The sequence below is a fragment of the Lichenostomus cassidix genome, chromosome 4A, assembly GCF_008360975.1.
Source record: "Lichenostomus cassidix isolate B80296 chromosome 4A, HeHo_3.0, whole genome shotgun sequence".
In the NCBI taxonomy this organism is placed as follows: domain Eukaryota; kingdom Metazoa; phylum Chordata; class Aves; order Passeriformes; family Meliphagidae; genus Lichenostomus; species Lichenostomus cassidix.
In genome coordinates, this window is record NC_139485.1 from 12,843,878 (window position 1) to 13,106,641 (window position 262,764).

The window sequence follows — 262,764 nt, forward strand, 5'->3', positions numbered from 1 at the left end:
CATCCTGCTTTCATGGGACTATTTTCCTTAAAAGCCTCTGATGCAGCACAGCCCTTCAGAAATCATCCACTTGAACACACTGCACAGCTGAACACTGGAAATGAAATAAGGTTCGAGCCTATGTGGAGTGACTAAATGTAGCATGCAGCACAAAAGGATGCTATGTAATATCTGATCTGGAATTTAGCTCTAGTGGGCTGTGGCAGAATGGAATAAATCAGGAATTATGAATACTTCATGTGAGGTGGAGGGTGCATTGACTGCAGACTTGGTAAAAGCTGGTGGTTTATTTACCACTGGGATCTTGGAAACTGAATAAAAAGACCAAATACCTCCAATTTCAGTAATGAGAAGTGAGGGTGTATGTTTCTCTTTTGTTTTCCAGCCAAAACAATGGGCTGCATGTCAAAGCTTGTACTTGCAGAGGCAGAGGATAGAGGATTTGGGTGGTTTGTGTGTCAGTGAGAAAAGGAGTCATCTAATGGACTCCTGAAATAACAGGAGACACTTGGGTGTAATGACCCTGCTTTGGAAATTATGAGGAGGGCTTGGTGCTCTTCTGTGTTCAAGGAAACAAGGTTCAGTATTGTTAAATATCTGACTATTTTTCAGTCTCTCTTCCCAATGGGAACAATCCAGTGAGGCCCTGTTTAATACCTGCTATAAATCAGCTGAACATGCATACTTCTGACTCAAGCAGGGTCCTGTCCCCTTCAATTATCACTCCTCACATACAAACATTAAAGCTAAACTGAATTAGAAGTGAGCTGGAAGAGCACAATTAAAAGCTTGCTTCAGCTCCCAAATGCCCTGAGCAGAGCAGATGGGACGTTCTGAGGGGCTGCAAAGATATATCCGTTCAGCAGGGGTCAGATCCAGGTTTAGATTTAAGCATCTTCTGGGTCCCAGGAATTCTAGACACACTTTTGACCAGAGCCTGTTTCTGCCCAGAGCAGTGACAGGCTGGATGGGGTACTCCTGGCAGAGAGGCTTCCTTGACCATTCCTGAGGAGAGGTTAGACCCAGGAGCAGCACAGGTTGGAGTTCTGGCAGCACAGATGGCAATGGCATAAATGTCACTGCAGTTAAGTGTGGCTTTTCTTCTTTCAAAAAGGACATTATCCTGGATGCGTAGGGAAGTCTCTTATTTAAACCTTATTCTCCACAGTCTGAGCAAAGTACTTGCTCTGAAATGGGACAGGGGCATTTTTCCTAAAAGCAATGCTACTGCAGCTGGTAAATCACATTAGGACAGTTTTAGGTGATAGTTAATGTAAACTAGTGTAGAAGAGCGTATTGAAAACCAGTATATACAATATTTCTATTTATGTATACAGATTTAATATGGATATTAGGAACTTTTTTCACTGAAAGGGTAATCAGACATTGAAATGGGCTGCCCAGGGCAGTGGTGGAATCACCATCCCTGGAGTTCTTCAGAAAATGCTTGAATGTGGCATATGGAGACTTGGATCAGTGATGAACTTGGCAGTGCAGGGTTAACAGTTGGACTCATCGTAGAGATCTTTTCCAACCTTAACAATTCCAACCTGTATGATTCTCTGATATCCTCCAGGCATCTGATGAAAATGAAAAGATAGCAAAAAATGCTTTCATCCCCTAAGTCTGTTTCTCCTATTCTGACAAGATTGTTTACATCAATATGATTTCAGTAATATTTCAAAATAGAAATCTGAATTATATTGAAGAAGTTTATATCTTCATTAAGATTTTTTTTAGGATCTCTAAAATGCAACCTTTCTATTGCCTCAAGACTTAACAGTAATTATACAACTGAAAATGGAAATAATTCTGAGAAAGGGCATAAAGAGATCTTTGGGGTGGTAGTATTGATTTTACAAATACACAGTGTAATCCTGTTGCTATTTTAAACAGCCTGCCTCAACTAAAGAAGGAAAAATATCAGAAAATTTAGAAAATGTGAAGAGGAAGTACTGCAGAGTGAACCCAGAGGATTGCTCAGAGAGGAAATGACTCAGGCAGTTGCTAAGTAAAGGCAGCTGCCTATTTACAGAGGAATTAAAAGAGTTAAAGGAGAAATTCCCAAACAAAATATCCTGAGCAGAGTGTGGATGGCAGGAGGATGCACTTAGAATAAATGTGTCTGAATCAAACCACAGAATTGCCTGAGGTTTTCCCTGTGCTGGCAGGGATAAAACAGCCACAGCCACGGGGAGGAATCAGAAGCCACAGGACAAACCCTTCCAGCCTCAGCAGACACTGGCGATGTGAGCACTGCTGTGCCGTGGTCTGGGTGAAGGAATCCCTCTGGCAGCCAGGACAGGAGCCCTGCCCATGCCCAGCCTCGGGGCCCCTTATCCTAGCGTGATAGTGAAGGTGGGTTGAGACATTGTTGAAGAACATTCAAACGCTCTGGCCTTCATCCTTCCATCCTTCAACAGCGTCCCATCTTCCTTCTTGTCCCTGCACAACCAGGTCTAGTGGGAAGAAGCAATTTACGTCCACTACGTGCTACGTGTCTCACCTTATTGTGTGTAACTGCAAAGCTTTTTCACGGTTTTTGTTCGTATCATCTAGCGAAAATGTTATTGTTGCTTTAAGAAGTTCCCCAGCCACAGGGAATGAGAAAAGCAGTGATGATGTGACACACTGAATTCAGGCTGTGGAAAAAATCTTAGCTATGGCACTTCGCTATTTGAGTTTCTGTGCGTTGGGGGTTAGGTTTTTTCAGGGAATTTCTTCCCATTTGTTGTCAGGGAGATGGCAAATAGACAGCGATCAAGGGACAATAGAGGAAGCCCAGTGCCTTGACATACCCTTGTTCTGGGGGACAGGGGGGAACGGGGTCTTTTTGGAAGTTTCTTAACCAGGGGTAGTCAGGCTTTGTCCGGCTTTGGAGAGGAGACGGCTGTGGGTTTCGGGTGCCGAATTTCTCCTGCTCAGGGAGAAACCACTCAGCTGCCGCGCTGCTCCGAGCATCGCACATGGGGCGGGGCCGGCGGGGGGCAGCGGCAGCCACAGAACTCGCAGTGCCGCGGGCGGCAGCACAGCGTACAACGTGCAAAAAGTGTAAAAAGCCACGGCGCATGCATGGGCGCTGCCGAGTCCCTGTGATGCGCACATTTCCAGGTTGCAGCGCCGCTTTTCACTCACAGGTGGCACCGGCGAGCCGTTCGAGTCACTGCACTCATTTCGTGCTGCAGTACCGCCTTTAGCCTGCAGGCGGCAGCACCGAGTCACTACACAGAGCTCCTCTTCCGGGAGAGCTGCAGCACCGAAAAATAAATGTAAAAATATATAATATCTGATGCTGACCGGCACACGGACACCTCCGCGGTTGTTTCCGGAGCAGCGCTCATCAGACCTGAATTACGGAGTGCTCCCATAAACTCCTCAGTCACCAGGCTGATGAGAGAAGCAACTTCTAGCTAGCATTGGTAGATAAAATCTCTAATGGCAAAGCAGGACTAGTGAGAAAACAGCTATCCTGCACCTTAAGCTGGAGAAGGAATTCTGTTTCTTGGCGCTTTCAATTTAACTTTAGAAGGCAAAACTGAGAAGTTTGGCTAGGTTACAACCTGTCATGCTATCTCCTTTCCCCTTCTATTTTCTAAAGCTCATTAGAGGGGATCTTTCTTCCCCCACATTTATTTCCTTAAAGTTTCTATAAAGGTATAATAGAATTGTAGCTAAGTGTATCCTGTAAATCAGAGAGCTGAGTTTTACCATCTGGGCTGTGGCTGCTTCTTAGTAGCATAAGCAAGTAACAGATGTGAAAATACTCTGCAGGAAGAAAGTATGACATGAAACAAACATTTATTAAAAAGGACTGTACAGACAAATTAAACAGATCTCACACTGTTACTCCTACGAGGCACAGGAGTAAAATACTTAAAACACAGAAGCCAGTGAAAACACCAGATATTGCTAGAATACCTAAATACTAAAATGAAAACATATGCTGGAGGAATTAGGAAATGGTAAAATAAAGGAATAAAGCACTTTTATTTATTTAAAGTGCTAGTGAAGTCTTAATTTCTGGAGCAGTATGCTATTTAAAATAACACATCAATGTCTATTCTTTCAAATTTAGATTATGTAAGGTGAAGCCACTGTCAGGTTGAGTCAGGGTCCTGTTTAGAAAGCGAAGTTTGAATTCAGGAAGTGCAAGTATTTAAATTTGCCTTACATTTTCTCTACAGTTAATGGTGTCCTTGGCACTATTTTGGCACTAAATTTTGGACAACTAATCCACCCCAGCTCAGGTATGAAAATTTCTATAGCAAAGCATTTAGATACAGTACAGTGTTTGCATTCTTTTACCATGAGCTTAAGGTCGGTGGCAGAGCAAAAGGGTTGGGATTTTATTTATTTTCCTTTTTGTTTGGTTTCAGAAGAACTGGACTAGCCTTTGAGGCAAGTGATGAACCAGGAAAACACCCTGGAAACCATCCATACCAAGAGAATCCAGTTATTTTGTAGTCACTTGGATACTCTAAAAAACAGAATGAAAAAGACAGGGTTAAACCAGACTTTAGTAATATAAAAGCTTTGAGGAGGGTCTTACTGTTGCTATTCAGAGAATTTGACCCAAATAAGAATACATTAAAGCTAAGTGAAGAAGTATCCACAAAGACTTTTGATACAAAGGAAGAAGCCATTGTTGCTCCACGAAGCACAAATGCAGTAGACTTGTGGTACGAGCTGCACTTCAGACAGCTTCCTCTTCTGTCTGAAAACCAAGAAATCAATATTTCATAATTATTCCTCCAGCCTCTCGAGAAAGTTGCCTGGGAGAAAAGAGCCTGGGGCTGTCACGAGAAGGGTTCTTCAGTTAAACTTCCGTCATTATTCCGTGAGAGAAAAGAATACTCTTTCTCTATGAAAGACACTGCTTCCCTCCCTGCCCCCACTGCTATGGTCCCCTTATACATAATACATAATACATAATACATATTTTATCTCCTTGAAATAGATAGAATTAGAGAATATCTCAAGTATGAAGGGACCCATAAGGATCATTAAGTCACACTCCCTGCTCCTCACAGGACTACCTAGCATTAAACTGTATGGCTAAGAGTGTCATCCTGGTGCTCCTTGAACCCTAACAGGCTTGGTGCCTTGGCCACTTCCCTGGGTCACTGCAGCAGTGACTGACCACTCTCTCAAAGAAGAATATTTTCTTGGTATCCAATCTGAACTTCTCTCAATGCAGCTTCATTCTATTTCCTCATATCCCGTTGCTGGTCATCAGGTGGAGATCAGCACCTCCTCCTCTGCTTCCCCCTGAGGAAATTGTAGGTTGCAAGGAGGACACCCCTCAGCCTTCTCTTCTCCCAGCTGAACAAGCCAAGTGTCCTCAGCTGCTCCTCACAGATCTTGTCCTTGAGACCTTTTGCAATCTTGGTCACCCACCTCTTCCAGAACACTGTAATAGTCTGATGTCCTTCTTGCATTGAGGCATTCCAAACTGCAGCCAGCACTCAAGGCCTCACCAGTGCAGTGCAGAGTGAGACAATCAGCTGGCAGCGCTGTGCTTGATGCACCCCAGGTCATGGTTGGCCCTTTTGGCAGCCAGGGCACCCTACTGACTGATCTTCAGTTACACTCATTCTCAGCAACTCATGCTATTCATACGGCAGAACTTTGTAAAGGATGGGAAAACTAATTTGGAAATACTAGTATGATTGATGCAAACACAGTATGTCATATTCACTTAAAAAAAAATCAACAAACCCTAACCTTGTAAAACACAAGAGCACATGAGACTAGCTTAAAAAAGTAAAAATACAAAACTGTTGTACTAAATTAGTAAATGGTGCATCCTTAAGTATACTTCAGTTCAGAGATCTCCCAAGAAAGAAACAACTTGGCAAAGTAACAGCGAAGTGCGAGCATCTATGACTAACCCTATCTATTTCAGAACTGTAAGTTGAAGTTTCTACAAATCAATCCTTCTATTCACACTACTTCATTGCAGACCATTCACCCACTCCATTGTCACTACTTCTTAAAGTTATGTACAACTACCATCAATATATGCTGCTCTCATGTATGCACTTTGGTGGAGTCCACATACTGTCTTTTAACTCTATGTGCATTTTCCCTTCAACTCCATAGGAATTGTTCTGAACAGGGCATGCAGCACGTGACCACTGTGACATTTAAAATACATTTGTGCTACAAAACATGCATAATGCACTATTGCCATTTGGACCATGGAGTCAGACTATCTTCCATTATTGCTGTCTCACAGAGACTGATCCCTGTAATTCAGCAAGCAGAATCCACTTTTCACATATTTTCAGTGGCCAGTAGTCCACATTCTGTCTCTGCAGTTGACAGATGTTTATTTGGCTATGTAACAGTAAAACGCAGAATACCTCCTGAACTTGGCGTAAGTTTTAGGACTATATTCAATAAATCACTTGTGTACTTTGTGGCAGACTTAGGAAATTAATGGCCACATATGTGATCTGGCCAGCAAAATTGCATCACGTGGATTTATTACAGTTGCCAGGGTTTGGTAAAGCTCTGAGCAGAGACATGGGGTTTCCCTGTTCTTCCTATTTAACAAGCCAAATTCTCAATATAACCAACCACTCTAACACAATAGTAGAGAGAAACCTGGGCCAAAGAGAGAAGAACATGAACAAGCAGTTCCTGCGTCATGAAGCTACTGAAAAGAATATTTAATACTTGAGATCAATTTAGGCAACAGAGGTGGTCACAAAACTGGGATTAGAGATGAGTAAAATTAAGCTCCAGTTCTGTAAGTGGGTCACTGCCATCTTCCCCATTGGAAGAACTGTTGTTATGTTACATGGAACAAAGGGAAGATATACAGGGAGTGATCTACTCCAGATGCTTTAGTCAGGGTTCTTTTGGCACACAGGGAGCAAGAAAACAAACTGGCCTGATGTAAAGCTTACTTGAATATTACAAAGACAAAAAGATAGAAAGTTTTGGTTGAAGGAGGACAACAACACCAAAGCTTGTCGGGTCTGGTGAAATACATCACTTTTTGTTGACACTGTTCCTCATGCATGATCCTGAACTTCCCTATGCTCCAGTGGAGGATATGTCTGCCAGATTTTGGCTGTAGAAACCAGCAATAGAAGACTTGCAGAAGGGCTGATGGGCAGTCTGTGCACACAGAGATCTGGGATATACCATGCATGTTTCCTAGAGAACCATGGTGTGCTGGTTGGCCATAGAGCCTAGGAGGACCACTAATACAGTTAATTTGAGCCTTGTTTATAAATCAATCACTCTTTCAACTGCTGAAAAAAATGGCCTATTAAGATGTTAAAGCATGAAAAATCAGTTTTAGCAATTCACACATAGCCCCTTTCCAAGTTTAAGTCAAGTTTGAGGGAATGGTACAATCAAACTTCAGTAAATCAAAATCCACGTGTGTCGTTAATGCACTGATTTTTGGTATAACAAATCTCATTTTCCCTGAATATTTCCTGTTTAAAAAGAGTTCCATTGGATACCCAAATCTACCCAGTCTTATGAGACTGGAAAATAAATTGCTCTTCAGTGAAACAAACAGACAGTCTGCTACTTCAGCACTTCAAATAGTCTCCTCTTATCGGGAGAAAACAGAATAATCTTTTAGTCACATCTATTTTTTAAAAGGAGAACATAAAAGCATTTGTGGTGATCACATTTGGCCAATAGAAATAGCCTGACATTTAGCATACTTGGACAAAGAATTCCAGTTTGTTTAGGAGTACAAAAGATGGAACAATTGAAATGTAAAACTGTAGCACCAGTAATACTTACTTTCCTAAAACCAAATCCTGAAGACTGGAAGGAACTTAGAGCAGGAACATTGTGCTTACATTGCATTTAAATAGAAAACAATGAGATGGTCATACTTGAGTCTGCAAGTCAGTAAAGTCTGGGCAAATTTGCAGTTCTACTGAAGAATACTGGGACAGGTCATATAGCTTGTCAGTCTTCTGGATTTCATTCATCCTGTTTCCTCTTGGGCTTTTTGGGATTCCGAGACCGGCTCTTTGCTTTGCAGAGTGGACATATGGGTGCATTCCGATGGATTTGTTGGTGACACGATAAACATGCCTGAAATGCAATCGCAGCCTCTTGTTACAAGCACTGAAGTGGCATTGTTACATGGGTTATTGAGTATCATAATCTAAGTTACCATACAGGCAAAAATAAGGCTTCTTGCCTTCAAAGGCAAATTGATGCTACATTCTATACAATCTAGGTATATATATACAACCTGGATATAGATAGGTATAGATTTCCACTGCCAGGAAAGTTGGAATCAGGACACATAATTTTTCCATTTTTGCAAATATTTATAAACATAATGCATTCCAATGACAAAAGAGAAAAGTGCATTCCATCTCCTGACCTTCATTGGAGGTGGCTGCTGTCTGAAAGTTGCTGTCTGTCTGGTATCTTGCTTCCTCGCCACTTGCAGCTGTTGGGCAGCTGCTGCAGCTGCAGCCAGAGACTCTGGGATGGGAGGCTCTTGTGGTTCTGTCTGCCATTCTGCTTTCTGCTTTTCAAAGTAGCTAGACAAAAGAATAGCAAACAAAAAAATTGTAACCACCTTCTGGAGTATTTCATTAGTCTGTAAAGGATATTTTGTGTTAAAATACAGTGGATCACATTTCCCTATCATGTTTCTCCACTAGAGTCAAATTGCCTACAGATAGACTAGTTCATAAATAGAATATGTGGTACTTTCTTCTGCATTTGTACACTTCAGCCAGATTCCAGACCATAAACTTCTAAGGCATCTTGATGTACAATGGATATAAATCTAGTAAGATGAAAAATAGACAACCTGTATGAGGAAAAATAGACAACAGCTTCAAATGCACCTCTGTCAAACAGTTTTTCTATTTTATTCTGTTAAAATTAATAACTTTTGTGCACAATAGATTAATACATTCTTTGTAGTGTCAAGGTGTTTAGAATGTAAAGCAACAGTTCTATAGGAACACAACGGAAATCTAAAACAGAAGAGTAAAGTAAGAAAAATGACCAGTAGAATTGAGAGAAAGCATACAGCCAGTTAATGTTTGTTTTGGAGACTTACTCAAGGGACAGTTTCTCTTCCTCTTCACATAGGTCTGGCAGCCTCTGCAACCCCAGAGTCATTCTCAAGGCATCAACGTGCTCCTTTAGGGGCTTGTACTCCTCATGGAGGCGGCGAGTAGATTCCAACAGCTTGTTAAGATCATTCTCAGACTGCTTGATAGTGTTCTCCATCTGAAACAGGAGGTTGGGCATGTTTTTAAAGACCTGTTCTTCTCTGACTGAGCAAGAGACCGTATCAGAAAGGAGAGATTTTTCTCACTCAGGTTGGAAGAGATTAGGGACAATGCAACAGTGAAGCAGACTGAAGTTATTGGGAGGATGAAAAATGGGCAAAGAAGGAGCAACAGAAGGTGACATACAAGATGTGTTTTTGTATAAAAAAGGTGCACTTAACCTATATGACCTTCTGAACAACAGAAAAGGCAGGTACACAGGCTACAAATAAAGTTGGCAAGTGAGGAGCTATGGAAAACTCTCAAGAGACATTAAAAAGAGCTTATAGTAGTATAAACTAATTTTCTGTGTTTCTGAACACTGACTGGTAGAAGTTAACAAGCTAAGGAAAGGTTCCTGCTTCTCTTACTGCAGTAAATGGGAAAAGCAGCAGAGAAAAAGACAATCCGACTGGAAAAGGAGGGGAGGATGAAACAGGCTGAGGTTATGCAGCTGGACAGGGGAACAGACAATTGAAGTAATAAATAAATGCAGTCTGTACATCCAGTACATCAGTTGTACTTTTTTACTTGTGGGAGGTTTTTTCTTCTGGTGCAACACAGAGATACCTTCAGATCTAAAATCCCCATGTAAGTGCCCTAACATGATATACAAAATATATTCAAAAATATATTCCCTATTTAGCCCCTCTAATTAGCCAATCTTCCCCGTTTATAAATATTTTTTCTCTTATTTGTAATAATTGCCTTCAGGCTGGTGCTTCTTGATGTTTGGTGATTCTACTCAGTGATGAAGGTCAGCTCTTACTACCAACTTAAAAAATAATATCTATTTTCTCAAAATCTCTTAGTCCCATCTAGCTGCCAAAGTTTCTGTTTCTGGGTGCTAAATGAGAAAAGACTAACAGGAAGAATAGTTTTCTATGGGAGAGCTGGAGTGATATTACTGTGTCTGCTGGTAAAGTCATAGCCACCATAGGCTTGGTTATCTGTCCCCTCAGTGTAACAGCTCATTATGCCAACATTATAAAATACCCTGCCCTACAAAGGGAAAAAACCAATTATCCTGAGGTAAATTTACTTTGCACTCTTTGTAGGATCCCAGGATGGTATTGTAAAGTCCTTATTATTGAACCAGTGATAGTTCACTCATGCACAACTCCACAATCTGTGGAATGATTCATGTACAACTGTGTCTTAGACTGTCTGCAGCTGGGCTGGTGCATACCACATTAATGTCAGCATGGATCAGTCGTAGTTCCTCCACATGGGCCATCTTCTCTTGCAGCAGCAGGTCCATCTCCTGTTTATACTCCTTCAGGTGCCTCTCCTCAGACTCCAGAGCTTCAAATTCTGCTTTCAGTCGTGCCTTTATTTTCTCCATCTGCAAAGTCTTATTCCTGAATCCCAATGATAATTAAAGAGAGACAACAGTAAGTCACTGAAACATATTTTTTGTGATGTGTCATTTTATATGTGATTAGATAGATGAAAGAAGGTAATAGCAGCAATAGACAAGAGTGAGAATAAATGTGTCTGAGAGAAGGTGAGGTACATGGAGAATACTGAATTCTAATCCCAGCTCTTTTGCTGAGCTTTTCAGTGGTAAGAGAATTCTTGTACTGAATTACAAAATTAATAGAATACTGTCAAGTTTTAACGAAGCATGCAAAAAGCAGAATCAGTCTCTTGGACAATTACTTAGGGCTACACATTCCAAGTGTCATAGCTAGTAATATGAAGGACACTACACACAAATTCCTGGTGTTTTGCATTGCATGAACCGCAGTGTGAGACAGCTCCGGCCTTGTGGCAGGAGGGAATGGCAGAAAAAGCCTCGGTCCGGTGCGTCCCCAACACCAAGCCCCCCGGGGCTGTGGCCAGAAGCAGCAGGTAGGAAGATCTCCGCGGGATTCTCCCGACCGCCTCCGCGCCTTCGGACGAAGGGGAGGGAAGGGCAAAGAAGCCGCTAAGGCTCAGCTGCTCCCCTCTCGCCACCCGCACGGATCCTCCGCTCCCCGGCGGGCCCTAACGCCGCGCTCCGCGGGGGAGGGATGGACGGAGGGATGGACGGAGGGAGGCATGGAGGAATGGATGGATGGATGGATGGATGGATGGATGGATGGCTGTCCTGTATCCCGGTGGGGCTCCGCCGGTGCCTGCAGCACTGCCCGGCCCTGCCCTGCCCGAGGGCTCGTCCGCCCTCGGCTTTGGGTGTCAGACTCTGCTTTCCTTGCCATCCTCCCTTCTCAGCCCGACAAGGCTGCTGCCCGGGAGTGAGAGGGGCAAGACAACAGATTCAAGACACAGAGCCTCATGAATATGAAATACGAATCCAAAGGACATAAAAACAACCAAACACCCAAACCCTACAAGCCCCGCGGCCCGACACCACTCCCCCAGCCGCGCCGGGGCTGCTCAGTCCTTCCCACCCGCGCACTCCGCCTTCTCGTGTTATCACTCAGGGCTAGCTCTCTGCAAATGCACGACCATTACTGCCCTTCACTGCGCATTCCAGTGGCGATTCCCGGCAGCAGATGCTCCCTCCCTGCTTAGAAAAATGTATTTTGAGCTCTCATCGTAAACCCAGCAGTAGTTTTCTTTCCGTCGGTAGCACAATAGCTACTTTCAGATCGATGCAACTCCTCCGCTCCCCCGAGGAAAAAGCTGCTTCACGTAGCCGATGGGGCACAAAGCAAACATACCTGATCTCCTTGATGCTCTCGAGTTTGCACATTATTTCTTGTTCATCTGCCATGCTTTTCACTCCCGATTTCCACCTCCCGTGAAACGTGCAAAATGCCAGGGGAAAAAAAAAAACCCGAAACCAAACCAAAACAAAAAAACATACAATAGACACAATGTAGTCACCCCCTCCTCGCATATGGGCTCTGAGCCTGTGCGGTAGACTCTAGCGGGAGCTATGGGACTTAGAGTCCACGTTCCTATTGCTGCCCAGGCAGAGAAACGGCAGAAAGACTACAACACCCACAAGGCAGAGCAAAGCTCGCCTGCCCTTCTTCCTGCAACTACATTTTAAATCAATTTGTCACACCTCATTATGTCAAAGGTTGTTAGGAGTGCAGAGAGAGCAGGCGCCTTCCTTCTGAGATCTGTGCAATGTTTAGCATTTCGCTAAAATATACGCTAAAAGTCTGTTGTTGGGTTCGTGATTTTGATTAAAAGCTTTGACAAAAAGGTATGCTCTAGTCATTACTACTACAATGCTCTTTTCTACTGGATGCTCTGATTGCTCACCAAATCAAATTTTTACACTTTCCTGGAACAGATAATGAATAAGCAGCAGTTGTGAATAAAAGATGTTTTAGTTGTTTTCTCCATTATTTAAGCACTTTCCCCTATATTGTTGCGCTCTTTAATTAAAGAAAAAGGCAGATGAAGGAAAACATTGATAGGCAGCAGCACCCTCTTCATCACGCCACAACTTTTGTAAAGAAATTAGAACACGAAAGGTCTGATCCTCACATAATTTGAGTCAATTGCAAACTCTCATGGCCTTAAAAATTGAAGATTGTAGGACTGAGCCCTAAGTGAGCTGTTTGCTCAAAGGGGGCAGGCTCCTTCAATGCATGATTTAAATAGATGAACTAATTGGTTTGAGGGGGTAGAACACAATTTAGCTACAGTCAGCCAGTGAATCTTGTTGCTAAGACAGTGAGGGAGTGAGAGCATGCAGGGTGAGGATAAGACAGAGAGAAGGCAAATGCCCTTGAACAGGAGTGACGAGAATCCCAGCCTACTTTTGCACTGTTTATCCTATTTTTTAATTTCTGGTTTTACAGGCTAAGCTTAAAGCTGAGGGCAGAAAATGAAAATGCAAGTTCAACTCGTCACTTTACTGTGCTTTGAATGACATTGAGAAAACCACCAAGTGTTATAAATTAGTTGGAAGTTCTGAGGAAGTAAACTTACCCACAAGGATTAGCAATTATTTTTGTCTCCATGTTTAAAAAAAGGAGAGAAAATATTACATCTCCACATTTCAAAGCACTTCAAAGTGGTCACTGATACCTGCAGTTCCAGGACATACAAATTGGTATCATTCAACTTGTGCTTCATGGCTTTGGTCAAGTGTTTTAATGTCTGTGTTTTGATTTTTTTCCTATACAAAGTGGGTCTGACAGTTCTTTATATGATCCAAAATCACTACACTGATATGTATTATCTATTCTGGTGCTATTTATAAACTTTGATATGTGGGATCCAAATAATGATCAGTTTGTCCCAGCATCTAGTTCAGAACAATTCCAACTGGAAGAATGTTCTTTTTTTCCTCCCTAGATAATCATCCCAGTGACAGGAATTAATTCTACAAGTCTGGATGTAGTGATGCAATGTGGGACTCTTAGAACTATTAAATATTAATATTCTAACTGATTTTTAAAAAAAGTACAACATGTTTTATGAAATAAATAGCATTTAAAGAAATATTAAAGACAGTGGAGAAGAGCCCCTGGAAAAACACACAACAGAACTGAACTTGGGTTAATATACTGCTGGATTAGGTACAAATCACCACCATAAGCAGAATGTGTAGCAATGTTATAAACATAAATATCTGAAAATGGATGAGTCAAAGTGGTGCATCCCAAATCGTGAAGCTTGCTTTAAATTACTGAGTTTCTTAAATGGAAATAGATTATTTCTGTATCCTGTTGGGATTTTGAGCTTTCAAAATATATTCTTTGCATTTGCCAGATTTTTTCCTATGAGTGGGTCACCCCAATCGTATTGGCCATTTCATATTTTAGGGGAAAGCTGGTATTGGTTCCAGGATACTTTGAGAATCTGAAGGAACACTGAAACTGATTGGAAGCAGCTACATGCCAGCCCTGAGATCTTCAGAGCATCTAGTCTTTAAATATCAATGTTTTCAGCAAAGCTTAAAGTATTTGCAAATTTTTGTTAATCCTGTGCCAGACCATCCACCTATCTAATGATTTAAGTATCTGCTTGTATTAATCTTGGCCCATCGCAAAGGTATGCCTAAGTATACCTGCATTTAGTCACGTCCTTTATTTCATCCTCCACCCCCGTCACCTGCAAAATTTGAGAAACATAGTATTTTTATATCCCTCCTGGCACCCATCTGCCCTCCCTAAGCCTCCTCATCCTGTTTCGACAGGGGGATCGGATGTCCGTAAGGGACAATGCCAAGGGACACTCTCTCCCTTTTCTCATCCTCTTCCGGAGCCACACTACATAGCCGCCTCGTGGCTCCTTCCCACCACTCGGTACTCCCCAGCGGGCAGCCGGTGGTGCCGTGCCGTCCCCGTCCCGTCCCGTCCCGTCCCGTCCCGTCCCGTCCCCGTCCCGTCCCCTCCCCTCCCCGTCCCGTCCCCGTCCCGTCCCGTCCCGTCCCGTCCCCTCCCCTCCCCGTCCCGTCCCGTCCCGTCCCCGTCCCGTCCCGTCCCGTCCCGTCCCGTCCCGTCCCCGCCTGCAGCGCCCCCTGGCGCGGGGAGGGAGAGGGAAGACTGGCGCGCGCGCCGCCGCGTGCGGGCTGCGCGTGCGCTGCCCTCGGGAGCGCGCGGGGCGCCGCGCGGAGCCACGCGCCTGCGGCAGCGGGGGCGCGCGCGTTGCCGGGCGACGGCGGCCGGGCGGCGGCGCGGGCCCGGTGCGGCGCGGGCGGCGATGAGGCGGTGGCAGCGGCCCCCGCGCTCCCGCCGGCGCTGAACTCCGCGCCCGCGCTTCCCCCCTTCCCTCCCCATCCCGTCCCGTCCTGGCTCTGCTCCTCCACGCCCCCTCATCTCCCCTCGCTCCGGCCAGCCCTTCCCCCTCCATGCGGCGGGAGCGGCCGGAGTGGGGCCCGTGCCGCGGCCGCGCCGAGCCCCGCCGTCCCTCACCTCTTCGCCGCCAGATCCCGCAGGGAGCCGCGGAGGGCGTCTGTAGCGACGACAGCGGGTGAGGCCCCGGCCGGGGGCGGGGGTGCCGAGGGCGGCTCGGAGCGGGGGAGCGGCGGAGCCCGGCGGAGCACTCCCCTCCCCCGGGGTCCGCGCGGCGGGGGGGGCGCGGGGCCGCGGGGCGCCCCCTGCCGTTCGACGGGCGCGCTCCAGGCCCGGCGGCAGCCGCGGCGCGGCCTTGGGCGAGTGCGAGCCGAGTGCGCTCGGCTACGGGGGAACAGTGCTCCCGCCGCTGCCCCGGGCTGCTCCCGCCGCTGCCCCGGGGGTGCCCCTTCCCGCACCGGGAGCGGCGGCTGCCCGGTCTGGCGCGTCCCTCCCCGCTGCCCTTGGTTGCCGCCGCCTGGCCCGCAGTAGCCGCATGCTGGGCGAGGGGACACGAAGCCTTGGCGGGGAGCCGGCGGCAGGGAGCTGTGGGCCCGCGGGCCGGTGTGGCAGGGCAGGGGGAACGGCCTGGACAGCTGGGTACGGAGCCGGGAAATTCTCCTGGTGTCATCTAGTCATTTAAAGCGCCAAGGGGAGATTGCAAAAGCTGCGTTAGCACGCTGTTTAGGAAGGTGTTCAGTGTCTGAACAAAAGAACAATGCAAGAAACTTGTATTAACGAAGAAATGTGGTGAAATAAGGAGTTACTTTTGTAGAGGATACCTGATGATTGCAACCTGCGTCCTTCCATTTTGCTGTATAATGCAACTGTGAAAAAGGAACTGCTCACTCATGCAGTATGCTTGAGGTTTGAGATACTTTTTAAAACAATTAATTTAGAAATGTTATTTTTCATAGCTGTCTGCGTTTCTAATTGTTCTTAAATCATTTTGAAATTATATTTCACGAGACATGTATACTTCACAAGCTAGCAAAACAGTAAAATTGAAGCAAAAGCTGTATTGTGTCTTTTGATATACATGAATCTAAATTAATTTGGGTTTGCTGAAATACGTGCAACATTGTTTTACTTTTTTGTTTTTAATCTTGCAATGTGTTTCAGTGATTAGCGTGTTGCCATAAATGGGAAGTAACAATAGGAGGAATAGTAAAACGCTAGTCATTTATGAACTTCCGTTATGCTTATCAGTAGTTCTGAGTGCTTGGGAGTATGCAGCATTCCAGGTCCATCTGATTTCTTATGCTTGGTATGTTTTTTTATTGAAATGGAAGAGCCTGTGAAGTAGTCTGTTTTGCATAGGAGGCATCCTTTGCTGATGAGATACATCTTTTGCTTGCCAGATATTATAACTGAACTATGGTATGTAGGACTGGAAGGTATATTTCACAAGTTTGGCTAGTGCCATTGATAAGATAATTTTTGCTTCTTAGTGGGAGAATAGGTTAGTGGGAATTTCAAGGTCATCTTCAAATATAGAGTAATTTAGCTGCCTTTGGAATACATCTTCTTCAATGTCACATGTTTTCCATATATCAGTCCTATTTCTGTTGATATTTTTTGGATCTGTTTGTCTTCTAATATAATCTAATATTTAGCAAGTTTAATAAAAGCAAGCCATAAAGCTTCCTAAGTCAATTTCATTTGAATGACCTCAATAAAAAGCATTTTAAAAAGAAAATCTAATTGCTAAATCTAAACCTAACCCAAATTCACTGTTAAAAAGGAATGACAAGAAAAGGGGTTAAGATGGATGAATGGATACCAATGACAGTTTCTATGCTGATGAACTAGTAAGAAAGTAAATTCTGCCTGTCAACAGCTGTGAATTAGGTATGTTCTGGCTTTCTGTTCTTTGATCTTTCTGGAAGCCTTTTCCAATTCAAATTACTCCATTGTAGATATCTGCTGGTTTTGACTTTCCTAGCCACTTTACAGTTTGCAACTGAAATGTCATTTTGTTGAACACTTATAATTCTACTATAAATCTGTGAATAATAGAAGTAAAACAAATTGCTTCTATCACTTGCACTTTTTTACTGTTTGTATTAAGATCAGAAGCACTGGAGCTTTTGGGAGCAAAGGAAGGCAGCATCTAAATTCAGTTATGAATGTAGGGCTTGGAAACATGAAGAAAAGTAATATATAAACTTGGAAGAAGTTCTCAGATGTTGTCACATTGGAAATTAGTTTGATATATTGATTTGTCCATTTCATGATGCAAAAAAAAAAAAATTTAAAAAACCCAAATGGCTGTAATGCTACACATCCCTGAGAATGCTGTCCTCATTTACATCATGGAATCTGCTAGACATAAAGGGCTTTGTTTTCATGGTTGGACAAATATATACTTATATATAAGTTATATATGTAAATATATAACCTTTTTTTTGTAAGTTTGTTGTAAAAGGCTATTTTTTTTTTTTTAGAAATTATAAATGAAAAGCATGTTTGAGCAATAATACTGGTAATTTAAAATGTTTTACCATCTGTTAATGTGGGGTAGTTTTAGTTTCCTGTAAACTGTCGCTTTTTGTTGATAAGCTATATTTTGTATTATATATTCATGGTGTCACAGATAAGTCATCTGGAAATAAGAATACCCTGACCACCTTTAACGATCTAGGCTTTCTGATGCCATGATATGCAGTATTGTGTTAGGTATATTTCAGAGTTGGAAAACATATTTGGAAGTGCAGAGCTAAGAAGTATAACATCTCAAAAGATGTAGTTTCATTCTTCTGACGTGACCAATTTATTCATGTGACTGGCCATAATAAGAACTCTTCATTAGCTGGCAGTTTTGATTCAAATATATATATTCTATATATATATATATATAATATGTATGTTCTATATTTAAATAAGCACTTCAGCTAAGTAGCTGTGAGTTGTAAAGGTAGCTATTGTATTTAATTTTCTTACATGGGTTATTTTTGACATGGCTTGCTAGAAAGCAGATTGATTCACCATGTCAAAATAAAACCTAGGCTTTACATCGTTTGTTGTAGGCCTCTTCTAGAATTTCGTTAGGATATCATTGTACAGTATAACAAAAGCATTTTACAAATCCCAGCATGGGCCAAGGTGCTTGTTTGTTACACAGTCAGCATTTAAGAGCCCCTTTCTGCATGTTCCATCTGGAGAGAGTCCCTGCATCAAGATTAAAATCTGTTCTGAGTTGTTGAGTCAACTTCTATTGTAATGGAGAACAGAGGAGTGCTCTGACAGGAGCAGAGTATCAGTCTTAGGTTAAAGCCAAAGGTTTAGATTCTTAAGTATATTTAGTGAGGACATCCACAAGAAGCACTCCTTTAATGAGCCCACAGACCTCAGCCAAATGACATAAAGTCAAAACTAAGTCTGCCACATGCTATTGCCCCCTCTGATGCTATACTTTTTACTTTTTCTTTTTTTTTTTAAGATCAAATACTAGTTTCCATCTCTTTGCCAAGTCTCTTCCTTTTCTGATTTCTAGGTTGTCCTGTTTAAAAAAAAAAAAACAAACCTACCCTGTAAAGCAAAATAACCCATCACACCAAAAAACCTTCCTCCCTCAGGTCTTGTCCATAGGTAGATCTCCCTTTTGGCAGGGAGTGATGAATTTGCAGGAGTGTAGGGATTTGCAGTTTTAGTTTTTAAAAGCAGAGTGGTAGGCTATTTCTCTTGTCTTGTTGATGATTTTCCAGCTTCTTCACCTTGGAAATGAGCAGTGTTGCCATTTTATGAATAAAGGAATGTTAGCATAAAAGAATAATTCGTTTGCATTGGACCTCCTTGAGGAGGTCACTTAGTCCAACAGCTTGCTTAAAGCAGACCCTATTAGCCATGGACTGACTTTGTTTTTGCAAGAGCAAGTTAACTGGAGTAAAAATACAAAGTCATAAGATGCCTTTGAGCTCCACTTGCTGCTTTCCATAAAGGCACTGGTTGATGCTTACTGAGTGAGGTGTTTTTCTCTGCTTCAGGCATTTTTTTAGTAGTTTCTAAAGCGATTGTTTCAGTTTATCAGAAAGCTTCTGTCCTAACAGATGAGTAAATCCTGCCTCTTGTTGGATTGCATGGAATGGGAGGGTCCATCCAGTATATTGAGGTCTTTAGTAACAGAATACCCTTTGTTTTTCAGATTTCTCAAATATTGCTTCTGGGTGAGAATTTTGGTTAAAGGAACATTTGGTTTAGTCTGTCAAAGTAGTGTTCTAAATATTGAGTTACAAATTGAATTAGTGTAAGTTAAGATGATAAGATGCATCACATCCTTCATGTGTCTTTGACTTAGCTGCAATCACAACTTTTTTTTCCCCTTTGCAGAGCATTAATGAGTCATTTATATCTGCAGAGTAGGTAGTACCAAATGGCCTCCTATCAGAATATGTATTAGGAGAACTAGTGTATTTCCTTGGTCATAGATCCGAATAAATTATCTCAGTTTATAAGAACTGCCCACAAATAAGCTTTAAGGAGTTACGTGTCTGCTCTTATTTTATGTAATGTTGTCAGCTGAAGTGTAAATGTTACCTTAGTAGGGACAACAGACCTTTTGAGTAAAATAACATTAGCTGTAGGTCTTTAAGATTATTAGAAAGGGAAGATTGGTGGGAAAAGGGTACTATGTATTATTGTTAGAACACCTGTTTTTAAACGTGTGGTTCTTGTGCAATTATTTTCTTTTTTTTTTTTTGTCTTAGGAAATTTGATTAAGTATCTAATGCAATAGAAATACTTTATTTCCTTCCCTTCAGAAGGCCTGTACTTCATGCTTGTCTTGTGCTCAGCACTAACTGTTCTTTCTTTTAAAGTATTTGCTGAAATAAATTAGAAGTACCTCAAACACTGAGGTGTTACTGTAGTTTTTTAGAACAATTTTTCAGTGTAACAAAGCTCCACAATGTGCTGAGTGCAGTAAAAATGGATACTTTCCTACCAAGTTTTCTATTCTATGGTATTGTTTCTGTCATATGGTTTGAGTTAAATCCTGTAGTCATCATCAGAGCAAAATGACTTCTTGGCAGATTTACATTTGGTAAAAGCTGTAGATTTGGGCCAAGGGATTAATTGCATCTTTGCACAGCAAGGAAAATATTGTTTTATTTAATGTTCCAAATCTACTGTGACCCTTGTATTTCATAGATTTTATTTTGAGTTTTTAAAAGTAGCCAGGATTTTGCCAATTTATAGTTAATCAAAATGCTTGTTCTCATTTTCCTGGTGTCTGTTGGTACGTTAATGTTTTTCTGTTCCTGGCATTTTCTAAAATGGGCTCTAGGTCCTTTATAAAAGGTAAACCACAGAAAAGTGCCACAGATGGTCAGTCATACACTTGTCGATCCTGCAGGGCAAACATGTAGTGTTTGTGATGTACAAATTTACAGTTTGAGCGGAGTTAGAAAAATTAAGTTCTGAGAACCTGGTTTGAATTCTTATTTCTGATGCAGCAAATATCCTGCTTTTCCATTTAGTTCTTGCATGTTACCAGGAGGTCGAACATAGTAACATAGTAACTCAGTACAATTTCTGCTAAACTGAATGTGGAATTTTTCATCAAGGTCAGAAAAAAAAATCTAAATTTGAAACCTGTGGCAACTCTCTGTTACAAATATGAGATGTACTTCTTAAGGTTGTTCGGTTGGGGTTTTTTAAGTTGTTGTCACTAGAAATGTAGTATTTAATCTAATTTTCCTGAAATAAAAAGACCATTAAAAAGCAGAGTTGTGTTCATTACTTTTCACAGTCTGGGAAGTAAGTAGTGGCTGTTGTATCTAAATCAGCTGAATGTCTTGTCATTGCTGAGGGACACTGTCACTCTCTGATGTCCTGTTCAGTAATCCAGCCAAACACCAATAACTTGCATTCAGCAATGTTGAAAAGGCAAGTGAGAAACTTAGGTCCTTAGGGTGGTAGTTGCACAATTACTTTATTGCACAACGTTTATGTATTTTTGTATACCTATACCATGATGGTTCTTTCTTGCCTTTGTGTTGCAGGGTGTTTTTCCCCTTTGCACAGGTGCAATTATTTTTTTGAGATGCACTATAAACTTGATCTGTGCTTAAGAAACAAACTAACTGCTCCCTCAGAAAATTTGCACCCAATCCCTTTTCCAGCTGTCATGACAAACCCATCAGCTTCTTCATACTCTAGGGAGAGTCATGGACAAGTAGGTTCCTAGTTAATAAAGTGTGTTGGTGAAGAGTCTTTGGCATAATTTCATGAATCTAGTTTTTCATACCCACTCAATGATAACTGTCATCAAGTTTGAAAATTACTTGATCTGTTAACTCAGTGGCTTACTTTACATCATTGGCAGTGCCCTGCATTTCCATAGTTGTCAAACAGCATTCATAACTTTCTTAAACTGAGCCAACTGTGTGTGGTAAAGGGATTTCAGGAACAGTGGGCTAGAGCTTGGTGAGGAAGGAGAGCAACCGTGTGACTTGTAAGTGTTTGCAGCATTTGGGAAGGAAGAGCTCTATTTCACTTTTCTGAATTGCTCTGTGAAATGCATCAAGTGATACACTGACAGAATTAGAACTTACGTGTATATGTATATATGGGTATGTCTATCTATCTGTATTTATTTGTGTGTGCATATGGTGGGGATTTTCCATCACTGTTCAGCGTAGACAAGACACATGTAGGCCCAATAAGATCAGAAAGGTAAAGCTTAGTAGTATTTCTAAAGTTATTTCTAGTTCTATGTATTTTGGTGTTTGAATTCTTCAAATTCAGCCCTCTCTGCACAGCTGAACTTTTCCTACTATTACAAGTGTTCCATCAGCATTTGTCAAGGAAGAACATCCCCTTCAGGGATGGTGGTGATAACAATTAGATTTATCTTAACTGGTGAGTCAACACTGAAAATCTTCCTTTGTCCTTTTCCTCTGTAATAGAAGAGTGCTAAGTCACATTCCTTATTGTTCTTCTCCAAAGATGGTTAAGGGAGGGAAGGAGACAGATGGAGAAACAGAAATGGCAAATTTGTTTTTCTTTTAAAATACTTTATCTGAATTGACTCAGAAAAGAAGAAGCTTCTAAATAAAATTTATTATGAACCATAGCTAGCAGGCTATTTTTCAGTTGCTGTTTCAATATTAATTTTAAGAACAAGGTGCTCACTGCTGGTATAAACTGCTAGTATGTTACTTCAGATTTAATGTATATTAGTGTTTTATTTCAGAGAAGTCATAATGAGTGCAAAAAGTCAAATACTTTTCTTGACATTTTACTGAGTTTCACTTGATAAAAGACTATACAGTATTAGGCCTTTGATTTGTGTAAATTTAAGGTTTCTCTGTTCATCAAAATGACAGTGTTGAGACTTCCCAGGAATGTGTTGAGACTGACATTGCATAGTAAGATAAGAAAAAAAATCCATTGAACTGAATCAAAATGCTTTCATTTATATGGCTCTAATTATCAAGGGACTGAAAAGTCTGATCTGCCATTTTAACACTTCTGTTAAAAATGCTACTTGACTTAGCACATATTCTGTGAATACTATTATATGTGTCTCAAAAATATATAAATAAGCTGCAGATCTGTGCTCGGATATTACTTTAGACCATATCTAATTTATAAGATTAAAAAGTACAAGAACTATTTGAATGTGTGCTCAGTTAAAGCATCTTAAAATTAGAGTATTCCTTTTAAATAAGATTCCTCACTCCTCAGCAAGCAAAATATTGTAATCACTGTTAATGCCAAATATTTGCATCAAAAAGCATCTGCTTTTAAAGCCTGATATACTTGTTTTCCTTCACTTATATGTATTTTGGACTTTTTATGGAAGCTATATCAGAATATATATGCCATACATCTGTCACTGATTTTATGCTTATATGAGTGTTGTTTGCTAAGCGTGAAAGCTCTTAGGACAGTCTTAATAAGACTGTATAAAATACAGTTTTAAATTGTGACTACAAATTATGAATTTGGTAGTTTTCTGAAAGCATCAAATTTTGGAGTCGCTTTAATTTCCAAATGGCCAACTTAAATAGAAAAATTTTCTAAAAAGCCTATTTTGTCCTGTTTTCCTACAGTCATTCAACATTTGACACGATAAATGAAAATTAAATATGCTAAGCTACCACATTTGCTATATAGTGGAAAGAATTCATTCTAAGGTTCAAAAAATAAATTGGCAACAGTGAATAATTCCTGTAGAACTGCACCATATTTGTTATTATGCTGTGCATAATTATTATATGCATATGTAAACTGTAATGTATTCTTGTTTCCTCTGTTTAAAATAATGGTAAGTATGAAAATCTAGTAGTTCAAGGTGTACATACACACAGGCAAAATGCTACTAATCTCCAGCTCTTTGCCTTTGTATTAAGGACAAGAGATAATTGCCTATAATGTCATGCAGCACAACTCTTCCAATTTTTTAATCCATTCTGAAATACCCAAACGTTAATTTTAGAATATTTCTCTGCTCTTCTTCAGTTGTGAATCTGTCCCAGAAGATGTGTACCACCTAAGTGTATAATTAGAATGAGAAAAAGCTACCATTTTTATTTGTGACTCATATACTTTGTCAGCTTTGAGCACTTTCTCAGTAGATAAAGTAATTCACTACCTCAGAAAATAGTCAAAGCAGCAGGCAGCAATGTGTAATATCTGTGCTGCTCCTAAGAGGACAACAAGATGGCTGTGTCTTCAGTGCCACGAAAACAGCAATGTTGAGCACTGTAGAAATGTGATTTTCAAAATCAAGGGCTAATCCAAAATCCAGGGCCATCTATGCATCTTGAGCTGCTCCTGGTCTATGTCCTCTGACAATAACTACTGCCTAACCAGTACTGTTTTGTCACATACCTGAAGATGTGTTTGCATTTTGGTGTTTGTTGGTTTGTTGGGGTTATGTGTTGTGTGCACACTGCAGGCTCAAATTGTAATGTCTTTAAAATGGCTATTATTTATGTGTTGGGGAAGTTTTTAAAGATCAGAAAAACATACTTGGGAAGTGCATTAGAGTTCTTTAGAGTAGCCACTGGTCTGTGCTGTAGCACTGTACAATGCTGGGGGTCCTGTTGATTGTAGTGTTCCTAAACAGAGAATAATTTTAAAAAATACTTTCTCTTTGTCTCTGCTTACTTATATTTTTTCCATTGGTTTAGACTCTTATTTTACAACAGTCAGTATGTGTGTAACAAGGAAGTTGTCAGCTTTTCTGTTAGCAGGCTTATACACTGTCTGCACTCTAATCACGAGGCATAACTGTAGATACTTACCCCTCCTTAAATAGTATAGGATCGTTATCAAGTATTTCTTATCCAGGTGAGAGAGATATTTGAGAAAATACATGAATTAGGGTTTTTGGTTTTGTTTTAATTTTGCATTTTTTTATCTGCAGTGACAGAAAATAAGTAAAAATGCTTAGAAGTTGGTGAAAGGAGTTAATAAAATGTTTCATTTTAAGGTTGTTCTTCAAAGTAGATGTGTGTATCAAATAATTGTGACTTTGAAACGCATGGCTCAGAACACACTGAGATGATGGAAATGTAGTGCCATCAGGGACCAAAAGAAGGTGTTCATTCTTTTATCTTAGTTTCTGTTGGTCCTGCTGAAATGAACAGGCTTTGAATAAAGTATTTCTAGCACCAGCTCTTTAATAGTCATTGTAATTTGAATAGTAATTGCTAACTAATTTGCAAGTGTTTTTCATTTATATTACATTATTACTGTGCAGATATTTTGTTTTTGTTTTAATGCCATCAAAGTTTCAATGCTTTCAGTTGGCCCCTTATGAGCAAAATATACATGATTCTGTCTGAGTCTTTTTTCTGAATCACATTATCAGTTCTACTAGTTGCTCGTGACTGAGCTGAGAGAGGTGTTTAGGAAGAAAACTTGGTTGGTTGCTTAGCAGCGAACATCATGAGAATTAAAAGTTTAAAGCTGCAGTGTATGTTTTTCTGAATTGTAATATCTTTAAATTAGAAATTCGTAATAGCTTTTTTTCCTCTCCTTGAGTGTGTGTTCATATTTGTCTGTCTTTGGGGACAATGTAACTCATAATAAACAAATGCTAAAATTTCAGTGATAAAATGCTGCTGTTCGTGATCTGCAAGATGAGGTTTGATTCCATCTTAGAAAAAATTTTCTGACTTGTTTCTCAGTTTTGTAGTTATCAGCAAAATCAAGCATTACTCAAATTATTTATGTTTTTTATTTTTGTTCTGAGTTTGGTTGTAAGAGGATTTTTTAAAAATTTAATTTAACCTACTATGGTAACTCCTTAGTGAATCTGTGCTAGCTTTAAAAAGTATTCAGTATAAGCAGTTAGAAAATAAAAAAGTGGAAAATTATTCACAAGGATAGTTTTATTAACTGATAATTAGTGGGTTTTTCTCCTCCCATAAACTCCCTTACTCTGCCCACATAGTACTACATTCTAAAGGTGTCTGGTCAAACAGCCATCTGAAATGATGCCAAACTGTTCCATGTGGTTTTTCTGATATTCCAGCCTGTCATCATAATTCTAGGTTGTATATTCATTGTGCAAGGGACTGTACGGTTAGAATAGGCTAGGATAGAGACCCCTAGGTACAGCTGTACTACCACTACTAAATAATACAGATCAGAAAGGAAAGAAATTCTCTGTTATTTTCAGTACTCTGCAAGATGACATGTTTGAATTTCTGAGAAATGCAGTGTGGGAAAACAAATAAACAAACAAACTGTACTGTTGTTGCCTATGAGGATTTTTTTTTAGTCTAAATGCCAGTGAGTTAATTGCATAAATATTTTCCTGCTGACTGAAGTACTCTTGGAGATGTGGCTATAATTGTAGTGGTTGTTTTTACATGTATCGAAGAAATTATGGAATTTGTCACTTAAAGTGGGAAATAGGAGGAAAATTAATATATATTTAAATTTTTGCACATAGTTTCTTTTAGACAGTCTGGGGAGGAATCAAAGACATCATAAGGGTCAGGGGAGAGAATGGAGGTTTCAAGATGATAAGTTAAAAAAAGCCAAAAACATTCTTGTGACATTGTGCTTAGAGAGATGACAGCGTGGAAAGAAGAATGGAGCTCTTTAAACTTGGACAAACAGAATTGTGTTGGTCTTGTCCAGTGCCAAAGCAGATAGTCTCAATAACTTGAAAAAAATTAGTCTTACCCCACGTACTGTAAAGAGTTCCTTCACTGCAATATATTGGAAGATGAGGGTGCAGTGTGCTGATAACCTGTTTTTTTAACCTTCTTTTATAATAATTTTTATATATCCTTTTTTTTTTAGTTTTGGCAAGGTACAAGGTTATACATAAGACCTAATTAAAAGCCATTCCAGGTTAAGCTATTAATTCATCTATGTTGGCAAGTGCTTGGGTTGTAAATATACTGCTATTAGTGCCATGGGAGAGAAGAATCACTTGGAACGAAAACAGAGAGTACTGTAAAAATAAAAACACCCTAGATATTTAGAGGGCTACTCTTTGAATAAATAACATGAAAGAGCAGCAGTTTTTAAAGTTTAACTTAAACCTAACTAATCAAGATTCAAATTTCCATTCAAATGCAAGGAAACCATGTTTTTATTCCATTTGGCATAAAGGACTTAGACTATCACAGAGTCATTTCGATTGGAAAAGGCCTCCAGGGTCATTGAGCCCAACCTTTGACTGGTCCCCACCTTGTCAAATAGGCCAGAGTACTGAGTGCCACATCCTGTTGTTTCTTGAACACCTCCATCGATGGTGACTACACCTCCTCCCTGGACAGTCACATCCAATGCCTGACAATATCCATCCTTGGTTTTGGAGTTTTGAGTGCCATACGTACAATAAACAGAGAGAAAGATGATCATCTTGTAGAACCTTTGTGCATCTTGTTTTGACCTTTACACATCTAGCAGCCAGCTTGTTGTAAATGTGTTGGTTCTGATAGTAAACCCTTAATGAAAGAGGCTGGAAGGGTTTGTGTTAAATTTTATGCATACTGGGACACTGCACAGTTGTTCTTAATGTAGACAGATTGTTCCTGCAGTAGAAGACAGGTTTCTAGTGGAAATGGTGGGTCACGCTTTTCTGTTTTATTATCTTCAAATATTACTGAGATAATCCATTTGTTCCAGCTCTATGTTTACTGTGTGGGAATTGTCTTTTCTTTTCTAGGTAGAGTAACTGGGAGAGGGGCAGAGAGTTTTATTTGTGATTACAGAGACAATGTAATTATATGCTTTATTATAGTCAGTTTACATAGAAATGTGAATGGCTGGAGACATTTACTGATTTGTAAACAAAATCATTGCAGTTGAGTATTTTGCAGAATTGATCAAAACCTAATTTTAATTTTTTTTTCTTTTTTTTAAGGAACTTCATGTTGGTGTTGCTTATGCCAGAATATAGTAAGCAAGGCAAATTAGCTCCAGCCTTGTGTAAACTTTTAATTGGCCAACATGATGCAATTGAGTATGAATTCCAGGTGGCTTTGGAAATGAAATGAGTGCTCTGGCTGGAAGCTGAACGTGATGACGGCCTGGTCTATGGTAGGGAAGCTGAAAATGGAGAAGAGGCACTCCAGAGGAGACAGAAATGTGGAACAAGACGCGGGGGAATGCGATGCTGAATCTGAGGAATGGACGAGCTCAGAAAGTGAGCCTGAGCAGCCATACTTCAGGAGCAGTGCTCAGTGGAGAGAAAAGGAGGTTTCCACCAAACCGCATCGGCCACTCTGCCGCTCCCCATGTTTGGATCGCCCAAGTTTTTCACAGAGCAGTATCACACAAGACTTGAAGCTAGATGAATGCAAACCAAATTTGGACAAGGAATACCAAGCTAAAATGGATTTTGCTTTAAAGCTTGGGTATGCAGGAGATCAGATCCAGGCTGTACTGAATAAGTTGGGAGCAGATGCGCTCATCAATGATGTTCTAGCAGAGCTTGTGAGACTTGGCAACAAAAGTGAATCAGAGGGACAAAGCACTGCCAGCAGTACCACAAGTACACTGGTGCCAAGAGGCCCTTGCCCAAAGGAAATAGCAAGCCCTGAATTGTCACTGGAAGATGAAGTGGTGGATAACAGTGATAACTTGAGGCCAATTGTCATTGATGGAAGTAATGTTGCTATGAGGTAGGTCTCCCTATCACAACATTGGAAAATTATACACCACTAAAATATTTAAGAGAAAAATCAATATTGATGGCAAAGTCATTTTAAGTTAGGTAGACTATTACACTGATAATATATCTATTTTATGGACTCTTTAGTCTAGGCTTTTAATTATTCTGTTACTCCTTTATATGTAATCCGTATTCCATTTCCCCTTCCCACCATTTAAACCCAAGTTCTCACCTCAAATATTTTATTCAAGGATTTAGATATTTAAAAGCACTTATCATCCATGACAGCCAGTATTGTTCATCTTTTTGTGATAGTGTTTTATGGTGCTAGAGGTAAGCTCAATTTGTTGGGGAAAGTGGTATTTTTCATTAGGTGAGCTACTGAAATGAAAAAACTGGAGAGCTTTATGTTTACTTGTTTTTGCTCTGGGGATAGTGAAATTTCACCATTTATAGACTTTTTAAGTAAAAGGGTTGCTGTAATCTGGTGGCTGAATAGCTCTGTACACTTGTCTTTTTCTAATTATGTAAGCATGCCTAAGAAAACTTTCCAGACTTTGTTTTCCTTATATCCTTTGACCATGGCAACTTTAGAAGGCAAAAACAACCAAAACCACCACAGCATAAACTAAATGTAACTTTTGTCCTTGCTGTTTCTAAAACTTGCTTGTTCTTCAGCCATGGGAATAAAGAAGGATTTTCCTGCCGGGGAATTCAACTAGCTGTTGATTGGTTTCTGGAAAAAGGACATAAAGATATCACTGTGTTTGTACCTGCATGGCGAAAAGAACAGTCTCGACCAGATGCACCAATTACAGGTAACATCAAGATTTTCTTTTACCCCCTTAGTTAAAAAAAAAAAAAATATTGTCATCTTTCTGATGAGTCCCACTACTGGGCTGGCGATTTGGTGATGATGATGTTGCACTCAACTGTTTGTTTGAAAACATAACAATTTCACTGGTGAGGAAACAAGCATTTAAGTATCTGCATGTGTAAACAATGCTATGGGTCTTGTAAGATTATTGGATTGTTTCAACACTTTTGAGAAGCAGTAGTTGAAATTTTCCCATTAACAAACATTGTTGAGCATACAGGAGCTGAGTCATATTTATTGGGTGACTACAAAATAACTAGTAACAGGCCAGGGACTCAGTCAGTAGGGTTATCTTGACCACTGAAGAGGTAGCATGTGTTTGAAAGTACTTACATTTTGCTCTAGGCTAACAAGAAGGCTATTTTAATACAGTAACACTTGAGTTCTTGACATGTTCAGGAAGACTGAGTGAAGGTACATGGCTGCAGAGTGGTTATGAAATTCAAATATTGAATATTTACTCAGTGCTTTGAAAACTCAGAAATAAAATGGCACTCCACATCTAGGTGTTTTTTAATGATAATGGGGACTGTGTATGAATTTGATTGCAAGATAATTTTTCAGAGAAGAGGCAGGAATTTTCATAATACAAAGGTTGCATTTCTTTCTTTTAAAACTTTTTTTAAAAGCTGCTCAACTAAAATTGTTTTACAGATCAAGAAATCTTACGTAAATTGGAGAAAGAAAAAATTCTTGTTTTCACCCCATCTCGAAGAGTTCAGGGAAGAAGAGTAGTTTGCTATGATGATCGATTCATAGTAAAACTTGCTTTTGACTCAGATGGCATCATTGTATCAAATGATAATTATCGGGATCTTCAAAATGAAAAACCAGAATGGAAGAAGTTCATAGAGGAGCGGCTGCTAATGTATTCTTTTGTGAATGACAAGTATGGGTTTTTTCTTCAAAAGTAAGTGAATTTTCTCATTCAGCATTCTCAGGGAAAACTGACCATGTTTCTTTTCCCTTAGATTTATGCCTCCAGATGATCCTTTAGGACGCCATGGTCCAAGCCTTGAAAATTTCTTAAGAAAAAGGCCAGTTATTCCTGAACATAAGAAACAACCGTGTCCTTATGGTAAGTGCCCAAGTCAGATCAATTTGTTGCATTTAAAGGTAGGTGAAACAAGGAATTAATTAACATCTTGTCGTTACTGGAACAAAGAAATTCACCTTTTTTCATGTTGCCATCCAAGCACTATGTCCACTTTTATATCCTTCATACATGTATTCATAAAAACAATGGGGCAGAAAATTAAGGATTAGCAGATATACATTGCGGATAATACAGATTTTTGCTGTTTTTTTCTGGTTTGTATTCAAGGAAGGAGATTCATGAATAATAAAACTTTGTTAAAGCTGATTTGTTTTATATAGCAGTGCGTGTATGTTGTCATTATTGAAATCATGAGCCAGTAGGAAGAAAAATGGTATGTCTTGCCTTTGATGCATATACATGGATATAGGCATCAGAGTCTGCAACTGCCTGTATATATCAAATACTTAACTGTTTCTTAGGGGGTTAATATAGAAATACTACTATTTAAAAGTGGTGAAAGATATAAAGGAAAAAGATAGCAACTGCTGGTATTAATGAGTTTTTGATTTATTTAACCCGGAAACCCTTTTCTTCCAGGTAAAAAGTGCACCTATGGGCACAAATGTAAATATTACCACCCAGAACGTGCAAACCAGCCTCAAAGGTCAGTAGCGGATGAGCTTCGAATAAGTGCCAAATTATCTGCTGTGAAAACTATGAGTGAGGGAGCCTTGGCCAAATGTGGCACAGGGCCATCCAGCTCCAAAGGAGAAATCAGTTCTGAAGTGAAACGCATTGCCCCAAAACGTCAGTCAGATCCAAGCATTAGGTCAGTAGCTGTGGAGCCTGAGGAAAAGTTATCAGCAGCCCGGAAGTCCGAGGCCAGCTCTGTCCCGTCTCTGGTTTCTGCATTAAGTGTACCAACGCTCCCTCCACCAAAAAGCCATGCAGCTGGTGCATTAAATACTCGTTCTGCAAGCAGTCCGGTGCCAGGTTCCTCACAGTTCGTACATCAGAAATCCTCACTGGAACATATGTCCAGTGTGCAATATCCTCCTATACTAGTCACCAATAGCCATGGCACCTCAGTTAGCTATATTGACCAGTATCCCAAATACGAGTCACTGGGGGACCATGGCTATTACTCCTTACTCAGTGATTTCTCCAACTTAAGCATAAGTAGTATCCGTAACTCAGATTATTACGGGGCTGATATGGACCAGGGGATGTATTCTAGAAACTCAAGCCCCTGTCCTGACAATTGCTTAAGCCATACAAGTAATGATTCTTATTCCTCTTACAATGACTTGTATCTGGGTGTAGCAGATGCCAGTCCAGAAGACAATGTGAAGAGCCACAGACTGCCATCGAAAAATCGTCTTCAGCCTTTCCCCCATGGTTACCATGAAGCCTTAAATAGAGGTCAGAGTTATGGAACTGAAGAGCCTAAGCAATCCCTTCGCAAACAGTCAGTTTCCCACTTAGGCCTACATGCCCAGCATTCAGTTGTTGGAGCACGGTCCAGTTGTCCAGGAGAATACCCTGTGCCTCAAAATGTTCATCCATCAACTGCACAACCAAGCCGTGCCTTGGTGATGACAAGAATGGACAGTATTTCTGACTCACGGCTTTATGAAAGTAACCCTACCAGGCAGAGACGACCACCTCTCTGTCGAGAGCAGCATGCCAGCTGGGATCCATTACCATGTGCATCAGACTCCTACACTTACCACTCGTATCCATTGAGTAACAACCTCATGCAGCCATGTTATGAACCTGTCATGGTAAGAAGCATGCCTGAGAAGATGGAGCAACTCTGGAGAAATCCCTGGATTGGGATATGTGGTGAGCCACGGGAACCTCATATCATCCCAGAACATCAGTATCAAACATACAAAAACCTCTGCAATATTTTCCCTCCAAGCATTGTCCTTTCTGTGATGGAAAAGAATCCCCACATGACAGATGCACAACAGCTGGCAGCTATGATTGTTGCCAAATTAAGAACAGGGCGTTAAAGCAGTACAGCCTCTTTTGGATAAATTAAACTGTACAGCACATGGGACCCAGAGGAAAACTTATATGAAGGAAGAGGCCAATCTACTGTAAATATTTTCTACTAAGATAGTATAAATTCTGTACACAGTAGCAATCATATATATGCTGAGGCACTATATAAAAGTTGATTGTATTGGAAATTTTAAGATTTTAAATATAGAGATTTTTAATAGTATTTTATAGGAAATGCATACCTTGCTGCATGGATAGCTCACTAAGAACTATGTCACAATCAGTGTCTCAAAGCTGTTACTACAAAATTAGTGTTAGCAATTATATTGCATGTATTAGTGTACACTTACAATTTGCTTATAAATACCTAATCGGCCTCTAAAAGTATGCTCTATACACACCCAGATGACTTTTAAGGTTTCAGCTTTGTCATTTGACACTGCCTACTGGCATCTTAAGTACTGAAGAAAAAGTAAATTTGATAAAAATTAAAATTGTTTATAAAAGGAAAAACTGTTTTCAGTTTTTCAATGTCAACATGGTTATTGGTACTTAAATTTCAGAACTCAAGAGTTTGAATAACTATTATATTGTTCAATATGTTGGCTCAATCCAACAGAAGCCAAATACTTTATTAAATTAGGACCAAAATATTTAGGAATGTAAAGGCATGAGTGCCATTCAGTAAACTGAAAGTTTAACTGTAGCTTCTCTCCAGAATCTCCTCTCAAACGTGCAGTGAGCAGCTGCTGGCCCAAATGACTAGACAAGCTGAAAATAAATTGTCAGTATTATGTAAACTGGATTGCTCAACTTGAAGCAGCAAAAGCTGGATGTTAACATGGAGGTTCATCACTAACTACAGCCCTTCCTCTGGGAGCAAGGATGGTGAGCCTGTTTGAGTCAGCCTGACATTCAAGATGGTTGTACAAAATCAGCTGCAGGAAGGGTGGAGGGGAAAGGCTGCTTCTTGAAAAGAGCTGCTCCAGTTTGGGTTTGTGGCAAAGCTGTCCTGGTTTTTGCTCTTCAGATCCACGCAAAGGTGTGCATTTGCCTCGTGAAGGCTTTTAGAGTTCCTGTTTCAACAGGTGAGATAATTTTGTGTGGCATTGTTTGCGCAACTGGTATCTTGCTCAGGGTGGGAACCTTTGTAGCTAAATGTCTCCAAAAGAGGCGTTTATTGGTTTTTTTAAGCTGCACTGACTGTACGCCCTTTTTTGAATCCACTGTATATTTCAACATTTTGAACCATGACTAACTCGACATGTCTCGAGCTAGGACTTGTTGACTTCTACTGTAGTTTTTTTCATGAAAGTTGAGAAGGCCTGGTTTATGGCCTTTTGTTTCTTCATGAGAAGGTGTGACACTGCCTAAATGTTTCTTACTGTGAAACACACAGAACGTGAGGCTGCAGTCAGGGTTGTTTCTGGTGTTTTGATAATGGCTTGCATGCTGCTTTCTAGTTATCTGTTTGTCTGAGAAACAAAGTTTATCATTTCCTCCACTTGTGTTACTGTAGTGGTTGGTTTGATTCAAAATATCTTGTGGGCTCTTTATCATGTGCAAAATAGGTTCCTGTCATTAAAAAACCCACCAAATGAACCAACAAGAAACCACAATTATGGGTGCAACTACAGTTAATTTACTGACATTTGATAACTGTATCATTTCACACAGGATAAATATTCTTGTGTTGGTACAGGTGACATATATAATGACCATGTCATTATGTATTTGAAATGAAGTAACTTCAGGGTGATTCTGTACTTACATTTGGTGTTTAAAAATAGCTTAAGTTTTAATTAGTTGGTTATTCTTGCTTTTAGTGGGGAAAAAAAATCTTCAGACACTTATAATAGTTGGGGGAAAACAGATTTAACTCTTGACCAGTTTTCAAAAACATTTCATATTTTTAATTTGCAATTAATTCTTATTCTCTTCTCTTGCATGGTAAAAGCAGCTGAGAGCAATGCCTCAAATAACCAGAAATGACCTTTTGTTTGTTGATACAAATTGTATCTCTTTTTCTTGATTGTATAAAAACTGTGTATAAAAAAAATAATCTCTAGATTAACTTCAGTATTACATTTTCACCACAATGTTTGTGACACCATGTGTCACAGGGAAGTAGCCCATGAGTAATTATGGATCTTTTTTTATTTAAAATGGGCACTTGTAGTTTATAGACAAACAGGGACAACTTTTCAGAACCAGGTTATTATGTGCACAAATACAGTGTGTACACCTCAAAGCATTACATAGGTATCTTCAGTCTATTTATTAAGCAGATACATTATTGCACTAAACTTTATGTAAAAATGTTGCTGTTAACTCATCTGCATGTGTTTAAAATGTAACAGTAATTGCTATAGACCCTATTTTATTCTAACCAATTAATTTATAAATTATTTAGGTATGAGATGAAGTTTATTGTGCACTCATGTTTTCCATCTTGCATGGAATTAAATATTTGTATGCAGAAAAATGTTCTGTTTTTCTCCATTTATAAAGTTAAGCTATTTTAAGAGAGGTTTAGTAGGTGACTTTGATGTTTTCTAACATGGAAAACTGAACAGAGATTTCTATATGAAGTGCTGGGTGGCTTATGGAGATATCCATTTTTGTTGGATTTGTCCAGTCATTTTAATTTTCACTAACCTTTGTTTTACTGATGGAAGAATTCCTTTTTAAACAATGGGAATGCTGTGCAAATACAAACCCAGCATACTATTTCCCTAAGGCACCTCAAAGTCACATTGTCTTATTCTAAGAAGCTATGGGCATCTATCATGCATAGTTACAGAATTGGCAGTGTAGCCTTGTGGAAATAACTGCAAATTTTGTGCTTGTTTAGTCCTCCTTAGAGGTAATGAAACTTTTCTATGTGATGTAGTCTTTCCTGATCAACTACTTTAAGTGATAATTTGGTCATCCACACCTGTTTTCAGCTATGTTTACAAGACAGTTCAAAACACTGACACATTCATTAATCTTCAGCGCATAAGCTTAGATTTCTTCTTACATGGAAGAGTTGATCTTATTAACACCTGATCACAACTGTCTATATTGTAAATATAAGACTTTGTATAAATGCTCTTTTTTAGAGCATGGTATTTAAATGTTTTTAAAACTGTAAAAGAACAGTTCTAGAAACTATATTTTAATAAAATCCATGAAAATACAATTCTAGATGAGGGGGGAAAAGTGTGAAGGTAAAATCATGGACTACTGCAGTTGACAAGAGTTAGCAGTAGATTTTAGTGCTTTACTGGGGCCAGAGCATTCTCTGGGAGTTCTGATTTACTTCTTTCATCTTTAGCTATATTACTTTCACATAATTTGTCACTTAAAAGTGTGTAACTTTAAATTCATAAATCAAAAACCAAATGCTCTATGGGACGTCAGTCTAAATTATTTAATGTTTTTTGTAAGAATTACACGTCAGTAATATAGTAAATTGTACATGATTTCACTGCTGTTAGTCCTGTTGTTGTCATATTGAGCTGCAGTAGTTGGCTTTATTCATTTGTAGAATTAAACATTACTGTTTAATTGTTGTAAAATTTTATAAATCTCTTTGGGTTTTTTTGGTTGACCCAAATATAATGTAAGTCTTAATGACAAAATGAGTGAAAATGGATGTTAAACCAGTATGTGGTATTCTTGAATCTCTGTAGTGGTAAGTGGACACTGCTCTAGTTGCTGCGGCATGTAATTTAATTACTAGCATGAGTCTGTTTAGCTTTTGTAAAAATGCTTTAGCTGTAAACTTAAAAATAGATGTGGAGTATGGTTGCTTAGAACAAGAAGGAACTTCATTGAAAAAACAAACAAAACCAAAACCATCTAAGATGGTTTTCTTTGTCATATTTCTAATGACAGCTTGTCTCATATTATGCATTTTGGCATTTTGTCTAAATAATAAAAACACTTGGTGACATGTATGTATACCTGATCTATATCAACGTGCAAACAGAAACATTTGATTGCTGTAATTTTTAAAACTCCATGCTAAAGCGAAGGAACATGCATAATTTCGGTTAAAGTTTGTTCCAAAGTTGAAATATTACTTGATCTTGACTTGCCAAAAGTTTCCCTGAAGCATCCAGGACTCCTACCACTCAGATCTTTAGATCTGTCACAGTTACTTCTATGGTGAGTGTTCAGCTGTCATACTCCTCTTATGTACCTATAGCTTGTGTGACAGAGCCTTCATTAAGTGTATTTCCTGCAGTATTTAAACTGGAAAAATACAATTGCACCATCACGTAAATTATTCTTATGCCAGTGTCTGGTTAGCCTTTGAAGAGTCATTATTCAGTATTGCTGATTTTGGTCTGTATTTAAAGTTTGTAAATGTATTAAAAGAATTGCAAGAATCTAAAAGAAGTATAGGCTATCACCTGTTCCCCTCCTGCTCTATGTAAATGTTTTGCACAATTATTTAATAATATGAAATGTTATAGTTTATATATATAAAAAATTTTGCTTATTTAATAAAACTGAGAGCCATTGGATTATTTGTTTCCAGCTTTTTATTTTTCAACCCTCCTTAGACAAGACCCCCATAAAGCTTTTTTGCCCAAAACAACTGTTGCAGTCTGTCCGAGTTATTTCTTGGTATTCTTTTTTAGCTGATTAACTGAAAAAATCCCAGATTCTCTACATGTGGTAATGGCAGATACACTTGCTCAACTCCTTTCCTGCAGTAATCATACCAGCTCTCAGCAAACACCACAGTATTGGTTATGAATATCAGCAAAATCATGAACAGAAATAACATGAAGCAAAATAACTTCTATCAAAAAGAGACAGTAGTGACTTCGAGACTATCACTTGAAAAAACATCATGACAAAAACATTTCCAAGGTATTTATGTTTCACGGTGCATTCAGCCATGCTCTAGCTAGGATTGATTCCAGCTTCATTTGGAATCCTAGATAGGTGAAAACTGCAGCACAATCTTACCCTGGCAAAATCACTCCTCCAGGGCAATACCAGCATCACTGAAACAAGAAGGGCTCAACAGTCTCGCTAATGAGGGCCAGCGGACACTCTCCAGAGTGAAAACAGAAACAGCATCCAGGAGCAAGGTTTGTGTTCAGTCAGTTGTATTTATTAACCATGGAAAAGTTAAGGAACGTTGAGGGATTCCAAAGTACTCGTAACTGTATTGGGCAAACTTCAACTGGTAAAGCAAGACAATGGTTACTGTACATGCAACTTAAAACACACTACCTTTATAAAACAGCAATTTTACATGGTAAAAATCAATAAATCACAGCAACAACAAATTGTCCTGGAGTGACTATTTTCCCACCACCATTACTAGTTCTTCCATGACACTTAACTTGTGCAATACTAAAAGTCACAGAGCGCTCTGCTCCTGTCTCAGAAAAGTTGAAGGCCACTTTTTATTTTATGGAAGTCATTCTGGGTCCATAACAATCCTCCTGTCATGGGAATATTCAATTCTGCAGAGCTGTGAGGAAGAGAAATAAAGCACATAAGCACTGGGCTGATTTAGAAGCTCACATCACCAAGGTAATTTTGATAGCACTTTATTTCCGAAACAGGTTTCATTTTTAGCTCTGAAACATTTATCTGTTGGAATGTCCTTCGTTTTTAATCAGTTTGTTCAAGAGAGGCAACAGTCCTGAAACGTGGAAGGTACAAGGCACAAACCAAAAGTAAGGTGACCAATTACTGAGAAGAGACTACAAAAATAACCAGAGAACAATTTTCATCTGAACTTTGATCTGTCCTTTGCAGCTAGGAGCAAGCTCACACACATGCACAGCATAGATCAGAAACCCCACCAATGAACACAATCTTTTGGGAGGAATTGCAGAAAGACAAAGAAGGGCACGGTTTTTAGAAAGGATGTGACCCACTGCCTATGCTGCAGATGCTTTTTCCAAGCACCTTACAGATATTTTCAAAGCAAAACATCAAGTTTTCACAATCTCTCCTTCAGTACCCCCTCATGAGCTTGGCAGAGCAGCTCTCAGCAGACAGAGAAGTTAGAGGGCAATATCAGAGAAGTAAATAGCAAGCACCCCTTCTGGATCAGGCCATACAAACACCTTGGATGGGGAAACAAAAAACCCACATAGCTATAAGACAGAGGACAAAGTTTCTACACAGAAGAAAATGTAAGCAATCAAGACAATCTGCTTCCTTCTGCCTTGGTGAAGTCAGACCACCTTTCCAATACCACATGGCCTTTGGCAAATGGAGAAGCTGCTATGCAAGGGAAATAAGAATAATCAACAAGCTGCCATGGTAGCACTCCTGATGAAACCTGGATTGTTTCCAGGCACAGCTAGAGGAATAAATCAGGTTCTGCTCCTTTCTATTTGTGGCAACAACAGGTTTTCATGTGTTTCTAAGATTTTTTTTTTTCCCCTTGGCATCCTGCCAGGCTGTAATCTAACCGAAACAAACTGTCTGCCCCTTTCCCCACACAAAGAGATGCAGAAACACATGTTACTTTTGGCCTGGTACGTGCTTTCTCATTTTGAACAAGAGTATTTTCTAGTAATATGAGCTGCATGACACATTACACTGTTTGAAAAACAGCCTGAAATTTATGTATCTGGCTTGTAGCTTTTTAGCGTGTAATTAATATACTCTCAATCCTCACCATGACTAAATCATATTTCAAAATGCAGTCTAGGCATCTTCCTCCAAAGGAACACAACATTACTGATAAGAGAAGGTCACTTAATTTGAGAGGACAACCAAGAGGATGGAGAAGAATGGAAGCCTTACTCTTTGGAAGATTTGAAACTGACAGTTTGGAATCTGAACACAACTCTGAATACATGAAAATATAAACATGTGCAAGATTTCTTCTCAATACCCCAGGCTGCATGATTCTCAGTTCTTTTCATTGCCACTAGACTGGGCCCACCAACCAGGAAAGGATCAGTGAATTATACAGTTGTCCAATCACATGTTAAGGAAAATAACTGCAGTTCATTTATATTCTGAAGCATTCCTTGGATTAAAATAACAGTAGACAGGTTTATATGTATGTGATGAAAGTGATTTAACCACTTAAAGCATTCAAGTTCCTATGACTTCAAAGTGTGAAATAATGACCCTATTAAAACATCTTCAATGGGATGCTTTAACTGGATAATCTTCATTTAATAACAAAGATGATCTGACTAATGCTTTATAAAACGCTCCTGTTACTTCCAGGACAATCTGTGTTTCTTTACTGAGGCCAGATCTGCACCTCCAAATTATTAGCTACAGCTCTAAAAGGTCAATGGGCACTGCCAGCACACTGAGGATCAGAGCCCCAGCTAATAGAAACTTAAGTTTTCAAGCCTGCTGGGACTGTGCTGATACCTGCTAAACAGCAGTACTTCATAATCCTTGCAATGGTTTCTTTCAAAAAAATAGCAGGAGGAGTGAAGATAGTAATATTATAAGATGGTGTCCTCAAAGGATACCATTAGGGTTATTTTTAGTAGGTATTAGAGACAATGGAAGATATTTAGGTCAAACTATTTAGTTAAAAAGAAGTAAAAAGGAAATCACAGCCCTAATTTTTCACATGGTACAGTAAAAGGCACAGAGAGAGAAATGCATTTTATAGCTCATTACTCACTTTGTATTGAGAGACTTCCACTCATCCCTCACTGGCTGATCAAGCAGGGACATCATGGAATAATTATCCAACATGAGACCATCAGGGTCATCTGTCTGACCTGGGAGTTTTCCAAGAGGAAAGTCTTTCCATCGCACTTCATCTAGATAAAAACAGTACAAAACCAAGAAGTGTGAGTTTCCCCAAGAGATTTTCAAAACAAAGGTTCACCCTTCCCAAGTCCACAAATACTGCCTCATGCAACTCAGCCATTCAGTAAATGAGCTGAACCAATGTCACAGAAGAAGAGGACAATTTTGAGCATTTAGATGACTTTGAAGCACACATCAGTTATAGCCAGACCCAAAGGACTGAGATGTCTTTGCATTCCAATTAACATTTGTCAGTGATGAAGACTGCCTAAGTCTTACAGAGTCACTTTTTACCTGCACTGATCTGCCAGGCGGATCCTTGCAGTGCTGCCCTTTTCTCAGCAATAGCCACCATGTTACCAGAAAGAGCAAGTCCATCCAAATTATTTGTTTCAGTTACCATCTCTTCTTCCTCCTCCTCTTCCTCTACACCATCATCTCCCTCTGGCACATCTTCTTGTTTCTCTACAGTCTGCCCTTGATTTTTAACCTGATTTTCTTGCCTGGCTCTCCACTGTAAGCTCTCTATAGTATAAATTGGCTGTTCACTGCTGTCTGAAGAGAGGCCTGGACTGGACAAAGGGGCACTTCCTTCTGTGTAAATGGAAGCAAGATAGAGAAGGTTCTTCCGAGAAGAACGTGGCAAGCGAGGTCTCATGATGGTGAGGATCCTAGAAAGGAAAAAAGGCAATGGAAAAGTCTTAAAAGGCTTGATAAACCTTCACCTATGGAGTCTTCTTTTGCTTTAAAGTGTTTGCTTTCTCCAGGATAGCTGGTTCACATAGCTCATCTAACAGGCAAAATCAGATTATTCCCTGGTCAGTGGAATACTCCATCTTCGTGATTAGAATGAAGAACTTGGGGTACTTCTAACTGAATTACTGCTTTGCTGTTTTAATATGTAAAAGTTAGAAGCTGTGGTAAATTCCTATCACCTGAATAAGCAGTCTCTACCAAGCCCCTTTGCTTCCAAACAGGTTGCTTCTTTAAATACCTCCCCAGATAACCTCTGCTTTCATTTTGAAGGTGCAATCCTTTAAAATTCTTTTCCTTCTTCTCTCTGTGTGTAATCAATGGGGAGATGAATAGCAGCAAGCATGGCTTTATAGGCACCTGTTACAATTTCTACCACGTGCAAAGGAGGGCAAGGGAATGCAGCTTTAGCTCAGGGTATCACTAGGAAACCAAAGCTGTTACAGAGCACTGTTTGCTGTTCCTTTTCTAGGTCACAGGATCAAACTTACATTTGAAGAAGATGTGGGGTTGCCCAGCAGGGAGCTCCCAAGCAGCTCTCAGTCAGTCTTATCCACTGCAAAGGAACTTTATGGAGGAACAGCTCCCTCACATTCACTTGTTTGTTACAGTGTTGTTTTTTCTTCCCTTCAAAGATAATGAAAACAACAGGGTGCTCAAAACTCATCAAAAATATGCCCTTCATCCCTTTTGCATTTTTACTGGAACACATCCTCAAATAAGCTGGCATTTTAACCCAAGTCCCTGAGCAGATGTACCAACCAAACATGTCAAGGTTGTTATAAGAGACTTGACAATGCATGGACAGCTCAGGTAGCTGCACAAGACCTAACCACAATGCAGTGCAGACATTCCCAAGCTGCCCCTGTGCATGACAGGAAAGCCACAAGATGTGTTTGAACAGTATTAGCCCAAATAAATGCAGTATACTGTATCTGGGACCCAGTGTAGTTTCAGACAGCTCTGCAAAGGGTAGATTTAATAGCTGGTAACGAGCACTATTCAGGGATCTTGGTACACCATAGACATGCTCAGCACTGACAGAAAGCACCAAATATTAACCCATGACTGCCTGAGATACTGGCAAAATCTTTGTGCAGTCTGAGCCAGACCAGGAGAGGACAGAAGAGGCACCAAAATCAAGGGATGGAAATCTCTGCAAGGATGCACTATGTCACAATGTAAAAATCCTGCTGACAGAATACCTGTGACACTCTGAATAATTAAGGCCCTTCAGTGCCTGCCTCTGGAATTAAACAGTTTGCCAATTTTAACAGTTCTGAAGAGTCAGGAACTGAAAAGAAAGTATTACTTTTCTGTGAGTTTAGAAGGCATAAAAATCCTGTGATAGGATCAATAAAGGACAGCAATACTATTTACTACCTTATAAAGGCAGGCTTCTCTTAAGGGAAGAAAGAACTGGCAACAGGGAACTCATAACAGACCACATATAACAGTAGCAGATAGCAAATAAAGATGTTATTTCCTGCAAGTATTGACATCTGGAAAAACTAGCACTTAAGGTCCTGATCTTTTTGTCAGAAATTGGCTTTTCCCATCTTGAGGAGACTGCAGCAAACTTACCAATAACAATTTCAATTTTTTGCTAAGAAATACGTGACATGCACAAGCTGCAGGATGACAAGTCTAAGAAATGCAACAATAAAAGCTTTATGTTCACTTGACAAATGTACTAATTAGATTACTGCACTTTTTGCATAAAGATCCCACTACTCCCTGTTTTACACTAGTATGGAAGAAACTCTTAGCTTTTTTAAACACAGAAATTCCAGACACACTCACCAGCATTTACTTTAGCAATGCCAGTCAGCAACTCAGAAATCCAGTTGATCAAAAACTGAGGCCGGAGCTCTGAAGAGTCAGAACATTCCTTCAGCTCTATAAACATTTTCTCTATTAGGATCTGTGTAAAACTTCGTGAAAGGAGGCTTGACAGCAAAGGCTGCCAAAAGCAGTAAAATGTCGGGGGAATTCTGAATTGCCATACCTCTTTATTTGCTGCAGTAAGAAGGGAAAAAATAAGAGAGAATCCAGAAATTAGTGCTCTTTAAGTTTTTATGTAATACAGGTGTGACACTTGATCCAAACTGAAGTGGTTTGTTCTAAGATTATTCCAGGATATTTCCTGAGGTCCTCAACGAACCTGAAACTATTATTTTTCTTATGCTAGGCAAGTAAAATAAGTAGCAAGTTGATAATTAGCACAAGGAAATTATTAATTCATTTTTTTGCTAATATTTTTTCAATTTCACCTTATTTCACACATAATTAAGAGCTACACTGTCTAAAGAGCAACTTTTATCTACTGCAAAGAGAACGTTCATTGAGCAAAGCAACGTAAAATCAAAAAGCTTTTAAATTTTTCTACTGACCCAGATGTATGAAAAATATGCAGATAATTACAGAATTTCAATATAATGAGACAAAAACCAGACTTGGTCATATAACACTAGCTATGCATTTTCTTCTTGGGTGGTGCACAAAACACTAACCTTCATACTTGATATTTAGCATCTTCAGACAATCCATCTTTGGGATGAGAAAGCCATCACTGAGAAGAGCTTCAGCCACTGTCTCCCTAGAGCAATCAGAGAGACTTATTACTGCCACTTACTGTGCTTCTCATTGCAGAATCTTCATGCCTTTCTGCTCATTATTCCATGCTCAGCAACTGATGGGCAATCCAGGGTTTTCTTTTAGCAGAACATCTAATAACCTCTTAAACTAATCAGCAGCTTGTATGGCATATATATTTATATTCAAAACAGCAGGGGTTATAGCTCTGATATGTAACATGATACTCTCTCCCCTCTACAGTTACACTGTTTATATTTCTCAAAGTGGGCCAAGATCTTCATGCAAATTTATATGGTAATAAAGTCTCAACACGCTAGATCCTAGGGGCTCTGTAGTAATAGAAAGATAGAAATGCAGAAAATACCAAGTATTGCCCTGTAATTTTAAAGAATTCTAAAGGTTACTGTGAAATCAAAATCTCTACAGGGTTATTGGGAGCTTTTGAAGACACTGAAGATGCTGCATGCCTTGGGGCCAGCATTGCTAAGCCTGGGACAACACCTTGGAGACCATCTGGCACATGGAATATTGCTCATTAGCACAAATCAACAACTCAGTCCTCAAAGATGTTGAGGAAATTAACTAATTGCTTTCTCCATGATCAGCTAAAGAACACTATGAAAAGGCAATTCAATAGGTCTACAGCTCAGCTCAGCACTGTACCTTTCACTTCAGTTCTTTATGAGAGACATACCTGTTTTCCTGCATCAGGTCTTTGATCTGAGCCAAAATCCAGTCCACTTCTGAAGAGGAATCAGACCACAGTTCTCGAGACTTTGAAACAGGCTGCATTGTCTGCATAACCTGAGTGAAGGAAAAATTCAAGCTTTATTAGAAAATATATTCCCATGGCAAACACAAAGATGTTATTGCTATGACGAGAAGATGCACATGCCACATGTACTTCATCAACAGCACTTGAAAAAAATTCACAAAAGCTCCCCTTCCTTGGGATCTCCAATAAGTACAGATCTCCTTTATAAACCTGAACAGTGTCCAACATTAGAAACTGTCACAGCTCAAATTGCTTGTTCTCTGTAGTGAAGCTTTCCTTTGGCAAGCCATGTATGACAACACTAGCAGATAGACCTGAGCAAGGAACTAAGGCAACAAAGAAGAGATGTATTGCCCAAGTGAGAAAAGAGAATTAACAAAAGTGCTGATGATCAGAGTGCACTTACCCGAAACTGCTCATTCTTGTAAGATATCAGAACATCTCTGACTTTTTCTAGAAATAAACATAAATATATGGTTTAAGCAGAAAATCAACTATGTAAGGGAATTTTGTATCTAAGGAAGCTGCTTAGTTTTGCTAAATTTACACTCAAGGAAGGCATCAGTCAAATCAAGTCAGAAATTCTTTTCAGACAACACACTGAAGACTCCCAAAACTCCCAGACTTTTCCAGCAACATAAATTTTCTCAAGTAAACTGTGGTTGAACCATGATTTCCATATTTTATCACTAACAGTAGCTGAAGACAGGCAAGCTGGATAAACACAGACAGCTCAGAAACAAATTCCTAAATAGATTAGTGTAGGAAGAAATTGCTCCCATATACAGTTGATGTTCTGATGTATATTTGTATGCCTTATACTTGCATTTTGCATCAATTGCAACAGTGCTACAGCCATTCATAAACCAAAGTGCTAAAAATTTGGAGAAGTACTACCAACCCCAGCAAATCACTAAGACCCACAGAGGAATCCCAAAACCTGAGATGAAGGTATATCTTTATGCTAGAAGATGAGAAGTTTAAACCTCTTTCTCCAGCATATCTAATCCTGCTATTGTTCTAGGAACACCTACCATGGAATTCCTTGTGTTTCTGACAGGCTTCATGCTGTGGGGTTTGAATCTCCCATGCATCATTGTCCAACTCTGCATTTGCTTCTACCTCTTCCTGGTCTTCTTCCTCATCCTCATCCTCACTTCCTTCACACAAGTTATTGCCCAGCTGACGGCTCCAATACATCTTTCGTAGCCAGTCCAGCACCACATCACAACCTAACAGAAAACATTATCTTTGCAGTGAGGATTTCTTTGTTACAACAAAAAATAATATAGGTGGCACATTACTAACTTGTATTATGAAAAGAAATGCTATTAACTAGTTAAGAGCCCTGAAAACACAAAAAACTCTATTAATGAAAAGGTGAGTAAGTTAAAAAAACGCAAACAAACAAACAACAAAACTAAAAAAATCAACCCAGAATCAAAACCAACTCTGAGAAAGAAATGAGGAAGAAAACCCCACAATCCAGTATCACAGGCATGGTAAAAGCCCATCAATTTTGGAAAAAATAAATAAAAGAATGGATACTGCTATAGCATTGCATCTCACTCAAGCTAGGTCAAATTTAAGCAGAAGCTAGGTCTCTGCAGTGGCGTTCTGAGCAGAAAATGAGTCAGTACTGTATGATCCCCATGGTCAACATAGCATCTAGGACAAGAACATAATTTTTTTTGTGTGGGGACTGTACTATGCATACATTAGACAGAATGGAAAGAAAATGTCCTTACTTCCATCAGCATTTTCCGACCCAATCTAAGGATCAATCTAAGGACCCTGCTAAGGACTATTTAACTGGCTTCACAATCCTTAACGCAAAATTCCCAGGAATCCCTACAAATGCCCAAGCTGGTCATTCATTCAGGCTCACAGAATCTACTGCATTTTTCCCTAAAAGGGATTTTTAAAGAGTCTTAGGTACCTCTAAACCATTAGGAAAAGCTTTTACCTATTTCCCCAGGAAGAACTTCCTGTGCTGTAAAAAAGCAAAAGCACCAAACTGTTGTTCCCAGTAACTTTTTCAGGGATAAGAGAAAGCTTCTGAACATCTGTGAAGAACCACAGCCTGGAGCCACCGGACATAGCTCAGCTACCCCCACAGGGCAGTGGCAAATCCTCCCAGTGTCTGATACTACAACTCTCCCTGCCAGGACAAGCCTCTTGCCTGCCCTGCAGCACCCCAAAATGTGACAGGGTGCTCCCCTCAGGGACTGCAGCACTGGCTGGTGGCACTCACCCTTGCGGCACAGCGCCAGCCGCGGCAGCTTCCCGTGCGTCAGCTCATGACGAAGATCCACAACCCAGATGGGGATGTCCACCTGGAACAACAGCCAACAGACATTACCCCACTGTCTTCATTGCATGATGCCACAGCTGCAGCCCTGCAAAGCTGCAGAGCCTCTACAGCTGGGAACAGCACCTGCCTGGCCACTCCTGCACTGTAGTTCCCATGCTTCCCACTTCAAGAGTGGGACAAGATCCCTCAGTTCGCTGATCCCACTCCTCCTGTGGCTCAGGATCCACACAAACTTGCATTTTACAGTTTAAGTTCTTCAACAACATATTTCTTTTTCAACAGAGGTGTTACATATAATTTAATGATACTGAGACACAGTTAAATTATATTTAAATTGATGAGACATACTGGATGACTATATATCAAAGATACAAATATCATATATAATACTCAAATTTACACACTTATTTGCATGCAATTTTTTGCAACTTTCCAGGGGACAACTACCTTTAACTATACAAGGGCTTTGCTTTTAAGCTTGATCAGTTTTAGTAAGTGAGAAGCAGACCTTTTCTTAGAAACCCAGGAAAAAAAATAAAAATCAATTAATCATTCTCACACATGAGCCCAAACATTGCTGCACAGACAGAAGAGTCTCAAATACTGTCTGTCTTTCACTGACAAAACTTGTTCAGTCCTAGATATGATGTTCAATGCAGCTGGCAGTAAAAGGACTCAAGTTGGTCCCACTACTACAATTACAGCTTGAACCTTCCCTCCTCCACACAGAAGTGGACAAGGTCACCTGAAGAAAGAGACATGAGATAAAAATACCTGCCAGTATGAGTATTTTTCATGTATAACCTTGTTTGTCAAAGACTAGAATTTCTAAACAACAAATTTAGCTCTTTTTCCTATCTCAGTAGCTAAGAAAGAAAAATGTGTGACAGTATCTCAAGTGGGACTATACACATGTAAATCAAGACTTTTGATCACACACGATTCAAAAATCTTTAATGATCACCAGCCTTTGTCACTCTTAACGTGACTTTAAAGAACAAAGTTTTAGATCCAGTTGCAACAAGCCTCCTTAAAACTTTGACATGGAAATAAACAAGCATCTGTATCTGTTATTTTTGTTACAAAAGAATGACCCTCCACAATTTCCTTCACTCAGTGTTGATAATGGACAATTCATATGCTTTCTGTATAGATGTAAATTATCAAGAAACTCTTATTAAATATTTACCTCTCTGGCTAATTGTCTTAGAGGAATGCTGACCATCTTCTGTTTCCTTTCTGTGATCAAGTTGACAAACCTGCATGCAGGTTACAGAAAAGATAAATTACTATCAAGAGCTGCAGAGAAATTTGGAATTCCAGCAAACAAACTCCCCACATGTACAACCTTGTGGTCCCAGAGATGCAAAGTGGACTTAGACAGTTGAACAATGACATCTGTCCAGGTCTTCCTTTCTCTCTGTCAAAGCACACAGGCCTTGAGAGCCCTTACCTTACAAGAGCCAGCCCATAAGAGAGGATGAGCTCATGCGACTTCAATCTGCCAGATGAATCGAGGACCTTACAACGAATCAGTTCTGCCGTGCAGTCCACAGCAAGAGGCATTTTCGGACCATACCTGGACGCAAAGACAAACCAGGTGAGCAGTCTCACACAGATACACTCACCCTGTAAAAAGGACAACTTTCCAATTACTGTTTGTTCTCTGCGATACGTAACAGCCTGAGAAGTGGTATGCTGAGACAGCATCAAAGGCTCTTTCCAGAAGGCTTCCGTTGGAACGGAGTGATTATATGGCTTCTCCTAAACACACTTTAAATGAGTATTTACTGACATGCTATGCACATACACAGGATGCCTTACCACGGCAAGTCTTGTATACAGATGCAGCAGGGGCATTTTGGGGGCCTTAGATACGCTCACTGCCTTGAGAAATCAGCCCGTGAAGTTGTGAGCATGCAGGGCTTCTGCCTCCCCTGTTCTCACGGGGCCACCGTGCTATCGGCATAAGCTATGTGCCCGGAGCCTCCCGCCATGAGGAAGATGCCCTGCAAGATGCCCTGCAGGATGCCCTGCACCGGCCCCCTGCACACCCAGCCCCGCCGCCTGCACACCCAGCCCCGGCCCCCTGCACACCCAGCCCCGGCGGTCTGCACACCCAGCCCCGGCCCCCTGCACACCCAGCACCGGCCCCCTGCACACCCAGCCCCGGTCCCCTGCACACCCAGCCCCGGCCGCGGAGCTCTGTGGCGGGAGCTCCGCACGGCTCCTCGGCGGCCCCCCGGGCCCAGGACGGCGATTGCCGGCCCAGCCTGGCCGGAGGGCACAGAGGAGCCGCTCCAGGGACAGAGAGCAGCCCCGAGAGCCGCATCGCGCTCCCCGCCCGCGCCGCGCGGCCCGTACCGGCTCTTCCACGCCGAGACGCGGTCCAGCGCGTCCTGCATCAGCCGGCTGTCCCCGCAGTACAGCCCCACCATCACCTGGTCCCACTCCGCCCGGCCCCTCCACGCCACCACCGTCCGCAGCGGCTTCAGCCGCCGCCGGGCCGGGGAGGAGCTGGGCCGGCCGCGGCGCCAGGCCGAGCCCGAGCGCGAACCCGCGCGGCCCGACATTCCGCCACTGCCGGCGCCGCTGCCGCTTCCGCCTCCTGCGGGCCCCTCCGCCCTGCCGCTCCCGCGCCTGCGCCGCTCCCGCTCGCCGTTCCCCTTTGGCGGGATGGTGTGCCCGCCCGGGGCCGTGAGGGGCCGGGGCGGCCAGGCCCGGGCCTGCGGAACGCGTGCGGCGGGGCTGCGGTGCGGGTCCGCTGAGGCCGCAGGGGTTCGGGCAGTGCAGAACAGGCGCGTTCTGCCCTCGTGCAGCTGCGGGGAGCTGAGGGGTGGCGAGAGGTGTCCTGAGTCGGGGCGAGGGGAGCACAGGAGCATCCCCAACAGCTGCACCATGTGCCCGAGAGTGTTGTCCACACGCTTATTGAACTCTTACCAGCCTTGGTGCTGTGACTGCTACCCTACGGAGCCAGTGCCAGGACCTAACCACCCTTTGGGTGAAAAGTCTTCTCTTAATATCCGACCTCAACCTCCCCTGACTCAGCTTCATGCCTTTTCCTTGACTCACTGGTCATGAGAATCAAGAAATCATTACCTGCCCCTTCACTTCCCCACGTGAAGATGCTGAAGAGCACAATGAAGTCTCATCTCAGTCTCCTCCAGGCTGAACAAATGAAGTAACCTCAGCCACTCATAAAGCTTCCCCTCAAACCTCTCCCCACTTCTGGCTCTCCTCTGGGTGCCCAAAACTGCACACAGGACTCAAGGTGGGGCAAGCAGCCTCTTGGTGAAGAACTTTTTTTCTCATGTCCAACCTAATAAACCTCCCCTGGCACAGTACCAGGCCATTCTCCATTCCTGTCACTGGTCACCAAAGGGAGGAGATAGTGCCTGCCTGTCCTCTTCTCCTCACAAGGAAGTTGTAAACAGATCAGGTCTCCCCTCAGCCTCCTCCAGGCTGAACAGACCAAGTGACTTCAGCCCTCCTCATGCAGGTTCACCTCAAGGCCCTGCATCAGTTCTTGATTTTTACGTAACCAAGTCCCTGAGCTACTAGCCAAAATAGCTATTTCTTTTTGTCGTTCAAAGAGAAGTACATAATCTACACTAGTGAATACCATTTCAATGTAATTTGCTTTCTTAAAGCATAGATATAAATTAGAAATATTTCTCTTTTAACTATATAGTCTCGTTATGAATGTTTAATTTCAAAATAACAAAAGGTTTTGAGATACAGAAAACCTCACATCCCATTGTTTACATAGCAGGATGATGTGCTAAGATTATTTTGTTTAGGAAGTAAAAAATTAGTACGCAATACATTTAAGTATTTAAATTTCATTAAGGTTGTTTTTAATTTCGGTTTTGGTAAGTTTTGTCTGTATCAATGATTTTTCTGTTCACGATAGCACTTTAGGGCTGCTTTATTTTTATTGAAACATGACGAGGTAACTTCCCTCTATTCCAGTGCAATTATAATGAATTCGTTTTTGCCTAAAGTGAAAGAAGAAACACATGCAAACATGAGGCAAATCTGTGCTGATGAGGAGTGAACCTGCAGACCCTGATTAGGATCACATCCAGTGACTGTTGCCAGGGTCACACAGACCAGTGGTCACCAGTTGCATCCAGAGTGAAGTAATCATTTTGGTAAGACCACAATGAGACATTTTGATTGAGTAAAACCAGTTGGTTGCAATAAAGACAAAACAAGAGAAAACATCTACATGTTTAACGTGAAGATACGATAATGTGTTGATACAAATGTAATGTCCACAATAAGAAAGATGTAATGAGGCATTTTTAGCTCATTAAAATCCTTCCATCTTTATTGGTTAGAAAGTGAAAAAAACCCTGCTTTTCATAGAACCATAAAATGTCTCAAGTTAGAAGGGACCCATAAAGATCATCAAGTCCAATTCCCTGCTCCTTGCAGGACTATCATATGACACTAAACCATATGACAAAAAGCACTTTTGCCTTCTATATTGAAAGTATTAGTAAAGCAACATCTTCTTGCAAAACAGCCTAGTATTTTTTCAGTAAAAAATTACTTAGTGCATGCTGGCCAGTCCTGCTAACTTGCACTGACCTATGAATCAGCATAGAATAAATATAGCTCCCCCTTCTTCTTCATGTTCCCAGCACTCCCCAGTGTGGAAGCAAGAGGAGTTGCTTCTCACTGGGAGATGTCACCACAGCTTCATACAGCACAGGAGTGATGGGGAAATGTGCTTGGCAATATGGCTTTGCCAAGAAAGTGAGAGTCCTTCCCCTCTCTAGACCACACTTCTGTCTCATGGAGTCTCTTAGCTGCAGGCTTCTCAAGCAAGAGGAGCACTGTGAGGTGTTTTGCTTTAGTGAATGATAGGGGAGAAGTGCTGCTGCCTGCTGGTATTACCCATTTTGGGAGCAGTCTGTGGTACAGTTCCCTGATGACTCCAGTGCAGCCCAGGAAAGGAAGTGACTTAGGTTTATCTGTGCTTTGGTCCTGCTGAGGAGCTGGAACTTAGAGAATTATAGAATATACTGAGTTGGAAGGTACCCACGAGGATCACTGACTCCAACTCCTAGCCCCTCACAGGATGCCCCAAGAATCCCACCATGTGCCTAAGAGTGTTGTCCAAATGCTTCTTGGATTCAGACAGGCTTGGTGCTGTGACCACTGCCCTGGAGAGCCTGTTCCAGTGCCCAACCACCCCCTGGGTGAAAAGCTTTTTCTTGATATCCAGCCTAGGAGCAGATGAGAGCAATGGCATAAAAATGGATTGCACTGGGTTCCCAGATGTGATTTTTAACTGTGTCGTTTCCTTAACCAACCATGTCATGCACTTTGTGCTTGAAAGTCACTATCTTCCTACTTTGCTACATTCAAACCCCAATGCTTTTATTGTTACCCTATTCCAAAACTCTGTCCTCTTTCACTTAAAAACAACGTATTTAACACATACTGTCTCACAGTGGGTTGAGGACTGAGCTCCTTCTGATGCCCAGCATGCTAAATAAATTCATGGTCATAAGGTCTTTGCTACACCCTTAGACCCTTTAGCACTTCCTTGTAAGCTTGATTTCAGAGTTACTGTAGTCATGAAATGGATGAGGGGAGCATCCATTGACACTCAGGGCACTTTCAGAGAAATAATCCATATTCTTACCCACCCTGAATACTGCCAGCACCATGACTGGTGAAAACTTGTTGTGCCAGTGCAGGCAGTGACTTTCCTGGGTCCTTGGGGAATGGAGAATTTGGAGTTTGATGCAGCACACTCACACAATCTTTAAGCCTGCATCTGCAGACCCTATCTGCACAGCCTGCCAGTTGCCAGTGTGACTCAGCAGCATAGGGAAGTTCAGTTTTGCATGGTGAAGTCAGAGCCTGGTGAAGTCCCAGGCTCTGACTCACAGAAAGCAAGTGCATTTGACATATGCAGGACGTGAATGAAAGTTCCCAAATCTAGATGTTTCTCAGGACTCAAGAACAAGTACACTCAAGACATATGCTGGCTCTCATATGCTGGCTCTCAGCTTTAAATTTTTTCCTCACTGAGGTGCAAGTAGTGCCCCTTCCAGATATTTCTGCCTCTTCCTGTTTCTGTGCAATTGTAGCATTGCTCTCCTGAATACATTTAGACTTGATGTACTTGTCCAAAAAGCTTTTCATTCTGATTCCACAATGTTTGCAAAGAGGTGATGGAAAATCCTTGGTGACCAAATGATGGGAGAGTGTGTGTGTTTGGGAGGGTCTGTCCACTTGCTGTGGCCAAGCAGTGTGTAACCTCTCTGATGCTGCCACATGTTGAACAAACCTGTTGTCAGCCTGAAGATTGTGGTTGGGAAAGCAGGTGCTTGTGGAAAGGCTAAATCTTTGCTACCTGACATTCTGAATATCCCTCTTTCAGCCCACCTCTGAGTGCCTGCAGAGGAGCATTGAAGGAAACTTGTGAGGAGTGAGTCTCTCTCATAATCCTCTCCAGAGGCCTTAACTGTAGCCACCCTCTGCCCTGGCTGCCAGACTGCAGAAACCATTCCCCAGTGAGGCCACCTTTGTCACTATCTAAGAAGGAGACATGGATGATGTAGTGAGGTTGATTTTAATCTACTGCTTCCTTGGCTTTCTTTGACAAAAATCTCCATCTCACCATTTATTTGGGAGTAAAATATGAAGTGAATATCCTTCCTCCACCCCAGCCTTGCACAAAGTTGACCTTCTGTGCCTTCTGTGTAAGCAGTGTTAATCATATCCATATCTATTCATGTGGTCCTTGACAGCCAGTATCTCTTCATAGCATAGATCAAGTTGTAGATTTAGGCTATTGCTTTCGTCTGTTAAAAAGCTTGTGACAGTGAACAATTCTCTCCTTTCAAGTTGCTGCCTTGGATGTATATTTAATAATAATAATTGCTGTGCACATGACATCATCTTTATACTGATTCCCAAAGATGAGATAATTGGTTTGTATAACTTACCAGTGGGTGAGGCCTTACAATTTATCTTTGGATTATTAAAGAAAGCTTCAAACCCTCATTCAGCAAAGCATTTGAGATTGTGCTTCATTTTAAGTGTGTCTGGGAGTGAAATACCTATTTAAGTAGGCTTAAGATCCCAGCTACCTGGTTGGGGTGAAAGCTTCCTTTTTATTCTGGACCAGGATAGACTCATGCTGGAGGATAATAAATATGTGAGCATTGCTGTGATGGTCTTTCCCTCAGAGTTGTGATTAGATGCCTCAGGTAATAACACCATTACTAATAATATTGAAGCCAAAGCACCAGCAGTTTTAGTACAGTTTGTATCAGCTTGTCACTGACCATAGACAACTATTTGAGTAACTGAATGTGGTGAAATCACATCTTCATGGTTCCTGTTCCTTCTGCTAACTGCTGTAAATTGCACTTTACACTTGCATCATAGGTGCAAGCTGTAAGTGCCTCTGACTGTATTTTTTTCTAAAAGGTTTCCTGTCTGCTTTTGAGCTTTGTGAACTGGAGACCTGCAATTTCTAAATGTGCTGGACAGAGCCATGGTACTCTGAGGAGCCCTTCCCATACCCTAGTAGTTTTACTTTAGTGAGTGTTGCAAGCTTATCTCCATTTGGAAGATTTCTCAGCATGATTTAAACTGTCAGTGTTGCTGATGTTGCATGAATGGAGAGAAATAGACAATAGAAGTAAAATTATTTGCTACTCTCTCCCTTCCTACCTTGTTCCTCTCAAGACTTATAGAATCATAGAATATGCTGGGTTGGAAGGGACCCACAAGGATCATCGAGTCCAACTCTTAAGTCAATGGCCCATAGGGGATCAAACCCACAACCCTGATGTTATTAGCACTGTGCTCTAATGAGCTGAGCTCATGTCAGGTTTTTTGTGGTCATGCTGTACCCTTCATGGAAACATGAGCTGCCCTGGAGCCAATTGGTCTGTTATATGTCATTGGAATTCCTTGTCTTCTGGATACCACCTTACCTCTTCCTCTTTCCTGCCTTTGTATAAACAAGTTGGAAAGGACACAATATCTAGCATTTATACTGTGCATCACTGGTACAAGCAGGGCCTGGACGCTAACACCCTCACCTCTGAAACTGAAACTGAAAACTGATGTTTGCCACAGATTTTGGTACAGTCTCTGGGTAAAGGTCACTTGCATCCTTGCTCTGACCTGAGCCCTGAAAATGTGGCTTCCTCTTCCTCCTCCTTCTCCTCCTTCTTGGAGTCTATCAACCCGTGCCATGTATTTTCAGATGTGCCTCTGTGGCAGGAAAATTCAGAAACAAAACTTTGCCAGGGAGACCTTTTCCGTGACTCATCTGTTCTAGGGAGGGGAGAGTTTCTTTTTCATGTCTCAGCTGGGAGCGGTCCATCCTCCAGTTCCTCAGCAGGCCGGTTTCTGACGTGTTTCTGAGCCGCTGCACTAACACAGCGTGTGCAGGGCCAGAGAGGGAGGACTGTGCTCTGTGTCAGTGATTTGAGGGGAATTATCCTTTTTTAAAATATGCCTTTCTGTCTCCCTCCCCCGCTTTCCTTTTTCCTTCTTCAGTGTTGCCACCTTGTAGTATTTTAATCAGAGGAAGCAGATATATCAAGGAAGTCAATGGCAGGGGCGAGGTGGGTGGGGGGGCAGAGAGGAAGAGGAGGAAAATCACATCACAGCCCAGTCTGCCAGTGTAAACACTTGATGATTTCCTGTTATTGTAGCCTAAAATGTACCATGACATCATTTGCAGGCCTCCTAGAATTACCCAGGAGGAAAAGCCAGCATTCCCAGCCAGCCCCCAGCGTGAATCCAGGGGATTCAGACCCTATAAGGCAGTGAAGCTGTGCAAGTAGCAAAGATAGTGTTTCGAAAGATTTTGTGTTCTTGGCAATGTGGAAATTTCACAAACAGGAAAAACTACTTTTACTTTTCCTAAAGGGGAACAGTTTATGCCTCATGAAATATTAATGCCTTGAACTATGGTTACTTTAGAGGCAGAGCTGAAATACATGAAATGTTCTTAGCTGAGGACACAGGGAAGCCCCTCACCAAAATCATATCAGTTCATCATTACCAGGCATTTACTTTTTTATAATACCCACTTTCATTCCAAATCACTTTGCATACAAGGCAGTTAAGTCAAAAGCTGTGGATTATATAAGAAAGTACAATATGAAATTATTTGATAATTTTGAAAGGTGAAGGTAGCTCCCAGTATAGCAGGTATTGCCAGTGAAATGTTCTTCCGCAATTTCTGAGCATTAAGTCAATTCCTGGAAAGTGAAGAGCCAAGCTCTGTGGAACCTGGATACACAAACTATCCTGGAATTTGACCCAACAAGTCAGATTTGTGTCTCAGTTACAGTTAATCCTGAATCACTGCTCTTAGTCTGCACCACTGTAAGGAGGAACAGGATCAGGTTCAGAGAAATGGGCTCTCATAACATTTCTGCAAAGCATAATAACTAGACTGATTTCACAGAACATGCTTCAGCTACAGTATCTTTGGACTTTCACATGACCACAGTGGGATACCTGCAAAATCCTGAACGAGGCAACAAACTTCATAAATACAGTGCTGTGTATGTAATCCTTTAGAGTCATACACTCCCTTGCGCCTGCCAACTGCCTGGCAAACATCAGCAATTACAGTGTCACTTTTTGTTACTGGAACATCAGAAATCAGTGTTTTCATGTTAGGCATAAGGAAAATGAGACACTGAGATTAAATGAACCTCTACAGAATAAAATCTACTGTCCTAATCTGGGTTTAAGACAATCCTGTGCCTCCAAATAGTACCAGAAGATTAGATTTGTTTTACCATAAAGTACACTTGAAAAGTCTGAAGAGAATCAGCCTAGAGAAGAATACAAGCAAGTGCAATAGATAAAGCAGTTGAGACTGACATTAAAAGGAAAGAGAATGGTCATACAATTTACTGGAAAAAAAAAAGTAACAATCATATATAAATTTTGCTGGGTTTACTCTTACTTGGACTCACTGGAATGTAAATGTGGGCTGTTCCCCATGAGCTATTTTTGGATAGCCAACAAGCCACTCAATTCTTCATCATGCTGAGCTATTTTCAAAGCTATATATACAAGATGATTATCACTCATTAAGTAGTTTGCTTTTCATTCCCAATGCTGCAGGGTGCAGCACTGAGAACTGAAATGAGCTTGAGTTTATGCACAGCTATGCCAGGACCCTGCATCCAATGAAGTGCTAGGTTTTCACGACAGCATCAGGACCCCAAATACTTATACCCAGCTGTGCTGCAAGCAAGGCACCAGGAGAACAAAGTGCTCAGGCACGGTTGTGAGAGTTGTGGGGTGTTGAGGCCTTGATTTAACTTCTTATTCTGTGTGTCATTAGAGAGCTGAGGTAATTGGGTGGGCAAGGCAGGAGAGGAGATCCTTCTTCTAAACAGTGAACTTGCCAGGTCTAGTGTGCAGTTATCCTGTCTCTGGGATCTTTGCTGAGCCATATGAAAACTTGTGTCCTGCACGCTGAGAGGGGAGACAGCAGCAGGGCTGTGTACTTGGCAGAGGGTGGGTGGTCACAGCTTTGGGGTCAGGGGACAGGTAGCTGTGGAGTTTTGTGAGGTGTGAATGTTTGTCTAAGATACTGCTTTGTGTGTTTCTAGGAAATCCATCTGTGTTTGTGCAGGAGGAGGTTTGGGTCATATGATGAGTCCCATTTCATTCCCACAGCTTCAAAGGGTCTTTCTACACAAGACTGCTCTTCTCTTGGTGCTTACACACTCCAGGCTGCTTCAGGTCTCTGCAGGGCAGGTTTTTTTCAGGTGATTTTTGGTATAAGTAGTCTTTGCTGCTAAATGTTTCCCATTTTGGTTTTATGTCTTAATGTGATGCCATGTTTCCTGGGTCTGGGTGAGATAAAAATGACACAGTACTGTGATGTGGTATGATTGGGATTTATATGAATACTTAATCCCTTAAGACAAATATGAAATGATGGAGAGAAAAGATCAGTAAAGATGGCAAAGTACAACTGTTGGAAGTTTAGGTTATGATATATTTGGGAGAGGAGCAAAGTGATTCCCACTGGTTTATACAGGATTATCACTGCTTATAGCCAAGATAAATCACCCTGGAAAGTTTGACTCCATTTATTGGGAAACACTAGGCAAAATCAAAGTTAAAGAGAATGTGGAAGAGCAATCATTCACCAGAGCAGTAAAGCCAGATTTAGGACTCTAAGTATCAGACCAGAAACAAATTGGCCTGGTGGTACAAAGAGCTAGTCCAGAGGTGACTCTTTCATCCAGTTCAAATGTGTTCCTGTTCACATACCTATAGGTTGATGCCAGATCAAATCTCATCTCTGCTGAAGTGTTCTAGTATTAAAGCATGAAGTCAGCAAAACTCAAAATGCCCTAGCTAATCAGACAGAAATGTCCTGTCTGCTTCAAATGAAAAGTTTACTGTCAGCAATACAGAACTGTGTGAATCCAGTATTAGTGTTCACAGAAACACAGCTTATGTGAAAAAAAAATCTTATGTGAAAAAAAGTCTGTTGTAGTGGGGCAATAAAGGGTTTAAATTTTGTTCCAAGAAAGCTCAAGTTACCATGGCAGCCTGTGCAGGTGGTGCCTGACCATGTGTTGGTTAATATGGAAATGGATCTTGTCTCTGTTGCTGAAGTGAAATATTTACTGAATTTACATTGCCTGAAATTTTTACTATAAATTGTATTGTTGCTATATCTTTACTATACTGTACTATATTGTACTGTATCTTTACTATAAATTGTGTCATTGTGAACATTGACATGAGGACATGATGATTAATGATAAGAACAAGTTTGCTTCTATGCTATGCTATACCTTACTATTCTATCCTACCTCACCATCCTGTTCTCATACTTATTATGCTTCTGGAAGCATTCAGCTCCTACAAATGCATCAGATAATAGATTAATAGACAATAGGAATGGACTTTCAAGAAACCACCTAGTGCATATTCATGTCTTTAAAGCAAAGTTAACTATCCAACTTCAAATTTTCTGACAGTGCCAACCACACTGCAGAAAATTAAATAATAAGGTCAGCCCTTGGAGCTCTATGGCAAAGTGAATTCAGTTTCTATTTCTGTCCTCTACTGTCTTTGGTGGTAGCAGCAGGGTCTGCATGCCAAGTCCAGGACGGGGCCTGTCCCAGTTTCTCTGTATGACTGAAAACCTCTCCAGAGCAAATCTGCTCCAAACACAAGCAAACTCATTGTGCTGAGGCCCTGTCATCAGGGAAATGCAGGGAATATGTATGATGGAGAAGGGGGAAGACTCCTGGGCTTGGGGATCTTCTCAAAATATGTTTGGGCTTAAAAAACTAGTTTTGACAGTGGAGGCTTTTATCCTTGTCATTTTAACTCAGGGGATTTTCTTTTCTTACGGATGAAGAAACAGAAATGGCTTAAGTGAGAGAAAAGAAATTGTAAGACAAAGCAAAAAAGTTATGGCTGTGTTTTAAAAGTAGAAGTCTGTGTTCCTTGTGAAGATAGAAGAATTCTCCTGAAACAGAACAGGCATAATGGGGACTGAATGTCTGCTTCTTTGTGTCCGTTGCTGAAGACAGCAAGTTCTGTGACAGAGGACAGCCAAGAACACAGTATGTATCTATTTATCTATATATGTGATAAATATATATGTGCCTACCTATTGCTCTATGATTTATCTATCTACCTGTAATTCCTCTTACCCACTCACTCGGCCTGTACAAATATCCTAAATGCCTTAATTCTCTGCATTTTTTGATCAGAGATGCCATGTATTTAGTAAAAAGCTAAAAAAAATGAATGATGCCATCTCTCATACCTTTATCTCCCTGGGCTGGGTGGTGCATTCTGTGTAGTGCATCATCATGTTTGACTGTAGGGAAAAGAAAAGCTGGGTGCAGAGTGTGAGTGTGTAGGGTTAGGCTTGCCCAGGCGTGCACATCTCTCTGTCATGTAACCCTGACTGCATATCACACCCTGTGATGTTAACAGGGTGGGAGGGAATTCCCTTCACTTGTGAGTGTATCAGCTGAGTGGGAGAGGTAGCAGCAGCATTCCCAGATTAGACTCCTGCTCTAGGCAGCTTCTGCACAATGAAGTCCTGGGTTTGAGTGTACTTCATGTTCTAGCACAGAAACAGATGCAGTGCTTACCTAGACAGCATTGCCAGGGGTCAGGGCTGATGTTCACCTTGAAAAAAAACTGCTATTTGAGCAAGAGCCAGGAGCAATGCCTTCAGTATAAAATGTTCCTGCATTGGAATAAAAATGGCTGGCAACTCCCTGTATATTTTTAAGGTTTCCAAAAATAGATCTAAGTCACAGGCAAAAATGAATGGAGCTGAGGCTTAAATGGAAAGAACTGGTAAAGTGTCGTTTGTCTGAAATGGTTAGTGCTGAGATCATCTTCCACATTACATGCCGCTACCTGGAAACATGGGCTGGTTTTCTTTTCCCTTTTTATGACTTTCTGAGCCCTATTTTCCAGTGCAATTGATTCACTTGACCAAGTTTCAGTACAGTAGGGAGAATTGACTTAAGTGTTGAGACTGACAACCCCGCCCCTGCTCTGATTCTGTTCTGTAGGAGCTGGAATGCCAGGAGCACAGAGTCAGTCTGGGAGCCCTGGAGAAGCAGAAGAAAGTTAGATTATAAACAGTTGCTCTGTGTGTGGGGGAGAGAAGGTTTTTAAATCACTGTGTTAGGTGAGAGAGAAGGTCAGGGACAGTAGAGTGGGAGCAGGGCCTCACTGGAGGGTTGATCTCTGGGGAGGTGCACTCTTCTGTTCCAGGAGGAATTTGATGTTAATCAGTGAAGCCTTAATGCATGGGTGAACCTAGGGCATTTTGTAGAGGGGAGAAGGAGGATTTTGAAGCCAACTCCAAAACTGTAGTTGGGTGCTAAACCCATCCATGTCTCCCAGGCATGGCCTGGGGCTGAAGGTGTTATTCTGGCTACATTTGAGAATGTCTTCCTCGGAAGTTGCTGTCCCCACAGAGGTGCCAGTAAATCTGCATGTCTCTCTGCTTCCTAACTTACTTCTGTCACCCTGATTAAAATCTGTCTCGCTAAAAATTTTTGAACAGGTTTAATGACCATTTTGCCAGGTAAACATGCCTACATGAACAAGTAGCATGGTGTAATAAGAGCAGATATGGAAGACAAAAGAGCTGCTGCTGAGTATTTAACATTGACACTAAATATGCTTCACAGTGAAATTATTTTGGAGTTTCTCTGTTCTGGTCCAATTAACTGAATACTTGCCAGTAGCTGGAGCATGATAGGTACACTCCTGGTACATACATTCACCAGGTATGACACCTGCACCATGATGGGAAATAAAATGCACAAGAAAACTAACTTCAAAACCAAACTCCTGGTCTGACTAATAAAGCTAATCTAAATGTGACTTGCTTATGCAGTTTGGTGGCTGAGGAGCTGATAATCCCCAGGAGAGCTAGAGGAGGCGATAATGGGGATGTGTGAAAACTTTTTAACAACTATTTGTACACTGGTAGAGGGTGTATTTCTACTTGTGCAGAGTGAATAGGTCAAATACATGATCTTGACTTTCCAGCTGTTCTTGACACCTATGCAACATGAGCTCATGGACACTTTCCAAGTAGAGGGGTGAATTTTAGACCATTACTGTGCCTGATGACACAAAGTACTAAGATATGGAGAATGAGACTCCATATTCATCTGCATCTGTTGTGCAAATTTGCAGTTGGTGAGATTTGAATGAGACTGTTGTGCAATTTTCCCCTTTTTATGTATCATAGGGACTGGACAGGAAAAGCAGCTGTTGCCTCTCTGTTTCTTGATGCTAGCAGTGTTCTGAAGTACTTGAAATGTAACACCACAAAAGACTTTAAAAATAAGCTCTCTGTATTGACAATTAAAAAAAAAATCCAGGAAACAAGTCTCTTAAACTAAGAATTTAGATAATATGTGGAGATACACATTTATAAACTATTAACATAAAATACAGAAGTTGCACTGTTGCCTGAAGCCTTAAGATGACATCTTTGTCAGCCCCCTCTAAGATAACCAATCTTATTATATTACTTTCATAGCTAGTCAACAGGAATATAAGATCATCCAGTCACCCACTGACACTGCTTGTAGGACCAGGAGATCTATCTGCTAGTCTCTGTTTCTAATCTAGAGGACACTACTGCTTCCACTATCTCCTGTCGTAACTGGATTTTGTTTGCAGCTGAAGATTCCTGCTGTTACAGCTCATTGCAAGTGTTGTGACCCACGTGTTTTTGGGAGGGGTTTAATTTTAAATGGTGAAACTGGATGACCTGAAAATCCCTCTCAGAAATGACTTCTCCCTGGTTCTTGCTCAGTAACACTCAGTTTGGTCCTTCTTTGGCCCTTTTCACCATCTAGGACAGATTCTATATACAATTACTCCTGATGATTAAGTGTTGATACATTCAGAAAACCCAGTGTAAATGGATGCTTTCCAGATGGACTCCTTTGCACTGGTCACCTGTTTCAGAATTATCTAGAGCCTGGTACTCAGCCCCTGAGGTAGGACTGGCCACTCCCATTCTCTGGCAGGCAGGGAAGGAAATGCCTGGTGGCCTTTGTTAACAGCCTCCAAGTTCCCAATCTCTGAGTCAGAAAGGCCCTACATGGTCATCACACCAGTACCATCATCTTGGCTCCACACCAGCCATCTGAGAAGGAGGCAGAGCAGGAGAGAGAGGGAAGAGAGGAGAAAAGTCCCAGAGAGCTTGTTTCTTTGGGGCACTGAATCTGTGGAGATCTTGGCTGAAGACACCAAATCATCTCCCTGTCTGCAGCAAAGCCTATTAGTGCTGCATGTGAACTCTTGCTGGTCTGAACCCTATTGAATAAAAAAATTGCTAGATTTTATGTCTACAAACTTGGAATTGTCCTGTTAAGAAAGCAAGGTGGATGAAGAGCAGAGCATAACATTTTGTTAGATTTTGGAGATTTAATTGGGTTTTTTCGGTCATGGTTTGTTTACAGTGAAGCTTTGCTGTCAAAGCAGCTCTGGTGGGTGTCCCACAGGTTTTGTGGACTGCCTGTTGAGGAATACATTTAATGCAGGTAGCTCAGTGTGCAGACTCCAGTGCAGGCTGAGGATTGAGCTCTGGGACAGGAGGCTGTGGACTAGCAGTGACCCTTTGCACAATGGCACAAGGATGTGTGGTGCCAGTGAGGTGACCAGACACTCAGAGACACAGCAGGAGCTGATGACTCAGAAGATCCCAGACTGTGAGGCTATAAAAGCCCTGGGAGTCCTTTGTTCAGGATCCCTGCTGGAGGCACCAGGTCAAACTGTGGTTTTGTTGCTGCACCATGATAAATTTATTTAAAAAACTAGAGGTCTGAGATTCTGCTATGGGAATCCTGGGGTCAAGCTGGTAAGGAAAACTTGCCTGACTGACTGAGTGTGGGGTGTGTAGGGAGTCAAGTGGGGCTTGTACCAGGTCACTGGAACTGCCTGTTGAGAAGGGGCTTTGGTCCCAGCATTAAAGTCTCTGGTGGTGGTAGCATAACTGCCAGAGTGGCTCCTGAATGGTCAGAAAGGAAAGTTAACATGCCTCAAGGGGATAAAATGCAATGCGTTTTGCTTTTGATTCCAGTATGTTTTTAGCTTTATGATTATCGTAAATGCTTAATGGCCTCTGAGAAATACATATGAGTAAGCATGTTTCCTTTTGTATACATGTCACAGGATCCAACCTATCAGGATAAATATCAGTGGAGAAACTTTTTTGATTAGATACATTTTTCTAAAACTGAAAGCCTTAGCTTGATTCTTCCCATCACCCACAGGAATAATTTTTTGTCGCTAGTTTGAAGTGGAACAGAACAGTGGGATTTACTCCATCTCCTTGCTCTGAGGAGGTGGTGCTGGTATCTGTCTCCAAAGCTCATGTTTTTCCAATCCTGCATAGATTTAAGAGCATTTCTACATCAGTACCTTTCACACAAACTGGCAAAACATATTCCCATTCATTGTTTTGTCCTTCCTAGTGAAGTTATCTGTTATTTGGCTTGTAAATAATTGGAGTGAAGTCCCAGAATATCCATTAGATTTCCCTTGCTTTCCCACATTGCTGCAAGCAATACAAGATGTAGAAAGCGTGAGCATTTGCTCCCATGTGGTACAATCAAAGATAAAATGAAGGAGAGACAATTCTAGCAGATGAGTTGTTCTTACATTTTTTTCATATTGCGTACATTGCGCACCTTCTGGTTTGAAATCCTCCTCTAATCTCCCCCTGCACAAACAGCATATTCCCAGCATACCCTCAGACATACAGGAAGAGATGAGTGGTGTGGTGTGAGATGAATGCAGTGAGTCATTGTTCCTAGTAAAGCCATCTCCATGTTCTTTGCAGGGGTGTCACTGTCTGTGGGGGATTTATATGCTGGAGGGAATGAGGAACTAGGGCTTAACAGAGCACCTGGCAGTTTCAGGAATTTCCAGGCAGTTTCAGCTATTTCTGCCCTGGTGAATGGACAAGCCTGGAGCTGGGACCATATATATATTCCAATGAGTTCCTCTTTTTGAGGTAGAAAGGGGATCAGATAAATGGGTTCACACATCCAGTGGCCCCATCAGCTTCTGCCCTGTCACTCAAGCTGTATGGGAATGGAATTATTTCCAGCCTTTCCACATCCTGCCTTCCTGAATGTGGTATGCTCTCCCCTTCCTTTATCACTGTCATCCTTCCAGCTTGAGAATCACTGCAAAAGATTACCCCATGCTCGAGAAATAAAGGTGTGAATGGAGTGATAGTGTTTGTTTGGAAGAAAATATGCTTTTTACCTTTAAATACAATCAAACACTAAAAAGATCCAAGATCATCACTGATGGCAACTCACTGTGAACCTATAGGCATTAATGTCTGAGCACAAGGAAATCAGTAACAGCAGGAGAAAGGAGTTTAGCTGCTGTTCAAAGAAGAGCTCAGAACCAGACTGGTTAATTTTAAATAGAATCAATCCAGGACTGTGTGTTGAAGGTGTAGTTCTCATACTATGGTAACAATTTCATTTTGTGCCTCCCTTTATTTACGTGCATCAAACTAAATTCAGCCCTCTGAAATGCACCTCTAGTATGACACACCTTTGGCTTCGATCTTCTGTCAAAGTCATGCAGAGGGAAGCTCAAGTTACCCCTCATTGATCAAAAAACCTACATGATGATGAAACAGCCCCTTGTTTACTTGCTCATGCTAAATAATTCTGGTATGTCAGACCAAATAATTTATGTGCTTTTTTCTGCTTAAAAGAAGCTACTGCAAAAGACTGCATGAAAATAAAACCAAGACAATAAATCCCCAGGGAAAGGCCGGACCTCTTCCCAGGAGAATGCTTAATGTCATCCTGGTCTAATCTAATTCTGAAATACTTTAATATTATTTTGGCTCTGAGCTGTCTGGAAGTAAGAGCATTTTTGAGGCCCTGGGTAATGTTATTCATTTCTCCAGCCTCCTGCAAGGAGGAGTTTTAATCGGCTGATACATTTGCCCCTTGGAATTTCATCCTGAAGTCAGAGGGAGATGTAACCCCTGTGTGCAATTCTCAAGGAATCCACTGATATGGTTGTTCTCACACATGGCCAGGCAGGGAGGGGCTTAGCAAAAGGCTGTTGGATAATACCATCCCTCCTCAGCAGCTGGAAAAGGAGAGATCTGTGGGGAAGGTCAGGTCTTGGTGCAGCACCTCCACAGCAGGAATTCATAATGGAATTGTGGCTGTAGCACCGTGTTGTTCAAATTTCAGATGACTTGTTCTTCACCTCAGCAGTGAAGGGGATGGGGAGAAGAAGCAGGAGAGGAAGTGAAGTGTAGAGACTCACGTGCCTGTCACAGGATACTCTTGTCTTTTGAAGTGGCATGAATGGTATTTTATTTGGCTATTGATATGAATAACAGGGAAGAAAGACAAGACAAGAGGTTGGGCTCAGAAACAAGTGTCTGTTATGCTGTAGCTTTGTCTCAGTCCTTCAGACTGTTTAGAACTGTTTGGCACAGGGTTTATGACGTTCTGTGGACATGGCCAATGCCTGGCACACAGTAAGTGGGAATACAGTTGCTTTGGATCTGATATTTTCACTGGCATGGGGCTTCATTTGCATCATTAGCACTCCTGTAATTAGCATTATGAAGAAAATCTTAGGTCCCTGGATGTTAAACTATGGACCCTTAAATTTGGCAAGGAAATAGCCAGACTTTTATCAGTTAAACTTCTATCACCTTTGTGAAAAAGAATAATGGAATTCTCCAACAGTTACCTAAGTCTTATGAAGGAATGTTGGTATAGAAGTCCCAAAAGAAGCAGATTTGGGCTCTCCCCATCACATACGTTGCTAGCATGAAAGAAGTCTCCACAGAGTCACTTGAATTTGGTGAGAGAGCTCACACCTAACATATCTGGATCCAAACCTGGCAAAAAACACAAGCAAGTGACTTTATTATTTTGTATGTCTTCTGTCAGTATCTATTTCTGTTGCAAATAAGTGTAACCCTTTCATGGACCAGTCTTGTTTGACCTAGTCCAAGAAAGTCTCAATGTAAAAAGGCACCAGAAAAGGAAGAAAACCTTGTAAAACAGCCTCTTAGGTACCCTGTGATTTTCTGTGCAGAAAAGTTACCCTGATTTACATCAATCCAATTATATTCACGATTTTTTTCCCTGTGTAGGCACAGTGTAGAGATTCTAGTTTAAGTGAAACCTGCATACTCAGCTGAAGCAAACAAAGCGCCTGGATCCTGTTTCCATCTCCTGCCCGACAAAAATGGTTAACAGATTTGACAAGAAGACACAAAGTCATGAAAAAATATTATGTTCCTAGTTTTCTCTAAAAATAAGACATAATTTTATTTAATTTCCTTCTTCTGGACAGTGTTAACTTTAAAAAGAATGACTTCTTGTTTCCTGGGAGAAAACAGGATTTAGTTTGCTGTTTCACCGGTGTGTTCAAAGTCCCAAATGAGATGAGATGGCTTCTTTAAATCCCCAGGAAAATGCTGGACCTTGATCCCCTCCATCAGCAGCTGCAAAACAGAGATGGCAGGAGCAGCTTTGGTGGATGGCGTGCGGCTGGTCCTGCACAATCTTCATCCATGCATTTGATTGCTCATTTATATTGTGTGATCATGGTGGTGGCTTTGGAGATGCCTTGAGGACCAGGCGTGACTTGCCAAGCTTCAGGCAGCTGCAGTCCTTTGCGCTTTTGATGCACCTGGAGCTCTAGGAGTGTTTTGTAGTCCAACAGATGGCTGTGAAAACCTTGTACAGAACAGCAGCCCACTGTACAGCCAGACCACGGGCTGAGCAGCGGGCTGAGCTGCACCTGAGTGCACACGGCTCTGGTTTGCGAGGGACAGGTCAGTGCTGCGCTCTTACAGTGCAATCGCCGATAAAATAGCATTATTTTCTTAAATAATAATGCTTGCATCAAGGACCAGAAGTCCCGGTGACACCGATGCGCGCAATAAACTCCTGCACCCGGGGCTGCCTAGGCGCTCGTTTATGGGCGCTGCAAGCCCTCGGCCCTCGCCGGGTGCACCGCAGCCCCTCTCCCGCGCCCCTCCCGTGCAGCTCGGCTCCGCTCGGCTCGGCACAGCCGCCCGGCTCGGCCTGCCCGGGGCGGGGGCGCAGCTCCTCCAGCCCGCACGGAGGCGGCCGGAGCGCGGCTCGGGCGGGGCCGGGCGGGGCCTGGCCGGGCGGGCGGAGAGGCGCGGCGCGGCGCGGAGTCCCGTTAGAAGCAGCGCGGAGCCCGTGCGGATCCCCACCGGCGCAGGAGGAGTGACGGCCGAGGCCAGCCCGCCGGGAAGATGCCGAAAACGGTGGGTGCCGCCGCCGCGGGGCAGAAGGGAGGCTCGGCCGCGGGGTGCGCGGGGCAGGGCGGGCGCGGCCTGGGGGCTCCTCCCGCCTGGGCTCGGCTGCGCTCGGCGGCCGCGCCGGAGGGATCGGCGAGGGACAGGCGGGAATCCCGGGCGGCGGAGCCTCCCGCCCGCCCCTCCATCTTGTGCTCCCCTCCTCGGCCGCTCTCCCGCCCGAACCGCGGGGCCGGGCCGGGGCTCCGCCTGAACCTCGGGTCTCTCTCGGCCGCCTCTCCGCCCTAAAATGTCCGGCGGAGCGCGGCGCCGCCCGCGTGTGCTCCCGGAGCCGGGGGGGGAGCAGGGCGAGGCTTCCGAGAGCCTGGTGGGAGCTGGTGGCTGCTATGGCCGCTTCGTGCGCTCCCCGAGGAGGAGAAGTTGGGCTTTTCACAACTTGCGATTAGTCAGTTTGGGTTGCCAGGGAGCCTTGTCCCAGCTTGACTCGAGGTATTTCTTGGCTGGAAAGATTTTAGTACTTTAGAAAGTCTGGTCAAGTCTGTACTTGACTCTCCTCGCAGCAGGAGTTTGGTGACTAATGAGGAGCATGGGGTTTTTCCATTTAATTTCTCTTGGTTGGAGTAAAAGAGTTGGTCCCAGCCCTTCATTGATAAAACAGGAAGGAGCAGGCTGGAAGTCTCTGGATGTTTCCGTACTGGAGTGATCTGAAATGGCCTAAGAAAATGTAATGTTTAAGCTAGTAGTCTGTGGTTTACATAAAGGAGAGAAAAAAAAATATCCTAAACAAAACCTCACCTCTATGCAAATAGAAGTTGAAATGAAATCCACTGTAATTTTCTTTTTTCTATTTAGTTTTTTTTACTTTAAAGTAGATACTGAATGCCTATGTGACTGGCAGCTACTTTTCGTGATGTCTTAAATGCCATCTCTCTGATAGCATGGATAGATAGAGGATGATTGCTATTATTATTTAAACATCAACATCTTACAGAATACCAAATTCAAACCACTTCAAGGCTAAGACAGTATTTTCTGAAGCTTTAGAAAGGCCTTCCTTCAAACGTTAGCAATGATTAGTGAAGATTTACTTACTAAAACCCCTAAAATACAGGCAAGAAGTTCCGTAAGATTGACAGAAATAGCACAAGTTAGGAGACTTCTGTGTAAAATGCAGTTGAGACCTTCTAGCCAGAGAGTTTGCAGTGATGAGTGACTTTTCTAGTGTGGATCGGCCAAGAAATCCTGAACAAGTTGCAGAGAGTTTGGGGCGTGGTTCCCAGCACCAGGCTGAATCTGAATGCTGACTACGAGGTGCTCACTGCAGACACACCCTAGGCTGGATTCACCTTCTTAGTCTGTTGCTTTCTGGTTTTGACAGAGCAGTTCTGGTTTTGACAGAGCAGTTCTGCTTTCGGAGCTTTTAAAAACTGGAGCAGATAGAGAAATGCAAGTGTTTTGCTGTAATGCTTTGTATTGCACGCTGCAGATTCTACAGAAAGCAGTTCCAGTGTCTGTGCTTGTTGCAGTGCAGAGCTGCAGGCCTGCTGCTGTATCAGCCTTTGGTTTCCTGCCCCATCTGCTCTAGCTGCAGACCCAACTGAAATAATATTTGAAACATTATTTCTTGATCTTTGGTTTGCCGGAACAGGATATGCTGGCATAACTGTGTAATCAGTTCTTCATGTGAAATAAACATGACTACTAGTGTGCTAGCTTAAGATTTGTTAATATCTGCTTAATTAACAAAACAGTGAAATGCAAGAGACTTTCCTCAATCAACGAAAAAAATCCAGGTCAAATGTGGGTGAAACCTGGGCAGTTAGATGTTGGTTTATGTGGGCTTCATCACAAAAATAAATCCATTGTGAAGAAGACAGATGGAGGAAATGTTCTGGGGAACAGTTCTGGCTGGGCAGGAAAAGCATTTGTGTCAAAACTACTTGGTTGGTAGCTCTTATCATTCATCTCACCAGGCTTACAGAAACATGCTGCTGCGTGGCTTAAGCAGCTAAACCTGTTGAGTTCTGAGTCTCTACACCTCCTCAAGCTAGGCTAAATGTTAGCATATCTAGCTGGAGATTTCAGTTTTGTTCTATGTGAGGTTTGCTATGAGTGACACTATGCTCTGTAGCACTATTAATAAGAATCCAAGATTAACTCTGGTAACCTTTGAACTAGTGCACGTGATTTGCTGTTGTGACATGTAATGGGGAGGTTTGGTTGCTGGAGGCCTTTTAGGCTGTGTAGAAAGTCCATCATGCATTAGCCTGCTGCTCCTGCCATGCTCTCTAAAGGAAACCTGCACTGTTTTATCTAGTGATACAACTCTGGTTTAAATGTTTTGTGTTCTGGAAAGTTTGTTAGGTGTGAACAGTTAAAGCAGGCACCAAAAAGGGCATATAATTCACCCCACGCTTTGTACTGTAGAGGGTGGAAGTAGCTGACTGCTAAAAATGAGCCGTTGTCAAGCTCTGAAAAGTCTCTCCTCCAGTTGTGAGCAGTCTGTTCATTTGCCATGAGTAGGCTCTGATCTCTCCCTGACTGATGGGTGCTCTGGTTTCTCACTGAGTCACTTGAGGCTGAGCAGAGCTGGAAGTCACACTATTCCAAATCCCGATAGAAGTGAATCAGCTGTCACGTTGGTGGCTAGTCTAAGCCCCATAGTTAATCACTTGAACTTTAGTGTTAGAAAGAACATCTTAGTTGGAGGAGTGAGAAGGAAAGTGACTTTTTTTTTAAACAGCCATGCCTATTAAATGAGCTGACACTTTATTTTTTAGCTGTTAGAAAAAGCAAGGCTTCTGTATTGGGATTCATTGACTATTTTGCCTATGCATGTATTTATTTAGTGGCTGTGTGAACGGATGGGCTACTGAACTTGAAACACATGCATTCAACAGTCCTGTCACTAGGACTTGAGCAGCTCTGCTTTAGGTAACATAGTCTTTACTCATTGTAGAGAAAGGGTTTTAATCAAAGCTTATCTTGTGAATTCAGAAAGTTTCCAAACTTTGTTATACCTTAGTTTAAAGCTAAGCGTAGCAATAGTCATTAGAATCCTTAGGGACCCTATCTGTGGTTTGAATTGATGGTCCTAATCCCCACTGGGCCTCCAAATATCGTAGAAGCTTTTTTCCCTTTGTTCTTTGGAACTTGAAGGTTCTGATTAGAAAAAATGTAACCGTGAGAGTGAGGTAGATATCAGGAGACCTCTCTGGATAATTAGTATCTTGTGTGTAGCAACTTGCTACCAAATAGTGCAACAAGATGGCAACTATGAGCAGATGCTACACTTGCTTGGGTGATCTGTTGGGTTTTTTTGGTTTTTTTTTTAGTTTTTTTGTTTCCCTCTGGTGGAATTTGCTAAATGTCTTGAAGGGGGAAGGTGGATAGTGATCAAAACTGTGACTTTAGTGGATGGGCGCTTGTCTATTAATGCCCTGGGTTTGGATCCTAGTGTGCTGTGAAGGTACTCTAGAAGCATTCTAGATGCCTAGATGCCTTCTGTGTTATTTCATGACTTACCCTTTGGTGTTCTCTCTTCCTTTCCCCAGTCAGTATAACTTTGGAAACTTGGCAACACTGATCCAAGTTTGGCATGTGTGCTAACTTGGTAGGCAAACTCAATCCATTATGTGTTTCTTCTAACGCCATCAGATATGACTTGCTGTAAAGAGGTGTGTTTGAATGCACCCAAAGACATTTCTTTGTACAGAAGTGTTTCCCCTGTTGGTGAATTTCAGATGACTTTGTGCTTCAGACACAGCAATAGCTAAAACATGCTGATTTTACAGTGGAACCAGGTAAACTACTGAAACTGGTAAGCAGTGAGTTATCTGTAGCTTTATACCTACCATGGGATTTTGCAAAACAGGAAAAGCCTTTACACCCTAGCTTGTATTGTATTCAACAGTTTGGTTCTTAGGTTCTGCAATAATAGCAAGGTTTTACTTCATGTGAGATGAAGCAATTAGGCCTGACAGTAAACAAAAGCTTCTGTTTGGTACTTTTAGACCTTCTATATTAATGTTAAACAGGGATTTTAAAGTATACCATTGATGATAAACTAACGTTCGTTTTATTTTTACATACTGGTAAAATCTTCCTGTCTCTTCTTATGGCAAGCCCTGCACCTGGCTGGGCAACACCCATCAGTTAGAGGAGTTTTACACTGTAGTGAGCAAGAACTGTTCACTTGCTCTGATCTGAACTGGTAGTCACGATCCAGTTCGTAAAACTTCAAGGTGACAGTGTTACTTTTAAGAGTGCTTATCATACCAGAGGTTTTAGAAGATTAAATGTGTTGGTTAAGTCCTTTATTTAATTTTTGCCCTCTTGATTTGTTGCCTGAGGCAGGTGAGTAAGAAGCAGATTGGTGAGGTGCACACAGTAAAAAGGGCCCAAGGAGAACTTTGGGTCTGCTGCTTCTGCTGTAAGAATCCTATGGGGAACAGGGTGCCTCCTATCAGGGGTTCATCATCACTTCCCTCTTGCAAATATCCTGTCACCATAACGTGTGCAGGCGGCATCTTTTTTGAACCTTCAAGGGATTGCAGCCCTTTCCTTGGGGTGATTCTACCTTGTCTGATTAATCACCCCTGAAGGTTAATGACAATTCTTGCGTTTCTCATGAGGATGGTTCATAAGATGTCTTAATATGGACTCCTTCATTTTGACAGGAAATGGCATCACTGCCTCTAGAGGAAACACGTTTCAGGAGTTTTATGTATAATGTCTAGTCTGAAGCAAAATTCTCCTGTAAAGAACTCACTGAATACCTAGTAGCTGCTTGAAAGACACCTGATGATCTGAAACTGAAGGATTCAAATATCTTCTGCTTGTGACACTGGGTGTGCAGGGGGACGGCACCCTTCTGGGGCTGCTGGTCTGGCCATGTCCTTGATGATCAATGGCTACTTCACAGAGAAACCCCTCTTCTTCCACAGAGGTGGCTCTGGCTGTGCTCCAGGGTATGAAGGAAACTGACTAAAAGCTTCCTCTGGCTGCGTCATCTCCTGGACTCTTTCCTGGCTCGGTGCGGCTCAAGCAACCTTATTTGGCTGACTTAATTTTTTTTTTTTCCCCCTTCTGTGCAGCAAGTGGGCCTCCCTGAATTTGCACAATAAAGCTGTTATCTGTGCTTAATCACTGTTCTGAGGACTACAATGGGGTTTGTTTGAAAAGAGCTCCAAGATCTCAACTCCTTGGATCCGTATCATCCCCTGTGTCTCTGTGTCCCGTTTCCCTTTTGTCTGTTTGCTAAGTGGTTATAGCAGAAACCAACTCCAGCGAGTCTCTGCCCCTGCAGTCACACTATTGGAAAAGAGGAAATCTCTCTCTGCCCAGGAATAATCCAGGGCAATTAACTGATGTAAATTAAGAGCAGTAGTAAGCAGCCGGTTAATTGCTTGCTTTTCCCTAGGGGTGTTTGGGAACAGCAGGAATTTACATAGTGCAGCCAATAATACTGAATTAAGAGTTTGTTTTTATCCCATCTGAAACATCCAAAGTAGGCTGAGGTCTTTAGGCTGATAGAAGGCTACTCCTTCAAGGACATCTCTGTAGCATTCCTGTGTCTGTCTTTAGGTGGAGCATTCAAGTGTTTCAGAAGTTGTGGGCATAAAACCCACCCTTCTGCCTCCAGTAGCTAATGCTGACTTAAGGTAATATTTAAAGCAAATACTTGGTGGGGAGGTAGGAAGAGACAGTCACTGGCAGGCTTGGTGGTTATAACACCACAGGATCAGCTACAACTGTTTGGGGGGGTTAAACCTGAAGTTGCAGAGTTTTGGGCCTTATATTGACAAGAGACAATTATGGCTGCAGCAACTGTGGCTATCAATAGGTAGGTGATCTAGTGCTGCTTCCTTCCTGTGCAGCTGCACTTCTATGAATGTGTGATCTTCCAGTGGAGTAGTGGACAGTCAAACTCCTTGCCTTTGTATAGGAGCTTGTTGAACTTAAATGGGGAAAAAAAGACTCTTTGAAGATGTTTTTAAAGGCATGACTCCTACAGAATGCTTTTTCCTAGTTGTTCTAACATCTCTGAAGCTGCAGTAGTTGTTCTGAGGAACCTATTGAAAAGTACAAACTGTGGATGAAAGAAAGATTGTCAGTTCTCATCCTCTTGCCAGGCTAAAGAATAGGAGTACTTGGCTAGGCCTCTTTCTGTTTGGCTGCTGCTGGTTGATGAATAGCTATGGACAAGGGCACAGGAGTGACCCTAAAGGAGAAATTAAAGAAAAGGCTCTGAATCTTATCAGCTCTGTAGAGAAACATGCAATTAGGTAAGAATGAGATGATGGATTAGAAAGGGGAAGAGGCAGAGTCCTTTCCCTGCCAGCTGTGATTCTGTGTAGAGTAAAATAAAATCTCAGAAGAGTTCAGAAAGAACACCTGAAGCAGTGAATCAAGTGCCATGGTATTCGTGGTCCAGACTGAGCTGTATTCTTGCAAATTTCTGGTATTGTCAGTACATTTGCTAATGCTGCATTCAACTCCTGCATCCAGATCATCACTAAAAATACTGAACTGCACTGGGCCTATTGTGGAGACCTGAGGAACACCACTGCTGACTGGCTGCCAGCAAGATGCAGCTCCATTCCCTGCAGCCCTTTGAGCCCTGCTGCCTCTAGTTCTTCATCCAGCACACCTTGCACTTGCTTGTCTTGCAATTGAACAACTCATCCAGAAGGATGCTGTGAGAGACAGCATTGAAAACTTTACTAAAATACTGAAAAACTGCATCTACCACCTTTCCTTCATCCATTTGGTAGGTGACCTTACTGTAGAAGGATACCAAACTAGTTAGGACTTTGCCTTCATGAGTCCATGTTGGCTGTGCCTGATGATTGCATTGTCTTTTAAATACTTTAATGACATTTAAATGCCTTTTCAATACCAACCAGTAAGTTGTTTAATCTAGTTACTCTGACCACTAGAACAGATCTTCAAGAAAGCAAAATTGCCTGGAAAGCTGGTTGGTTTGAGAGAAACTTACTTATATTGTAGCTTATAGCACAGCTGAGACAATAGAATACTCAGTATCTAAGCAACAAAAACATGCAAAATTGTGACGTGCTTGGTTTGGTATATGGTTTGTGTATGTTTTGCTTTTAAAATCACCAAGGTTATCCTTTAGGGATGGCACTAGATTGTATTCAAATGTTCCTCTAAGTTTTGACAGCAGTCATGAATGGAGACAGTGACAGCAGGCATAAGATGGGTGTTGCTTCTCTAGTGTTTTGTTTGTTACTACTGTAAGTTACATCCAAATGTTAAGAAATGACTGTGGTCTGTGAGATGAGATTGAAAGTTAGGCATCAATAACTGTTTTGCCAACATCTGTTTCTTTCATTTGTCCCTACATGTATCTCAATATTAAGGAAAAATAAAACTGCTTTTTAAAAAGTAACTGATTAACTGCATTTGTATTTTTGGATGGATAAAGAAAGCTTGAGCCTAAATGTATTTAATCCAGTGTCGGTCCATATTCAGTGTCTGTGGCTACAGTTATCCTCTTACAGTGAAAACTCAGGATCTGAGCTTGCCTAAAGTTGAGAACCTGACTTTTATTACTGAAAATGTGCTGTGTGAGCAACTGGATTTTTGTTGCAGTATCTGTAAATTTCACTAAGGCCTACTCAATTCACTCAATGTGAATTTGTTTGCATTGGTGAAGTACAGGAAGCAGAGAGCAGTAAAATGATTATGGTTTATCATGTCACTATTCACAATACCCTAGACAACCAGAAGCTGCTGTATGAACTGTTAGACATGACTGCTTATGCTTTGATTAGTCCTTCACTCCAAAAACCAATCCAGGAGACTCTCTTACCTGAAGCTGATATTGAAAAAAGCCAAGTGTTTACTTAATTTTTTTTTTCCCTTAAAACACTAAACTGCACCTGCAACTGATAGTATTCTGACCCAGCCATGACAGACTGGGAAGCAGCAAGTTCCTGAAAACTTATTTTCTTACTCCTCTTGTAAGGACTTGCTGCTGCATGTGTCTTGGGGTTTGTGAAATCTATAGACACCAATGTCTTCTGCACTGCTTACCTAAGGAGCCATGTTGACAGCCAAACATGTGGAAGTGCCTTAAATCTCAAAAACCTCCAAGTTAGGAGGTTTTTTCCCCCCTTTATCTTGCTCTGTAGTTTGTTACTAACATCTCAAGTTAAAGCGTGACTGCAAGATGCAATGCAATGTATTATGCTCGGTTTGAATACACTTTTGCACACCCAGCAGTTTAAGGTAGAGATCTTTTTTTTTGAAAGTAGATATATGCCAGTATCTTCAGCTGTAAGAATATATCACTGTAGTGTCTTGAATCTACCAAAAGACAGAGCAAATACGAGTAAGTAACTTCGAAATCACTAAAAGATCAGACCAATCTGAACAGTACTTGCTTCAGCATCATGCACAAGAAATACAATGCTAAATAATCAAGTAAAAATCTGACAGAAGGCTGTCCTGCTCCTTTGCTGCTTCAAGTTCTGACAGATTTAATACATAGACTTTGTTGCTTGCTCTGTACTTGATTCATCTCTGTGCAAAGTCTCTTCTGCCCCTAAGCACCAAATGCACCTTAGTCAGAGGTGACCATCCCCTTCTCCCATGGCTAGGCTTTGAATGTGTCTCTCATAGTGCAAAAAAATGCTTTGTGAATGTCTCTTTTTTTTTTCATAGACATAGAACCCCTTGGACTATGTGCTGCACTGCTCTGTCCTTTCAAGTTTTTCCTTGTCTTTTTAGAGATTACTATGTGCAAATGCATTGGATGCATTAATGTGGATCTGTCCATTTCCACAACAAGCCTAAGCAAGAGTAGTAGTTAGTTGCTCTTACTGCTCCCAGTGTTCTGGAAATGTGCAATTAGGGGTAAGGTATCCACATACAGGAACATTGAAGGAGCCCCTGACTTTGATCAAAGTTGAATTCATCCCTGCAAACCCTATGCTTCTGTACCTTAGCATATGGAAAAACCTGAAAACATAAATCAACCCTACACAGCAGGTCTGGGTTACAGCTAAACTCTCAAGTTGACTTCTGAATGGTCTTTGCAGAAGGTTGATTTTCAGGCTCCCTGCCTCTCCTTAGTCTAGTGAGTTTTACTGTTTGCTTTTTTAGGTTATATCCATATGTATGTTGACCTACTCAGGAGATGTACTCAGCATCTGGCTATTTCTCTTCCTACTACCCAGTTGTGTTGCTAAGTTTTGACCTGCAGCTTTAGGAACAGTTTGGCTTATCTGCATATTTGGCTGCATAAAGATAGTCCATAACATCTCTGTTTGTAGAGGAGGATAAAAGATCTAGATATTGAAAGTACAAATCATTTAAGGACATTACTCTTGCCCACTTGATACAAGAAGTCTGTTTATGTTAATAGGTCTTGACCACTGAGATTCCTGGGCATTCAGCAATGTCTTCATCAATGCATCTAGGTCTCAGGTGTTAGCTGAAGTCTATTAGGATTTCTTTCTAAAATAGCACAATTTCAGTGTATTTCAAGGAGTTTGAGTGTGGATTTAATTGCAACCTTGAATGAACTAAATCAACTTGGTTGCTTTCTTGAGAGCTTTGATGGTTTGCTGGCACTGTAAAAGTTTGCATCAGTTCTGTTCCGTAGTTCAACAGAAAATTGGGTTAATGGCATGTGTATGTGTGGCTTGATGAGGAGTAAATCTCACCAAGGGGTTGTGTATCAGAGCTGCTGCAAAGGATAAAGCAGGTATGCCTGGGAGTGAGGAATAAGAGTGGGTCAATAGCTTGGTCCATCTTGTCCAGTTGTACCCAAAAAGCCATCATGTCCTTTCTCTTCCTATGGCCTGTAGTAGTGTCACTGTGTAAATGTAGTCAACAGGACCAATGAAATCATTCTGCTGGAGAAAATAACAGAAGGGTTTTTCCCACTCTGATTCATCCTTTCAAATTCCTACTTGTGCTGTAGTTGTGGAGTACAAATTTGAACCCAGAGAAGGGACTGGGAAGGTGCAGGTTGTTCAGGATGGCTTCCCATGGTGGTGGGTACAGACACTGCATGTGCTGGCACTGCTCTCCTCAGCTCCTGTGCAGGTCTGTGCCCCTTTGGGAACCTTTTGGGACATGGGGCTCTGTGTCATGGTGATGTTGCTATTCTCCTCTATATTAGGAAGGCTCAAATGCTTGAAATAGATGGAGCTTAAAATATCAAAGAATACTTCAGCAATCACAAGCTGGTCTTTTTTAAACTGTGGACAGTCCCAACAGAACTATTCAAAATCTAAGATATGTCAGTGGTAAGGGAAGCAAATATGGGTGGGGAAACTGAATATTAAAAAGAAGTGTAGAACTCAGCCATTTAGGGGAAATCCTGCATTTTAGGGAACTATGACCTAAATAGATATGAAAATGCAGCCAGCCTAAGTGAGACCCTGTACTGAAAGGAAGTTGCAGGATTTGTCTAGCATGCTGGAAATGATAAAAGTGAAAAATCACAGGATGATGAAACAGCTTTACCTCATACTTGACTGTGCGTGCAGTTAAATTTGGAGGGATGGCTCATAGTCTGGGCAGTCAGATCCCACAGTAAGACTGTGTTCTAGCTCCTAGAAGTCTGGCCATTGTTCAGAGGTTCAGTGAGGGCTGAGAGCTGGCCAAGAACTCGATGTGCCACACCCAGGCCATGCGCTGGGTGTCTAGAACAGGCAGCCCTGTGTTCAGCCTCACTGTAACAGAGCTAAACTGCTAGGAGTCTCTTGCTTGAAGGACAGAGAAGCACGTGTAACAGATAAGCTTGCTCTGACTTTTTATCCAAACATGAGTCCTTTAGAAGGAAGAGCTTGGTCACAGCAGTTAGCTCCATGCTTTCTTCTCTGTGGAAAGTGTCTTCAATGATTAGCAGAGTGTTGGAGTGTAGTAATTTTACTTGCCCTCGATTCCAAGTTACCTCTTGGAATCAACCTCTTGAAACGATTCTTAACTGCAGGTGAACTTAGAGACCTTTACATAGGGAGTGAGTATTCAGTCTCTTAGCTCATGAACCTCAAGTACTTACTGTACATGTGATGCCTCAATGCAGGTCACACTTGTCTTGTTAGCATCCTGTCTTGATCTTGTTTTGAGCTCCTTCCAGCAAAGTAGGTACTTGTGATTTGGCAGACATTCACTGAATGCTATGTTTGGAAAGCTCATTGGCTTTTTGGGAAGATGTCTTGGCTACCTGTCTTGACTGATCAGCCCCTTGAACTGAGCCTTTGCAACTGTTAAATGGTTCTGGGCAATTCCCTGCCCTTGGCTCGAGAATGGAAAGGGAAGAACTGGACTAGGGGGAGGTTATGGGGGTGGGGGGCAAGTTACCTTCTAAGAGTCTTCCCAGAAAATCTGAAGTGCCTCTGATGGTGGTAGAGTGCAGGGACTGTCTTGCTGGTCGAGTTACTGCAGTCACAGCCAGGGTCATAACACCTTTGTGCAGTGTACAAAATAAGCACAAAATACTTGTTTGTAACCTGTGAGAAAGATTGCCTGGGAGAAGCACACAATAGCTGTGAGGAATGCCACCCATACCACTGCTGGCATTCAAACCTGCCCACTGCCAGCTAACTGCCCTTAGGTTGAAGGGCTTTAGCAAGGGATATGGTTAAGCTCTGACATGTGAAGTACAACTGCCAACCCTGCTATTAGTGTGCAGAGGCCATAATAGGCATGTATGTTTCTTCACAGAAAAGTGCCTTCTAACAGGCACAAAAAAAGGTATTTACAAAACAGGCAACCTCCCCCTAAAGCAAAACCCAAAGCTGTACAGATTGTAAAAGTTGAATGATGGCAACTGCATGTTGCTATATTTTGCTTCAAGTTTTACCTCCTTATCAAGATTTTGCAGAAAAGGGGTCAGGGGTTTTCCCCATGATATTTTAATTTCCTCCTGGGTTTTGACTAGTAAAGGATGTTCTCTCTAAGCAGCTCAAACAACAGGAACAAAAATAGTTATTCCAAGGGCTTCTTCTGACTAGCTCTAAAGAAACAGAAAATGGCAATATTAATTACTTGGAACAGCTACAGGAAAGCAAAGGGAGGTGCATGAAGACTCTATTTATGGAAAAGGAAATGGCAAAAATAGAGGAATTGATCCATTGCACAAGGTTAAGATTAAGTAGTGTAGTAACTGGCATATGAGTATCTGGACTTGACTGTAAATGTGGGGATCCACCCTTGGCTGCTTCCACTGATTTAGTGCTCTCATCTTCCATCTCTTTTTCTCTAACTGAAACTTGTTTGCCCTCTGGAGAGGATGGCAAGCTGCTAGTAACCAGTGTTCAAACACCACTGGTGGGATGTGATTGGTTGAATAAGGAGGAATTACATTTAAGTAGCTTTGACATGGAAACATCATTAATGATTTTGGAAGCCATGCTGTGTAGGTGGTAGGGGAATTTTAATAATTGTTTTGAATGAATAGCTTTGTAGTAGTCTTTTTATAAAGTAGAACTCTTATCCATGAAAAGGCTGCCTGCCCAAATCAGATCACTTATTAAATTGGGTGAATGAGACCTCAAGAGTTCTAAAATGTGGAGTTCTCCAGGCCTGTGGAGACAGCATTGGTGCAGCCCTGGCTTTGTGTGCTTGTGCAGTGCACTTACAAGTGTGTGCTCACTGGTGCTAACAAAAGAAGGTGTCTCCAGAGCAGTGAAACATTTATTGTGAGAAAGCTGCAAAGCTGGGGCAGGGGGAGTGAGTGAAGACATCCAAAGTAAGGCAACTGCGAACAACAGACCCTTTGCATGAGAAACAGGGTTTTCTAAAGTTTTCTTCTGAACTTTGTGAATGTGGTTTAAAGGAGACCTAATTTTTTAGAGAAACTGTCCTTGGGGGTAATAAATCTGATTCTCCACCATTTGAGAGAAGAAATGAATCTGTAGTTTGTAGAAGGGTGTCTGAAGTAGACTCCCTGATTTGATATGAATAACTGATCTCTGAACTGATAAACATGTCCTGCAAGGATGTTATCCTCGAACTCCACTTAGTGATCCTCTGCTCAGGCCTCTCTGTATACCAGGTATCAGTCATGTGCAAAGGAGGACTTAAACAGGAAGATAGCTGTGGCTTCTCACACTTGGTCTTGAGAATCAGATAAGCAACAAAATATTGCTGCATTGCTGTGCTCTGTAGGCATTACTTTTTCAATGCCACCAAGTGCCTTCAAGGAAAATTTTTTTTTCTTTTTTAAATGGGATAATTATTGATTGCCACTTGCTGTATGGAAGAATTTTGTTTTCATTCTCATCACTGTAAGATGAGCACTACAAATTAACACAGGAGAATATTTTGAAATTAACAGTCAAACAAATACACTAGGGCTCTGACACTACAGTGTGACTGGGTTTATAATAGAATAAATCACTTGGTTTCCTTTTTTTTGAAATGGACTGCTTTAGTATTATATTTTGTACCAGATTTTTAGTTACACACTTTGTTAGGCAAAGCAGTAATTCTCTGCTCTTCCAGCCTCCACATAGGAAAGTGTATCTTTTGAATGGCTGATGTGCTGTAACTAGGTTCCCCCCTATCCCATGGTTGTAAATTGGTGCTACGAAAGTGAGTTTTGCTGGAAGCTATGGGCAAGCACTGGCAGCATCCCTTGGTGTCTCTGCTGCAGTGAGGTATTGAATGCCACAGTTGTCACAGGGCAAGTCTGCCTGGACACTGGTGCCTCCGCCCTTTCTCTATCCAGTTTCTGCAAGCAGACTTTTTTCAAAGCTGTGAATATTCTTTGTCTTGCTGGCTGGTGCTCTGGCTTGCTTCCTCTTGCTGTCCTCAGCAGCATGGCTCCTGAGGCTGTGTGGGTGCTGTGGTTTGTTGCCCACGTGAGCCATCTTGTCTTGCTGGGGACTAAGAGCATTTGCTGCTGGTGGGGATGCAGCTCTCGTGTGACTGTGCTTAGGTGTGGCTCCACAGCAGCTTCTGAATCCAAGCTGGTTTGCTGCCCTTGTCCTTCACAAGGAGGGAATAAAACCATGTGAGCACAAATTTAGTTAGATTTGGCCTGAAGTCTTCCTTGACCAGGCTTGTCAGTGCTCACAGGAGAGCAGGTTTGTGAAGCTGGGTAGCGGCAACTGCCCTTTCCCTGCTTTCTGTCTTCAGGCCCCACGTTAAAATCATTAGGGATGCTTTAAAAAGTGCATTCCTTCTACAGGCTGTACTTAGGTACCAAAACAAAGTCACATACTCTGTAGCGTGTAAGTCCTACTTCTGGCTCACTGGTACCAGAAGTACCAGGCCAAGCTTTCTGTGGTGGCTTTATTGAAGTTGTCATAGTGGGGTGGGATGGAATGCCTTTTGTGGACTTACTGCCTGCCCTGTGCTCCAGTCAAACGAGGAGTGCCATGTCCCCAGAGGAGCAGGATGGGGCTGGTGGAGAGAGCTGGGAAGCTCCCAGGAGCTGCTGGGAGGGTTAACCTCTCTCAGACATGGTGCCTGTGGTGTCCCTGCTGCTGTTCTGTTCCCTGATGAGCTTAGAGGTATGAAAAGGCCCTTTAAGACTGCTGGAAGGGGGCTTGGTTAATTAAGTGTAATCCTTTGAGAAATTGCAAGCGCTTTCACATGACCTGATTCCAGCCTCACCGTCACACAGAGGACCCAGGGCTGTTTCGGCAGGGTGCTGGTGCTCAGGAAGGAGCCAGATGTCTGTGAGTATGGCTGGTGCTGGAGGTGTGGGGCACCACCTCTGATTCCCCTCCAAGGCAATGCAGAGCATGATGCAATGGCTCTGCTGTCCGTGGGCAGAAGGTCCATGTTGGCTGACCAGTGTGGTGGGAAGGGAAGTGCAGCACTGCAGAGCATTCGTACTCCAGAATTCACTTGCACCTTCTGAGGAACAGGGGACACTTCTTGTTAAACTTACTGTATTGCTGCTTATCTTGCTAAAGAGCCAAAACTGGGCAGGTGTTTAGATTATTAAGGTGCCTTATGAGATCTTGAGTTCATGCAACTCCAGCTGGATTTGATGTGCTTCCCTGGTCAGACCTGTTGGAACTGGTGCATGATATTGGTCTGATATCTTTATGTGTAGTAATTGCAGGATGAACTGGTGCCTTTTAGTGCAGAGGCTATAAAGGTTGGTCTGGAATTTCTTTTAATTGAGCTTGCTTCAGTTCTGTAACAATCAAATTTGCAATAAAGTATAAGTTTTCACTATGCTACTTTCTCCAGAAATAGTCCACTTGGTGGCTTTAACCTGGGAAGTGGGGAATATCTGAAGCTTGAAGCCTACAGCCCAGCAGGGAGGAAAGAACTTCCTTGCATGCAGGAAATGCAGGGAGGAAAGAAGCTTTAGCTCAGGGTCAGGGTTTTGTAAAGGTCGATACTCTGTTGTGCTGACTCTACTTATTATTCTGACATGAATTTCCTAGTACTCTATTCCTGTCTCAAATTATGACAAACAGAATTGTCTTTTCTCCCTCTCATGCTGCTCAATGCACTGGGGCATTAGCACAAGCAATACATCCGTTACTGAGCGTGACAGTATTGGTCTTTCCTGTTTGTCCTGCCTTATGCAGCTACACATTTTCATCTCAGGAAGTTGTTATAGCACACTGTTACAAGGACTTATTCTGAGACCTGGAAGATACCTGACAATCACTGTTGCTAGTAAAACTCCTCTGGAATCACAGTGGGGCAGAAAGTGAGGCTTGAAGGGATATGGGCAAAACTAAAATACCTGAAAAGATGCTAGATATAGGTGCCTCCTACCACTGTCTATTAAGTGTATCTCTTGCAGACTGCTGAACACCATGGGAGTGGGGGATAGTGGTGGCCTGTACCTTCAGAAAGCTTTTGCTGGTCAAAAGGAGCTTTCTTTGGCTGCAGCTGCTCCAGAGCTGGAAGAGTATCTCTTCCATGCAAGATGTTCTGTCTGTGCAGGAGGTATCACACTTGACAATACTGTCCTTGGCAGCAGGAAGCTCTTTAATGTGCTCTGGCAGTGGCAAGGTTTAGCAGTGCTTAGACTGGTGGAACTGTGGTAATTCCCCAAACAGAGAAGAGGAAGGGTTGCTAGTTTTCTATCTATTTCCTGTAGCTGTTATGAAAAGAATCAGTTCAAGAGGGGTGCTTCTTTTTTTTTTGAATGTTTTTTAAATGTGATGAGTGTAAATTTGCCTATTGAAATGTGGTAGTTTAATGTTCTTTTAATGTGCAAAATGGCATTTGGAAGCATTTCATACAGTGTTGCTCGCTGTTTGTATGAGAGGACATCAAATGATGATGGAAAGACAAAAAACTGTTTAGGCACCACCTACTAGAATAAACTTTTGTTAGTTTAAGTCCAAGTAGAATTTAGAGAGTTGCAAATATTTGCATGCTGCAGCATGCAAATGATGAAAAAAATTTAATAATTGCTTTAAACAGAGTTTGAGTATAAATTACTGCATTAGGATAATATTTTTTGATAAATCTGTTGAAATCCAGTAAGCCTGCTAAAAACACATCCTGAGTGTTGAAAGTTTGATAGATGTTTAATAGAATACTTGGAATAGGATTGTAGTATACTTGAGGATGAGTGCTTCCACTGTAGACCTTGTGATTAAATCACTGGTGTGCAATGTATTTTTCTTGCACACCTCTCAGCAGGGTGCACTTTACCTGTCTGGACTGACAGAGCTAAATTTGGATATGCTCAGCAGTTGAAGTTGGATATCTCATTGATATTTTTTTCTGTTTGCAACCCAAATTATAAGCATACCTAGGGTCATGCCAGCCCTCAAACCTAGGAAGACTTTATTAGATGGTTTAGAAATACAAAATCTAAATGCTTAATGCTAATGAATCTTGAGGCTTTTCTTAGAATAAGCACTGGTGGTAAACTAGATAGTTAAATGGTTTAAAAGTGCTTTGGCAGGGTGACTCTCAAGGAACGAAGCAAATGAGTCTAAATTATAATGGGAATGGATCATGTTGGCTTTGTTTTGCTATAGCATTTTTATTCCTATGTATAACATTAGTGTTGGTCAGTACTCAGCTATGAATACCTTAGTAAAGTGGTTTTACTGAAAGTGAGACTTGAAATGAATGAGGAGGAAGAAGGCAAACATGCAGTGCCTGGCACGTACTTGTCTGGTAGAGATTTTAGCAGTCTGTAGATCTGTTCTTGGGGCTTGTTTGAGCCACAGGCAGAGGGCATTAACATCAGTGCCTCCCACCTCCTGAAATGGTAGAAACCTCACTGTGAGCCAGTTGTTATGAACTGGTAAAACAAAACCATCCTGGCTTGATAGCATATGGGGAAAAAAATGTCTCTGTGTGGTGTTTTCACACCATTGTGCCTTAACAAAGCTCAATTTTATAGCAAACTAGCCTCTCAAGTATTAAAGTACCACTAATGGTTCAAACTAACAAATGGTTAAAATGTCACTGGCACAGCCCAGGATGTGCTCTCCCCAGCTCATTCCGCTGACAGTTCACAGCAGTGTGCTGTTGAATGTGTTAAAACCGTGTTCAGCTTGGGGAAACAGCACTACCGGGGTGTGGTTCTCCAAAGCACAAGCCTGTTTCCTGTGGTATCTCAGCTTCTGCTGTCTTAGATCAGGCTGAAGTTGCAAGTGCAGACCCATTCAAGACTTTGCTGCTCCTAAACCTTAGGCTGCTACTCATCTTGAGCATAGGGGGCTTCTAGAGGGGGAAAAATGTGTAAATATTGCTATTGAATATACTAATTGAAGGATGATGCTGGGTCAGATAGCTTTAGGGCATTTGAGTGACAGTGAAGGAATTCTGCTGGTTCCAGCATGGGACCTTATTTTACTGTGCTAACAAAGATGTGAGTCTTAATAAGCATTCTACGTGAATTATGGGGTTACTGAAGCAACTTTATTTGAAATTATAGGGTGTGATTTGTTCTAAATAGCCCTAAGAGCTATTTAGGCACAAGTTGCAAAGAGGTGCCACAGATGTTTCATTTGTGTTTTCTGGTGCTCAGATATTTGGCCCTCAATCACCTATGCAGAGGATATCAGATAAGAGGAGCTACTATTCTTTTCCTATAAACAGTGGTGCAAAAAACCCGTTTTTCTTCTGTGGTAGCTGATACATATGGTAGCTGAACTTAAAACAAGAAAACCTTTAGGTTCGTCTCAAGAGGATATCAAATACAAAATAGTGGTGTGCCTAGTCTGAAGTAGGCTTTCTGGGAAACTTCAAAAAGTATTTGGATGTAGTTAGTGGTCTCTTTTTGGCACCTACCTAGATTTAACTAGCAGAACACTTCTTGCTTATGGGGAAAAAACCCCTGGTTCTAGCTCTCTTGTAGTCTACTTTCTTCATAAACAAGATGTGAAATCAGTCCATATTCTTGGTAGAAATGCAGGAATCATAACTGTCTGTGATCATATTGGCATTATGTGGTTCCTTGAATATTTCTCTGCTTACTCTTGCTTTTTTGGTCTCTTGTGTCATGCAGTTAGCTTATAGTCTAAATATGACATTGAGTTGTTCTTAAAACTGTTCAAAGTGTATTTCCCTCCACCCCTCACCACTGGAAGTCTGGTGGAGTGTGTTAAGAGGATTGATAGCACTGAAGAGCTAAGAAATTAGGATTTGTTGATATAAGGTAAATGACTGTTGGCAAGAGAGGGAATTGTTAATGAAAGCCCTGTGTGCTGGGGTTTGGTGCACTGTGAGTATCTTGTCTGTACAACTTCAAGCCTTGAACTTTTGCTTTGATGGAAAAATATTTTAAATAAAGCTGTTTTAATATGTACAGCTTGTGTTCAAAACTTGTGAAATATCTTTACCTTTTTCAGTTGATAGGCATGCAAATAGAATTGGATTCTCAGGCAGCTTGATGTGCTTGCTGACCTCACTTTGCCTGGTCTATCCTGGCTTTCAGGCCAGGATGGTTTCTGTTTCAGCCCAAGCATCTAAATCACATTTCCCAATAATTATCAGGAGTTTTGAATGGGATCAGCAATGTTTTACACTAGCATTTGAGGTGAAATGCCTCTGCTGTTCAACTTGCTTTATGAGAAGTGAAAGGTTTATGTCTTCCTGCTTCTGTGGGAGGAAGCTGGAAACTCCCTTGCTGCAGTCCCTTGCCACTTCCATGTCACAAGTGAAAATGTGTGACTATTCCTGTCAAAATAGTGCATCATATAACATTTCTTCTGGAAGACCATTCATGATCTTACATCTAAGCCTAGTATTGTCATGAAATCCTGACTGAAATTTTAAATAACACCTAAACACTTTCTGCAGTCTTTAGAGGTCTTTCATCTCCCTGAAAGAATTATAAAGCAGTAGGCAGCTGCTGTTCATCATGCAGCCTTTTTGTCTTAGCATGTGAAGGTATCCTTGTATCCTGTCTGCTTCATACCCACAGCCCTTGGAGCATCTCAGGGATTGTACCTTGTAACTTAGCAAATGCTCATGGAGACTGGAAATGTATTGTTATTGTTGACTAGCCTTCTGTAGCAGACTGAGTTTTTAAGCTTCTGGGAACTTCCTTGATGTTCGCTGTTCAGACAAAAGGATTGGATGTCTTCTTGTGTGCACCAAGTTTTGGAATATCTCTGCTTTTGTGAAAGACACCATCAGAATGTTCTACTCTGGAAATTAAACTTCATAAGATGTAAATGGTTCTCATGTGTGTCAGTACATATGAATATTTGGAGGACCAGAGAGGATAAACACACTGCAAAACAGGAATGTTCTATTTTACAGGAAAACTGAGTACCATGCTGGCAAGGCAGATGACTTTGTGACTGCTGGCAGTAAAGTTGCTGGGGCTTGAGAGCTGGTTCCTGGTCCTGGGCACATGTTCACATTAATTTTTGGGTAACATCACTTAGAACATATGTTATAATCATACACTTTTCTGTCTTCCAGATCAGTGTGCGTGTTACCACCATGGATGCTGAGCTGGAGTTTGCCATCCAGCCCAACACCACAGGGAAGCAACTCTTTGATCAGGTAAGCAATGGAGCTGCAGAAGATACAAAATTGATAAAGACATTGTAATTCTATTGAGGCAACAGCAAGTAATTGCTAAAGGACTTCAGAGATTTGGTGTCACTATATGTAATAACTTCAAGAGAACTCAACATAGTAAGAAATCATACTTTTTTCCCAGAACTACTTCATTTTTTAATCTCCAGGAATGTGTTAGGAGCTGTTCTTACTTCTAGTGAACTAAATTGGTGCTACAGCTCACAAGAATAGTAATTGGAAAGCAGTAGATATCTGCAGTCCTACTGTGTAAGGAAAGTGTTATGGGGGACCTAGTGAGCTATTTTTGATTGACTTACCTCCAAGCATTGTGTAATTGATTCCAAAGGGTAGTTGGTCTCTAAACCAGGAGAGGCTTAGCTGGGTTTCAAATGCTGCTGCAACCTTGAAGTGCAGGTGAAGTGATATTCTGTGCTCCCATCAGGCCCTGAGGGAAACCTTAAGAGCAGTGATGTACCATGCCATGTTGGGCTGTCTGCATGGAGTGCTTCAGCCTTTCCCTGCACTCACTGGCTAGGCAAATTTTCTGCTTTGGCCCAAACAGAAGCAGGCAGGCATGTGCAGCCCACAGTTGGAACAGCCAGAGACAGACATTATCAGTTGCAGCAGTTGAAACTTTGACAGACTCCAGTGTGTTTCTCTGCTGTAATTGGCCATGGATTTGCTCCTTGGAGGGAAATGTGAACAGCAAATTCATAGCTCAAAGAAATGCAAATTGAATCTTGGACTAACGACAAGATGAGGGAACTGCCAGACCAGATATGTCAGAGATTTGGGTGTGGTTCAGTAGAGTGAAGCATTCTGGGGTTAGCTCTACATAGTAGCTATCATAAGGAAGAGAGAAAATTAAGGACTGATTCACCCACTGAAGTCAGCTATTTCCTTTGGGGCCAGCAAATATAATTTAAATTTTTATATTTTTTTTAGATCTCTAACCACGAACTACTGTTTTCTCTTGTACACAGCTGTATGATTCAGCACTAGATGATATATTGCTCTTTGCAGCCCAGCCCTGAAATGGAGGGAATGGAGTTAGATCCTAAGCTTTAGTAAAAGAGCATCCTTTCACAGTGGGAAAAGTAGAAAAGGCTTTCAAAAAGTTCTGAATTACAGTGTAGTTTTCAGCCATCTATGTCTTACTATGTAGTTCATAAAAAACCAAACTGGGTGGTTTTTTTGTTGTTTTTTTGTTTTTTTTTTTTTTAAGGGGGTGTTCTTCTTGTGGACACTTCCCATGATTATTTCTCAATATCTGGCTTCTGCTATTATCCAAGCAAAGCACCAAATGCTAAGAAACAATACTACTCACGTCAGTAATATTTTTAATCTGCACATGATATTTTCAGTCAGCTCTAGGTCATCTGCAGTTTCTGCTGCAAACTGACATTGGTGGCAGACTTGGGCTTGATCAGTTTGTGTCTGAGAAACATCCAGTCATGTTTCCAGTATTGCAGCTCTTCATGTCTATTAATTGATTTCACTCCTTTGTCATGCTTTTAGACAGCTGCACGTTTTTCTCCCTTCAGTAAGCTTCACACAGCACCTGTCTAAACAGAGGTTTTGTTTTGCTTTTTCCACAGTAAACACTTTGCCAAGGGAGAAAACAAATGCTGTTGCAGAACTGAGTTTCTAAGTTGAGGCAATGCTTACTTCACCTAAATTGGATTGTTGGTGAAGTTGGAAATGGGGAAAAGAGTGTCTGAAGCTAGATTTAAACATTTGCTATTTCTAAAAGGTCTGGTTGACATTAAACTTGCTCCCTTTAAGAAATGGATGGACCTTTAAATACACTGTCAGCTGTTACAAATCCAGTATGTTTCATGTGACTGAGCTGTTTGTGTGTATTTGTTCCTGTAAAGGGATAGATAGTCCTGTGCTGTTGTGACACTGACACTGTGACTGCTCTCTGGCTGCTCATTGTTCATGCTGCCTCAATTTCTGTCTAGGTTATCTGAGGTCCCATGATGGGGTGTGTAAGAATAAAGTTACTTCTATATATTTTCTAGCTCCCTTAAGCTATGTTGTGCCCCTGGACTTGCTAATCTAGCATTTTCTGCACGATGCTGGTTCTGAAAAAGGAGCTGCTTTCATCAGTGATTTTTGAGGGAAGGGAGAGCTCCTCTACAAAGCAGACTTCTGGTTTTGCTGCTGCAGGACATTGACCTTCTGGTGTGAAACCTGATTTTTGACTCTTGTACAGAAAATTTTTAAGATATCCAGCACGTTTTTGCCCTGGGGTGCCCTTTCACTTTGAAATGTCGGTTCTGAGTTAAGCAAGAAGGAAGCTGCTAAGCATTACCAAGCTTTCTAGCTGCATGGCTACCTCTGCAGTCAACTGCCTTTGTTCAGCAACTTTGTTCAGTAACATTTAGGCAGTGTTCATTTTCACCTGTTGTGTATAAAGGTAGATAAATATATTCATTATGCCACACATAATTCTGACCCATTCTGAATAGGATTCAGAAGACTTTTGGAATGCTGTAGCTAGGTTTTAGCTTAATGAGGAGAAAAACTTTTGAGTTTAAAGTTCTGTAGTAATAACAGGTAAATGGGCATGAGGTAGAAATGTTTCTGTCGTCTTCTTTCCCAATTGGTTAAATTTCAAAGTGAATTTTTGTAGTGGTGGAACAATGCAGATGCTTCACTGGTTTGTAGGAAGTAGTTTCTGCCCCAAAGTAGCTGGCTGTAGACATACCAGTGAACTGATATACATGTGCAGTAACATCATGATTTATACTAGAGCTCTTCCTATTCTCTAGCCTTGTAACTGTACAGCTTTAGGTTAAATAGCTTAGGCTTGTGTACAGGGAAAAAACCTGGATTAAATGAGACAGGATTGTATTGTCTGTCTTCTGCAGCTTTGCTGATGTACCTCACCATCAGCTACTGAACTCCAGAGCTTACTGACTAGCTAGCAAGAACAGTCACTTTACTCTCATTCCTCAGCTGCAAATGATGGATCAAAAGAAGAGCTTGAGGGTGGGCTATGCCTGTCAGGGGTGCTGCTTATCCCACAGCCCTGATTACTTCACAGGTACCTTGAAATATTGCTTTCCTTGATATTTCCATGCAATATTTCCTTGAAATATTGCATGCAGAGCACAGGCACTGCAACAGTGATAGCTACTTGTTTTCCTCCTTTGTTTCTGCATTGGGCTGAAGTGCAGCTGGTCTGGAGAGTAGTATGTAAACCAAAGTAGTGCTTTGCATTGTATATCTTCTACAGAGAAAAGATTAACTTGTTGTCTGGTGCAATTTCTTAGTTACTTGTTGCTGTGGAACAAGTGGCTTTGAAATTGTGTCCCTCCTATCTTTTGCCTCTCAAACTTCCTTTTTTTTGGGTAAATCGATTCTAGCTTGGATCCTTGAGCATCCAATCTCTTTAAGGTGATTTTTGTCCAATTAAGAGCCATGAAGACAAGTCAAAGGTTAAAGAAAATGTGACATGAGAAACTTCAATAGCTATCACTTCAAACTTTAAATACATGCGGTTAACCTTTCCAAGATGCTTTTCCTCATTTTTGTGAGCTTTTGGGGACAAAACTAAACTTGTAATAGAAAAGTACCCTTATCTATGGGTTAAAATTATAACAATAAGCATCTCTCTGGACACTCTAAACCTGGTCACTGATGCTGTATTTTATGTTCAGCATTAAGTCTTATACATAGTGGAGTATGTGTGTGGGGTCATTTTTGTTTAATTTTCTTTTTTATTCTTAAGGTTCTTTCAGATTTCATGAAGAGCCATATTTCCTAAGATTCTGAGTCTGTGTGCCCTGGCTTGTCTTGCCTTGCTTTTCTAACTGCATGGCCACTGAGGTAGTCATGCAGCAAGAAACCTTGGTAATGCTTAGCAGCTTCCTTCTTGCTTAACTTATCTGCTGCAGTGAATTCAGTGGTTTTGTAGAGTACCAGTTCGTCAGACTTCTTTCATGTTTGCTCAAGCTTACAGTGCAGGCTGACCAAATCCCTCTTGACTTTTGGGTAACTCCATCTGAGTTGAGCTGTGTTTGTAATAAAAGTGGTTGGTGTCTCATGGTCTGCAAACTAAGCTTTGTGAGGAGGGACACTCTAAGAAAAGCCTTTAACCTTCATAAGGTCCTACCTAATAGTGTTTAAATACATAAGAAATAGCTCTGGAACACTTGACCCACTAGCTGAAAGCACTGAAACTAAAACTCACTAAGGTAGTTTCATGGTAGAAAGCAGCAAGTCTCAGGACAGTAGCTGGTTCCTCCAGCAAACCCCAGAACTCTTGTTCATGTAATAAAAATTTGTGGTTGAGTGGTATGAAAGTGTGTCTCCAATTTCACAGGAACATGTGGAAACTTTCTGACTTTTAGAAAAGCGGTAGTTCCAAGGAAAAATGAACTGCTTGTTGCTGAAGAGTTCAATGGCAAACTGCAATAAATTCAAACACTGAAGATCCTGCTGTTTAGCACTCTGGCATTTTAGCACTTTGGAAGGGAAAATTAGAAATATATCCATCAGCTAAATGGAGATGGAACAGTTGAATATTTGTGGCTGTAGATGAAGCCTATCTTGGGTACTAAGTTAGGGTATCTGGAAGACCATGTTCTAAGTATTTTTTTACGGTGTCACATGAAACTGCAGATGTGGCACCAGTTCAGAGCTCCTCCAGCAATAAGGTTAGCTGACAGTTTTCTCTCAGAGGTACTTGACACACCTGTCATAGAAAGGGAAAGAGACCTACCTCATCTTTAACTAGGGCAACAACATTCAAGACACTTGTACCATGATATAGCCTGAGATGATTTGGCCTTTGGTGCAGGAACTTGATCCAAGTGGAACGCCTTTTCCTCTGCATGCATGCTTTGGTCTTGCCCTATGTAAATAATGCTTTCATCAGGATCTGTACTTGTTTGCCAGTGTGGTGGTGTGTTTCCTGGGCTGAGAATGACAGCCATTTTCAGTCCTCACCTTGATGCTGAAATCTACATTTAAGAGGCTGCTTATGGCTCCCTCTTCTGCTGTGGAGCAGCACCCAACAGAAAGAATGTAGCTCAGAGAGAGATGGGTGAGTGCTGAGGGGAAGGACAGGAATTGTCATGCAGACCTAGAAAACGTGGACTAAGAAGTGAGAGAAAATTTTACCTGAAAGGTCTTCGTTCTTCTCTGAACATAAGTAAAAAACCCCTAGTAATGTGTGCTTAGACTTTCTGCATAGGATGAAGTGAGTCACCAGAAAAGCACCTTTTTCCCTATGTCAGTATGGCTTACTGAGTAAGATTTAAACTAAAGGTAGTGCTAAATTAAGAGCTTTGTGGTAGCTGGTCAAGGTACCATGGGACACCTGGGTTTTAAGGCGGCATCCAAGCTGTTGCCAACTGTAAACCAAGCTTTATCTAGCAGGCTAAACAAGATCAAGGGACTGACTTAATGCTCCCCCTGGCATGAAGGAAAGATGTTGCTCTCCAGATGAGAGTGTAGATTTTAGGTATTTAAGTATAGTGGTCTGTGTTAAACAGTACTCTCTATTCTCCCTCTCCTTGTGCCAGACCTTCTCCATCTTTAGCCACTGCCAGTAGCTTCTTTGCTTTTTGGAACATCTCACAGTTCATTAGGACTCTGAATGCTGTACACCCCCAGACATAATTATGCTGCTGCCAGCCAGATTCCTTGCAGCTGTAGAAAGCTGTTTCTTCTTCATGCTTTTTCCCTTGCTAAATGGAACTAAATAGCCTGCTAAAGCTGAGGAGGGAGGAGGACTATCCTCCCTGCTTTGGTTTAGTGGCAGCTTGGGAGTGTGATGGTGAGTGCTGTGCTGTCTCCCCTCTCCTCTGCCCAGCTCGTTGTTGTCTCTGCTATGGCTGGGCAGGCTTGTGCTGTGGAATAAAAGTCCTTTTGTGTGGGACCACAGTGTGGAGCCTTTCAGCTCCTTGCTGGCAGCTCAGCCTGTTGAATTCCCAGGCATAAGCTGCTGTCAAGTGGAAGAGAGGAAAGCAGACCCATGCAGTCGAGTGAGGAGCTTTCATCCCATTCATATGTTAATGCTTCCAAGAACAGAGCTATCCTTGGGCTCCAGGACAGCCTTTCTTCCCCTCCTTGAACCATCTGCTTCCAATCACAGAATCACAGGATATGCTGAGTTGGAAGGGACCCACAGGGATCATTGAGTCCAACTCCTGGCCCTGCACAGGATCATCCTCAAGAGTCACACCATTTGCTTGAGAGTGTTGTCCAAATGTTTCTTGAACTCTGTCAAGCTTAATGCTGTGACCACTTCCCTGCAGAGCCTGTTCCAATGCCCAGCCACCTTCTGGGTGAAGAATCTTTTTCCTGCTATCCAACCTAAACCTTCCCTGATGACTTCAGGCCATTCTCTTGGGTCTGGTCACTGGTCACCACAGGAAAGTGATCAGCATCTATCCCTCTTCTTCCCCTTGTGAGGAAGTTGTAGACTGTGATGAGGTCTCCCCTCAGTCTCCTCTTCTCCAGGCTGAACAGACCAAGTGTCTTCAGCTGCTCTCATACAGATTCCCCTCAAGGCCCTTCATCTTCATTGTTCTCCTTTGCACCCTCTTTAATATAATAATATTAGAGATCAAGATCATTGCTATATTGCAGTGACTAAATTGCGTGTCCATAGCAAACTCTGATTCTTCTCCAGAAGCCTCCTTAGCTGTGTGCATCCTGCTGTGTGGTATGCACAAGTGACCTACATTCCCCAGAGCCTGCTGGGGTTCTAGCCCAGATCTCCAGTTCATGTTCAAGCAAGGACAGGCTGAATAATTTCAGGGACCCCAGTGGGATGATGTCTATAAACTACATGACCTCGTGTAGGTTTTGTCTCTGTGTGTGCCACCAATAGCATGCCTCTGCTGAAAACTGCATTTAGTTTTTCTGCCTGAAAGGAACAAGAGCCCTAATGCTGCTTTTGAAAGGCCAGAAGAAATGTCTGATCCAAGCCATAAACAATCTAACTAGTGATGTGTTTGTGGGGAGCCTATGTCTTGTATGCTGCCAAAGTAGAGACCAAATCAGAAGGGAAGAGAGGGCACCTTAAGGCTCAACAAGGAAGTAATTTAAAGGGAAGTAGGCATTTTGGGAGAATCATGAAACATGATTTATGGCAGTACAAAATTATATCAACTGACCTGGCAGCTGGTTTTCACAGGACAAGTCTCATTCTCTGCTTCTAGATGCTAGCCCCTTTGAAAGGGGGAAGCTCTGAGCAAGCCCAAGTTGAATGGTTTTTGAAAACAGCTGACAGTGTTGTACTTTAGGAACCATGTCAACCTGAAGAGTTCCCTTCTTCCTTCCCCATTCTTGTCCAGTAATGGAGGTGACCATTATGAGTTTGCCAGTGTGAGACCAACTCCTGGGTCTTCAGGACGAGTGAGGGGAAACTCCGCTGTGTAGACTTGTTGCACCCTGTGGCATGTCCTAGGCTTTTCAGGGCATGAAGGGTGACCTCTTGATAGTGAACAGGCTTTGGAGAAGCTTCCCCCTCCTTTTAACCAACAGTGGCTCTGTACTGCAGTAGTCTTGCCCCACCATGAGGCTCTTGTGTTTTGTCACAACATGTCTTTCAAGCCTTCTTAATTCTTCTTTACACAGCATGTCTGGTGTGCTAGGGAAATAACTACAGAGAGAGCTTACATAGTGGTGTAGTTACTGTCTATGGTGGCTCTTTGTCCTGGCACAAGGGACAACATATGGATTTACCCACTGCACTTCCTCTCAATGGTGCTATTCAGTAAAGAGCTGTTTGAAAGGCCTGTCCATAGCTATCAGTGGAGCAGGAACAAATCTTAAAGAAGCACAGCCTAGCAGGGTGATTCATGATTTGCCCAGGAAGAGTACATTTACATGATGAGTGAGGGGTATACCTGAAAAAGGAACTGAAAATTCCTGATTCCTGGCAATTATTAAACCTGTCAGAGCTGTTGCATTGTATATTGGCTATACATGTTGGCTTACAAGTAGCTGAAGAAAATAATGTCCCAGCTCTTGTTAATAGATAGTAACAAGCCTTAAAGAGCTGGAGGAGATGAAAGAATACTTTATACTTCCCACTTAAGACCTCTTAGGTGCCCAATCATCTTTCTGTGCACTGCAGCAGGAGGGGCAGGTGGCCAGGGCACTGGCTGTCTTTGTCTGAACTTATCTCTAACAAGTTCTTAGCCACTGGTGAGTTCAGTCCATCTGGGGATCTTGCTAATAATCTTTCTTGCAGGTTGTCAAGACAATTGGTCTGCGAGAGGTCTGGTTTTTTGGACTTCAGTATCAAGACACCAAGGGTTTCTCAACATGGCTAAAATTGAACAAAAAGGTATGTTTGCTACAAGTTTTTGCTTGTCCTTGTTCCCTTCTCTGAGAGCACAGGGGCAAATTCAGTCTCTGTATTTCTGTCAGGTATCTATTCTTGCCTATCCGTGCACCCCAAGTGCTATAAGATCAGTGAGTTGGTGTTGTGGTGTCCACACACTCCCTCCCCAGAGTATGAGGAGTTGTGGTATCTGACCTGGTCCTCCTGCATCTAGTTCTGTTATCTGGCCAGATCTGTTACCCTTCCTGGTAACATGCTGATGTGGTGCTCATGTGAGCATCTTGGTTGGGGAGAAACTTGGAAAGTAACTTAACTACCACTGGTCATAACTACAGGCTTGTTGTAAATCCAGTGGGGAGAAATGATGAGGTATTTAGCAGTAATTAAAAATCCTTGTTTTTCTGCCCACTCACTTCTGTATTGGAAAGGAGAAATTTTTTTCTGCTGGTGCTTGCCTTCCTGTTTGTAAACTGCTCCCCTTCACTTGGTATATAGACTATAAAATCTGCTCACTCTGTTCCAGGTAACAGCACAGGATGTACGTAAAGAAAGCCCCCTGCTTTTCAAATTCCGTGCCAAGTTCTACCCAGAAGATGTGGCAGAAGAGCTGATCCAGGACATCACACAGCGCCTTTTCTTTCTCCAAGTGAAGGAGGCAATTCTGAATGATGACATTTATTGTCCTCCAGAAACAGCTGTCCTTCTGGCTTCTTATGCCGTCCAGTCCAAATATGGAGACTTCAACAAAGATGTGCACAAGTCTGGCTACCTTGCTAGTGATAAACTGCTCCCACAAAGGCAAGTGAACCTGGGTAGTCTTAGACATTCTCTGCCTTAAAGGGTTTGTGATATTTTTCTTCTAAGTGTAGGGGGTGTTTTGATTGCAATGCTCAGAATACAATGCAGCCTCATGCCACTTTGAGCTTTAGATTAGTATTCAATTAATTAAGAGCTTTGACCTTAAACTTCCTATTGCTACTTTGAAACTCTAATCAGAAGTAGTGGGAGGAGCTCCAGAACAAAATACACTGCAAGGAGAATCGAAACTGAATAAAACTTGTGATTTCATAGAAGTCTGAATGCTAACCATTGTGTCTCTATCTAGCCTTAGAATAAAACTGTATTTCTTGGAATATTTTTGTGGGGAAACTTTGATGCCAATGGAGCTTTTAATGAAGCGATGTGATTGTGTGTGTACATTTATGTAGTGCTTGGTTTTAAACATCCCATGTATATTCTTTCTAGGGTTTTGGAGCAGCACAAACTCAACAAGGACCAGTGGGAGGAGAGGATCCAGGTGTGGCATGAGGAGCATCGAGGAATGATTAGGTAACTTATGCAGTGCAAAACTGCTGTATTTAAAATAGTGTTAGCGTGTAATGTATGAATGCATATGAAAATCTGTGACTTGCTTCAGGATAAGTTAGCATTCTTTATGTTGTTTTGCTCAGAGTAACTAGGTTCATGTACCTGTGTTCTTGCTGGTCCACATCAGCTGGCTGTTCTTAGTAAAACAAGACTGAGTTTGTAGTTATCTACTAGGGCGATGCTTAGAACATTTGCCAGTTTGTTGCTGCTCTGTCCACATGGAAAGATAGCACCTTCTTGCTCTAATGGCTTAAAGACTCAAAAGAATATCTGCTTTCTTTTTACATGCTGCAGAGAAGATGCTGTCTTGGAGTACCTGAAAATTGCACAGGATCTGGAAATGTATGGTGTGAACTACTTCAGCATTAAGAACAAGAAAGGCTCTGAGCTCTGGCTAGGTGTAGATGCTCTTGGACTCAACATTTATGAGCAGAATGATAGGTAATAAACTCCTGTCTCTTCACCATTGCCTTTCCAATATAAAGTCATTCAAAATCAATCTTGCCTGGAATTCAAATTTTTAACTAAACTCCACAGTTTCTGTATTGCTCTTGGTTGTGTTTCTGACATTGCCAGAATAATCCATAAAATGTGCTTCTTTGGACCAACACATAAAAGAAATTGGCAAATCTTTTCAAGATAGTGTCACTTGTAATCCTAGTCTTCCTGCCACAGATGCATGCTTCAGTTCTGTTTTTCATTTAAAAGACCAAAAAAAGGAGAATTTAAAAACTGCTTATGTTTATGTTTCATCTTCATGACTAATTTTGTCTGCTGATTTCAACTACCATAAGAGCACTGAAATACAATGATGGATTTGGTAAAATTTTTAGCTTTATATTCTAAGTCAAGAATTTGGGATAACTTTGGGCTCTCTTTATTTCTTTTTGCTTCCCATTTCTGCAGGCTAACACCGAAAATTGGATTCCCTTGGAGTGAGATCAGAAATATCTCATTCAATGACAAGAAATTTGTTATTAAGCCTATTGACAAGAAAGCACCAGTAAGAAGCAACATTCATATTAAGCTATTAAACTTTCAGCTTCTTAGCTGAACAATCTCTGTGGGTTTTTTTGGGGAGGGGTCTTTTTGGGGTTTTTTGCATATTTTGTACAATCTTTTCATCAAAAGCACCAAAGCTGATGTAAGCAGGGAGACCTGTTCAGGGCAGTATGCACAAAAGGGATATAATGGTAGTAAAGTGATACTTATGATTTGTTTCTGGCTAAGAGAATAGAAATTTAGTATAAGCTTTTAAGGTCAGTGGCAAGGAGTAGCCCTTTGCTTAAGGCTTCTGATTCTTGTGAGACTGCTCAGACTCTGATAACACAGTTAGGGATCTGAGGTACCTCTGATAGCTGCAGATGCTTCCTTTGCAACCTGTTGGCTTGAATAGTGTGTGGGATGGTCTTTTGCAGGTTTTCACCTTACTTGAAGCTTTAGGTCATTTTATATGGTATGCTGGAGGTTTTTTCCTTGTAAATTGATATTGGACGTAATTGCTTACATCTTTAAGGCCTAATAATTTCCTGTGCTAACAGATACCTTCTGTTCTGGTAATTCTTGTTGCATTGCTGCTTGGAAGCATTTCCCTGCTGCTGTTGCTCCTTTTTAACAGGACAAAGTTATTTATCCATTGGTTTTAACGTTTAACACTCTTTCTGGCATAAGCCAAGACAATACATTTGATGTGGCAGGCCAGGCTATTGTATAGATTAATGAAATTGGAAGGAAGGTGGGAGAAGCCAGAGTCTTGATGTACCTGATAAACCAGCCCTGCTGATGTTTGTAATGAAATGGTGATGCTAAGACACTGTGTGCTTGGTGCTAGGGATGTGTAACAGTGAAACCCAGCACTCTGGAGTGACACATTGGGTGCTCCACCCATGTGTGTTCATCAGGTTGAAATCCATTCCAGAAAGAAGTATCTAACTACCACCATCAAGGAATTAAGCATTATTAAGAAAAGCTGGCTAGAAGCTCTAGAAAGCTCAGGGTCTTGGGTGCATAGTGCATACACAGGGGGCTTCTTGTGCTGAAAGAGCAGGCCTAATGCTGCCTTTTTCTTGTCCCAAGGACTTTGTATTCTATGCCCCTCGGTTACGGATTAACAAACGCATCTTGGCACTTTGCATGGGGAACCATGAGCTCTACATGCGCAGACGTAAACCAGACACCATTGAGGTGCAGCAGATGAAGGCACAGGCTCGGGAAGAGAAACATCAGAAACAGATGGAGAGGTTGGTAGAGTTCTGAGTAACTTGGGTGTGACCAATCACTGCACAATACTGTCATGTGCAAGATAAATGGCTGGCAGCACCTTAATCTGCTTGAGCCAAAAATATAGCAGGTTGCTTTCTGCTTCAGTAGGTCTAATGGGTTGATAGTAATGGTGCTCATCATAAACGTGACTCACCATTATTTTCTGGGACTTAAAGATTTGTCTGGGACTAATACAGGCCTTGAGATACAAAGATTTCCCTTACAACATCGCTATTATGAACTTGTCATTGAGATGAATGCCAGCAGAGATTTCTCTTTTTGCACTTCTCTAAAGGGACACATCTGGAGTAAAGCTCATTGTCTGAGTGCTGTAGGGCACATGTTGTGTGTGCTCATAGTCTACTAGGAAGTGCTTCAATCTGGGTGATAGTTGGTTTGAAATTACATTGTGACTTCCATCCATCAGAGCCCTGCTGGAGAATGAGAAGAAGAAGAGGGAGTTGGCAGAAAAGGAGAAGGAGAAGATTGAGCGTGAGAAGGAGGAGCTGATGGAGAGACTGAAGCAAATTGAGGAGCAAACCAAGAAAGCTCAGCAAGGTAATAGGAAATCTTTCTGTGTTCCTTAGATGATGAATAGTCTGAGTGAGAAGGGTTCAAATACTAAAGCTACAAGCATCTGAGTAATTTGTCTCTCCAGTATTGTGTGCTAAGTGGTATTAGGGCCCTGGTTTAGTTTCCTGAAACTGAATGTAAGCCCTCCATATGCAGTTGCTGAAAAAAGATTTGTATTAAAGAAATGGGTAACAGGCAAGATGTCTCCCTTGGCAGCAGAAGTACTTTTCCACTATTCCTGTGCTGGTTGGAGGCTTTATCCCAGCATATCTGTAGAGGATGCAGTCAAAAAGTGTAGCAGGGGTCACACCAGCCATTGTTGTGGTGATTTACTACCTAATTACTTGGCTGGAACTAGTGTGGTGTTGCCTAAGCAAAACACTGGATGCTTCTCTGCCCTTAGGTATGTAATTTTGGGATGGGTGCTTCCCCACAAATCTATTGGGGTTGGGCCTGGCTTTTAGACTTCCAGCTCCAGGTAAAATGGGAAGGGGACAGTTGCTTGCATCCCTCCTTTACCTGTGCCTCTGAAGGAAAACCCTTATCCAGACAGTAGGTATGAGAGACTTTCCTCTTTTACTGCCATTCTCTCCTTGACCTGTCTTGAAATGTGCTCCCCTGTTTTTCAGAATTGGAAGAACAGACCCGCAGAGCTATGGAGCTGGAACAGGAGAGAAAACGAGCTCAGGAAGAAGCAGAGAAACTGGCTAAAGAACGTAGAGAAGCAGAAGAGGCAAAGGAGGCCCTATTGAGAGCATCCCATGATCAACAAAAGACCCAGGAACAGTTGGTAAGCTGGTGAACTAAAAATCAAGTAGGGAAAATAGAGAAGGGGAAAGCATCTAAGCTTTTGAAGCAAACCAGGCTATGAATATAGTGAGGAAGCACTATATTCATAGGTTCTTTTATTTTTAGCCTCAAGTCGATGAACATATACTTAAATACAAGTGTATTTGTACAGTAGATTTGTATTGCTTTTTGCCCTTTTTTGTATGTGATAATGAGAAGAGTGTAGAACCCACTAATTGCTTTCCCTGGTTTGGATTCAAAGAGCTGAGTTTTTGTATCCCTGTTTGGAGGAGAAGGAAAAAGAACCAACCCAACATCCAAACAAAACCCCAACCCACAACAAAATGCAAAACTTTTTTGGCTTCTTTTCCTCATTCATCATGGAGGTATTGGTGGAACGGAAGTTAACAGGAAGGCTTTCTTCGTACTAAAAGGATGTGTTTTTACTCAGGCCTTAGCCTAAATGCTTCATTTAGCAAGTATCTTGGGTTTGTTTCCACTAAAAGCCTCTCTTTTGCAGGCTGCTGAGATGGCAGAACTCACAGCCAGGATCACGCAGCTGGAGCTGGCCAGGCAGAAGAAAGAGAGCGAGGCACAGGAGTGGCAGCATAAGGTAAAGCAGAATCTGAGCAAATGGCATACTTTTTCTGGAATTGCTCTTTGTTCTGGGTTGTAACCTAAACTACTGCACTACATTCCACACTAGACTCAACTGCCTGCATGCTTGAGGCTGTTGTAAATACACAACTTTGGTTTTCTCTGTGGAATGGGTTATCTATTCTAACTCCATGTAGCAATTTTTGACTAATTAGGCCAGTAGTCCATTTTCCATTAACTGCAACCATTCTTCAAATCTGAAGTGTTACCCATCAGAAAAGTTTGCAAATGATGGCTGCTGTATAGCTTTGGAACATGCCCCTTCAGAGGTGCAAGGTTTCCTGTAATAAGCACCAAGTGGTGCTTTTGTGAGAAGTCTCAGGCACTCAGGATTATATTGACTGCCTCACTGTGGCATGCCCTACTTGCAGGCACAGAGGGTGCAGGAGGACCTAGAGAAGACCAAAGAGGAGTTGAAGACTGCCATGAGCACCCCTCATGTCACTGAACCCATGCACTCTGAGAATGAGCATGATGATGAGCAGGATGAGAACGCAGCAGAAGCCAGTGCTGAGCTACGGTCAGAGGCCACCATCAAGGACCGCAGTGAGGAGGAGCGCACCACCGAGGCAGAGAAGAATGAGAGGGTCCAGAAACACTTGAAGGTAAGAAGTTGGCAGCAGAGTGTGTGTGTGTGTGTGTGTGTGTGTGTGTGTATGTGTGTATGGGTGCTGCTTCTATTTTTCTCAACATTTATTGCAGCTGGAAGTTATTACTGTTATTTAAAAAATGGGGTGAGAAGCAGGGAAGAGAGATGATCATAATCTTACAGATAGCTGCTTAACCATTGAGTAGAGGGGGTAGATCTTGTCTTCTGGCACTTGACTTCCCTTGCTCTGGAAGTAGTGAAGTATTTTGAAGCACTGCCAACAAGTAGCATCTGTTAGATATAGTATGCTTTGTGTGAGTATTGCCAACCATCTGACAACTGTTCACAGCCCTGGCTGCAATGAATTGAAGAGCTTGGTCCTGTCAAGAACCTGTCTCTAACTGTTGAGTCTGGGTTGCATTGCAAAGCCCTGGTAGTAGCCCACTAGGGCTCAGCACAGAGAGAAGTACTGCACCATCTTCTTGTAAGAAACTCCAGTGTTCTGATGTTCAATTCCAAACATTTGGTTGTGCTCCCTGACTTGCACCTGGCTTTGCTCATTCTGCATCATACTGCAGTGGTTAAACACAGAGGGGTAGAGGTGCATTTTATCTTCTGCAGCAAGTTTCTTTTCTGGTGGAAAGCTAGTAATTCCTCAAATTCTGCAAGATGCTCCTCCACATGGCTGTTCTTTTAAAGTACAGACATTGGAGACAATCTTTCTTACCGTGCTAGATAAAGATAAATAGGGTGACAGATTGCCTGATGTTTTCTATCTCAAATGTTAGGGAGAAATATTAACAACTTCCACAAAATCATAGATCTGTTAAATTGGAGGGGCCTCCATAAGATCATCTAATCCCACTTCCTTGCTCAGGCAAGTTCAGCTAGAGTAGGTTGCCCAGAAGAACACACTGGGGCTTATCTGTCTCTGTCCATACTGAATCTTTAGGAGGATCAGCAGGAAATCTCCTTGTCCAGCTTCGAGTTTCTGGCATGTACTAACCTGTTACCATCTGTTTCCTCCAAAGGCTCTTTCCTCAGAGCTGGCAAATGCTCGGGATGAAACCAAGAAGACAGCAAATGACATGATCCACGCTGAGAACATGCGTCTGGGCCGAGACAAGTACAAGACCCTCCGTCAGATTCGGCAGGGTAACACCAAGCAGCGCATTGATGAGTTCGAGTCCATGTAAACTCTCCCCTGCACCTGCTGCCCTGCACTCTCTTCTCCCCTCTTTCCCATCCTCTCCCATCATTCACTCATAATAGTGCTGTGCTGGAACCACTACAGAAGAGTGACCATGGTCTTATTTATCAAGTTTTGGGCAAATGCTGGAGTTAAGTGACAGAAGAAAGAATAGTAATTATGTCTTCCTGGGGTGGCTTGGGAAAGCAAACACGTTTTGGGGCAAATCTGAAGTTGTTTGGCTTGGGGTAAAGTCTCACTGTGTTGGGTTTGGTATTGCCCACTGAGGTGGCTGTGTTGCTGTCTTCTCCTGTTGTGTTGGGGGGAGCAGCAGATACTTGTGCTGCATTATATACAGTCAAGAGCTGACAGTCTGACACTGTGCCTTCCTACTAACATGTGCAAGATTCAGGATTAAGCTTAGTAGCCAGGGTCTGAATTTCTGACTTAACACAGAGTCTGAATCATGTAGTTAAAAAGGGGAGACTGAAGCTTAGGAAGAAGGATTGAAGGTAAAATATGGACTTTCTCTCTAATAAACCAAAGCTTTTGTCCTACAAAAATAAGCAGACCAAACAGATTCTGTGGTGTTCCTGCTGGTGTTACCTTTTATTGTTTAATGATGGAGCTTTGAATTTCCTAATCATGAGGAGGCCTTTGGAGTATGTTCATTGATACAGTGTGGTTTGGAGCCTTGAATTCCCTGCTTTTCAGAGGTTTTGGCTCTGGTCAATGGCTTTGTTCACTATCATTTGTCTGACTTGAATGTTACCAGTGAGGCAGAGATAGCTAAAGTACACTGCCTTCCTTTTTGGTTTTGCCAATGAAAATCTAAAGTGGGAGGTAGAAATGTAAAAGACTAAAAATTCCTGTAGCTGTATTTTCCCTTGCTGAACAGATACTTTTCTAGTTATGGTAACAAAATTTCAGGTTTTTCCATAAGAGGCCTTTTTAGCACATAGTTGTCGGTGCCTTATGACTGTGTATAGATCTACTGTAGCTCAGATGCCTTTATTTTAAACCAGATGCAATCATAAAAAATGATCAGCAGCTGGGGATCAAAAACTACTCTCATATCTGGGTCATGTACAAGACTGCATCTGTCTTCATGGCTTCAGGCAGCCTTTGGGGGGAGAGGATCCTGAGACACTTGTCCAATTGCTTTCTTAATCCTCACTAGCAGTCGGACACATCCCTGGCTCAAGTGCTTTTCCTTCCCCAGAAGGATCCTTTGGCCTTTTGTAGCTTTGAGAACAGAAGGCTTTCTCTTAGAAATGGGATACAAATAGTTGTGAGACTGGTCCTGAGGGCTGCTTGTGCCAGTTATTGTAATAACCATCACCTCTTGTCATCCAAGCTGTTCATGCTGTAGCTACCCAGATTTCCATTGCCATTTTCCTTGCCATATCTGTGGAGGAAATAGCCATGTATGCTCAGGGTTGAATTGGATGTTGCCTTGATCCCTCATAAAAGGAACTGTTAACTTTCAGGAGAGTCATCTTAAAAATGGGTTCCACCTAAAGTGAAGTCCTGTTTTGTTTTCCCCTCCTTGGATTGGCCTGTTCATATTGACAGTCATTAGGTTAGCCTGGGATTTATTTTCTTGCCTAGCATAATCCCAAATTTTGTGACTTGCTCAGTTTTGTTGATTCTCCCTTTGTGTGATGTTACTGGTAATGGTGATAGAAGGAAAACATCTGAAAACTGGAGCATTTTCAGTTCCCTGGTGTATGGAAAAGGGCAAAGGGAGACTGTGCCAAAAAAGAAATGCTCATGATAGTGTTAACAAACTGCAGTATTTCCCCAAGAACTCCTTGGGTGGCTGGAAACAACCTCACCAGTGCTGTGTTACTTAATTTTTTGTAAGCAATGCAAGTCTGAGATTCATACAAATACCAGCCAACCTCTGTTAGAAGCAGCATGATAAGCTATGCTCCTAAATATCCAGGTATGTCATGTGGAAGGCCCCTTTTCTGCCCTGACAAGGCATGCTTTTGGGGGGCACATGACATGGCAAGCTTTCTGTTGACCAAGAACAATATGCCTCAGTACCATGAAAGTCACAAATGAAAGAATTGCAGTTAAATTTGTAAGAATATATTTGCATATTTATGTACTGAAGGTGATTGGCATTGGCTCTGTGTGAGTCTCATTACTGGGGAACAGACAACCTTTAAACTTCTGTTTTGGTGCTTTAAAGCTGGTTCTCAGCACTTCTGCTCTGTCCATGGCAACTATTGATGCATTTGAGGGGAGAAAAGCCTATCTAACATTTTAATAATTTCCTAACAAGCTGACGTATGGTGCCTCGAATATGTGTTCAAATAATAAACCAGTAAACCTTTTCTGCTTTGATGGGTCACACAACACTGCTGAGCTCTCATGTATTATGATGTTGGCATGACTTCTGTTTATATGGTTTTTTAAACGTTCTAATTCCACATGGTCCAATATAGGAATAGAACGGCTTGTGCCAGTGAGTCCACCTAACTCTTTGTAGTTGTTTCAGCCCTGCCTTCTTTTTAACCAGTATTATATTCCAGTGGTATCTAATGATATTTGATTTCAATATTTCTAGCTATGCACAATTAGAAAATATTAGTCAAGGGATGGAGGGTAAGTTTATGGTCCTCCTTCCCTTGGAAATGTATACTGTATTATAAAGAAATGATATTTTGCAAGAAAACTAATGTAAGAAGCTTTCAGTATTATGGTGAGATTTGTAGACACATTTTTTATTTGTTAGGATACAGTGAATTGTTCTTCCTCTTCATGTTCCAGTTTAATTGGATAACTACTCCTCTTGGGGGTGGGGGGAGGGAAGTACTTTATCAAGTGTTTACCTGGCTTATTTTTTCTTGTTTTATTTTTTGTTGCTGTAAATTATGTTGAAGGTTTTTGACCAGTTGTTTTACTGGATTATAATAAAACATCAATTCCTTAAGGTTGTGGAGTAATTTGTGGGTCCATGTGCTTATCTGCAGAGAGAACCTTGATTAAGACATGTTTTTCCTGTTCAGAGGAGTTGTTAAAATCCATACCTTGTTCTTCCTGAAGTGCCAATAAAGTTCAGAGAAATTCAGCAGATTGTGTCTGGCTGGTTACTTAAGGTTTGCTTTAGGTCCAGTGCTGTGTCTTGTAGCTGAGCAGATCTTCCTTGTGGTGCCCAGATATCAGCCTGGAAGCTCTCTCATAAATAAGTCCTTGCACCCTGAAAAGTAACTGCCTGAATAACCCTTTCCCCTTCCCAGCCCCCCAAGGTGTCCAACTGGAGCCAGTACTGGGACTGACACTTTGTGGAGGCACTGAGTATAAGTGTTCAACTTGCAGATGGACTGGCTGGGTGGAGGGTGGGAGCTGCTGTGGGTGAGCCTGCTGGGCCATGTGTGCACCCAGGTTGGTGTGGAGAGGGTGGCTGGGCCAAGGTGCTGCTGCTTGTGTCCACACCATGCCAAGTGTGTCCTGCCATCAGCCTGGTTTGGGGATTTCTGCACAATTTGCTTTACAGCTGCCTTGCTGTGGCTGTCTCCACCAGTTTCCCAGTGTCTTGGGATGGGCTCCAGCAATGGAGGAGTGGCTGCTAATGAACTGTGTGATCTTTATTTGCAGCTGCGTTCTTTGTGGTTGTGAAGAGGGGCCTCACAGAACCTCTGCCTCATGGTTGCTGCTGAATAAGGTGGAGATTTCATTGGAACATGTTAGTGTTCAGAGATCTGGTGCTGGGGAAGAGACCTGAACTTGTCTATAAACAAAACGTGAAGTGTGGAGCAGTAGAGGATTCTGCAATCCCCACCAGGCATGGCTTGGATCCAGTTTCTACTGGTGAGTCTTTTTGTTATTCCTTCCAGGATTCAAAAAACCTGAACACTGGAGGAATTGCATGCCTCCTTCAATGCTACAGCAGACTTCAACTGAAGGTTGCACTGATCTGGAAAGGTTGATCTCCAAAATGGCATTCTTGCTGTTTCTAGTGCCCTTGCTTATCAAGGGAGAGTACCTTATAGGTTTGAGGCTTAGGAATTCTCCATTCAGGTATATCTATATTTAGTTTGTCTTTGAAGAAATGGAAGTGCAAGGCATTGAAGGCTGCTTCTGCTCAGGACCATGTTAAAAAAATTCCACACCACCCTATTCTTCTAGTTTGTTGTAAGGCATTCTGTAGTTTAGAATCAGAAATTTGCATTTAACCTCTAATTTGTGTAGACGGCTTCTGTTGGATTTGCTAGTCTATCTGGGATGCTTCAGATCCAGTTCAGGCTGTATCTACATGTGTTTAGGACCCAGCTGCTTTCTGTGAGACAGGGGCAGACTAGAGTATAAAAGGCTCTCAGAAGAGTGGGGGACTAGAAACACTGTCCTTTTGCAGGTTCTGCAATGTTGCTTTATTTATTAATTTATTAAGAACTCTAAAGAAAAGCCAAAGAAACTCTGTAGGGTAAAATTTTCATTGAGCTCAATCTGTTTAGCAGACTAATGCACTTGGCCTGAGATGCATCTGACTTGTTTTGGTGTAGATCACTCCTGTAGGGATTCCTCTAGGTGGATGAACAGCTTGCTCAGGATGTGTTTGGAGGGAAGCACAAGCATTTTTCCAGACTCCAGAGCTTGGCAATGCAGTGTACAGGGTAAGGTATGACAACTGTAGGAAGTTGTATGGCAGCTGCTTGAGCACCTACAAAAGCAGACTGCCTGCCATGAGAAAGCAGAGAGCACCCAAGGCATGGATTGTTTGCCCTGTACAATCAGTGTGACTGCTCTGTTCCCTGCCAGCTTTGCAGCTATGCATAACTCAATCCTAGCTATATAGTTTAAATGTCTTACACCAGGGTATTATCTCAGAGCATGTGACAACTGGCACAGGACTGAATTCATCTGTGACTGATGTCAAGCCATAACTCTTACATACCCATAGGCAAATTGATGCCACATGTGATGTTAATGTCTGCCTTGCAGAAAAATAACTTCTGTATGAAAAATTCTCCATCCCTGGAAATGTTCAATGCCAGGCTGGAGGAGGCTCTGAGTAACTTGGTCTGCTGGATGGCATCCTTGCCCATGGTCCAGGGATTGGAGCTAAATGATCTTTATCCCTTCCAACCCAAGGCATTCTGTGAAAAAAGGTCTGGGCCTCAATGCATGAAATTCTAGGCTGAGGCTGGCTTTTTTCTTGCAGGTTTGCATTTCTAAGTGCAGTTTGTAGACAAGGGAGCAGGTCCCTGTCTCTGAACAATGCCTAAATAAATATCTAGCACCAGGTAATGGGTGTCTAAGCATTACTAGCAATTTTAAGATAGAGTTTTTCAGCACAGATGGCAGGATGAGGTGTGTATAGCAAAAAGTGGAGGAAAGGATGAATAGACAAAACGTAATACTGGATGCTTGTGGAAGGGAAGGTACCTTCAGCTTCTGGTCAGAATTCATTTGCTCAGAGCAGGTGTTAAATACACAGCTTTCTGGTGGGCAGAGCTAATTTAAAAATTACAAGTCCCCATGATTGCTACAGCATGTGGTTGTGCATCATCCTTTAACAAAATGAGCACTGGGATTGTTCTTGAGTCATCAAGTTTGACTGCAGGGGGTGTGAAATAAACTGCTCTTGAGCTGGGAGGTTATGGTGAAGGCTGTCTATACCCCACATGCAGCAGTATTGCCTCCCATCCATCTTTGAAGCATCCTTGACTGGATGCTTGAAGGAGAAGCATCTACAAGTGAAGGTCTTGGCTGGGGCACTGTAACTTCTCAGTGGCCTTCACCCAGCCAGGCAGCAGCTGCATTGTCAGAGGTGGCTGCTGTCCAGAAGCCCTGTTGTGGATTCATTGTCCTTTCTTGTTGCAGTGTCAGCCCATCTCTGATTGCATTTCTGCCCTGATGCTTCCAGTGCTGAGAATGTGGTTCTTGCTCCTTTTGTGTCACTCTCAGAAGGGTGCTGAACATCTAGGGAAGGTTAGAATGGGGAAAACAGTCGTGTTTGAGAGATGTAGAAACTGAGCTGGATTTACAGTTTTCTCCCCAAGCCCCCAGCCTGGGTCTGTGCTCAGTGCCTCTCTTTGGAGACAGCAGAAGCACTCTCTGTCTGGGCTTGTGGGCTTGTAAAAAGTCAAACAAGTACAAGTTCTGTTTACTTGTATTAGCGACTTGCTCTGGAACAGCAAAGGTAGTTGATGGGTTTTTAAAGTGACAATGGGGAAGGGGAGTTTTAGTTTTGTTCAGTGCTTTAGTTCTGTGTAAGCAAGCAGCCTGTATCTGCTTCCCTAGATGAGTATTTGTGAGGCAGTGGGCTTGGTAGGAGGGGAGGGATAAGCTGTTCTTGATTTTCCAATTAATGAAGGCTGCCTTCTGGAAATCTTCATTATTCCTGGGTCTGTGTGCCTGCTGCTCTGACTACAATCCCTGAGGCTTCACTCACGTGAACAGCATGAGCTTGCCTCTGTCTACACCTGAATAACACGGGAAGTGACTGAGCCAAAGCAGCTCTGCTTGCTGGCAAGAAACTCTGACTCAGTAGTTGGAGGAGCTGGGTTTGGTATCTCAAACATCTGAGTATACTTCTGGCTGTGGAGGGCTGCAAAGGTGTTGTGTAACTTCTGGTTGGATTAGGGCAGTGCTGATTTCAGTGTTCACTTCTTTGTGCAGAAATCAGGGCTGAGGTGGAGTTAATGGCAGCTCATAGGTGTTTTGGATATTTGCATGAGAGTCCCTAGACTGCAGGAGGAGAGGGACAAATGGTTTGGTGTGTGGTACAGAATATATTGGACAATGTATTTCAAGATGGAAAACCACTTCCTTACCAGCATGTGCCAACACATGGCTGGATGTGTAGGCATAGCCACTGCACTGACAGAGTGTGGCCTGCTGGCAAGAATTTTGGGGGGTGGAATGTGCCTGTGTGCACTGCTGGGGACTTGGGTTCTGCCAAACCATATCTGAAACACAGCTAAGAGCTCTCTTCAGCTGTGTCTGGCCTCCTCATAAAGTATGTGCTGACCTATGAAGCAACATTTTGAGAGGTTTTTTTTCAAAGCAATGGTATTTTTGCTTAGTTGGTTGTTTGGTTTGGGTTTTTTGTTGGCTGATTGTTTTTTTGTGGGAGGGGTGGTTATTTGCAAAGCTTTCTATTTTTGTGGCCTTGGCTAAATGAACACTGATTTACCCAGGGCAGAAGCAAGATTTCCTTTCCATTCTCAGTATTTCAAAGACCTTAAAACAGATTATCCAAAATCTGTAAGGACCTGGTTCTCTTCTGCCCCAGCAGAATTGTTTTGCTTTCACCAGGGAGCAGTTGTCCCCTTTGCTGCACCTCATATCCCTGACTTCCCTCTTTGCTTTGGCCTCTCTTCCATCAGGTGACATTGACCTGTCACTTGCTGTGCTCTGGGTTCCTGGCAAGGAGAGGAGTCAGTGCCAGACAAACACACAAATGTCCTTGCTGTGAAAACTGCTGCGCACATATCTAATGTATCTCTCTCAACTCAAGGTTTGCTGGAGAGATAAGATGCTTTGTGGTTTGTATGTGCTGTGGCCCCTCTCCCTGCATCTCTCATGGCAAGCCTTGCTTTCCTGACAGGGAAGTGTCTCTGAGACAGAACAGGGCTGTCTGCTGCAAGTCTGTAGTGCCTGCAAAGCAGACACAAACTGGTCAGTCTCTCAGCTGTAGAGGCTGCACAGAGTGGTTTAAAGTTTGGGGGTGGGATGGAACTCTGGAATTTGGCTTTGAAGGCTGAAGCGTTTGGGGCAGCTTGTAGGAGAGACAAAACTATCTGGAAAAGTTGAACTGAGTGAGTGGCCATGGAGCAGGGACATTGGCCAGAGCTGTGTTCAGCTAAAACAAACTGCTGGCCTCACTGCCAGCTCTCCTCTGTGATGCAAGGAAAGGCTGGGGAGGGAAGTCATTGAAGGATATTCTGCAAATTATTTGAAATGAGGAATTTTTACATCAACTGGTTTTGAGGATTGCAGAGATGTCCCAGTGATGTTTTGGGTAAGGCAATGATATGGCTGGATGGCATCATGGCAAGAGCAGAATTCATGTGTCTTTTACCTTATTGCTGCAGGAACTGGTGAGACCTTCTCCTCAAGGCAGCAGTCATTAGCACTCCAGCCTGTCTGTTCTTCCAGCCCTCAACTTGCAACTCCCTGTATGATTAGACATTACAATGAATATTTCTCCTGCTCTCCCTACAGACTTCCTTTTGAGGAACCACAACTAAATCCAATTTCAAAGTGAGCATTGCTCTGCAACTGGCATGGGGAGGTGATGTTTCTCATGTGTTGCTATCCTTCAACCAATTCCCATGCTGTAATGGGCTGGACTGCAGCAAGATCCAGGCACAACCCCTTTGTCCATCCTTCCTTCCTGCTTCCCCTCCCTCCTCCCTCCCTCCACACCCAGGGAGGCTGTCCTACTCTTTTCTTTTTTTTCCCTTTCCTCCCCCCCATCCTCTCCAGCTGTACGTATAAGTTCCTAATCAAGCTGTCCTTGCAGCAAAGGACAGCTCAGCAGACTAGGAGGAAGACCCAGCATGACAGCTCCTAGCATCTTGAGGCTCATGAGGCCCTTGCAGAGTGGACTGAATGTGAGCAAAATTCGCCTCATTTATCTCTGGGGTGTGACTGAGCAGCACCACAGCCCAGCAAAGTGGTCAGAAAGAGGTTTCAGCTCCACACACAGGTTGCAGGATGCCCCTGGGGAATCGAGGTGAGTCAAATGCTGCCTTGCTGCATCCGAAGGGATGGGTGTCACCTCTGCCTTGCCCTGTGACAGGGAGAGGAAAGAGGTCAGTGTAGCCATGGGCTGGGGGAGGTGGTGGATGAGACCACCTTGGGTGAGCAGATGCTGGTGGGAGGAAAGTGGTGCCAGGACCTAGCCTGAGAGCTGCTGCCTCCTGTTCCTGGAGCTGTGGGGACCTGTCAGAGGTGCCAGTCCCAGAGCTGTGGGGGCCACAGCCAGTGGCTGGGAACCAGCTCATGAAGGTGACAAAGACATACAAGAGTCCTTTGCCCATTTCCACAGCAGGAACTACTGCAGGCTCCCTGCCAGCCTTTCCTCTCTCTGCTCTAGGGATAGTTCAGAAAGAGATTGTACAATAAATGTAATTTGTTATCTGACATATAGAGAAAAGTCATAGTGATAACCCTTGCCTTACGGGGTTTATGAAGACTCATTATCAATGGGATTTCTTTCTAATTGGTTTGTTGCTTATGGAGTTATCTCTGGCAGTAGTTGTAGGCATCTTACTGGTTCATGTGGCCTTGGAAAATATCTTTTAGGGAAAACACTGATGGGGGAAAAACTACTTTCTTGAAACCTCCTTCCCTAGTTTCCTGTGTCACAAAAGGTTTGACATTTTGCTTTTTAAAAGGGAGTAATCAGTTGGCATACACTGCTGAACCTCTAGGTGCATCAAGGATAACAGGAATTAAATTTTCTGTCAATAAATGTGTGGAAAGCTTTGGGGATTTTTGGATCCAGCAATCCCTGCAGGCAGTCAGCTCTCATCCTGCTGAAGAATCCATTTGGTTGCAGCACTAAGTGAAATTCTACCATTTCTATTGTGTAACAAATTATTTCATCCATAACATCCATATTTCATCCAATCCAGGTAAACCAAACATTGCCTGGAAACCAGCCTGTTTGCCATAAAAATTGAATAAATTACTCTGTTCCATCGAAAATGAAGAGGGTTGTTTTATTTTGTTTTGACATTTGAGAACTAGTCTTCAAATTACATATTTACAAAGAAGTATCTGTAGGTGTCTTTATGAAGAAAATGGTGGTATATGTTATGAGCCTGTCTCAGGCTCTCTGTGATGGAGTTAAGGAAAGGAGTGGGCACTTCATGGAAGAAAAAGCAGCAGAAAAGGAACAATCACCAAGTAATCCCCTTGGGAAGGGGAAACAAAACATGAGAACTGATAATTTGAATTTTTTCTGATCTTCATGGTGTAATCCTTTGAGAAATAGGGAAATCTGCATGCAAACACTAAGAGCCATGTCTCCAGTGCTCAGCCAAAAGACCTCAATTGTGGACATGCAGGAAAGGGTGGACTTCTCTGATTTCTACAAATTTGTCTTACAGCTCTGATGATCAGGTGACAGTGCATTTTATAAATCGGGATGGAGAGCGACTTACAACCACAGCCAAAGTGGGGGAGAGTTTGCTGGCAGTGGTAGTCAACCAAAACTTGGCCATTGATGGATTTGGTAGGTGTTGCAGAAGGGTATGTACATGTGCTTTTGGGACCAGTGGGTATTTGGGAATTGTACAACAGTACATATGCCACTGGGTTTTGCCAAGACTATAAACAAGCTTCCCTTCTCCACCAGCTGCTGGCTGGGTGGCTCAGCATGCTGAGATGGCAATGGAACCTCACATGGTTACCACTGGCATTCCAGCAGCTGCTCTCAGTGCATTTGGGTGGGTAGAGCTGTTGTAAAAATTGAAAAACTCATTGTGATTCTCCCAGACACTGTATCCATCTGTTGTGTTTCCTAGCATCTCTTTTGACATGCTCCAGATCTGCGAAAGAGCTTTTCTCACCCTGTTTCTGAAGATGATCTCTCTCACCCCCTGTTTCTCCACCAGGTGCATGTGAAGGGACATTAGCCTGCTCTACCTGTCACCTCATCTTTGACAAGGACACCTTCCAAAAGCTGGATCCTATCTCAGATGAAGAGCTAGACATGCTGGACTTGGCTTATGGACTCAGTGACACGTAAGGCTCCCTGCTGGTTGCAAATCCTCAAGCCTCTGGGGCAGATTCTCACCATGTGGCACATCTTTCCAAGGAGATTTGGTTTGCTCTGTATTACAGTTGTGCCTTGAGAGCTGCTTTGTCTCATGGAATAGGTGATCTTTAACAGGAGCTTTAGTGAAAACCCCTGCTGGACCAGACATCCCAGTGCAGGTGGGGAACTTCTCCCTTTACTGTGGGAACAGATGAGCCTCACTTCATGTTTTCTTCTCAGATCTCGCCTTGGCTGCCAGGTGCACGTTAAGAAGTCGATGGATGGTGTGACAGTGCGAGTCCCCATGGATGTGTCAGACATGAGGAGGCAGCTGGAGGTTGGAAAGCAAAGCAAGCAGTAACTGGAAACCACTGATGCACAGCTTACATCCTCATTTAGGTGTGGTAGGGTACTTTGCTTTTGGTTGACAGTATTGCTTTTTGTGGCTGGCTTGGAGCAGACCATAGAAGTCTGATTCAGTATAAAAGGTGTGTTTGGAAAATCTCCTATTTAAACAAGGCATAATGCTTAATAGGGTCTTTGGTACATATTTTAAGTGCTTAAATGCTCCTCTGAATGCAACTGGATTAAAATGTATGGCTTTATATTTCCCTTGGTGGGTGTCAGTAAACATCTCTACTGTATGTGACTTGCTTTCTCCTTTGAAATTTAAGAAACCTGCTGCTCTGAGTAACTGCTGAGAATTTTGCAAGGCCTGGCTCTTTAAGCTTCCCAATTTGGAAAAAGTCTGCTCCAGTTTTAAGCAGAGATTGGTGTTTGCAAGTTAGTGTACTGATGGGTTTGATGTAGGGGACTTGAGTTTGGTCAGCAAGAGCATACTGATGACATTTGCATGCTCACAGTTCCTGTAAGCAGGAGCCACTTCTATGAACTTGAGATGTTACAGGTCCCTGAATTGTTCTGCGCTGGGAGCAGCCTCCATCTCCAAATGTTAAATTTTCTCATTGCTGTACTATCACACATGTCAAATAAAATTCTAATAATGAGGCTTTTAGACCTACAAGATACACTGTTCTGGTACCATAGGCCTATCTGGAATAGAAGGAGTTGGATGAAAATTTGGTTGGCTGCATTAAGCACAGCATTGCCAGCTGAGCAAAGGAGGTGATTGTCCTGCTCTGCTCAGCCCTGGTGGGGCCTCACCTGGAATACTGCATGCAGTTTTGGGCACTGAATATAAAAAAAGACATTATGCTATTAGAGGGGATCCAGAGCAGGACAGTTAGGATGATGAAAGGTCTGGAGGGGAAGCCTTCTGAGAAGCACTGAGGTAATTTGGTTTGTTCACCTGGGAGAAGAAGAGACTGAAGTCAGACCTCATTGTGCTCTTCAGCATCTTCACAAGGGGAAACAGAGTGGCAATCTCTTCACTCTCATGACCCGTGACAGGACTCAAGAAAAGGGCACGAAACTGAGTCAGGAGAGGTTTAGGTTAGATCTCAGGAAAAGGTTCTTCACCCAGAGGGTGGATGAGCACTGGAACAGGCTCTCTAGGGCAGTAGTCACAGCACCAAACCTGTCTGACTTCAAGAATCGCTTGGACAATACTCCCAGGATTCTTGGCATGTACTGGGCAAGGCCAGGAGTTGTACTTAATCATCCTGATGGATCCCTTCCAACTCAGCATATTTTGTGATTTTACTATTCTGTGATTTATGAAATTTCAGGGTAACCTTTTGGCATGCTCTGGCGGGGGCTGCTGTGGCGGCGCTGTGGCACCAGGGGGCACTAGCGGGGCAGCTGCGAGGAGGAGATGAGAGGATGGAGGAGGAGGAGATGGTGGAGGAGGAGGAGAAGGTGGAGGAGAAGGAGATGATGGAGGAAGAGATGAGATGATGGAGGAGGAGGAGATGGTGGAGGAGGAGGAGGAGGTAGAGGTGGCTGTGTTCATCCCTGCTCCCTCCTCTCACACTGACAGAGCCTGGCTCTGTCCCAGGAAGCCACAACTGCTTTGTGTAATTGTTTCTGAGCACCTCCATGCCTTCCTACTGCTGACACCAGCCCTGCCCTGTCTCGTGTGGCCTGGTGTCCCTGTGGGGCTCAGGCCCAGCTGATCAGTGACACTGCAAGTTCCTGCAATATGCTTTTCTTCCTCTCTGACCCTTCACGCAAAAATCGGTACAAATTTTCATTCGTGTCAGAGTTTTATCCTTAGCAGAAGGGTACTTGCAGGAAGGATTTCCTGGCATGGGCCAGAACCATCTGCTATAGAAGGTGATGGCAGCAGGGTGGATTTTTTGCAGGTTCCCAGCCCTGTTTGGGAGCCACAGATGTGGTGATGTGCCAGGGTTTCAGACTTGTGACTGGCACAGGGGAGAGGGGAGCAAGAGCAAGGGAAAAAAGGTGGCAACACCACAACAACTTGTGTGTCTTTTATTAAAACAGTTACAACCATAGCTCTGGGAAAAAAAGGCTGTGGATGCCTTGTTGCTGTTCATGTGTGAGGAAAATTACAGTGGTGGTGAGGTTGTGTTATGATTATAATACACCTTTCATTATACAAGGGCCATGAAGGTGATCTGGGACAGAGAGTGCCACATCTGAGAGTTAAACACCCTGCTTCTAAGAAAACAAACTATACACCTTGGAACCTGGGCTCTGGGCTTCCCCCTGGTTCCCTTGCCCCAATATTTCATGGTGTGAATTAAAAAGCTGGGCCAGGTTCCTATCACTGACCCTCATAGGCACCTGGCAGATGAGTGGAGGGATCTGACATTAGATAATTTTACAGAGGTGGCTTTCACCTCTGTGCAAAGACTGAACCATGGCAGCTGTCGTGCAGCTCCAGCTCTGGCTATTTGCAGACACTCAGCAGCTTGCAAGGGTACTTGTTTCACAAGCACTTCCTTTCACTCATTAGGATTCATGTATTTCTCTTTTCCTTCAGCCGTTCCCTCTTCACCAAGTAAAAGGATTCTCTCTGACAGATACCACCATAGAAAACTCCCATGTAACTTTCAAATGAACTATCCCAAACCTTTTAACCTTTGAGACTCTTCCCACTGTTCTCTTAAAACAACCTGTCAAACTCATGCAGTGCTCTCAGCATCTTTTTGGAGCTCAGCTGGCAAACTTACAACCCTCTAACAAGTCCCATTCTGTCTGTGGCACATCTGAGCATGCCTTTGGGTGGAATCACAGGGATGCTGCAGGAGTCCACTGGCTGCATCTCTTTGGTGGTCCTTACCAGCATCCTGCTTAGTGCATCCCTGCCTGGTATTTCCCCAAACTTAACTCTTCTGGAGTGCACTGGGCCACATCCTACACTGAGTGGGAACTCAGTGTTTCTCTGAGCCTGCATAAGTGATGAAGCCTGGACAGTTTCAGTGCATGGACTGACAACTTTCTGGCCAGACAGGACTGTGCTTCAGCATCTACTCGACAACTTTCCTGACAACTTCCACAACTCCTTGACCTCTTGCTAAAACCAAGCCCTGCTTGATTCCCTGTCAGCATGACTAGGAATTTGATGAGTTGCCTCATCCACACTGAGGCAACTTTCTCTAGGACTGAAAATCCCAGCTACTGAGCTACTTCCAGAGGGCACGGAAGAACATTCATAGCTCTGTCAAAGTGACAGTGCTAAAATCTTTTATAGCAACTGTGTCTCTGCCAAATGCTAACTTTGGGGAAGGTATGAGAAGAAAGAATCAATCACTGCACAGGTAATTCTAGAAAAAAGCAATCTTGGGCTTAAAATGTTAAATGTGCTGTCAGTGAATGCTGGGCTTTGGACTCTGGGCTCTAGCTGCTGATTTTGGAGCCCAGCCTTAACTAGTAGTGGATGTGGGCTATCAGCTAGTCCACAGCCCACAACAGATGAGCAGAGTGAAGCAGCAGTGATTTCTGGAATGGAGGTGAAGGATCCTCCTTTGGATGAATGGTGGTGATGAACAGGGAATAATGGTGGGTTTTGTGCAAGCATAAGGATTTTAAATTCATTCTGATGGAACATTAGCTGTCCCAATTGTCCAGTCATCCACACACATTGGCAGCTGACTGGAGAAAATAAATCAACGTTCCTCTTTTCCTGCTATTAAAATAAAAATGGAGTCAGGCCCTGTACAGGTCAGGTAACTCATGGGCAGGGAGAGTCTGGTGGTATATAGTCCACCACACACCCTGCCAGTGACATCTCTTCCATCAGAAAAGGGCATAAAGAAAACACAAGAACAGCCCCCACCTCCCCCCAAAATGAGTATTGAACCCCATCATTACATACAAAAATCAGTGTCACTTTACACTTGTTGCCCCATGCAGCCTGCTAAATTCTTCACACCCTGATCATATATTACAGAATATTTTCTGTTGCACATACACAAAAAAATATTCAGTTCCTCCACATCCATTGCCTCAGACAAATGTCTCTTCTGCAAACACCACCGTGTCACGTTCCTCTGCGGCCACCTCTGCCACGGGCTGGCTCCTGAGCCACTCCACCCTGCTCCGGAGGAGTTCATTCTCCACTGCTTCCACCTCTGCTGCGGGGCAGGGCTCAGTCTCATCGTGCCTGAAATACTCCTTGATGGTGCTGCGGATGGAGTCAGGGAGGATGATGCGGATGGTGTGGCTGATGGTGTCGAAGCCCTTGCTCTCGGATGGCGCCTGCGCCGTTTCCTCTGGCTGTCTCTCCAGCTCCTCAGGAGCTGAGGCACTTTGGGGGCTCTCTTTGTGCTTGGCCTGCGGGGATGGGACCCTTGGTTCATGGTGGTGGCGCCTGGAGATGGACTGCAGGACAAGGGGGGTGTTCTGCCCATAGAAAACTGTCTGGGGGATGTGGACTCTCACAGTCTGCAAGCTCTTGGATGAGCTCTGCTCACTGCTGCTGCTGGGCAAGTCTCTGCTGCTGGTGTTTGTCACACATCTCTCCTCTTGTCCCAGCTGAGACCCCCAAGAGCTTTCTTTATTTGGGGCCACATAAAAAGTTATCTTGGTACGCTTCAGGCCTTCCTGGCTCAGAGGGCAGTCCTCAGTGCCTTTGATTTCTATGTTCTTTATTGTCTTCTCCCTGTGCTGCTGGAGGCTGACCTGTGGGGATGTCTTGCTGGATGGGCTGGCAGCTGGGAACTCAGGGCTTTGTTCAAATTCTTTGGTATAATCCTGGCTCCTGAGCCCTGGTCCAGGGCACCCTGCACAGCTCAGCTGTCTCTCCTCTTCTTCCCAGTTGATGTCAGTGAATGGGCTTCCCATGGCAGCTCTGCTGACACATGGAAAACTTTTCTGCTCTCCAAGGCAATGACTGCTCTCCCCAGCCTGGGGTTCACCCTCATGAAAACTGTCCAGATTGCACAGATGTAAAGGCACAGGAGATGTGAAGGATTTGTGCCACTCTTTTTGGGACCTCTTGGCAGCCGTGGGAGAGACAGCATGAAGCCTGGCAGAAGTGCCAAACATGAATGGCAGGGATGAGACATCTGTGGGACTAATGGCTGATGACTCTGAGCAGTAGGAGAAAGCACTGTCCAAGGAGCTGAGAGAGGAGGCAGACGGGGAGGTGGTGGTAGAGGACAGGCTGGAGAAGCTGGACCTGTTGGACAGGCTGGACTTCTGAAGGCTGAGCTGCTTCACCCTGGAGCTGCTCTGAGGCGACTGCCACAAATTCTGCCTGGCCTTATTAACCCCATGGCTTAGGCCTTCATCAATCAGCTTCTGGCTCTCCACCTGCAGCTGCCTGAGCCTGTGCATGTAGTCTGTGTGGCTGCTCATGATGGTGGCATCGCAGCTGGACTGGCGGGCCACTGGCTCGTGGCTCTGGGCCGGCAGCTGGGAGCTGAGGCACACGCTGGGCTCCGAGGAGCAGCGATCCCGGGCGGGGCTGAGCGAGCGGATGGAGCCCATGGAGCAGAAGGAGCCATCCTCCTCCAGCAACTCGTAGCTGTCTGCACTGGCATCAGTCCGGGCTTTGCTTTGGTAGCAGGCTGTGATCTCGCTGAACAAGTCCCAGTCTTCCTGATCCTCATCGAGCAACAAGCTGCTGGGTGTTTCAAAAAGGGCATCTGTTTCGGGTTCCAGGTGGTGCTTTGGCCCTTCTGGATCACAAGTGGAAAACTCCAGCTCATCAGAGGAATCATCGTGCTGAGCCAAGCCTATGTCTGGGGCAGAGGACACAAATTAATTTGTTGCCTTATATGTAGTATCTCACAACCAAAACAAGGAAATTATATCAAGCCCATAGAAAAACAAAGATGATCCATTATTCTCTCAGGAAATAATAAAAAAATTCTGGCTTGATGACCCAAGTTTTAAACACTGGCCTGTATTCATAGGATAGTTAATAGAGACAACTCCACCTCTTCACATTCAAATTTAGCTTTACAGAGCTAACCAGGAAAAAGAAGAGACTGCTGGGACATGGTAGTGATAACACTACATTAAACTCTTGCAATGGCTATAGTTTAACAGCAGCCACAGAGAAAGACAACCATCCCTGGGGACACATTTGAGGCTCTGCATCTCAGCCCTCTGCTTTGCTATCTCTTCCTGCCTATGCTTGACAGGCCAGGGGAAAACGAAACCAAACTTCAATGCTTCTCCTCAGAAGAAACTTGAAGGTAAAGGAAACTCTTTTGTCTGAGGACTTTACCTATCGAAAGATTTTAAATATTTCTGGAAGATATACTACCACCAACTTACCCAGAGATTCTGCTGAGTTTTTGGTCTTCTTTTTCTCAGGTCTTTGGAACAAGGAAGCAATATCACCCCCAAAAATCTCTCCTGAGTTTTCAATCAGGAACTGCACTAACAAGGCCACCTGGCAAAGACAGGAATCCACAGATTCAGTTTCATGAAAATAGAGCCAGCTCTTTACAGCAAGCAAAATCACACTCAGATCATTCCCTTTTTTAAAACAAAGATATAATTTCTCAAGAAGCTGTTAATAATGTAGCAGTGCATCTGTATGATCACCTGAGGTGAGAATATGAGCTATGTGAACTGGTACTGTGAGACAGATATAGCACATTCTACAGTTTCCCTCCCTATTGCTCACACCTCAAAAGCTACAAGCAAGCATTCCTGCCCTCTGCTCTGTCATGCTCATTGCTTACTTTGTCCCCATTGAGGTTGCAGTGTCCAGCTTCAATTTTCTTGTGCTTGCTTGACCATATGGTGCAGCAACCCCTGCTTTCCTTTTCACCCTGGACAGTCTGAGGAGCTAAACCCCTCCCAGCATGGGCACAGCTGCACAGAGGAAAGGATGAGCCCTTGGTGCCACTCAACCAGCACTGCCACTGACCCTATGCCTTCCTTTAGACTACAAAAAGCAGTGAAAGGGCAACACAGAGGTGAGGCCAAACCTATGGAAGATTACCTTCTTTGTAGACCTGCTCTCCTCCTCAGGCCCAGTGGGACTTGGTAGCCACAGCATATTGGGTGCTATGCAAAGAGCCAGGTTAAAGGCATTCATCTGATTCACTCTGGAATTCTGCTCAATGTGATGGAGGACTCCAAAGAGGTGTCTGAGCAAGATGAGATTGGCCTCTGGAAGCTGGTTGACGAGACTGTTCAAGGGGTGGGAACAAAGGAAAAAAATGCTGTTCACAAACATCTGCTCTTCAAACACCAGAAGTTGCTTCCCAAAGCTTTTGCCCCTTTCTGCCCCTTTGCACCCATTCTGAGACATTCACATTTGATAATCAGGTGAGTCTGTGGCACTCCACCAACTCATGTGAGAGCCACAACTCTGCATCCATATTGCCCACCTGCTCTGGTCACAGAGCTGCAGGGACAAGGGATTTGGGTTCAGAGAATGTGGGAGGGAACCCACAATGCCTTGACAAAACAGGGACTGCCCAGAGGAGATGTGTACAACTCCAGGCCAGCAGCACACCATTGCCATGTCCTGTGCTATGGAGACCATAGAGAAAGAAGGCCAAGGCTACATGGTAAGGTTCAAAAACCTTCAAAAACTGAGCTGAGCCATGGCTGAATATGCTGGATATCCAACAGGAGGCTGATAAATTGCTCTTGCTCAGAGCAGCAGTTTCAAGGCAGTAAAACAATTGTCAAGATCCCAGTCACCACCTTGACATGGCTCTTTCTACTAACTGCCAAAATGATCAGCCTCATTTTGTGCACATAAGAATAAGGTTACTGCCATTAAAGACCTAATTCTCCTCCCATTGATGCACTCCTGGTGGCTGAATTATAAGCCACTCCTGGTTGCTTTTTCAGCTTACTAGTTCTAGTAATTTGAACTGGTCATCAGAAAAGAATTTTTAATTACTTTTTTGGGTTCAGAAATGTTAAGGATGTTCAGAAAAGACTATTGAAAAGAAAACGTTCTGATCAGTGACACTGGCAATCAGCAATATTTCCTCCACTGTGGCCTGGAGCATTGCCAGTAGTCTCCCAGAAAATGAAGGCTATTCTTAGGGCCATATGCTCCCCCTTTTCCCACCAAAAGAAACTTTTACAAAGGCTTTTACAAACCTTTTGATAGCTTCAATCTTATGTGCCCGATTTTCTGTGTCCACAGCTTCCATCCACAGTCCGTGCATGTCTGAGGATAGAACACTGTCAGGTATATTTCGGAGAAAATCCTGAATTAAATATATATATGCAGAGCAGTCTGGTCAGTTTTGAATTCCTGGTTTCGGTTTCACAATGCATATAGTCACTGTTTATTCATGTTAAGCACAAGATAAAACAAGACATGACACAAACATGTTTATTCTTCCCTCCCATGCCCACCAAGCTGTCCTCCTCAGGCTCCTCAATGGCAGCTCTGCAGGAGGAACAGGCAACCCTCCTGTTTTGCCCTTTCTCCAGAGCAGGACTGACCTCCACCTCAGCAGAGGACTCAGTCCTGAGGCTCTGCACAGATCTCTCTGAAACATTTCTCAGCTAGGAGGACTGCTGGTTTTTCTCAGGGGACTATTCAACAACTCTATGTATGTCTTGTGTTGCAAAGTGCCTGAATATCAGGCCAACAAGAACAAGGGGAGGTTTTTTGGATACTTTTGATGCCTAAATTATTCTGACCACATTTAACTGACAGTGCACTACACAGACTTTCTCTTACTGTAACATGGGTCTTATCACAAGCTTCATCATCCCCCACCACAACCCTCTGCTTGGATTTAGCAGCTGCTCTCCCTCTTGCTTGCTGGCTGATCAGAGGGAAAGGCTTGAGGTCCAGAGAGCACAGGTCTACTCCTTTGCCCTGTTTTGGGGGTTGCAGAGCAGCTGCCCTCAAATGGCATGAGTCCTCCCAAACCTTCTGCAGCCACTCCTTTGCATTCAGAAATGACAAAGAGCATCTGTGCTGCTGCCACCAAAGGGTTTTATGCATGTGTCAGTGCAGCATCTGTCAGGTTATTTGGCACTGTACAGACATCATGGCTATGTTGCAGGTGGACATCACTGTAATTCCTGCTGGGGGTGGTTTGGTACAGGGAGGTGCCAAAGGAAGCTCTGTCCTGAGGGGCTGCACATGTCTGCATGTGAAAACCTGCATCACTGTGTCAGGCAGATACCCCTGTGTACACAGACACACCAAGCCATCTGGTGAAAATGTTCCTTGCTGGAAAATGCTTTCTGTTCCACTGAAATCTTCTCTACCCATAAAGACTTGTTGCTTCCTTAAAGAAGGAAGGTACCATGAGCCCAGACAGCTGAGTTACTTGGCCAAACATACCGTGATGACAGCTGCAGCCACAAAGACTGACTCTCCATCCACCTGAACATCATCTCCAGAGTTCAGCTTCTCCTTCAATTCCTTGCATGTCTTGGCATTGGCAGAACGTCTGAAAATGCCCCTAGTAGAGGGACCTTCATGGTACAATAGGAGCAGCATATCCTAAGAGAAAACCCAGTTGTACTTAAGAGCTTAATAATTTACCCTTTTGTTTGTGTATATTATATATCATGTGTTGCAACATAATTAGCATAAAACCAATCCAGTAATAGAAAGAAAACAACACATGATAGGGATTACCCAGGAGAGGGTTGTTCCCACCCTTGTTACTGAGCTGAATCACAAGTAAATGATGGTCCTCTTCCCCATTCAATCCTCATAAATACTGCAAGTGGCTTTAAATTCTGGGCTAAACACATCAAGTGTATGTCAAGACAAGCAGTCCAGGCTGCTCCTTACCATGATGGGCTTGGGAAGGATTCCATCAGGGCAGACAGAGGACAGGGACAGGCCAAAGAGCTTCCTTGGTGTGGTGGGTGACTGGGAAGGAGGGCTGCCCGTGGGGGTGCTGGTGCTGCGGCGCAGAGCCCAGTCAATCAAGGACTTCTTCCTCTTGCTGTGCTTCTGCAGTGACTCTGAAAGAAAACACAGATGTTTATGACACACCTGTCTGTGCTCCTGCTGGCCAGTGAGTGACCTACAGTGGAGGCAGAGTTCCCAGCAAAACGAGGACTTTCTACCCTCACCTGTTTATTAACTGCACTCTTAATGGGGATGGTCAGACAATACACAGCAGTGAAACCACTTGTTCATCTCTCAGCCATCAGCAAAACTCTCAGTCACCATTCTTCAGGGAGCCTGGCTGTCTCTGCAGTGTAAGAATCTCGTCACTCTCGTGACCAGTGACAGGACTTGAGAAAATGGCATGAAACTGAGTTAGGGGAAGTTTAGGTTAGATCTCAGGAAAAGGTGCTTCACTCAGAGGGTGGCTGAGCACTGGAACAGGCTCCCCAGGGCAGTGGTCACAGCATCAAGGCTGTCTGAGTTCAAGAAGCATATGGACAATGCTCTCAGGCACATGGGATTCTTGGGGTGTCCTGTACAGGGCCAGGACTCGATATTACTGATGGGTCTCTTCCAACTCAGCATATTCTATGATGATGACTTGCTGTTGAAGATTAATGAAGGACTGACAGCAAAGTCTGAACATTTGCACAGAGAAATTTCACCTCTCTGCAATCTCTTCCTCTTTACATTACATTCAGGTATGAGAGCAACTCTGGGATACCTGTGTGATGCCAGGAAGGGTTTGGCACTGCACTGGAGAGCAATAAACTCTCTATCTGGCTGTACCACACTCCTGCAGCCCCTACCTCTCCTCAGCTGCAATGGAGCTTGGAGTCTGGGTTTCAGGATAAACTGACACTGCTTTTCCTTTGGGAGCTGAGCAAGGAAGGAAGCCTCTGTGCCATCAGCCAGGAGAGTGTTGTTGTTGGTTCTTTGCTGCTGGTCAGCAGAGTCCCGGAGACAGCTCAAGACAATACTGAAGGGATGCTCATGCCCTGTTGAAAAGAGTTGTTTTAAGAGCGAGCAAAGATACAGAGCTAAGGTAAAAACTCCTATTTTTATTGGAAAATTCCAGCTTTGGTGATCACCATGATGAATACTTAGCACTTAGACAAAATCCAATGGTTTATTTTAAAATGTTTCTTCTATTTCTGAAATCATCCCCTACAGATCTGCAGCACTCTCCTCCATTGTGATTGTCCTCAAGTCCCCTATATACACACCTATTTTCCCTAAAGCCTGAGGAATTTCTAAAACCTAAACTCAAATTGTTACAAAAGCAAGTTTTCAAATAAACAGCCTGCAAAGGCATTGACATAAGTGGACCACATGTGCTTGTGAGATCAGTTTGGTATTGGATTAAAGTAGCAGTTCAGAAGATAACAAACTGGGTTTTCAATATGATGCCACATTTTGTGTGGAAAGCAGTTTCATTCTTCGTGAACTGAAATGCGATGAAAATTAAATAAGTACCAAAAATGTAGGATAAACATGTTAGGTTCTTAACTAGAGCCTTATAAGTCACCAATAGACCATCTAAAAATTCTGCTTCTTTCAATTGCCAGGGTGCTTTCCTCTAGATCTAACACTCCTGCTGCATGACCACCTGACTGCAGCAATTTGTTTTTTCTGACAGAGCCCAAAGGCAAAGGGCCTGGGAAAGGTCAGGAGATGCTCTGTCTGGCAGACATCAGTGGAAACCTCTACCACAGACAAGTGAAGGTGAGTTGAGGCTGTCCCCAAACCCCTGCTCTGCCCTGCAGAGCTGAGGAGGAGAGTCTGACCAGCCTCCAAGCCTGTAGCCCTGCAAGCTCATACCAGCAGCCATAGAGACTGAATTAGGCTTTGAGGCATGTCCTACCTCTGCATCACATCTGCTGCAAAGAAGGTGCTTCTCAGGTCAGTCTAAAGAGGTTCCACTTATTTGGAGCATCTGCTGAACAGTGGCATGGAGTCCCACCCAGAAATGCACAGATTTGCTTGGGAAAGGGAGGTAAGGGTGAAGTTTTTCAAAGATGTCACCATGCTTTGATTAAACATGCATGCTGAGGCCATAAAAGCCAAGTGACATCTCACAGCAGCTTGATGTCACATCTCACATCCATCAGCAAGAGTGTCCCTACCATGGCTTTTTAAGTGAAGAGTGCAATGTTTGTGATGTTTCTTTGCCACACACCCTAGTATCATTTTTCACTTGTTCCTTTGGTGCCAGAATTGAGCACCAGAGTGGTGCTCAATATGGGAAGTCTCTTACCAATGAGAGGGTAAGGAGGCTCATCTTTTCCTGAGACCACCCAGAGGTGATATTCACTGGTCCTGCCCTGTTGGATGAGGAACAGAGAAGAGAAAAATGTTAGCTGAGAGGGGCAGAGTGAGGGTCCATGAGGTTGCCCTCCACTCAGAAAGCAATAGACAGCAAATCTAGACTTTTTGACACCCACACTGTCCTGTAAACCAGATGCTTAGCATCCTTAGCTAAGATCTGGCCACTGCCACTTACAGGGAGGCCAAGCTGTACAAGGGTCTTCTTCATCACACTCTCTGCAGTTTCCACATTGGACACATTGACTGCAGTAGTCTAGAAAGGCAAACAGAGAAAATACAGGAAGATAATACAAAAGTGAGAAGTTTGGTTGCAGCTTCTTGTAGCTTGAAAATCCAGGGAAAATATCACATCTCTGTCTAATGAGTGTCTTTTCTAACTGTTCATGGTTGGATGAGTTGTACAAAATTGAACTACACCAAAAAGGATGATGGCTCTACGGTGTGAAAACTGTTCTCCACTACTTCTGTCATGGGTCTATTATTTCCATACCATCCAGGGATTTAATCCAGCAGAAATCCCAGGAGGTGGGTGCTGCTCAGAGGCTGTGTCTGATCCCATCAGTGTTTGACCAACCACAGTGCCACTGTCACTCAAAAGGGTGAGCATGGCACAAAGGGACATGGCACAATGCTTATATCACTCTCTGAGGGAAGAATCCCCAGGAGGAAAATGTGACCCACTACGCTCAGCATGAAGCCAATAAATGTACACTAAACTGGGACACATTCCAGTAAATTAGTTCAGGACAACACACCAGTAACTTTGTGATCAATACCCTGAACTCATAGCACTGGAGACAGGAATTGACTGGGCATTCAGCCACAAAATGTCATGAATTTTGTAGTGAAGAAAAAGGAAAAGAGAAAAGAAGTCAGTGGTGAAGAATAATCTTAAGAATTAAGTGCTCTTTGGTAAGGGTCTGGCTACCTCAAACCAAAACTTTTCAAATGGGCTTCTGGTGGGAAGGATGCAGATTCCCAGATGCAGACCCTCTAAACCTTTCTAGCTGGGACTTGAATTTGAAACTGGAATACCAGCACAGCCCTGACTTCCCTCCCCTACTCCAGAGACACCCTGTGCAGTCTAGATCTGATGAACAAGTTCTCAGCTTTACTTACAGAAGAACTGTTGTCATCATCCAGCACGAAGATCTGAAGGGTTATGTTCTTGAGATACTCATTTTGTTTTACCTCATTGATATGCCTGAAAGGAAAAGAAAAGGGGAATGAATATAATTTCCCAACAAAACTTGGGAAGAACCCTAAAATTTGGGTGGGACATCCTCCTTGGCAATGCAATAAATACAGATGAATTATGACATATATGAATGTAATGTTCATAGTACAGTCACATGCTCTTACTGACTTCTTTATCCACCTGGAGCCCAAAGACTAACAATCCCCCCACATGCAGTACTTCAATGCAGTAGATGTGTCCTGCATAATACCTTCCAGTGTTCCCTCAGGATCACTACCATTCTCCACAAATCAAGATTTCTTCCCCTCTCTGTCCTTATATAAACACTTTTGTCTGGGTGTTAGTGGAAGCAACATACAAAATATAAAAGAAAAAAGAAAAAACTGTAGCCTCTAGATGAAGCAACCGAAGCTTTTAGTTCAAATCAAAAAACATCTGAGGAATCAGTAACACTTGTGACAGTTCCACAGAGATTAGCAAAAGCAACCTCCAGCTCCAAAGGAAAAAGGATGCTCCAACCATACAATCTTCTGATGAATCCCCTTTTTTCCCAACTGTTAACACCAACTTTGTACTCACCCAGGGGCATCTATATTCAGATTTCAAAGGTGGATTTTTCAAACACTACTTAGACACTTAAAATGCTGAAAATCAGAGTACAATTTGGCAGGCAAATTTCTTTAGGGCCTGTAGAGGAACCACCTTGAAGGAGGATGAAAGGAGGGTCACTTACCACAGTAATGCTGACAGCCATCGGTCCTTCACATCAGCTGAGCTGAAAACAAAAAGGGAGGCAGATCATCAAACAAATGCTGAATGGGAAACAGCCTTTGGAAACTCTACCCAATTTCATTTATATATGGCTGTAAATCAAAGCTGCTTCCTGCAAAGCCCTGGAACTAAAGCACAGTCCTTTCCTTCTTCTGTTCTATTTTAACAAGTAACAAAAATAATAATAACAAAAAAATCCCAGCAACAAACTGGACCACGTTTCCTGTCAGACTGGTGAGTGTTCAGATAAGGGACAAATCCCTTTCTGTGAAGTTGGAATTAACTCATCTTGTTGGCCTTTGTTATTTTTGCAGTGACCTTTAATTGCTATTTTCTTTCTCCTAATATTTCCTTCCCAATGTCTGCCATTCCTAGAAGCTTTTGCTGCCAGCACAGGTTTACCCAGGTTTCAGAGTAAGGAAATGGAAAAGGAAATGGGCCCTGTAGCCTCAGTCATTGTTTCACTTGACACATTCACTCAGGGAGGCCTGAGTAGCTACTGGGATTCAGAGGGAGGTCTGATGTCTGATAACATACCTGAAGGTGACAACATAGTTGGTGGTAGGCCAGCCGATGACAAATGAATTCTCAGGACTCATCTTTTTCTCTGTCACTTCACTGAGACAGGTGCCAGTCCACACTTCACTCAAAGGCACTTGCTTTTTCAGTTTCAGGCTGGAGGAGGATCTACAATGGAAATTATTAATTCCTTAGGCCAGAGACTAACATGAGACCTCTACAGTCTGATCTTGCCCCCTTCCAGCCATGCAGATGCAGTGACAGCTCTTAATTTGTGTGTGGCACATGGAGTCAGACCAGAAGCCAGTTTTGTCCTTCTACCTCTTGCCCTCATGGTGTGTCTTCAGGCAACCTCATAAGGGAAAGGGCAAAACTGATTAGACATCCTTTTCCTTCAGGCAAATGGAGTGAAACATTAACACCAAGAAGAATTTGTGAAGGTGGAAAGGGGTAATACCACAATTTAGATCCACATTTCAGATTCACATTTCTAAAGAGGCATTGTTTTGAAGGCTACTGGCTGCTCCATAAATAGATCAGAGCCTCAGAATCACAGAAGCTCCTGAGTTAAAAGGCACCCACATGATCACTGAGTCCAACTCCTGGCTCTGCACAGGACAGCCCCAAAAATCCCACCATGTGCAGAGCCTAGCTTCAACAGCACCTACTGGCGAAAAGGAACGAGTGGGAATTCCTCTTACTTGGACTTGGCAATGACCAGCACATCACTGAACAAAATCAGATGTCTTTCCTGGGTCTGCAGGCCCACGGTTAGCTGTACTCGCTCGTCCAGGATGAAGGTGGAGCCTGGGCTGCTGAACACCCCACTTGGCAGCCCATTGTCTGAATGGCAAGAGGAAAGAGTAGTTTCCCTGGAGGAGTAAGAAAAATCACAAGACTTTGTCAGAAGCTTTTCTCAGAAGGCTGACACAGGCATCTGTTTTGGAGGAACCCCATAGCCCTGTGCTTCTCGCAGCACTGCCCCTATTGCTCTCTATTATGAACCCACATTCACCTGCCTCTGCCCAATTAATTTTACCAGCCTCAGACAGATGGGAAACTACCTAAATGCCCACACCAAATCTTGTGAGGTTCAGCTGCTGAAATAGCAGGTTTTGAGTAATTTCTCACTCAGGTAAAAGACTTACTTCCTGCACATGTGTGTGAGCTATGCCTTGGACATGGAAAGCCCACAGCTCACAGCGTGGCTCAGCTGGGTGTGGGGGGCACTGCCCTTTCTGGGCATGTTTTCCATCCACACTGAACAATTTGTCAGCACAAGAGTTGCAGCATAAAGAAAATGAACTGCGTGTACTCATCTAATTCCAGACATCTGATTCCGGCTTGCCTGGCTGCCATCCAGCTTGTTTCCACTGAGATTCATAGAGGTGCTCACCAAAAAACCCTGAGGGGTTTGTGTGTTGACTGCAGTCAACAGGGCATCATGGGAATTGAACCCAACCCTCTCCCAGTGCTGTCCCCAGCTGGAAGAGCTCTGCCAAGCTCGGTCTCCTTGCTTGCACTCCTCTGGGCTCAGGTCAGCTGGCACACACAGCCCTGGCACACACAGCCCTGGCACACACAGCCCTGGCACACACAGCTCTGGCACACACAGCTGGCACACACAGCTCTGGCACACACAGCTCCCACAGCCATTCCTGGGTCTCAGCTTGTGGGATGTGCTGCATGAACATGGAGAAGTTTTTGCTTGTTCACACAGTGTGTTCATATGCCTGAATCTGACTTAATTAGTGAACCTCTGAGAGGTGGCCTTAGATTAGGCTTAGAAAAAAACTCTCAGAGATCCTCCTGTCTCCACACATAGAAAAAAATGTGTATCTTGCCTGCAGGCAAGCATACTTGCCTTCCCTTCACCCCTCAGCAATTCTGCTCTACCCTCCAGTCTGAGGGCACTCTCTACACAAACAAATGAAAAACCACATGAGCTTTAAGTGCAGTATAATTGACATTGTTCGTCTTAATTCAGTTTCCATTGGCCTCATAACTGAACTTGTTTGATTTCACAGCAGTGAGGTTAAAATGAGCCGGTAGCTGCTTTACTGAAATCATCCCCTAGTCACAGGAACACCTGCACTCCAGCAAACAGAAATTCCCTTTCCCTCCTCATCACTCCACAGCCACCAACAAGTGAATCCTTGGCTTATGAAGCTGTGGGGCTACAAGTGAGAAGCTAAATCACCTTCAGATATGGTATTAAAAGCTCTCCATGCTCATCAGCTGAGCAGTGGGAGCCACAGAACCTAACAATCCCGGCAGTGGATTTCCTAAAGCTGGAGGATTTACCCAGCTTTATAAACACAACAGCAGGATAGCGAAAAAATCTCACTGATGCTCTGGCAGCCTGAGCAAAGATGGCATTGGACCAGCTCGCTCCACAGCAATCCATCACAAGGAACACTTAAAGCTTCCCTCCCTCACAAGGATGTTCTCCAGCCAAATAAAGTCAAGAATTTGTTTCTCTTCTTCACTTTTTTTTCCCCTAGGGCAATTTACAGGGAGAGGGAGGACAGACAAAGAAATCACATAACTTTGTCAAATGACAACCAAATGAAAATCAGTCCACCCCTTTATGTTAAATGATCCTGTGAGACTGACACCCCCCTACCCCTCCATTCCAGAGAAGCAGAATGTACTCTGCATCGATCACCAATGGTGTGATACAAAAGGGATATTCTTCGGGAGAGCTGGTCCAGATTAAAATGCCAATCAGTTCAGCTTCATCATCTCTCACTTACAAAGAAAAAAAAAATCAAACCAAACAAATCCCTCAGAAAACGTTATTTACAAGACTGCTATCAGAGTAAGGCAGAAAGGACTGTGGTATCCCCTTATCTGTCTCTAACAGTGACACAGTGCTGCAGGAGGTTCAAGAGGACTCAGCTCCCACTGTTGAAGTGCTCAGCTCAGGGCTAAGTATGCTCACTTAGTGTTTCAGCAGAATGTGTGTGTCTGACATGTGGCTCCCTGGCTCTGTCTGCTGACACTCCTGGTGCTTCACATCCACAGGAGCAAAGCATTGGCAGAGACTCGATGGAGCTGCCAGCAAGGGAGGCAGCTTTCCACTACCAGAGCTGGCAGTAAGGGAAAGCTGCTGTCCTCTGACAGGGACACGGCTATCCTGGAGCATGTCTGGGTCTTGTGGCTCTTCCAACAAACATCCCGAGCTGATGCCATCCTGCACAGGGTTGGGTCAGGGCCTGGGCATGCCTCCCACCACTCCCTCCATCTCCAGAAGCAGCTCCAGCCCCCTCACCTGCCCAAGTGTACCTGTAGCTGAGCCAGAGGCAATTCTCAGGGCTATCCCTCCCGTTGTCAGCCCAGCAGATGGAGCAGGGGCTGCAGAGGGCTGTGGCAGTGAGTAAGCTGGGTGTGGCCACCCAGGGAAACTAAGATGGAATGCCAGGATGCTCCTCAGGAGCAGTCTGGGTACATGAGGTGCTAAATGCTGCATCAGCCCATGTCCTGCAACCCACCACATCTGTCTGGAGCCTCAAACCTCTCCACCTTCCCCCACCTGCCCCCACCTGCAGGACCAAATTGCCCTCAACATTGTCAAATGAATTTAAAAAGCAGTTTGAGTTCAGTCTGTATAGGCAGAAAGATGGAAACAGGAGTCAGAAAGGTATTTCCTCTACCTGGAATGGGACTTGGATTTGCCAAGAGCTTTAGTGATGGCAGATGAGGTAGAGCGTCTTCTTTGGACGATGGGCTTCATCTTCTGCAAGACAAAAAGACATTCAAGTTAGCCTGGCCACCTTGGAAACACACCTGCTCATTGCACTCTACACATTTTCTTTTTGTATAGCTAATAGTCATGAAACCTCAGCACTGAAAGCCACAATCTGTGCTGTCAAACATTTCCCTTCCCTTCCTGGTCATTAAAACACTGGTCATCTCTCACATTTTTGTTTTCACAGCCAAATCTCAAAGTAATTATATGAATATACAGAGGAAAAAACCCAAAGTATGAAGTTCAAGAAAAACTTCCCAACACTCATACCATGGAATAGTTTGTTAAGGAAAGGTATAGAAATACAATTTAAAACTGGACCACACAAAGATATGAACACATAAAGTTCTCTATGGAGTCATACTTCATTGGCTGGAGGAATAGATGAGGTTCCTTAGTAGATTTTTCTCTATTTTCATTTTCCACGATTCAGAGATTCAGCAAACAGGCTGTTACTAGGCCACTCTCCAGGCAGCCTAACCTCAAGACACTTTTGTCTTTTTTAACAGCACAGCCACCAAGTCTTGTATAACACAGAAGTGGGGTGACTGTAATGGTGAGAGTTGAGAGTTAGAAATTATAACTATCCAAGTCAACACATACAGAGGTCACAGGTCTCCTTTAATTTGCTAAACAAATTTTGTGCTGGAGAAAGATGACAGATTTTAGCCTGGGAGAGAAATGCTTACATCAGTGACTTGATTAGTAAGCATGGGAAAATCTGTCCAGTGGCTCATTTCTTGTTTCAGCATTTGCCTGTGTTACAGCTTTAAGTGCCAGGGAGTTCAGAGCATGCTGAGACTTACTGATCTTTTGACTTCTGAATGTTGCAAAATATGAAAAATTCTAAGAATAAAAGAAACCATGATTGCTGGTGGAGGAGGGAGAGGTCCTGTGGGGAAAGTTTGTTCCTTTTGTTAACTGTATACTTTTCAAGGTCTGTGCTGAACATAAAAAATATTCATTGCATGTGAGCTCACTGCTCCCATCTCTGAGGACACAAGGGTATCACACTTCAGCACCTTATGACAACATTAACATTCTCATGATGTCAGAGGAAGGTATTGTCCTCATATCAAGTGTGATTTAATAAAGCAATTTCCTAATATATGAATATTCAGCTTTGCAGAGTCAGTAGTCCTCCCTGAGTAGGTTCCCTGGGTAAATGTATATATGTAGACAGAGACAGATGGACAGCAATTTTTCCCTCATACCCTGATATGACATGGCCAAGCAAAAATCTGTCTTTGGAAATTTCACAGGGAGAACTGAGTAAAAATAACATCAGCTCAGAAATGCTTGTTTTAAAAAAAGGAAGTCCCTACTGAAACAGAACATCTGGCTCCTGGAGGTGCCTTAATAGGATAAAATGTTCCTACAAACGTAATGCAGCAAAGCATCAGTCATGCACTATCTTAAGGTGGGAAGTCAGGGTGGGTGTGGATGCCTGGGGAAAAACACCAGCAGCTGCCAGCTGCAGAGGTCACTGATGAGGACAGGGTGAGCTGATGCATTTTTGTGCCAGGGGCATTGCAGCAATGTCTTCAATGGCATAATAGTAATTGTAATTAACCCTTGCTCATGATAGTAGCTTCTGTGCCAAAGAATCCCACAGCACACAATACCTGGCTGTAGGTAAGGCAATCATTTTAGCCACTCTAAAACTATCATCTGACTGAGGGAGCTGGACACAACTAATTGGCACAGTTTCAAGGTTAACATACTTAATTTACATACTTAATACAGGAATAATAAATCGTTCTGCCTTTGGTTTCAGCAGGCATACAAAGTAAAACAGTTGCTTGGTGTGCTCCCCCTCTGCATGGGAGAACCTAGCTGTGTACCCCATTTTAAACAATTTCAGTAGTTTTTAAACAATTTGTGTAGCCAGCCCATGTAAGTGATATTTTCTCAAGAGACCGCTGGACAAGGACAGAGTTTCCTAATGCCTTGAGTATTCTCCCTATGACATGCAAATGCTCTCTGCATCCTGCATGTTTCTCAGCTCTACAGTTTTATGGTTTTCTTGCAAAAAACCCTCTCCCATCTCACTACACAGAGGAAGCATTACAAGCCCTCTGTCAGATGTTGGAGACCCCTCACCCTCACTGTGCTCCACCACACTGGAGCCAGGGTGTGCTTCTCCTGGAGGTCAGCTCTGCTCTCATTCACTGGGCATGGAATCAGAGAACTGCTGAAGGACATGGCGTGATCTCTGTGCTGTTTTGGTGCCATGGAAACAGATGCTCATTTGCCCAACATACTCTGGAAGTGCTTGAACACTTGTAACACTCTAGACCATGTTTGTGCATTACTCATCTCCGAGCTGCCGATTTTAGCTGTGTGTTTCTTGGCACTGGGGAGGTTGTGAGTCTCATGCCCTTCATTCCAAATCCATGTATGGTCTATGCTATCGGCTCAGCTGGCCAGCAGCAGTGGGGGGTTCCCTCCCTACACTGACCTCTGCACTTGAATGTTATTCTCCAGATATTTAATGTGGGATGGAGCTGAAAAATAGTGACACCTGCTTAGCACAGGGTGGATTTTCCTTCTGCCAATAGCTGGTCAAAATCTGCAATGCCTGTGGCACTGGAATGACGCTGTTTGGTTTAGTTGCCATTCAGAAATTTAAAAAAGTTATTTAACAAGGCTATTTTTTTCAGCCCCAGCATTTTAGGGTGGGGTTGCAGCACCCAGCTCACAGTTACAAAGGAAATTTGCTGCTCCCAATGCTCTTAGCTTCCAGGTTCTGTTACTCTTTTATGTGAAACATTAAGCTGTCACTGTCACTCTCCCCTTGTTAGACAAACAGTCCACTTTCTGGCTGCAAAGATGATGAAAGGTTATCATACACTCTTTAAAAAAACAACCCCAATTTTATAACTCAGAGTCCATTTCATGCTGACCTTCTTATCTGTTAGAGAAGCTTATGCTGCTAAAGACACAGTCAGAGAGAATAAAACATAAGTCACAATGTCTTTGATTATTTGGAGCATCACAGATTGTTCAAAGCCTGCAACATCAACATTATTCTTATTTTTGGGTGGATGTTGTGAAACACTTTCTTCCTACAAATATTCTCCTCACAGTGTCAGCGTGTGGAGTCAGAGCAGATAGCAGATCACTGCTATTAATCAGCTGAGCACAGTTGTCAGTGTTCTACTGCAGCAGGGCAAAAGTTACTGTATAAATGTAGCACATGGCCACTTAGTTCTCAGGACACATTAAAAACAAAATAAACTTAAGAACCCAGTTAAGAGTACAGAAACAATTAATCACTTGGATTTGGATCCATCCATGTAAAAGCAACTGCTGCTGTTCTATCTGATAATGAGTTTACATTAGCAGAGGCATGCCTACAGAAGTCTCTTAATGAGATAATGTGGGACACTGCTGCCTCCTGCTCTGTTTGTGTGAGCACTGGATGCTCCTACAATGTGCCCATGTCAGACTGCTGTGGCATTTCTAGTCAGAAAATGCCATTAGAGAAAGATAACAAAACAGAAGGGGAATTTATTCAGAGCATAAAAGGGAATCAGGCTTTAGTTACATGAACTGAAAAAAACCTGGGCTTGCTATTTCGTGTGGATTTACACTTAAAATGAATTTAGGGAAAAGTGCACTGGCATGACTGCTGTCTCCTTCCCCCCTGCTGCCAGACTTCATCTGCCACTCAGCAAACTGTACAGTTTGAATGTGACCCCTCAAGCTGGAACAGTTTTAGCAGGGGCTCCAGCAGCTGTTGTCTTGCAGCCATTCCCCTTGCCTCAAATGGGAAATCCATCTCAGGGCACCCACTGGGAGGCAGGCCAGCTGTGCCTGTCTGCTCTGAGTCTCACCAGGGTGCTGTGCCACTCTGCCAGCCTGGCTTGAAAAGCTGATGCTGGCTTGAAAAGCTACACTCCTTCCTACATCATGCCACCAGCTCCTTGGAAGACAAGTGTTTTCTTCTCAGCCTTGGTTTTCTGCCCAGCTCAGAATAAGTTAGAAAACCATCCACTTCTTCTCCTTTAAGTGTCTCTTAAAAGGTGAGTGTTTGGAGTTCTAGGACCAAGACAAATGCCTGGGCTGTGATTTGTTTTCTATGCTGGTTTCCCTCTCTTTGCACAGTTCTGAGCCAGGGAAAGAAGATTGGATCACCTCATTTACAAGGACTGGGCCTGTTCAGCCTTGAGAAGAGACAACTGAGAGGTGACCTCACCAATATCTATCAGTATCTGAAGAGAAAGGTCAGAGGCTGGAGCCAGGCTCTGCTTGGTGGTGCTGAGCACTAGGACAAGAGGCAATGGGCAGAAACTGGAAGACAGGAAGTTCCATCTGAACATGAGGAAGAACTTTCCTCTGCAGGTTCTGTGTGCACAGGAACAGATTACTTAGAGAGGGTGTGGAGTCTCCCTGGCTGGTGATATTCCAGAAGTGTCTGCACACAATCCTGTGCAGAGTGCTCTGGGATGACCTGCTTGAGCAGGGAGGATGGACCAGACAACTCAATGTGGTTCCTTCCAGCCTGATTCATTCTGTGACTCTGTGAAGATGCTCGATACAGCACAGGTATGCTCCCATGACAGTGGTCATGATTAGGCATTGCTAACCAGCTTCCTTCCAGCTCACTGCCAGACAGGCAGGCCAGCATGATCTGACAGGGAGAAAAGGCTCCAAAATGGAGCAAGCCCTCCAAAAAACATGCTCTGTATGAACCATGGTTTGATGTGAACTCAGAGCTAAGAAACTTGGATGTAAATATTTATCTGAGCCATTTTGCACAACTTCATCTTCCTGTCATGTTTTACTAACTGCTTCCCTCTCCCTTACTGCTAATACACAACTCCAAACAAACCAAAACATTTCTTAAACTATGCAGAGCCTGGTAGCAGTAAATCAGTTTGCAAGGACACACTTTGAAACATTTCCTTTTCCTTCCAAGAAATGGAACCCTGCTGGTTTAAAATGTCCCATATAAGCTGGACTGGGAAAAATAATTCCTGTCTGCCAAAGGCCAAGTGGGCTTTCCACTTGGAGATGGAAAGGGAGGTGGCTGGGGATTAGCTTAACTCACACTAATCTGTTCCATGCCACATTTTTCCCCTGCTCCCATGGATTACTGTGCCTTCCTTGGAGTCTGGAGCAATGCCAACAGTGGATGGAAATGAGGGAGGATGTCCTGCAAAGCATGGAGGGGACTGTCACCACAGAGAGCACCAGCCTTCCTGACTGAAGCAGGTCCTTCTCAACAGCTGATGTAATGGGGATATTCTTAAATGGCACTGGGCTGGAACCCAAATAAGGACACTTGGAACTTGTCGTGGCCTGGGGCTGTGTTTCTGGCTACTGAACACAGCCTTGCCTTGTCCTCCACCAGCAAGACCCATGCCTGGAGACCAGCATGGATGTTCAGTCCCATGACACAGCACTGCTTGGGGTACCAAAGCAGAGCAAAACTCTCAAGTGTCACTCAAAGACAGGCACCTGAAAAGGGACCCAAAAGCTTTAACCAGGAAGACAAACTACATCTCTCACCCATGAGCTCTGTAAAAATCATGGTGCACACATGTGCTCCCTCACTGGGGTCCCAGAACCAGAGAGGTGAAAACTGATGAATATAAGACTGAAAAAACATCCTGCTATTTCCAAGCCTCAACCCTGAGACAGTGTTGGTGGACAGAATCTCTGAAAATTATGGGCAGCCTCTGCTGAGAACATTCACAGGTGGTCTTTTCTCTGCAAATCTTAAGGTTCAGCAAGAGAGGGGTGTTCATGTATTCTGGGACAACAAAAAAAAAGGACTGTAAGAAAAATGCTTACTGCTGAAGAGGATGGTTCTCAGTCATCACCTGCAGCAGGAATAGGCCCTGAACATGCAAAGGATACACTCAGAAAAAGTACTTTTGGCATCAATATCAATTTGAAAAACTTTGAACAACAAAGTGCAAGTCTCTTCTCGATCATTAGCATAGCACAGCAAATCACTAATTGATGGAAATTGAAGAGGTCGATAAATATTGATATTGATTCAGAACTGAAGTCTTTCTTGATTCAGAAATCCTTCTGAACTTTGAGCATTTGCCCAGCAAGACATGAACAGCTGCTAAAGCAAGAACTTCCTTCCCCTTTCACGTACTGGCAAGGGAGATTGAAAGCACTGGGAAAGTAAAACTTTGTTTTGTAAAATTTCTTCACCTTTTCTTGGAGGTCCAGACAGTTTTGTCATGATTCTGATGTCCAGGGCTGAGTAAATTTGAGATACATGCTGGCAATGGATTAGACCAAACAGTTTGCATCTGTTGGGATTTGCCTGAAATCCCATGGTGCAAACCGATCACAAGAGATTGCCCCTGCAAGTTTTGATATAATTTTCTATCAGGACTCTTTCCTCATCCCTTTCCTTCCTTGGAATCAATGCTGAAAGCCATCCCAGGAACACCTCACAAGGAATTTTTGCCTCTATAACTCTAAAGAAAAACTTTACACAGGTCTACATACATCTATGGTCTCTGGCATGCTCCCATGATGCTCATGCCAGATTAAATGATTAAAAGGTGCCTCCAGATACTACTCACATGAGAAATCAGTGGGGGCATACTTTTATAAAGCCTTGTGGACCATTTAATTTAGGTTGGGGTAGAGGTTTCTCTTGTGAAATTGTATATATAGCATTGAAAAGGAAGTTGCAGGGTTTCACAGCGTAAAAATTCATCAATGAGGCCAAAGTAAATGGCCTTTCTTTAAAAATGCAAATAAACAGTTCACTGAATTGAGCTCTGGCAAAATGAAAAACTTGCAGAGCAGCCAAACCCAAGGAACAGAAAAATGTAACACATTCCTTGGTGTCTTTAAAATAACTCCTTTTCCCCTCGCCTCTTGGTTCAAAACCCCTCCTCCTGCCATATGAAAAACTAAAAACTCATAGGCAGCTGGGTCTACTCAGCTGCAGAATTACTTCAGCCTTTCCATGCAGGGCTTCTGTATGTATGATGGTCCAGACCTTTCTAGGGCCTAGATCAACTCCCAGTGCTTTAAATGCAGACTACCTAGGCTTGGTGTGTGACACAGGGAAATACAAACTGCTCAAGGAAGAGAAAGTGCAAACCACAAACAATTTGTGAGGCAGAAATGCTCCAGGTCTCCTGAGCAGACAGTGCAGCTCCACTTGACACTGGTATAAATCCTTCCCTCTCCCAGACACGCTCCCAGGGCAAGGTGCCAAGGTGCCAATGGCCACAACACCCCAAGGAGACTGACCAGACACTCACCATGTCTACAACTGCTCTGGAATTTGCTCAGGGATAGAAGGAGGCTGGTTCCAATCCAGCTTCCCCCAGTCCTAATGCAAGCTTTCACAAATTGTGCTCCCCAAGGAAGGTTCCATGTGTCCCCTGCATGAGTGATGCTGCTGCAGGCAGAGGGTCAGTGGGTGACCCCAGTCCCTCCACCAGGCCACTGCCAGCAGCCCTTGACACCTGTGAGTTTAAGTACCGAGTGAATGTTGCTTCATGTTGAGTGATGGTGCTTCTCATCTATTTACAATGGTTAAATCATTTTATTTGCAGCTTGGCCAGAGAAAGGACTTTGAGAAGAGGCAGCTCTGTGCACCTGGATTTCATTAGAGCTGAACATTAATCCCTTTTTGCCTTATAAGCACCCTGTTAGTATTATACAGACTCGGCGGTTGTTAAATGGCATTTGCAGCGCTGGCTGGCTGAAAAATGGGTTAATCAACAGCATCTCTGCTAGCACACACACCATGAAAGGCATTTTCCTCCTTCTGCTGCTTGCTCACCTGCCTGTCAGCATCAGTGTGGGCACACTCATAGTAGCATTTACTGTCAAACTACTCCTCAAACCCCAGGATAGGTTTGTGCTGAATTGCAGGATTTAATTCCACAGGATTCTGCAGTTGATTGAAATGAAAAATAGACATCCTAGCCTCAAAAGAGGATCCAAAAATCATTAATTTCAGCGGAGCTGAGAGTCTAAAGTTACACAGGCAAATAAAAGTAGATTTTGGCTTAAACAATTGCACTTTTTATGCCAGGTTTTGGAGTTGCAGGAAGACATTAAGGGTTGAGCAGTGATGGAGGCCAAGAGAGACACACTGCTCAGCAGCTGAGAAAAGGTCAAGAAAGGAAGGCAGGAGGAAGCAGCGTTATGAGAGCTGAGCCCATGTGAAACAGAAGGTGCAAAGGAGAGCTTTGAACACACAGCTTGAAGAGCTGCCAGTGGGCTGACACAGGGAAGGAGAGAATCTGATCAGAGCTGATGAGGAGCTCAGAGATCAAATAACCTGGAGGCCAGGGGAGAGTTTGCCAAGGCTAGCCAAGAAATGTGCACATTCTTTTACTAAAAAGCTCTTGCTATGAACCAATGCAAGTCAGGCTGTGTAGCCTTAAACGTATCACATTTTTTGATGGCATGAGAGGTGGAAAAATACAAACAGTGGAATCACTACTATGCACATAAAGTTCCTTACACAAGGCTGTTATAATTATTCCACAGCAGCAACTGCTGCAAGCCACTGCAGAAACTCCGAGATGAGCCAAGGAAAAGAAACAACAAAGGCAGAAAATCTTGTTCCCTTGAAGGCAGAACTAAAATGCCAGTGCTCTGCAGAGGATGGGGGTGGTGAAGGTGGGCATATCATCCCCTGGCAACAAGACTAAGGCTAAAGCAGCATAATGACCCCTCATGACCCATGCAAGGGCACAGGCTGGGGGTGTGGGGGTTGGATCTGTGTGACAGAGGGGCAGCACAGAGGCATGGTGGCACGGAGGTTCACCTGCCCCCAAGAGCACCTGGAGAGTGGCCATGGGGCTTTTTGGAGATGTTGTTCTCTGTGCCTCCATTTCCAGCACAGCCTCAAGGGGCAGGCAGTGGAAAACTCCAAGGAACATTTAATTTAAATACAATTATTCTATTCATATATTATTCCCTGCCTTAATTTCTCACAGTATTTCCTTTTCACTTTTGCCTTAATATCTACAGTGTGAAAATTGTATCAGCTGAAACCAGACTAAATACAGGACTTACTGTGAGGCACAGATGACCCCAAAGGCTTCCTCATCTGCCTGTTATGCCCGATTTCCCATAACTTGGGCTTAACATGTTTATGCACAAACTGATTCCTCCAGTCATGAGTATTCTCATGTGTCTTTGGTAAACACTTTATAATTTGACAGAATCTTTCCAACTTTGAGGTGTTCAGAGCAAAAAACCCAATTATCCAGCAAGAATTGCAGAAGAGCTAAATAGAAAGAATTTATATGTACCATTACTTAGCTGTTAGTACCTAGTAGTTTTATTAATTTACAGGAGGAAAATTTTCCTGAGGTTGAGTAGTAGCATCTTCATATGCAATCCCTACACAAGGACATGTGCACTTACACATCTGCATACACACATATACATGCACAAACCTCTCTGGGTCATAAATTTCCCAATAACACAGCAGACAACTTCAAAACCAAACCAAAACAAGCCTTTAAATAGGAATTATGAAAAATAATTTTTAAATCACAAAAACATCCTGTTTTGCTTCAGTTTCTCTCTCACAGGCCACAAACTGGGCTCCACCCTAGCTGTTTTCAGAGGGGCTAACTATGGGCACCTAGCTTTGGAAACTTTCATGTCCTTATCTGTCCTGCCATTTGCTCTGTAGGAACATGAGGAGGGCAGTACTGTGCACAAGCAAAGGGGGCTGATTCCTAGTGCATGGGCACTGAGCACCCATCCCTGGGCCAGTTCCTGTTCCCACAGCTCTAAGATGCCTCAGGATGAAATGCAGAAGTGGATGGAAATGGAAGAAGAAGTGGAGTTTATTGGTTTTTAGCTTTGTTTTAGACCCCAGTGACTGTCACACTCCCAGCCTCTGGCTGGAGAAGATACTGTTAAGCAGACTTGCTGTTTGCTCTGTTAAATGTCAGCACCCTTGAGGAGATGTCAGTCCCCCACCAGCAGCACACAGAGACGTGGGGAGCTGCCAAGGCAGATGTCCTGAGTTAGCTGAGAAACCATCCATGCAGCTCAGGTGTGCATCACAGCACCACACTGCAGTACAGCCCCTGGGTGACCTCTGCCTGCCAGCTCCCAGTCAGACACCATGGGATGTCCCCTGAGCAGTGCTGCCACACAGGCTGTGTGCTGCTGGTGCTCCAGAGGCTGCTGAGGGTGTTCATTTGAGACAGGAGCACTGTGACACAGGAGTGACTGCACTCAGGTGCTGCAGGACACAGGTGAGCAACAGCCTGAGTGACTGAGTGCTGCTGTAGGCATTCTCAGAGATGTTTGTATTCAGATCTGCTGGGAGCTCTTGCTCCAGCTTGCTCCAAGGGGAACGGAACAAATACAGGAATCTGGTGGTGTTTTGGAGGATGCTGGTGTGACAGAGGGGTGGTGAACCTGGGGCAGGCAGGAAGATGGAGTGTGATGATGTAATGCTGTCCATGAGGGACTAGGAAAGGATACACAAGAGTGATCTCTGCATCAGAGCTGCAAATCAGAATCTTACTCATTACAAGCAAGAGAGGATCTGAGATCCCTCATGGCTGGTCATGAAGAACAAGAATCCGCTACATCTTCAGGCTAATTAAGAGAAACCATATTCATGGTACATTCCTCATCATCTCCCACACCTGCGAAGTAAAACCAGTCTGACTGCAGAGATGATTGAATCACATCCCCTGGTTACAACCTAAAAGAGTTCCAGCCCCTGAAGCTAGCTCCTCTGCAAAGACAAGGCCATTTCCCAAGTCTGGGGCCAGCCCAGGTCAATTATAATTAGCAAAGGTGGAGCACCAAGAAGCATAAGCAATCACCTAGACCAGAGCCATGTGATCTGCATATGGGTTCAGCCAAAACCTTAAGTGCAGCAGCACTTAAAGACAGGCAAAAAGAAAGGAACTGTGTCCAGTGCTACTGATGCAAAGACCTTTGCTGAACACCCAGAGACTGCAGGGGATGCACAGATTATCATTATGTCCCCATGCCTATCCAAAATTAGGCTATGCACCCATCCAAAGTGTGGTATCATGTTTGAGAGGGATTCCCTGAAGCCACTGACTCTCAGAAAATGTAAACCTTTTTAAACCAATAAACTCCAATATTTATTTTCCTCATGGAAGGACTCTACGTTAATTTTTAAAACCTCACTAGAGGGCGATAAATAGATGGGCTATACAACCAGCTATTGCCTGTGCAGGCAGCAAGATCTTGAAGAAAACTGCTTAGCTGCAGGCTTGGGGTTGGGTTTAAAAGATCTATGCATACCAAAACAGCCTCCTGAACACCTTCTCTCTAGCTCACAAACTACATACTTCTCTTTAGCTGCACACTGGAAAGCACCAGCCCAGGGGCCCATGAAGTTTAACCAGGAGCTTCCCTACAGCTGGGCCTGAGCCAGGTCCCATCAAGGCATTGGCAGCTGTGCCATGACCAGGAACATTCCCATTTGTACCTAATCCATCAAACACCAGTGGTTTAACTAGCTGAAAGTCATGCTGGCAAACTGATGACCAGGTTCTTGAAGACATCACTGGAAGGCTGAGGTGCAGTGCCTGGTTCTCTTCTGTGCATCTAAGGAATACAATCTATGTAGAGCTTCATGGCTCTGCAGAAGCAGGTGTTCACAGCCCTATGGCTCAGGCTGTGAAAGTGAGACACTGGCTGTGATGCTGAGGCAAACAGCACCCTGTTAAAAGCCCTCATTTTCCATCCTCTGCAGAAAATGTGGAGTTGGCACATAATAGCGACACTCTGGGTTACACAAAGGCATAAATAGGCAGGGGTCTGCTTGGGAGAAAGAATGTTAAGGAATGTTCTAAATATGGGAGAAGATGAGAAGGGAAAGGGAAATCCAGCCACCTCTGTCTTAGGTAGGGCTCATAGGTAAAAATTGCAAGTGGCTCTAAAGAACTGGCATGAAAAGCTTGCAATGAACCATCACTGTGGATCACAAGGATTTCTCTGGCTGTGGGCACACTCCAGCCCCTGGCAAGCACTCTAAGTATTACAACTAGCTGTAATTTTTTAAAATTTTTTTTTAAAACAGAACTTGCTATTTATTCCAGTGGAAACTCCCTGCAAAGAAAATTGTTCCACTCAGCTCCTGTTTGTGTTGGATGATTCATTTGAGAATTTCAAACTGGCATTTTGGATAACGCTTACACTTTTCCCCTCTCATTTTCCATTATTTCAGGTTAACCCTATGCTAATACGGTATTTAGGTTTCTGTTCTGTTGAGTTGAGAGATCACCAAGGGCAGCTGCGTTCCCTGAAGCCGAGGCACCCCTATCCGGTGCGGCCAGCTGCTTTCAGGAGCGGCTGCAGCTGCTCCAGGGAGGCAAAGGGACACGGCAGCGATGGCAGTTCTGTCCTTCTGTCCCGACACAAGCGCACACAACGCACACCGACAGCCCTCTGGGATGCAGCAGCGACTCTGCCAACACGCTTCCCAGCGCCGGCTCTCCAGAGCCCCCGTCACTCCCGTCCCGACCGCGGGCACGACGCTCCCCGCACACACCGGACCCACCTCCGCCGCCCCCCGCCCGTCCAGCGCCTCCGCCAAGCCTCCCGCGGCCCCGGAGTCACCATCCGAACGATTCCGCCACCGAGCCGCCGCGCAGCCACCCCGGCGGTGACAAACCCGTCCCGGTCCGGCCCGCGGTACTTGCCTGGCTCCGCGCGGAGCCCGCGGCGCAGCTCGGGGCGCGGCCGCGCTGTCATGCCCGCGGCAGGGGCGCGGCGCGGCCCATGGCTGCTGGCCGGTGGCGACTGGCCGGTGCTGCCGGTGGCGGCAGCCCCAGCGCTCGGTCCCGGAGCGGCGAGTGGACGCGGGCAGGGGCGGAGCGGGGCCGGGCGGGGCTGGACCGGGAGGGGCCGCGGCGTTCCCGCCCCGAGAGCCCCACGGAGCCCCTTCGGGCACGGGAGGGGGGCTGAGGCTGTCCGGAGCTCCCTCCGCTCCGGGATGAGCGGCCGCAGCTCGCAGGGATGAGCGCTGCCCGGGAGCAAAGCCCGGAGGTGGTACGGAGAAAGCGAGACCCAGAAAGCGGCGCTGGAAGATCGATTTTCTGGGCAAAGGTGGTGGGAGAGCCAAGAAGTGACAGAAGCCGCGACAGCCGGGCACGTGTGCTGTGGAATGCCGCTCTTCTTGCACTCCAGAGCACCTGAGCACTCTCTTTCCTACTCCAAGACTTTAGAGGCTCCTCTCATGGGAATTTTTGCCATTCCGGAGAGAGCAGAGTGGTGACATCGTCCAGAGACTGGCCCGAGCTCCTGCTGCTCGCCATTACTGGTGCTGCCCAAAGTGGGGGCTGCCCGGGGTGTTAGGGTTTCTGGGACCATTACCATAGAGAAGGCAGGAAAAGCACTAGGGGCCCAAGTGACTCCTCTTTCGTCCCGCCCCCCTCAGCCCCCTCATTTGTGGGTTTTAGTTGTTGCAGTGTTGGAAGTTCCCTTTAAAAAGTTTTCTCTCTGCACGGCAGGGAAATTTTGTGTCTGTGGAGAAGTCTGTTTGTGCTGAGAAAGACGCCTCTTGAGAGACTATTCCAAGGTAAACACATACCAAGGGCAGACACTTTCACAGTTCTGTCACTTTGAGAAATATCTGTGCTGTAAAACCCTCTCTGGAGATGTGCTGAAAGGAATATATTACATGGGAAAAATGTTCTCTAATCCATGTTAAGCTATTTTGATCCCTTTCACGTCACAGGTTCAGTCCTGCAAACAACTACTTAAAGTGTTAAATAAATGGAAATATTTAGAAAACGAGAGTGCACCACAACTCAGTCACACAGACTGTCTTGGAAGGTCAAAAGGTTTTTTTAAAACTATGAAGAAATACGAACACTGTATCTGCCATCTGGTACTCTGTGGTCTGATCTTTGTTTTCTCTCTGCATACAAGATTTGACAAGTTGTGAAATTTCGGGAATGACATCTCCTCTGTCTCTAAACAACCCTTACAAGTACTTTTGAATGTAAGATATATAAGAGGCTCTTGGAAGATGAAAGAGTACCCCCCCACACTCATGTGATTTGCCTTTAAAAAGACAAAATAAAGCAGCCAGTCCCCTCCTTCCCTTCCTCCTTCCCGCCTACCCTCCTCCCTCGCCTCTCCCCCCCATTCATGGAGTATTACAAACTATGCAGTCCCTCCCCATCAGATTTCATTCTCCTGGGAAATACCTCAGAAAGCATTTCCTGTAAGCGAAAAGGTACCACTGGGACAGACTAATTTAAGACTGCAGTCAAGACTAGTGCTTTTTAGTGCTTTTCATCCATATTTTTCCATGTCTAGTGTCTACAGTCTCAATATGGTTCTGCTTACTGTTGTAGCAACAATACAATAACTGAAATGGCACAGCCTTTTCCAGAGGATTGCCATGGATTAAATTTTTTGATATTTTCTTTCCAAAGTACCTTTTTTCCTAATCTATGAGCAGAAAATGTTTCCTCTGCAGTTTTAAGTTTCTCTGAATTCCGAGTTTAGCAACACTCATTACACTAAATAAAAATGCTTCAGAACCTCTAAGTTTATTATGTGCCCACTGGTAGCTGGGTGGATTTCAGCTGTGTTCCTTTATCTCCAGTGCATGGGAAAAGGGCTTCAGGATATCTGTGTGCTATAGATCAAAAAAATGTGTCAGTAACAATGACACCACTTCTAAATTTTGGAGCAAATTTAAACAGAGGATCATCTTCCCTCCTCTTTGCCTCCCGCCCAAGAAACATCCATGAATCAGTTTCTGAAGAACAGTGAGTCTTCATAAAAAAATCATAAATAGCCCACTGTGTTTTCAAACTATTTTTTTTATGGTATCACAGCAGCCATGTAGGGAATCAGATATGGAGAAAGGAAATAGTTGTATCGGGCTGGGGAACAAATGCTCAGGCACTCTTTCCAAGGAGCAGAATTAGTGCTGTGGAATTTAGAAAGGTCATCTCTGCTTGTGTTGGCTTTGCTTGTGACTTTGTTGCTCCACTCCATCATCTGTGTATCTTTCTGAATCACTGCAATGCTGGGTTTGTTTGCTTTGTTTTTTTCTTTTTCCCTTTTTGAAATCTGAATACACATCAAGCATGTTTTAAAGCTACAACTGCTACAAGCCAGCTAAATTGGCTGCAAGCCTGGATATTATAGGGAGGAATTCAGTCTTGGAAATCTGACAGCATCAATGGTCTTTAGGTCCCTGGTGCCTTTCAAAGGGGCCCTGAATATCAATGCTCCACTGAAAAAGCCTTTTCTAGCAGGTAAGCCCATTTGTATCAAAACCAACTTGTTACAACTGTAGCCTTTAGAATTAAAAGATCTTATTTTAAAAAAGAACTCAGCACCCTCCAAAAAATAAAACACCAGCAGTTTGGAATTCGCTTTCAAAAGGCATTCAAGATAGATTCCTTGACAACTGTTGCTCGAAATCATCGTGCTTTGGAGAAATGCAAACTGTGCATTATCCCATGGGAGACATCATTGAGAGATGCATTCCACACCTCTGGCTCTGCCTACATTAGAAAATGAAGAATAAGCCAAGGGATTCCACTCCAATGTAATTGTTTCCTCCGCTGGTTATGAATTTGTTTCAGAACATAGTGCAAGCAGGGAAGGGCTTGGAAAAGTCCACTTGTTTATGGGACAGGGCTGGAAACTTTGTTGCTGTCAGATCTCCATGACGCTATTGTGGGAGAAGCAGCGATGAGGTCTCTGTCTGGCACAGCCACTCAGACAGACAGACAGACCGGGGCTGAACAGAAGGAAAAGATTATTAACCAATAGGAATATTTTTTTTTTATAGAGTTGCTACTTGATAGTGAAGAGAAACTATTTGAAAGAGTCTACCAACACATAGGATCAACAAATAATTCCACCATGCTCCCCGGTTTGTTTTCTGTACTACAGAGCTGCTAACATACAGTGTGACTCAGGGTTTGCCGTGCTGCTGACACTGCCACCTGTGTATGTAATGCTCTTGTGTCCAGTGGCTCTAATTAGATGAACAAATGTGGGAAACTAGCTAAGACACTTCACCAAGTCTGGCACTGCACTGTCAGTGAGCTGAAACTGGGGAGGACCCTCCTTTTTTAACCTTAATGCTTCAAGCACTAAGTCATGGGCTGCATCTGGAGCAGAAAATTGGGTTAGCTGGGGCATGGGTCAGATCTGTGAAAAAAAAATCTGTGTTCCTGTGCTGTGACTTGGATGGTAACCTTTGATGTGTGAAGGCTAGCCCATCACATCCTCCCTACACGATGTCATTTAACACACTTGCCCAAGCTCAATCTTGTTCTCAAGGCAAAGGCTGAGCTGGCCCCTGCTATAGAAGTCATACATCCTATAGTCATTGTGACCTCCTCTCCCTGATTTACATGGTGTTTCCTTTAGCAAGGCTTGCTGGCATCCTGTTTGCCTGGTTCCTTTGTGTGTTGTAGCTTCATTCTGGGCTGAAAATACCATCAGGATTTTTACACAATGATTTGGCATGTCTGAAGAGCATGAAGGCTACTAAAAGGAATATGCTTCTAAATGGCAGATACTCCTTTTTCTTTCCTCCTTCAGGGCAAAATGTCAGCTTTATAAAAGGATTTCTTGCCACAGTCCTCTGAACCTCCACATCAGGCATGCATTTTCCATGCCACTGTTGCCTGTCATCACCCTTTCTTACCCTCAGCCTGAGGACCCTTACCTCTCACAGCTGACTTGCTGCTTTGTGAAAGATGTTTTTCCCAATTAGCAGTATGTTCCTTCGCTGCTTGCCTAGTATTTGTTAGAATGGTGTGACACATAGTTTTTCTGCTAGGTCAGGAAAAAATGTATTTACAACACACGCAGGTTCTCCTACAGGTACACCCTTCCCACCCCCCAGCTTGGGGCTGTGCTCCTGTTTGCAATACAAACACACAGCGTGTCCTGCTGCACCATTCATCAAGTGAGCAGGATTAGAAAACACCTCACTCGTGTTTTGGCCAAAGTTATTTGGCCAAGGTATTGATGCTTTTGTAATCTCCTCTTTTGCATTTCCATGTACACAAGGCCAGCCAGTTCCAGTGGGGTTGAACCTTCATTTAGTTGTAAATACCCATGCAAAAATTCACAACCCACTGAAACTGGTGGGATAACTCCTTGGTTACCCCCTGTTTTCCTACTTCAATGAAACTTTAATCAAGTGAGTAAATTCAATGAGAATGGGCCATGATTTTAACCAATGTGATAATTAGGTTTTGCCTTGCTTCTGTTTCATACTTAGAATCCTGCAGTCTCAAAGGAGAAAGCCACTGGATTAGCAAATCTGCATTTTCACAAACAGTTTTGGAGAGATCTGGGAGGAACCGGAAAGGGAAAGAGCTGGAGAACAGGTCTGTAGATCTTTAATAGTAATGGCATGAGGAAGGCTCTCTTCCCGTGCCTGTTCTTGTCATTGCCTGCCTGGAAATAGCTTGACACAAAGCTGGTTTGAAAGGGCAGGAATGTCTATTTGCATTGGGACTGCTTAATCTTAGGTGGAACAGAAGATTAGAACTCAGGGCTTGATTCCCAGCTGAAAAGAGCACCTTCCCAAGCACTCTGCTCTTACACACCGGGTCTTGTTGAGGCAGCTGAAAGGCAGGAGTTCCCTGGATGCTAGGAGACCTGTGACTTCATTTTTTTCGTGAAGAAAGGCCAGGTCTCCCAAGGATTCTGCTTTGTGAAGCTGATGTTGAAGTCCTCTTCATGCAAACTACTCCAGCAGAAACGCTGAAGCAGCAATGACTTGTCCCACGCAATGGAGGAGAATAAGCCTTGGCAAGGATCATTACAAAGCTCTAACAGAGGCCCCAAAGCACACTCAGGGGAAACTTTCGAGCACTGGTAATAATTTCCCTGCAGGTTCCACCCTCCTGTCTCACTGCAATGTAATATCATTGCAGCCAGAGATTTAGTGATGCTGGATCAAGTCCAGATTTCAGACCTGGTCCTGAACTCTGCCTTTCATCTCTCCTTGATGGAGACTGTTGAAAAAAGCTCAGCCTCAGTATTGGTACAGAAGGGAGGATTGCACAGTGGGGGCTTGGTTTTCTTTCTTTTCACTTCCCTTGAACTTGAAAATACCTATTGGGATTCTATCCCAACAAAACAACCTTTCTTAAGAGGGACCAAACATGGGAAATATAAGGTCAAATACTCAATGGAAGCAAACTCAGGATGCCAGCTAATGTTGCTGTGTGACCTGACCTTGGTGGTGTCTGGTATCTGCTGTAACAGTACACTGAAACAGGGTCATTTAATGAGAAAATACTCTAAATTTTGGCAGGTTCAGAGAGCCTCTTGCATGGCACTATGTGCCAAAGCTTTTGAAAAACAGTTTAAACAGGTGATTAAAGCTGTGTATTTTCTAACATAGTTTAAAAAGGAGGTGGTTTGTTTAGCTAAGGGGATCCCATCAGAGGCTGTCAGTGCCCAAGAGAGGCTGGAGTCAGAGGTGTGTACTGCTTGGTCTGCTTTCAGGAGCTGCTGAAAACCTACATGTGCTAAAAAGGGTTTTTGTTGCTCTGACCTCCAAGGGCTGGGGGGCAGATGAAAGTCCCAAGCCCCATGTGCTAGCTGAGGGCCCCAAATACTGTCAGTGCACTTTGCACTGGCTGTGAAGTCACCCACAATTTTATCGTGCAGTTCAATCATGTCACAGAGCTGCTTCCTCATCATTAATGGACATAAGAGCTCCTCCCTCTGCCCACATCAGCTCGTGGTTGCTGGTTCGTTGTGACTGGCCATTTATGGGAAAATATGTGCTTTTGAGAGTATGAGTTTTTGCCATGGAAGCACACTGCCTATGCAGACAGGGTGGTTGCTCTTGCCAGCTTCCAGCCTTAGTCCTGTGTACATGATTTAGCCTTTGGAAAAGGAGGTATATCAGTGCATCCCGTGTGCATTTGGAGAAGAATGCACAGCAGCTTGTGAAAATGATCTAGTGCATGTGTTGAGCACCAAGAATGTCAGCAGGCAGAGCACTGAAGGCTCTGCAGGGGCAACCCACAGCTCCTTGCAGTCCTTGCTGAGAGCAGTGCTGAGCAACAGCTATCAAACAGCCTCTGCTGTGAGGAGCACAATGTTCATCCTGGAAAACTGGACCCCCGGGAGCATCTTCCTTCCTGTTTTAAGTGGATTAGTTATGAGGAGCACAGCAACAGTCAGATGGCTTACCCAAAAATTATTTTAACCTAAAGTAAGACCTGGGAATAGTCCCCCAATCTGGGATGCAGGATCAGGAACTGCACAGGAGATGTCTGTACTGCATGGCACAGTTTACAACAGATGGGCTGAGTTCACTCTCCCGTGAGCTGAGGGCTGGGGCATCTGAGCTGTGTGATAAACAGCAACAGCAGGTTGACTGTGGCTGTAGATCTCATATCTCCCAAGAGCAGCACATATGAATTGATGTGAGACACATGATGTGTGTTTGTGACTGCATGACCACAGCATGTGTTTTTGGATGGGTGTGTTTACAGATGTTTTTGGCCCACTTAAAATATCCTTGGCAAGAGGCAGTTTCTGTGAATTTGAACCAAGCCAAACACACCTCTGAGGTCATTACTGCCGTGAGATCACCACCATGAGGCACAGTGCTCAGGACCTCTGAAGGCTCCTTTTGTCTTTTTTTTTTTTTCTTTTTTAACATTTTTACTCCTATTTGAAGCTGATCCAGGACAATTACAATCCACCAAAGGAACAAACTGAAACCCTCTACAAACCAGAGCCATAGCAGCAGGGCATGGAGATGGCATGCAGGGACTAACACAAGGTGTGTGTTGCTGTTGTCCTTTTTCAGAAGGACTCCAAACTCATGAAGTCTGTGTACATATCAGATTACCATGATCCTCTGGAATTTTGAATAGAGCCTCCCACTAGGTTACTATTTCTATGTTTTCACTTTCTGGAGGATATTTATGAACAAGCTTGATTTTTTATCTCTATTTTGCTTCAAACCTGTTCATTTTTTAAAATTGATCTCTTTGGCCTATGCCAACTGCTTTTCAGGAACCTGGCTTAGAGAGGGATCTCACTTCAAATGTCAGTTGCTGGCACCCCAGGATGTTGGGGGTCAGCTGCATCTTGGTCTAAGCCATGTGGGTCGGGCAGTCTCCAAACCAAGCCAATTTTTTTTTTTTTTTTAAAGCAGAAAACTCGATCTGCAAAATGTTGAAGTTGTAGGGAGGAGTGTAGTTGGAAGGCTGCTGCAATGAAGGAGGAGGCTTTTGTTTTCCCTATGGTAACAGTGATATATGTGAATACTTTTTGTAAGAAGAAGATGGCTCATTGGCTCAAAAATCAGGAGAAACATTTCTGGAGAGGTTGTTTTCTAATGACCCTCAGACTCAACACCACAGCAACTCTGAAGCCTCTCTGTGCACTCAAGGGAGCTTTAAAAAACTTCTGTTTGTTTTCTTGAAGGGGTGGACAGCTCTTGCTGAACCTTGGCACCCTATCCAGACTCTTATACCACAATTTTTCTTCTTCAGAAAAGAACATTGGATATAGAGGGTTAACAGTGTAAAATAAGGGTGTAGTTGATGGGGCCAGAAAGGTGATTGGAGCATCTGGGATGGAGAGTTCTGTTTGGCAGCACCGAGCTACATCCTTCTCCATGCCACCCACAGACATTCTGCTTCCCATCCCGTCGTCGCAATCCTCTCACACACAGACAGACACAGCCTCTTTTGTCTCGTTCCCACTCCCTTGACACCACCCACCCACCCATCCATCCACCCACCCTCTCTAAAATACTTTCTTCTGCTCTGGTTTTCATGCAGATGCCTCCCCTCTGGACCCTGTCTTGCACAACATCCCCTCCTGCCTGGCACTAGCACCGTCCCTCTCCAGAGCATATGCAGAGCAGAGGCATTTCCTTTTATTGTCCATGCAGCCCCTGCAGCCCCACCCAGCTCCTGTCTATTCCCTGCAGTAACACATTTAGAGTGGAAGTAGTCCTGCTCAGAGCAGCCACACAGACAACACAAGAGAGCTGTCTTCACCCAAAATTCCTCCCACTTGTAGACTACTACTTCCTGCCTGTGGTCCCAGAGGAAGAGGCAAACTCAGGCTTGGAATATGTGGTGGCACGATGCCCTGTGCTGCTCAAGGGCTGTGAGAATGTTTGCAAAGCACCTCTGTGTTCTGCTCTGCAAGAACAAACCTGGCACAGGCAGCTTTAACATGGAGTTCTCCAGCACACAGTTTCCTGTGACATCCACTTCATTTGCAAAAATGCGTGAGCCTGATGGGGATCAGAATGACATGCCAGTGTCTTTAGGGATAGTAAAGCACTTGATCTCATTGTTGAGGGTGATGGCAAAAGGGCTGGAGAGGACCAGTGGTGACCATCTGAGACCACCAGCTTGTGTTACATAGGTCACTGGAAGAACAGCTTCAGTAAAGTCAGAGAAATAACACCAGCTTGTGCATGCCAAGGACCTGACCCTAAAAGGTAAATCTTAGTAGAAGTAGATAACCAAAAAAATCCACCAGAAATAAGATCATAAGCAGGACCCTGCTCATATAATCCATTTCTCCCTTAGAAAAGCAAATTTGGAGGCACAGAGCATTTCTGTTTTGAGATAAACTGCAGCCTACAGGACCACACTGGACTAGGGAAGATTTCCCATAGTGTCGCTATGTTTTGAGGTGTTAATAATGCTTATTAAAGTGAGGACTCTTGTGTTGCATTGTTTTATATAAATTTTACTACTAAAAATGTAGCTACAAAAGGTCACAAGAACACTATTTTTAAGTGTGAAGACATGCAAGTCCTCTGGCTTTGTAGTGTGACTGGGCGTAATTCCATTAAAATTCATTAAAAGCACCATGTCCAGGTGAGTTAGAGCCTGTGGTTTATGTTGTAACGGAATTATGTATTTTTCATGCTAAAAAAAGGCAAAGTTGTCTCTTTACAGCCCCTCCCATCTCATATAAAGATATATTTAGGTTCATTTGTAAGTGCATCATAATTCTTGGGGAAAAAGTTCAAAGTGCCAGGTACCCCACTGCTGCTGTTATCAGTTTGGTCCCCTGATAAGGATGCAGTGATGTGCTTCCTTATTGGAAAGGGGAACCTTATCATAAGGATGAACTCATGTCAATCTTTTCTTTTGGCATGTTGGATTCCAGACTTCCCTTCTGCATCTGACATATGGGTTTTATTGTTCAACTGGCTTTCCTCTTGCACAAACATCCTGGCTGAAGCACATGGAAAGGGAGGAGGGCAGACATTCCTCTCCGTATATGTTTGAGTTTTCTGTCTTCTTGCTATGTGGTCCCAGTTACACAGGGAGGTCCCTGCATATTTATAAGCTCTTTGTTTCCCAGTTTCCAAGGCCAGATGGCACATTCTGGTGTCTGGTGGCTCTTTTACCTCTAGGCTCTGAAATTGTTATAAACAGGGCTAAGATGCCCTCACCAAGGCACTGTGCAGCTAAGCAATGCTTTATTGGTAACCACTGTGGTAACAGAGCGAGTTGCACCAGAAACAGAAGCAGAAGAAATCCTGGAAAGGCAGTTTTCTTGCACTAATCGTGGCAGAGGGCGCTGTTGTCATCACCTGTGCATGAGTTTATTATTGACTGAATTTTATTAATACCTCAGTGTTATATTTTCCATAAGCACAAGCCACAAGGTGGTCCCACATAATCTCATGCAAGGAGACGATTGGAAGAGTCAGAGTTCATTCAGTTCACGGACAAGCCTTTTCTCATTCTGTTCAGGAAAAATGCTGCAAACTGTGGATGATTGAGAAGGTGAGTTTGTAGTGTATATGTGGATTAGATTTCTGCTAACATGAAGGAAGTAGAAGAAGGTATCCACTTGACAGCACAAGGTCCTGTCTGAGATTGTAAAGTTATAAATAGTTTTTTTTTAGAGGACAGTAAGATTCATGATCCACAGGGCATGAAAATTCTTATTTCTCTTTCAGTCACAACTTGTAATGTGTTCTATTACGCCAAAGAAGGGATTAACTAGGTTATATGCTTTTCTGAAATGAAAACAGCAGGATGGCCAAAGCCCAGAGAGCTGAAATTCTGGGGAGAGGGAGCAAAAGGAGCCAGGACACACTCCTGGGGTACCACTTCTCCCCCTGGGCTGCAGGGAGGGCACCCTGGGCATGTTCTTGGCAGTGGGTGCAGCACACAGGCACACGTGTGTGCACAGGCACACTCTGCCCTGCCTGCCCACAGTGCTGAGCAGTGGCTCCAATGGCCAGCCCTCCCTGAAAGAGCTCATTTAACATCTAGGTGGGAGAGCACAAAGGAGGCATGGAAGTGAACACAGTGAAGCCAGGCTTTCAGCTTTCCACCCTTTAAAGGATGAAAACATAAGAGAAGGTGTCACAAGTCAATTTGCTTTGGCAGAGACAGGGGGAAAGAAACCCTGTGGCCTGGCTGGGGGCCAGGGGATTTGTGCTGGCCACAGCCAGGGTGATGCTGCACCGAGGAACAGAGCGAGGTCTGTGCATGGGGCTGCTGACCCAGCTGGGAGCACTGGGGAGGGCTGAAGGTTCTGCAGGGTGAGGGCAAAGATGCACTAGCTGCTGGTACCATCTGAGGTCCTGGCCTGGGTCCTGCTGTCCTGCAGGGAATTCCTTTCCGTGCTGCAGGATGTGTGTGCGCCGGACCCTGTGTGTGTGTTTGAGTGTGTGTGTGTTGGAATGGGGGGTAGAGGAGACAAACAAGCCACCATTCAGCTAAATAACTGCCAAAGGCACTAACCTTCACCTTCCTGGCTTTTTCTGCCCAGCTGGACAAAGGAATTTTCTGAGGGATGAGAAAAGGAAGATCACACAGGCCTCTTTGCATGGAAGTTTTAAGGGAGACCTCAGTTTGTGTCTGTCTCCTGTGTCTTTCTGACTCTGTTTATGAATTTCCACATTCTGGACAGTCCTGAAAGAGCCTGAACACCAAACCTTCCAAGCTGGAGGAGATAGTCAAGGTTTTAATCTAAACTGGAACTGAAAGGTGCATTTGTTCAGGCTCTTTAATCACTAAAGTATGATCATGGTGTTGAGAGTTCAGTCCATGTCAAACCCTCCCCACCTCACACCTCTAGCAATAATTCCAGCACTGCTCACTGACACATCTGTTTACAGCTGATTTTATTTTGGTGGGGTGATGGAGACCAGAAGAGAAAACAGGACAGATCTTATTTTAAAGGACATGGAAATCCTGCACTCATATAACAAGCTGTATCTATCTCCTAACCTGTAGTTCTTGTTTTTGAGTCCTACATATGGAAATTGTTACTCTGAGTTATTACAAATAATTACTTCGTGACACTGGAATTCCTGGGCAGGGTATCACACCCATGTTAGGACTCTGTCAGACATGCTGCTCTGTGCTGGCTGTTCTTAGGACATCACTGGGGCAGGACCAAGCTGCTGTCTGCAGCCTGTGATTGCTTTTCTGAGGAAATGGGCTGTATGCAGGAGAATTAGTCACAGTGCTCTGAATTGGGTGGAGGAGTTTTGTGAAACTGTCTCACCATTAGAAGCATCACCAGGACCAGATTGGCCAAACTGTCATCAAAGTGTTTCTCTCAACTGCCTCCTGCCTTGGACAGCTGCTTATTGAGGTGGTAAAAATCCCTTGTAGGAAAATGACAAATGTTTAGAAACAGTCCCAGTCTCCTTCCATCAATTTGCTAATTTGCCTGTGACCTCACTCCTTCTGCAAAAGAGCATGTATGAGTTCCAAGATTTTAATCTTACTCTAACACCATTGTCCTGTTCTTCCATAGGTGGAGAGCTTAGAGAGCTCTCCAGGAAGTCTGAAATCCTCAAAATATTTCTACTAAGATACAGCAACGCCCTTATACAAATTTGCCATCATCCCTCCTTGAACAGTGAGGCCCATTACACTTGTAGGGCTGGGGCTCAACTTTGCTCATTTTGTCAGATGATTTCTCTGAACTATTGGACTGCTGAAACACCCTGACCTGTGAAACAAGAGCTGGGTGACGTTGTGTACCATATGACTTTGACTTGCATGAAATATCCACTGCAGTCAGGCTCCCAGCCACACCTGGAGGTGCAGGCACACCCTCCTAACATCACTGGCCAACACGTAGGAAATTCACACCCCAAGGCTTTTTAAATGTTTTTAATTTTTTGTGGCTTTTTCCCATTCCTTCTTTGCACTAGTGCCACACACTTCCTAGGATAGGAATTAGTAGGAGCAAATATGATGACGGAGACAGGCAAGCAGAAACATCTGTCAGCCAAATGGTTACCCAGAAGTGAAGCTCCAATTTTCAGTCCATGAATGGCACTTTCTGTCTCTGCTGGAGGGTGAATCTGGGTGAGTGCCCAGGAGCCAAACAAGAACTGAACAGAGAAAGCATCAGCACAGTCAGTAATACAGGAAAAGGTGGAATTTTTGTGGAATCTTCACTCTTTCCTGCTGGTTTCCTGCTTGCTACGTGTGAGCCACAGAGACAGCTTTTGTATTGCAAACTAAAGCACAGCAGTGATTCTGGGATGACCAGACTGAGAAAAATAGCCCGTGGATAAACCACTGCTATTAACCTGACTTCAACTTTTGTTGTGATGTGCAAGTCAACTAAAAACTGCTCTGACTTCTAGGAGTTTGGTCAAAGTTCTCATGCTCTTTATTTCTCTTGTTCCTTCAATAACAGCCTGGCAGCCACCCAGCATCAGGGAGGATGGTCACACTGGAGGCCAGTGCTGTGACCAGACCGATTGATGTCACACACAGGCACCCGAGCAGCTCCACATCTGCAGGGGTTTTACCTCTCATGGTCATAAGAGTTTCTATTTATTTATGTATGCTAACCTATGTGGTTTATTAATTCAGGAAAACCTTTATCTGGAGATCTCCCAAAGCTTTTTTTTTTGGTGCAAGGACTAGTAAAAACTTTTCACATGAGTTTCCAGCTGTTGAAGGACAGAAATAAAGCTGGATATTCACTAAGAAGTTTCTTTAATTTTGTTTTAGACTTGGTTTAGCAGTAAGGTGGTGTGATTTATGGCGAACACCACATCCAGCACAAGGCTGGTGTAAGCTGTGTGAGTGTGTGTTTTTATAAAGAGATTACATTTATCTCAAAGCCAGAAGCCTGGTGTGGTAAACTTTCCCAGGGTCTTTAGAGTATCTTGCACAGAAAGGAGGGAAAAACCCCAACATCAAACCTTACAAAAAAAATCATACTGTAGTTTTGGAATTGTTTCCACTACAAAAGCCTGACATACCCAAGAATAAAACTCAGACTAAGTGAGTCTGCTTTTGAAAGAAATGCTTGCTTTCTTTTGAAAGAAAACAGTCCATGCCCCACCCCAAGAAACTGGCTTAAGAGCATGTGCCAGAGAGATGGGAGCCTCAGAGATAATTCACCAACCGACCCTCTGTTATCATGGGTCAAACATGATTAATTCATGTGGAACTTGTTGTAATAATATTAGTCTGGTGACATCATTTGTTATACATGTTGCTGCAATATGTTACCTAAAAGATACAGAGCTCACAGCCATCTGTGCTGTACCAGCTTGTGAGGTTCCCTGGATCTCCTCTGCAATTGCTGCCCTTTTCTTTTCCCCTGCTAGCTGAAGCTGTCAAAGGAAAACTGCTGGCAGTGGTTTGGATGGTCTAGGTTTTGGGACTGGTCCAAAGTCCCAGCATGTTCAGACTTTGTTTTGGTGCTGCTCCACTCACTGAGAAATCCTTGCTTTGTTCAATTTGTCATTATTGAATTTTGGCATGAACATTTTTTGTCCTCTTTCCCATCAAATCTCTCCTCTTTATCCATCTTCTTAATTCTCTCATCTGACAGATGCTGGGAGTCTCTGTCCACAGCATGGCTCTCATCTTAACTTGATTATTAGAAAAAGTAGGAAGGATTAAATCAGTTTAAAACTTTCTTTTGTTTGCCAAATGTATGTGGAGCAATCACAGCTACTGTCAGAGGTTGCTGGGCTTGAATCTTCTGCTCAGGGTTTAGGATAGCAATCCATTTTTAGTGCAGGCCTCACTAAAATTCCCTCTGTCCTGCTTATCTCATACAATCAAAGAAATTTTGTCAGGTACTTACGAGTCAGATTAATGCACTTCTCTTGAGTTTGAGCCCTGCTCCTAGAAGCTACCCACTAGGCTGTGCATTCCCCAAGCCAGCAGGTCCAGAAGATTCCTGTGGGGATGCCCAGCATTGGAGATGACCCAGCTGTGTGAGGGCAGGCACAGGGCTGCTGGATAACTCACAAGATCCAAGTACACACTCTAAAATCTCCTGCCTTGATCTACCTTGATTATTTTGCAGATCTGCACTATGAGTTTAACACATGGGGACTTCACAGCAGTTATAAAACTCCTTTGGTGTCTGCATCATGAAATGTGTTATTAACAATCAATTTCTTTGTTCTCCCAAGGACATTTTGTCCTGTTCTATCAACGTACTCTGCAAACATGACAGTGCATTTCCCTTGGCTTCATTTCATGTAATTCTTCTTCATTTTAGCTTGTATCTGAAACTAGTGGGATGAAACTGCGCAAAAGGACACTTAAGACTGAAACCCAGTATGAAGAATGCCCTAACAGCAAGATTCACAAAACCTTGGCAGCATTTCCCAGCGTGAGGGGATGGAAGTCCTGCCACTTAAGTCATGTTAGTCTGGGCTCGGTCTACAGCTCAGGAATTTGTTGCAGGGAACCAACTTCTGCTAGGCCACAGTGCCTTTCCATGCATATGAATATTCCTACCCTAGATGGGAGGCTTGGAAGAGATGCCATGGAGTACAGGCAGTTCTTTGTAGTCTTCCAGTTTGATTTTCTTCTGCCTTCACTTTACATCAAAAGTCCCTCTAATAACTGACAGGTAAAAACATCTACGAAATAATGAAATAATGCGAAAGCTTGCTGAGAACAAATAATAATTTAGGGAAGAGCAGCAGAAAAGGCAGTCCCTTGGCAATGGCCAGCTCATTGGAACAGTCTCACCCTAGCTGAACCAGGTGTATTGACTAGGAAGGTTAGGTGCTGATCAGTGCACCTGAGCTGGGAGCTGCCTGTGGCAGAGGATGTGATCTCAGACTGGACACACAAATAGCTCTAAACAGTGAGTAAATAAAGAAAATCACAGTGAGGGGAGTGCTGGAACAGAAAACTTGCAGAGGGTGAAGTGTATTGGATCAATTACTGACTATGAACAATTTCTGCTGTGCTCAAAAGAAAAAATGAGCTGTTTAAAATATTCTAATGGCCTTCAAAACACATTAAAAGTCTTTGTTCTTATATGCTTTTCTTTTAACTTAACAACCTTGAGATGTTTTTGAGTACTTTTCCATGGAAATGTAGACCACCCTGGATTTTAAGAATAATCCGCATTGATTCCTTCTCTATCCCAATACTGCTCCCATGGTATTTGTGTTCCCTACAAAGAGCAGGAACAAAGAAACTTTTTGGGCATTTGAAGAACAACCAAGGCAGCCCTTCAAAACCATATAATCAGTACACACAGCCCTGATCCCAGCTGCTTTAGTATCCTCAATCTCTGAGCATGGTACCACAATGCTACCTGTGATGCTGTCACTCTCCTTGGAGAAAAGCCTCCTCCTGCTCTCCAGGTGGTAATCCTCTGCTTGCTACAGGCCCAGCACATCCATTGCATCCCATTCCTGCCTGAACTCCTACACAATGGGCAACACATCATTCATGTTGCTCTTTTGTACCAAAACAACCTTCACAGCAGAAAAGATTTTGTGATTATTTAGATAAGAATATAAATATTACAGTGCTTGAATTATGGTATGGCAACTGATGGTCACTGGAAAAGGAGAAACAGAGCAGTGTTGGAAGGACTGAGGTTTCCTGATGCTTTGGGATGTCCCAGCTGGCAGAGGAGTGTATAAACTACATACCTCCCATATCACATCCCTCTAGCTTCTGTTGATTCCCAGGCTGCGGCTATGCTCCTGAACAAAACATTCTCAGCTTAAGAGCTTCATCACTGGACCAGTGATTGTTTGTCCTACTTAATTATTAGCTCACACGCTGGCACTATGTTAGCCTTTGCTAATAATACTCTCCTAAATGATGCCTGAACACTGTTTGGACAATATCATAAATCAGGAACAACTGCCAATAGGCAGCACGGGCAAGCGTACAGTTTCATGCTATGCAAACACTGCTCAGAGGAACTGCAGCACAGGATGTGTTTTCTTTCATTTGCTTTGAAATGAAAAAAAGCACATGAAAAATTAGGGCTTATGCTTTAGGAACACAAACGTTCCACATGCGGATTCAAGGGCTTTGTAATGTGGACACAACCCAACTGATGCTGTTTGATCCTGGGGCTCAGGAATGGCCTGCTCTGTTCAGAGTTGTGGGCAGAGCTGGGTGCTCTCCACAGGAGCTGGATTTCATCCTGGTGAACTAAAAACATAGGGGAAGACAAACTTGCTTTCAAGCTATTGTCACATTTTACACGTGGGGAAATGTGTGTGTCTGTGTAAACTGAGAATTGGTTTAAAAGACAAAGGACCCCAGATTTTCAGGTCACATGAAGCAAGAAATATTTTTTATCTTTCTCACGGGCGCATGATACAAAAGGCTAAGAACCAAGGCCTGAAAGAAAAAAGTATCTGAAATATGCATTTTCTTCTTTTTCCCATGTTTCTGCAAGTGAAAAATGTCACATATGTAAAGAAACTGGAAAGCCCTCTCCCTTCATGAAATAAATGAAAGGAAATGTGAGAAGGACCATGCCACACTCAGTATGCATATATACTTTTATTAATCTCCCAAAGATGGATATAGTGAAAAAATGTGTCCCTGAGTAGAGAAACAAAATGTTTCATTCTCTAAGAAAATGACACTGCAAACCACGTTTCCCTCAACAAATTGCACCAGTAACAATGTGTCTTGGGAGCTGCTCAAAGGGGATGAACCACCTCTGTGTAGCTGTGAGCAGGAAAGGTTGTGGGACCCCAGGGATGGGAGCCAGAGCCCTGCACAGATGCACAGGGAGCTCTGGGTGTGCTGCAGGAGTGAGGCATTGGCACAGCCACACAGCTACTGAGCAGGCACTGCAATTTTGTCTGCATCAGCCTTGTATCCCATCACTACAGTTCCCATTGCAAAGTGCAGCTACTCTCGATGATTCAACTCAAATGTCCTTGCAGAGTCATATGTCTCCTTTTCAGCCCTTGTTCCACTGCGGTTTGCAACTGCCATCTCACTTCCCAGCCCAGCCAAACCCGCTGTCCCTGCTCTCCCCGAGGCTGCTTCCCCTTCCTCAGGATGTGAGCTGCCTGTGGGTCAGCTCAGTTCCTCATCTCATTTCGCATCCTCTCAGACCTGGCACAGGCCCCTTTCCTGCAGGACATTCCAGTGGTGAGTACTCACTTGCACCCTGACCAGTGCCACATCCACACAGGCAGTGCTGGCTGTGTGACTTGGTCTGTCACTAACCCATCCCTTTTGTTCCTCAAGGTTCCCCTTGAGTAGCACAAAACTCATTACAGTGTTCATCCCAGCTGGAAACACCTGTAAAACTTGAGGGACTGTAACTGCCAGATAGCAAGGAGGAACTTTGCCTGGGTCAGGCTGAAGGACACAAAGGCCAGTGGGGGAAAGAGAGTCTTTGTGATGCTGTACAGATGCATGCAGTGCCCTGTGCCCAGGAATCGGGCCTGTGGCAGGTATTTGCCATCAGCTGTGCACACACTGTACTCAGAAATGCCTAGGTGACAGTCCCTGAGCACACGCTGTGCTTGGGCAGCAGTGCTGGGACAGGGATGGAGATGGCAGGCAGCACAGCACGCTTTGATCACAGTTTGGGGCTGACAAGAAACAGGCTCTCACCATTACTGACAATGGCAGGCCCTGCACAGTTTTCTTTTTCAACCGTGTTCCAGCAGAAAGCTGCGGCTGGCACAGCGATATCGAGGGCCACAGCAGGGCTCTCAGGAAGGCATTTCTCAGGACAAGGAATTCTTCCGTGCTGCAGTTTTCCGCAGTTAGAGTGGGACTGTGTGGGGCTGACTGCGAATGAGCCTCCCAGCCGGCTCGGGCTTTATTTGCAGTATTTTTCAATGGATTTTAAATATAAAACCCCTGGCCCCCGCCTGACAGTCGTCCTTGTCCCTTGTTGACCAGCAGTCCTCTCCCTGGAGAGACCGCCGGCCCAGGACCGCCAAGAATGTTCCCACGCAGCTTGCAGGGCACCACCCGCCGCGGAACGCGGGGCTCTGCCGGCCGCCAGCCCGCCCGGGCAAGGGTCCCTCGGGGCTCTCCCGGCGGCCACGGGCCGGGCCGGGCCGAGCTGGAGCTGGGGTTGGGGCCGAGCAGAGCCTAGGGTTGGACCCGAGCAGAGCCTAGGGTTGGGGCCGAGCAGGGCCCGGGATGGAGCCAAGCAGGGCCCGGGATGGGGCCGAGCAGAGCCTAGGGTTGGAGCCGAGCAGGGCCCGGGATGGAGCCCAGCAGGGTCTGGGGATGGAGCCGAGCAGTGCCTGGGGATGGAGCCGAGCAGGGCCTGGGGATGGAGCCGAGCAGTGCCTGGGGATGGAGCCGAGCAGGGCCCGGGATGGGGCCGAGCAGAGCCCGGGATGGAGCCCAGTAGGGCGGGGAGCGGCGCGGCTACGCCATCTGGCGGCCGCGGGAGGCAGCGGGGCCGCGCCGCTCCGCTCCGTGCCCCGTGCCGGCCGGGAGAGGCCGCCTGGCAGCTCCGGCCCGGCCCTGAGCGAGAGCAGCGCTGTGCTGGGGAAGGCTAGCCTGGCCCGGCCCCGAGGGGCGGCTCTGCGAGGCCAGGGGCTGATCATTCTCCCCTGCAAGCTCCGGAGCCTGCGCCGCTGTCCCCGGTGTGCCCGTGGCTGCGGGAGCACAGCATCTCTGGCTCTGTCTCTCTCTCTCCCCTCCTTGCACCAGTCACGCTAAATTAGACTTTGCATCGACTAAAACGTTGCAAATCGTTGGGTAAAACGCTAAGATAACACATGCCTCTGATACACAGCAGAAGAGTTTTAAACACTTGTCTTGGTGCCCTGCAGAATTCCATCCAGGCTGAGGCTATCCCGACAGGACACTGCTGGAGCTGATGTCCCTGTGTGTCCCTGCCTCAGCACAGGACCCGTGCAGAGCCTGCCTGTCGGGCTAGGTATTCACCTGCTCAGAGAGGTGACCCTGCTTCGCGCTGTCCTGTCAGCTCCAGGTTTAAGATTCAACATTCATATTTGCTCAGCCTTTGACCGGAAGCCACGAGAAGGGCTGTGTCCCTGACAGCCCTTCCGATCAGCCCTGCAGGCAGATGGATGGCCTGACTCTTTGGCTGTGGGCATTTCAGCACATAATCAGTGCTCTGATACTAACATCTCACTCGAGCCATGTGCTCTGATGGGCAATTTCTTGTCTCTCTTGGTGCCAAGTGTAAGTTCACTGTCTGGATAAGGCTGATGTGCTGCTTAAAATAGACTTTATGTGCCTTGTTGGATTTGTGCAATGTTCCATAAGCTTCTTTGGAAAGAGACATTTGTGTATACATTTGAACTTTTCAGTCTGAGGGTTTTTAAAGCTCATTCAGATCCTGGGATAAGATTAGGCCATCAGGGTCAATAAAAACTCTTTCCTTTCTTGTATTTCTATGCTCTTGCCTGAAGGGATCTCTGATTCATACCTGACTGATTAAAAGATGTCAAACAAGTCAGCTGCTTTGGGAAGGGGGAGAAATCCCCAATTGCTACATGCTGGCCTTTCAGCCTGCATTGCTGCTCTGGTCAGTGTCACATGAGGGAAGAGGTGTGCTGATGGAATTTCACTGGAGTGGAAAACGCCCTGGAATGTCTCAACAGCTCCAATACAAGAGGGAAGATGTGATGGGAATAGATAACGGATGTTTGGAGAGATTCTGATCTGTTTGGTGTGTCTGTCCCAGTTCAGCTATAGTGTGGAGGCATATGACAAGAGATTAATGAATAATCTCTTAAGAGTCCAAAAAGAAGAGAAAAGGCTGCCCAAGTTATGAGGGCTGTGGTCTACTTTCAACGTACAGTTTTCCTCCTGGGAAGGGTGAGAAGCCTTGCAGCAGCCAAGGCAATGCTTATGAAAACCATGGCTCCCACTTTTGCAAACTTGCTGGCAGTTGTACCAAACCACACAATTCTGTTTTGGCTTTTCTTCTGTGGTTGTGAAGAGGTCTGATGAAGGAGGTGATCCTGCTGTGACAGATGTTTTTGGGGAACAGTGTGTGTGAACATCTTCTGTGTCCCAAACAGGAGAGGTTTGGCGTAATGCTTACAGGGTGGCCTAGCAGCATGGTACTTCATGTACTGAGAGACAGAGGTGTGTTGTGCAGAAAACCCCTTTTGTTCTGTTCCGATGGTCTTGGGGAAGCACTTAATTGCCACAGAGAAGGGTGGCTGATGTAAACCCAACTGTCACTGTTGAGCAACACAGCAGGCGAGCTGTGAGCTGCAGCCCCGCGGTCACGTACTTCCCTTTGACAGTGCCTCTGCAAGAGGCAGTGGTGTCGAAATGCCCTCTGTGTTCTAAAAGGGAGTTGAACGATAACTGCACATCTGCCTCCTCCCTGAAAGCCTGAGGTGAAGGGTCCGAGAGCAGTCAATGCTCTAGGGACATTTCTGTGACACTCATGTCTGCAGCGGTTGCCTGTGGAGTGCAGGACTGATAAACACATCAATCTGATGTTTAGGTGTTCCTGATGTGTTGGTCCCATGCTGTTTCTGCAGTCATTTCTGAGGCTTAACCGAAGAGCAGAACATCTGCCCAGGATGAGACTAGGGCCTGGCTGACCCAGTATCATATCTCTTGGGATTCACCAGCAGCAGATGCTAAAGGAAGAGTGGAAGAACTGGACAACTGGTATCTCTCTAATTGCAGTCCCAGTTTCCAGTTATCTGTGGCTTAGGAGCCTTTAGAAATGGTATCTCCAAACATGAAAGGCCTGATGTGGTTTTCTTTCCTGACTGCCAGCTGCTTTCTCCAGCAGTAGCCCCTTGAGCAATGGGAGAGAACTCTGAGAGCACCACTGCAAAGCTGCTTTTCCTGCTGTGTTCCCATGTGGGAGAGCCTGGCAAGGCATAGACACTATAGTTGCAGAGCAGGAGTGCGCAAGTTCACTACAGGCCTTTGCCTACTATGCCTTGTAGCCATCAGCAGTACTTTGTACCTAGGATATTCATTTGGTAGGATCTCCAGAAAGTGGCAGCAGAGAAACTTGGCTAATAGGTAGTTTCTGAAAGTAATATGCAGGGAAAAGAAATTTCAGTTACTCCATGTTCGTTAAAAGACAGTGATAAGTGTGAGAAGCACATCTGCTCTCTGCCTTCATCGTCTGTGAAAAAGAATTGGCATAATCCTCTCTTCGACAGCTTAAATGCTTGTTCATTTTTTTTAATGAAAAAAATCCTAAAAAAAAAGTCATTTTAGAATTCCAGGGTTGGATTCTGTTCGCAGGGATAATGGGTATGAAGTAACTACTGATACCAGCAGTGAATAAAGCAGCTCCATTGTTCCTGATTTCTTTAAGAGATAAAGTCTATCAATCTTTCACACCTAGAATAAGACTTTACTCTTTGTCTAGCCATGTAACAAGATTACTACAAGAAAAAAGATAGTCCTTTGAGGGAGCAAATATGGGATTATATAGCTTTATTTTTCAATTATGCGCTGGAATTAAAGAGATAGGTGGCTGCAATATAACTTTATTTTGCAGAAAAATCTCTAGACAAGGTGGCTTAGCACCTGTGAAAAAGAGAACTGGTCTCAAGTTAAAAAATATGTCAGACTCAGGTAAAAAAGGAAGTCTGTTTTTTCCCCACTCATATAAAAATCCAGAATTAAAATTAGAATTAATGCGAGCTACCTGAACTTGCTTGACCTCTGGCTGGTGCTATTTTGCTGCTTCTTTAGGATTAAGTATCAACACTACTATTGCTCCCTGTATGCTATTCTTAATAGTGCATGATGTACAGGATGTCTTTTGGGTCATTCAGTAGCTGTGACAGTTAGTGGGGTTTTCTTATCTCTCACTGTCCATCTGAAAAACAGCTTTGAATCTTCTGCCTGGTGGCTGCCTTTCCCCTCCCTCCCCCCTTCCCTTTTTTTCCCCCTTAACCAGAGGTCTAAAATAAACATGACAAACACATAATCAGCCATGAACAGAAATATCCTCTGTTTGCTGGAGTCCAGCCTCTGACTCTTGCTGCTGTGCACCTGCCTGAAAAGAGGGCAGGAAGGGAGGATGGCATTGTCAGCAAAACGTGGAGGTCCACACGATGTGTTGATTTATTTTTCTTTTTCTGAACAAGGTAAAGAATTGAAATGGGAACAAGGTGTTCACATGACTCAAAGCTCAGGTTGGCCAGTGAAGCAGGGTTCAGCTGAGTGAGTTTTCCTGATAAGACCTGGCAATGGAGAAGTCTTGTGCCTCGAGGCAGGCTGGTGATGAGGGTGGAATGTCTCTAACCTTGCTGGTTGAGGAGATCCCTGCCCAGCTACCCCCTGCAGGGTTTAAAAGCCAAGCTGTTGGGAGGATCTCCCTAGTGAGTTCCTCCACCATGCACAGCTTGTCCTTCAAGGAATAGTTGTGATATTTTCCTGCATCTTTGCAGGTTGTTTTATTGCCTAGAGCGAAGCTGTCTTAATCAGGCATCTTCTGGAGGAAAGGAGCTGTGAAAACCCTCACCCCATCTTGCTCTCTGGAAAATCCAGCACCATGAATGCTTCCAGAGGCACAGGGAAGGGCTGCAGTGGCAGCTCAGTGCTGCTCGTCTCCCCTTTCCTCCTCTCCTCACTCACATGGTCGCTGTGGTCTCTCACACGAACCCCCTTCTCTTTACTGTTTCCCCTATGTGGGGGTTTACAATGGGCCCCACAGCTTCTCCCAAGCAGCACCTGTGATGCTGAGAAATGTCAAAGCTCACCCACATCTGGACAAACTGAAATGGGTGGTGTTGTAGCTAACTGCTGGGTGGGTCATTGCTGGCTTTGTTAGAGGCTGGATCATTAATACCTTGCTGCAGGGGAAGGCAGTGCCTGCTGTTCACACACACAGCTCAGGAGAAAGTCTGGTAGCAGCCTGAGGCTCTCTGAGATTTAGTCTGAAAGCTCTCCAAGACCTAAGAATTAAGGAAAACCATTCCAACAGTTAGCCAATGCAGGCGTAAATAATAGTATCCTCCTGGGAGAAGAACCTTTGGAAGAGTGGTTTGCTGTTTTGGAATTTGACGGATGACTAATTTGTCTTTCCATCCCTTCATATGGTGGCTTTCAAACTGAAGGCTTAAATTCTAAATGCTGCTAAATGGCAGAACTGGATTGACTTAGCAAACTGAAATGGAATACTGTCACTGATGACTGGAATTGGGCCTGACTTGGTAACACACAGCTTTAATTCCTTCATCAAGAAGAGTGTGTTGGCTTTGAAGATATTTGTGCAAGGAGCTGTCCCAATGGAAAATCTCCTGGCGTCCTGTGAGGGCATGCTGACCAAGGGCCAGATTCTGTAATCACCTGGCCTTGGCTAAGTCAGTTTGGATCATAGAAGCATAGAAATTTAAGGGTTGGAAGGAACCTTAAAGATCATCTAGTCCCAACTTCCCCTGCTTTCCCTGTCTTTGTAGGGGAAGACAGTCCTCTTATCAACTTTGTGGGTCTGCTGTGGACTTGCTCCAAGAGTTCCGTGTCCTTTTTATTTTTGTGTCTGTGTGGCTTGATCTGCACGGAGCAGTGTTATTACTGTTTGAGTAACAGTTCCTCTGTGTCCAGTACAAACCTGCTAATCCTCATTGTCCTACTTATGGCTGGTAAAAAGTACAAGGATTTGAGACCACAGGGTGAGAGAATTTGCTGCATGCTAATCAAATGGATGCACTATTTTCAAGTGGTTTGCCAAGAAATTTTTGGGAGCAGTATGCAGAAGCCTCTGAGACATTATTTGATGGCAGTCTGTGACTCCCACAGCTTCTCTACCTCCCTTCTTCCTCTTCCCAGAGCAAGCTAAAGAGCTGTGTGCCACAAGTGCACTGAAAACACTCACTTCATTGGGAAATGCTGAGTGTGATTTCAAGGCTGTTGCACAGAGTAGGGCAGTGTGGTGACATTTGCAAAGTATAGAGGAAATTGGGTTCTCTGGGAGTCTTCCACCTTGGACATCACTATGGGCCCACATGACTGGGCTGGGATCAAGTGCAGGCAAAGCAGATTGTCCTGGCTGGGAGAGGACGCTTGATCTTCCTCTGCTCCAGCTGATGAGTCTCAGGTTTCTGATGGCATGTTGGCTAGAAAGCCTTCATGGACTGAAGCTCATGCTAACTTGCATAAAAAACTGCACAAACTACATGAACAGACATACTGCTTTCTCCCATTTAAAACCAAAGTAAAAACAGAACAAAACCACCCAGACCTGTCCATTCCTCTTTTACTGTATATTTTAAAACACAGTCAAATGAAAGAGGAACTGGACAGTAACTGTATTCCTCATTATCTAACTCTTGCTCAGGCACAGGGGGTGGATTTGACTGTTAAGAGGGTGGCTGATCTTACTGTGTCTGCACACAGTCTCAGGAATACCCTGTGGGTGCTCCCAGGGGACTCAGTTTCTTGGAGGCAAAAGTAAGTGCATTCCAGATTAGGGATTTGGTCAGAGCTACAGAAACATAAAGTCTGTGGTTGCAGTCCTGGCATGCTGATAATGTAACTGAAAGCTGCTGGACTAGAGCAGTCTCCAGCCACCAGCCCTGTTTGGTTACAGAATCAAACAGCAGTGGGGAGGCAAAACTGGAAAGGAAGGGCAGCAGCTGAATGCTGAGAGTGGGAAAACCAATCCTACAAGAGGGATGTCCCTCAAGTGTCCATTGCACTGTCAGGGCTAGCTGATGGCAAACATGCTTCGGATAGTGCAGATACAGAGCAATATATTTTTAATGAGTCCTGGCCTTACAAAATATATAGTGTACCATACTGGCCTAGAGAGATGAGGAATGTCTGTAAAATTACTGGGTTTGCTCAGATTGGTTTTGTTCTTGCATGGCCAGCTGTGCTGCTGGCTGGGCAAATGCAGCTTGCTGGTCTCTGTTCCCACAGCTGTGCTGGCCAGTTGGGGTCCTGGCCAGGCTGGATGAAAACACCACTGATGTTGGAGTGAGAGTGCCTCATACTGAGGGCTGTACAGGGAGGGGACAGGAGAGGAGAAACTGTAGGGCTTGCTTTGGTTACAACTCTGAGCTAAACGCTGGGTTTGCTTTTCTCTGCAGGCACTGTGGATGCTCCAGAGACAGGGCTGGGGACCTCAGCAGACACCAGAGGGTGTGTGGAGGGACTGGCAGAGGCACAGAACCAGGGCCAGCAACTTGGTGCTACAACTGGGAAAGCACAGCCTGTCTACTCACATGAGTGAAAGGGAAAAGAGGAACTGAGGCATGGCTGTGAATTCAAAAGCGAGGTGAGCAAACATTTGGAGCCAAACCTCCTGCAATGGCTGAAGTGTCAGCCTGCTCCTGAGAACAGAACCCTGCTTCTCTGCACCTCACTCTTAGGCTCATCTCAGGGTAAGAGACCAAGCCCTCTGTGCACGGCACAGGCATGAGCCTGTCTCCCAAACCAGAGCCTTTCTGGCTGTTTCTGCCTTCACAACCTTCTGCATGCCTCTTCAGCAGCCAGGGCAGTGGAACCTGACCACTGTGACATGCATGGCCTGAAGTGGCTGGACTCGGGACCCTTGGTGTGGCTGCTCACAACTTCCTTGGTGATTTTCCCTGTGCTGCCTCTGGCAGTGTTGGCTGCTGGCCCTGTGTGCCCAGCCTGCTGAGGCGTCCTGGCTGCACTGGGCAAACGCCGAGGTACTCGCCCTCACCCGGCTCGTGAGCCTCGTGCCCCATGGCAGGATGGGGAGAGCTGCTTTCACAACCTGGATGTGTTGTCACTCACATCCAGACATTTCCTGTTATCTAACCTCAGCCTTATCTTCCCCATTCGCAGCTTCCTCTTGAAGGAGGAGCAGCCCCTTCAAAACCGAGCTGTGTGCCTGGGCTGTGCCCCCACCGCGCTCCTGCACGACCCCCGGTGTGGCCCCACGCTGCCAGCCCTGCCTGCTGTGGGTCAGGATGGCCCAGCTCTGGTAGGTGCCAGCTCCCCATCCTGCCTGCGGAAGGGGTGGCTGGGGACAGGGGAGGATCTGTCCTTTGGGGTTCATCTCCTGTTTCTCCCTTGGGAGGTCCCAAAAGCCTGCGGGTGTTGGTACACTGAAACCTGTGGGGTGTCTCTGTTCCTGGCAATGAAGAAATCTCTCCTTCCTCCCTGTTTTACACTTTGAGCTTCAGGGGGGTCTTAATCCTGCTGGGATTTGGGCTGCCTCCCTTTGGTGATGGGGTTTTGTCTGTCTAAGCCAGAGAGGCTTTTGGGGGGCCTCCTTTCAGGGATGAGGTAGAATTTGATGGGGTGTGCTTGGGGAGGGCAGGCTCAGGCATGGAATGCTACTGGCTCCAGCCAGGGAGCACTGCGCTCTGGACCATGGCCCCTTGATGAGGATGAATTGTGATTAGCAGTGATATGTAGCCCCAGTCAGCACCAGGGTGCCATGTGTGTGTGCTCCCCCAGCTCTCCCGCGCACACATGCTGCCTATGAGCTGCTGGCAGTGGGAGATTTTGATCTAAATTAGTCATAGATGAGGCAGCGCACAATGAACTGGGGAGGGTGTGGGATGGAAGAGGGTGTAACCAGGGAGAGACTCTGTCCCAGCCATGTGCTGGTCTGCTCTCCAGCTCCATTTCTTACTGTCCCAATTGTTTCAGTAAAGCAGATGAAGGTTTACCACACACCCCTTTCCCCTCTTTGGGCGTCTGGAGCATGAGCAGCCATGGGGACAGAGTCCAGTGTGCAGGGTTGGGGCTGCAGGGCTCAGGTGAGTGCAGGGGCTGTGGGAGCATGTGAGGCTGGTGGCCTCCAGGTAATGGGGGGCTTATCAGACCCTTACTGGGGGTTTTGTAGTGAGCCAGTGTTTGTCTGGCAAAGCTCCCTGCAGTGTCCACTGCAGGGCTGGGGGCTTTGGAAGGTCCTGTATGGAGCAGGACAGCATCCCGTGGAAGGTTAATATGAGCAAAGCCTTGGTTGACTCTGTCATGATGAAGGTTTCCAGCTCCTAGAAGCACAACCCAAGGTTTCAGCTGGCCAGGAGTTCAGCAGACCCTGTTGCCCACAGATCTGTGAGGACTCTCACTTTCAATTCAGGCAGTGGTTTGGATATCACCAAGTGGAGGACAGAGAAGACCTTGATTTCAGTTCAAATCCCACATAATAAATGCATGCTTTGAAATGGTTGCAGCCTGCATCCCAGGGCTCTGCTACTCCACGTGTGAAAACCACACAGCCACACTTTGATGCATGCTTTTGTGAGGTTTAGAGTCAAATCTATTCAATAGTTTTACTTTTCATTTATTTTCATTACAAGTTGCAGAACAGTCTGACAGCCCTGTAAAAATACCTGAGCAATGACATGCAGCCCGGAGGGGACTTTTTGTGACTTTGGTAAGGGACTGACTCAAGAATGCAGGAAGAAATATTCTTTCTGTTTTGCTTGCAGAGTATGCAGTAGATTGCTCAGTTTTATGACACTGAGCTTTTACTTGGAAATATCCACTTTAACTTGAAACCAGAAGCTCTGACAATGACAAATCCATTCATATCAGATATGATCTCTATGGGTAGAGTTGCAAGTTCCATTCCCATCTACTGATAGAATTATCTCCATCATGTTCCTACCCCTTATCTGTCCCTCACAGCAACATTTTAAGTGGCTGTTTTTCCCGTCAGAAAGCCACAACAGGGGATTATTTTAAGCTGCAATTGCAGAAGCAGTGCTGTCTTGTTCTCTTTTTCCCCCTCCAAGGCCATGTTAGACATCAGCAGTGAAGCTGAAGGCAACCTGGTCACTGATGCCTGCTGAAGAGCCTGCTCAGTCATTCTCTAGTGGCTTCTCCCCATTTTGGTATAGCTGAGAGTCCTTTTGGGGATTACAGGTTCATTTGTATTCTGCTAGGCTGGTTTTAAATTGGCTTATTAACCCTGTTTTCTTATGTTCATGAAATGCACATGCTGCTTTTATCCGCTGCCACATACTTTTATCTACCATGGCTAAACTGCATTTGGAATAAGGAGCCAGAACACAGAACCAGTCGCTATCTTCATCACACCAAAGGTGAAAATGGAGACAGGGGAATGCCAGAATTGCAAAGCCTGGGTAGTGACCCAGTCTAGAAACTGATTTTATCTTTAAAGCTGTAGCTGTTACCTTGCTCTTAAGTCTTACTCTGCTCTCTTCTGGGTTCAGAGAACATGTATTTGCTATTACTGTTTTTTTCTTTTGTGCTTTCACCTGAAAAAGCCTTTCCCTTTCAGATATGTTTCTGTTTGTGATATCAGATGGGATCCTATGATCATCTCTGTAAAACAGAGTCACAAGTTAGAGATATAAATGGTTGATGAATTGCCCACTGTATGACACTGTTAATATACTTCATACTGCAGGAACCAGTATGGATTTTTCTGGGAAAGTACAGTATCAGAATTTCAAAACTGTTTTTAGATTGAATTTCTGAACAGTCAGCATCTGAGAAGGACACAGGACACAGTAATACCGTGCAACATCTTCTCTTGTGTATGTTTTGTTATTTAGTTTTCTTTAGGTGCATTTCTGCATTTCCTGCACTCTCCTGTTAAAAGAACAAGGGAATGACAGTATCGTTTGTCTTTGTGCAAGAAGTGTGTGTGGGGGAATATGATGTTCACCATTAAAGGCTGGATTATGCCAGCATGTGGGGGTGGAAAGCTCCACTTTTTGCAGGAAAGGCTTTTTCTGTCTGCTAGAAATGAAGCAGAAGGGGGTTAGTTTGTCAACGGAAGAGAAAGTTTCATTTCACTTCCAAAGAAGTTCATTGTTTCCCTATATAGATCTTGGTTTTCGTTCAGCTTCGTAATCCTTACAGTATTCTGCCAAATGGAGGAGCTTCCAACAGAGTCAGTGATGAACCCCTACATGCCTGCCCAGGGGCAGAGTTGTACCTCTTTTTGGACCTTTGAATCAATATAATGGATATTTTCCTTAGCAGAAGGCAGTGTCTGCTGTTGTGACTCTCTCTCACCCAAAAAAAGAGTGCAGGAGGGGGAAATACAGGACGGTTAATGATGCTTTTTACTAACAAGAGCTGCTGTGCTTCTTTTCCCTCTCTGTGTGCCCAGGTTGGCATCCCGCAAGGACACTGTGACCGCCGGGAGCTGCAGTGTGGCACTGCGTGTATTTGACAAGCTGAGTCCGACACTCAGTGTGCAGAGTGTCAGTTTGTCAAATACCCCAAGTGAGGCACTGCTGAGCAGCGCGACGGCACGCCGAGGATCCAGCCCTCTCCTCCTGCTCTGGCAGGAGTCTTCCTCTCCGGGCTCTGCACCTCTCCAGAAACCCACCGAGGTATTGAACGGCTCATCCCACTGTTCCAGAACACCTCACTGATCCTGTGCTGCCAGGTTTCCCTTCTGCCCCAGTTTGGGAGTGTCTGTTGGGGGATCCTTCCCAGCAGTAAATCTGAGCAGAAGTGCAGCTGCTGCTGGTGCAACTCCTCTGCACTGTGAAGACAGAGAATTGTGCCCTGGGTCCTTGTTCTTTGTATCCAAATATAATGCTGTTCTCTTACACAGCATTAACTAGCCAGCTGTTAATTAGGCTCAGTTAACAAGGATTCTGGCAACTATAATCATAACTTCACAGGTAAAGACACCGTTATCCATAATACAGAATCTTTCCTTTGCACATGTAGGAATCTTTTGTATATGGAGTACAAACTAATGAGGCTGCTGATTAACTTTCTTCCGGCCCATTAGCCAGTGAAAAATGCATGTTTGCTCAATCTTAGCCATGGAGTCCATTGCTTCTCCTGAAAGCCTTGTTTGGAGAAGACTTCTTGTTTTTGGCTGGTTATTCCTAGTCAGCACTTGCAGCAAGGTTACCTATTCTGCTATTTAATAAAATAATTCCCTCTAAACCATCCCAAGATGTCACAATTGATAAGCATTTTCAGTAACTGACTTGTAGCATATGAAAACTGCAGCTTCAGATCTGTCAGGACAGGAGAATAACAGGGGCAATTTCCAGCCCAGTTTGACAAATCAAACTCTCTGAAAGCATTTGACATGGAAAACTCAGAAATAAAAAAATCCCAACACCCTACTGACTAGTTTTAGGACAGTAACACCAGCAAATTTTGCAATATTTGAGAATATGAATAAACTTGAATACTAAACTTTTGGGCATTTTGTTGCAACTGTTTTTTAGTAAATATTTTGAAGAAGTTGGAGTTTGTAGAAAGCTGAGACTCGTGAATGTATATCATTGCCTAAGCAAATTGTGTTCTGCTTTTTGAATAGCTTGTGCACTTCCGGACAAACACAGTCCAGAAGTGGCCCAGAAATGGCCCTACTCCTTATGACTCACACTCTCATGGTCTCTCTCCAGCACCTCCTCATGACTCACAGACATCACCCTGATCTTTATCTGATAAAGGTTAGCTTCAAAAGAGAGCAAGGTCTATGATTTCAGGCTTTGCTTTGTCCCCAGTGGATCCTTCATGTAGCAGAAAGCCGTGTCAGCCCCAAGATCTGCTGTCACCCACACCTCCGGTTTTCAACAGACCTAACCTCCTCTGCACCACAGCTGGCCAAATGTTCATTTATGCCCTTCATTCTCGTTTTCTCATACATTTCTAATTTTTGCTTTGAGTAGTTTGCCCCTCTGCTTTTTAGGTAACTCCCTCCTTCCTTGCCTAGTTCTTTCCAGATGACAGAGGGGAAGGGAAAGGAAGTAAACTCCTTCCTCTTTTAAAAGAACAAGCACCAAAATTACAGTGGGACAAATTTCTCTGGGACTTCATCTCCCATCTCCCATCTCCTGTCTCCCATCTCCCATCTCCCATCTCCCATCTCCCTGCTCTGAAGTATTGTACAAACCCAGCAAGTGTCCCAGGTCCCCTCCATGGGACAGGCACTGCAAGGGGAACCGTGAGTCTCATGACACTGTGCTGGCCACTCAAGATAGTGTGTTTCTGGGAGGCAGTGTCCTTTCAGGGCAGAAGCTGAGGTTTTCCTTCCACTCTGGAGCAGCACAGGGCTGAGCAGATGAGCACTGGGTGAGTGGCCAGTGCAAGGCAAGGAGAAGTTCTCTGGGTTGGTGGGGATGCAACATAGCAAAACCCTCTGTGACTTTCAGAAGAAAAATGCTCTGTTGCCAACAGGTTTTACTACAAACATGCCAAAACATGCCAAAAATAAAATAGAGAAATAATCACACACTTGCTGCACAGGGAGAAACAGTCACATTGGCACTGGAGACAAGCTTCTTGTGTTTCCACTGTTCTGCTACTTGTCACCAAAGTCCTTTTACTGCGCAAACTAGAGGCAGTGACAACATGGAGTACATGGGGGCTGGTCCATCTGGAGCATCTGCTCCCCCTTCCTTAACTCCTTTGCCTTCTTCCTCTGCAGCTTCTCCCAGGCTTCACACCTTCTGAGGAAGGGGTCCAGACCTCCTCAGAGCAGATCAGTGCTGGGAGGAATTACAAGATGGAAAAATCATGGTGTAACATAGTCAATGAGTGAACATGGAGCTCAAGAGCTTCTAACAGCAGGAAAACTTGCACAAAACACTGAGCTAATTTAAAATGAATGTGGATAACATTTGTGGGGGGGAAGAGTGCCATGTCACGTGTTTTGGGCCTAGATCTGCTGAGATAAGGATGGGGAAGCTGAGAAGTTTTCAGTTCCCTTCTCACACAGAATTGACCTTGCACCATATGCTACTGCCCTGCATGAGTGTGGCTGCAGCTCCCCCTTCCCCTCAACTCCTTTGTTCCACACCATCCCTGGAACTGCTGATGACAGCAGCTTCTCCAGCAAGGGATCTCCAGGGCTGGCTGCTATGGGTCTCACAGGGACAGGCTGGATCCTGTCTGCCTCCCTGTCTGTGCCTGACACCCAGCACAGCCCTCCCTACATGGTTATCACTGTTTGTGAAGCCCTCATTATACAGGCAGGAGATTTTTTTCTCTGATCTTGTCCAATAATCCCCTCATGTCCTGGGACATCAGCCTCTCCTCTGTGGTTCCTTTACCATGCTAACAAAAGAAGAAAGACTCAAAGACAAGCAGGATGTAAAACCAGTGTTTGCTGAGTTGCAAAAGCCAGAGGATCTCCATTTCCAGCACAGCCCTGGTTCATTGCAGCCTGAGATGTCCTAATGGGAACACACATTGGAGATTACCACTTGCCAGTGCTACTGACTGGCAGCATTGCACCCAGCTACTCCTGGGTTTGCAGGCTAAAGACTTTAATGTTCCCACTCCTCCAGATCCTCTCTTCCTGACTCAGTCCTTCAGGTTGCTCAGAAATTGCTTGCTCTATAGAAGTGGGTAGACAAACAAACAGTTGGCTGGGGGTATCTGCTTCCACAGGCAGGGCCTGGTCTGCCAAAGACCAAAAGGTTTTGCAGCTCCTCTGGGTTAAAGCAAGCAGTGAGAGCAGAGCAGAAGGACCATAGGAGGAGGTGTTTCCTTCTGTTAAGTTCATTATTCAGTACCTGCAGCCCTTCATGGCTGCTCATGCAGAAAAGCCAGTATTCTACTAAACTCCTTCTATTTCATATTGTGATTCCATTGCAGTCACAAGGTTCTCATACTCAGGACTTTTCTTGTCTTTCACAGTGGTCTTTCCAGTGTCAGAATATGTTTCCTCACAGGAACTCTTAACAGGGACTTCCACCTCAGTCTGCAGCAGGGCGACATCTGCAGTGTTGCGGCTGGGAAAAGAGAGACATGAGTGAGAGGGACGACTAGAGCAGATGGCACTTCACGTACATCTTAGTCAGAGACCAGATCTACCACATAATCTGTGAACAGTGAAATTCATATTATTCTAGTGAGGGCCTGGGGAGCTCTGAAAGACACTAGAAAGTGACGTTAAAAAATTTACACATACAAAAATAAGCACTGAACAGTTAATACTGGTACTGTAACATCTCATTACATTATCATGTTATACTCTAAAGTTACCAGCAGTCAGTCTAGCCTTTGGAAAGTAAATACCAAGAATAATTGGGAAAAATGGCTACAGATGGCTACGACATGTCTCTGAGTAGGAAAGCAGTATGAAGGTGTTGAAGATTGAGATGAGGACACAGAGAAGATGTGTTCATATAATCATAAGCTAATAGGAACTGCAAAGTAATATTTGAACAAGCACTGAAATATGTTTCTTATAGAGAAAGGCATGTGTAGAGGGAACTTAAAGAAAGAGCTGAGAATTTCTGCCCTTTGCTTTGTTAAATAATGATGTAAATTTCCTACAGAGAACAATTTTCCCATGGTATGTGACAGGCAGAGCAAAGGACCCAGAGTATTTTTCTGTTTTTCTACCATATTAAAGAACAGTCTATCTTCTGTGACCAAGTGTTAAGCCCTCATGTTGCTAATTAAACTGACAAGGTGTTCAGATGCTCCCACTGTTAGGCAAATGAATCTTTGCTTTTCACCGAGCAAAGAGGCTTTTTAGAAGCAGACACCAGTACACTGCCCTCGGTCTTAATGTCCCAAGTAGAAAATTGCACTTACAAAGCAACTTCATACAGAGTCTCTGAAAAGAAAAAATAAAAAAGAAAAGAAAAAAAAAAGAAATCTAAGATGTGCATCGACTTGTTTTATGCGTCACAGAACAGAACCCAGCTTCCAGATGTTCCCAGGTTTAGGGAATAACCCTCCCACAGACCTCGCCCTGGCAGGGACCAACTGGGGATGGGGGTGATGGGGATGATGGGGGTGATGGGGATGGGACTGTCCCTCCCGCCCGTCCCCTCGGGCATCCATCCACCGCCCGCCCCGTCCCCCCTTACCGGGGCTGACCCCACCGCCCGCCCCTCGCCCGGGTTCATCGCTGCTCACCGTCCTTGCTCCGCCGCCGCCGCCACCAGCCCAGCGCCACCGCCAGCAGCGCTCCCAGCGCGGCGCCGCCCAGCGCGGCCGCCGGTCCGTACAGCAGCGGGGACGGAGCGAGCCGCGGGGACCCTGCGGGGGACAGCGCTGTCACTGCCGCGCACCGGCAGCGGACAGTCCCGAGCTGCTTTGGACGGCCTGGAAATCCTAGCCGGAGGCGGGGCCGAGCCCGCTTGGGAGCTCAGCCGATTCCCGGCCGTCACAGGATCCCAGGTTTGGCTTGGGAGGGATCTTAAAACCCATCTCGTTCCCTGCCATGAGCAGGGACAGCTTCCACCAACCAAGCCCCCTCCAAGCTGGCCTTGAGCACTTCAGGGATGGGGCATCCCTGGATGGAAACATACAGCAAACTTCAGGCTGCTGACACCCCCATCAACAGGCATGTGGACGGGAGGCAGAGCTCCTGCCTGGATGGTGTCCAGTGTTTGGCATGCCAGGGGGTTGTTCCCTGCAGCCTGATCTGCCACAAGCACAGCAGCCACATGCAGAGCTGGTCTGGGATGGTGTTTGTCACCCTGCCCTTGCCAGTGCAAATCTGGTGTTTTCCAGCATGATTCCACTCACCTGTGTCTGTGAAAGGCTTCTCCGGAGCAGTATCCATCCTGGAGACCAGCGTTGTTGGGAGCAGATCTGCCAGTGGAGAACAGTGGATGTACTGCAGCCCCACTGAGAGCTGCCCTAGCACTGGGAAAATGAGGTCTGCTCTGCCAGTGCTGGACTCCCCTGTTATCCTGTGTGTGTCCTGCCAGCAGGCCTGGGGCAGCATTTGGCACTCATGTGCCACTCCCTGACCATTGCCCCACAGCAGCCCTGGCAGCCTTGGTTCTCAGCAGCCTTGTTCCAGGCAGCATTGTTCCTGGCAGCCCTGGCTGATATGGTGCATCATGCCTGGCTAAAGCATGGCCTGGGAATGCTTTGGCTTTGTCCTGCTGGCACTTGCCTAGATTTCCAGAGGACTCTTTCACTCCCTCTCTCCTATGGTGACTCCCTGGCTGGCCTGGGGGGCTTTGCCATCCACAGCTGCACCATAAATTGCCTGAGATATGGAGCCCTGTGCCAGACCTCTTGCCCCAGGCAACCTCCTGCTGAAGCTCTGTAACCTCAAAAGTTCTGGTCCCAGAGGGACAGAGAGGACATTTGCTTGCCCTCTCCCATCATCAGGCACACTCTCAAGCAGGGAGGGTGTTTCCTCTCACTAACAACCAAGATGCAGCATAGGTGTCTGATCTTGCTATGGAAGAGCAAACTCCCTGCCTCAGTCTTTTCCTGCCACTGAGATGAATAACCCTGGCCTGGAAACTCACCTGTCACTGTGACCTCCATGTCACGGCTCTCACCCTGACCTGTAGCTGAGTGGCGTCCCGCTGTGGTTCCCACATTCCTCTGCAAGGTTGCTGTTGTGGACACATCTGCAAGGTGAGGGGGAAGGAGAGGCTTACACAGGGGTTTGGCCATGTTGGTGATGCTGTTGTGATACAGAATTCTGCACAGGTGGGAGAAGAGCAGGAGAAAGCAGCTCCCACCCAGCTGGCAGGAGGGGGATGCTGTGCCAGCAGTGTCAGCCAACATCTGCAGCACTGATCCCTGTTCCTGTGCTGTTCCCTGCCATGTGTGACTGCTGTGAAAAGCACCACAGTGCTTCAGCCAGAGCTTTGTGCACTGGGAGCTCAGCAGGCTTTGCCTCTTTCCTTTCTGTGTGGTACCTGTGCTTGGCTCTGCCATCAGGGGCTTCACAGCTCTGCTGATTGAGGAAGCAGCCAAGGAGAGCTGCAAGTTTTCCACCAGGCAGGAATCATTTAGATTGAGAAACACCTCTGAGGCCATTGAGTGCCACCTATCACACACTATCCTGCAGAGCCTGGAGGTGTCAAAGCCTGGTGTGTGTGAACTGCAGTGTGTCTCCCTGGGACACGCAGCTGGTCATGGGGAGCAATGGCCAGTTTTGTTTTTTCTGCCACTGAATTGCCACTCATTTGTTCCTTGTTCTCAGAAGAAAGCCCTGCCTCCTTGTCTGACCTTGCTGAACTGCAGTGGGCAGCATTACAGAGGCAGGGAGAACTTCAAAAACCCAAAGAGGAATAAATAAATGTCTGAGATACAAACCCTCCTTTGCATCAGAAAAGAGCAGTTCCTCAAAGAGGAGGAAATTGAGTACAGGAAATCAAGAAGGGCACAGGCTGGAGCCAGTGGTGAGGGGTGTGTCAGAGTGCTGAGGGCATTTGGCATTTCCTTCTTTCCGGGCAGGGCAGTAGGATGCTGTTCCTGTGCACTAGCAGCAGGATGTTCTCTTGCCAGCGGTGGCTGTTGGCACTCACCTGTCACCGTCAGCTGCACAGCATCACTGCGCTGCACTGCTCCATCCCCAGCCCTGTTCTCTGCCTCGCAGAAGTACATCCCACTGTCAGAGGGCTGCAGGCTGAGCAAGGCCAGCTCAGCCCCACTGCTCAGGAACGTCGCTTTCCCCGCCGGGTTCCCCCGGTACCAGCGGTAGCTGATGGGAGGAGAGCCGCTGGCCTCGCAGGTCAGGCTGGTGCTGGCTCCTGCAGGGACTGTCAGCCCCAGCTCTCCCACTCTGATGGTGGGTTTGGTGGCTGCCACTGCAAGACAAAGCAGAGGGGCCCAGGTTGTGGTGGGGATGGTTGCCCTGGCACATCAGTTGTCACACTTGCTTGGTGTTTTTTCAGGAGGAAGCAGCTCAGCTCTCGCATCACCTTCCTGCACAGGATGAATTCAGCTCACCTGTGTGTTAATCCAGGTTACACCAGCTGTGCCACCATTGCTGCTGCCTATGACAAAGTCCTGCTCTCTTGGCTGAGGGGTCCTCTTGCAGAAAGACTGTTATTTCTAGCACATATTGAGGATGCTCAGGAATAGGAGAAGGGGGACTTGGCTCACACAACACCCACTTGCTCCGAGAGCCACAGAGACTTTGGCTGCCTGCACAGAACTGGACCTGGATGTCATCTCGAGCATCATGGGTTCAACTGACCCATCAATAGATCCAGCGTGGGCTGTACACTAACTGGCCCCCTTCCCTGGTTCATTCCTGCACCTCCATGTGTTGAGAAGGTTAACCAACAGAGCAAGGGAGGCAGATGTTTCAACCCCCAGCCTAGATGGGCCAGACAGTGTAATGTGAAAGACTATTCCCACCTACACCAGTTCTCCTACCCGCCCTTGGTTTAACCTGGCTACACAGGAGGAGGGCTGTGTTGCTGGATTTACCTTTGACAACTTTAACCGTAGTGGTCACCTCTCTTGTCATCAAGCTGTTATCTGGGGACCTCCAGGTGACTTGACAGGTGTAGTGTCCACTGTCAGGCATTTCAAGGTTCTCAATTAGGAGTGAGGCATTCCCTGGGCTGTCCTTTGGGACGCTGACTCGGCCTCGGAATTTAGACAGCAAGATGTGGTCACCAGAATCATCCCTCCGAAAGACAGTAGAGATGCTGGAGTCTCGCTCCACTCTCCAGCTAAGCGTTCGCTCTGTGAAACCTTCTGAAGGCACATAGGTACATGGTAAAGTGGTGGATCCCATCCATGTGCCCGTGACCTGGTGGACACCAGACAGATCCAGGAGGGCTGCAGGGAACAGCAGTGGAAGGGAAGAAATCAGAATGCAGCAGAAGAGGGAAACATTCTCTGTATAGATGGACGCAGCAGGCAGTAGATGCCAGCATGCGGCTGGTCTCAGATGTGCTGTAGACCACAGCCACTAAGCCAGCCCACATCATCAAGCATGGGGAAGTGAACAGCTGCCTTGACCTCATGTCTGTTTTTATTGTCTGTCTCTCTGGGCACTTGCCAATTCTTAATTCTTTCTCAGTACAGAGAGGCTCCTTGTGAGCAGGAGTGTTTAGGGATATTCCCTGCTGTACTGGACCTGGAATAGGAATGGTGGACCAAAGCAAATCCTTTTGCCTTAGCCTTTGAAAAGTTCAGACCTGACCCAGATCAGCATCCTGCCAAGCATTCAAGTAAGCAGATCTTGTCCACTCGTTCTCCCAGTTTCTCCAGCTGTCTGCCCATGGATCCCACAGCTCCTCCTGGAAGTGCCTCTTGTAAGTAGCAAATCACCTGAATTTCTTTTGACTTGGCTCACTTCTCCCCATACTCCTTTTTCTTCTCCCCTTTCTCCTCCCCGGAAAGACACTGGTTATATTCCACAACTTTAACTCACAAGAAGTTGGTTGAGAGGCAGATCCCAGAAACCTGTGCAACTGAGCTGGTTTTTAATGATGAAACAGGAATATATTTCAACCCATTTTTCTAAATGTCAGAAGCAATCCTATGCTTCTGTGTACAACTTGTAAGAGCACCTTTCTCCTGTTTGCCAAAACTTTCCTCTGCTGCTGCCAGTGTCATACATGCCCTGAGAAAGAGTATATTCAGCCATGGGCATAGGAACTGAAGTCAATGTTCCAATCTCAGCTTTCCTGACGCAACCACATAGGAGACACCGAGGGGAATCAAATATGCCAGCACCTGGTCTCACAATTACAGCTGCTCTTCTGCCCTGGGCCATGCTAACAGAGCAATGAGGATGCATTATTAAATTCTAGTAGAAAGCATATTCCAGCTTCACCAAGACTGTTTCGAAAGCTGGAACACCAGAGCAGGTCCTTGCCAAAGGTCCCAAAAAACTATTCTGTTCTTGCCTTGGGGCAGGGAGGCTGACTTGACCAATACTGCCCTATTTGCTGCACTCTTGAAAGCATCTGCCTGTATCTCATGCAAGAGGAGATTCTCACAAATTCTCAAGCTCTGTGGTTAATACAATAAGCTAAGGCCTTTCTACACCTGTCAATTAAAAAAAAAAAGATGCTATAATTCAAAAGATTTTCACTACCCTCTTAGTACTCTGATTCTATACATCTATTCCTATATATTGAAGCATTTACTCACCATTGCAGTTGATGAAAGTCATCACAAACACCACTATCCGCCCAACTTCTCCCATTCTCCCAGAACTGCAAGTCTGTCCTCCTTTCCCCAAGAGACCCCCACCCTCCTGGGATCGGACTGCAAGTGAAGAACACTTCCTTATATTCTGTCCTTTGTCATCTAGGATCCTCTTTCTGAAACATCACGAGTCCATTTCACTGCTGAGTTAGGTGAAGGGTGAAGGAGGGAGAAAGGCTGTATGGATCCTTCCAGTCCCATTCCCTGTCCCCACCCATTCCTCTTGATGCAGCCCAGGACCCAGTTGGCTTTCTGAACTGCAAATGCCCATTACCAGGTCATGCTGAGCATCACAGACTCTCTCAGCACACATTCCTGCTGCAATAGTCCAGCTCATGGGCAAAAGTCATCATGTTTCATGCTCTGAAAGCACACACTGTATTTGCCAGGGAGGTGACTTATGACTGGCAGCCAAGGAACACTCTGAGTGTGCTCTGTAGGTGTGATGTACAAAATTGATCTGTGCTTGCTATTACCAAAAGGAGAAGGACTTACAGAAAGATAAGAAACATGTATGAAAGCAAATCTGCTGACCTAGAGAATTCTGCTATAGGCATTTAATGAGTCTGTAAAGTAGCTTTTTGGGATTTATTCAATAAATAGCCATGCCTTAGCATATGATTCTAACAGCAGCACCAGGAAAATAGTATCTTTAAGCAGGAGGCAGATGTGTCTGAAGGACAGGGAGCTGTTTTCTGAAGGACAGGGAGAGAAAGGCAAATGGGATGGTTTTGCCACAGCCTCACCCCATCACAGCAGATCCCTGTCTGCATGGGCTGAACCATTTACCTTGCAGCTGACCCCATCTCTGGAAGTGCTGCTCTATGTCACTGACAGTTTTTCCCTCTCTGCCAGAGAAATAAGAGCTGGATATCATCTTCATTAGCCCAAAGCCAGTAGTCTGATGAGAACTATGTGGATCTCATTTCAGCCCCAGGTAGAGGCACACCCACCCGTGGGGTTTGCTGACTGTGATTGTGGCTGAGCCCTGCTGATTGCTGTGGTGGAACTTGCCTGGAGAAAAAAGCTAAATGTCGTGTTGTAAGACCTGGTGCAACAAATTCATCATGCAAGGCTCCAGGCTGAGAGTCACCACCAGCTATCATCCTGCTGAGGAAGACAATGGGGCAGCAGCACCCGTTGTTGCAAAACGTGTCTGCGTAAGACATTGAAACTTGATTTTTGCTGACTTTTCTTCTTGACATCTTTGCTACATCTACCAGTGGGGTACCAGTGCACACAGCCTGTTGTATCCATCTGCCCATGCTGCCCCTGAGAAGCCTTTAGCAATGCCTGAGGCCTGCCTAAAAGCAAGGAAATAAACAAAAAACCACTTGTTAAAATTTCAAGCTATGTCACTCAAAGAGGGAAATGTGTCCATTTTCATAGAGATGATAAAATCCAACCTTTTGCACACCCTGGTCCATGACTGGCAGTAGAACCTTGTCCCAGACAAACAGTCTCCTACACAAAAGTGTTCAAAAGAAGCTGGGTTTTAGGGAACATACCCTGGAACAAGCTGAAAACCCAAGCTAAAACTGCTGATGGTATTATTTTTTTGAACCGGACATGCAAGACTTCCTCAGGCTCTAATTATACAGGATAAAAAAAAATGGCTATTTAACCAAAGCAGACATGAAGAACTGTAGTTCCCCAAATGTGATGTACATGACATCTTTCTCTCCCTGGACACAGACAGAGCTACTAGTCTTCTCCCTGAGCCATACTTCTTCAGCCCATTTCTTCTTTACTGAAGGGACTCCTAGTTTTGAATCTGAACCCAAGAAAAAGCCTTCAACATCTCAGACATGATGGCTAGCTACCTGGTTTATTAAATGCAGTATTTTATTCCAGTGTCTCTTCTGTAGCCTGTCCCCCCAGGTACCCACCTTCCTCCCACACACAGGACAGTATGCCTTTTCAAGTGTCATTTCTTCAAGTACCTCAGCTTAGGAACTCTATTTTGCAATTTCTGCTACTCATCTTGGGCTAACTAGAGGTGACGCAGTAAGTCCCCATGTCCCCAGACCTGAGCACAGATGGTCCCTCAGGCCCTGTTCATAGGGACCAGCTCTGCTGAGCCTTCATCTTACATTCATGTTCGGACAGTCTGCCAGTGGCCAGAGAAGTTTGCTACCATTTTTCTGGTGATAAAAGAAGATCCTTAGCATTCAAGGAGATGAAATTCAGTACCCAGCTATGAGTGAATCACCAAAAAGTAGATAACTGAAGAAGAAGGGTCTCAAAGGGCTCTTTTTGAAACATATGCACTCAAAAAAGAAGCAATTTTTACTTGAGACATTCTTGTTTGGTCCAGACATCATGAACGCATAGATCTGACTCAACACACTGTCTTTTATTAAGTATTTTTGTATGTCCCACAGAAGCTGATTGTGTGATCCCTCCTAGCCATTCCTACCACAGTTCTAATAATAATACAGTCAGTCATCAAAACATGACCTTATTCCATTTAAAGAAACAGAAATTAATGTAAATTAGCATTTCCTCTTTGTGTGACAAAAACATGATGTAGAAGTGTTCTCTCTGAAGAAAATCACTTCCCTTTCCAGGAATTCTCAGGTCAATGACATTCGTTCTGGGTTGCCCAATCCTGTTTTTTGACTAGAATACTTTTACAGTAGCACCTGACACTCCCTTTGAATTCTGGTGAGTTTTGAGCTGATGCTCAGAGACCTGCAGATGCAGCCCTCTTCTGAGTTTGGGCAGCACAGCTGGCAGTCCACTGATCCCGTGCCACCAATGTCCCACTTATCCCTCCAGTCACTTCCTCTCTTTTACAGCTGCCTGCATGGCTTCTAATGGGACACAGAATTGGCATGTTCATTATAAAAGGCTCTTCTCTGCACGATAGATTTACTCAGGGCAAATAATAGAAATTATTCATAACTTACACTCCAGGCCTTTTAAGCTGGGAGGAAAGTACTTCCTGAGTATCTACAGAGGAGCTATGTGTGCTTGCTGGCATTCCAAAATGAGCCAGTTGTGCAGAAATACACACACCAAAATATGTGAGGCATGTGTAAGCAATCCTATCCCAAACTTATGGAGAAGTATTTGGTTTCTTTCAAATATCAATCATGCATTTAAAGAGAGAACAGAGAATGTGAGAACCATCAATTTCCAAGCAAGCTGCAGCCTGCTCTGCTCACCCACCACACAAAGGCTGGGAGCACTGGCCTTTTTGGCCATATAAAGCACTAAGTTTAGTACAGTGCTCCTAGCCTGGGACCTGCATGCTTTCAAAGGGCTTTCTTGGATGGAGGTGGTAAAAGGAAATCAAGGAAAACAAAATCAGAAGTTCTATACAGCAGTCTGTAACTGAATTTCCTGATGAGGTCTGCATTTTCACTGCAGGGATTGTGAAGGACGAGCAACCACTGCTTTGTCCAACCTATTTTCCAGAGGCAAAAGTAAAAGGAAAGATATGTATTTTGTCTGTGTGAAGGTGCTTTTCAGGACTGGTATCTGCAGAGCATTGTTGGTTCTCAGGAATTGTCCCCTACTTCATACTCAGATTCCTGGGGCTTTCCAACACAATCAGAAACATTCTTATTTGCTTCTTCAGAGATTTTGTTTTCCCTGGGCTCCGTCACATAGTCATTTTCCGTGGATGGGATGGGTTCCTCATAGTGACATGTGCTATCATGGCGTGAAGAAGCTGCAGCCCTGGAGTTATGGCTGAAATGAAAATGCAAGAAGGGTAGCAACCAGAGTAAACAATCTCCCAACCATCACGATTTTGACAAATATTGTGGGCTGAATCAAAGCCATGTAAACCTGTGCCACTGGACTGTGGCAATATTCTGAAGGAGAGAATTTTGTCCTTTGCTTTCAGGTGGCAGAGGAACATTGGGCACTGTGGTAGCATTGCTTCCAACCCAGGGAAAGTTTCTAGAGAGAGGAAGCAAAAGGTGTGCAAGAAATGCAAGCATCACCACTATTTCTTGCACTAGCACAATAACCAATTGCTGAAGAGAAAAATATTCGTAAATAATTCTAAAAAGGAGTGGAAGAAGGGTAATTGAGAACTGAAAGCAGCCCACATCCACTGTGTGGCTGATGGTGTCTAATATTTTTTAAATGAAGAAAAATCCTCTGAGGAGAAATGTCATCACAGCATTTTTTCTGTTGCTCAGGGTTCAACTGTTAATTAAACTGCTGCCTTACACTCTGCTGGGGAAGCCCAGCACTGGGATGCTGGCACATCCCATTGTAATACAGAAGTCAGCAGCATTTTAATTCATACCTAGAGAAGTGGTTCTCCTTGTATGTTTTGACTGGATTATCAGACTTTTCAGTAAAATTCCACAGGTCACAAGTAGATCAGGATGTGAAACCTTAGTTTAGAAATAAGGTTTCCTGCCACAGCCATAGTTAGAAGAAGTAAATTCAGCCAGGGATATTTTGAGGATAAATCAGAGTATAACCAGTGCTCTCTAGAAAAAGAATTCCTTTTCTTTGCATTTGAAAAAAACACTGGGAATTTAACCTTGAGAAAACACAGGGAATTTAGCCTTGGCAATCTTCTTCAATAGCCCTCCCTGGGGTGAGGGAGCTCTTGCTCTCTTTTACAATTCTGATATTGCCATGAAAAAGATCTTTCTTCCCACATTCTGTGTTGCTGTGGAAAGCCTACAGGCCATCCTACAATGTGCTGTTGAGCTAATTGTGCACCTCTTCATCCAGACTGCTTAAGGGGCTTTTCATCCTGACAGCTAATAGCAGTGCTTTTTATTTCTGCTCTCATACAGCCCCCCAGGACTCATCCATGTGCCAGATAAAGGGTTATACTCACAATTTTACATCATAGACTTGAGCTGGAAAAGAAAAATCAGAATTTGTGTCAATAATTGGCATTTACATTCTCAAAAAAGAATTTATTCATTTATCTTCTTAGTAGAAGAAAATGACCTCTGAACACAGAATAAAAATAACAGCCTTGGATATTATGTCAGGTGTGTGATGACTCAGTTTCCCAGGATTCAGTACAAGGAAACTAAGACGACCCAGCAATCACACAGCTGGGTCAAAACAACCAGCCCAGTGTCAAAGATAAAGTTGAGGTTAGAAACCAGAAGTTCCCAGTTTCCCTATTCATTAGAAGTTCAATAAAGAAGAGTTTTGAAAGTGGTTACTCTGGATTCCTTTAAAAAAGAAAATATAAAAATAAGAAAAATGGCAAATGAGATATCTGACAATTATTACTATTAATTGGTAGCATGGCGTCATAGGAAGGTCATTAGAGAAACAAAAGAGAAAATGAAGTCTGTGAGTTCCCAAACCCCAAAGCACACCCGTGTGCTCTCTGAGCACAGCCAAGCATAGCTGGTGAGGAGGGAGCTTCAGGGAATGTTTGGTCAGGGGGATTTCTGCAGGAGACAGAGGCATTCAGAGAATGTATCCTGTGACTAGAGACCAGAGGGGAAACAAACTCGTATGGAGTAGGGAGAATTGACAATGATCTCTTCCCTCTGGGTGCCAACTGTGGGAACTACTGAGCAGCAAGTGGTGCCAAAGGCATTTCCCAGCAGCAGGGCAGGATGAACCTGCTGCCAGAGACCTTAAAGGTTTGGAGCAATGAGACCAGCCAAGCAGGTGAGTCTGAACCCTGGGATGTTCAGCAGCAAGAAACAACCATCCCAAAGCTCTGTGGCAGAGCAAGACACACATCTCAGGATGGGCTGCAGGGACAAGACTGAGCTGCCCTGGAGCTAGTGCAGGGATGGGAGGGTGCAGCTCAGGAGCACCAGGGCAGCTGCTGCCCCAACCCCATCGCCAGTGCCTGGAAGATCCTCCTGGCTGCAAGGACTTCTCTGCCTTTTTAGTTTCCCACCATCTCTGTCAATCCTCTTGTGTCATCTACTGCCGGTATGCTGCATGTGCCAGAGCTGCAGTTGGTGGGTGCAAGCAAAGCTCCAGGCCCCAAAACCCATGAAAGGTAAAACCATGCATAAAACATTCAGGTTTTCCAGAACATTCTACTCACCATCTTTGGGCCTTCTAATGCAAATGATAAGAGAGATGAGAAGGAAAACCACAGCACCACACACCACAGCAATCAGGATGACCAGGTACAGGGACAAGCCAGTCCTCTGGGAATCTGAAGCAACATAACAGAGAACTTTCAGACCCTCCTGGGTGACAGCAAGAGCAGTTACATGACATTTACCATGTTCCAAAGGACAGCAACAGGGCACACAGGGCTGTGTCCCTGCAGAGCCATGTCCCCACAGACCCTTGGTCCTGCAGCTCTGGGTGGGTGTTGTGTGACCCAGCACGCTGTTCACCTCTGTCGGAGGTTGGAGGACATTGGAATTTTTTCTCCATCCCTGTTATTAAGCAACAGATGTCTGGATGATTAGAGCCATCAAGTCTTTTGTAAGAGACAAAAGGGTGTGCTGGGTGGGGCAGGGGAAGGAGGCAGCTGGCTGTTGGAACTGGCACTCTTGTCGTTGGACACCGGGAGGACAGACTGCTCTTTGCTTCTGGCTGCGACTGCAGGAGATCCAGCTGTGCTCTGCCTTTTCCTCCTGGCTGGGTGAGCTTTGATTTAACCTGTTTCCCACTGGGAAGTGCACGTTTTTCCGGCTGCATTTCTCGCAGCAGCTGCCGGGGAGTCCGGCTGTCCCTGCCGCCCGCCCTGCTTTGCCACATGAGACCGAGCTGCCGTGGCTACAGAGTCCTTGCTGGCTAGCCAGGGAGGGCTGGCCCTTGCCCTCCTACTGCCCTGCTCATCGCTCCGAGCTGCTTTGCTGCCCTGCTTGCTTCTCAGCCTCTTCCGCCATTAGCAGCTGTGTGAAGCTGACCTGACCCTGCGCCACAGCGCCACCTGCAGCCGCTCGGGAGTCATCGCACCTGCCCTGCCTGGCCGGGAGCTCAACAGCGCCCCTGCTGCTTGCGACCGTGATTACACCACACGGGAAAGTGCTCAGCAGCTCACAAGTTACCTGCTATTGGTTTCTGGTTCTATTTGTAGTTGTTATTATTGTTATTGCTTTTTATAGATACTAGTAAAGAACTGTTATTCCTTTTCCCATACCTTTGCCTGAAAGCCCTTGATTTCAAAATTAAAATAATTCGGAGGGAAGGGAGATCACATTCTCTGTCCTAAGGGAGGGTTCCACCTCTCTTAGCAGGCACCTGTCTTTCAAACCAAGACAACCTCACCAAGAGACCACAGCCTTACACAAAGTGTCCATTTAAAAAAGCTGGCTGTGAGCTGGGCAGAATAACTGCACTGCATGTCATGAAATAAAGCTTTCCGTTCAAGGGTGCTGCTCAGTTCTATTTGGAAAGCATCTAAACCTGTCACAACACTGCAAAGCTGGAGGATGTGTAGATCTGCTCGAGGTGCACACTGAGGCTTTTCTGCTGTTCCAGCTTTGACAGGCTAAGATAAAAATGGACCAACTGCTCAGGAACACTGCAACAATTCTGGGTGCCCCCTCTGTGTGCAGCCAAAAAGGCAGAATACTAATTTTGAGGCTCCTGACTACAGAGCATCTGGTTTGGGTCCCTAACCTTCTTCTCAGCTTGGTTTTGCTATTGCTTACCACGAAGTGTGTCATTCTTCCCTGGATATCCTATACCACTCTCGGAAGTCGTCACTGCTATGGGCAGATCTGCAAAAAAAACATGAGTGAAGGCTGACAATGTATTTCCAGCCCTCATTTTAGCGCCAGGAGATCAGAGACTAGAGCTGTAGGATCAGGAGAGAATGCCTCCATCCTCTTTACTAGGCAGTGAAAATAGGCAAACTGCAGAAATGAGAAGTCTGTATACACTATACTATAGAGAGAGTACATGTAGTACATATATGCACACGATATATCTTATGTATACACAACACATAACACACCAGTCACATATGTGTATTTGTATGTCTGTACACACACACCTGCAGGAGTGGTGGAGCCCCATGGAGTCCAGGAGATTCCTGAGGTACCTCTGGACACCCCCTCTGTTTCTGTTTGTGTTTTTTCTGCAAGAACCATCAACATCTGTCAAGACCTTCTCTCAGCCTCCAGCGACCCACACCAGCTTCCACATCCCCCATGTGATTGCTGGGGCATCATAAATCCAAACAGAACATAATCCAAGCGTAGAAGTTTTCTACAAACTTCTACGTTGTTTCTACAACATTCTTCTACACAGAAGATCTACTCTAGTCCAGACCTAAATTCCCACATCCCACAAAAACAAAGGGGAAATCACAAGCCCTTCCTCAAAACTGCTGTCCCTGGTCAGGTATGTGTTTTCAGTCAGGTCTGAAGCAGCTTTTGCATTCCTTATGTCTGCCACAGGAGACACCAGATCTGCCTCCCCTCTGTAGCTTCCAGTCAGGATCAGGTAACAACCAAAAAGCCTTTTAGAAAATGAGGAATGAAAACTGAGGGAGGGAAGATCTATATTCAGAAACACTTGGATTAAAACCTGAGGCATACAGACTGAAGTTCAATGCTATCAAGACTCTGTTCCCTAACAATAAAACCAATGACAAGCACTGGTGTCACACTCTGCCCCAACTCCCCATCCTTGCCATCAGCTGTCATAACTCTTACCCCAACCTGTGGTTGAGTGGTGTCCTGCTGTGGTTCCCACATTCCTCTCCAAGGTTGCTGTTGTTGTGGACACATCTGCAAGGTGAGGGGGAAGGAGAGGCTTACACAGGGGTTTGGCCATGTTGGTGATGCTGTTGTGATACAGAATTCTGCACAGGTGGGACAGGAGCAGGAGGAAGCAGCTCCCACCCAGCTGGCAGGAGGGGGATGCTGTGCCAGCAGTGTCAGCCAGCATCTGCAGCACTGATCCCTGTTCCTGTGCTGTTCCCTGCCATGTGTGTCTGCTGTGAAAAGCACCACAGTGCTTCAGCCAGAGCTTCGTGCCCTGGCAGCTCAGCAGGCTTTGCCTCTTTCCTTTCTGTGTGGTACCTGTGCTTGGCTCTTCCATCAGGGGCTTCACAGCTCTGCTGATCGAGGAAGCAGCCAAGGAGAGCTGCAAATTTTCCACCAGGCAGGAATCACTTAGATTGAGAAAGACCTCTGAGGGCATTGAGTGCCACCTATCCCACACTGTCCTGCAGAGCCTGGAGGTGTCAAAGCCTGGTGTGTGTGAACTGCAGTGTGTCTCCCTGGGACACGCAGCTGGTCATGGGGAGCAATGGCCAGTTTTGTTTTTTCTGCCACTGAATTGCCACTCACTTGTTCCTTGTTCCCAAAAGAAAGCCCTGCCTCCTTGTCTGACCTTGCTGAACTGCAGTGGGCAGCATTACAGAGGCAGGGAGAACTTCAAAAACCCAAAGAGGAATAAATAAATGTTTGAGATACAAACCCTCCTTTGCATCAGAAAAGAGCAGTTCCTCAAAGAGGAGGAAATTGAGTACAGGAAATCAAGAAGGGCACAGGCTGGAGCCAGTGGGGAGGGATGTGTCAGAGTGCTGAGGGCATTTGGCATTTCCTTCTTTCTGGGCAGGGCAATAGGATGCTGTTCCTGTGCACTGCAGCAGGATGTTCTCTTGCCAGCGGTGGCTGTTGGCACTCACCTGTCACCGTCAGCTGCACAGCATCGCTGCGCTGCACTGCTCCATCTCCAGCCCTGTTCTCTGCCTCGCAGAAGTACATCCCAGTGTCAGAGGTCTGCAGGCTGAGCAATGCCAGCTCAGCCCCACTGCTCAGGGACGTCTTTTTTCCTGCCGGGTTCCCCCGGTACCAGCGGTAGCTGATGGGAGGAGAGCCGCTGGCCTCGCAGGTCAGGCTGGTGCTGGCTCCTGCAGGGACTGTCAGCCCCAGCTCTCCCACTCTGATGGTGGGTTTGGTGGCTGCCACTGCAAGACAAAGCAGAGGGGCCCAGGTCACGGAGCCCTGGCTGTGGTGGGGATGGTTCCCCTGGCACATCTGTTGTCACTCTTGCTCCATACCTTCCTAGGAGGAAGCAGCTCAGCTCTCGCATCACCTCCTGGCACAGGATGAGCTCAACTGTGCCAACATTAGCTGTGCTGCCCATGGGACTGCACTTGGTGTCCTGCTCTGCTGGGCTGAGGATCTCTCAGTGCCCCTACAAACCCCTCAATGAGCAGAGGGAGGACAGGCACATGCTAATGAAATTTTGTCAAAGAACAGCCATGCAGTATCCCTGGGACTTCCCTACTGCTACATTCCCCTCGGAAACATCAAGCCATTGGATACAGGCAGAGACAGGGGTGAACTGGTGGTCAAGGAGCCACAAATTCTCTCCCAGCTGTAGGGTACTGTGTTCTGGGAAAAATTTCTCTCTCTGATCTGTTTGCTCCTTCTTGCTGGAGGCTGACACTGATCACCAAAATGCTTCTGCGTGGAAACACATGGTGACTGCCTACCTGCTCTATCTAATTCCCAAAAGACTTCCTGAGCCAAAACTTCCCCTCCTGAATGGGCTCCTTCTTTGATTTACCTTTGACAACCTCCAATTTGGTGGTGATCTCCTTTGCTATCAGGCTGCTGTTGCTGTCTCTCCAGGTGACGTGGCAAGTGTAAGTTCCTCTGTCAGAGATCTCCAGGTCCAGGAGGAGTAGAGACACATTTCCTGGGGCATTCTTCGGGACACTGACTCTGTCCCTGTAGTCAGACAGGAGAACGTGGTCACCAGAGTCATCCCGCCGAAATATGGTGCCTGAGCCCTTGTCATGTACCACCATCCAGGTGAGGGTTTGCTGCACAAGGTCCTCCACAGGAACATAGGTACAAGGCAGAGTGGTAGATCCCTTCCAGACAGCTTTGACCTCACTGGTGCCACTCAGGTTTGGAAAAGCTGCAGGAAGAAAGGAGGATGAAAATTAAGCCACAAAGCAGCCAGGGTGAAGGCAGCTGCCAGGTGGTAAAGCCATGGCAAGAGCATTGGCAAAGAGAACCCAGCAGATGAGAAGCACAGTGTGGATGATGAGGGATGGGCTGTTCACCAAAAATCAGTGTGGCATGAGGCAGATGGATGGGAGGTGGCTGATGGCCAGGGGCACAGACTCCTGCCACATGTGCAGCCTGGCTCTCCTGCTCTGCCTGGTGCTTTCCTGCCACCAACACTGAGCAGAGCACAGGGTCACAGTCACTGGATAACTTAGGCCTGAGGGAAGGGTTTGGTCTCAAGTCCAGGTTTCAGCTCCCTGGTCTCAGCCAGTGTCTGCTCCAGACGTCACCCTTGGGGCTTCTGAGGAGCAGCAAAGACTTCTCTACTGCTTATTTGTTTTTCTGGAACACACCACTCTTTCAGTCTAGGCCAAACTTAAACCATGGGGTAAAGAAGCCTAAAACTACATTTTTCTGTAAAAATGAGGATCATTGCCTTTGTCACAGAATACTTCTCTCACTCTGAGGACTGAATCTAAGCTTCCATAGACACTTCTTTACCCTTTTCTGGTGGTTTCCAAACCTCCCTTATCCTGGAAACACAGACACTAGTCAAACCCAATGTGTTCCATGAAGTAACTGTCTCAGCATGTGTGGGGTCTCTGTCCTCTATGTCCTTGGGCAGCATTCCCATGCCTCATGCACTGTTGCACTCTGCAGCCACTCAGTCTGAAACACCAGAGCCCCAAGCCAGCATCATGCACACTTGACCTTTTTGCCATGTATCTCTTCCCAAAACAGAGCCACCCCTGCCAAGCACACACAGACACCCCAGTGCAGGGCAGGGGACCCGTGCCCAGAGCAGACTCACCACTGCAGTGGAGAAGGGAACTCATGAGCACAGCCACTTGCAGCAGCATTCCCATCCTTTCTGGGAGCACAGCTGCTCCCTCTCCAGCCAGACTGACCTGCTTTCCCCAAGCTGGGGTAAATCAGGCACACTTTCCTGCCTTTGCTCACTCTGTCACTGAGTGTCCAGGACAACAACTGGTGGTTTTTCCTTCCTCTTTATCAGAAAACAAGTGTCTTGGTGACCACTGTCAGAGGCGTGGGCAGAGCGGAAACTCTAAGGAAGGGTGAGAAGAAGAAAGTTTAAAAACTACTTGTACTCTATTTCATATTTTCTGCTGAGTATGCTTCCCCCCTTCTGTTTTTTAATTTTTTCCTCTATTTCTTTTGATTCCCAAGCAACCATTTCTTCCTCTTTTCCTCCTTGCCTTGCTTTCTGATAAATAAGCTTTAACACACACATTACACACACATGTGTAATGACAGACACACAAGTCTGAGAGAGAACTCAGGAGCTGAACCATCTAGGTCCTCCCAATTCACTTTCTCACCAGCTCCTGTGACACCACTACTAAACCACTATATTTTATCTTAAGGTTCATGAAGCACCTTAAATCTTTACATTACCAGCGTGAGACAGATGATGCTGTAGGCCCCTTGCAACTGAAATATCCTCTATCACCATACCACGTTTAAGAGATGAGGAATTCAGGTATACAGAGCTAAACCCAAAAATTTCCCAAGAGCTGCAGACACCTGAACCACTAATCCCACTGCATCTCACAGATGGCTCCTCCCTTCTCACAGAGCAATTTAACAGCTTGATTTAATTGATTAATTGTTTTCACTTACAAGCCCTGATTGGGGCCATACATCCCTGCAGTGCCTTTAGGCTGCTCTGGAAACAGGTGAACATGGAGATGCTCAGAGAGAAAAAGAAAAGCTTGTCAAAGTAGAAAGTCTTTGAGACTGTGAAATAATGGTTTCCTAACTGTAATGATGTATTATTATTAATTAAATGTTATAGTTAATCTCTATAATTCAGTAATTGAGCACTAGCCCTGTCTAAGAGAAGCATCTGTTTTCTACTGAAATATCCCTTTCAAGTGATTATACTAACTTTTGCTGTCTTCTACAGCTCTCAATTTTTCTTCTGCTCCAATGAAAGAATCTCTTCTGCTTCATTGCATTCAGCTGAGCTGAAATGAGTCTTTGCTGTTGTTATACCCAAATTCAACATCCTGTCTTCAAATACAATTAGTCAGAATAATTCAGTGCAGCCAACCAAATCCCAGCCTGGACACAACCTTCCTGTAGTGATAGTGAGACATGGTTTGGGTCTGGAGTGGCACAGAGTGGGATCCTCCCTTGTGGCCCTGGATTCCTTCATCAGAGATTTCCTTTTCTGCTTTTTGTATGGCCACACTGGTGAGGGGGTTGGGAGTACATGGGAGACTGGGAGGAGACACAGCCAGGACAGGTGACCCAAACTGACCCTACCACATGACATCACTGTCAGTGTATAAGGCTGGGGGAAGAAGGAGGAAGGGGGGAGACATTTGGAGTGATGCTGTTTGTCTTCCCAGGTCACCATTACACATGATGGAGCTCTGCTGTTCTCAAGGTGGCTGAACACCTGCCTGCCCATGGGAAGCAGTGAATTCATCCTTTGTTTTTCCTGGCTTGTGTACCAGCTTTTGCTTTTGCTATTAGTCTGTCTTTATCTCAGCCCATGAGTTTTCCAGCTTTTATCCTTCCAGTTCTCCCAACGATCCCACAGGTGGGAGAATGAGTGAGCAGTTCAGTGGGGCTTGATTGCTGGCTAGGGTGAAAACACAACAGGAATGTATCACTAGCAGGATCTGGACTGACCAGGAAGCTGAAAGTCAAACTGTGCAACTTAAAAAGATGTGCATATATTTATTTACATATTTACATTTATCCTTTTGGCTGGGGCAACAGTGGCAGGAAAAATCTTGTCCTTTATATGATACAGGATCAGACACCTGTACCTAAGGTGACTGAGGCAGCAACCCCTTGCTTCTGCTTTGGGCATCTGTGATAACATGATGCTGCTTTTCAAAACAACAGACTTAGGAGAGAGCAAAACATTCTGAGCATGGATGGATGAGGTGGCATCACACAGCCCAGGAGAGACAGAGCAAAACCAGGTTTTTTTGTGTTCTGGAAAGCCCTGTTAGCAAGCACACAGAAGATATGAACTGATGGCAGAGCTCCCATGGTCTGTGTGCAGAGGGCTGGTTGGAACAGTGCAAAAGCAGATCTGAAAGGAGCATGCGTGGGGCACTTGCCATGCCTGGGAGTGTTCTGTGAATTCCCAGCACGTGAACGATAAGGAAGAGCAATCTTTCCTCCCCAGACACAGAATGATAAAGCCAAGGAGCCAGTGCAGCAGCCATGGGCACTGATGCTGCAGAAGGAAGGAAGCTGCTGCTGCAGCGAGGCCCCTGCGGTCACGGGTAACAAACTGGTGACACAACAAGCTGCAGTGGCACAGTGTCCCCAGCCAGCCTGGAACAGGGGGGCTTGGTGACCACTGCCTGACTGCTTGTCCTTGGGCACAGCATGGGCAGCAGCTGCACTGTGCTGGAGGTGCACTGGGCTGCAGGCAGATTCAGTCAGCTTGTCATAGCAGAGTCCACTGCTGTGTCCTTGTCCTTATCCTGAAGCAGAGCAGCATGTTCTGTATAAGGATCTTTTTCTTGGCAGTAGAAATGAACAGTTTCTTACTTCTAGGAAAATCCTACATAAACTGTGAAGCCCACAGTGCCAGTTATCCTGGGTAGGGTCTGCACAGGGTGCCATGTCGTGATCCAGGGTCTGCCTGATGCTACAGATGATCTGGGCTGTTCTCTGTTTTCTTTTATTATTTCCAGGAAATATTTCAATCCACACCTTATGGAGCTGAGGGCCTTTCCTACTATGTCTATAGAGACAGAGTCTGGAGTCTATGGAGAACATGTGCACAGGTATCTGTTATAATACATCTGCTGCATTTTGTACATCTGTTAATACATCTGCTGTATTTTTCAGCACAAACCATATTTTCAGCTTTCACATCATCCCTTTTGAAAAACCAATCCCAGATGCCCTTCTCCCGGGCTCTGGAAACAGACACTAGGCTTTCCTTGTCATCCTAGTTTCCTGAACCAGCAGTAGCTGCATCATGAGACCACCCCACAAGAGCAGGAAAGCTCTTAATTCTGGAAAAATCAGTAAACAGGTTTGGCAAACATTGGCACATACAGGAACACACACAAAGAATGTACAAGAAACACAGTAATGTTTTTGCAATTGTTGAGTTTAATTACTTCAGCATGTGGGTTTTTCTTGCTATTCAGCCTTCCCCTTGCCATTGCAATCCTTCTTAGGAAAGTTGCACAAATACTTTTCCCAGACCAGTACATAAACCAGACACACAGATGCATAAACTTTTTTTTATTTTTTGCAATCTTCTTAAGCCTTGGTTTCTTAACTTCTTAAGCGAGAAAGTGTATTGAAAACCCATGATGCACTCAGACCCAGTATCTGACAGTGAGCTGTGCTGAGGGGAGAGGACTCTGTGACAGAGGGACATGAAACTAATCCATGAGAGAAATTACAGTCCAACCTGTGCAGGGAGTCAGAGATGCAGCTCAACCTCCCGAAGAACTGTCATCTGCATGGTGCTGTCACACAGCACACCAGAAAAGTCTGGTTTTCCCTGTCTCACTCTTGGCAAAACTGTGGCCTTTGGAAAGGATTTAACCAAATCTGACCTGGGACAGATACAACATGCTCACCTCCCCCTCTCCCTTCAGCTGATGAAAAGTAGAGACTATTCAGCCCTTGGCCTCATGAAGTCAGTGAAAGAAAGACTGTGAAGGCTTGAATAAGACAAACTTGACAAAAGGCAATTCAAAAGATGGAAATGAGAAGGGTCACGAGGTAAGAACAGGTACAGAAGCACAGAAAAAAAATGACACTGAAGGTGTTACACACTCAGGAGCAGGACCTTCCTCTGCAAGTCATAGATTTAACAGTAAAGCACAAATCCAACGAAGTTGGGCCAGCACAGGTAACATGCATTATCTAACAGGCTTCAGAATATCTACCTTGGATTCTTGAATATAAGAAGAGCTCAGCATTTATTAGTTCAGGAACATTGGAGAGAACAAAGCCTATAGGCAGCCTGAATTCCTAAAACTAGGAAAAATTTGAAGTAATTGTGCTGGTAGGAAATATCAGGTGATATTATCCAAGGAGGGTTTCTACTTGCATCCAGGCCTCTTGTAGCCCCAGCAGTTTGCTGTCACTTCAGCACACAGCAGGTTTGTGCAGGCTGGTGGAACTATGACATGCTTGGTACTGGGACAGAACTTGCTGCTCCCCTGACACTGGGGCTGGGCTCCACAGTACAGTGCTCAGAGAACTTGGGAAACAGTGCACAAAGAAACTTTGGGGAAGGACTTTTTGATGAAGCAGACACTAGTTTATCTAATTAATTGTCAAAAGACTCAGATGCATCTGGTTACTTTGGCTTTACGATTCCATGGGCAGAAATTGCAGCGTGAAGCCTGGTGTCCATACAGGGGCAGGGAACAATGGCTGCTACCAGCACAGAGATACCTTAATGTGACATCCTGTGTCAGTGCAAGGCACTCCAGGGCTCCCCTTCTCATTTTAGGGACAGCTGCTGGCCTTTGCTAAACATGGATCAGTCCTACTGACCATCTCCAAGGACACATGACCTGTCAACTGGGGGCAGGTTACCCCGGAACTGCCATGCAATGTGCATGAGAAATCAGCGCTACACAGGGGGGCAAGCACAACTTCCTACCACAACTCCTACAATCCGGGGCAATGGATGTGTGCTAGCATGTTAAAAAATAATACTCCACAGTTAAAATGTCATTTTCCATAGGAAAAATGTTCCCTATACCTAGGAGCAAATCTAGGAGTACGGAAGTGATCTAAGCAGATGCAAACAATTGTAGCCTGTAACTATCAAAAAAGAAATCTCAAATTAAAAACAAAATTTAAAAACAACTTAATTCCAAACAGTAGGCAAGCCACCTATTGAAGCAGGCTCTCCAAAGAGTAAAACCCAGGTTTAAAATATTACACACCACATTACTATCCAGCTAATAAAAACAAACACCACCCCCCAACAAAAAAACCCAGCCGAACTTTACAAACAGGATACAAACAGATTTCCTCTTGCAATAAGAATATTGGATAAAAAGTTATGGAATACGCTGTGGTATGTTTACAAGGTTGTTGTTCCTCCCCTCTGTCTGGTGCCTTTACTCCACTAGCTCTTGCTGTTGCTGAGCTTGTGTTCAGTTCTCCCAGATGTGCTCCCTGCTTGCAGCAAGAGCACTTCCATTTGTCTGCAGAACAGGTCCCCAGGAAGCAGGTGAGGACCAAGCTCACACTTTTTGCTGCTCCACTCCTTCGGTGGTTATTCCACAGCACTAAGCCGGTTACACATGTTCTATGAGTTCAAGAAATTTCTATCTCAGAGGCCTCATCTATGAAGTTAGCAACAGGACTGAGAAGCAGGAGTGGAAACAGTTTATACTCTCCATTCCCATCTTCTGGGAGGAGAGGCGGATCACCCATTCCCAGAGTGTCCAGAGGCTCGGCCTGGCTTGCTGGAGCTGCAAGTGGCACAACGGTTCCACTGGCTGATGGAGGCTGGAGAACAGGTTTCTCCTCCAGGGGAGGCAGCAGAAAGTCTTTCGGATCCTCCACCTTCCCTGCAGCTTCACCTGAAGGCAGCTCTTCAAATAAGGAAAGCAGAGGGTTGGCCCTGTACTGGATCAGCTGCATATCTGTGGGAAAAACAAACAGTTCAAACTGTTTCACCAACTGAAGGGCTCTTATTCAAGGCAAGGAAACCTGGAGAGGTTGCTTCAAACTTGGTGCACTACAGGGAAAGCCAAGCTGGGCTAGGACAAGCCCTAGACCCACAGCTGTCAGAGTGAAGCCAAAGCCCCTGTGCCTGGAAACACCAGTGCCTGAAGCTCACTCTGAGCCCCTGACTCCCAAGGCATGCAATGGCAGCACTGCCTTTGGTGGGGTTACAGCCTGGGTAGGAGATATTGCCACAAGGACATTTGCAGTTCTGCTTCCTGTTGTGGCACTTGTGTCATGTTGCCATGTGAAAAAGGACACAGAATGGGACCATGTTTTCTATGTGAAAAACCTCAGGGCACAGGATGGGCCTGTTAAGACTGAGGCACAGCTTCAAGATCAGTGAAACATCACAGTCTTCACAAAAAGTTCAAGCCCAGACCAAAGAAGGAGATATTACAGGCTACAACAATTTAATTTCAATACACAGTTTTCAAAGAGTGTGGAGCTGCCACAGTGCTCAGTGCTCCTTCTTGCCCACCTTTGCTTCCTGCTGTTTCCCTCTCACTTGCTCCCAGACCTTCAGTGCTCTCTGACAAGTTTGCCATCTGAAACAAAGCAGACAGAGAGATAAGACAGAATGTTTAACAACAAAATGGAAGTCTTTACTGACTGGTTAACAGAATTAGATGTGAAAGGAGGAGGGAAGAGAGATGGAGCAACCGAGCAATGAGGAGCTTGTTGCACACAGGAGCTCTCAGAAGGAGGCACAGTGAAATACAGACAACTTACTAAACAAAACAAGCTTCTGACTAGCAAATATTTGTTTTACCTTCAAAACCAGAAACTTTATTACAATTGGTCTTGTTGGGGTAACAGTTAAACATGATTTCATTAAGTAATTAAATTTTGTATGCACTACTTAAACACAGCTGCATTTTACATCAGAAGCCAGCTATTCTGACTTGAAATCCTAGTTTAAATATTATTTCAGGACTACAACAAAAATAACATTTGCAAGGGTTTTTTTTTAACAGTATGAATCAAGGAATTCATACTGTTAAAATGTATGAAGGAACTGCACCAAGAGAAGTAAGTTTGTGCTGAACTTCTGTATGTCTTCTGAGAAAATCCCATACAGCTATGTTCAGAACAACTACAGTGTATTGCATTACAATTTTCATTTAGTACTTTTCCTTCAGTCTTCAAACAGGCATTCCAAGTGTATGATTGCACAAGGGATGTAGGACTGGAAATTATCTTGAGATCCCTCTTAAATTCCTTCATGCCAACACTGATAATTCAAAGCCTGGAGTCAGCTGGATGAGATGAACCAGCAGTGTCAGCCTGTGCCATCAACCTTGTTCCCACCCTTGAGCTGCATCAGGCAAGATTCAACTCCCAGCATCACATTCACCCTCCCCACCACAGAAGTAAATCTTACTCTTACATTTTCCATACCAGGGGGAGTTTCCATCAAGTTCATATCCAGGGCTGGCAGCTCGGGATTAAATGTCTGAAAATAAAACCAGACCATATGTCAACTAATAAAGTCCTTGAAATAAAACTGTAGAGTGCTCCTGAAAGGACTGCAAGACCCAGTGTGCCTCTCCTTCCACTAAAGCATGGGGACAGTGGCTCCTCCATGGACCTTCACTTGGGAGCTTCAACCTATGAAGCTACGGCAGTAAATTGAGGTCACAGGAGAAAAAAAGGTTACCCTATTCCCCAGTGATTCCAGAAATATGGCTAGGTTTCACTCCACATCACCCATATCATCCAGCTAAATCAAACACACAGTCAGGATGTGATGGTATGTGATAAAGGCTTGAGAAGGAGAAGTGAGGCAAATTATTTCCTTTTTTTCTTCCCCCCTTCAGTTCTGTAGAACAGAAATGCTGTCTGTATGACCGTGGGAAAGTGCCCAGTGTTACCTTGTAACCGTGAATACCAACAAATCGTTCTATTTTTAACTATTTGCTTTTCAGGATGTTCACCCCTCTAACCCATTACAACGTGGAATAAACTTGTAACATTTCATGATGCAACCTGAGCAGTACTTCTCAGAAATCAGAAATAGTGAGAAGACACTCACGTCGCTGAATGCTTCAGCGCCAAAGTTGTACTGCTTCCCTGACAGCATTGCTTGGAGCTCTTCAAGGCTGGCATCAATGCAATTCAGAAAATCCTGAATTTCTTCTCTAAAAAGACAAAATTACATAATATTGTAAGGCACCCCTGGCAAGCAGGGCCTTCTCTTGCCCCACAAGGCAGGTTGCTTACAATCCAGAATAGCCAAATGGATGAAATCACATTTCTGTATCACCTTTCACTCCAGCTCTTTGAGGTACAGCTACAAGGAACACTACCTGAACAGCAAGCACAACAGCAGCTATCAGGTCAAAAAGTACTTCTGCTGTCCATACCTACTTCCTTCTTCATTTTAATGTCTGGTGAATGTTCTCAGACCCCAGCCTGTACACCAATGTCTGTTTAAACAAAGGTCTGATGATGGTGCCAGCAGTGGGCAGTGTGTCCCCAGACACTGCCACATCAGCAGTCAGGCACACCATAAAGGTGACAAGGACACTTGCCCTTTTTCAATGTGTGATGCCAACACTTGGCTTTTTCAAGCCCTGCTAACAAAGGTGCAGAGAATTCACTTTGACAATTCAAAAGCTAATTCCCAATGTTCTGCCAAACAACACACCCTCCAAAACTCTGACAGGATTCCACAAGGTAACAACAGCAAAACAGTTTTCAGAAACAAGTTAATACCTGTCCAGCAAAGGATCATTTTGGTTTCCAGAGTTGTTCTCGTTCAAGATGGAGTCAATTACTGACACAGGGTCCTCTGGAGCACTTGGCTGTGCAGTGTGGAGCTCCACAGCAGCCATGCCTATTTCACCAGGTTTGCTGACATCATTTATAGAAACTGATGGGATAGGATCTGCACAGTTTAACTCACTTGGCTGCGATACTTGACAAAGAGGTAAGCCAGGATCCAGAGCTGCCTGTGGCTCTCTAAAATGTGATCCAAACAGAAACAATACACAGGAGAATTTATCAACTGCATTACTATTCATTTCAGGTTTAATATCCCAAATCTTAGTAAGATTAAGCCAGTCAAGGGTTAAATAATAAATTGGTCTTTAGAAAGAGCAGCAAAGTGGCAGATGAAGAACCTCTTACTACAGCTTATACAGAGAACACATATCAGAGCAAAACACCTTTCTCCCAGGCAAAAAAGCAGCAATATAGTATATGGGAATTAAGCAGGAAGGAAACTTCTAACAGAAAGAATCTGGAAAGAAAAGATTCCAGATCAGTCCCTATTTCACTCTGGGTGTTAACAACTAAATGGGTTTTTACTAAAATCTGTTGCCAGAGAATGCCTTCCCTAGGCTATCTTAGTGAGAGCAGTATTGAAACTGGAGATAAAACCATACATCTTGATTTGTTAGCAATCTGTGTATGTTTTGGATTATTAGAAACCTATATATGCATTCAGGTTCCTTTTTAGTCAACAAGTCAAGTATGTGCTTATTTGTTGAACAGACAGAAGAGCCTCAGCAAATTAACCCTGAAATGCCTATCAGCCTTCAAGCTGACAGGTCTTCAAGCACTGCTGAAGAGATATGAGCTCTGACAATGACCAATGCTACATGCTGTGGAAGGAGAGCCTACAACAGGCCTGTCATGCACAAATGGACGTTCAGAGAGACATTCTGTTTCCTAGAAACCATATGGATCACCAACACTAACATAACTACCCAGTTAACAACCCAGGCATAAATACTTCATATACTTTGGACATACCTGGCTCTGCCACTTGTGTGTGCCACAGCAAGGAGGCCATTGGTGGCATTTTCCAGGGTGTCAGTGATATCTCGGATTATCAGACCTGTACCATTTCCATCCTCTTCATCTGCACTATGTTCAGAAAAAGCCATCTGCAGATACAGCACACAATGAGTAAACCACAGGCTCTGACCTTTTCTTTTTTTATACTGAAGCCCTATTCTCCTTGCAGCTTCTCTTTCCTGTTCACATTCCATCTGTGGCCAGTTGCGCTGATTTGCATGATTTTACAGCCAGAGTGCTGCTCTAAAGCTGCCCATTGCCAATTACAAAAGGGAGAGCATTTGATTACAAGATTAGGGTATTTGTAGCTATAAGGAAGATCAATATCACTGCGTATCATCCTGTCCAACCCCCTGCCTCTTCCCCTGGGGAGACTTACAGCTTGGCCACTCTCCACAGGGATGCGGACATACTGACGACTGTACTTGGAGGGTGAAGCACCTGCAGCATCTGTGAGAGACCTGAGACAAAGCACAGCTTTAGTACCTCCTGACTTCCACAGGAAAGAGCTGCAGCAGTGCCCAATGCATGCAGTAATGGTAATCATTTCTCCCCTCCCAAGAAGCATGGCTTTCGAGAATGTGCATCAGGATGGGTACTGCAGGCAGTCTGCACTACACACCCACTGTGGTTTGGAAGAAGTCAGTCACATGTGCACCTTTTGAGATTTACCACTTCTGGTAACTGTGCCCTCTGGAATTGAAAATGTATAGAATATTCTCTTCCCACCCATTTTTTTAGTGATAAGGAAGAAATATTTGTATTATGCTTGATTGAACTTTCATCAGCTTTCTCAAGTTTGAATAAACAAGTGATAAAAATATTCTTCACACTGTAGAAATTGATTTATCCCTATAATTCACATATGATACTGATCTGGGACCTATCAAGTAATTACCTTTTTCTTTTGACCCCAACAATATAATTTCCTCGCATCAAACTTAGTATAAATTGAAGAATCTAAAAAGGAAAAACAGAAGAAAACCAAAACCAAGTGGTCAGCATAGCAATCCTAACATTACATTCTTAATTCAGATTTTACTATAAAATGATACAGTTATGTGACAGCAATTAGCAGGTAAATTAAAAATCCATTTGCAATCTTAAAGAACAAAGCAAGAGTTACAAACTGCATAGAAAAATTATCCATCTTGCACAGTTGGCTCTTTTTTGAAATGCAGTATAACAGCACAAATCACTAGAGGATTCCAGACCAGAAACAGCTGAGAGATAAACCAGAGAAATTTTTTTCCAGCGTGCAAGCTCCTACAGTTTCTGAGTTCCAAGTTCACTTCTCAAGTGGTCTAAATGTATCCTGGTCCAAGATCTTTCACAGACTCCATTCCATGTGCCTGCAATCTCTCAAGTTCTGGGCTCCTGTTACCATGCACTGTTCTCCACACACTGAGATCTTACTATGACTTTTCCTTAGTGCTTTGCTTGTGGTTCTTTACTGTGCTACTTCTGGGACACTCAGGAACTGTGAACATTTTCTTTATGCTGTATTAATACAGCCTGTTCAGCTCTGTGTCATTTGTCATTCTACATAAGCAAAGAATGCCATGAAGTATCACAGAGGCAGGAATAAGGATGGTAGCACTGAAGATGCTGCAATGGTACCTTAGACAGCAGCTTCTGTTGTTGACTGTGCTTCTGCCTTAGAACTGCCACTTCTTTCCACAGGGCCTTATTTTCTCTGCAATGCAGAATAAATCAGAAGACAGAGGATGAACAGAGTTTACTTTATATGCTCTAGTTTTACAGCTTTCAAACTTTCAGAGTACCTTGCAAAACCAATGGCAACATTCCCTCTGTGGATAACTAACCCTCGATTAATCCAATCCACTAGTATAAACTCTACGTTCACTTAACTCCATTTTCCATCAGGCAGCATCGAACACTCAATAAGGACACCCTCATCCTCTGCTGTTCCACCAATAATCTTGATCTGAGGTATTCCTTCAAAGCCTCAAAGCTGTTGAATAAGGACTTTGTGTTATACTTAGCCTATTTCCAAACACTGACAGCCTTGGGACAGGTTTAAAGGTGGTGTTCAAGGGGATTGGGTTTTGTTTTTAAAGGAACAGAGAGAGAAAGGCATCCCCTGAACTCTGGTTGGTATCTGCTGGCACAGCAATGATCTGAATGAATTATCAGTGCGTATATGAAGGGGATCTGAGAGAACAGACATGATGATGTGCAAAGTCTACTTCCAATTAGAAAGAAAACAAAACACTAACTGTCACTCACTCCATTGAACCCTGTTTGTATTCAAAAAATTAAATGCTTTCATTGCCCTGATAAAACTGCTACAGGTGCTGGCAACCAGAGTGAAATCTCAGGATAGTCAACAAACTCCCAGTCTAAATCTCTGGTCTGTAACTGAATTACAAAACCATGCAAGATTCAGAATATTGTGTGGGGTGGAATGGGCATTCTTATGAAAAAACATAGCTTCACCTGTTTCCAGTTCAAATGAAACCCATATTTAGCCAATCTCCATCAGATATAAGCAACATTCAATATATAAGCACGCCAAAACAGCTGAGTCTACCTCTTCATGTTAGCCAGCCTGACATCCATGTTGTTCTGCTGCTCTCTCATCTCCTGCACCTCAGACAGGACTTTGTGCAAATCCTCTGTGCAGACCTTGAGATCCTCAGTTCTCACTGCAGACACCTGGAACAGGTACACATGCTTTACTACAAATAATGCCTTGCATACCCCTTGCTGCAGGGAGAGTGCAGTCTGCAGAGCAGGACTGACCCCTGTTAAAAGACCAGGAAAAACTCTAATTCTCACATGGCACAAAACACAACTGCTTTAGGTGACAATCCTTAGGACAGTCTGCACTGTATGAAAAAAACAAGATGCCAATGCAAACATGAGATCAGCACTTTGTACCTGGAGACAGTAGATTCATGACTGTAATTCATGATAAAAAACACTGACTGCAAAGGGCTTTCCCTGGGGGTTCTCTGCCAGGCCTGGTGACAGCTTGCCCTCTAGTGTCACAGAGCAAACACCAGCCAAAAAAACATGGCAGTTGATAGTGGAAGAACAAGATGATCATATTCCTTCTAGAAAAGGCAGGTCTATAGTGCATCACATGCACATGTCTGAATGATATACCCAGGTTTTGTGGGCATAATTTTGAATATAATTTTGCCAAATGCTGACTACAATTGAGCCACATGGAATCATACCAGGTGTCCCTCCCCACCTACAGCCTGCTGGGAGTTTTTTTGTTACTCTGCTAAATTCCATGGGAGATGTGAAAGCACCTCATGTGGATTCCAAGGGGGAATGAAAGCATCAGTGGATTGGCCTGTTGAGGTGCGAGATAATTTCTGTGCAGGTTGGCCCACAGATCTTGTCTTCCAAAGGGGAATGGGATGGTCAGAAACGGACCTATGGTGCTACAAACCAACATCCCATCCCTTTGTGCTGGAACAGAACACAGCTGTGTGCAGTAACTTCTTATCTCTCAGACATGACTAACTACTTTCTTAACACAATCCCATGATACAAAGGATGGATTGAAGGGTCTGACGGTTCTCCTTCCTGTCTGCAGTCTAGATGCTTAGCTGTTTGTTGGAGGTAATAAATTATGCTAATGTGCATTTGGGTGCATCCCAAATGGAATTCATGGCTGACTGATTTCTCTTCAGCACACTATCTCTCTCGTGGGGAAGACATCCACCTCTGTTGCTCTTCAGAGCCCCCAGCTGGCTAATCAGGATCTCCAGCCCCTGGGTGCTGAGGCATTGGCACAGGCTGCCCAGAGGACCCCGTCTGTTCCATCCCTGGTTGGACAGGGCTTGGAGTAACCTTGTCTACTGGGAGATGTCCCTGCCCAAGGCAGTGGCTGGAATGAGATGAGCGCTAAAGCACCTTCCAACTCAAACCATTCTGGTATTCTGTAAAGATACACAGGGTTTCTGCATACCAGCAGAGCTAAAAATGAAAGCGAGTAAGTAAAGCAAATCCTGCACTCAAACTGCAGTCCTGACAGAGGCCTGAAATGCAGTTTATTACCAATACTGGAATATGGCTCTATTCCAGGCAGTAAAAGAGCAAGAAAACTAACGACTGTGGTGCAAAAATAATCACTAACATTTCCTGTGCAACAATGAATATCTTTCACCAGCCTATTCAGTACTTCATATGAATGTCCTTGGCACTGAGCAGAGCTTTTGTCTTTCCATCTAGAACACTCCACCCAGAGCACCACCCCTGGGACATCTGGGCCACACCTTACATCACCTTGCACCTGCCCTGCCAGGCACACACGCTGGGACATGCTGGTCACAGCAGCGGGGGGAGTGCAGGCCTGAGCCAGTGCCACCAAATCGATTCTGACTCCAAGCAGGGGCAGCTCACTGAAGAATCAATCCAAACATAATTGTGGCTCTCCAGCCTACCCTGGGCTTTTATTACCCTGGGCAATGCAGCCACACCTGATGACAGCCTAAAGAAAAGGTTCTGCTGTTCAAATGTCAACATGATGTATCATGATGTCTTCCTCAGGATATTATGGGCTGTAATGTGCCAATAGAGGATAAGTATCTGTGCAGAAACAGGTCAGACAAGGCCTGGACATACAAAAGAAAAGCAGAAAGTGCTCGTAAGGATGTACCTTAGCAGCAACAGTTTTGGAAAAGCAATACAATTTATGCAAACTCATCAAAATGAACTGATTACTGATGCCCTTGTTAATTTTCAATGAGTGCCAAATGAGAATGTGTTTTCTTTTGCTTTTCTCACTTTGTGCCTTTCTCTGAGTTGGAGATGCTGACAGAACTGCAGACCATGTTAAGCTGCAATCAGGGATATGAACTCTGTGGAGAAGAGCTCTGGTTTGACGATGATGCAGAACGTGGTCCTACCCCAGATCACGACTAACAGCAGAGCAGGTTTGGTGTAAGCACTGGCACAAGGAGGCCTGGCCAAGCACATGCCTGGCACCATGAGGCAGTTACCTTGGCTCCCATGGTATTTGCTGGCTGTGTTTGAAACCAGACATGCTCCTGATAAGCCACTTTTCACATCTAAGTGAAGGAAATATGTGCTTAGACTATACCTTGCGCTTGATGTTTTCCAGTAAATGTGCCTTGCCTTGCTTGAAGAAAGGGTGCTGGAACTCAATGACTGAGCTTTTCTCTGCTGCGATGATACCATTCTCCAGAGCTATCACCTTCCTGAAGCCATCTGTGGAGAGGAATCGGCAAAGGCATTTCTTCCAGTGAGAAGCTGACTGTGAAAACATACAGCCAAAGAAAAGTCCAATGCTACCAAAACCCCCACTGCACTACAGTTACTGGAAACAGCAACTACAAAACAAATGCTTTCAGGTACCACCATGGTCTACAGAATAAAGCAAGGCAGAGAAGTTAGCTCCCTGCCTGCCTATGCAAACACCTGCAGCAGAGCATCTTCTTCATACCAGACGGCCTGCACAAAGTAAGAGATTGCCAGTTCTATTTCCATCACTGCTCAAATACCATAGAGTAGATGCATGATTCAGCTGACAGGCCAATCCACCTCTCTCCTCAGTCAAGGTTTTAACACAATTAATGCATTCCAACTATTATTAGAAAGCCAGGATAGGCCCAGCTGGAAAAGGAGGCTGTCACTGCATTGTATGTCTTCATAGGAATATTTGGATTTTCCCATTAATCCTGGCTACAAGGGAAGTGACAATTGTTTCTTCACATGATCATCTGTCACTCAAGTGATGGGTCTCACAAACACATGACACAAACAGCAGCATCTACCCTCTGTCCAGAGACTAAACAGATGTGCTTTCTCTCATGTCTGGCAAAACCTATACAGGTATCAGCTAGAGAGATCAGGCAAACCTACTGGGCAAGGACAGAGAACTCCTCCCTGTCAGTCTGAATGAAATTCTAACTAAGGCAGCATCTCCTGTGCTGTTTGTACCTCCACTTGTCCCAGAAGCTTCTGCAGTTATTCCTGCTGGGTGATATACTGTGCCCCTGAGCCACCCTCACTGCACCCCTCTGCCTGGCCACGCTGTACTATGCTATGCAATGCTGCCACAGGATGCTCACAACTTGAGCACAGAAAACATAATGAGAAACACAGTCCAGCTTGGCTCATCAGTGGGACTGATCTGGATCCAAAACAGCAAAGCAGGCAAGAGCAGGGGCAGCCCCAAAACCAAGGCAACTTTTTTCGCATTCTAGGTGTATGGGTGTACACACAGCCTCTGCTCCCCTGGGTACACATACATTTGCTGGAAGAGCACTGCTGGAGCTCAGGGAACCTCACACTACCTTTAGGCACCAGCACATATTCTTACAGCTGTTACTCAAAAGGACTTGGAGCTAAAACACAAAACCCAAACACCAAACCAAGCTCTACCCATCAGTCTTTTCTTTTGTAAAGTAAACTCAAGGTCAGAGCTCAGGTTTCCAGGGATGAAAGACTTGCCGAGTCTATTTTCTTGTTTACAGAAATCCAAACTGAAGCCAAGTAGCTATGAATTTGGCAGACAGAACATGTTGGAACCGCTGATGCTTACACATGTTGAGCTGCCGTATGAAGCTGGAGATATTGTTGTGTTTGAAGTACTTGGGCAGCAGCTCCTTGGCAAACCTCTGCTCATCCAGAATGCAGAAATTCTCGCCATTCTAGGAAATAAGCAGGAGTAACAGTTAGTAAACAAGCACAGCTTTTCAAAGGTGTTGCTCCTAGTGAAGACCATAAATCAGCAAAGACTGGTCCCACAGCAGAGAATGGCAAAAAAGATTTCACTGAGTGAACAGTCTGAGGGAACACTTCTGAGTAACCAGGACTAGACTAAAAAGTTTGAATTAAAAGACACAACTACATGGAACATTTCTATTGAATAGGGAATTTTCCTAAAGTTCTGACACATTGATCTTAACCCAAAGCAAAACAGTTCTAAAACCTTGCTCTCTTTGTCCCCAGAAAACAAGCATTGCAGAAGCCAAATGGAATTCATGCCACTAAAGAGATTTCATCTCCTTTCATCAGTCTGCCCAGCTCCTGACAAGATTCTTCCATTGTACGTGTTATGTCATCACTAAAAATAACCACGTAACGTTGCCGAGTTACTGAAAGTTCAGACAACACAACCCAGCGGTGACCAGGGGTAAGTGTGACACCAGCAGTGCCAAATTTATGATATGCTTAAGACCAAACTTCCTGGAAACCGGCAAAGCTATTTGAATCACTTTCATATTGTTCATGAAGGGAACAAAAATACTGTGCTTCTTTTCATCTTTGCCTTTGTAATGGGCAGACGCCTGGAAAAAAGTGGAGAAAAAACCTACGGATTTAAAAATGTCAGGGAACAAAAATAAACACAGTGCCTGTCTGGGGCGTCTGGTCGGTGCGTCTGTGCGCAGTGCCCGCGGGGCATATCTGTCTCCGCTCCGGAAGGAAAATGGACAGCTAATGACGCCGCACAGCGTCCTTCCACCTCCCGGAGCTGGCGAGCGGGACTCGGCACTGTCCCCCGGGGCTGTCCCGCTCGCCGCGGGCCGCACGCGGAGGGAGCGCGGACAACGGGGAGGGCCGGGCGCGGCCCGGAGAGCAGCTCCGCGCAACCCGGTCCCGCCCCGGGGCTCCCCCGCCAGCACCACCGCAAGCGGGGCGGCGAGGAGGGCTCGGGGCGCTCCGCCAGCCGGGGATACTCAGCCACCGCCCGCCCGCAGAGCTCCGCGACCCCGGACCGGCGTCCCCACCACCCGCAAACCCTCCGCGCGGGCCTCCCCGGGCCGGGCCCGGGCGGCTACCTCACCCTGCTCCAGCAGATGACGTCGTCACTGTCCGGGTCCTCCAGCAGGGCCCAGAGCTTGGCGAGGAAGCCGGGGACGGGCACGGGCCCGGGGGCGGGCGCGGCGGGGGCGGCGGGGCCGCGGGGCAGCGCGGGCGCCTCCCGCATCCTCGGACCGCGACGGGCCGCGCGAGCGGGGACGGGCCGCGCGGCGCCGCGCGACGCAGAGAGGGGCGGGGCCTCCGCGAGGAGCGGCCGCTGATTGGCGGGAGCCGCCAGACCCCGCCCCTCGCCCCGGCGGCCGCGAGCGTGACTCTTGTTGTGCTCCCGGGGGAGCGCGCGGCCGCGTGACGTCACCGCATGCATTTAAAGGGACCGCGGCCGCCGCCCCGGTAGGTCCCTGGCTAGTGCTCGCCCGGTGCGGCCGCCGGTCCCGCCCGGCAGGTGGGTGCCGCTGGCCACGTGCCGCAGCCCTGCCCGCGCCTCCCGCCCGCCTTCCCGCGGCTCTCCGCAGCGGGGGCCGAGCCCTGGGCGGGGCGGGCAGGTGCACGCCGCAGATGGGCTCCTGTCGTGCGGCGGGGCGCTGCCCGGCTGTGGCGCGGCCGGGCCGAGGCGATCCCGCAGGTGCGGGGCGGAGCAGCCCGGCCCACCCTGTGGGCGGGAGCGGGTGCGGTCAGCGCTGCGGGGCCGGGCTCGGGCTCGGTCAGCCCGCCGAGGCAGCGCCCCTTTGTCCGACCCGGGCTGGTCCCCGCCGGTGCTCCCGCGTCCCGCTCCGCAGCCTCTGCGCCTCCCGCTCCGCACGTAAGGGATGAGCCGTCCGTCCTCCTGCCTTCCTGCGCGGCTTTCCCCTCGCTCTCGGGCTGTGCTTCCCTGCAGTTGGGTGTCGGGGAGCATCGTCCGCCTGGATCAGATGGGAGTTGGATCTCCCCAACCTGCCTGAAATCTGATTTCCTTTCATTCGCGATTCCTGTGCTGTCGGGGACTCGGTAAAGGGCAGTCCTGGGGGAGGATTCTGCTGTAAAGTGCCAGGTTCAGGGATGGATGTAATTTGAAATTTGGGTTGGTTTTGGTTTTCTTCCTTTCTGTTTTTTTTTCTTTTTTTTCTTAAGGCAAATATTAATATCAAAGAAAAATTGTAAGAAAATATTTTGAAACGATTTTAAGTTTTTTGACTACTTTCACCTTGCACTAGTCGAGTAACTAAATGGTAATGAGTCACTGTGAAGGGAATGTGAGCACAGACTTGGTCTCATCTGGTCTCCATCTTCATTCAGGGATGTTTTCTGCTATTCCCCGGAGGTGTGTGTGATGTTGTCAAACTCCCGGCAGAGTCCAGGCGGGACGCTTGTAAAGCCTCAGTAAGGCTGTCCCAAAGACTCGTCCTTGACTCTTCAATGGCAGAGCACACCCCAGAGCACTCAGAATACCACAGCTCAGTGGCTGTGTGTAACTCCCCGATGAGTGCAGCGACGCTGCTGTGCAGAAGTTCAGTGGTGAGCAAGGATTGTCACACAGGCATAGTGCACTGGCACAGGGGATTTGTCTCCATGGGCAGTTTTCACCATCAGCTTGGAGAGCTGCTGTTCTCCCATGGTGTGGTGCTGCCTGCACAAACCATCGAGATGAAAGCACCCAAAGAGCAGCCTGCTCTGCCTGCCTGGGCTCGGCGGCTCCCAGGCCTTGAGGAGGCTGCCCTGTGCACCATAAGCTCTTGTGTACTTTGCCCTGAGTTGACACGAAGGCTATAGCTTGGGCTGAGTCAGGAGCATCCTGCTGCCCTTCCCTCAGGGTGTGTGTTGGCAGGGTGGCAGGTTTTGGGCTGAAGACTGGCGCTGCTGACCATTTCTTTCTACTTTGCTGTCACCACTGTCCTTTGCTGGTCTGCTGTGTGAAACAGCACAGGTATGGCTTTCCAAACTCCTTCCTTTGAGAGCTTGTTGGCACAGAGTGAGTAAAAAAAAGGAATTTTACCTCCCTGTAAACAGCAGCAGGTCCTGGAGCAGCAGCAGCAGGGAATAAGGTCGGTGACAGGGTAGTGTGTAGGGGTAGAGATGGGCTAGTGTGCTGCTGTTCCCACACTGCTGATGCTACAGGGATGGGGCTGTTCTGTATCTGAGTTTTGTTAGGTGTATGACAAGGAGCTTCTGAAGGGAACTGGCTGGTGGAGCCACTGGAGCAGAGCTATACTTTGTTGATGAATGAAAGCCATCTCAGATTTAGAGATACTTACAGCTCCTTCTGCAAAAGGAGGGAAAGGTGTCTCCAAGCTTTGTCCAATTTAATGACTATTTGAAAACATCAATATTTGATTATTATTATTAGTTTCTGAGAATAGCACAGCGTGATGGAAATCAGAAATGAAGCTTTGTAGGGTGTCTAGTCCATTGCTATTGAATCATGTCTGTTGGGTATCAGATCTTGAAAGAGGTTTCAAAGCAGCTCTGTGTGACACTGTGCTGGCAGAGAGCTTACAGCATATCCAGCTTTGCTGCAGGCGAACCTTATACATTCATGCTGCTGTTACAAAGACAGTAAGAATAAATAATTACAGTGTCTTTATGAAAGACCTTTGCCACAGTGTTGTGTCAGCCTCCCTTTCTGCATGAAAAGGAAAATGAATTCTTTTGAGCTTTTTTGCTAGGTCATGTTTCTCATTCTCTTTTTTTGTTTCTCTTTGCTATTCTGAGTTGCTGTTACACGTCTCAAGAGCTGTGTTTCGACATCTGGTTTAGGTGCAGTTTGTTTGTTGGCTACATCTAGCTTTGTTAAGGGTAGCATTGGGTGAGACCTTTCATAGTCATTTTCATGTGATTTTTTTTTTTACATAGTTTGTAATCCATTTTAATCCTTGCTTATCTTTTGGTGTTATTCTACTGCCCCATATTGCATCAGCTTCTCCTTCCTTCAGGTATTTTTTTGAGCCTGTGTCCACAGAACTGTATTTTGATGATTTCAGACAGTTTCCCCAACTTTTCCCCACCTTTCTTCAGAGTATTTTTGGTGCTTATTTCCAGCAAGCTTGGTGTCAATTGGAAGATTGGAAATCTTACGAGTAAACTGCTTAGCAATCAAACTCATGGAGAAAATAATGGAACAGAAGGGAAAAGCCTTGTGTGGCCCACTTGAGATAGCTGCTCCATAAGTGCAATCTTTGAAGAAGTTGAAATTTAAAATTACTTCATAGTGACTGAATCATACTTCCTCAGGTGACTCAGAATAGAGGGACCTTGGTGACAGTTTAAAATATACAGGTACTTGTTCAGGATTATTTCCTTGAGCTTTGTATGTGGACCTGTAAGATGATTTGGGATATCAGCACTGATGAAAAAAAGGGTTAATTAAACTATTATGAGAGCAGCGCATTTGGTATTGGGGACTCATTAGCAAGGCATGATTCCCATCCACCTTGTGTGTTAATTTTGATAGGAAGTTATTTCCTTCTTCAGAGTTTGAGTAATGATCCCAATAGGAATTATACCTGATTTCTTCATACTCTCTCAAAATGTCCATCACCTTCAAACCAAACAGTCATATTTTGTTTCATTGTCCTTCTTTTTCCCAAATAGGAGTAACCTTCCCTTGGGGCTGCGATGGGATCAGTCTGGTGGCTGCTGCTCTGCATCCCCATGCTGTCACCCACATTTGCTGGGGGTGTCACCCGAGTCTATTACCTGGGGATCCATGAGGTGGACTGGAACTATGCTCCAACAGGGAGAAATGTGCTCGCTAACCAGAGTATTGCACATAACAGGTACGTTTGCTTCTGACAGGATTTACTCTGCCGCTGGCTTTAAGTTGTCATTTGATGTGTAATTTCTTGCGAGTATTTTGGGGCATCTGAGCAAGCAAGAGGCACACTCCTGCAGATTCTGATCTTTATGAGCTTAATGTTTAACTTGTTTTATGCGCCTGTGATAAAAGCTTTGTCAGTGGGAAAAGGGATGGTTAGTTTGGAGAGTCCAGGGTCTGTACACTGGAGAGAAGTGTATGGAAAACAAACACGGAACAGAAAATAGAGCAGATACAGAACAGATTGTGCTAAAAAGCCCAGATTTTGCAATACTCTACCCTGGAGTTTCATTTTCCTTAGTTCCAGCTGGTGATTAGCTTGTTTATCCTGAGGCATGATGACTTTTCTTCTGGATATAAACGACTTCACAGAGCCAGCTTGTTTTTGTTTCAGTGGAATTTGAAGCCTTAAACTTAACGGGACTTTCCCGCATGAGAGTTTTGGGACTTTTTGAAAAATATTTTTGTTTTTCTTGCAAAAGTAAATCGGGAAACTGCAATAATTGGTTCGAGTTACTACACAAACAGGATTTGGGTTTAGCTTTCAAAACATCAAAACTTTTTTTTTGGTGAGTGTTTTTTGTGTGTGTGGTTTGTTTCGTTTTTTTTAAAGTTTTCTGCAGGGTTTTAAAGGCATTTGTGCTTTTTTCTCTTGCTCTCATTTTCTGTGGCAAATAGCTGGTATTTCTTGGTCTGCTCTCAGTCCTTTACCCCTCCATAATAATTAACACTCAGGTTCAGACACTTCCTTCAGAAACAGCACAGCGGGGACAGGAAGGGTACACAGAAACATCAAGGGCTGTCAGTTTGGCATGGGAAAGTCTCTGTTCTCTGCAGATGCTGTATAGATGTAAATTAGTTCACAGGAAACACCCCAAAATTCAGGATTAATAAAGATGTTACCACTGACTCCTGAAGTGATAATGAATGCAGTGGATTTTGTTTGGTTTCTCTTATAATACATGAAGAGAAGGAAATGAAAATCAAGGCCGCTGAACTTAAAAGCAATTTAAAAACTGTTGTCACTGCAAACATTTAGCTAATGGGGCCTATTTGTACAATGATTGCAGAAATGAAATTGCTGGCAATTAGAAAGGGATGTGATGTTGATATGAATGATAGAGATAGCAAAATATTTCAAGGGGTTTTTTGTGGGGGGAAAAAGAGACATATCTGTAAAACGAAGTGTGAATTATCTTAAACTCTTTGCTGATAATGGCTGCAGGGCTGACTTGGCAAAGGGGTGAACTCTGGATTGTATAGCAAGAGCTAAGCCCTCCCCCTTTTTGAATGACAAGGCCAATGCTTAAAATTTGGGTCTCAGACGTTCATTCTCTGAGACGTGCATTAGAGTTTATCTCCCTTCCAGGGCAGTTCTGTTGCTGCAGGTGATGGATCCAAAGCAGGAAGTGAGGGGAGTGACCTTGGCTCTCATTTAGGCTGGTTCCACTAATACCTGGACTGTGATTCATCTCTTATCTATTAAGAATTACCCATAAAGAGCAAATATGCTCGTGAGTTAAACTTTAGTGCCTGTATGTGGTTTAAACTCTGGAAGCTGGTTACGTGCTGGGTATGTACCTGCCTGATTTGTCTGCCACTCTGGAAGGCATTTGGAAACTGTTAAGTAGAAAATCATCTTTCAGACTTTGAATTTTGGGCAGAGAGCTCAGGAGACTTCCCCACCCCACTCCACCTGCCTTGTGATTTAGCTGGAAGTGCCACAAAGGAATTGAAGTGAGTTTTGAAGAGCCCAATGAAGGCTGAAGGAGGCATGAGGAGGCTCCTCCCTGTGACACCCACGTGGGATTCTTTGGGAAGCACTGTTCTTCCCATTTCCTGTTTGCAGGGCACAGTTCAGGGGTGTAATTTGTGTCTGTTGGTGAGGAGCAGGGGTTGAGGTTGTGGCCATGCATGGGTGGCTTAGAGCATCCCAGGGTCTTCTAATGCCAAAGCTTTTGGCTGTGCCCAGGAAAGTGATGTGTCACCATCACTCTACTGCAGTACTGACCAGCTGTTGTATATAATGATGACTCATAGTGCCTTTCCCTTTGAATTCAACAGCCAGGCCTCGGCATTCCTCCAGTCTGGGAAGGACAGGGTGGGAAGCACGTACAAGAAATCTGTCTATAAGCAGTACACGGACTCCACATACACCACTGAGATCCCCAAACCTCGCTGGCTGGGGTTCCTTGGGCCTGTCATCCGAGCAGAAGTGGGGGATACCATTCAAGTACACCTAAAAAATTTTGCTAATCGACCATATACAGTCCATCCTCATGGTGTTTTCTACGAAAAGGACTCTGAAGGTAAATGAGCTGCTGCCATCGTGGAGACAGACTTTTCTCACTGGGAACTTAGGAGTGTGCACAGAGGAGAACTGTCCATAAAGCCCCAGCTGGAAAGCAACTGGGTGTTGAGTGAAGACACCAGGTGTTGGGTTAGCAGGGTCATGGGGCTGGAATCCCAACCTGGGCATTACAGTACAGAGCCCACATTTCTTGGTGTTTGAACCTCCAAAACACTGAACAACTCTAGAGATTGTAGAGAGACTGATTGTGGGGGCACAGTGCAGAATTTAAGGCAAAACAGCACTACAGCAGAATAGAAATAATCCTGCTGACTCTGCCTACTGGGCAAGTTGCCTTACAGTGGCTCTGTGCCTCAGTGCCTCTTTGAGGAAGTGATGATTAAATGCTATTTCAGCCTTGGGATGGTGAGTCTCAACTCAGTATAAGGTTACATGTGTGGGCATCTTGGCTCTTCTTGAATGGATGCTGTGATTGCTCAATTGTTCTAGGATCCCTGTATCCTGATATGTCCCCCCAGGATCAGAAGAAGGATGATGCTGTTTTCCCAGGAAGGAATTACACCTATACTTGGACTGTCCCTGAAGATCACAGTCCAACAGCTGATGACCCAAACTGCTTGACCTGGATCTACCATTCTCATATTGATGCACCAAGGGACATTGCATCTGGATTAATTGGGCCATTACTTACATGTAAAAAAGGTGAAAATACCAAGAGAAAGCAGCTGAGGACTGCAGTTCCATAACATAAAGGTTTTGTGGTGACATGAATAAGGATAGGATGTGGAGATACTCTGGTGTGCAGCTCCCAGCTTCAGGGGGAAATGCAGCTTGGTTAGAGAGGATAGTACCTGGGTTCTAGCTGGCTTCTGGTTGTTGCATTGTCTTTATCCCTTAGTGGTTGGGCAGGAGAGCTTGCAGGCCTCTTGATCCAAGAGAGCTGCTTGAATCCATGTTAAAAGCAGGACTCTTGTCCAAAATCTAGTTTGTGTATTAAAAACATGGCTGGTGACTGGCTGGTTTCAGCAGGAGTGAGAGGACTGAAGGTGTTGTAGTTGAGATATTCAGTGGCAGAGCTGCTTGGGAGAGAGAACTGTATTGGCAGGGATATATCAGAAAAGGGTGAGCTTGCTGCTGTGCAGTGAGATGTGAGGATGGGGGAAAGCATCTGTCCCCCATTCACGTGACAAGACTTGCTCTGCTTCTGCTGTTTTAGTCCCTTGCCTGACGTATGATTTCTGCATTCATTGCTCTCTCCTTTCACATCAGGAATACTGACAGGCAGCTCTCAAAGACGCAAGGATGTGGATGTTGATTTCTTTCTGATGTTCAGTGTGGTGGATGAGAACCTAAGCTGGTACCTGGATGAGAACATAGCATCATTCTGCACAGATCCTGGCTCAGTAGACAAAGAAGATGAAGAATTCCAGGAGAGCAACAAAATGCATGGTCAGTGTCACCTCTGTGAGGCCACTGTCTCTGCCAAGACACTCAGGGGTGTCAGTGCTCCAGGATCTGCTCTGAGATCATGTGCTGAGCAAATAATATCTCAGGGACAAGGAAACGGCTCCAGAGAATGGAAGTACTGTTTTGATGTAATCTTTGGTTTGAGTGAGCATTTATACCCTTCATTTTAGGAGTGAACTGTGGAGCTGGGCTCTCCAAAACGGAAGAGGAGGAGGAGTTGTGGTTAGGTCCATCCTTGCGTAGTATCTGTACTGTCACCTGCTGGCAGGAGCTCTGAAGGCCCCTCTGCTGCTCTCTAATTTTGGCTTGCTTGGTTTTGCAGCTATTAATGGTTACGTGTTTGGCAACCTCCCTGAGCTGACGATGTGTTCTGGGGATTATGTTTCATGGCACCTCTTCGGGATGGGCAATGAAATTGATATTCACACGGCTTACTTCCATGGAGAGGCACTCAACATCCGAGGCCACAGGACAGATGTGGCCAGCCTCTTTCCAGCCACTTTTGTTACAGCAGATATGATCCCCAGTAACCCTGGGAGATGGTTGCTGAGCTGCCAGGTCAATGATCACATACAAGGTAAGGCAGAGGGTGGAGTATGTCCTGGACTCTGCGTCCTCCGTTTTTGATGTACATGATGTGCAGTGTGGTAGGGAACAGTGCATTGGACATGAAAAACGTCCCCAGATGGGTGGGTGATCCCTTGTCTTGTAAAAATTGGAGTGGGCTGGTTGCTAATGCATAGGGCGGCTTTGGTGGGGGTGACTTGTACCATGATGTGATGTTTGATGTTTGGAACAGCTGAAAGCTGAGATGAGGCAGTGCCTTAAGAGCTCTGCTCCATGTAAGAAGCACTTGCATGATAGATCTGAGGACAGCAGAAGGCTCTAGTCACTCTGTACTTCACAGCATCCAACATCTAGGGCTGGAAGTTCTGCTCACTAACACACAGCTCCTTGCTGTGGAGTTACTTCCCTTTTCCCATCTGCATGTCCTTTGGGACAGAGGGAAGGTAGGACTGCCCGTTAGGCTGGCTGGAGGGGCTAAGTGTGTGTCCACTTTCCTGTCTTGGACAGCTGGGATGGCGGCACTCTATGAAGTCCGGCCCTGCTCTCGGCAAGCTCCAGCACCCACCCTGCAAGGGAGAGTTCGGAAATACTACATAGCTGCCAAGGAGGTGCAGTGGGACTATGGACCCTCAGGGCTTGACCGGAGCAATGGGAAGCTGCTGAGTGATGCAGACAGGTAAGTGAGAGGCTCGTGGGCTTGGGCAGTGTGTGGGGAGTCTGTCCTGTGTCAGGAAAGCTGCTCAGGAAAACACGGAATTTCTTTTCAAAATCCATGCCTGCTACTCACATTTCCTGGAAAGGCAAATCACCCCATCTAAAAAGAGAGGCTGCTGTAGCTAGACTGCACTGAGAGCAATACAGGTACCTTGGGGCCTTCCCATGAGAGTGCTGTGTGACACAGCTGTAGCCACAGGCAGCAGGATTCCCAGCAGATGTACAATGTGAGCTGCCACATTTGTCTCTGGCCTTCTGACCTAGGAACAGATTGATCTATTTGAGAAACGATTCAGAAAAGCCCCTGGTGCAGCAGACACAGGGTGGCAGAGCTGGCCTGCAGATGGGCTTCAGGCTGGTGTTGCTGCAGGAAGCAATTTCCAGGAAATCAAATGCAAGGACTTGGATGGCAGCCCTCCATCCCCTGGTCAGGTGGCTGTGATAGCAGTTGTGAGAGGGTTCCTGTTCAGGCTTTGGCTAACTGAAAGAGAGATTCTTCTTCCACAGAGATTACTTCCCTTCCCTAGTAATCTGTTGGACAGGATATGCCTTATTCAGATGGAGAAGAGGAAATGCAGAGTGGTTAATTATTTACCCAGTGCCATGCAGCAAGTCTTGCAGACCTTAGACCTGAAAGCTATTTAGACCTGTGTGCTGACCTTGTAACTGCACTGCCTCTCCTGCACGGCTTGTTACTTATATTTGGTGAGGGTGGTAGTGGAGGAAATAAATACCTTTACAGCTGTTTATTTTAGTTGTGATTGTGGCTGTCCCCTGGGATGTCCCCAGCTTCTGAAGAGGTTGGAGTTTTAGCACTGCCTTCCCGCTGACTGCACTGCAGTTTTGTACATTCCTTCACATCTTGTGTAGAGATGCTGATCACACCTGTGCCACCACACCTGGCAGGTTCACTTGGGAGAGGGCTGTGTGCCACAGGTGCTCCCTGAACACCTGGTGAATGAGTCTGTAGGGGCAAAAAAGCTTTGCAGAGTCAAAGCTGTGCTTGTTCCAAACTGTAAGTGCTGTCCTTGTCTGAAACGCTGCTTGACTTGGAGATGATGATGGCCTTGCCAGAGGGAGCAGGGGAACAGGACTGATTTTCCTATGAAATGACTTGACATTTTCCTTTTGCATTTAGTCCTGCTGAGCAGTATTTCAAGCGTGGCCCCTACCGAATCGGGGGTGTCTATTGGAAGGCAAAGTATGTGGAATATACAGATGAGAGCTTCCGTGAGGAAAAGCAGCAATCAGAAGAAGAGAAACACCTTGGAATACTTGGTGAGAATCATCCAGGAGCACAGATTCTCTGTCAGTGTCTGTGAAAAAGATGCTGATGCTGGGAGTGCCAGGCAACTGTGCCTGCCTGCACATTTTGAGGGGCAGAGGAGATGCTTCACAACAGTCACATCTGAGACAAAGGGCACAGACCAAGGTGTGGGGTGGTAGAATGGACAGAATCACTTCAGGGGTGATTCTGAAGGTGATCTAGAGGTAAGGGCTGAGGGACACAGTATAGAATGTGTGACTAGAGCTAAACAGGCTACAGTGATAGCTCCTGGTTATGTGTTTTTGACTGAGCCCCTTCAAGGCATGCTGCAAACCCCATGTTCTCACACAGAGCTTTCTCTCCTGAATGGGTGCTCTCAGCCACAGCCAGGTGGGCATGTGGAGGCAGCCTGGCCTCTCAGCCCTTCTGTGTCCTTGGGACGCCTCTGTGGACCTGGGCAGGTGGGAACAGGCATGGTAAAGGCTCGTAGCTCCTCTCTGGCTGGCTGGGTCAGGGGCTCACAGACTGGGCTTGGAGCATCTCACACCTCTGAGGCACATATTTTGGGAGGCTAAGGGGGCCATGTGTAGGTGGGGAGAGACATGGGCCTTTCCTGAGGGCATTCCAGCATTCTGGCTGTTCTGTTACTTCCCCCTGTGAAGGCCTGATGCCTCTCTGAGTTCTCCTCTGGACCCAAACTGCTTTCAGAAGATCCTTGCCAGCCCCTGCTCCTGCTGAGCTCCCTTCAGCAGCAACAAGGCCAAGCCATCTGCAGCCTCTCATCTTTGGCCCTGCAGCTTGGGGGAAGGTGCTGTGTCTGCTTCAATTTGTCTGATGGCCTGGGGAGGTGCTCTGTTGCTGATGTGCTCTCTCTGTTATATTCTAGGCCCAGTGATCAAAGCTGAAGTCGGAGACACCATCCTGGTGACATTTTTTAACAAAGCCTCCTGGCCCTTCAGCATCCATCCTCATGGAGTGTCCTATGGGAAGGCATCGGAAGGGATGTGGTACCATGATGGTTGGTGGATCCCTTTTTTGAGTACACCCCATCACCCTTCAGGGGTGCTGGGTGTTTTGTTGATGTGAATGAAATAAAGCCTGCTGCAAATGTAGCTGGTGAGAAGGTGCAATTGAGTTTGTGCAGGGACCCAGGAATAACCCTGTAATCCCTGTTTTAAAGGCCTGTCCCAGAGTGGGGTTTCTGTGGCTCCACTGCACAACTTCACGTACCGCTGGACTGTGCCAAGGCATGTGGGGCCCACATCCAGTGACCCTCCCTGCCTCACCTGGATGTACAGCTCAGCTGCCAATCCTGTCAAAGACTCCAGCTCAGGCTTAGTGGGGCCTCTGCTCATCTGCAAATCAGGCACTTTGGATGACAACAATAAACAGGTAAAGGGGTTTTCCTGCCCTGTTCCTACCAGGTTTTTGCTCTCATGAAGAAAAAGGAAGCATCAGCAAAACATTAGGGAGCATAATAAAAATGAATGTATGGTAGTGTAGGTCCAGGAGAGTCAAATCGAAGCCATGGAGCAAGTTAATGCTGGGACAGCTGGTGCCCAGGTCTTGCCTGGGAAAGGCCAATAGTGTTCTGGCTTTCAAGAGCTGCCCTCAAAACAGTTTCTGAGCTCTGCTTTAAATTCATAGACAAACTTGGCTGAACAACTGTACCATAGAACAGTTACCTTACAGGTAACTCTTGTCCTGTGGTTTATGTATCAGGCTGCTTTCAGAGAGGCATGTGGAATAGTCATTGCAGTCCCAGAAACACTGAAAAGACATTTTTGCTTACAGGTGTTCTGCTTGGGTGATGCAATGCTTTGATGTTTGGGTGAGCCTCATTTCTTCTGCAAGAGAAGTTAATTTTCAAGCAGAACTGACTACAAAAAAGCATGTGAAAATCCATGTCAGTCTTTATCCTTTTGATGAAAGAGAGGTGAAACCTGAAGGGCAGCCAGAGCTTCCTCTTGGAATTTCACTCAGGGTAGTCTATTCTTGGCAGTAAGTCTAGGGAAGACAGTAAATTGATATCCTGGGGAAGTACCAGACAGAGGAGCAGAGCCTTGCGAAAGACAGCAGATGGCAAATTAAACCCCTGTGGCCATCCTGCAGTGTGGCTCGGGGAGAGGTGACAGATCTGGGGCCTGCTGCCCCCAGAGCCTTCTTGGGGGAGTTCACAATCAGTGCAGGCACCATGTGACTAAATTAGGAGTGCAGAAGAAATCAACATGCTGCCCAGGGTGGAAATTATTTATTTGCTGAGCAAATAAGATTGAGAATACACACAGCCCTCGAGGTGGAGGAGCTGTGATAATGATAAACATGGGCAGATATTGGAAGGGTGTAAGGAAAAGAGATGCACCCATTTGTAAATTAAGGAGAGGGAAAAATCACCTGGGGTGGCAGTTCTGGCTCCACAATCTTAGGCAATCCTTTAATGAATGCTTAATTGTGGAAAGTGCATGGCTACTCCCCTGTACTTGTGTGCTGCAGCCTGGGAATTGCTCACCTTCTCAGCAGGCTGGCTGCCTGTGTGCTGCTAGGGACAGTGACTCCAGCAGGGAGTCTGGACACCATCACAATGTTTTTTCAGTGGGGAAACACCATGCTTTGGAATGCATGTCTTAGGAGAATTAACACACTCAAGGATTTAGGGTAATTAAAAAATCCCCAATCCAGGCCTCTGATAGGAGGCAGGAGGGGTAGGGTGTGGTCATCAGCCTGCCTTGTGAAATATGGAAAATGCACAAGTGATGCCTTTTGTGAAATAAAAGAGGAATATTCAACATGATTAAGGGGACAGAGTCCTGTCCCTCAATGAGCCATGTTTTAAAATAAAGGAGAATGAGAGCCAAGCAAAACAGCTTTAACTCTAAAGGTAGTTAATTGGTGTGTTTTAAAAGTTAACAGCCATCATTGTAATTATAGAAAGGAATCGACAAAGAATTTTATCTTCTCTTCAATGTGTTTGACGAGAACCTCAGCTGGTATTTAAATGCCAACATAAAGTACTACTTGAGGATGGAAGAGACATCTGTGGAAAAGGATGATGGCTTTGAGGAATCCAACAGGATGCATGGTATGGTTGGATGCAGCTCTATGACAGCAGGGATGAACCTGTGAAGCACAGGCTGATGTTCACCTAAAGGCTGAGCTGGGGCTGGAAGGGTTGTGTGGTGTTGGCCTGGAATCAAACCAGGCTGGAGGCACTGGGTGAGATGTGGACAAGCAGCACAGCTGTCTGGAGAAGTGTGCTCAGAGTGTATTCAGGGGTGAATTACAAACCAGTTACCCTTCTTCTGACTGGCAGTCCTGTCCTATGAGGTGAATGCTCAAAATTAATCTCCTGGCTGACACCTCGCTGCAGAGAGTTAATTCCTTTTTCCTTTCCAGCCATCAATGGACTTATGTTTGGTAACTTGCCTGGGCTGGAGATGTGTGAAGGAGACAAAGTGTCCTGGCACCTCCTGGGTTTGGGCAGCGAAGCAGACGTACACGGAGCTGTATTCCAGGGAAACACCATACAGAGGAACGGAATGCGGAAAGATTCAGCCAGTCTGTTTCCCCACACATTTGCCACTGCTTTCATGCAGCCTGATCACAGTGGTGAGTGCCTGCACAGCTGACTGACAGATGGAGGAGTCTCTCATTGTAGTATTTGCTCCTGTGACAGATTCTCTAGCATGGTATGAACTCTTGCAAGGTGAGCTGTGCTTCAGGTGCTTATTGTGTAAGAAAGCTTCCTGACATGATTTATGTGTAGGACTTTATTGTGTCATTTCTGCTTGGTTTCTCCAATGACTCTTTTTAACCTTGGCGTGTGGCAGCCGAGCTCCCTAAACACCTCACAGATACACCCAGCACACACTGACACCAGACAGGAAAGCAGCTGTTTCCTGGAATCTTCAAAAGCAACTCATTTCCTTGTTCATCCTGCCTCCCTCAGGGACTTTGGAGATCTACTGCCAGACGAGCAATCACTACCAGTCTGGGATGAGGCAGCAGTACATCGTCTCCAAGTGTGGAAAGACGGACACTGCTGCCCATCGGTACTCGGGCGTGCGGACGTTCTACATCGCGGCCGAGGAGACGGTGTGGGACTACGCGCCTGACCGCAGCTGGGAGAGGGAACGGCACAACCACTCTGCAGAGAGGTAGAGCCCATCTTCTGGGGAAGCCTGTGGCAGTGTCCCAGCACTGGTGGAGCCTGTGGGGTGTCTTGGCCACCCTGTGACCTGGTGCATATGCTGGTGGTGCTGCTGATGGGAGTGCAGCCGTCCATGTCATTATGCTCTCTGCAGCCCAAGCCAGCTCTGGGAAGCCCCTTCAGCTTGTGAATCCCCTGACACAAGTTAGTTGTTTGTTCCCCATGAGGTTTTGGTTATCTCAGAACTCGTTCTGCATTTCTCAGCTATGCTGACGTGTTTCTGAGCAATGAGAATGGACTGCTTGGCTCCAAGTACAAGAAAGCAGTTTACAAGGAGTACACGGATGGCACTTTCCAAACCTCCAAGGCCAGGACAAATGCTGAAGAACACCTAGGGATACTGGGTAAGGATGTGTAGAGAGGGTTCACCTTCCTCTCACACAGCAAAGGGACTGGAGCTCTGAAGCTGCAGTGGCTCACAGCTGTAATCTGAAGGCTTGCTGGATATTTAGGCATCTGCTGTGTATGTAAGTGCAGAGAAATTGGGAGTGTCTCCTACTCGCACCTGCCAGCTTTGGAGATAACAGTTACAAGGGTCCTGTGCACAGCTTGTAGGAAAGCCTGGGCCTTCCCACTTGCCTATGCACCAGTGTTCTGTCATGGCAGAAGCAAAGCATGTTTCAAAGCTGCATTGCTCTGACTATGGGACACAAGCAACCACTGGCTTCTGGGGAGGGGTCTGAGAAGATGGAGGGAAAAATCTGTAGCTGTGAGAAATGCTTCTGGGGCAAAAGCATGCAGCCTTGGGAAATGAAGGAACGTATTGCAGTGACCAGTGGAGGTCTGTGGAGACAGAACTCTGTGTTATAGACCCAAGGCTGTAAGTGGTGTCAGGGCAGCCAGGCTGAGGCAGCATCTGCCACTCAAAATAGGCTGCAGCTCTGATTTGTGACACTGTCAGGCTCAGTTGAATATTACTGCATTTTTTGAGAGCAATAGCAAGGGATGATCAACATGTGTTATTTAGTATAGCAGTATTCAGAAATCAAGCCTTAGCTGTGCTGGGCCCAGTTAAGATGTGTAACCACCTTCATTGCCCTCATTGTGAAACTCAGTCCAGTTTCCTAAGACTTGGATTGGGACTGACATCCAATTCTCCTTTTGGGAAGTAGAGAAGAGGAAGGGGAACATCATAAATATTATAAGGGAATATTTCTGGGGAGAAGATGTTGAGAGAGGGGTGGAAATATCCCAGGATTTGTGCTGATGGATTTTGCTGATCTCAGAGTGCATTATTCCTGTCTCAAGGCCCTTTTCTGTGGGCGGAAGTGGGTGATATTCTCAACATTGTGTTCAAGAACAATGCCTCACGGCCCTACTCCATCCATGCCCACGGAGTGCTGGAGCAGCAGACTGGACATCCCCAAGTGGCAAACCCTGGTAGGTCACTGTCTCTGGCTGCATTCCTGCATGGGCTTGTGCAGCTGATTTTAGCCCAGAGCCAGACTGGTTTCCTTAAGCAGCCTCAGATGTCCTGGTTTTCTTATGGTAGAGTGCTGGAACTGAACATTTCCTGGTCTTTCAGGTCCAGCATGGTTTTAGTGATACCATTTGTGTGGGGCTGTCTGGGACATATATAGGATGTTCTGTGTGCAGCCTTATTTCCCCTACACTGAGTGTGGTTTGTCTTTGGGAAAGCAGGGGACAGCTCAGCCAGTGCTGGGATGAGGAAGCCTCTCCTTTGGGAGACATGAGCACAATAGTATAAAAATAGTATGACATAGGAGAAATGCACAATTGCTTGCTAGGATCTGACTGAAATTATCCCTTTGTCTCATGATTCAGATGCCAATGTATTTAATTTTTGGTCCACTCCAACTGACACAGACTGTCCAAGCCACAACCAGGCTGTCAGCCAGATCCTGTCTTTCTGAGATAATGAAATATGAAAAAGCGTAATTTTAAAACCTAGTATGAATCAGCATCATAAATGTACTTCAAAGAGAAGAAAGACTATCTTAAGCTCCAGCTGAATGAGCTTTCATGGTCCTTCCATGGTCAGGTCCAGTCTCAAAAGCAGCAGATAAACCAGTTGTGCTGGTATCAGTGTGTACATACTGTGACCCCTCTGTCTTGCTCTGGGAAGGGAGCTTCCACCCTGTTTTGTGTGTGGGGAAGGCAGATACAATACCTGACAAGCAGAGAATTGAATTTGGGCTTTGGAGAAAGGATTTTCTTTTTCCATTTGATTTTGCTGCTGCTTAGTAAGTGGGTGTGTCACCTGGTGTACTGTGCTGCTCTGTCTCTCAGGTGACATTGTCACTTACCGGTGGGAAATTCCTGAGAGATCTGGTCCAGGGCCAAATGATTCAGCCTGTGTTCCCTGGATCTACTACTCCACGGTGGACCCAGTAAAGGTAAAATACAAGTTACAACCAGAGAAGGCTAAATAGACAAATTTTTTACCCTGTTTAGAAAACAATGGGAGTTGGGTTCAATTTAGAGATTGGCCCAGCCAGGGGGTGGAAGAATCACCTGGTGGCATGTCCAGTGTTCTCCTTGGAGTGGAAATCTTCTGAATTTGTCTTGATGTTTGTCCTTATTTTTTGCTAACAAACCTTTGTAAAACAATTCCACTGTCTCTCCTTGCTACTAACCTTCCTCCAGTTTTTTGTAAGATACTAGAACATCTCCCAGTTGATAATGTTTTCTACTGGTGAGAGGCATGGGTCTAATCTAGAAAGGCAGAAATGGTCCAAAATGAGGCCTCATGAATAAAGCAGGCAGATTTGACCATTGCTAGAGTTGATTGTCATAGCACTGATTTCACAGGGCAACAACCTGGAGGATCCTGCAATAAACCATTGCATTCAACCCAAAAATAACAGCCTTTTTATCTCAAGTTGCAGATGTTTTTGCAGTCACAGAGTGGAGAATATTTTGATACTATTCATATTTATGACTTTGGGATTTGCATTTAGAAGAGCACATACAGTTCCTGTTCCTGTGTTTCAGTGGCTGATGCTCTCCAAGAAAACTTGCTTGACAGCACTGGTTGTTCTAAGTGGGGTGATGCAGGAATAGAAAATGATTGCTGAAAGGTGAAGAATTGTGCACAAAAGAGGGTGAGAAGGTCTTTGCCTCAGAGCTCTCCTTCCTTCTGATCAGGATATGTACAGTGGACTGATCGGACCCCTGAAGGTCTGCCGGAGAGGTGCCCTGCGGTCCAATGGGATCAGGAAGGATATTAAGAGGGAGTTCGCTCTGCTCTTCCTGGTCTTTGATGAAAATCAGTCCTGGTACTTGGAGGAGAATGTGAAACGTTTTAGTAACGGAAGTCATGAGATCGACCTGCTGGATGAGAAATTTGTGGAAAGCAACAAAATGCACGGTAATGTTGATGTTGATTCTGCAACATCTCTAAGTAAGGAGCCTGACTTGCGGTGAATGTCCTCATCCTTTTCCATTATCAGTGGCACAAACTGTCTGTTCTCAATATTGCAGCACACCTACAGCCCAAATCTTTGATCCGCAGTGAAGGCTGATCATTGTGGTCGTCCCTGTAAGGAGGAACAGCAACACTCAGACCAGAGAGGTTAATATCTGATGTGTCTGAGTGACTCAGGAAAGGAAATAAAATCAAACATGAAATTATCTTGTCAGACAAATTTAATTTTGTTTGTGTCTGGGACACATTAGAGTATGTTAGGCTTTAATTTTCTGAGCTATGTGGCTGGAATACCTGGCTCAGTTGTTTTAGCTGATTAGCAAAAAGCTATTTCCACCATAGAAGGATAAACACATTTGTTTAAATGAGCATGTTTTTTATGTTAGTTTCTCTCCATATTATATCTTGATCTGTCTAAAACACCCTCAGCAAAACAGGTCCCTTGACAGCTGTGGAGATGAGAATAGTGAGGAGTTGCATTTTGTGTACTGTCATTACTACTGATTTTGTATGGGTAAGATAAAGACTTTCCAAATTTGCATCCAAGAAGGTGTAATTGTTAACCCAGTATTACAGCTAGCAGAACCAGCACACTGAAGTTGCTTGTTTTAGGCTATGCAAGGGCAGACCTGGGAATAAAACCCTGGCACTCTGCCCTCAGATCACACCCCTTTCCATCTTATTCCCTCTGTTGTCATCTGAGCATGAAAGTCTCCATGTGTGTGCCACGGCAGTCAGCTCACTCACTGTTTCAATCCCTTTCCTGCATGTGCAGTCACAGCAGAATTTTTTCCAGCTGTGCTGCTTGAGAGATAAAGTCCTGCCAGGACTTTGTAGGGATTTTGCAAGTGGTTGGAATGTGATGTGTGTGGCCAGCCTGAGGCACAGCACCACAGGGCTGCCCACTGGCAGGATTTACCCCTTTTCATTGTTCATCAAGGAAATTGCTCAGACATTTATGTGTAGGTAGGTATATACGTATTTTTCCACCATTGTGCTGAAAATGCCATTTTTATGCATCTCTACTCCTAGAAACAGCCACTTCTGCTGGTTGCCTGCAGGATTTCAGCAGATAGTTTTTGAGATTTATTTGAGCTGAGCTACAGCATGGCCTTGAGTGCAAGTCACTGTTCCTGGCTGTGAGCAGAGTGGATCAGTACCTGAGCTGGGGTGACTGTCCTGTGGGGGACACCAACTGCTTATACACTGGGTGCTGTATGAGCTTTGTAGCCTCTAATTTGCTGCCTTCCTCTGAGGTGGTGCAGCACCCATACAATTTCACTAACAGCCCTTTCCCCTCTGTGTTACTCACTGCACAGCAATCAATGGCAGGGTCTATGCCAACTTACCTGGGCTGACCATGTACCAGGGAGAGAGGGTGAACTGGTACCTGCTGGGAATGGGTCATGAGATTGATGTCCACACAGTCCATTTTCATGCTGAGACCTTCATATACAAGGTAAGAATATCTGCTGGCAGTAAAGCAGGTACTGACCACTGATATTAACACTTTCGACTGACTCTAGATTTGAGCCTTTTTTTTTGACTCCACAGAAGCTTCACCCAGCTAAGGAAAGGATGTGGTTTTACACGTCCCAGTCTGACTCCCTCACTCTCTTTCTTGTGCTGAGATGTCCAGCTTAATCCTTGTGAGGGTTAGGCATTACCAGATTGTTTGCTTTTCCAGCTGCAGCCCTGGAGCTGCTCTTTGAAAGCCTTTTTTTTATTTTTTTTTTTTGAGCTTTAAAAAGCTGTAGTGGTCCTCAGTCACCCTGGCAGAATTTTCTTCCTGAGAAGATGCAGTGAGCACTGCATCTAATGTCCTCCCTTCTCTAACAGAATGGCAAAAGCTACAGAGCAGATGTTGTGGATCTGTTCCCCGGGACCTTTGAAATGGTGGAGATGCTGGTTGGGAACCCTGGGACATGGCTGCTTCACTGTCATGTGTCTGACCATATCCATGCTGGGATGGAGATCCTCTTCACTGTCCTGCCTAGAGGAGGTAGGGAGCTATCACTCTAAAACAGTCAGCAGCACTTCCTGCTACTGCTGTGAAATTCTGAGTATTTCTATCACAACTCTCTTACGTACCATAAAAAGCCAGTTAATGGAGCAAATAATTACTGAAGTGCTACTAAATTATGATGTTCCCTTTGAATAGAGTAATACCTTGAGCTGAAGTTAATAACAAATTTTTTTCTAGAGTTTTTATTACCTGTGTTGTTATTCTGAGTTTGATTTTTAGCTTGTGTCTGAATTGCAATGTTCAGCTCTCAGCAAGTAATTGTTTTTACTAAGAACTGGAAGGTGCTCAGAAGTGAGTGACAGTCAGTTCTGGGTTTGGCTGCAATGAAGCCCACATGGTGATGTGGTTTTAGATTTATTACCAAAACAGTGAAAGTCCCAGTGGTTCCTCTGTGGGTGACCAGTGCCTGCCCAGTGTCAGAGCCATCTCTATTTCTTCCTCAGCACTTTTCTTTTGAAGGCTGGGAAAGGTTGTGTGGTGGGACTGAGGCTGCCTCTGAAGCAGGTGATACAAAAATTCTCGTCTCATGCAGAGAGGAAAGACACTGACAGGACAAGGGACAACCTAGTCCTGGAAAACCATGCTGCCTCTGGATCTCATCCTTGCCAGATGAGCCCCATTCTGGGCTTTGCCTGCTCAGCCCAACATCTTCTCACCCTCCTTTTGTTTTCTTTCAGAGTCAGAGCTGGAAGTTGCGAGTATCAGCGCAGGTATGGTGTGTACAGCACTGCCAAACCCTGTCTGTGGGAAGGGGAGAGGGCAGATCCCTGAGCAACACAGAGGTTTAGGTCTGCAAGGGGTGGGAGGAGTGCACACAGCACCCACAGCCTCTACTCTGCCAGCCTGGCAGTGCCTTGGTCTGAGGCCTTGCTTCAATAGATAACAGGGAGGCCATGAGTTTGTCCTCTGGTGAGAGAAATAAGGAAGTTGGGCTGGTTAGGCTTGTGCCTGTGTTAGGTGGAAAAGGTTAGTGACCTCGCACCCTGCCATGCCTGCTATGTATGGATTCAGATTCGGAGCGTGACCTTAGGTCCTGGCAGAGATTTGGAGGAGGGTGCCTGGGATGGCTTGTCCTCCTTCTTTGGACTGTTAGTGACTCTGTGGATTAGGGAAGTTGCACAATCACCTCTACAAGCTGAAGGGATAGAGTCAGCGTGCAAAGAAGCACATCTGCTTTCTGCTCTGATGTTCCCCCAAGAAAAGAGCCCAAGGATGTGCCAGAAGTTTTTCAGGTGTTGTGAAGAACAGATGTGAGAAAACATTTGGTTGAGCAGCACCAGGGAGAAGGGGAGTAGTAGATATGATCCCCTTGAAATTTGCTATGGTAGAAGTCTGAGTTGTGTACATTGGTGGTTTATTTTCCTGATTTATCATCTTTCTTCACAACTCCAATTTTTCAGCTGCTGTGAAGAAATTCACTGGAGCTGATTTCAGAGCCAGTTCAGGCCAGCTGCAAAGGCAGCCACCTACCTACAACTCAGCAGGCTTTCTCCACTGTTATTTCACTCATTTCCTCCCCAGCATTTTCCTCACTCAAAATGGGCATACCAGAAGAAGACTTGGAAACGTGTGAGAGCAGTAGTGGCAATATTAAATAATTTGGTTTTATACCATATGCAGACATCAGTTTGTGTGTGCTCACCAGGCAGAAACCTTGGCCAACAGTTGTTGCCTGAGCAAACAGGCCCTTTTCTCAGGAGGTGGCTTGTGGAGGCACAAGCAGGCTCAGGGTCTTGGTTACTCACCATGGCCAAGTGAGTGCACTCAGTGGTGTGTAGGACAGCAGCCATGGGCACAGGGAATATGGACTGGGGGAACTTGCAGCAGCCCCAGCCTGGACACAACTCTCATCTCTGGGCTGGGGACACCAGTGGCTGACTGGGCTGGACACTTGTGAGGCACAGTCAAGTTCTAGGGTGGAGCAGGTTAGGGAAGGAATCATCCAAATCTGTGTATGCTCAGGGATGAGAGTCTGATGGATAGCACTGGGGCCTTCTTTGAATCATTGAATCATTAAGGTTGGAAAAGACCTCTAAGATGATTGAGTCCAACCATTAACTCAGCACTGTCAAGTCTACTACTGAAATATGTCTCTAAGCTCCATATCTACGTATCTTGTGAACACTTCCAGGGGTAGTGATTCCACTACTTTGATTGCATCAAATTTTTCTTTTACTCCTTTGTTGTATTTCTTGCAACCTTTCAGTTCTGGTATTGCTGTCTCTTGTTGAAAACACCTTTCTGTTTGTCTCTCAGGGTTGCCACTTGAGGATGAGGATGAGTCCCAGAAGATGAAGCTTTTCGGATCTAAGGTGACCCAAGAGCAGATAGAGGCCACAGTCATCTCTCTGGCTGTTGTAGGAGTCCTGCTGCTCGTGGCTGCTGGTGTCCTCCTGGGAGCAGTCATCCATCTCGAGAGGCAAAAGAGGTTACGACGCAATCGGAGATCCATCCTGGATGATGGATTCAAACTCATGTCTCAAAAGAGCCCTGCGATCTGAAAGCCATGTACAGACATTGAGCTGTGTGCTTGGAGCAGGGGCTGGATCCTTGTCCACAGCAAAGATTTTTGGGGCATCATTTCAATTGTGCACTGTACTTCTAGAAGCTGAGGAGGGAAAGCTGGAGCCCTGACCTCTTCATATATTCTCTTCATCCCTCTGTAAAGAAAATGTTGGTCAAGGAGAGATCCAAGGATCCTTTGGACTGACTGAAGACAAGTAATGATTTAAAAAGGTCCTTCTGAAATACTCTCCCAAGGAAGCAAGGAGACATTTTCTTCTCTCCAGAACAGCTCCAGCTGGTCTTTCCCAGCAGAACAGCTTAGGCCAGATTCCAGCCTTGCTCCATTGCCAGAACCGAGTTGGGAATTGTCTCCCAAGACACTGTGAGCCATTAATGTGAAGAAGACAATATTTTCAGTTTTGTGAATCGATTAAGAATACAGAAAAAAAAATTAATTCTAGAGTCGGATTGCTGTTTTTATGAGTAAGAGGGCAGACACAAATTCAGGGCACTGCATACCACTGTGAGAACCCCATCCAGGACCACGATGAGCTGTGCCACGCTGTCAGCCTTGCTGTGACACATCCTTCTGCTCCTGGCCTCCCCCACCCCAGCCCCAGGGTGCCTTTGGGTTGGGGTCAGGCAACTCCTGGTCCCTGTTCTCTCTGCCACAGCTGCCTGCTGGGGGCTAAATGGGGTGAGTGGTGGGACCAGAGTTTTGTAGCCCACTTATGGGCTGTGGTGGCCCCCTTACTGTGTCAGCTGTGCCCACACATCCCAGTAACATCACCCTGTGTGTGCCCACAGTCCCATCACCTTGCAGATTAAGTACCAAGCCCTTCCCCATCAAATACCTGTCCAGCTCCCTCCCCTGAGCCCCCATTACCCAAATGGATGCAGGTTAGTGCTTACATATTTCTGTGCCTGGTTTTAAAGTGGGAAGAGCATAAAAGCAATCTGCTCTTGGGTGGCTTTCAGAGGCAATTAAAGCAGCTAAATAGCTGTAATGACTGCTGGGGCCTCCTTAGGTATAACAGCACCATTTTCTTCAGAACAATGGTTATCATGTACTTAATCATGTTCAATTCATATCAAGCCCCTTTGCATTTCCAGCTGCCTTTTCCTTTGGCAGTGAGGACAAAGCTCATTATTTTTCTTTCATTACACTTCATTAAGCCTGGTGAGGGGCTCAAATGCTGTTGAATACTCTGAATATGGATGCTCTTTGCTCAGATTCAGGCCTGGTTCAGCTGCTAATGCAAACCAGAGGTTTCCAAACCCATCAGTCCCAGGGCATTTACAAGCTATGGCATGAGAAATAACAATGAAGAAGGAAGCCTTCATTTTATTTTTTACCCCTTGGCTTGTTTAAAAAATAGATCAAAAATGTTTTAGGCCTGCACTGAGACAAAGCAGTGTGTAAATGTATTCCCTTGATTCAGGGCAGCAGAATAGGGAAATTGCCCTTCCTGCAGCGCTGCAGCTTGGGCCCAGGCTGGGCCACGATCCCTTGGCATTGCTAATTGCCAGTCTGAGAAGCCCAGTGGGTGAGGAACCACCTCTGAGTGGTGTTGTCATGACTTTTATGCCTTTGTTAATATTCCAGATGCAGAGCTTGGAAATGGATCCTCATGGGTCCTGTTCTCGTCCTTGGTGAGTGGAACCTGCAGACTTATGGCAGAACTGCAAATTTTAAATGTAAAAATACCAGGTTTCACAGTTGCTTTATGAGGAACCTTCTGGGAAATCAATTGCTGATGCTGTGGCTGAGTTATGTGATTTCTCTTGGGTGAAGCTCTACAAAGATTTGATAAAACTGATTGCAGTGTTTCATTAGCCAGCAAATTCCCAAAAGACTGATCATCCAGCAGAGCATCAAATCACTGTCTGCAGTGATGCAGGGTGGGAGATTATGCCACAACTTTTAACACTTTGGGAAACTCAGATAAATCACTCTCAGGGTAAGTCATCATCTTCAGTCAGGTTGAGAGCCTGAAGACTGGTCACAAGTGGAGGGGATGTGCAGAAGGATCTGGAATCATCAGGCTGAGCTACAATAACACTTGAAATGCCCAGAGGCACCAGTTAACATAATGGTTGATGCCTACATGCTGTGACCTCAGGATCTGTAAGGAAGTAGCCGGCATCTTGAGGAGTTATACAAGGTTTTTGGAATAAATTGCTGCTGCTGCTTTCTTTTCTGAGAATTTAAGTAGCAATAGGCGATGCTGGCATTTCACACCACGTTTCAGACTGCAATTTCATTCTTACCCAGGGATAGATCGGTATTACTGACAAACAATATCCCAGTTTGGGGGATTTTGACTAGTGAGGTAAAATGGAACCAAGATTTTAAATTCTTCTCATTCCAGTTTGCCTAAATATTACCCAATCAAACCAACCCCCTCCTCAGACTTTGCCTGTATTCAATCAGTAGTCATCAAATTCCTGAGCCCTTGGTCTGTGACCTCTGACAGCTCTTCAGCTACACAGTCATGCTCTGTTAGAGCTTTCCTGTTAGCCTTTTCCTTAGGCTGCTTTCTGCTGCTTTATTTATCTGCCCTTCTACAACCTCACTGCCTCAGTAGTGCTTCATGACAGTGGCTGCTTTATGGGTTCCATCCATGCCTACCCACCAGGATCTGTCCCACTGACCACCTCTCCCAGGGTCTCCTGGTGGTCTACATGCTCCATTGAACAGTTCTTTGACTCATCTGCAACATCCAACTTTACTGGTGCTTCTCTCTAGATGGTGAATCTTAGAAAAACAGCACATTCATTTTACAAGTGTGTTGCCATGGCAATACCACATCTGGATCTTGTGCCTGTCTGTACCTGGACACGTTCTTGTAACCAAGAGTCTGGAATCAGAGAGCAGATGATGATTTTGATGGAACAGGGCATTGAGTCATAAAGTACATTCTGAACATGTCCTGCACCTTTCTGTGTCTGTCCCTGCCCTGCCAGCTTTCTGTAGGCTAAAGATACATAAATTACTAAACTGAATGGAGAGAGTAACTGGATCCCTGGATATCTTGTCTCAAGGCGATGGCAAATAAATGTCACACTGTGGACTGGAAGGGCAACAAACCTTGACTGGATTCACACCTAGCACAACAAATTCCTGACTGCAGGACATGACCCCACACATGACAGAGCTCAGCTGGGCTTCTCTGAGGTTCTGATTTGTTTTGTGTGATAAAAAAGAATCTTTCCAGCAGGTTGCCTACCTGTTCCATTTGACATTTCGATGCCAAACCTCTGTGCAGACTGAAGTAATTTGTTCTGTTCCTGCTGAGCGAGCCCCTTGCTGGCTCCTGGGTGTGTGTCAAAGTGATACTGGCTGTGGCAAACGTGATCAGTCGGGTCTGTGGAGCACAGAGCAGAGACAGAATGTGAGAATTGATTGAGGGAAAGCATGCAGGGCTTTGGAAGGAAGGAGGGTCCCCAAGGAGCATCAGAAATGTGAAATGCAGTTTGTGTGCATGGCTGCTGCCCTGGCAGCATCAATCTCCTCTGTTTATCTGGCATTTGTGGCCAGTTGCCCCAGCCCAGGGCTGTGGGTTCCAGGCTGGGTCATCCCTCCCGGCCCTTGCCAATGCACTCTCCAAACATCTGAGTTTGTGCTGATGCTCCTCACCAGCACCTGGGATGGTTTCTTTGCCAGAAAAGGTGTGCTAATGTCAGAGCATTTTGCACAGACATTAGCACACCTTCCATGTCCTGTGTGTAAGCTCTGTAAATTTGGCTACACAGAAAACAGGGAAAAAATCATATTGTAAAAGATGCTAATTAGTAACAGATGGAGAAAGGTGGGGGCCAGAGATTCAGGGCTGCTTTTGCCTCTACTTGGCTTGCCTTTCTCTGGCAAAAACACATGACAACAAACAAAAAGTCCAAAACCAAATGCTTATGCAGAAGCAGTTTCTTTGATTTTTGTTCCACACACATGGGGACATTTTCAGTGTCCTTGCAAATTTGGCTGGTTGGTTATGCTTTCAACTGCTTCACCTTCCAGCAGCTCCAGCACTGGCTCCAGAAGTCCCTGCCCAGCATGGGTCATAGCAGCACTACGGATCAGGGGACAGAAAGGCATCCTTTGTGTGCAGGGCTAGTTGTTTTGCTTCAGGTTGACTCACACAAATGTTCCAATGATTCAGAAAGAGACAATATTTGGTTATGGAGACATTCTGTGCTATGTCTGAGGTTCAGCAATTCAGGTGCTCTTGTTGATAATAGAACCTTTGCAACTAATAGCCTCTTTCACTAAGGGGTCTCAAGGTTTTTGAGTGTTCTCCTGTTAAGCTGGCAGCAGAAGAGGTTTGTAAAACTGCCAGACACAAAACTCCCCACCCAGCTCAGGAGAAGTTTGGATGCTATCCAGGGCCACTTTGCTTCATATTGACTATAATTAAAATTTCATAATACCTTCTGGGGGTGAGATTTATGTGCAAATCAGGTACACCCCAGGCTCCAGATGCATAAAACCTTTTTGGCCAGTGTTAGAGGTGCTGCTTTTTTCAGTGTATGAAAGGAGACAGCCTGTTCCCAAACAGATTATTATTTTTCATCTTTCAGGGGGCTAAGTTCTGGGAAATTCTGGGAAAACACAAACAATAAGAATGCCATTCATTTCAAAGCATTCAGGATTAGAGCTAAAGACTGGCACAGCAGTGTAAACTTCTAAGCTACTTTTGTAAAATCAGGTGCATTTCTCTGTGTTTTGGTTCAGTCCTCAGCAGCTTTGGAACTGCTGGGATGTTGGTTTTTTTTTTCTCTCCCTTGTTTCTTTTTTTTTTTTTCTTCCTTATTTCTCCCTTGTTAGCCAGCGTACCCATTCCAGAGCGAAGTGTAATGGCCCAAACCAAATCACTAAGAAGCGAGTGGAGAAAAACATTTCTAAATAAATTAGATTATTTGACTCCCCAGATCGCATCCTCCCCCTTCCCCCCCAGCTGACTTCAGGGCAGATGCAATTGCAGCCGTGATCCATTGATGACCAGAGGTGATATAAGCCCTCAGAGAAGCTGCCTGTGTTTGATTAATTCCTGAGTCTGTCCAGCCTAAGGAGAATGTCCTTAATTTAAGTAACTAAAAGCAGAAAACAAAAAAAGTAGGAATTTGTAGTCTGTGTTGAAAACCTCTTACACAGGAAACCTCTTATCGACTTTTGTATTTCTTTTCTAATTCTGACTGTTACAAAAGAGGTAATACAATCTCAAACTTTATATCTTTCTCTTTTTCAATTACCTTCTTTCAAGCATTTCTTCCAAGCTGAGAGCCCAGACACAATGGTAGTCCTTGAAGGAAAATAATTATGATCATGACTGCAGCCCTGGTGATGTTGTTCCTCCTTGAGATTCACCAGTATGAAAGAAATGAATGACATTACCTTAAAAAGTGTGTTCTGGAAGCAGGTGAGGTCTCATCAGGCTGTGTCATCAAGCAAAGCTTTTAGAGATGTGTGACTTAGGCACTATTCCCTAATCCATACTTCCCTGCACCAAGGAACTCCCATTCTCAGTGATTCAGTTTTTTGGAATGGCTTTATCTGTCTTTCAGAACATTTTTTCCTTTATTGTTACTTCCAGGAGAGTGAATGGTTCAGCACTTGCTAATGGGTCTGGCAGAGCTGTGTTCCTTCCTTCACAGAAGAGCTGTGTTCCTTCTGCTTAACAGAGAACACATGAAGATGTTCTTGTCCCTTGCTTATTTTAGCTGGGTGAGCTTGACCCTTTTTTTTTGGGTACTCACTCATGTCGATCATGTTTCAGAGAAATAAAGAAGAACAAAGGCTGTCCCATTACACTTTCACTGCCAAGTAACTCTTCTCAAGTAACTCTTCTGGAATGTGTTTTTGTTTCTGGAATGTGGAATGTTGTGTGCTGGGGAGAAAACAAGACCAAATAATTTCTACTTTGCCGATCACTGGCAAGTTACAGTACAGACAAGAACTTTAAAATACTAGGCACTTGGATTTTAAAAAGCTTCAGGAAACGTCTGTGCCTGTTCATCCTACGTTTTCTGAGTCACAAAAGCAGGACTAGTCATTTCAAATGAAGAGGAAAACAGTGTCTTCAGTGCACTAAAGCAAATATGAAAACTGTTGCAGATTCATGGTTTCTGAGGATTATCCAGACTCTTACTTCCAGCACACCTTTTGAGTGAGATAAAACTCTAGGGGTTGGTCTATAGGTCTGGTTGTTTCTGTTATTTATCAAACTTGCATTTAATGCAGAAAAGTGTAAACTATAAGCCTCTCTAGGGAAGAGAAGTCTTGCAAGAAGCTGTGTGGTGCAACAGACACATTGAATTAAATTTTCCTCATTTGGCCTTGACAATTTCAGCTGTTGAATTTTCTCCCTTTGGACAAGACTTAGGCACTGAAACTTCCTGTCTGCTTCCAGCTGCTTTCAGCTCTGAATGGCAAAGCAGAAACATTTCGTTTTTCAAGCCAGAAATCTCATTATTGCACCAGCAGACCTTGGTTGAGGCTTTGCCAGGATCTGTGTGCTCCCTGCTTCCTGCAGTGCAGCTCCTAGCCGCTAGGACAGGGGATTCTCTCAGAGGCTGGACTCTTTCTCTGGGCATCAACTCTGAGTGCAGACCCAAAGTGGAGCAGCACTCTATCTCCAGCAGCTCTCACCTCCTGTCCTGATGACTTGGGAAGCCCGTGCTCAGCACCAGGAGTGGAGCTCAGGGAAGGATGGGTGAAGACAAAGACAAGAAGCCAAAAAATGCACATTTAGAGTGTGACAGGAATGTCTGCATTAGGAAAAGGTTTAACACAGTGTTATTGGTTTTGCAGGATTTCTTGTCTGCCCTCTTGTGAGGTCTTTATATACCTCATAAATATGGAATGTAAGAATCTGCAGGGACCTGTGGGGACAATTTTATTCAGATTTTGAGTTCAATACTTCAGTAATGAAAGCATTTTCTGTACATCTTCGTGGGAGCAGGCAGGGGCAAGCATTTGAATGCGTGTATCCCCTGAGCCCATGGTAACAGCCTGGGGAGGAAGTCTCCATTGCTATTATGATTTACCTCAGCATTAAATTCTATCCAATAATGGAGATGAATCATGTCTTTAGAAGTAATTTCCTTTAAATTAGCTTAGATTCAGGTGCAAGCATGAGCACCTTGACCCTGGATGCATTTACATGCTGTACAATGAGTACGACTGCTAAATTATCTCACTTCTCTCTGTCAGGCAGGGAAAAGTCCCTGCTGGGAAGTACCAGAAAGATTCCATGAACCCACTGAGCTCAGGGACTTGTCCCCAACAGCCCCCTTGGCCTCTGTGAGCAAAGACAATGAACCATGGCAATGACTTGTGAAAATGCTTGAAATATTCACAAGGATTAGAATTTTTATAGTATAGCTCTGATTTCTCTGCTTCTCATCAACATTAATCTGTTGATGAGATTACATGAGATCACATTAGATCTGTTCAGAAAATGGATCTGCATCTCAATTGACATTTCAGCAATTTGACATTTCTTTTCAGAAGAGCACCAAAAAGAAAAATTCCAAATAATCTCACAAAACCAAAAATTTATGACTCAATTAATGTCAACATGTGAAAGCCAAAAGTCTTCTATAGAAACAAAGAGTGGCACAATTTACCTGGATGTGTTGGCAAAAGTACATTTCTCCCTTGTTTTCTCTGTCTGAGTGGAGATAGCACCAATGCATTATGAACTCCAGAGCCTGCTTGAAGCAACTCCAAATATTCGTAGGTGAATAATAGCTGCAGCAAACCAGAATGAGATTGCTGGTGTGTTTGTACCTGTGACAGAATAAATCTGTTCTGCAGGAATATGGGATGAGTTGCCCACCTCTGGCACCCAGGACAACTCACCACTGTTGGTTTGTGCACTTGTAGCAAATGCTGCTCTGCCCCCTCATCATCCTGATGCACAGCAAGGAAATGGCAGGGAACATGACAAAGGGATGTTCCTTGTCATGGCCATATAGTAAAAGGAACCCAGGGATGGAGCCCTGTGTGTCCCAGCAGCCTCTGCCAGGCTGCTGCAGAGATGCCAGCAGGCACCTGAATGCCCCAAGGCTCAGCGTGGGCTCCAGCCCAGCCAGAATGGAGAGAGTGCAGCTGACCATTCTGAGTGCCCCCCATGCATGCTGGGCTGCTGCTCTTATTGTCAGCTTGTGTTTCACTTTTCACTCAATCCTCTGCATCACCTGAGAGAGAGAATGGGCTGGGGCCAAGCACAAAGCTGGGAGCTCTCTGGAGGCAGAAATCCTCAGATGTTTTCTGCTTAAACTCTGGAACCAAGAGAAAGAGAGATGCTGTAAAGTAGTGAAGGCACTTCACCCCCACATAGCTGTTGTGCTGAGTATCCAGAGAAGAGTAGAGAGCAGACTGGGGAAATCTTAGCACATCCACTCTTCATCTGTGTTTTGCTGCTCTCTAGATCTGCACATGTCAGGCTGTGCCGTTGCCCACGTGTGGGTTGTGATACACCTCAGGAAAAACTGGGAAGAGATCTGCCATTGGCTCCTTCCTGCGCGCTGTGTCATCTGGCAGCTGTGTATATCAGGGAACGCAGGGACCACTCTGCTGCTGAGCAAAGCTGCTTCACTGAGTATCAGAGATACTTGAAGGGGGGAAAGCAAAGCAAAAGGCAGCCCTTGCTTTTGTTTTCTGCCAAGCTCTGAAAACTCTTGGGAAACAGAAACCTGACAGATTAAGGACTGTGTGGAGAACCAGTAAAGCAGATTTCCAAGGATATATTGCAGATCGAAGAAGAACAGTGCCCAAAAGGAAATATTCACTAAGATTTCTTCCTTGGTACAGAGAGAAAGTGTTTGGGGGTCTCTCGTATTTCAGCCTCTGAATCAGCTTCTCTGTGGGGGACATATGGGACTTAAGAAGGCGAAGCTGACGTGTCCCCAGCACAGGCAAAAGGACCATTTATCTTTTCTCTAGTTTGCAACCATGGGGCAGATTTTTAAAATGCAAGTGTGTGTGTTCCCCCCTGCAGCCACTGGCTTTAGCAGCTGAGCTGGCAGAAGGCACTGAGGAGTGTGTGGCTGCAAGGCTCTGCTGTCCCAGCCATGAGCCAGCACTCCTTTTTCCCCTTGCAGTACATGCCCAAGCCCTTCTGGAGAGTGGAAGCCAACAACACAACCAACTTCTTCTCTGCACTGTACGGCTTCCCTAACCAATCCTTCTTCCACAGTGACTTGGACCTGGAGGACCTGGGGGACTTTGACAGTGGAGCCAAGTATGAGGGTGAGTCCCAGAGCCGGACAGTGAAGGCACTGCTGATCGTTGCCTACTCTGTGATCATCTGCATCTCACTCTTCGGCAACATCCTGGTGTGCCACGTGGTGATCAAGAACAAGAGGATGCACTCCGCCACCAGCCTCTTCATCGTCAATCTGGCCATTGCTGATGTGATGATCACCACTCTGAACACCCCCTTCACACTGGTGAGCCCCGTCTGGCCATGCTTGCTGGTGTCTGTGTGTGCCTGTCAGCTGTGTGCACTAGGATTGAATGGGCTGGGATCAGGTGGTATCCACACTTTCTTTTGCCCCCATTCCCCTTTTGCCTTCTGGAGAGGGTGCAGTCATGTCCCCCAGCACCCCCTGAGCAAGTGGAGCTGGGGGCTCATGTCCCCACCTCACAGTACATTGCAGGGGTCATTCTGCTGCAGCTTTCCCCCTCTGCCTGGGCAAGGCACAGATCTGGGAGCCCCTTTTGCTGTTGATGGGGAAGGAAGTGGGGACAAGTTTGACATGAGAAAATCCAATTAATGGCCTGTTTCCTATGGAAACAACATGACCCAGGTCAGTCCCTGTGCAACATTTCAGGGAAGTGCTCAGGCTGCACTGAACAGTGTTGGTGGCATATCCTTCCCTTAGCCACTACAAACAGTGCTTCCTGGGACTAATCGTCCTTTATTTATTTTCAGTGACTAAATAATACATGATATTATGTACACATATTAAGAACACTAAATGAATGAGGTGGGAAGAATTAAAGATTCATTTCTTGCCCCATTGTCACAAACTATAAATGCATGTAAACAGGACTCTGCACCTCGATTTGACCCAGCACTTCTGTTCAAAATCCTCCTGCTTCATCTCTGCCCAGCGCTGTCCAGAGTGTTCTTCTGCCTTCCAAAAGCAGGTCTTGAATTAGCTATTTGAATTCACCCTTTCTTAAACTGGTGCTGTTTCTTTGGTGGGATTTCCCTACGTGTCTCTGATGGGATTTGCATCCCATAATCTGTTTAGGCAGAGCCTGGTGCCCTCTTGTGTGTTCACACACCGACAGCCACACACTAGGCACATGTAATTAAATTTCTGTCTGCTCTCTCAGGAGAGAACCAGCCCACTGCTCCAGTTTCAGTGACAACCAGTGCTGGTGAGAGTCATCCCTATAGGGAAATTAATCAGATTAATTGAAAACAGATTAGCTAGTCTTGACTAATTTTCTGTGTGGACAGATGCTCTGTAGTAAATGTGCTTTACTTCAAATTAGAATAATCTGCTGCAAAATGAGTTACATTAATTTGTAATTAATATTGCACAGTCAGGAATAACAAGGGAATGAGGCAATTGGCACACTTTCCTCTGCAGAGAAGCCACAGTCAGTAACACCTCTCTGGGAACAGGTGAGAAATTCTTCCATGGATTTCTCTCACTATGTTTGGAGACCATGCAGCTTACAGCATACACATGTTCAAAAGCATAAATGTTTTCAAGGAGGCACCTAGGGTATCTTGTAGAGCCTTGCTGAGGAGCCGAGCTAAGGTTTCTTTATATGTTCCAGAAGGGCCATGGTAAATATACAAATATACACATGCACACAACATACACAGAGCACTGCTCAAGCCATTTGTTTGCACTCTCACCTCTGTTTGAGAGCCTCTTGCACAGTCGCTGTTTCCTGAAGAAAAACTGAGGACAAAGCACCTCCAAAGCCTCAGAAGTTGTATAAAAGCATTTCTTCTGTACCGTCCACCTGGGAAGCCAATTTGCTTCTCTTCTGATGCTGCTCCTGTTAACCTGATGCTGTCTGTTCTTCAGGTGAGGTTCGTGAGCAGCACCTGGGTTTTTGGAAAGCTGATGTGTCACGTCAGTCGGTTTGTTCAGTACTGCTCTGTCCACGTGTCTGTGCTAACTCTTGCTGCCATTGCTCTGGACCGGCACCAGGTATGTCAAAGACACCACCCCTGTGTTTGCTAGAAAATAATGTGCTAAATACATGGTTGTTACCTCCTCAAATCCTAGTACGTGGAAACCTGCACTGTGCTGGGACTCAGGGAACGGAGGAGAGGAATCCAGCTTTCATGGCACTGGACAAAACACCTGTGTTTTTTACAGTGAGGGTGGTGAAATACTACAACAGGCTGCCCAGAGAGGTTGTAGAGTCTCTGACCTTGGAGATACTGAAAACATCAGGAAATCAGTGCCAGGCAGCCTGCTCTGGCCCTGCTCTGCCTGGGCCATTGGGCTTCTGGGCTCCCTGCCCTCCTCAGCCCTGCCTCGGAGCACCGCCCCACCAGCAGGGTGGGGATAAGTGCTGAATTCAAACACCAGCCAGCCCACACCTTCCCTCCACACAGATGTGGGAGAGTCTGTCAGTTCTGAGGCTTGCCCCATTCCTTTGGGACGCCTAAGGCTGGAAACAGTAAGAACTATTTTAACTCGTCCAATTCAAGGTGAGAAATTCTGTCCTTCTCCCTTAGCCCTAATACATACCAGCCGGGAAGAACTTTCAGGTCAAGCATGAGTGCAGACTGAAGGGTTTACTTAAGTGAAACACAATTTGTAGGTTGTGCTTTAGCTGATGAGTGCTGAGTGCTGGGAGGCCAGATCAGCACAGTGAGATCTCAGGCAGACTGAATTTCTTGCAGTGCTGGAGCTACTGAAACAGTTGCTACCGAAAAGCAATTTCACGTGATAAATGCCCTGGCTGTATGAAGTTCAAAACAAGAACAGGCTCCACCTGGTGTCAGAGAATCACAGGGACTGCCTGAGCATAGATCAGCCCCTTCTGTCTTCTTACCACAACGAGTTTGACAGTCTGCCCATTTAATGTGCAATATGCTCCTGAAATCAAAACACTTTGATAGTGATTCATTTTAATCAGGAGATTCTGCGTTGATTGCAAGGCATGGCTAGGTATGAAGAAGTGTTTGTTTAATTAAAGGCAAACAAAATACAAGCCCTTAAATTCAGTGGAGTGGGTTCCTCAGAGTTGGAATGGGCTAGTACAGCCTAAGGAGATAGAGACAGAAGTGAGGAGATGGCCATGACAAAAAGGAAACCAACACTTGTCTCTAAAAATATTGCCAGTCCTGAGAAGTACCATAGCAGACATATAGTCCGGGGGAGTTGTACAACTTGATGAAGTAGATATTTATAATGGGACTAGAAACAACATGCATAAAATACCAAAGATTTCATCAGCCAAGAGATCTTCTTGATGACATGATAGGTCTATTTTTAATTATTGTTTCATTGTTTAGTGTAGTCCTCCATAGTGCATGTAGCTCAAGAGAGACCTCAACACCATGGTCTCTGGAGTCATACTGATGGGTCACACAGAATATATTTCTCTGCTCAGGCTCTGGGCCAGCAGCAACACTGAATACCTGCACAACTCCATGCGTTTCCCAGCCCTTCTACTCCCTGAAGTCCTGTAAAGTGAGTCTCTCTGCCTTTTCACACTGCTGAGATGTGAAGTTGCTGCTGCATGTCATATGCAACATGAGGCTCAAAGAATGACCAACATGCTGTAAATCCTCAGGAGCTGTTGTTCTCTGCAGGTGATCATGCACCCTCTCAAGCCACGCATGTCCATGGTGAAAGGAGGGATTTGCATCATCATCATCTGGGTTATGGCCAGCTGCTTCTCGCTGCCTCATGCTATTTACCAGACTCTCACAAGTTTTTATATTGGGTAAGACATTTACATGACATTTTTTGTTGCATGACGTTTTCAAAGCCCCACAGAAGCCAAGGCCACACCTCTCCATCCATGTTATTAGAACAGAAAGGGTGGCAAAACAGAGAAATTTTCCTTCCCTTTGCATGGGTGCTGCATGTGTCACAAAAGGATAATGACAATTGATGAAATTGCTGCCAGGCTGATTCATTAGTTGTTTTGGGCTCAGAAATTCAGCCATGTAATTCGGGGCAGGCACAGAGGAGAGGGGCTCCTCATCAGTATAGGACACAGATGTCAGTATGGATGATTTCTTTCTTTCTTTTCCTGGGGATGTGTTAAAGATATCTTCATTGCAGCCAAAGGTCAAACCTAGAGTAAAAATTTCCATTGCAAGTGGCACCTGCCCATGACACTGAATGAGTTCTGCTAGCTGTACCTGTACTGAAACTTGTCTGAATGTCTGAGGTGTTTGTCCTCAGATGTGTGCAGCTGGTAGTGGAATTGAGAGCTTTTTCTCTTTGATCTTCAGAAACAGAACCATCCGAATGGTCTGCCTCCCCAGCTTCCCTCCTCCTGCTGACCTTTTCTGGAAGTATTTGGACCTGACTACATTTGTTCTCTTGTATGTCTTGCCCTTGCTTGTGATCTCCATCACATACACTATGGTGGCCAAGAAGCTCTGGCTGAGGAATGCCATCGGGGACCTCACCATGGAGCAATACTATGCCCACCAGCGGAAGAAGAAGATGACGCTGAAGATGCTGATGGTGGTGGTGGTTGTGTTTGCCGTGTGCTGGTTTCCCTTGAACTGCTATGTGGTGCTGCTCTCCTGCAGGGCCATCCACAGCAGCAACGCTCTGTACTTTGCTTTTCACTGGTTTGCCATGAGCAGCACATGCTACAACCCCTTCATCTACTGCTGGCTGAACGAGAGCTTCCGCACGGAGCTGCGGTCCCTGCTGTGCGTGTGCCGGCGCAGGAGCACAGCCCAGGGCCACGCTCTGCAGTCCATCTCCCCTCCCTTCTGGCATGCCAAGGCTGAGAACTGCCAGTACAAAAGAAGCAGCATATGCCCAAAGGCACAGACACCCCCCCAGAGAAACTCTGCAAAGACGGACATATCCAGCGTGCAGCCAATTGTAGCAGAAAGCTGAACTCTTCATCTGATAACTGGGTAGCATCACGTTATGATTGCGGAATCATGGGGAAAATGGATTTGGAAAGGCCTCTGGAGACCATCTCATCAACCTTCTGCCCACAGTATGCGAATTTCAACCTTTGACTGGGTCATTCAGGACCTTGTTCTCTCAGGTGTCAGAATTCTCTAGGAATGAGCTACCTGCTTGTGGGCTCCAGAATGATAGGTACTGAGTGAATTTTTCATTGAAACAGCCAGCAAAAATGAATAGAATTATTTAACAGCACATGAAGCCTTTCATGGTCTAAGCAAACTCATAGCACATCCCATGCTGATCCTTACACAGCAGTGCTTTCTTCAGTAGGAGTCTGCAGTCTGGCAATGTTGATCTGCCTTAAAAACAGTTGTTTCTTTGAGATGATTGTTTTTGTAAAATTCCGGCAAACTTCCCCCTCATTAGATACAACCTCCCACCAGATGCTCTTGCTTTAATATTCAGTCTGTTAAAATATGTGTGTGGTTGTAAGATTTGATCCATCAATGCTCTTTGGGGGCTATTAGTCAAATAAAACACTGGTTCACGACCCTCTCTCTCCTGTGGGTTTTGTGTAACTTTTGAGTTATGAAAGGAGATGATATTCCCTCTTACATGAGGACTGGCAAGAAAGCCCAGACTGCTGTTCCTGCCAGTCTTAAACCCATGACTGAAACTTTTGTCTTCATGTATTTTTACTTCTTTCAGCATGAAAAGCCCTTTGCACAAAGAAATGCTGTGGTTACCCAGGTGGGTAGCCAGCCATTGGTGTGCCTCAACTGCAAATATTGTTTCATTTCCATGTGGTTCCTTGCAGCTCAGGCAGTCAATGGCTGGTCCCAACAGCACTTTTTGCCTGGCACCTTGGTCCAGGCAGGAGCATGGGATACTTTGAGATCTCCTTGAAATTAATTGTTATTCTCCAATAAACACAGGCTTGCATGAGCCTCATGATTTGGCTTGCATGAGCAGAAGTACAGCCTGATCGATTCCTTGTGCATTTCTCCCAGGTGCTCCTGCTGGGATCCTCAGCCATTCCCTGGCTCCCTTCCCCTTGCTGGAAACTCGTGCTCTCCTTCACCTGACTGCAAGCAAACAGTCCAAGCAAACAGGAACAATGCAGGTCTGCTACAGCTCTGCCACATGTGAAAACTGGTCATTGAAGTCAGATTTGTTTGGAAAGGGCTGCTTATTAACAACATGTGCACTGTGACTGTGCCAGACCCAGGCTTGTTGGGCAAAGCTGCAAGTAGGGCAGCAAGTGCTCAAGCAGATAACAGCTGAAGCTGCCACATCAATTTCCAGCTAAACACCTGAAAACCAGCAATATGCCAAATACCCTGTATTCAAAGTTTTAAAAGTATTCAAAGTGTTAAAATCAGGTGACTACACCAAAAGAAGAGAACATTTTATTGTCCTCTCTGAAGAGCTGTTTCTTATCTCTCCTTTTGAAGAAACCTTCCAAACAGAATAATGAACCTGCAGCTGTGAATCATTTAACCAGCCCTGGTGAGCTTTGTGCAGTTCCCCAGAGGGGTCACAGACTTTTGAATCACTTCTGAGTGATTAGAATTGAAGCTGTTTACTGCATTCACTTCAACATCGCCCAAAGTACCGCAGCCCTCTCCAAATCAACACCAAATGCTTTTAGTTTTAAAAATGGCAAGATGTAGGAAAAGGAATGTACAAGTGAGGGAGTGGGAGACATTCCTCCGTGGAGGGTTCCTCTCGCTTTGGCTTTAACTATGGTAAGAAGACACCTGAGGTGCTCTGCCCCTCAACACAGGGCATTGAACATTCCACAGGAGTCACCTGAATTGATACTAAGTTTGGGATTGTTGCTACTGTCAAAGAGTCCAGTGCTCACTGTGCAGGAGGTAAGCTTGCCAGTGAAGTAATTATTAGCCAAGTGAGTAACTATTAAGCTGGTAAAACCAAGTTACTTGGTTTGCTGCTTCACTGCTACTGTGGACTTTGGCCATTTTAAAAAATTTTGATCCCTGACTCAGGTACAGAAATTACTTCTTCTTGATGATTTTTCCTTACAAGGGAAGTTTTAACTCACACAGTGCTGTTGTTTGCACAGAGACTGATCCATGAGGTGAGGAATATGGGCCTGGTCTCCTACACACCAAAATGAGAAATCATTCTTTTTTTCATAGAAGGGCAAAACTCTCAGCTTTCTCAGGTGGAAAATCCTCATCTGTGCCATCTACACTGACCTTTAAATGATCCTGAATTCATTTTGATATGTAATATTCCTCTGTCACCATGTGGACAAGAATAAGTGGGGTTTGTGTTGACATTCACCTCACAGAGACCTGGTAAAGTGTCCCACCACCTACTGAAACCCCCCAGGATGTGTGTGGGCAAGGGCTGGGCATGAGTGGCTGCCACAAAGAGATGGGAAAGAGGCTTCAAGTACGGTGACAGAGCAGGAGCAGGATGGAGCCCGGAGGCGACTGAGCTGCTGGCAGCTTGTGGGAAGGCTGAGGACTCAGAGGGTGGCACATGACATGGGCTGCATCCCGTCCCGTTTCTCACCCACTAAATCCAAAGGGTGGGAAGAGCAGAGTCTGTTTTTCATCTGGAATGTGTCACACTGAGGTTCTGTTATTGCTTAAGGTATTGTGATTATTTGTAAGATCAGCATTGTCAGCGGGGTTTTATACAGGTACTTTATTCACCTGTGCTGGCTGAGCTGTTTCACCTCTGCCTGTCTGTGAAATGCAGGGATTGCTGTCTCTGGTGGTTCATTTATTACTGTTTGTTTGCTTTGCTATGTTCCAGAATGTGAGGTGGGGAACACACTTCTCACATGAGAAAGCCCCCCACCTCTGCCCACTCAAACACACCTCAACCCCACCGTAACTGGGATGTATCCTGTGGGTTTCACCCTGCATATCCCAGCTCACGCAGCTGCTCCTGTCCCAAAGGAAGGTTTGAGCTCAATAAGCAGGAAAGCACACACAGGTCTCATCGCCACAAGCGGTCCCGAGGAGTCCAGAGCTGAGGTGCCCATAGCTAACGACCGGTGCCGACCGAGAGCCACCGGGAAGAGCCACAACAGCGTCGTTAAACGGAGTAAGTGAGCCGGGAGAGGGCACGGAGGGAGCGGGAACGGCGGTGGGAGCAGGAAAAGCGCACGGGGGCATCGGGAATAGCGGGAGCCGAGAGGACATCGGGGGATCGGGAATAGAGGGAGCCGGGAGAGGGCACGGGGGGATCGGGAATAGCGGTGGGAGCAGGGAGAGCGCACGGTGAATCGGGACTAGCGGGAGCCGGCAGGGGGCGCTGTGACACCGTCCCCTCAGGGCGGACACGCGGCCCTCAGCGCCCCCTGGCGGCGCGGGCTCCCGCCCTGCCCGGCGCGGCGCCCTGAGGGGACTGAGGGGACAAAGCCCCGGGGCTGCCGGGACCGCGGCGGGGAGAGCTCCCGAGGGGTCCCCGGGACCCGCGTGGGCAGCCGGGTTCGTCCCCAACCACTCACCCTGGCAGTGGGTGAGGCTGTGGTACCCAGGCCTCGCTGGCTGCCGAGCTCGGCAGTGCTGGTGTGCTCCGAAACAGTGGTTTCTCAGAGAATTTGAAAAATCGTATAAAAATGTAATTCATCGTTTGAGAAACACCGTACGGACATGGGTGCGGGTCTGAGCTTCTCAGTCGTCTGCAACAGGAGAGAAGAATGTGATCCATGATAAGAAGTGTGTGCATGTGGCCGCCTGTCCCCCGGAGGGTCACAGAGGTTCCAGAGGCCCCAGGTGCCGACAAACCAGGAAACCTGCGTGTTTGGGGTGTGTGACAGTGACACTGCGCCTGCTCCCTTGGGATGTGCGACAGTGACACTGCACCCTGCTCCCTTGGGATGTGTGACAGTGACACTGCGCCTGCTCCCTTGGGATGTGTGACAGTGACACTGCGCCTGCTCCCTTGGGATGTGTGACAGTGACACTGTGCCTGCTCCCTTGGGATGTGTGACAGTGACACTGTGCCTGCTCCCTTGGGATGTGCGACAGTGACACTGCACCCTGCTCCCTTGGGATGTGTGACAGTGACACTGAACCGTGCTCGCTCGGGATGTGTGATAGTGACACTGCATCCTGCTCCCTTGGGATGTGTGACAGTGGCACTGCATCCTGCTCTCTCGGGATGTGCCGCGGTGACACTGCTTGTGCCAGTGCCAGTGCTGGAGGTCTGGAGCTGTGCTGGTGCCTTGGTAGAGATTCCTTGAGCCTCGGACACAGCAACGACTGAGGAGTTTGGTGTCTCAGCTGACAGAACTCAGTCAAACAAAGGAGACAAGGCAGCCTGAGCTCAAGCTCCAGTCGCTGTCCCAAGCCCTGAGCTCCTGAGACTGGCAGCACAGATGGGCCAAGGAAGGGCAGCAGTTTTGTCCCCAACACCTCCCTGACAGACCTGAGCTGCCAGCCTGGCAGGGATTAGGGTTACTGCAGGGTTACTAGGGTTACTTCGCCAGGGCCGTGGCACTCACAGCCACATCAGTAGAAGGTGGAACTGCCCAGACCCTGGCTGGACCCCGAGTTAGCACAGACCCCCTGGTTGAAACCACTTCCACAGGGAGACTGTGGGTAGGGGAGATATGACTCACAGCACACACTGGGATGGAGAGCTCTGAGCAAATGAACAAATCAAACACTTGCGAACAAGCCCCACTGAGTGCCACTGCCACATTCCTGTTGAGGCTCAGGACATTTCAGGATCCACTCCAAAATCCTTCATTATTCATGTGTCTAAAAATAGGTCTTGATGGATTGCAGTGGTCAGCCAGAGCAGAGTAGCCAAATACCTCTGATACACTGAATTTAAATCTTTGGACTCTTCCAAAAAAGACCGGGGAGGTTTCAAATTTCCGGTGAAGCTGAACCAAATTTTGGGGGGTGTCAGTTTTCGTCCTCTGACATAATGTCTCTCCTTTTCAGCTGATGATTTGTGAGTTATAATATTGCACCTCATATACATGAAAGCCCACATCTGAAAAACACTTGCCCTGGGAAAGTTAAAACAAACAGATGAATCCCACAGAAACTTCTCCCAGTCATTAATGTCTCCCCGAATTTCATCACTGCTCTGAAGGCTGGTTTGAACAATGTGTCATCATTTTTTCCTCCATTTCTTCTCATGAGTCATCATCCTGTTTTTTGTCCACTCTTCTCTTGAGTCTCCTGAGGTGGCAGAGTCAGACTATCAATAAATCATTATAAATCATCATTTGTTTCCATGGCTTTTAGAGAAGCAATAAAACCCTTCCTTGGCCGTGTAACTGAGTTCATAGAGCCAGTGGTACTGCAGCCAAGCTCAGGGCACAGAAGATTTCCTGGAGATGCCCCAGAGCATTGCGCAGCAGGTCAGCCTGGTGGGATCAGGCACCTGAGGACCCAGACAGACCAGCAGGTGTCACTCAGTCTGAGGCAGTTTTAACCTAATCCTGTAGAGCATCATGCACTGAGTACCCGTGGCCGTGAACTAAAGGTTAATTATTGGCTTTGTTACTGCCTACAGCATGTCACCCAGACACTGTGAAGTGTTAGTCTGGGTACAATTGGCTAAGTGGAATTCAAGGACCGTTTGCCTTTCCCCATGTCCTCAAGAACCTGTCTTGGCCGTGTTCTCAGGGCCTCTTCCTGGGATTAGGGATGTGCTTTGGTGTTTTGCTCCCGGCTGAGGAGAGCTGGCTGCCATCCCAGGACTCGCTGCTGGGGCTGGAAGGTAACCTGATAATGTTGCTTCAATTGTTATTCTTCTTTTGAGTAGAATCCCCCTTCATTCTTGCCCCAGAATGTTTGTTCTTTTCTGGAAGTTATTTTCAGCCTGTTTTAGCCCTTGCTGTGCCCTCAGTCCCCCTTTTGCTGAAACACAACTTGTCTTTAGTGGATCTGTTGGGCAGCAGTGCCCAAAGCCAGGTACCCAGGACATGCAATTTGTGATATTTTCAGCCTAGGGAACTCCTCTGATGTGCTCATGTCTCTGGTAATTAGTGTGTGTATGTATAAATGTCAGCTCAATTTTCTTGGTGATCTGGGTATTACAGATGAACTAAATTACCTCATTCTTTCCTGTGATAACAAATGTCTATCTGTCTGTTAAAACATCTTTTGCCTTCTTTTCCTTGGCAGTTTTCACCCTGAAATGCTGTACACTTCAAAAGTCTGGCGTTCAAAATGCAAAAAAGCTCTGTTTTTTTTCCCCTGTATGACAACTATTTTTTGTTTTAATGAAGTTGTAAAGAAAGGAAAGCTAGACCTTGGCAGGTGTGTTTAAAGAAAGCAAAAATCACTTCAAATCTGCAATGAAAATTTTCCTCTCTTTTTCTGAAAACAGGCAGTTTTCTTCAGCAGCTGTTCCTGCTATTTCTAGAAATATTAAATGAAAAATATAAACTTCTGTCTCTGGATAAAGAAAGATTCTAACTATAAATTTTTTGTGAATTTTTTACCTGCCTAAAACCCAGGCAAACACACACCAGAGAAGAGGGCTAGCAGGTGAGCCTTGTGAATTAAAGTAAATATTCACTGAATTGATGCTTCTGAGCGTTTTTCCCTGCTCAGTCTCAACCAGAGGCTCTTCTCTGGTATCATTAACTTTACGCTAATGAAGTTAATCACAGATAATCACAGATTCTCTCAGTTTCTAGAAAGTGAGATATGAAGTCCAAGCCATATGCAAGGATCTTGTTCCTCAACAACTTTATCAGCTGTCATGATCTGTTTGACTGGTGCTGCTTCTGGGTAAATCACAGCTGGTGAAGAACAGCAGAGGCACTGAACTAAGGCACTCAGTGCAGCAGTGCAGGTGTTGGGACTGGTGGGGTGGCAGTGGTCATAGCAATAAGCACAGCTCATTGGGAATTGGGAGGGTGTGTGGCAGCCAGGGAGATCTGTCAGATGAGGCAACAGGAGCTTGCTCAGCCCAGGCTCTGCACTGCTCATGTCTTGGCACAGGACCTTTCCCAATCTTTTTTGGTGTTTTTTTTTTTTTTTTTGGCCTGAGGCAAGCAAAGGTTTAGTTATTTTCTAATATTTTTAGGTCTGGAAGTCTTGCAAGCACTTGTGCACTGCTTCCCATCTATCCCATCTCTTGAATTGACTTTCCCATAGTGGCACCTACTTCCCCACATCTTTGGGAGGTCCAAATCTTCTCCAGCTGCTTTTCCCTTTTTCTTCTTTTGTGGTGATGCTGAACTAGTCATCCCGGGCATAAAGCCACTGGGGGAGGAGGTCAGAATGTTCCTGTGTGGTGATTAATGGGAAGTGTTCTTGGAGCAAAGAAGTGAGCTGACTCTTTAAAATAACATTCATCAAAGGAAAGAGCTTGCTGGTTGCTAATTTTTGAGGGAGAGTCAGTATCATCCCTCTGTGGGCTGATAATCCGGAATTGACTCACTGACTAAAATTGTCTAAACCATCATATTTCTAAAGTGTTGCATTTCAGACTAGGGCTTAAAGGGCCAGGAGCAGGGCTAGCTGACACCCTTAGGTATGTGTCACCATCCATCTTGAGGGAACATTACAACCACAGGAGCAATCTCAAAATCTCCAGCCATCAAAGCTGCCTCTCCAATTGCTCCCAATAACTCCCTCTGTTTTCCCATAAAAGCCATGTGTTTCATAAAGAGGGAGTGTGCTTTGGTAGCCAGTATTTGGATAGGACACAGAAAAGAGATTCTCCCACCGGTGTTTTTGAGGGACTTGATCAGGCAGACTCTCACAGGGGATGCCAGAAACAGAACTGGAGTGATCCTCACAGCTATGTGTGTCTTGAAACCATGCAATTAAATCCTTGCCCAGCAAGTGGAAGGCTTTCTCCTCAGTTGGAAAAGCTCCTCCTGAGCTGGGGGTCTTTGGCCAGTGTACCTCCCTCCTCGAAGAATACCCTTGCCTCCAGCAGTCACCTGCATGGAAAGACTGTTTGAAGCACAGGCCTTCCTGTGGAAGCTGTTCTACTTCAATGGTGTGTGTAAGTTAAAAAATAAACTATAGCAATAACTAATTCCTCTGCAGTTCAGTAGGGAACTACTCAGCTCTCTTCACCACATCACCAAAGTAGGGGGAGATACATCAGCTGCAAGTGGGGCTGAGCAGGCACTCATAACCCCACAAATGTGAACTCTGCCCTGCATCCACCATTCAGTCTGTGCTGTCTCCAGGCAGAGTCACCTGCAGGGAAGACAGGTAGAGGAGCAGGGTCCCCATGAAGGGTGATGCTCTTCACCCTGTCCTGTGTGCCACGCTGTGTTCTTGCCAGGAGTCCCCAGGACCACCAACAGACTGAGTGCTGCTGCACACTGCAGTTCAAACATGGAAAAATCATAAAGCAGTCAAAGAACAATCAGAAAAGCCTATCTTTCTTGGAGTCTTACCCAGTTTTCGGCAAATTGCTTGACAAATGGAAATGTTTTAAAATTATCCCAACACTGCTATGAATTATATGTTTGGGTTTCTCGGTAGCCTGGGAGTGGAAGGCTGCTGCAGCCTCATTCTGCTATTATTAATGCTATTTTAACTTTCACCTCTTGGGTGGAAAAAGTATTTTATGTCTTGAATACTTCCTCTTGCCCTGGTCATGCAGGAGTCCTGAATATTGGCAGTCTCATTAATTGTGCTTAGCCTTCAGCAATTAGTCAGGCAGCTGGCATGGGCTTTTGGCAGAGGAGTTTTTGTTGATAAAGTCATACTTTGGGCTACAGACAAAATAATTCTTTTAATGGACACATTTATTGGAAAATTCAACACATATCCAAAAGACCAGGAAAACTGCAGTAGAAAAATAGTCTCATCCAAAATAATAATCTCCAACCATGGGCAGTACCTCTATGGTGGCTTCTAATAATGCCAGTTTTCTCTTCTTCCATAAAACCCACATGCTCTTGGTGGGGAGAGAAAGAGAAAAGGACAATGCAGTATTAGTCAGATAACTTTCCATTCTCTCAAGTCTCAATAAATATCTGAGGCATTAGTATCAGGAAAACATGTCCCCTGATTGTGTGCTCTGCTTTATCTCTTGGTTCTGTTTGGGGAGTGCAGGATCCTGTGTGCACGGCAAAATTTATCTTCTACACAAAGAGCTTTTCGTAGTAATTGCACTTCACTGACTGAGCTTGTCCAGAACTTCAAAAATATCTTTCCTGACACCTTCCCATGCTGAGATGGAGTGTTGGGCAGCCTAGGCTTCTGCTAGTCGAGATAGGAGTTTCCAGTACATGTAGCATTAAAAAGGGGGAAGGCTGTTTCGTGCCAGTGTCAAGTACTGTTGGCACGTTCTGCACCTCAGCCCTGTAACAGCTGGGACCAGATCATCCCTCCGTGGGTCAGTCGAGTCACTTGGTAAAAATAAAACTCTTTGAGAAAGCCCTGCCCTCAGGGGACAGAGAGATCCCTTCCCCTGTCACAGCCAGGATGCTGTCTGGGGCAGCATTAGTGTTTCACCCTGGTGTGATACATGGGGTTTGTGCCAGTGTGCTCCCACAGATGTGGCAGAGCCCCTGTGATGCCCGCAGAGTGTGCAGCAGTGCCCATGGCACACAGCAGTGATGTCCCCGGTGTCCCCAGTGTGTGTGGCAGTGTCCATGGTGTTTGCAGTAAATGTGGGGGTGCCCAGGCTGCCAAGTCTGCCCCAGCTGCCCCTGCAGTGGCAGACAAGTGCCAGGACAAAGCCCAGAGAGTGGCCCCAGGTGAGAGCCAGGGGCTGTTCTCCCTGTGCAGGGTTTTGGTGTCATCTTCAAGCTGAGGAAAAGGGACACTGAATGCAGGGACTGTGAAAGGATGCTGCTGCAGGGCAGGCAAGGGAGGGAAGACAGAGTGGCTTCCCTTGTTGTTCCAGTGCCTGGCCAACCCTGGTGTTTATTGAACAGGTTATGTGGAATGAAACGAAAAAGCAGATGTGAGCAAAGTGCCACGTACGTCTCTGCTGGCCACCCAAAAAAGGATGCCTGGCACTGCTATGCTGAGGAGAGACATGGCTCAGAGACAGGGCCTTTGAGCTCTTACTCCCACATTAATATTGATTCTCCCTCTTTGCCCTCAGCAAATCATTTATCCTCTCTTTCCTTTCTGTAAAGGGAGGTTAATGATCGCAATTTCTCTGCTTCACAGGAGGGCTGAGGATGAACTAATATTTGTCAAATAATACGAGACATTAAAAACAACATTAATGTGGAACAGAATTTCTGCAGAGGAAGTGCAGTTTTTAAATTGTTGGGATTTCACAGGAGTGAAATAGCTGGACATGATGAGTCTAGACTGAGGAACACAAATTAATGTCAGAAAGATTTGAGAGTTCATGTGATCTGGAATGCCTGTGGCTGGTGTGGTGAGAGCACAGGGTTTGGGGAGCAGGGTGCTGGTTTTCTGCAGAGCACAGAAAAGAGTTCTGTCACTGGGAATGGAGGGGAGATCCCAAAGGAACAACAGGGATCCTAGTGATGGGCTTTTTCTCCCTTTCTGCACCAGCATGTTAACATTACACGTCAGGATTCTAACATAAACATTCCCAGCAGCCAACAAGCATCTCCCTTGGAAAGCCTAGTCCAGCATTTATCCCTGTGCCAGCACTGGAGTGGAGAAGATAAAATGAAGAACTCATATTGTGGGACTAGAGTCTGTTCGTCAATAATTCCAAGTAGTTCCTGAATTAGGCTATTACTAATTATCTACTTTCACCATAATTGGGAGGACAAGGGGTTCTGGCAGGCAGAGCATGAGACATACAGGAGAAAATGATTAAAGCACAGCCAAAAATATCACCATACTGGAGTCATGAGTCAGATCCTGACCTTTCAAATAGCACCGCGGAGAGCCTGAGCTCATTTGGATGGGATCCCAGGGCTCCAGGTGAGAGTGACAGGGTGGCTCAGCATGGCCAGCTTTGGGTAGAGGGAAGAAACTGGGGGTGTCCTGGAGACAGGGACAGAAAACTAGGGGGCATGAGGAGCTTCAGATGAATCTGTTTCTACTTCTCTGGCTCTGGTCTTCCTGAAAAAAGGGTAATTCCACGCTTTTGAGCGTCACTGTTTTACCTGTCAGCATTCCTGATGACTAAATGCAAAGAATGTGCATCTTCTGTTTAATGTGATTATCAGCAGTAATTAATTCCAGCTTCCAGTAATGAATTATAGCTTCTTCTTGATCATCATTTTAAAAGTCCTTTAAGCTTGTGTCAAATCGCGTTTGCTCAGGAAAGAGCAGTTATCAATCACTCCTGTGAAACTCACAATTCCTTGTGCACTGCTGCAACTGCAAGAGACTCGATTTCAGAGACCAAGTACCTGTTTTGAGACTGGCCACAGAACTCCAAGCCTGGCTCTGCTGGACCCTCATCAGGGCTGGGGATGCTCCATGTCAGGGGATTTGTGACACTGAGCTGCTCTGCAGAGGCTGAGAGGAAAAGCTTTGTCCTGAGCAGGCATCTGTGGGATCCTCCATCACACTCTGTCCAAGGACTGTTCTGGGGAAGCTGCTGCAGGGAAGGCACCCACGAAGGTGCTGCAGGGAAGGCACCCACGAAGGACTGTCCCCTTGGGGCTCCTTCCCAAGGCAGCTCCAGCTCCAGCTCCACAGACCTCCAGCTGTCACAGAGAGCGAGTGTCTGTGCCCTGTATCGGGGGCGAAGCTGTGACCCTGCTGAAGTCTGTCCATCCCCCTGACCTCTCACTCCCTGGGATGTGACGCCTGCCAAGCCACACAGACAGCTGCCAGCAGCAGAAGAATATTTGTCTGCGTGCATTCCTTGTTAATAAAAATAAGCCTTTTTTAAGGTCGTGGGCAGAGGAGTTGTCATGTCACATCCTGTTCTATGTCTCCACAGCAACTCCAAACTTCCCAAACGCATGGAGCAGAGCAGTGATGGTCTGTCTGCAATGCTTGAGCTCTCGGGCTGTCCTGGCTGTGTCACCCACTGGCCCCCTTTCTGGATTGGCAGCATGCAGAACAGCATGCATGGCTAACTGGCAGAGAGCAGTGATGCTCTCTCCTTCGCTCCCCTGGGTCCAGGGAGATGCTGCCTGTGCACCCCAGTAGAGTCCACAGGGTCCCACCAATGGCTGTTGAAAAAGTAATATTACCTCTCAATATTTGGCTCCTAATACCAGAGTCACTTTCCCTTGGATATGAGGGTGTTTGACCATGGGTATTTCACAGGATCATGGGCACTATTTTCTCTCTCCTAAGAAAATTTACTCAGCCAGATAAAACAAGCAAAAAATGCTGTTTGTGCTGATTCATAAGGAAACAATTTCCCTTCTATTTTAGCACTGTGCAGCAGGAAATTGCAGAGTGATTTGCTGGAGGAGCAAGAAAACCAGGGTAGTACAGATTGTACAGCATTTTCTGGGTGTCAGATAATTCCTTCACAGCCTTAAAATCTGTGAGCAGGTTTCTGCTGCAGGATGTGGAGTAGACTAGAGCTTCATCCTCATCTTCAGTAAGCTCCAGCTTCAGGAGGGACATAAATAAAGAAACCTGGAAAATGATGTCTGAGGGGCAGCAAATCCCCGTGTGCTCCTGGCTGCATCAGCTGCACTAGGGTTTGTGCATCAGCTATTGGGTATTTAATAAACCTAGGGAATTGCCCTTGGAGTGACAGTTTTGACACACAAAAATTGTGAAGGGCTTTAGCCCAGAAGGTTTGGGAAGGTCCCTGCTCTGTGGGTGGAGGAGCCCAGTGGGTCTGGGGCGAGGACTGATTTCCCTGGGCTGTGGGGAGCTGGGGGGCATACAGTGGGGTGTGGCTGGGTCTGCTCTGTGTTTCTGGCCTCCTCCAGCTTGGTCTCCACACTGAGCAGGGGCTCTGCTCTTCACAGGGATGTAGCTGACGTTCCAGTTCCCAGATTTTGAAGCACTTAGGAGTTTCAGGGGAAGTTTAGGCTTCACTTTGTGCATAAAAGCCTAATTTGCTGCCACAGTAGTATAATTGCCTATTCTTGTCTGCTTTTCAGAGTTGTGAAGTGGTTTCTCCCTCCAGTGAATCCTTCCATACCTCTCTCTCCTGTGCTGCTGGTCA

General features: G+C 44.8%; 11 protein-coding genes and 2 long non-coding RNA genes across 23 annotated transcripts; 7 read left to right on the forward strand and 6 right to left on the reverse strand.

The window, feature by feature from the left end:
* Positions 1-3,781: 3,781 nt before the first annotated feature.
* Positions 3,782-14,233, reverse strand: ZC4H2 (zinc finger C4H2-type containing). The gene is made up of 5 exons (XM_085060587.1): positions 11,945-14,233; positions 10,468-10,639; positions 9,065-9,237; positions 8,372-8,534; positions 3,782-8,073 (listed from the first exon to the last, which is right to left on the reverse strand). The coding sequence occupies exons 1-5, from the start codon at positions 12,121-12,123 to the stop codon at positions 7,960-7,962; spliced, it is 801 nt and encodes a 266-aa protein (XP_084916713.1). The 5' UTR covers positions 12,124-14,233; the 3' UTR covers positions 3,782-7,959.
* A 617-nt stretch (positions 14,234-14,850) lies between these two features.
* On the forward strand, positions 14,851-36,555 carry ZC3H12B (zinc finger CCCH-type containing 12B). Its single transcript, XM_085060584.1, has 6 exons — positions 14,851-15,161; positions 27,363-28,122; positions 28,791-28,930; positions 29,644-29,878; positions 29,961-30,067; positions 30,626-36,555. The coding sequence occupies exons 2-6, from the start codon at positions 27,521-27,523 to the stop codon at positions 32,044-32,046; spliced, it is 2,505 nt and encodes an 834-aa protein (XP_084916710.1). The 5' UTR covers positions 14,851-15,161; positions 27,363-27,520; the 3' UTR covers positions 32,047-36,555.
* A 577-nt stretch (positions 36,556-37,132) lies between these two features.
* Positions 37,133-48,806, reverse strand: LAS1L (LAS1 like ribosome biogenesis factor). The gene is made up of 13 exons (XM_085060585.1): positions 48,598-48,806; positions 47,687-47,812; positions 47,423-47,492; positions 46,174-46,255; positions 44,954-45,151; positions 44,326-44,372; positions 43,839-43,948; positions 43,060-43,145; positions 42,350-42,565; positions 41,038-41,173; positions 40,088-40,464; positions 39,663-39,804; positions 37,133-37,520 (listed from the first exon to the last, which is right to left on the reverse strand). The coding sequence occupies exons 1-13, from the start codon at positions 48,804-48,806 to the stop codon at positions 37,430-37,432; spliced, it is 1,890 nt and encodes a 629-aa protein (XP_084916711.1). The 3' UTR covers positions 37,133-37,429.
* Positions 48,807-66,916: 18,110 nt separating this feature from the next.
* MSN (moesin) lies at positions 66,917-105,848 on the forward strand. The gene is made up of 13 exons (XM_085060588.1): positions 66,917-67,075; positions 86,927-87,010; positions 95,247-95,342; positions 95,863-96,137; positions 96,585-96,668; positions 97,002-97,148; positions 97,614-97,710; positions 98,784-98,947; positions 99,397-99,527; positions 100,172-100,332; positions 100,852-100,944; positions 101,360-101,593; positions 102,609-105,848. The coding sequence occupies exons 1-13, from the start codon at positions 67,064-67,066 to the stop codon at positions 102,771-102,773; spliced, it is 1,743 nt and encodes a 580-aa protein (XP_084916714.1). The 5' UTR covers positions 66,917-67,063; the 3' UTR covers positions 102,774-105,848.
* A 615-nt stretch (positions 105,849-106,463) lies between these two features.
* LOC146437509 (adrenodoxin-like) lies at positions 106,464-114,127 on the forward strand. 2 transcript variants are annotated; one of them, XM_085060590.1, is made up of 5 exons: positions 106,464-106,588; positions 111,249-111,461; positions 112,843-112,967; positions 113,350-113,479; positions 113,733-114,127. In XM_085060590.1, exons 2-5 carry the CDS (start codon positions 111,286-111,288, stop codon positions 113,851-113,853), a joined length of 552 nt encoding a protein of 183 aa, XP_084916716.1. In that variant the 5' UTR covers positions 106,464-106,588; positions 111,249-111,285; the 3' UTR covers positions 113,854-114,127. The 2 variants fall into 2 exon arrangements, with proteins under 2 accessions (XP_084916716.1, XP_084916715.1); XM_085060589.1 differs by lacking the exon at positions 106,464-106,588 and having other exon boundaries at positions 111,145-111,461.
* Positions 114,128-115,893: 1,766 nt separating this feature from the next.
* Positions 115,894-145,111, reverse strand: LOC146437510 (uncharacterized). Of its 2 annotated transcripts, none has more exons than XM_085060592.1 (15): positions 144,944-145,111; positions 132,187-132,269; positions 129,232-129,402; positions 128,549-128,698; positions 127,974-128,015; positions 127,162-127,246; positions 126,218-126,295; positions 125,972-126,038; positions 124,524-124,712; positions 123,610-123,785; positions 123,151-123,312; positions 121,944-122,053; positions 120,823-121,012; positions 120,147-120,264; positions 115,894-119,599 (listed from the first exon to the last, which is right to left on the reverse strand). In XM_085060592.1, the coding sequence occupies exons 2-15, from the start codon at positions 132,264-132,266 to the stop codon at positions 117,867-117,869; spliced, it is 3,351 nt and encodes a 1,116-aa protein (XP_084916718.1). In that variant the 5' UTR covers positions 132,267-132,269; positions 144,944-145,111; the 3' UTR covers positions 115,894-117,866. The 2 variants fall into 2 exon arrangements, with proteins under 2 accessions (XP_084916718.1, XP_084916717.1); XM_085060591.1 differs by having other exon boundaries at positions 115,894-119,605.
* LOC146437511 (uncharacterized) lies at positions 136,126-139,036 on the forward strand. The gene is made up of 2 exons (XR_014852262.1): positions 136,126-136,309; positions 136,392-139,036. It is a non-coding gene; the product is annotated as an uncharacterized LOC146437511 (long non-coding RNA).
* Positions 145,112-170,509: 25,398 nt separating the features above from the next.
* On the forward strand, positions 170,510-175,540 carry LOC146437512 (uncharacterized). The gene is made up of 3 exons (XR_014852263.1): positions 170,510-170,693; positions 171,230-171,368; positions 174,486-175,540. It is a non-coding gene; the product is annotated as an uncharacterized LOC146437512 (long non-coding RNA).
* Positions 175,541-176,513: 973 nt separating this feature from the next.
* On the reverse strand, positions 176,514-184,371 carry LOC146437513 (V-set and immunoglobulin domain-containing protein 4-like). 2 transcript variants are annotated; one of them, XM_085060598.1, is made up of 8 exons: positions 184,181-184,371; positions 182,501-182,857; positions 181,591-181,872; positions 180,580-180,684; positions 179,840-179,905; positions 179,225-179,347; positions 178,898-178,919; positions 176,514-178,086 (listed from the first exon to the last, which is right to left on the reverse strand). In XM_085060598.1, the coding sequence occupies exons 1-8, from the start codon at positions 184,233-184,235 to the stop codon at positions 177,912-177,914; spliced, it is 1,185 nt and encodes a 394-aa protein (XP_084916724.1). In that variant the 5' UTR covers positions 184,236-184,371; the 3' UTR covers positions 176,514-177,911. The 2 variants fall into 2 exon arrangements, with proteins under 2 accessions (XP_084916724.1, XP_084916723.1); XM_085060597.1 differs by lacking the exon at positions 179,840-179,905 and having other exon boundaries at positions 184,181-184,266.
* Positions 184,372-186,503: 2,132 nt separating this feature from the next.
* On the reverse strand, positions 186,504-196,173 carry LOC146437514 (V-set and immunoglobulin domain-containing protein 4-like). 4 transcript variants are annotated; one of them, XM_085060596.1, is made up of 9 exons: positions 196,044-196,173; positions 194,687-195,043; positions 193,800-194,081; positions 192,826-192,894; positions 192,156-192,239; positions 191,812-191,880; positions 190,245-190,358; positions 189,054-189,075; positions 186,504-187,936 (listed from the first exon to the last, which is right to left on the reverse strand). In XM_085060596.1, the coding sequence occupies exons 2-9, from the start codon at positions 194,928-194,930 to the stop codon at positions 187,744-187,746; spliced, it is 1,077 nt and encodes a 358-aa protein (XP_084916722.1). In that variant the 5' UTR covers positions 194,931-195,043; positions 196,044-196,173; the 3' UTR covers positions 186,504-187,743. The 4 variants fall into 4 exon arrangements, with proteins under 4 accessions (XP_084916722.1, XP_084916719.1, XP_084916720.1 ...); XM_085060593.1 differs by having other exon boundaries at positions 195,947-196,086; XM_085060594.1 differs by lacking the exon at positions 192,156-192,239 and having other exon boundaries at positions 195,947-196,086.
* Positions 196,174-199,228: 3,055 nt separating this feature from the next.
* LOC146437515 (heat shock factor protein 3-like) lies at positions 199,229-213,781 on the reverse strand. Its single transcript, XM_085060605.1, has 13 exons — positions 213,440-213,781; positions 212,195-212,303; positions 210,731-210,858; positions 208,202-208,326; positions 207,268-207,343; positions 206,546-206,607; positions 206,027-206,108; positions 205,603-205,736; positions 204,562-204,807; positions 203,879-203,984; positions 203,234-203,299; positions 202,325-202,391; positions 199,229-201,761 (listed from the first exon to the last, which is right to left on the reverse strand). Exons 1-13 carry the CDS (start codon positions 213,779-213,781, stop codon positions 201,430-201,432), a joined length of 1,875 nt encoding a protein of 624 aa, XP_084916731.1. The 3' UTR covers positions 199,229-201,429.
* Positions 213,781-236,109, forward strand: HEPH (hephaestin). 5 transcript variants are annotated; one of them, XM_085060601.1, is made up of 21 exons: positions 213,781-213,859; positions 216,982-217,166; positions 219,269-219,513; positions 220,005-220,217; positions 220,785-220,964; positions 221,305-221,559; positions 222,057-222,225; positions 223,402-223,541; positions 224,417-224,548; positions 224,711-224,922; positions 226,459-226,609; positions 226,924-227,136; positions 227,477-227,684; positions 227,942-228,081; positions 228,986-229,117; positions 229,988-230,094; positions 230,846-231,068; positions 232,445-232,584; positions 232,965-233,127; positions 233,829-233,861; positions 235,408-236,109. In XM_085060601.1, the coding sequence occupies exons 2-21, from the start codon at positions 217,006-217,008 to the stop codon at positions 235,650-235,652; spliced, it is 3,462 nt and encodes a 1,153-aa protein (XP_084916727.1). In that variant the 5' UTR covers positions 213,781-213,859; positions 216,982-217,005; the 3' UTR covers positions 235,653-236,109. The 5 variants fall into 5 exon arrangements, with proteins under 5 accessions (XP_084916727.1, XP_084916726.1, XP_084916729.1 ...); XM_085060600.1 differs by lacking the exon at positions 213,781-213,859 and adding an exon at positions 214,082-214,216; XM_085060603.1 differs by lacking the exon at positions 213,781-213,859 and adding an exon at positions 214,247-214,401.
* Positions 236,110-238,474: 2,365 nt separating this feature from the next.
* Positions 238,475-250,295, forward strand: LOC146437517 (G-protein coupled receptor 83-like). The gene is made up of 4 exons (XM_085060606.1): positions 238,475-245,109; positions 246,715-246,840; positions 248,460-248,593; positions 249,111-250,295. The coding sequence occupies exons 1-4, from the start codon at positions 244,732-244,734 to the stop codon at positions 249,733-249,735; spliced, it is 1,263 nt and encodes a 420-aa protein (XP_084916732.1). The 5' UTR covers positions 238,475-244,731; the 3' UTR covers positions 249,736-250,295.
* The last annotated feature ends 12,469 nt before the right edge of the window (positions 250,296-262,764 follow it).

Bases quoted from the DNA above. Each gene is read 5' to 3' on its own strand.
- ZC4H2 (XM_085060587.1), bottom strand. From the start codon at position 12,123: ATGCGAGGAGGGGGTGACTACATTGTGTCTATTGTATGTTTTTTTGTT. The intron at 10,640-11,944 runs GTATGTTTGCTT...ATTGGGATTCAG, and splicing joins GAGAGCATCAAGGAGATCAG to GAATAAGACTTTGCAGATGG. The intron at 9,238-10,467 runs GTATGCACCAGC...CTCCTGTTTCAG, and splicing joins TCCATGCTGACATTAATGTG to ATGGAGAACACTATCAAGCA.
- ZC3H12B (XM_085060584.1), top strand. From the start codon at position 27,521: ATGACGGCCTGGTCTATGGTAGGGAAGCTGAAAATGGAGAAGAGGCAC. The intron at 28,931-29,643 runs GTAACATCAAGA...ATTGTTTTACAG, and splicing joins ACCAGATGCACCAATTACAG to ATCAAGAAATCTTACGTAAA. The intron at 29,879-29,960 runs GTATGGGTTTTT...CTTTTCCCTTAG, and splicing joins TATTCTTTTGTGAATGACAA to ATTTATGCCTCCAGATGATC.
- LAS1L (XM_085060585.1), bottom strand. From the start codon at position 48,806: ATGTCGGGCCGCGCGGGTTCGCGCTCGGGCTCGGCCTGGCGCCGCGGC. The intron at 45,152-46,173 runs GTGAGTGCCACC...GTTTTCTGTTAG, and splicing joins GCTGGCGCTGTGCCGCAAGG to GTTGTGATGTGGTGCTGGAC. The intron at 37,521-39,662 runs GTGAGTAATGAG...TCTTCCTCACAG, and splicing joins TGGAAGTCTCTCAATACAAA to CTCTGCAGAATTGAATATTC.
- MSN (XM_085060588.1), top strand. The intron at 96,138-96,584 runs GCAAGTGAACCT...TATTCTTTCTAG, and splicing joins GATAAACTGCTCCCACAAAG to GGTTTTGGAGCAGCACAAAC. The intron at 101,594-102,608 runs GTAAGAAGTTGG...TTTCCTCCAAAG, and splicing joins GGGTCCAGAAACACTTGAAG to GCTCTTTCCTCAGAGCTGGC.
- LOC146437509 (XM_085060590.1), top strand. From the start codon at position 111,286: ATGACAGCTCCTAGCATCTTGAGGCTCATGAGGCCCTTGCAGAGTGGA. The intron at 111,462-112,842 runs GTGAGTCAAATG...TTTGTCTTACAG, and splicing joins GATGCCCCTGGGGAATCGAG to CTCTGATGATCAGGTGACAG. The intron at 112,968-113,349 runs GTAGGTGTTGCA...TTTCTCCACCAG, and splicing joins CTTGGCCATTGATGGATTTG to GTGCATGTGAAGGGACATTA.
- LOC146437510 (XM_085060591.1), bottom strand. From the start codon at position 132,266: ATGAAGCCCATCGTCCAAAGAAGACGCTCTACCTCATCTGCCATCACT. The intron at 126,296-127,161 runs GTAAGTAAAGCT...TTGCCTTTCTAG, and splicing joins ATGATGACAACAGTTCTTCT to ACTACTGCAGTCAATGTGTC. The intron at 123,786-124,523 runs GTAGGGGCTGCA...GTTTTCTTTCAG, and splicing joins TCCATTGCAGCTGAGGAGAG to AGTCACTGCAGAAGCACAGC.
- LOC146437513 (XM_085060598.1), bottom strand. From the start codon at position 184,235: ATGGGAGAAGTTGGGCGGATAGTGGTGTTTGTGATGACTTTCATCAAC. The intron at 180,685-181,590 runs GTGAGTGCCAAC...CTCACCTTGCAG, and splicing joins TGTGCAGCTGACGGTGACAG to ATGTGTCCACAACAGCAACC. The intron at 179,348-179,839 runs GTGAGTGGAATC...TGTCCCCCGCAG, and splicing joins GAAGCCTTTCACAGACACAG to GGTCCCCGCGGCTCGCTCCG.
- LOC146437514 (XM_085060593.1), bottom strand. From the start codon at position 196,001: ATGGGAATGCTGCTGCAAGTGGCTGTGCTCATGAGTTCCCTTCTCCAC. The intron at 194,082-194,686 runs GTAAATCAAAGA...TTTGTCTTGCAG, and splicing joins CAAATTGGAGGTTGTCAAAG to TGGCAGCCACCAAACCCACC. The intron at 191,881-192,155 runs GTGTGTGTGTAC...TTTTTTTTGCAG, and splicing joins GGGCTCCACCACTCCTGCAG to ATCTGCCCATAGCAGTGACG.
- LOC146437515 (XM_085060605.1), bottom strand. From the start codon at position 213,781: ATGCATGCGGTGACGTCACGCGGCCGCGCGCTCCCCCGGGAGCACAAC. The intron at 212,304-213,439 runs GTGAGGTAGCCG...CTTATTTCCTAG, and splicing joins ACGTCATCTGCTGGAGCAGG to AATGGCGAGAATTTCTGCAT. The intron at 210,859-212,194 runs GTAAGCATCAGC...TCCTCTCCACAG, and splicing joins CATACGGCAGCTCAACATGT to ATGGCTTCAGGAAGGTGATA.
- HEPH (XM_085060601.1), top strand. From the start codon at position 217,006: ATGGGATCAGTCTGGTGGCTGCTGCTCTGCATCCCCATGCTGTCACCC. The intron at 226,610-226,923 runs GTATGGTTGGAT...TTTCCTTTCCAG, and splicing joins GGAATCCAACAGGATGCATG to CCATCAATGGACTTATGTTT. The intron at 227,685-227,941 runs GTAGAGCCCATC...TGCATTTCTCAG, and splicing joins CACAACCACTCTGCAGAGAG to CTATGCTGACGTGTTTCTGA.
- LOC146437517 (XM_085060606.1), top strand. From the start codon at position 244,732: ATGAGCCAGCACTCCTTTTTCCCCTTGCAGTACATGCCCAAGCCCTTC. The intron at 245,110-246,714 runs GTGAGCCCCGTC...TCTGTTCTTCAG, and splicing joins TGAACACCCCCTTCACACTG to GTGAGGTTCGTGAGCAGCAC. The intron at 248,594-249,110 runs GTAAGACATTTA...TTTGATCTTCAG, and splicing joins CTCACAAGTTTTTATATTGG to AAACAGAACCATCCGAATGG.